Source organism: Lutjanus erythropterus, chromosome 7 (genome assembly GCF_056507025.1).
Source record: "Lutjanus erythropterus isolate fLutEry1 chromosome 7, fLutEry1.hap2, whole genome shotgun sequence".
Classification (NCBI taxonomy): domain Eukaryota; kingdom Metazoa; phylum Chordata; class Actinopteri; order Lutjaniformes; family Lutjanidae; genus Lutjanus; species Lutjanus erythropterus.
The window spans coordinates 30,597,835-30,824,119 of record NC_139323.1 but is presented as its reverse complement, the minus strand read 5'-3'; the positions used below and the strand labels follow the sequence as shown (position 1 = coordinate 30,824,119).

The window sequence follows — 226,285 nt, the reverse complement described above, 5'->3', positions numbered from 1 at the left end:
AGAAAGATGAAGGATTGTTGATTCAATTCTAAAACTTGAAGATAAGTTGTTGGTTTGCAGCCTTGCCCCTTAAGTGGAGCAAGCCTGCAAACCAACATTGAATGTCTGTGACCTTTGACCCCTCAGGCAGCACTGCATTAAAAAGCCACATCATTGTATAAAGGATACTACATGGGCTCAGGAACACTTTGGAAAACCATTGTCAGTAAACATAGATTGTTGCTCCATCTACAAATGCAAGTTAAGACTCTACCATGCAAAGAGAAAGACATATATCAACAACATCCAGAAACACTGCAGACTTCTATGGGCCCGAGCTCATCTGAGATGGACTGACGCAAATACGACAACAGAGACCCCAGACTCAGTTAGTTGTATCACAGTGGTAAACATGCTCCTGTCACAACTTTTATGAAATGTGTTACTGGCATCAAACTAAGAAAGAACAAAACAACAACAACAACAACAACAACAACAAAAAACAATGAAGTTAATCAGTTTGAACTTTAAATAACTGGACTTTGTACTGTATTCAATTGAACTGAATATATATTTTTTGGAATTGGGGTTGTAAAATGAGGTAGATTTGTGCCAACTGTTTAAAAATAAATAAATAACTTGAATGTAAAATCAAGTAAAGTATAACAATAGCTGAAAAATAGGGTGATGTTGGTCAGAAAGCTACAATCTTTGAAAACTAGGCTGATACATTAAAATGTCACAAAAAAAATCCTATTTGTCATTTCTGCCCTTGGTTTTTTTGTTTGCATTTACACACTTTTGCATGAGATGTCTGCTGAACAGATTTATTTTTCACAGCAATGCCGTTCCACAGCCAAGTTTTGTTCTTTATCAGTTTAATGGGCTATTAGCAGCAACACAACAGACGCGTCACTGCTGTAAACACCCCTTGGTGATGACGTCTCGGCCTCAACAGGAGGCTGATAGTGACACTGAGAAATCGAGCTCTGTGTCTGTATCTGCCGCCAGTCAAGATAGAGCCACAAAACATGAAGCAGAACGTTCAGCACCCTGCTGATTATTACCACTAATCATTTTTACCAAGACGCACAGGGCTGTTACTACGGCAACATGAACACATACATGAACACAAGGTGATAAAATAATAAATGATGACATTGCTACATGTCAAGATAAATCTTTTTAAGTATACACAGAGCTGGTGGTGGAAACTGGTCAGCTCCCTTTAGAAAAAGCCTGTTCAAACTTTATTAGTATTGCAGAAAATAAATTGCTTTCCAACTGAAAAACATTAAGGATGTGCTGATCTGATATTCAGTATCAGAATCAGCCCAATACTGGCCAAAATCATTGGATTGGATAGAGAACAATTAATTGGATATTATCCAAAAGCCTAAACTATCATGTAGTAGTATCATATATTATTTAAATTTCATTCATTTTAGTTTGATAATTGATTACTCAAAATCATCCAAATTCTCTGATTTCAGCTCCTCAAGTGTGAACATGTCCTGGTTTCTTTACTCTATCTTTGAGTTGTGGACAAAATAAGACATTTGAAGACGCCATCCTGGACTTTGGTATACTTTAACAAACAAAAACTGTGTTTTATTAAATAGTGCACCTCCTGCAATTTGAAAATTGACCAATTGACCATATTGTGATTTCGATAGTTTCAATTAATTGTTGAGATGATTTCTCAGATGTGACTATTTCCCAGTTTCTTTACTTTTTTTATAAACTTGACCAACATTTTTTGCCATTTTCTGACATTTTATGGACCAAAGCACTAATCAATCAGTAATCGATTAAATTGAGAAAATAATCAACAGATTAATTGATGATGAAAATAATAATTAGTTGCAGATTTAAACTGAACCTGTTCTGCTGTAAATGCCTCTCCTCTTTGTAAATATCAGTTTCTTATTTCTGGGTTATGGATTCTGGTTACTTATTAATACACACTGTTTTTTTTTTTCTTCTATTTATTTTTATGAGGTTCTATGTCAGGGAATGTTCTGGCATGTAAAAAATAAAAACTAAAACAGAGGTTAGTGTCTTAAAGCTCAAGTCTGTAAAGTATTTAAGAAGCATTTTTGTTATATTTATTGAAATTCTCTTTACATCCCGACAATAATCAATAAATCAAACGTTCTGACAATCAGTTCACTCAGCGAGAGATTAAATCACCGGTGTGGAAGCATAAATAGTTACAGCAACACAAAGCAGTGAAGAGCAGCTGATCAAATGATGAGGAAAATTTGCAATATAGATTTTTGATATTCTTCTTAAGTATATGTGAATAATGTTGTTCTGGATCAATAGGAAACAGATTTCTATTGATGAAAACCATAATGAGTTTCTCTGCTGCATCTGAACACCTGTGTGTTGTCAGGTAGCATCTTTGTTTGTGTGCTGTCAGTGTCATCCTGTCCTCTGGGTGCTCTCATTTTATTCATGTGTGGGCGTGTGTGTGTGTGTGGTGTCATGTCACAGCACATGCAGAGAACCCCCCCAACCCCACCCAATCACATTAAGTGATGTCACAGAGATGTACATGATGTCACCGACTGTCACCAGAGGTTGTTAGGCCCCCAGCACAGTCAACCACTCTTCAGGATCCTTCACACACACACACACACATATGCGCACACACACACACACACTCTCTTTCAATCATATCAATCTAATCTATGAGCATGTCATCATGTAGATTAGACAAGAGGAGTCGTTTAGACAGTATATGGACTCCTGTCAGTTCCAGTTCAACCTAATGGAGAAACGGAGGTCGTTCAGGAGAATGAATGACCTCTACGTCCCACCAGCAATGAGCTTATCCACAGCACATATACGGTATGAGGTGACAGAGTACCATCTGCCCTCTTATAATATGGAACCAAATTATTTACCATGAGTTCTGCTTCATCTCTCACTGTGTACAGTGTGATTTTCTGATACCTGTTGACTTACAGTAGATGAATGATAAAACTGAAAATTTACTGGTTCAAGGCCTCGTGCATGAATGTTTTCTTATTTTTCTCTTGTATTTGTTCTTAAACAAAGCAGTAAGAAGAAACAGTAACCATTCACTCATGCATCCGATGCATCATGCTTTAAGGTGTAAGATATAAGAAACAAATGCATCTGTTCAGATGGCCTGTATCAGTAAAAAGCTGAATGTGGATCCCAAAAAAATTGATGCAGCACTAGCTTATCGATACATCTCACTAGGACGCACACGTTTCATTTTTGGCATCGATGAACTGCCACTGTAACTTTTCTCCATCTTCTCTCTGCCCCTGCCACTGCCTGCACCGCTCTCGTTGGATGCCAGCTGCCTCACTTACAGAAAACAAGCACCCCCCCCCCTCCCTTTCCTCTCTTCTCTTCATTTCCTCAAAACAGACAGTGAAAGAACTTTTGTTGTATCACGTCGCACCACAAAACTTTCATAACACGCAATTGTGGAGCAAGTTTGAAACATGCCAGACAGCAGTGTAGAAAGCCACAAGTCTCCCGACCAACAGAAACGTCATGTCACTGGGAGAGCAGGTAACATGTAGCATCACTGTTCCTCCACACCCCACTTCCTCTACACAGTCAAATTCAATCAAAACTGAAGCACTCTTCACATGAAACAGAACAGCAGATCATCTTACTGCATTTGAAACAGTTTTAACATTTGCTCAGATTCTCATTTAGGCTACAGTATCTCATTTACACATGAAATTCCTAATAAGATGTTAACACCACCGTAATGTCTCCTTCTCTCTGTGTCTATTGTTACTGGATTTAACAACATTATCAGGGTTTCTTCTTGCAACCAATAATACCCTACAAATATAACATTAACAGAATCAAAATCTAATCTGCACATACAAGCGATTCATGCATGAGTTGCATTGATATTTGTATTTTGAGAGATGATTATCTACAGTGAAGCTGATCGCTTAGACAACCAGTTAAATGCATTTGCCTCATTTAATTTTGTTCAGGAATTTTCAAATTTATCAGGATATTGATTTTCAGGCAAATCACTGAGTGGGTGTAATGGAGGGTCATATGGATAACATCCTCATGTACCACAATGTTAATATTTATCTTGGTATAGTCAAATCTTATATTGCTGTGAGACAATATCAAATATTGCTGCATTAATTTGATTAGTGTTATAAAATGCTCTATAAGTTCTAATTTCTACTTTAAATGTTTTCAATATACTTCTCAGAGACACACTATGTTCTGGACAAGAATGCAGATCTGTCTAACTCAATACCACATTAACGCTGTGTGTGGGTTCTGCAGCTGTTCCTTGTGTGTGTGTGTCACCTAGTAAAAGCAGTGTTACTCATGGTTGGTGTGTGAAGCACACTAAGTCGCACACATTTTCTGCACACACTTACACAGATGCATGCATGGCGAGTTGTTGGCTCTTTCTCTCTCTTATGCTTGCTACACATTATGCTGACGTTGTAAATACACACACTAACATACCTCATCTTCACCGCTCATTGCCCAGTTCAACCTTCAACTTAAATCACCTAAACTCTACTGGAGGTCATTTTAATGGAGTACTACTGCAACATGCAGCAACTTAAAGTGATGATTAAGGAAACATGAAGGTTATTTGTCCTGGTCCAAATTTGTCCATGTCCCTCAAGTTGATGCACAAAACTAATCTACATTAGATACATTACAGAAATTACCTTCAGCTAGACTATATATTAATGGTGGTGGGAATAAAGTCTTTGATGCATTGCGATTCGCTCTTGAAAGATTATGCCTCGCTGTAGAAAAATCAATCAGAAATCTAAAACTCAATTCTCGATATTATGATCACCTGTAACAATTTTGTAAGACTAGGCTGTATGTTCTGTACCGCTCAACTGGACAGTGGAGCACAGGGAACATAAACAATGTGCGTCACTGGTCTGTTCACAAAAAGAAGCATCTGGGGTGTCATTTTACTCATCCATACAAAATGGACCAAATGGCGCCCAATTAAATTAGCCAGACTTATCAAAAATAAGCCAGGCTTTTCCTTAGTCCACCTTGATGCAATACCCCCATAAACCTGAACTTACTGTCAAAATTCCAGTCCTGCAGGCAGCAGCTCCAGAGCTTCACTCAAGGAAAGCGTGAATAAAACTTCACAAACTGGTAAATGTGAGTGCTCTGTGTGAAATTTACACACAATCCTAGACCTTTTTGATTATTAAATTAATCACCAACTATTTTAATAAACAATTAATTCTTTTGAGTAATTTTTTAAATACAAAATGTAAAAATTCTCTAATTTCAGCTTTTCAAATGTGGATACTTTCTGGTTTCTTTAATCCTCTCTGACACCAAATGAATATCTTAGTGTTTTGGACCAAACAAGACATTTAAAGACATCAATCTGGACTTTGGAAAACTGTCAACATTTTTCCCCATTTTTTTGACATTTTACAGACCAAACCACTAATCGATTAAAATCAATTAATCGAGAAAATAATCGACAGATTAATGGATGACGAAAATAGTTGTTAGTTGCAGCTCTACACTATTTACATTTTAGCCACCTCCAGCTGCTGTGTGGAGCCAACACCATGCCAAATTGCCTAGTTTCACTTTCACTAATTTAAAACGGATATTACAGAGGGGAAAAGGTCCAAGTAACAGTGTTCTCCATATGACAACCATAAAAAAAGTTCCATTAAGTCTTACTGTAACTCAGATTAATGGAGAAGCTTGCGCAGCAACACAATGCCAATGAAACCTGCATTGGCCACACCCTGTCTGCGTGCAGCTCAGTTTACTGTGCGAAAATATCAGGACCTTTAAAAGCATCTTTCAGCCAGATGATCCAAGTAACAACTGAGCAGCACAGACAATTGAACAGCTGTGTGGCATTTTAAAGTGTTGAGGCTTTTCCCGATACTGTGAGCGGTTTATCTTGTAAAATTTCCAAAGGACGGGTTAAAAACTCTTGAAAGATCACAGAACCGTTCCAGACAAACAAATGAACATTGGCATTTAATTTGAGGACTTGGTGGATGGAAAAGCAGTTTACGGGGGTTAGTAACTACTTGTTTGGAAAAGGGGAAACTATGTATTTGTTGGGTGTCCTTTTGGGAGATCAGATTTCATTTTCTGGATTAGAAACAAACACTGGTTGTCCTCATAAGATAATAAGGGACAACTCAGTCAGGATGCATCCAACTGGCTAAAGAGAAAGGTTTCATCCTCGTTTGTACAGTGCTGGCATTTTTTCCCTTTGTTTACGATGGGAGGGCATGCTTGTACACATTCCCAATAGTGCTGAGAGGATGAGAGAGTAAAGACAAGGTCAGCGCAGATGAGTAGAAAAGAAGTGAGCACTGAGGAAAAGTATTCCCAGTGGAACCAGCAAACAAGTTCACCATCCAGAAAGCTGAACCCGTACTCTGTCCCTGGAGGGTTCTTCTTCCTGTTCGCTCTGATTCAAGCTTCATCCCGTCTCCTCTCCCTGTTGGTTTGACCTCAGCTTTTTCCCATGACCACATTTCTCTGGAGCGCCGTCACAGTGTCCATAGAATTACAGAATTTAAATTGACCTATCCCAGCATCCCACTTACTGAATGATCCAAACCGGCTTGGCTATTTGACACACACTCGCCAAATACCAAAGCAGCAATGGCAAATATCAAACTCAAAAGTCCAGAGCAGCCCCCGCAGCATTAGAGGACAATTTTCCATTTGCTCAGTCACTGTCTAATGCTTGTATTGGCTGCCTTCTGTGGTCCAAGGGCATCCGTTTTGCCAATCACATTAGACTGACACAATCCAACCAATTGAATTAAGCTGCAAAAATAACATCAGCATCACCACCAAGCCAATTCCAACTGCTGTTCCTGAGCCAGGCTGCATGATGTTTGACTGTTTTAAATGAAGGACGCCATGCAAGGAAGATGAGTTACAACTCCGTGGTAACTGTGCTAATAATCCAAGTGGCAGTTCAGGTTTCTTCCCATTTGTCTTGTATGGACTCAGAAAGACACATTCACCTCAGTTGAAACACAAACAAAGCTCAGTTCTGTATTGTTATGGCTTTTTGGTAAGACTCAGATGAGGAGTCTTTTTTTTGCCACTGAAATCAGCAACTAGCAGATGTATTTTATTTGTTTATGTTGTTTGTTAGCTTGTTAGCTTGTAACTGGCAATGACTGACACAGCTAATGCTAACTCTTATTCTCTATACCGACAAGGTTTCAGGTTTACCAAATCTAGCTGCCTGAGGTACGTCTGAATCTCAAATTTTAGGGAAGTGTACAGACATCTCACCCTTAAGCAAGAGGAATGTGAAAACACCTCTCTAGTGACAAAATTTACACTGATACAAGTCAGTATATTCAGGGTCAGACATTTTAGAGGATACATGAGAAAAAGACATTATGAGTGCAAAAATGAAACTTGCTTTCCAGCTTTTAAGTATAAAATCACGACTTCAACATCTAACAAAACCTATTTTTATTGTTCTGTGATCAGTGAAATAAAAACATGACCTGAGGACAGAAATGAAGGCAGAAACAACTGATTACGAGCTGCTGTATGAACTCTGCTCATTACTATTTCTGATGTGTGAATATAAACATTTGACAGAGGTGGAATATCATTTTCTCCCTGTGGTAATGTGCTCACCTGGAGAACATGTCTGAAGATGTCTGAATGTTTTTACCTGTAGGTTACAGTAACTATAGAAGCAGCTGGGATTTGACAGAGGAGCATATCTCAGTGAGGATCAGGTGATACTCTGAATAACTACTGTTTCATACAACAAGGGGCCAATTATCTCAGGACTCATTTAAAACTTTCCTTTTGTCCTCTTCTTCTCGCTTCCTTTTTTTCTTGTCCCACATTTCAACAATCGTATTTTTTAATTTTATGGTTTTCAATCTTCTCCTCTCCTCATTTCACCACCTTACTATTCACTGTGCTGTCGCCTCCTCTTCTTGCCTCTTTTTTACAGCACCTCCTCCTCCTCATTTCTGCATCTTTTTTGTCTCCGTTTGTTCCAATTTCTATCTTCCCTTTTACTATGAAGACATGCTGTTGGAGCATGTGCATAATGTGTCTTGGCATTGTCTTGCTGAAATATGCAGGGACATCTTTGAAAAAGACATCATCTGGATGGCAGCATATGTCACTCCAAAACCTGTATGTACCTTTCAGCATTAATGGGGCCTTCACAGCTGTGACAGTTAACCATGATGTCATGGGTGTGAACACACTCCCATACCATCACAGCTGCTGTCTTTTGAAGTTAGCGCTGGTATCAATCTGGCTGGTACTTTTACTCTTCAGCCCGGAGGACACAACATCCATGATTTGTGAAAACAATCTGAAATGTGGACTCATCAGACCGCAGCACACTCTTCCATTTTGCGTCAGTCCATCTCAGATGAGCTCAGGCCCAGAGAAGTCTGCAGTGTTTCTGGATGTTGTTGATATATGTCTTTCTCTTTCCATGGTAGAGTCTTAACTTGGATTTGTAGATGCAGCAACAAACTGTGTTTAGTAACAACAGTCTTCCAAAGTGTTCCTGACCCATGTAGTATCCTTTATACAATGATGTGGCTTTTTAATGCAGTTTTCTAATGCAGTGCTGCCTGAGGAGTCAAAGGTCACAGACATTCAATGCTGGCTTTCAGCCTTGCCCCTTACGTGCAGAGATTTCTCTGGATTCTCCGACTCTTTTAATGATATTATGGATTGTAGATGGTGAAATCTCTAAATTCCTGCAGTTTTGTGTTGACAAACATTCTTCTTTAACTGTTGGAATATTTTCAGTTTTTCCCAAAGTGTTGAACCTCACCCCATCGATGCTTGTGAACCACTGAGCCTTTCCAGGACATCCCATTAATACCCAATCATGATATTGTCACCTGTTACCAACTCAACTGCTGATCTGTGAAATGATCTAAACAGGTGTTTTTTTTCACAACTTTCACAGTCTTTTATTGCCCTAATGCCACCTTTTGTTGCAGGCATCAAATTCAGAATGAGTGTATATTTGCAAAAAACAATTAAGTTCAGTTTGATCATTAAATATCTTGTCTTTGGACTGTATTCAATTGAAGATAGGTTATAAATGATTTGCAAATAATTGTTTTATTTACATTTTAAACAATGTTTCAACATTTTCAGAAGTGGGGTTGTATGTGGATCCGTTCGCTTTACTTTCCTCCCTTTAATAAAGAGTTAAAGTCACTTCACAGCCGTCTGTGTTTGATGCACGTGTGCATGTGTGAGCTGAGACTAAACCTCTGCCAGAGGGGTTTCTGAAATTGACAGCTTCATCAAGTTATCTCTCTTTCTGTCTCTTACACACACATACATGCAGGTGCATATCAAGCATGGCTGGGCTTGCATCGAAGTGGCCACACAGCAGCAAACATCTTATTTGTGTGTAATTCTAGATGACTTTCACTGTGTCTGCGCTGCAGGCAGAGGAGCTATTATCACACTGCACCACAATATCAGCAGTTTTCATTTAGTTTGGGTTTTTGCCTCCAGGTGCTTGCATTTCTCTCTGGTCCCAAACTGATTCCAATGTTCTTTCAGAGGCTAATTTTCTCCACTTTATTGGGTATTTAAATACAAGTGTCTGTGTTTCTTTTACAAGCGCAGCCCAAGGAAACAGGAAAATACTTTGGCAATATAATTTAACCCCATAAAATTATACATTTTCCAGTCAAAGTTCATCTCATTTTCACTTTTTCCTAGATGGAGTATACTCTCATATTACTTTTAATCCCTGACACTGACACTAATTAGTCTTTGTTTGTTTGAATCAATCTCATAAAAGATTTATTTCATCCTAAAAACTGGTTTAGTGGATTTTTATCCACATCCCTGCTTGGAATGATCTCAAAAATATTTTCAGGAGCTGTGAGCCAACTTGTTTCTGCATCACCGCTTGCTGTCTTGTAAAACATAACATGTTGGATCTGCACAGAAAAATGTGCAACTAGTCATCACCTGTGTGGAATTTTATAATTTCATTTGTCTTTAAGGTCCAGTGCGAAAGATTTACAGGGATTTATTGGCTGTGTGTAATCACCCAAAAATAAGAAATGTGTTTTTGTTCCATTAGAATGAGTTGTTTATATCTACAGAGGGCACAGGTCATCTTCTGTGGAAGCCACCATATTGCACGGCCATGTTTCTACAGTAGCCAACAGGAGGTAGAGATGCTCAATAATATCTGCACATCCATTCTTGAGAATTGAGAAAAAAATAATCTGCTTTAATTTTTTAAAAATATCTAAACTTGCTCTGTGTCAGAAAACAAACTTTTCCCAGACAAGAATTCACAACTTCAAACTATTTAAAAATGTGTTAAAAGCCTTCAAATTCAAAAACTAACAACACCTACTAATGACAGAGGTGTAAATGAGCCATTATGATTTTCATCATCAATTAATCTGTTGATTATTTTTTCCATCAATTGACTATTGACTATCAATTAGTGCTTTGGTCCTTAAAATGTCAGAAAATTGTGAAAAATTACATTAAGATGATGTCCTCAAATGTCTTGCTGTGTCCAAATCACAAAGATATCCAGGTTACTGTCACAGAGGAGTAAAGAAACAAAAAAAAAAAAAAACATTCACATTTGAGAAGCTGAAATTGAAATTAAAAAATGAATCAAAATGGATAATCGATCATCAAAATAGTTGGGGATTAATTCAATAATCAATAAACTGATTAATCATAGCAGCTCTATTATATTTATTTTCTATTAATATGTTGGCATTTTAAAGTAATGTCCTGGATATCCATCAAATCTTTACAAAAATATGATTTAATCAGGCACAAGAGGGTCCACTGTACCCTAAGGACCCCGGTTGCACGTCCTGGTTTAAAAAAAGGCAAGAACACTGCTCAAACACTGGTAAACTTTCTATTTTTAGACAAATTCATTAAATAAAATCGTTATCAGTTGTGTCTCAATCTTAATATGTCAACTCTGTAGCCCTTCTAAATCAAAAATAAATAAGAATTATGGTTTAAAAATGTGTATTTTGATTAGCATTAAGAGAAATCTGAGCAACTCTACAAAAATAAAATGGCTGCTCACTATGACTCTGCTGTGAAGTAAAAAATGTCAAAACTCCCTCAAAATATAGTTTTGTCCCAATTCTCAAGAATGGGTAAACATCATCGGCCAAAAGGAAAAATTCTGCCAATACCACAGCTCTGCGAAAAACAGTGCAGTTTCATCTTTCTTGGCAATTTATATGAATATTTTAGAAACGTTTTCTCATTTGTTTCAGGAACACTTGTGAAAATAATTTCTAATGTCACTACAGACTTAAGACAGATGTTATTAGATAAATCAGTGTTTGTAAAAAAAAATCACTCTTTCATTAAATGTAACTTGTATTTGAGGTTAAAAGATTGTGGCCTGGTGATAACAGCTCAGAGACGGGAGCTGGGGGGAAGAGATGGGAGGTATAATTTGCATGACTCAGCTCTGAGGTAAGGGCATTCCTCTGAGGAGCTGCCTGGCTCCTGTACGTACAGTGGACTACAAACAGCCTCACTGCATCTGTTTTTCTGAAGGAGCTATGGAGTACAACAGGGCAAACGGGGTCCCTAGAAGAGAAGGATGCTTCTGGTTCACTTCTTACTTATCTACAGTATATCCCTGTAGGTTATAATGTAAGAATCACCAATTGTTTTAGAGGATTCACAATGCAGTCTAATGCTGTTTAGTTCCATCACAGCTCAATTAGGCTACTGTGTTTGGATTTGGTCTAGTGCAACAATAACAAAGTAATATAATAAAGAGATGTGTCTATGCTTTGTTAAGTCAGAAAGTCTAGTCTAGTTTAGTTTGATCAACACAATCATCAAACACGATATGACACAGAAAGAAGGTTCATGAAACCTAAGGTTAAAACAAGTATGCTGCAGAAAAGCAGTCATGTGCAGAGTGTGGTCAGGTGGAATTCACTCCCACTGCCAGATGTTCAAGACAATACTAAAGACCAGTCAATGTTGCCAGATGTTAGATAATTATCATATATGTACCATAATTTTAAAGACTGCCCAATATACAATCAATAATTGCCTACACAGGACAACTAACATTAACTTCCGACCAACCACCATTAGTTATACAGACCAACTGCTAACATGAACTACACAGCTCAAGAGCTAACATGCTTCATGCTTTATTTTGATATAGCTAACTGACAGTTTGATCACTATTTTGTGATTCTGTCTGGTGTGACAATAATAAAAAATAGCAAGTAGCATTAGCTACACAGACCTACCACCAACGTTAGCTACAAAGACCAACCGCTAACATTAGCTTCACAGACCAACTGCCAACGTTAGTTACACAGACCAACTGCTAACATTAGCTTCACTGGCCAACCGCTAACATTAGCTACAAAGGCCAACCACTTAAATTAGCTACACAGACCAACTGCTAACATTAGGTACACAACTCAAAAGCTAACATTCTTTAGTTTAATATGAATATCACAGTTTGATACCTATTTTATGATTTGGTCTAGTGTGACAACAATAAAGTAAAAATTTGCAAATAGCATTAGCTACACAGACCAACTGCCAAAGTTAGCTAAACTAACCATCAACGTTAGCTACACAGCCCGACCGTCATAAGCTAACTCTACACATACCGACCGTTACCTAGTTACACAAAAATGTACATAGTCTAATTACTACTACTGTTTATCTAAACATTGTCACCATATTTGCCATTAAGGAGATCTAAACGTAACGAAAAGTAATCAGGTAACATTACTTTAATATTGTGATGTTTGTATACTGACTGCAGGTAGCTAATTAGAAACTGTAAGTAGTCTTAACCCCCCCGGACCCTTCTGGTCTAGAAGTCTATTTTTAAAGTCCTTGAAATAACAAAATACTAAGGCGTCTGTAAAAACATATTTTCAAGAAGTCGGTGCAAAACTGGTTTACTTAAGCTACATTTTCCTGTTTCCCCATGCAGCCATTTTTAAATCTTTGCTGAATTTGCATTGGGCACTAAATTATGTTGAAGTTGCAAAGTGCCTCCTGCCAGGTGAAGGCAGCGATGAATAGTGAATAAATCTTAAATATTTGACTGCACTGCTCCGTTTCTTTTCCCAAGAAATGTTCACAAATGTGACAGTCATTTAAAGATGAAATAAGTCTTACCTTGGCAGAGTTGCAAAGTGACGGAGACTCACGGCGGTGCAGCGGACAGCCGCATGCAGCCTGCACGCGCACTCACAGAGGAAATATCGCAGAGTTTATCAAGAAACGTCCCCAGTTAAACCAATGACGATAGCAGACTGGTTTGGGCTCGCTGAACTGGTTACAGCAAAGTCTCAAGCGGTGAATGACATGAATCTGAGCTGCTGTCGACACCTCTGCTGAGGTCTGCAGAGAGCCGCGACCGTGAAGTACCTGTCAGCACCGAGAAGCAGAGTGACATGGGGAGATGCTGCCTTCACGGACGGAGATAAAACTTGGACCGCATCTCATTCGAGTGCCTTTACAGAATGACAAAAATAAACGTGACATTTAAACGATTTGTTTGTTTTTATTTAACCCTGTAAAGACAGACACATCAAATAATTGCAAAAAAATACATTTTTTATTTATGAAGAAAAACAATCTATTTTTTAAGATCTATGATGTTTTGTTTGTATCATAGTTGATACACCTGACATTAATGAAAATTTGTTTAACACAGTAGTTTTTATTTTAGAAACAAAAACAGCTTTTGGAGAATTTGTCTCATTTTAATTGTATTTATTCTTTTTTTCAAACTGGAATCTTTTCATTTATTCTTGTGGTAGGAAAAATATGTATAATCAATATAATCTGAATTGGTCAATATGGCATAGCCATACCAACTATGATAGCCAAGGAACTGTTTAAGTGAAAATCAGTGAAAAAAGATAATTATCTGACAGTTATTATTTTAACTGGGTGGCCCAATTGAGACACTGACTTATTTGTTTATTTATTCATTTATTTTATTTCTTTATTTTTATTTTCAAGTACTCATTTCAAACACAAAATCTGATTATTAAAGAGAACTGAGAGTTATGTCGTCTCCGTCAGCAGAGATGTCAACTCTGTAAAATGGAATATCTAATGGAATTGACAAAATATTACAGTTTTTCCATTTCACAGAGCTAATCTTGCATGTTACTGGGCTGATCAGCCTAATCTTTTGTGAACAGTTATGACTGAATGCTGAAGGACCTCTGTGATTCAGAACACTTTAAATACTTTTTTTTTTAATTATCATGTTTTCTTGTTATCCCATTCTTGACACAAACGTTCACTTGGACTCAAAGATGAACTGATGAGACTTTAGTGATCAGGTCACAGTGACTTCATTAAACACATTTTTTGGCCATAACTCCAAAATTCATACCCTAACTATGACAAAAGTACACACAAATGTCTAATGGGAAAAAAAAAAGAATGAACTGATGACATTTTATATTCAAAAGGTCAAAGGTCAACCTCACTATGACAACATAATGTTCAGCTAAATAATTTCCACCCAAAAACCGGGATTAGTATAGTATAGCTATAGATATTAATTACCTTTCAGATTACAGTTTTTCATACCCTTCCTGCCCAATCAAAACCATGTATCTCAAAATGTTTGTACAAGCAAATTAGTTTGTGCTGAAAGAATATGACACAAACAAGAAATATTTAGTCATGTCACTTCACCTCAGCTCCTTTTTCTTTCTGTAAACTACTGCCACCAAGTGGTATTTTCTAGTAACTGCGTCAGGATGTGACTTGTGCCTGTCATTTTTAATTGTAAAACATACTTTGTCCATTATGTAATGGCTGTAATTTAAGTGCAAAATGTTAAACAGGACATGATTTATGGAAAGAGACAATGCTGTTCAGTCTTTCATATTTCGTTGTTTGTTTGTTTGTTTCGTTTTGTTTTTTGGTACTTGGAGCACAACAAGCCAAGTGTTATTTAGTTCCATTATGTTGGGGATGAGGAAGATATCTGCAGATATGTCCAAAACATCAATAGGGCTACAATTAATTACAATTAATTCTGGTTGAATAATTCACCTTACTCCTCAGTGTAATGTAATGCACTATCAAATGTTACCACAATTTAGTAATTGGGACTCCAAATTGTTGGGCTGCTTTCCTTAAGGTGAGCCTGCCTGCCTGAACCTCATGCATGGCCTCCTTCGTGGCTTCTTTGGTCCATTTACTTTTCTTGACCCTCTTCTTCAGCTGACGGATATTGGGCATCTGTATATTAGAAGAAAAATAATTAAAGTGAAAGCAGGTACAATTAATCTCTTCAAAAAGTTTTAAAAGAATGCAATGCAATGACCAATTTTTGAATTATTTTTAGTTTCTAAGACCAAAGATTCAAGAAAAGTAAACATTTTTTTTTTTAATTTGAATGAATGAATGAAATCTGCCCTCCAACCATTTTCTAATTCACAAAGTTAAAAAAAATTAAAAGTAGGCTGTTCAGAGGGGTAGGATCCGACAGTGAACTGTACAGGGGAAGACAACTATTAGCTAAAGAGGAGCACGAGTTGTGTAAAAATGAGGATAATTCTGATCACACGAACGTGTATTTGAAAGAGCTTAAATATGATATTCAATCTGTCCTCGGTTGGAGAAGTTTATGCTCATGCTTTATGTTTATGTTGTGTTCTGTTTGCTATTTGTAATTTTTTTTTTTTTAAATTTCTTTCTTTCTTTCTTTCTTTCTTTTTTTGCCTATGAGGGAATTAGGAATTAGGATAAAGATGTATGGCAGTGAACATTTTGTGTGCCTCTTTTTTCAATAGTCTCTCATCATATCCAAGAGATATGTGTTATTTATTTTTATTTTTTTATTTATTTCTTTAGTCACAAACCTTATTTTAATATTGTAAACAATACTGAGTGTCAACATAGCCACAAAATAATTGGAAAATGTAAAAAACTAAACAAATGAAAAGAAAAGAAAATTACAGTACGACTCATAGTAAACGCGGAACCACCCTTTATTTTAATGACAGCTCGATAGCCAATGAGAATGTGCAACACGATACAAGCAGGAACGCCAGCCAATGAAAATCGAGAGTGGGCGGGCGCTCTGTTGTTGTGGTTGACGGTTCACTTCCTGCTTTTACAGCGTGAAATCAATAAACTGCAGGAGGGGGACGGTCAAGAAGGAAGAGAGAAGAAACAGAGGAACTGATAGTAAAGAAGGTACTTTATAAATAATTTGTTACTAGTTTTCTGTAATGACTGAATTTACTTTAGCTTGTCTGTACCCAGAGTAAACTGAAGCAGAAATATGTTCATCAGAAGTGAGTTGGTGCTTTCTGCCGCTGCTGCTGCTGCTGCTCACAAGACTGCGGCATGTGATATCGATTAGAGAAACACTCACGGAATAACGTTAGTCCTCTTTTAGCTACTCATAGCCTGACAGACATGCAGAGAAAGCTTCAGTTTTAACTGAATATCTCCGTATTAACAATATTAAAAACTTTTAAGAAGTGACTTTGGTGCTTTCAGAAGAGATTGAGCTCTTCATAAGACAGTTTAAAGTGGGTTTTGGTTAATAATGATGGTAAACAGTGATGGAAGAAGTATTCAGATCCTTATATAACACAGACTGATACTAGACTACTCTACTATTATCACACAGTGAACATACTTTAAGTAAAGGTCCTGTGTTCATATCCTTACTCAATTTAAAGTATGTAGGTATTATCAGTTACATTCAGTACAAAAGTAAAAGTACTCATGTTGCAGTAAAATATGTGGTTTTTTTTTGTCATGATTTGAAGTGAATCCCTTATGTGTATGAAAACCATAATCCTCAAATCATGATGTGATGTCTATAAACTGTCCAGCTTTAATGAGAGACTATGAAATAACGCTTTGGCCTAAATTAAAATGCTTTTGAACATTGTTTTCTTTTTTTAAATGATGGTAGGTGTCCCGATGGATGATGCCTGCGGGAAACACAGGTAAAGCGGTGGAGTTTATAGATTTCTCAACCATCAAAAGAAGCAGCAAACAATAAGTTACATTTCCACCCTGGACTGAATCTGCTGGACCAAACATGGTGCACGTCTACAACTGCCATCCTTTCTCCTCACAGCAGATCGTACAGGTAACTGAAGCCTGATTGTTTTTTAAATTCTGCTTTTCTTGTTTCTGAATCAAGTCTAAACTAATCTACTGTCCCTCTCTGTTCATCAGGTGGAGCAGGAGCCTGGACTGGTCTGCTGTGGAGGTGGAGCGCTGTTTGTGGTGGCCACTGGAGGATGCAAGGTAACCTTAAATATACATATGTTTAAACCAAAGTTGCATGAATTTCCAATAGCTGTTCACATTTTGATGCACACAGGCTGAATTTTTGATAAATGAAAAGTTTGGCTGGATTGTTTGCGGAGGACAGTCTGAAGATACAGTATAGCGAGTTTGGTGTTAATTGAGCAAAAAACTTCATAACTCCTGCCAGCTCGAAGTATCTGAACATTTCTACTTGATTTGGGCGACATTTTGATGAAAGCTCCAAAGTGAGAGCACGTACGGTTGATTTTTTAAAATTAATTTCCTAACAATGTAAACTTTAGACAGATGTTGTAGTGCCACCATGAGGGCTATTAGCCCACAAAGCATAGTAGGGCTGCAACTAATGATTATTTTCATAGTTGTTTTCTGTGAAATGTCAGAAAATGGTGAAAAATGGTGACTGACAGAGCGGTTCTTCTGATTTATTTTCCAAAAGACATGTTGTGTGTTTAGCTTGAAGAAGAGAGAAAACAATATCTTTTTCTTGGTATCATAAGCCTTTGAATCTCAGAGATGCTGACTGAATACTGACTCTTCTGTTGTGATGTTGTTGAACTGAACCCAGGTGGAGGCCTACAGCGTGGAGCAGGAGGGCTGTCCTCTCATCTGTCGCTTCGCCACCATGGGCACCGTGAAGAGCATCCAGCACAGCAAGATCGGTAAAAACACAACATCTCTTTGCTCTGTCAGCAACAACAGCAACTACACAAGTATAAATGTTCAGCTGTAGCGTTTAATGTGTTCTTTTTGTTTTATTTGTGAGCAAGACAGCCAGCGAAGGTCGTGGTTACAGTGTAGGTTGGAGAGAGAAAGAGACAAAATTTTAACAGCCTTGATTTTCTCCTTACATCCAGGTGATTACCTGGTGACTATTGAGGAAAAGAACAACGCCACCTACCTGAGAGCCTACACCAACTGGCGCTACCAGGTACACACTGGCCCGCTAACCCTAATTCCAAAAAAAGTTTGAAACATTGTGTAAAATGTAAATAAAAGCTGAATGCAATGATTTGCACATAGTTTTTGACTTGTATTCAACTGACTACAGCACAAATACGAGATATTTAATGTTCAAACTGATGTAGTAATTTCTTGGTTTCCTACTCAGGCGGAGGAGAAGGCCCGTGTCGGGGTGCGTTTGTTGGGCCACCTGCTGCGTGGCGCGTCTGTGCGGGGCGGAGTCCAGATGGAGATCATTGAGATCCCTCTGTCGGAGCGTCCTGTTGCTGTGGCGTGTTGCTCCGTGACAGGAGACCTTCTGGTGGGCTGCGAGAACACTCTGGTTCTGTTTACTTTGAGGAAACAGAACCAGCAGAGCCTGGTAGGAATATAACTACTGATCTGGGTTTTTATGTACCGTTATATAAATGATCTTAATTCAAAGACTGACATGAAATAGACTTTTTATGCCTTTAAAGGGATAGTTCAGATTTTTTGAAGAGAGGTTGTATGAGGTATTTAAATGTAGTAATACTTGGAATATTTTCACTGCTTTACCTTGCTGGCCTTTTATTATGAGTCTTTGTCATCAGGTTTATCTCTCATTTAAAGTTTTTGTCAGTTATGAAGGAGTACTCTGAAAAACATAAGTGGATTATTATTGACAGACTAAATGTTTCTTTCTCTTGAATAAACAGCAGAGTCAGAGTCAGCAGATCATTCAGAGCACCTGGCCGAACAGTCAGCAGAGCTCCAGTCAGACTCAAGGTAACTCCAGGACAGAAACATGTGACTGTGAAAACACATTTTCAGGTAAAGACCCATTTTGGTACCGAAACTCAGAGTTCAGTTCTTACAGGTGCTGGAGGAAATCCTTGAAAACACTTGAACTTTAATGGCAGTTTTTCAAGGTTTGAAATGTGCTTCGATTCTGGATAACTGGTTTGAAACTGCTTGAAGTTATAATTACATTACATTAACAATAAATCACTCTCTGACTGAAAAATTCACCTTTTAGATAAAGAAATAAAATAAGCCAAAAAGTGAAGAGTGAAGAGTACTAACAGGAACTCATGCACAGGGTTCTTCCAAGGACTTTTTTACATACCAAGGGTTTTACCTTTTCATATTCCAAGTTTTGTTTTTATCTAGAACCCACCCAGGGAGGTCTATCAAGAACCCTTTTGTTTCATCTAGGACATACTCAGGCGCTTCCACTTGGAACCCTTGCTGAAAGATCTACCTAGAACCCAACATAAAGGGTTATACCTAGAACCATCTGTGCAAGGTTTCACCCAGAACCCCCATATGCCCATATGAGAGGTTCTTCCAAGAATGCTTCTATGGTGTAGTGGTTCCACCTAGAAAGGGTTGTCAGGGTGAAAAGGGTTCCTAATGCAAGCTTTTGTCTTACAAAGAGCCCTTGACAAATCTCAAAAAAGGATTCTTCAGAAGGACACGGTTCTGGGTAGAACGTGGAACTCTTATTTCTAGGAATGTAGTCTGCTCACAGTCTTTGTTGTTTATGTGTGTGTGTGTGTGTGTGTGTGTGTGTGTGTGTGTGTGTGTGTGTGTGTGTGTGTGTGTGTGTGTGTGTGTTTGTTTTGATTTGTCATCCTTCTGTAGAACTGTGATGAAACATTATTTTTGTCGTTTATTGCGCAGTAACATTTGATTTAATGTGATGAAGACATGAAACCACAGCTGTAAGAGGCTGGAAGAACCTGAAAATGCTCAAAAAGTGCTTGAAATCAACTTAGAAAAGGTGAAGGAGCCTGAAAATTGAGGCTGTAAATGTGTAAATTGGAGTATTACAGTTACCTCACTCAGAGGAAGTGAGTCCTCACAGAGACACAAACACTGTGAGAGTTAATCATTGAAAGTAACTGCGAGTGTCATTAAGTTCTCAGAAAGGATGATTGGTGTCTTACTGACCTTAATGGGACCATTGTACTCGTAAACGATGTATAACCAGTTGTGAAAGAGGTAAATGGCTGTAATGAAAGAAAAAAGGTTTACTCTTGTGACTCCTGTGTGATTTGACTGATCTGTTCTCTGTACTTGTTTTTAGGACAGACCTCAACTTCAAACCAGAATGTTTCCATCCTGGATTTTGAACGCTCGGTTATCCTGCATATACCAAAAATCAAGCCTAAACGGGTACCTGCAGACACTTTCTCGCTTCATTTCTTCTAAGCTCTTCATTTCTTTTTGTGGTATTTTCTTCATAGTTCAATCTGTTTACCTGCTACACAACTGTGCCAGTAAATAACAGTCATACTAACTGATACGGAGGAAAAAACGGAATAGTTCTTGATAGTTTCACAAACAAAAGGCTCACGTTTTTGTTTTTATTTTTTTGTGTCTCTAAAGTTAGAAAACAATCAAACTGATAGTCTGACGTCTCGGTGATTCTAACGCCTCCGCTGCCCCCCAGGTGGCGCTGTGTGGAGGATATGTGGCCGTGCAGGCGGAGCTGGAGGTGTTGGTGCTGAAACTGGATGCATCGTCTGAACCTACAACCCTGGAAGAATCAGCGGACCCAAATAAAGGTTGTAACAACGCAAACATCATTTCAACCAGATTGATTCTGCAGCTTTCTGAGGCTTCACTACAGCTGATGACTAGGGATTAATATAGTGGTTGTTTTTCTTTTTATTCTCTTTTTATTCAAGTAGAAAGTCAGCAGGCAAACAGAAACATACACAAAGAGGAAAATAAAAAAGAAAGAAAGAAAACTGTAGCAGAGAACTAGGGGTGTTACAACACACAATCACCAGAAGTCGGTTGATAAACTCAATCCATTTATTAGTTCATTTTATTTATTAGCTGCAGCTGTAGTGTCATCGGTGATGTGTGTGTTTGTGTATTTGTGTGTGTGCAGCAGATCATCTAGACGACCAGGCTGACTTTCTGGTCCTCCCGAGACACCAGGAGCTGCTCGGCGATCGAGCTAAAGACTGTGACATCCCCGTCAGTATTGAAAAGACCGGGCTGGAGGACAGAGGACAGTACACACTGTCATATGTCCTCTTCAGGTGTGTGCGTGTGTGTGTGTGTATGTCTGAGAAGCAGTGTGAGTGTGTTTTTTACTGTATGAGGTGTCTTGAACTGTGTCATTTCTGTCTTACAGGCGTTTTACTCCAGACTTCTTCCAGGGCTGCGCCGTGGAGGAGACTCACCTCCACTCCCTACAGTTCTACCCACTGTTCACTGGTCAGTGTGAGATATAAAAAAATATATTTGTGTGGTCATTTTTTATTTTAATGAAAGGACTATGTTGTAAGGAAAATTAAGCTGGAGAGGAGGGTAATATTTTAAAATTAAAGTCGGAAATTTCCAACACAAATAGTTGGATATTTTCCAAGTTTAAAGTGGTAAATATAGTGGAAAATGCACACAAATTCACAAGGAAAAAAGTGGATATTCTCAGAGACTAAAGTGGTAAATTTATAGAAAATACTCTCAAATATATGAAGAAAAAAATACTTCTGTCTTTGTCTCTCAGGTCAGTCAGCCTCTCTGGACGAACCAGCTTGTGTGTTCTGCTTCTTCTCTCTCCCCACCTCCGGCTACCTCTACAGTCTGAAGGGCGGCGTGGAGCTTCTCTCAGCCTATCAGTATCCAGAGAAGGTCCTGGAGGCGGTGCTAACAGACCACCTGCTACACGTCATAACCAAGTACGTTCCAATTATTTATTTGTTTTCAACATTTAACAAACACCCCCAAACAAGTAGTTAGGCAGTAAAGATAAGATAAAATGATAGCAATAATGACAAAAAAAATAACCCAAAACAAAACAAATAAGACAAAATCCAGCTTTTGATGATACCACGTCTTTGTGGTGTACTGTCAATCTGCTATCTCCCTCTAAAGACCCCTGTTCCCCCTTAAAATGACAAAAAATTATAAAACAAAACAAAAAGAATAAGATTTTGTTTGGTATTCAAGTTCAGTTTGCATCTTGGTGTTTGTGCCTTGCAGGAGTGCTTTGCAGTGTTTCACAGTGCGTTGTGCAGCTGTAGCAGCAAGGATCGAAGACCCCTACATCGACACCACCATGAAGGTATGAGCCTAAAATTAAAACCTTACTTTGTCGGCTCTTAATTAATTTAATTACTCTCCTGTGTCCAGCAGCAGTAGAAGAAGGGAGCTGTTATCGGGGTTTTGTTTTGTTTTATACATAGTTATCACATAGGTGGTGAAGGAAGTGAAAAATCTAGCAGCGAGGTAGCTAGCTTAGGAGTCAGTGGAGACGAAAACACAGCATGAATATTACAGATATTCCAAGCACTACAAATAAAATTTGGTTTGTTGGCTTACCGTTTTGAAGCCTTGAGAATTCTGGGCATCGCCATCTTGTTTTTTTGGAGACAAAAGCGACCATATTTGGGCGGAGTAGCAGGGGAGGAGTGAGGGAAGGATCTGACTGAAAACCTGAAGACGATAAGTACAGCCATCTATAGAGCATATGTGTGTGATGTCACAGGAGGCGGAGTTACTGTGTTACACCCACCGAGAGTCAAAAAGACTACAGAGTGGAAGTGCTGAACGATTTTAAAAAATATACTGAATTGCAGTTATTTTGACTGATATTTGCGATATTGGAATGATGCTCCAGGTTACAAATCATAGAGAATCTGGCAAATCTGTAACGCGTCATTGCTCCTTGATTGATCAGCAAACAAAAAGATAATTGATGGTAAAATCTGGCCGTATTTCAACATACTGAATAACACATTAGCTACCACAAGACAACAGCTAACATTAGCATTCAACCACTTCCTTGCTAACATTACTGTTTGATAGTGTTACATGAAGATGAGTAAATTAATTCTGGAATATCAACACACATCTTGGACAGTGTTCATTACATCACATAAGCATCTTGGAAGTATGATAAGGAAAAATGTAAAATCAAACTGTTATTTTGTTCTAAGCTAACATGCCGCTAACCCTATTTGGTATGTGGAGGATATATTGAAATGTTTGCTTATATTTTGAGTGCACTTTCATCATACGTCTGTCCCCCCAGGCCTGTCCACCCTGCAGCCTGGAGGTGTGTGCACTCAGGATGCAGCTGTTTATTGGTCTGCGGTCGGTGTGTGTCTACGGCCGACACGTCATCCTGCTGTCCACCGCCGACACAGAGACGCCAGAGGAGACCGAACGCTCCACACAGCGCAGAGGCCTGTAAGTCACAACACAAACATGACTGTGACAGTGTGCAGATCATACACCTTTTAGGTTCTAAAGCTTTTGTCATCAGATTCCTTCCTGCGGGTACCAGAATGCTCTGAAGAGGGATTTATGAACCTGTTTACTGTGTGTGTGTGTTGTTATTTTAGCGAGTTGAAAGAGCACACCATGCTGACTGGTATTTTCCTGGCGGTGGGAATCGATCCCGCAACCACGCCGGCTCTGGAGAGCCTTCTATCACGCCCCTTCCTGTAAGACAAACACCAACCCCCCCTCAGTGTCTGTTGTCACTTCAGGTCAAGCTGCAATGGCAGGAAACTCCTGAAACATTCACATGAACAGATGATTATTAACCAACTCTTTAGATTTGCTCTGATTTGGAAGGAAAACCTTGACGGTTCTGATTCTAGTTCATCTTTAGGCTGGGTTAAATCATGGTTTAACTTGAATTTATGTTGCATTAAACTTTTAAACTAACTTAAATTAAGAACAATTCTATTTTAGCCTTTTTTCTCTAAACAATGGCTAACAAGGCTAACCAACTTTTTAGCTAGTTAGTGAACGATGTGATGTTTTGATACCTTTTTAGCAATAGCTAACACACAGTATAATATAGTTTTTTTTCTTTTTTAGCTAGAAAACAATGTAACATTTTGTTAACTTTTGCTAAAGCTACCACGCAATATAACATTTTTTTTCTTTTTTAGCTAACTAGCAAACAGTAGAACGTTTTTTTCTGTTTATCTAGCTAACAAGCAATATAACATTTGTTCATGAATACAGAGCAGGGGGAGGTTAACGAAAAATCTAATTACGTTTGTCAGCAGCCAAATCGTTCCCTAATATTTTCTGCAAATACCGTGAGCCTTTTTTTTGGTCTTCATTGCATCAAGTTTCGGGTGTTACACTTTAATCGTAAAACAGCAGTGATTTCAGTTGCAGAATAATTATGATGATCTGAATTTCTGCATGCCTTTGCAGCTTGGTCTAAAAGTGACAACACTTCCTGTTTTAGTTCCTAAACCTGTCCAACCATAACCTGCCTAACTGCCCTCAGTGTGTGTGACGTTTTGCTCACAAACTAATTATGTTTAGACCGAAAAAGTTTCGGATTTTATTCGGCTAACTTAATAATCCAGGACAGCTTCCTGGTATCTTGTATGCATACAAGCATACCAGCACCCTCGTATTTGTTTTTATATATATTTAAATCACGTTAGGTGGACGTTTTTCTTCTTTCCTTTAATAATGACTGTTTTAAAACAGATAAAAGTATATTTTAGACATCAAATACATCAATTACTTGTGAAATAGTTTGCATGACAGGAGAGAATACTGTTGTAACTATTTTTTCTTCTGATTTTTAATTTATTTTCTGGTCCAAAAAAGCGTAATTGAGCATAAGCGACCAAAGATCATCTCTACAACGGTGCTTACACTTTTGGGTTGTAATTTTTTTAGAACCTGTTTTCTTTTCTTTTAGCTGTCATCCATGGAACGGTCCATTAGCCACACTGCCATATATAAGTCACATCTGGTGTGTGCCTGTTTGTATTAAAATCTTTGCATCACAGTGTGAGACAGAGGAGCCCCGTGTTCACTAACAGTTCACTAACTGTTTGTTTGGTCATGTATACTGTAGTAACATGTTTTAGTGTTAGACAGTTGATGTACAGCACCTGTATGTAAAAGGTTGTTCCTTACGGGGAGTTTGATGGTGATGCAGACAGGTTTACCAACACAGTATGAGGTAAGTTGTTTCTTAAACATGTACAAGGTCATGAAACGTAAGCTGGAAGCATTTCTCTTCTTGAAGTGTGTCTTCACTTTGTATATCTTCAGTGCATTGTCAGTGTCCTGTAAAGATTTGTCCACAAAGACAGATAGTTACGTCAGGGAAGAAAAACAGCAGTTTTTATTTACATTTCATGGAGTTAAATGTCAATATCATTATTACTATTGCTTTAAAGGTCCATTATGTCAAATTTACTATTATAGTAGTATAATATTCATAATTATGTTTTTATTTGCGTAAAATCATCTGAAAATGAGAATGGTTGTGTTTTTCATTACTTCAGAATGACTGTGGTTTCTCTTACATGAGAACTGGGGGAGTCATGATTCTCTAAATCCACGATACAATTTGACATCTGAACATAAGGTCACGATTAGATTTGATTTTTACATTTAAACAATCTGCCAGCTCACTGCTAGAGGCTACTAAATCCTAAACTCTGGTCCTTTAAAGCAACTTTAAATAGGAGATATTCAGCATGAATCCCAGTTTGTAGACTCCATACTGGGGCTAAATCAATGATGCACAGCACCTAACACATGTTTATATGAATCATGTGAAATTCTCTTAGACCGGTATGCAGATTTTAAGATTAGCTAAACATACATCTGCTCTGTGAGATAAGATGTTGGGATTTAGCTCGTCTGTCTGTTTATTGTTTTGTTACCTCTCTGTGTGACCTCTGACCTCAGGAGCAGGAAGTGGACGATCTCTTCTCCCAAAGAAACCAGCACGGCCGGACACGGCTGGAACATCTATGTGGTCGACACCGTCTCCCCCCTCACTCTTTACCAAGAGATGGTAACACTCACAGATATACTCAGTTTATTAAAACTGTTGTACAGAAGAAGGAACTGTTAATCTGAGCGTCAGTTTTTTGTGCACATGTGTATTTCTTACATTTATACGCACAGACTTTAATCATGATTGTAGAAGACTAAAGAAAACAAAAGGAGACTGCAGACTCCTGCACGCTTTTGTTAATGTCAAAATGTCAAAAAACAAAATCACTAAACAAACAAGAAATGCATAAACAATATGTTATAAAAAACATAATTAAAATATAATTATGTGTTTATTTTAAGAAATTGTAAGAAATTTTCCTTTTAAAAATTCTTGATAACGTACTTTTTGTCTCCCTGCATCTGCCTAAATGCACTTATTTTGTCTCATTTTTGTATTTGTTGTTGTATATTCAATGTTTCTGAGTGTGTGTACTCACCTGTGTCTGAACATGACCTCTGTGTGTGTGTGTATGTGTGTGTGTGTGTGTCAGGTTGAATACAGCCAGCGGTACGCAGAGACAAACCCGCAGGCTCAAAGCCTTCGACACCTCCTCAGTGAGGCTCACCTCCTCCTCCGCGCCTCCTTACTCCAAACATCAGAGCAGCAACAGAACGACGACGGCGAGGCAGCGGCGTCTCTGCAGACGGACGCAGAAGGACCAGCTGAGAAACAGACAGCTGTACAGACAGACAGGCAGGAACTGGAGGAGGCACTGAGGCAGAACTGTGCACAGCTGGGAGACTGTTTCAGCAGGTGACACACACACACACACACACACACACACACACACACACACACACACACACACACACACACACACACACACACACACACACATGCATTTGAACTTAAGGACAAACACTTAAACTTTACAGTTGAGGGATTTTTTTTTCACACAGTTGCAATGGATATTATGTGCTCTCTTCAGTTTTGGACCATAATTAACAATAATTTTTGTAACTGAGTAATCCGTTGATTTAGATTAATTAGGGCGGCACAATCAATGATCAATTAAAAGTTGTTTCAGTGCTAATTTGATTCTTTTCTGCTCTGTCAGGGGGAGTCAGAAGGACTGCCACCTGGCTCTGCCGTACTACAGGATGTCTGGTCTGTCAGTGACAGAAGTCATGATCAGGAACCGCCCGCATCCCAGCAGCCCTCACTCCTACGGCACCGGCTTCCTGTTCTACCTGAAGCATCACCTGTTAGAAGAAACAGAACAGACCCTCAGTCAGGTACACAAACACAAACACAAAAACAAACACAAACACAAACGTGCTGCTGCAACCTGAGATCTGTTTCTGAAAGAAGGTTCAGTGAAAACTTTGAGATGAAAGAAACTCTTGAGTTTTCTGTTACAGAAAGAGAGGAAACTTAAACTCTGCGTCAGTTACCATGGTAACTGAATCTGTGAAGCTGAAATCTATTTCATCAGGGTTCATCTCATTTCATGGTGAACGTTTACAAAACATGTGATTGAGTAGTTATTTAATAAACTGTATCATTTTTATCAGGTATTTTGTAAACACTTGTACCACCAGTTTTTCAAAATAAGCTCATTAAAACACGAGGACACTGAAAAAAATTATAAATGAAAGAATTCTCTTTCCGCAGGAAGCAGCTGATGAGGTCATAGACGTTTTCAGCCTATCAGAACCCTCGCAGCTGGTCGGCGTGTGTGCCAGCCCGTCCATGGTAAACATGAGTCCTGCCCGGACGCTGCGAATCTTGCAGCACCTGGAGGACACAGTCGGTGTGTCGGTGCCACTGACGATCACCATGGCAACCATGATGCTGCGACTGGACGACCTGCCGCAGTACACGCAGCTGATGGAGAGACACGCGGAGGTTAGAGGGGGACAGGGGGACGTGTGTGTGTGTGTGTTTTTAACCTGAAATCTGTGTTTTGTTCTTTCTTTAAAGGGAAAATTCACCACTTTTCATGTGGATGTCCAGTCAGTGTTGATGGTAAATGTAGTGAGTTACAGTAATAACTTCCTCAGTGCTGGTATATTAACTAGTTCTCTATTTCTGGTCTCTGTATCTGGGTAGCCAGATGAGTAATTTGTCGCCCTATGCCATTTTTTTATATGGCCACTAAAGGTGTCTATATCTTGTTGGGTGCAAAACTGGTTCTGGATGCAGCCTTTTTGCATTTTTTACAAATTTGGTTGTTGGTTTTCCTACACGCAGGGAAGGGGAGAGTGAGGCAAATCTCAAGCTCACCACTAGATACCACTAAATCTGATGCTGCTTTGTTTGTTAGGTCTCCTTTACAAAAATCTCTTGACTGTATGGAGTCAGTAAACACTAAAACAGGCTAAATAATTGTCAAAATTCACTGTATGTCTTCAGTATAGTTGAAGGCAAATGCATCACTAATTGAGAACATGATTTCTTGTTTGCATGTGTTCAGATGCTGCTGGTCTACGGGTTCATCGAGGAGTCCAGGCTGTTGCTTCACGGTGGAGGTGGAGGTGGACACATCCGTCCCACAGAGCTGACTCGCCAGTTGGCGAAGTCCCAGCCAGGACTGCTGGTGGCCGCCATGGTGGCTTTACATGAAAACAACAAAGTTCAGCTGGAACAGGCGGATCACATCTTCAAGGTGAGTGAGTCTGTTCAGACCTGGTGTCAACATGTGAAGGTGATCTGATCACCAAGTGGACAGCTCAGTTCACACCTGACATTACAGTGTGTCTCCAAGTGAGTCCTGAGTGACCTCTTATGGTCGGATCTCACCTCCCCACTCAAGATGCAAATAAACACTGGGACTATTTTGTCAGTTGAATGTCTGTTACTGTCTATTTGTCCAGAAGTAGAATAGAAGTATGAGAGTAGAATCATCTTACTGATTTGTCACCTTAGTTACCTTCTTTACTCTTGAAATTTAGCAGCAAAATATCAGTTTGCAGAATTTTAATGTTGTCCATTATAATCAATCCTACATAGAGGAATATCAGTAAAAGTGTGTGTGTGTGTGTGTGTGTGTGTGTGTGTGTGTGTGTGTTCATATGTGTGTGCAGGAGCTTGGCTGTGAGAACTGCTTACAGGTGGATTTCTGGGAGGCGATGCTCATGGCCTCCTCACAGGAAGCCGTCATCCAGGAACTTCTGTTCCGGCTGGCGTCCGTCTACATCGACTGGCTGACAAACACAAACTCTGATACACACCCCAACACTCCACACACACCTTCAAGACGCAGGCCGCTCAAGAGCCCTGACGATCTGGTACGGTAGCTGAAACTTTGGTAGAAATTTTATTTTTTTTTTTTTTATTTATTAACAACACACTTTTGTCCTCATTTATAAAAAATATTCAGTCATTGCATACACATTTAAAAGTGATGTGTACCATTTATTTAAGTCCACTGAAACGACGGCTTTTCAAGAAAAAAATTAATCTGTTTGCAAAACATTTTATGCATAATGCTTCATCACGTTTGTGTTTCAGATCAACTCATGTTCTCATTATGGAGCTCTGTACCCGTGGCTCAGTGTTCTCAGTCCAGCTCACACTACCAGCTCCCCACACCAGGGGGCGCTACACAAACTGCAGGTAATGTGCCCCTGAAGAAAATAAGTCTGCTTCTGTACATGGACATACACACATATATATATGTATGTATTACCTTTGGATCGAATATTAATATTGCTGCCATATTGGACCGGTCAAGACTGTGAACAAATAAACAAAAGAGTATTTTCAGTTTTTCACTTTTATACTCCAGGGTTTGTGATCTGTTTGGAGTAAGTTAAAAAAATAAATAACTTTTTGGGATTCTCAATTCATATGACCTACACTAGTAGGTTGTTACGGTGGAAACATGACCACTTTTGTCCTCGGGGGCACCAAAAAAATTGACATCCCAGCTGGAGCCCAAGTGGGCGTGACATATTCTGCAGTTTGCTGTGCATTCTGCAGCGCCCTAAACACAGGCTGGTTCACTAGAAAGCACCAAGGAACAGAACCTCTGCTTTTATAAAATAAAATAACAATAATAAATAAAATATTTAAGCCTGTAATATCAGTGTATTTTGTCACAGTTCAGTATGGTATTGAGAAATTGTTTTATTGCCATATTCGATATATTATTACATCCTTAGCCTTGAGTATGTAGAATCACTGTTTTTTTGGTCATAAACTCAATTCTCTCAATTATAAGAATTATAAAGTCCCATTGTCTCCCTGCATCTGTCTTGTTGTCCTGTGATTTTAATCTTACATCTGCCCGTGTGTCTCCAGTCTCTGCTGTGTGGTCCGTCCCTGTCCGTGGGCTCCGTCGGGCCCCTGTTGGAGAGTCTGTCGGAGGAAACCTTATGGGGCTTCAGCCTGCACCTCCTCTGTGCCACCAGGAGGGGGCAGTACGACAGAAGCATCGAAAAGCTGCTGGATCGATGTCCTCAGGCCATCATAGCCTACGCCAATCACCAGCTACAAGACAAGAATATGGTGTGTACTGAACTGTGTAGAGAGTAAATGTCTATTCTCACAGTGATTCTCAGTAGATTATATTGACCTGTCTGTCTGACTGTCTGACTGACTGACTGACTGATCTGATCTGACCTGCCTGTCTGTCTGGTCTGTGCAGGTGTTGTGGTGGCAGAAGCTGCTCCCTGAGCTCTGTAACAGGACAAGAGCCGCTGCAGACAACAGCATCTTACTGGCTGCTCTCAAAGGTAAAAGCTTTTTCCAGAAAACCATCATCATCTTTTTTTTTAATAGCTACCTTTTTTGTATCCAAATTATATGATTCAGTTACATGTAATCAATTACTCCCCCCAAAGACCCGAAGCTTCTGCATCATCTTGTTTTAGCACAACAACTTAAATTTCTCAACTTTGTGCACAAAATGTTAAAGTTAAAATTTAAACTGTATGAGCAACATATGGAAATAAAATACCTTAAGCCTTAAGGTTTAATGTGGCTGGTTTCCATGCCAACAGAGACGCTGGTTGTGGTTGCCATGGAGACGAGCCCCACAGAGTTCCTGGAGCTGATTCCTGACGATGGCACCGCCTCGTACTTCCTGCCTCACCTGTTGAACTGTAGCCAGAAACACCTGCTGGCCTGACACACACACACACACGCACACACACACACACACACGCACACGCACGTATACTTGAACAGACAAAGATAAACTCTCTCATCTCTCTGCTGTTATCAGAACTTTTTTTGCCTTGACAATCATGTCACAAGTATTTGACCATCTGTTCAGTATTAAAGCTATTAAATTGAGTATTTAATCACTCTGGTGCTGTTTCCTCTTTTTTCTTAAGCTGACAAAGTAGATATACTGTAGAAAAGACCACTACAACGTGTAGAGCAGGTCAGGCACTGCAGGTATGAGTCAAAAAATGGTCTTTGGCTCCCCCTGCAGGAAGCTATGATGATTAGTCAAATTTGTGTTGATTGGAAGATATTGTAAGGTTGTGCAGAATTCACAAGGATTATTGAATTTGTGTTAATTGTTGTGATCACAACATTGCAACTTCTTTTTGGTTTTTTTGGCTCCTAAATTCCCTCTTATTAAAAACTTAAGGAAAACACCACCCTACTAATAAAATTATAATCGTCAAAATCTTTCAGGTTATTTATTTAAATAAAATCACAATGATATACTTTTTTCATATTAAAATATAATTAAAGGGCCAGATTGAAGCCAGCTTTAGACTTTCATGTTTTACCTCCAACTTACAAAATAAATAATATATTATACCGTATTTATCTTCACAAGAAAACTCAGTCATGTCAGTCATGCCTCTGACATTTATAAAAACAAGCATTTCTGGCTGTGAATGACCAAACTTTTCTCTAAGAATCTTCAGAATATAGAAAATAATAAATTTAAGTGTAACTGAGGGGGGAATTAGATGTTCCTTACATTTTGCAAGAAATCTAAACACCTAACCTAAAATTTAGGTTTTCTGAAATGTTCTGTTTAAATAAGCAAATGAGTCATTATCTAATTAAATATGTGCTCAAGTTATGTCGTGTTTCTCTTCACAAGAAAAACCTGAAAACTGTCATTTAAGCCTTTTGAAGTTTAAAGAACAAACACGTCTTGTTTTGTTGCCTCAGTCGGCTGACATATTGATCACAGATCAGATCAGTGTAAGTTTTTGTTAAGTTGCAGCAGATAAATAAGGCATGACCTCAAACAAACACACAGTTTGACACAGAAAAAAACAGATAAGATCGTAGATCTCTATAGTGTCTATAGTCTCAAATTATTCAAAAGATCTGCGTGTCTAAATGTTAAATCAATTATTTTGTAACAGTGGGAACAAATATTAGCAAACAGTTAAGTGATCAATTAAAAGTGACTCAGTCATCAGGTCATTGATTAAAGGGGCCACAGAGGACATGCGAAGAGGAACTGATTAATGACCTCAACTCTCAGCAAACCCTTTTAAATTCATTATGTAGAAATCAGCAATTTGAAAACTCCCAACTCTGTAACTCTAAAGACACCACAGAACCAATCAGCGCTCTTTTACAAGCTTCTCAACCAGTGAGAGCGTCAGAGCAGTCCACAGACCCAATCACACCCCGAGAGCAAAACTCTGAGCCAATCAGAGCTCAGGACTCTGATAGACCTCATCTTGAGGTAATGAGAGTTCAGCTGTTCAGATGTTTGGAAGGCCACCATCAGATCAGGAGCAGCAGCAGGCTTAAAAAACACAAGAAAGGAAAAAAAAAAGGGAAAGCGCCGAGGAAAGAGGGAGTAACAAAATAGAATAAAAAGTAAGGATTAAGAGGATTATATCAGAGAGGATGAAGAGCAAGAGGAAGACGGTGCTGCTGACCATCACAGAAAACATTGAGATGGAGGTGTTCTCTTCAGAGGAGCCCTGTGTGGTGATACAAACTCTGAAGAAGGAGGAAAACTACAGCTTTAACCAGGTGAAACATGAAGAAATCAAAAAATATGGGGAAACTGTGGATCCTCAGACTGATTTTTAATGTCCTTGTGTTTAGTTACAGGCTTTCATAAGTCATAAAAAAGGTCAAATAGCAGGTAAAACCCTAAATAATAAGGCCAATAACATATCACAATGAGTTGTTTTTTTACTTTTACAATTATGTGTGTCTGTGGATGTAACGTTACAGATGAGTGAGGATGTTAGTTTATGGAAAATTAGTTGTATACAGGTGTTTTTGTATATACCTGATTTATTTGGTCATCTTGAGGTTGGAGTTAAGCATTTAAAGAGAGATGAAAGTTTTTCCTTTTACTTCAGTCTTCTTTCTGTAGTTTCTGTCACCGTTTCCTCCTCCCTCTCTTCCTACTCTTGCTTCTTGCTCCTCTTCCTTTTCCTTCTTCTTTAATTTTTCATTGTCCTTATTTTGATTTTCCTACCTTTCCTGCCATGTGTTTCTGTTAAACTTTACAAACCACTGATATGTTATTCTTTATGGCCACTGGTTACACCATGGGGTGGAGCGGCTCAGTGTAGCATGTCTGGAGGAGAGAAGAAGTCTTTTCTGTTTGTGTTTTATAGTCTGTCTGTGTGTCTGTATACTGGGTTATGTTCTGTGTGACTGATCTCTACTGGGGTTTGCCGCGACTTTGAATGTTTCCTAACAGCACATGTTGTTGGTATTAAATAAGAGTACAGAAACTTTTCTTAATAAATTAACCATTTAATAACCAGTATACCTGACTGATACAGAATTTCTTAATTATGTTAAAAAATAATATTGAGATATTTATAAGTACAAATATTGACAATACAACATCAACTGATAGACCTCCAATAGAAATTATATGGGACACATTTAAGGCATTTATAAGAGGGATAATAATATCCTTAAAAAGAAAAAAGAACTAGACCAGGAGACTGTGAGAGTAGATTAATAAATCATCTTCAAAATATTCATAAGAAAACTAATGCCAAGGATGATTTAGTGAGACTACAAAAACTAAAATTAGAACATGATAATCTTTTACTTAAAAAGAAAAAGTTCAAGATATTACGCACAATTCAATAGAATATCTTATATATCAGCAAACAAAACAGGAAAACAAATGAGCTTTCTGGTAAAAAAAAAAAAAAAAAAAAAAAAAAAAGAGTAATTAAAAGACACACTGTAGTTTAGAAGGACCAATAATGGATAATGAAATAATTAATCAAAAGTTTGCCGCATTCTATATAAATCTGATAAAATCAGGTTCTAAGTAAGTGTTTAAAGACTGTTGTGGATTCACTTGACACTTTCTAGCTTCTTTCACACAATGTGAAACATCTTCCTCTTATTTTTCTTGAACTCAGAGACACCTGGAGCATCCTCTGGTCCCTGACTGTGAGGAGGAAGAGGAGGAGGATGAGGAGGAAGGACCAGAGATGCAGGTTCAGAACCAACCCAGACAGGAGGCCAAACCCAAAACAGAGCCTTCTGCCAAGGAACAGACCAAGTCCTGCCCCCATGTCCCCAGATTCATGGAGGAAATTGACATCGAAATGGAGGTTAGTGAAAAAGGAAGGAGGTAAACTGATGGAGTTGAAATGCAAAAGAGAATCCCAACCCTTCATGTTGTAATTCTGTGGAAAAAAAGTTTATGAATGAAATAAATACTCTGTTGTGCAGCTTTGTTTGAGATAACACATTTCTAAGTGGATCATTTCTTCCCCCCCTGCAGGTGTTTCCTCCCCTTAGAGTGTCTCAGAGTGAGCCGGTGGAGGTACGTCACTGCAGGTTTCATGTTGTCATTTCCTGACCAGCAAATCAACTTTTCAGCAGGGAGACGGGAGCAAACAAGGACCCAGGAAGGGTTTTTTATCTTATGCAATAAGAATAATCAATGAATCAGCACTAATCTGTTGCCTTATCTATTGTCTGTTGTTTGTTTCAGTCTTCTCCATCAGACAGTGTGTCGTGTATTTTAGAATAACACCTTAAACCCATCAAAAAATACAGATATAGTTAAACTTAAATGACCAGTGTGTGGCATTTAGTGGCATCTAATAGTGAGATTGTTGATTGCAAACAACTGAATACAGCTTGCCCCCCCCACCCCCCTCCTGAGCACATAAGAGAAACTATATGAATCTTTTGAATCTGAATCTTTTAATGATATTATGGATTGTAGATGGTGAAATCTCTAAATTCCTACAGTTTTGTGCTGACAAACATTGCTCTTAAACTGTTGGACTGTTTGCAGTTTTTCACAAAGTAGTCAAAGTCACCTCATCCATGCCTGTGAACCACTGAGCCTTTCTAGGATGAACTTTAATACCCAGTCATGATGCTGTCATCCAGTACCAACTCACCTGTTTACCTGTGGAATCATTCACAACTTTCACAGTCTTTCATTGCTCCTCCAACTTGAAATGTGGTGAATCAAATTCGGAATGAGTCTATGCTTACAAAAAACAATCAAATGTATCCTTTTAATATAAATATCTTGTCTTTGTTCTGTTATCAATTTTTATTTGTTTTATGCAGTGTCACAACTTTTTTAGAATTGGATTTGTAAAATGAAGAAAGTATTGCACTTCTTGTTGTAGCCTAATACACTGTAAAAACAAAAAAGTTGAGAAAACTCAAATAAATAAATAAATGAATAAATAAATAAATAGAGTCCAATAGTTTTTTGAGTTTTTAAAACCCAACTCAAATTCTTGAGTTTTGACAATTTTTTTTTTTAGATAATTTCCTTTTTTTCTTTGGATAAACTTAAAGCTTTGAATTCTAGAAACTCTAAACATTGTATTAAAAAAAAAAAAAAGTAAATTCATTGAAGTGAAAGTAAATGTTAAAATGTTAATATTTTCTTCTCTTTTTTTAATTCAGGCTCTAAAAAAGGTAATTTTTGAAAAGTTTTTGTTTTAGTGTCTAAAACTCAAAGATTCAAGTTTATCTAAAGAAAAAAATTAAATTATCTCAATGAAGGATTATAGGTCAGCAAAACCTTTAAAAGTTTATTTTAAAACTCTTTAAAATACTCTTTTGCTGCAGCCATTTCCGGACAATGTTAGTTGTCTCAAATGGAAGAGACTGACTCCACAGAAGACAGGACTGGTGGTCAAAGACGTGGTCTGTCTATCCAGAGGACACTTCCAGACACAGCTGGAGAGGTGAGAGGCTTTACTGTCCATCTGACTTGGTTAAAGAGAGAAGAATAAGTTGTTGTTTTTAGAATATTTGAACTATTCATGTCTCTGTTTGATTCTTATCGTTTCCTGACCACCTTTAACCTTTTCCCCTGCAGCGTTTTTATTTTTGTTGACTGTATAAGAATGTAAGTAAATATTCCTTTCTGTTCTTCCTGACATGTCGTTCCACGAAGCAAAGAACAAGCAGCTCTAACGGCCATGGGAATGACTGCTCGCATCACCATTGACTACAGCTGGTCAGCCAATCAGATGCAGAGTCGGCTGGCGATGCTCTTCCGGGGACGGTTTGTGAAACAGGCGGGACAAAGGTTCTCCTTCACATATCTACAGGTGTGTGTCTGTCTTCTGTCTTTCTTTCGTTCTTTCGTTCTGTCTTTTTGTCTTTCTTTCATTCTTTTGTTTTTCCTTGTGTTCTTTCTTTCTTTTTCTTTCTTTCCTCTTCTTCTTTTTCTTCTTATTTCTCCCCACTAAAAGTTTTCATCTAGCAAAAACTGAAATGAAACTTCACCCAAATTAACCGGTGGGTTGTAAATCCCACCCACTACTCAGGCAACAAAAATGACACTTATCTTGAAACAGCTCGGCCTGGACTCAAAATTCTTTTGCCATTTAAATCGTTCAATTCATCCGCATCTTTTCTCAACTAGTCTTTTGCTGTAAAAATGTATGTGTGGTTTCCAGTGTGTGCAGGGCTCCAGGGTGCTGTTTGTCCCAGACCCGCCTGCAGAGGGTTGGACTGGAGAGCAGGTGATCAGGATCTCTGGACATGGTGCTTTGTACATCCTCTGCCACCAGGATTACTCGCAGGTAAACCACAGCTGCTCTCTGTTCTCTGTTCGAAGCTTGAGTTGCCGTGTTAGTGATGGAAATTTGCCTTTGCAATAAACCTTTTGGCATTTATTGATTTAATGTGGTCACTTTTATTACGCATATATATTTGTTCCTATCGAAATCTTCCCTTATAGCTTCATCACAAATTAAAGACATTATTACATTCAAAGAGTCTGATTCATAACTCCCCCAAGAATGGAACAATAATCCCAGTTGTATTTCGATTTGTAAATTCTATGATGTGAATGGATTCAGTGCAATGCATATGGCATAATAAAAATCATAGATGTGAGTTTCTGGTTTCCTTTATGTAAAGGAAAAGGGACAGTTCACCCCAAAATCTAAAATATTTCTATACAGGTTTTTCTCTCTTACCTGAATTGCTGTTCATCCATCTAGACAGTTTTGGTGTGAGTTGCAGAGTTTTGGAGATGTCAGCTGTAGAGATGTCGGCCTTCTCTCCAATATAATGGAACTTGATCACACTCGGCTTGCGGCGCTCACAGTGCCAAAATAAATAAAATTAAAATAAAGTTGAAAAGCTCAGCAGCAGTGTCTCTTTCCAGAAATCATGACCCGGCTACTCAAGATAATCCACAGACTTTGTTGTGGAACTACTTTGGCTCCACTCCAGAGTAGGTCCATCTCTGGCGCGGCACGTTAAAAGTGGTAATGGAAATGCAAATCAGCACAGCTGACTTGGCGTGGCCAAAAGCGCCAGTGGAAAAGCCCCATCAGACTGCCAGCTCTTGCTTGGCACTTTCATTGTTTGTTTTATTATCTAGTTACTGGCCCTATCCTTAAAGAGCATCTGATTTTTAACATTTTAATGTTTAATATTTACTTTTTTTTGACCCTGCGCTCAATACAAGCAGGGTGCCATCTAGTTTCATTATGGAAAAAGCAGACATCTCTGCGGCCAATATCTCCAAAACTCTGCAACTCACACCGAAACAATCTAGAAGGATACTACAGGTTGGAAAGATACTGTATGTATTTTTGATTTTGGGGTGTCTTTTCATACTCTTCTCTCAACAGGCAGAGTCTGAGAAGTCAGTGAGTGAGACACCTGAAGTGAACAGGTAAGCAAACATGAACTATTCCTGCAAAGACACATTTAAAGCTGGTAAACCAGGTACCTTATTTACTTAATTGTGTGTGTGCTGTCTCATTAAAGGAAGGACTTGTGTCTGGAGGCCAGCACAGAGAGCTGTCGGGACGAAGACAGTCAGCTGGGAAGACAGACTCAGCCGCATGTTGGCGAGACAAAACAGGAGGTGAGTTTACAACTTTTTTGACTTTTAAAAATATTTGATTGGTCCAAGAAATTCCACGATTGTTAGAGGACTCTGTGTCTCCGGTTAAGCCTGTCTCTGTGATGTGTAGTCCACACTCGACCTGGATGCCATCCTCAGGCAGTACAGACAGGAGAATGTGGACAGAGATGTAGACCACCACATTGATGTGAGCAGGAGGAGAGACGTGCTCCACAGCGCTCTGAAGGAGGTGAGGAGGCCAGGCTTCTGTTTCAGGACCACACCCATCGTCTCCTTCAGCGGGGAGGAGACAGACGGCGGCGAGGGAGCCCTCAGAGAGTTCTTCAGGTTTTCATTATTCATTATTTATCCCTAAAAGCTAACTTTACCATGAAATATAAACAGAGCTGTTGACATTCTCTGGTTTCCTTTTGGCTTTAAGAATGGTGATATTTTCACAGTAATGAATGCAAAATAATATCTGAGCTTGATATTATGCTTGTTTGAGTAGTTTCTTGTCTGATATATAATGTGAATAAATGTGTCTTTTTTTAATAATTACAATAATTTACACAAATCCCAGACAAATGATATGCGCTCTTGTGCAGATTAACTTTGCTGGAGCTGCAGGAAAGTTGTGTGTTTGCGGGTCTGCCGGGGCGTCTGTTCCTGACCTATGACGTGACAGCTCTTGAAGACAGGAAGTATTACGAAGCAGGCGTTCTGATTGGCTGGTCTCTGGCTCACGGTGGGCCTGGACCTCAGTGTCTTCACCCCGCACTCTACCAGGTTGTGTACATGTGTCTAGATACTTACTTAAAAATATCAGCTTCATGGAGATTATGTCCACGTGGTGCACAAAAAATAATTAATGCATCTTTTTTTAAAATCATGATTATAATATGATCTTAATGTGAAATGAAACCATGACTTGCTGATGCTTGTTCTGTTGTTTGTGCTACAAATCAAAAAACATCAAGTAAAACGTATCGTGTATTTTACTCAGCAGCTGAGTTGAACTGTATTTTTTTGTCCTTGTCTTTGTTTTGTATTTTATTGTCACAGTTGATGTGCGGCCAGAATCCGTCTTTGGATGACTTCAGCTGGAGAGACATTATTGACACTGAAACACAGATCCATCTACAACAGGTAACACACACACACACACACACACACACACACACACACACACACGCACACACACACAGAGAGAGAGAGAGAGAAACCTCACACAGACCTGTACTTAGAACTGGTGAAATAAAATCTATTATAGTTTGATTCACTGTGTCAGGGGTCTGCAACCTTTACAATCAAAAGAGCTGTGTTTGGCCAAAAAAAAAAAAACAGAAGGAAAATCTGTCTGGAGCCACAGCTATTACATTCTTTATTTTCCTTGAAGACTTTTATTTTTTTTTAATTTTGACATCCATAGCTAGTTTATGGAGGCTAAAGAAGACAAGTCACTGTCAAAATTTTGAGAAAAAAGACACTAAGCTACAGACGGAGACTATGACACACATTTTAGTTGACAAAATATTGGAATGTTTTATTTGTAATTTTCTATTTTATTGATTTTCCAGCAGAAAAGACAAACAATTACCAAGCAAACCAAAACTAAAAACATACAAACATGCCAAACCAGTAAAATGTACCACAAATAAAAAAAAACCCAAAACAAGACAGTACATTAGAATTTTCAAAACTTTTTTTTTTTATTTGTTGAATAGGCTATATAGTTTTACAGCTGTCAAATCTAAGAATCATTTACACTGTAAAAAACAAATAGCTGAGATGACTCAGAAAAGAAATTCTATTGCTCCATTTTCTTAATCTATCAAAATTGTTTTCTGTGTTTATGACATAAGAACAAGTGAATAAAATGTTTAACCAGGAAAATCTTTCTAAGTTTCTTATTTTTTTAATCATCTGTAAAAACTATGGAGGACCATAAATGTCAAAATCAAACAAATAAATTAATGAGTCAATAAATAAAAAAATATGGCCTTGCCAAAAGTAATGTTAGGCATTAATTACTTAACATCATGTCACACAAATTGATATTTCTAATTTACATCTGTATTGATTTTTACATTTGTATTAATTCTCTCATTTGTCTACTTTCCCATTTAATTTTCTATTTTAATGATAATATTTATATATTTTGTTGCTTTTATGTATTTATTTCTGCATTATTTCCCTATTTATTACCCCAAACTTATTTATTTATGTTCTGTTCGATTTCTTTATGCATCTCTGCTTCATTATGTGAAAACGGGAGCTCTCTTCAACCTCTTGTGGCCAAAATGAGTATTTCAACAAGTGAAGGTTCACTTTAGGACCTGAACTCTTGATACAGATAGAAAATATCAGCAGACTGTAGACAGAACCCTGTGGTACACCATTACAAATATTTAGCTAGTACTTTGAGACCAACCTGAGTCTGCAACAGAAACAAGATTTTTCTTTTCTGTGTCTGTAATTCTGTGTTTGCATCACTGTTTTCCATATTTTCTGTGCAGCAGTTACACAGATTTAATGCTCCTCTGCTCCTCTTGTAGTTGCACAGCTGCACTGATGTGAAGCTGCTGTCTCCTAGTCTGTGTGACTGGGTGTCGAGCTGTGGGATCCCTGGAATCTATTCAGCCTGTTCCGATGAAATATCAGCCATCTACGTCCGTCTGGTCAAACATTACATTTACCACAGGTACAACACTCATACACACACATGCATTCACATGTAGAAAAAGAAACGGGCTGATGTGTGTGTGCCTCCTTCAACCTGAACTATCCCTTCAGTGGTTGCTGCAAATTCAGTTGCTTTGTAACTGAAAGTAACAACCAGTGTTGCCTTATTTTCTGTTTACACACAAACACTCAGTTCACCAAATAGCCTCTAACCTAGTGAGCCAATGACCACTTCTGTCCTCCAGGGTGGCCCCTATGATCTCCCAGTTCACAGAGGGCCTGAACAGCTGCGGTGGATTGTGGGACACGGTACGGTCCCACTGGGACGTGTTTGCGCCTGTGATGACGAGCGCACATCAGCGGCAGCCTCTGACCCTGGAAGAGTTCAGACAGCTTTTCACCGTCTGCTACAGCTGTTCGAACAGCCAGCTGAGGGCAGCTGAGGAGGCAACAGCTGGACACTGGGAGACAGTCCTCACCTTGGTCAGCGGTAAGAATGGACAGACGGATGGATGGAGGATGGGAGTAAAGAAAATGAAGACTCTTATGGTTCTAGTATCAGACTCTGACAGAAGAAAAAAAGCTGACGTGACGAAGATAATTAAAGTGTTTTAGGATTTACTGAGCACATTTTAACAAAAAAATGTTCTTGTCAGATGGTCAGTTGTTGCACCAACGAAGATTAATTTAGTTTAGATTTGTTCAAATCAAGCTCAGTTTGACATGACTAAATCCAGATTTAAAATTAAGCTGAAAAAAAATCTGAAAAAATCATCATGTTGTATACTAGCTAGCTAAAAAGTTTAACTGATATTGTTTGCTAGTTATCTGTAAAAGAAAAAAAAGTTGTTATATTGTTTACCAGCTAGTTAAAAAGTTTAAAAAAAAAAATTTAATTGCTAGCTGTCAAGAAAAGAGAAAAAATATATTGTTTGCTAATTAGCTCAAAAGTTAATAAAACGCTACATTGTTTGCTAGCTATCTAAAACGTTGGTTAGCCTAATTAACCTACTCATGATAGCTCAGCAGAATATTATTTTTGCTCAATCCATCTTAAAAGGCAGTCATTTTAAAAGTTAAATCTACTCAAGTATAACTTTAAAGTATGTTAAAGTTAATACTGGATCACAGCTTAAATTGGAGTTTAAGGGTCTGGTATTAAGTATAATCTTAGTTTAGAGTAAACACTAAAGTGAGTTGTAAATTTAATCTTTTATTCATGTTAAGCTAGTTTAAAAGTTTTGATGCAACATAAATAAAAGCAGAAGAATAAAAAGGTGACGGTGACAATAAGATGATTAAAAGTGTTTCAGGATTTACTTCGGGATTATTTTAACTAAATCTTTTCCTTGTCAGATGGTCAGGCGGAGTTTTCCTTTGAAGACCTCCTCACCTTCATCACAGGAGCTGATCATCTGCCTCCTCTCGGGTTCCCCAGATTGATCTCCCTGCATTTTTACTCCCAGGTTTGTATAAATCAGTCCACGTCGAGATGATATAAAAATGTCTTAAAAACTTCATGTTACATGTTCTAGTAGTAATTTGATGGATTGTTCCCTTTTCATTTTTAATAACTAATAAAGGCCTGATTATCCAGTAGTCCAAAATAATAATAACTGTTTACAGTTTCTCCTCTTGTGATCCATCTAGGTCAGGAACATCCTGAACATTCAGGCTAACAAGGACATGCAATGGACCGGTTGCACAGCAGACGCATTTTGACATGTCACACCAGAAAACTCACAGGTGTATTAGTGACTGCTGCATTCCACTTAGGCTTCTATTGTGCATGCTGGCTCACTGTCACCATTACTAGCACACTCCAAAGGTGTTTTTCCTGCTGTGATGAGTCAAAAACACCTGCTGTGCAGCCAGTCCATTGAACATGACTGTGATCACACCTCTGTCCTATCAGGTTGCTTTGTTAGCCAAGTTTTGGGTCTAAAATTTATGAATATTTTTCAAATTGCAAAATGTGAAATTATTTCCAAGACATGAATTCAAAGGTGTTTTATATATATATATATATTGTTGTATTGTTTGCTAGCTAGTTAAAAAGTTGTGTTTGCTAGCTATCAAGAAAACAGAAAAAAAAATTGTTTGCTAGCTAACTCAAAATGTATTACAACATTACAGTACAACATTGGTAATGCTATAAATTTAATTGCTTTTAAATCTAAACATCAAATATTCTTTGATGGTTTAATATCACAATTAGGTATTCAGGTATATAAGATTAGAATTACCACTGCCTTCCTTGGGTTCCACGATTTTTTCTTTCTTCTCATCAATCTTGATGTCATGTTTCCCTGGCTTTGTATTCATTTTGCAGGATGCAGGCTTGTCAGATGTGTGTCTGCCCTACGCCTCCACCTGTGATCTGGAGCTCTTCCTGCCAAGGGGAACGGCAGCGGCTGCAGACCTGTCAATACTGTTGACCAGAGCTGTGCACAAGGCCCTGGGCTTCACATATGCATTTAAGTGAGGTCAAGTTTATGAAGAAGATGCCCTCATGAATACTTGACATCCTGGGTTGAAGCTGATTTTATGGACCTCAAAGTTTTCTGCAGGATATGAACAATGCGACTGAGAAGAAAACATCATTGTCATCATGAATAAATAATGTGATAAAGGTGCCTAATCTTGTTTGTCTTATGTCATTCATGCTGCATTTTAATCTTTGAATACTTATTACAATGTACTGTAGAAGCAGATTATGAAGTCATTCTTTTTTTAAAAATATTTTCACATAATGTTTTAAGGCAGATCTCTACATGTATGTATTGTTTTGAATAAAGTTTCTTTCTGAAGAATTTATTAAAGTCCACAAATAAGAAGACTTTACATATATGTCTCTTTCATTGTTCAAAACGGCATAACACACCATAAAATGACAAACTGCTAATCACGTAATTTAAGTCTAGCGTTAGATTGAAGCAAAACCAGAAAGTCTATAATGGTTTGACTAAGGAGTTGCAGGCATGGTGTTGGGAACCTCAGTTGTGGTGGTTGGAACATCAGGTGTGGTGGTCGTTGTGGGTATGGTCGTGGTGCTCGGAGATGTTGTAATTGAAGGTGTAGTTGTGGGTGACGTTGTTGTGGTGCTCAGAGGTGTTGTAGTTTCAGGTATGGTTGTGGTAGTCATAGGTGTTGTTGTTGTTGGGAGTGTTGTACTGATGCTCAGAAGTGTTGATGTTGTTGCAGGTATGGTTGTGGTTGTCATAGGTGTTGTGCTTGTTGGGGGTGTTGTGTTGTTGTCATTTTGTTTGTGATCAGTTCACCTTATTGGCCACAAAATGCAGAGGAAGGGTTTGGATATTAATTCTAATTGTACTCAGTACTCTATGATTTTAAAAGTAACTAAGTAGATCATACTTCTTGCCCTGCATACTTAAGTACAAGTAAAAGTACAGACTTGAAAATCTACTTGAATAAATACAAGTACCCTCCAAAAAATACTTAATTACAGCAATTTGAGTGTTTGTAATTAGTCACCTCCATCCCTGGTAAGCAGTTTCCTGTGAGAACTACTTTCTTTCTGCAGTAAAATCTACCGGAACTACTTTCTTTTCTGCTAGAAAGAAAGTAGCTCCTATACAAAACTGCTCACAATAAGGTTTGTGGATTATCTTGACTGACCGGGTCATGATTTTTGGAAAAATATCCAAATATTTAATTTTTCTAATTTTTTCTTTTGTTTCGTTGAGCACCGCAAGCCGAGTGCCATTTAGTCCCTTTATATTTGAGAGAGGGTAAAATTTGGCAACTCACAACAAAAGTATCTATATGAATAATTAGCAGCACAGGTAAGAGGGAAAATGTGCATTTTTGACTTTTGGGGTGAACTGTCCCTTTAAAGACCACCAACACCGCCTAAAACACGAGTATAAACAGAGGCTTCTTTGGGTCTGACGGCGCACAAAGCGTCTGATTCAGACGAGCTGGTCATCACTTGAACTTCATCCAGAAAAAAACAGAAACAAAAAAAAAAAACATCAGCTCCTCCATCTGTGACCAAAGGATCTTCATCCTCCTCCTCCTCCTCGCTCACCTGTACCTGTGTGTTTCTCTTCCGCCTTCCTCCTCCTCAGGCAGGGTGGAGCTGTTTCTACCTGCTGACAACACAGGAGACTGAGTGAAGAAGTCAAACATGGCGTTATAGTCGGACTCTGGAGCGCCTTCATCGACATTTATTCACAGTAAGTTCATCTTTGATGGTTAACGGTCGAATTATTTCAAACGTGTTTGAACCAGCTTACGTACGACGTCTCACGAGCGACGTTTTTGTCTTTTTTTGACCACTTTTGAAACACAAACCTGCTCCAGCTTTTCTCGACATGAAATTTAGGAAGCTTCCTTGATTAGACAGATGTCTTTCGTGTGTTTTTTCGTGATAAAATGTTGATAATATCACACGCAATTTATTCATGTAGTTAGTAAAAGAAAAGCGATCTGAACTAACGTAAGCGTACGTCAATGGTCGCTACGTAAGGCTTTAAAGTAAATTAAGTCGTCGATTATTTAGAATTCGCGTAAAAACAAGTTAATATGTGTTTGTGGTACAGTTGTAGTTTCCCGTGTAGTGTGTGTATAACAGTTTCTGTGACGTTCAAAGGTCGTTTCTGTGTCACTTTCGATCAGCAGGTAACGTTATGGGTGTGAGCCAGCAGCCGCCGCGTTCAAACCGGGGACACCGAGACAGAAACGGAGACCACCGACACCACCGAGACACACACGATGACAGGTGGGCTTCATCTTCATGAAATCCGCTGGGGTTTTGTTCATGTTCTGTTGGCAGTGCCTGAAATGTGATGTTTTACAGTGAACCATGCGTAGTGCATTCAGGTTAAGGCAGCAAAAGTAGAGGAAGAGCAACATGGATGAACAGCACTGAGTGAATAAAGTTATAGTTTAATATAAAATATACAGTTCATTATCACCAGTGAACACAGCACTGACCCCTTTCAAAGTAAGAGTCTGATAATGGTTTAATGGTAAGCAAAATGCTATTAACTGTCTTTGCTAGATTTTTAACTTTTGGTGTTTCTATGATGACCTTGCAGGCCACATGAACCCTGTCAGTGCTCTGCATCCGGCCCGTGGGCCACATTTTGCCCAAGTCTGTTCTAAATGGTTCCTATGTAATATAAAATATAGGCCTAGTCATAGAGACAGAGAAAGCGTTATTCTTACTGTTGATAATCAAAGAAAGAATTACTAGATGGGTACAATTTAAAACAACAACAAAAAACACCTCAAAGTCAAAAATACAAATCTCCCCCCGTCTTTCACTACAAAGACACGCTGTTGGAACACGTGCACAACGTGTCTTGGCATCATCTCAATGGCAGCATGTGTTGCTCGAAAACCTTCCAGCATTAATGGGGCCATCACAGATGTGACAGTTACCCATGATGCCATGGGCACTAACACACCTCCATACCATCACAGCTGCTGTCTTTTGAAGTTAGCGCTGGTAACAATCTGGATGGTCCTTTTCCTCTTTAGCCCGGAGGACACCACGTCCATGATTTGTGAAAACAATCTGAAATGTGGACTCATCAGACCGCAGCACTTTTCCACTTTGTGTCAGTCCATCTCAGTTTATGAGCTCAGGTCCAGAGGTCTGCAGGTCTGCAGTGTTTCTGGATGTTGTATGTCTTTCTCTTTGCATGGTAGAGTCTTAACTTGCATTTTTAGATGCAGCAACAAACTGTGTTTACTGACGTTTTTCCAAAGTCTTCCTGAGCCCATGTAGTATCCTTTATACGATGATGTGGCTTTTTAATGCAGTTTTTTCCCCATTGCATCTGTTTGTGTAACAAAATAACTAACTAGTGAAAAGCTTATGTCAAGTTTAAATAGATTTTTTTAAACTCTTAATTTCACCTACAGCGTTCCTATAACTACAGCTGCAACTAAAGTCAATTAATCAAATAATAGTCCACTATTAAAGTAATCACCAATGATTTTTATAATCAAATAAAAGTTTTGAGTGTATACACATATTTTTTTTATCATTATTTTTTAAGAAAAAAAATTCAGATTTTCTGACTTAAGCTTCTCATGTGAATATCATCTGTTTTATTTAGTCCTCTGTGACAGTTAAGTGAATGTGTTTGGGTTGTGGACAAAAGAAGACATCACCTCAGGAAACAATGATCAACATTTTTCACCATTTTTACGAACCAGACAACTGATGGTTAATTGTGAAAATGACTGACTGAAATAATTGTTAGTTGCAGCTCAGACTACAACATTTAAAATCACTTAATTGCCCTTGTGTCTCATTTTGTGTTAGGGATTTAATATTTCCTGGGTATATTTCCTCCTAATTTGTCTAACATTGCAGTCAAAGTAAAACAAAACATGGAGACATTCAATGCTACAACAGTACCAGGTTTCCATGTTGAAACGTTTTCTGAATCTGTTCTAAAAATGCTAGAATACAAACTGGAACAATAAGAGCTAGATAACTTCCTCTGTGTCATTATGCATGTGTTTTCCATGTTCCAGGTCTTCCTCTCGACCCCCCTACTACCCCAGAGACTCCCCTCCCTCACATGTGCGGGAAGTCCCCCGAGTGGAGCACCAGGAGTCCAAATGCACAAACATCTGCTCCAGGAGAGGTAAGACAGGACTGGAGTGGAAGTATCCAGGTCAAATCAAACGAAAGCTGCTGTGTCAGAGACACAGGCGAACTCTGGTTTCAGTCTCACCGCAGCCCAGTCCTTCCCTCTGTGAAGACTGGACAGACCGGTTCTCTGGTGTTTACAGGTCTCTGTTCTCAGAGGAACAAGGCCCTTTGATGGAGGAGAAAGCTGAACTCTAGTACATTAATCAAATGCTCCTCAGCATCGTCATGTACTGAGTAACAAAAGAGTTGATCCTCTAGGAATGTTAATAACATGACATTTGTATAGTAATCAAAGTGTTTTTCAATAGCACTTTTCTGTCCACATTTATGTGATGTTTGCGCAGAATATTTACAGAAGCAAGATGGTTGCATCTAGAGTTTAACGCTAATTTTCATTATCTATTTTTTCGACTAATCGATAAGTTGTTTATTCTATAAAATGGTGAAAAATGTTGATCAGTGTTTTGTCATCCTCAAATGTCTTGTTTTGTTCACAACCAAAGATATTCAGTTTACTATCAGAGAGGAGTAAAGAAACCCTTGGACACGTTTTAGTAAAAAAAAAAACAACAACAATTAATCGATTTATTAGCCCAATCTGTCACTTAAAAATTAGGTCCAAACACGTGGACTTGTTTGTGTGCTCCGTTTTCTTTCCCATAACGATTAGTTTCACTATCAATTCATCTGTCAGTCGTGCTTCTGCTATGCTGGTTATTCGAAATTTTGACATCAAGATTTCAGTTTTTACTGCAAATCTGTTCCAAATATTAGTTATCAGTAGTCTCACATAGCCAGACCTCTGCGCTTGAGAAAAGTCTTGTTTGCATTTTTTTAAACCAATCACAAACGTCTTGGGTGGAGCTAAGCCCAGGATGTAGTGATGGTGCTGCTGTGAAATACTGCCGAGGGGGAACTTGTTTTAGTGGAACATCTGCACGTCGGGAGGCGAGCTCTGGTATTAAAATGACCACGGTACTGGTAACAGCTGTTTATGTTCGTACCGTTGGCATCGCAGGCGCTATTTTGCGTTTTTAAGCATGTAGGTTGCAGCTCGAAGGTTTTTTGTTGTTTCCTGGGGACTTTGAAAACATAGACACAGACGCCACTATACTGCTGGGAACAAGCGACCAGTGGCAGGACTTATACCAGCAGTGTGCATCCAGTGAGTCAGATGAGGTTATCAGTCTCCTTAATTACTGATGATCGGTATCGACCTGAAAAAAAACCCAAAAAATAAAAACAAATTGGTTGATCCATAACTTGGAGACAGTGACGACAAAATGAGCCTTCGCATTGATCTGATTTGTCTCACCTGTTTTATGTGTCGGCTCCTTTCAGGCATCGTGCTAATCTGCTCTGTACTGACCAATGGCCTCGTCCTCATCTGCGTGGTCGCAGCTCAGATGGTGACGTCAGGCATGTCCTCCATGGGCGGGCTGGGCGGCTTCGACATCAACTCCAACTTTAACCTGCAGGGCACCGAGCTGCAGAAGGTACGAGAACTGGACATGCAGTACAACCAGATGAGGGCGCCGGGCATCTACGGCGGCATCGCCTTCAGCCTGACCCTCGGGGTCATGTCGCTGCTGTTTGTGGTCGCCGGGAACAAACCGCCCCACCTGATGTCCCGGAAGCTTCTGTATGGAGCGCTGGTGTTTCAGGCGGTGGGCGCAGTGGCGTATGTGGTGGCTGTGGGGCTCTACCTGCACTTCATCATTGGGGTCAACTCCACTGATGTGTGTCAGCAGCGCGAGAGGCTGTACGCGCGGAACGGCTACACCTGGATGAATTGTGACGTGAGCGGGGCCGACGCGGCCGTGGCTCTGTTCGGCCTCATCACAGCCATCCTGTACACGGCGGGCACGGTGCTCACCATCAAGACCATCCGCAGAGTGCGGTGCTACCTGCAGGAGCGAAAACGCAGAGAGGCAGAAAAACAGCAGGGCCGAGGCCGCCCACAGAGGACGCCGCTGAGGGCTGAAACCACCTCTGTTTGAGAGGACGAACATCTGGTTATCACACAGAAGATCAGGGGTCAGGGATTTCTGAGATCACTTTTAACCAGGACAGATCACCATGGAAACTTGCTGCGCAGCTCTGAGGCAGGTTATGTCCAGAGCATCAGATCCAAACTTGATCCACCTGCCCACTGACCAATCAGAACAAAAGACAAACATGGAGCCCTCAGTCCTATTGAAACCTGACGTTGATAAAAGTACTGAGTTTACAATAATGTGACAGTATAAAGAGCAATAGAGACATTTTTGTAAGTCTTGTACGTCGTACGGAGCCCCTGAAAGGTCACGTCTTTTTCTGAAGTATTTTTGTGCTCCTCCATGCTCCATGTTTTAGGGCCCTTTGACACCAACCTCATCTGATTTCATTTTCAGGTGTGAAACCTCCTCCAGACCAAATAACCAAGTCTTGGTTTGCACCAAAAGACGGGGTCCGGATTAAATTGAACCATAAATCTGTTTGTTTCTAGTGTGAAACAATTTTTGGATTACAGGAAGTTCTGGCAGATTATTGTCAGATCTTGATCTATTTTTTTTTTTTTTTTAAAAGGCAGATACCACCAAAACTCTGCAGCTCACACAAAAGGAGGAAAAGCTTTCTCTTTAAGGGTTCTGGTATTTGAGCTGCATATCTTTTTAAACCCTGTTAAAGGGTGTGGTAGCTGTGTTGCTCCGACTGCAGTGACCTGACATGTTGCTCGGCTTTGTGGTGAAGTTAATATGACTGTATGACACACACATGTCTTATCTGATAGCAGCTCAGGGTTCACAGCATGTTCTCCTGGTTTTATGATGCTTTTTCAGGAGTTGTAAAGATGTTTCTCAGTGGATCAGAGAGAACACGGCAAGTACTGTGAGGTAAAACGAAAGTAGCTCAGAGGAAAAAACAAATTCTCTCTGTGACCTTTCAGGGGCTCTGTAGTTTATCATAACCATGTCAAAGACAGAGGAAAAGTTTTTTTGCATTGCCACATGACCAGGCTGGTTTTAAACAGACTTGTAGAAAAGCTGCCTACTGTAGTTTGTTTCATCACTGACAGTGTCGATGCTTTTACGCTTTTATTCCATCACTGCAGCTCCAGATAACACACGGTGGAGTATTTAAGCTTTTTAGACTCAATGAGATGATAACTGCAAATAAAAGTATTTCCACTGTCATCTTTAAAGGGATAGTTTGGATTATTTAAAGTACTATTGTATGAAGTACGTCAATAAATCAAAGTTCTACTGACAGGGAAATATCGGATATTCTCTGAAAGCATTATGTAGTGTCTGAAACTTAAAAAGACATTTTGGTTTTCATGTTAATCATAATAATTAAATATCAGATGATGTAACTGCTATATTTCAGACCTTTATTTGATAGTGGGTCAATTAAATTCTTAACTGATTAATTGAACATCGATTAGTCATTGTCATCACAAGTGCGCACTATATTTAGAATATGTTCACTGCTTTAATTTGCTGTCAGACAGCCTTCTCTGATGGGAAACTGCTGTTATAGAAGCCAAATATTGCTCCTTCCAAACCAACCAAACTCCATAGATGAAACCAGTAATTTTACATTGCAGAATACAGAAGTTTTTGGTCTACTGATGCCTAGATTGGTTAGTTTCCTTGCATTATTGTGTCACTTTGATGAATCTGAACTATCCTTTTAAAACATCAGTCACACAATAACAAACTAACAGATCGACCAGCAGTTTCCCTCCTGTAACGGTGGTTTTATGTCAGTAATGGCTGTCTGACAGCAAGGTAAAGTGCTGAAAAAATTCTAAATATAGCGTTCACTGATACTGATATTGATTTTTTTTTTAAGGTGGCTGAGCCTGCTGCTGACTCAGTTCACAGCAGTTCATTAGCGTCTGTGCTGGTGACCTCTGCTTCCACAAACTCGGGGCCTGCTGACCGCCACTGTGTAGGTGATACACATTATTGAGAAGTGCCTTATACAACCCCACATCAAATAATCTGAATTGTCCCTTTAATCATTTACGTTCACTGTGAATTATCTCAGTAAATATATTAAAAATTCATTAAATAAATTCAACATTTTGGTACTGCTCTTCAGCAGCAATAACCGCCGCACTGTACAGTTGAGTGTTTTTTATTTTAATCACATTCTAGTTGTATTTCATTTAATTGTATATATTTTATTTGTCTAAGCATAAGCTGCTGCAGTAAAAACATTAAATACTCCACTCATGGTCCTAATGATGCCACATGTTGTTGGATGTTAATTTTCTGTGAACTGAACCAGAGCTGCAGTGTTGAGGCAGTTGATTAAGGCTGCAGCTGACGATTATTTTCACATTTGATTAATTTCTCGATTGTTGTCTTGATTAGTTGATTAATAGTTTGTTTGAAAATGTCAGAAAATGGTGAAAAGGGTCGATTAGTTTTTCCCAAACCCCAGGATGACGTCCTTAAATGTCTTGGTTTATTCAAAACCCTAAGATATTGAGTTTGCTGTCAGAGAGGAGTAAAGAAACCAAACTGATTAATCGATTGAGGTAATTGGCAGTTAGTTTAATAATTGATTTATCAGTCAGTCGATTCAAATTGTAAAAATGTCAAACATTTTCTGGTTCAAGTTTCTTAAATGTGAGTATTTGCTGCTTTTCTTGGTTATTTCTGACAGTAAATGAAGAATTTTGGGGTTTTGGTTGTGGTCTGGGTAACTGATGAGCATTTTTCATCATTTTCTTTGACATTTTATAAACTAAACAATCATGGAAATAATTGGCAAATTAAACAGCATAGAAAATAATCATTGTGCAGCCCGAAAAAACGGAACCAGTTGATAACGGCCTCTTCAGTTTTAAACACGATCACCAGTGTTTAAACTGGCCTCGTGATTCAGGTCCGATGTGGGAGGACTGGAACTATTTGGGTTAATTTTCAAGTGAACAGTTTGTATGTTGTGTTTAATGTTTTTAATGTACGTTTACTAGTTTAATTAATGGTTTTTTTTTATATTGAAGTAAAGTTTTTGATACTGAAGCTGTACAAGAATGTATCTACTGAAATTAAACCTCCTCTGATGTGATTCTATTTAAGTTTTTTTTTTTGTTTGATCAACCAAATGTTCTGTAGGGGGCACCAGACCGCTGTGTAACTGTGGTGTCCTGCTGTTGTGATGTCCCTCCGTGTCCCCTCCAGAGGCTTCCTGCCAGCCATGACATCACTGCTGTGTGTCCCCTCTCCGCTGTCACACAATGGGCCACACAAGCACAAAGGACACGGCAGTGATGTAACTGCTGGACTGTTCAGTCAAGACTTAATTCCCAACAAAAGAAATTCTCCAGAGTGAGGTAATTACCCGAGTTTTAATTTTACCATTTCAGATAACACAATGCAGCGATTGTATCCCAGCAGCACAAACAACACAACGTGACACAAGCTGAGAGATGGAAGGTTGTTTTGTTCCCTCATCTTGTGCACTTCTTATTTAGTTCTTTAAAAGTTCAATTCAATTCAGTCAATTTACAAAAGCTTTTCAGTAACAAACTACAGGGGACTTTTATTGTGAAGAATTTGTAGGAAATTAGGTGTTGATTTAGCTTTTTACAGCTAAAGCATGTCTTCAGTTAAAAACCACGCGCTAACGTTGGTGCGCTGTTGTAATGGACATGCAAATTCGGGTTGAATGATTTTGAAAAAATATCAAATTGAGATTATTTTGACTAGTATTGCAGCTGCGATATGCTGTGAATCTGATGTGTAGGACAGGACGTCTCTGCCTCACCACATTCATTAATTTAAAAAGTTTTTGACACATTTTTCCTTTAACAAATATTACACCTCCTGAAATTTGAGAATTGCAGAAAGCAATATTGTAATTCTGATAAACTGTGCATAGGGCTGTACCATCAATTGTAATAAAATCGCAGTATGGCTAAGTGCAACCTCCAAATGACAGAACCAGGTCTAACATGACCATACCATGACTATAAAGGCATTTTAGTTGTTATAAAAAAGTACCCTGAAGTTTTGTGCTTGTTGAATGAAAAATGTGCTGCCTATACAGCAAATTAAAGAAAAACTTGTTAATATTTCATCAGCTGTAATACATGTCAGCCTACATCTCTGGCTTGGTGCCTTTTCCTCTAAATTTTGCTGGTGGCTCGTTTTGAGCCTTCATAGACTTTCTATGTATGTCAACTCCCCAGAAAAGTCTCCAAGGAAAATGGCTCCTTTGAGAGTAAAACTTGCAGACACCCGGCTTCATCAAAGTGATGAACTGAAATGGTGCTGAACACAAAAAGTAGAATGGTGATGGATTGTATAACATTTGCATTATTGAGGTTTTTGTGGCCTGGTGGCTGAAATTTTGTGATGTGCTTTGTTTGCTATTTAGGAGCAGCTGAATCAGTCCTTTAGAAATGCAGTGACAAATGTATAAAATGAGATTGCGATATTTTAAGGATTGTGCAGCTCTACTTTTTGATTTTTGTTTGGACACAAGCTGGATACTGCAATCAGGCGGCCTTTTGATTTGATTCTTGAAGCTGAAAGCAGCCCCCCCAACCCCAAGAAGTCAAAGTCAACACGATGTAGTTATCTGAAAAGTTTGATTTATTATATAGCAAAAGTAGCTCTCTTGTGCGATTTGCTGTTGTCAAGAAGTCTGTAACACTGTTCTGAGAACATTCATTGAGCTGGTAACAACTGTAGGAACCCCCCCCTTCCCTCCCCCCAGTTCAGCATCTACTCACCACTGCAGCAGCACCACTCTGCACCCCCCACCCCACCCCCGAGAACACAAACCTGGAGAATCATCATCAGCCGTTTGAAATTATCATCTTTTCTCTCAGAGAATATTAGTACGCTTCACTGTGACTAGGTCACTTTAAAGTATTTAACTCCTAGGAGTTAGTTTAACAGTTTTACTAACTCCAACAACTGTAAGGCCATGAGCCGCGACAAACGGGGGAAATGTCTGCTACAACACAAAAACTGAATGGTCCTTAACCTCAAAGTACCATCGGACATAAAAGTAATCTCAAAAGTCTCATAAAAAGCATTCAAAGTGCTTCTTCAAATTAAAGATATGGTAAAAATCAATTACATGTGAAGATTTAATCAACATAAAGTGTTATAAAAATTGCATTGCATTTTGGGGGCACAGAGTTAACAGTAGAAAATAAAGTAAATAAAAGAAAAAGTCTCTGGTCCATGAGCAGGGTCAGTGGGGGCAGAAGTTAGAGGGGTGTGACGAAGTAGTCTGCAGGTTTCTGGTAGCTGTGTGTTTGCTGGCTGTGTGTTTGCATCTGCTGCTCCTGCTGCTGCTGCTGGATGATCTGCCGTACCTCCTCCTCCAGCTCTGGCGGTATGATGAGCTGGTCATCGGGGTCCGGCTGGGCGGGAGCGTTGAAGTAGCCCCCCTGTTTCCTGACGGGGGCGTCGGCCGCTTCCTCTATGAGGTCCTGGTTCCTTCCTTGGCAGGCGACGGAGCCGTTGGCTCGAGAGCGGCGGCCCAGAGTCCCTGACAGAACGTCCCTGCTGAGGCAGGGCGAGGAGGGAGGGATGGGGGAGGGAGATGGGCAGGAGAAGGGCGGCAGCTCGTGATACGAGGCGACAGCAGGGGGGGCGTTTGTGCTTGGCTGATGTGTTTGGGGTCCTGTGCATTCGTGGCGGTGCAGACAGTGGACGTCGGCCTCTACCTCTACACGGCTGCCGTTGGAGAAGACGCCGGCGATGGGTTCCTCATCCTCGCTGTCCACGCCGTTGTCAGAAAGCGCTCCGGAGAACTGTCTCTGGAAGCTCCCGCCTCCACAGGCGGGTCTCCGCATGCCAGCTCGCCCTGGCAGGTTTAGGTGAGACGTCAGGGGTTCGGTCTGAGGCGGCGGCTCCTCCGAGGACGCCGTGGATCCCACCTCGCTGCTCATTTCGGATGTGCTGAACTCGCTGCTCAGCTCGCTCACTGTTCCTGAGGAGGCTGGCGGTAGTGGTATGCCACCGTCGCCGCTTGCTGAGTAGGGGTGCGTGCTGGTGTGCGCGCCCAGGCCGGGGCTGGGGGGCGGAGGTGGCGGCTCGCAGAAGCAGCAGCAGTCCTCAGTGATGCTGAGCTGTACGATGACGGCGCTGAGGCTGTCGGAGCAGCCGTAGCTCTGAGCCAGAGTCACCAGCTTCTTAGCAGCCGCCAGAGCGTCTGGTACGTTCCGGACTGCCTCCACTGCCTCGCTGGGAGACAACAAGTCCCATAATCCCCGGCTGCCCAGGACGAAGAACTCGTCCTGAGGCGTGAGTGTCACCGTGGAGATGTGGGGTCTGGGTGTCACGGACGGACACAGGAAGGAGTAACCCATAATCCTGGTGGAGTCGGTCACACCGCTGACTTTATTATCCTGCAGAGGTGGATAAAGGGCAGTTATGTCATTTTTTGCTGTAACTGTTCATACTGTTATACTTTGGAATTCAATATTTTAAATAACATTAATATCGTAGAATTCAATACCATAAACAGAAAAATTCACATGGTTTAAAACTTCTCAGTTTTCATGCTGTAGCAAATCGCTGCTACCTGACCACTATTTTCTAACATTTAACATACTAAAAGATCACTTGATTAATCTGGAGATTATTTATATTTATTTCTATTTATTGGTTTATTATTAAGTATCAAGAAACAGTGAAAATAACTGTTAGTTGCAGTCCTAACCTTTTTATTAATCTAATCTTTTCATTTCAAATTATTTTTAAATTTAACTTACACCATTAACCTGACGCGCCAGATGTTTGGTTACACAGAACTATTCGGGCAGTTGTCCTTGGAAATTTTTTGGAAAAGCAAAGACACGTTCAAAAAAATACTTGGCTGGTGACTGGATGAACCATGAACACATTTTCCATCAAGAAAGGCCTTCAGTGCTAATCTTTAATTAGCACTGAAGGCTGAAGGAATTTATTTAGGAGCCGCCCTAGTTGTGTTTGCTGTCGTCACATCTAAATCACACCTGTAGCTGTCAGTCGTAGCTCATCATAAGACACTGATTGGTCCAAACCGCTGTAGTTTGGATAAAGGTGAGCCAAAATTTGTTATTTTGTCAAATCCAGCTGCCTAAAAAGGTAAATGTTTGTTGTTGTTTAGTCTATAAAATGTCCAAAAAAATTGCCAAAAATGTCCATCACAAATCCTCAATGACGTCTTCAAATTGATTGTTTTGTCCAGCCAACAGCTGAGTTCAGTACAATGACATAAAACAGACAAGAGTTGTCAGTTTTACTTACTTAATTACTTTATCGTCAAAATTTACTTGCAATTACATAAATACATCTATTAATCAGCTCATCATTTCAGCACCATTACCACAAATCGCCCTCAGCAACACCTGAAACATGAGTTTGTTTTTACCTCGGTGATGATGGCGTTGTGCTGCCGGACCCTCTGATACTCCGCCTCCTCTTTGACCGTGTGTGTGGTGGAGAGTTGCATAGCTTTGCCGTCACGGCAGAGAACAGCCTGGCACCTGCCAACGTTGGCGGCCTTCAGGGTGAAGCAGCCGCCATGGTCGCCAGGAGCCACCGGGTCGTGTCTGATGTGACATAAAGCCGCCGAGCCGCCCATCCTCTGGCCTGCTGTGCCCAGTTTCCTGCAAGAGAGACGTGCAAACACTTGAGTTCAGGACTGTGTGGAAGTATTCTCCTGTGATTGTTTCACTTCACTAAAGGTGTGTTTACCTTTGCATGGTGAGGAAAGTGTTAGTCATGTAATCTTCCTGCCTCTGGCCCCTGTGAAGCTCCTCTGCGAGCACGTCTCCCATGGTGCACTGCAGCAGGTAAGGCACCTCGACGTTCCGGTCTCCGTCAAAAACTCCGTACAGAGCTTCACGGATCCCACAGAAGCTGTCGAGGGCCAGAGCAGCCACACACAGCCTGAGGACGACAACAACATCAAAAGGTTAGCTTTGTAAAATTCTGCCAAGAAATAAAACCAAGCAAAACATCCCTGCCTACGTGAGTTAAAGGGATAGTTCAGAGTTTTTGAACTGTGGCTGCATGAGGTACTTATCCTGTGTTTTACTACAGTACATGGAGTACTGTGCAGGGAGCTAAGCAATGTGCTGCTGTGGACATTTAGTTATTTCAACACAGTATAAAGTCACAAGTCTTGCTGTTTAAAACAGGAATAATTAACCTCCAACTTAAAAACAGATACTTGCCGACTTATCAACACTTTGGACAGTGTATACTTAAAAAATTAAGTCACTAAGTTACAAACTTGCTCCACCTGTCCGTGCAGTCAGAGTCTGGTCAAAGCGGCTGTAATATTAAATCCCCTCAGGTGCTGTTTTCTCTGTCGGCGGCGGCGGAGGAGGAGGAAGAGGAAGAGGAGGAGGAGGAGGAGGAGGAGGAGGAGGAGGAGGCTGTATACAGTAGGACCGCTAGCTGAACTAACTTGCCAACAGCAGCTACAGTTAGGGCTGAATGATGTTGGGATTACAATTATTTTGCAATAATTTTGACTGATGTTGCAATTGTGATATGATTTTTGATATTAATGATAATGACTATTTGGGTGCAGCTGTAGTTAAATTACTGTTTTTGCCAAAAGAGTCTGATGGCAAGGTAAAGTGGTGAAAATATTCTAAATATATTGAACGCTTAAACTGTTTTTTTTTTAGGTGTCAACAGCACATTGTTTAGCTTCCTACATGCTCCTCTTGCTGCTTCTTCAAAGGAGAAGGTGTGTTGACCTCCATCTACTGTAGCTAATACATTGACAAATGATAATTACCTCATACAACCACACTTCAAAAACCCGAACTACCCCTTTAAGTCTTAATTCATGTCTGAATTGTTCTGCAAAAGATTCAGAATGCAGCGTTGAGCCTTCTGACCAACATTAGAAGGTTAAAAACACGGCTATAGGAGAGAGTTTAGATCTCATGTATTTTTAAACTCAAAATTCTACAAGAACAACTGATAAAGAAAGATCCTGCATAATGTCTGAGGATAAAAACTAAAACATTTTCAACGTTTTAGACAGACAGCTGCATCCATCAGATCTGCTGACCGAAAGCTTTTAAATCTTTGCTGTCCAAAGCTAAAAACAAAGAACAATCATACTCCTACTTTTTGGTTGCATGAGTCAGCTCAGCTGAGTCTTTACTTTTGAACAAAACAATGTTTTTTATGCTTTTATTGAACATTTTTATTTGATAGTGATGAATAATTATAGTATCATTATTGTATTCTGAAAGCATTTTGTATCCGTGGTTTGGAAAAGTGCTAGTCTTATAAACTTCAAGAGATCAGTAAAAGACATTTCTGAAGGAAGAAAGCAAGTGAGGAGATGAATAAAAACGGACAGTGGTGTGGGAGGAGGACTGACTTGTTTTTGACCCCTGAGGCCTCTGTGTAGCCGTGGCTCCAGACTGCAGGGGCCCCGTGGCTCTCGTTCACACAGGGAGCTGAAGGTGACGGATCCACCCTGAAACATCTGATATTACTGCACAGAGATGCAAGAAAAGAAGATTCAGTCAGTCAGTTTTATGAGTCAGATATGTTTTCCACAGATTGTAAGTACAGATGCTGCAGAATCCTCCAGCTTCGTACTTGAGCAGCTCCAGACTCTTGTGGTCCAGGTTGAGACGAGGGTTTCCTGTGAGGTCCAGCTCCTGAAGCTTCGGAGGAAGCGTCTCTGGCAGAGTGACCTCGGTCAGTTCATTGCAGCTCAAGTCGACACACTGAGGAAGCGACAGAGTCGGTATGTTAATGATTAATCACCCTTAAGAATTTAATTGATTAAAATGTATTCATTGATAAAGCTCACAGGTTTTCTCACAGTTCGGTCTGTCTTGTTTGTCTAGAAATGGCAGTAACTGTGATCTGTATGTCAATAAATCTTCATAAATTAACGTTTCATGTGACTAATGTGCCTCTGGAATTGTTTAACTAAAACCTACAATGAGAAAAACGTGTTTTGTTTCTGTTAATTATCAGTTAGGGAAGAGTCAGTTCACAGGAGAGAGAATCTATGAGCCCTTCGCCGATTTCAATTCATGGAGCTACAACTCCTTCACAAGACAATTCTAACTGGATCCTGCTCTCAGTTTTTTTTTCTTATTATAACTAATTACAAATATTCAAATTTCTGTAATTAAGTGGTTTACTTGGTAAGTAAGGAGTAATATTTTAGTAACGTAACAGTACTTATACTTGGGTACAGATTTTCAGTACTCTTTCCACCACTGGTTGGAGGACTGTTTACTTACTTATTACCAGCAGTTCCGTTTTCTCTCTAAACCTTGTCGTTATTGATGATATTCCTTATTAAAAAAGCTGCTGTGGATCATATACTGTGTGCTCCTTCTCAACCTCCTTAATTAATCCCTCGTCCTCCCTGTTGACTCCTTTGATGAGGGGAAACAGAAACTTCAAGGATATCAGCGGTGATTTTGACCAGATAAAATATATTAGAGGTAAAGCTAATGAAGTAGAAGCAGTGACACGTCGCTCAGCCTGTTTGGTTGAGCACGGAGCGGATGAGGACGTCCTCTTTGGGAAAAAAAAACCCTGAAGCAATGAGCTGTTTGCTCATTAGTGTCGCTTCCAGTTAGGAGGTTCTGCTATAGCGATAAAACAGTCCATTATGCATGTTCTGGGGCTGCGGTATATATGATGATTTTCATCCTGTTTGCGTTTTACGACGCAAGGCTCCAGTGCAGACACGCACACTCGCACAGCCGATGCGACATTTACTTTCCACAAATTCATTATTTAGAGTAGAAGTAATTCAGATGCAAATGCCATGAAATTTGCATCAGACTTGGTTTGTTTGTTTTACCATTTCTCAAGGGTTCAACACAGTACCAACATCAGTAAGTTGTTTGTCCTCAACTGGATAAAACTCTGATTTCATTACATGACACATACTTTGACACTTTACTGTATCTTCTCACATCAGCTCTTGCCGAGCCTGATATGCAGCTTTATTTTCACCTGTGCTGTTCAAGTCAAAATATCTGCTGTGCAAAAGGTCTAATGTGCTGCTGGCTCAGTGTTTGTTTTGTTTTTCAGACTTTTCAAAATTTCTGACTCACAGAGGTCCTTCAGCAGACAGAAATTAGGCTGATTGGTCCAGTAGTATTTGAAATTAGCTGTGGACAAACTTCAGGTCCATTGATCACTCACACATGCACGCTCAGTCTGGTTTGGTAAAAAAGTTATATTGTGATTATTTTGAAGGAAATTGTGATATGCGATATTAGTGGGAATGATCAGTTTTGCATTACATATTTCACTGGGAAAAAAGAACAAAACAAAACAAAAAATGTATATTTATTGAGGTCTAAACCAAACAAACATGTTTTCTTTCATCTGGAGAACAAGATTTTTAGTCCAAATTTCATAGATTTTTTGGTTTTGCCATTTGGATATTGCACTTGGGCATATTGCGATTTTATTGTAATTGTGATTAATTGTGCAGCCCTAACATGCGCATGCACACGCACACACACACACACACAAGCATGCAAGTGATCGCCTACGCCTGGAGTTGATAATTATTGTTCCCACTCTTATTTCACAGACTGTCATGCACAGGAGGGACAATGGAACCATCATTTGGGTTCAGACAAAGGGAGATTAGGGAGGTACAAGGAGATTATAAAGGATTTCCTGATCAGCCCTAAACCAATAAAGATGAACACAGAGACATAAAGAGAGACAGAGGGTGGACAGTTTTTGTCATCAGAGTAGAAGGACGCTGATTTTCATCCTTAATTTCCTAAATTAATTCCACAAAGCACTTGCCTCAGACAGTAGCTAACACTGAACTGCTGGACGAGAGTGTGTGGATGTGTTTACATTTCCAGGCTCTAGAGGACGTCGCAGCTAAATGAAAGGGAACGGTGCCTAAAACACCTGCGTCTACCAGACTAACCTTGATCTCAGGCAGCTGGAGAACCTCGGGGAAGGCGTTGATGCAGTTGGAGTGGGCGGAGAGCGTGTGCAGACGCTGGCAGCTGAGGATGGTGGTGGGCACAGCCCTCAGTCTGTTGCCGCTCAGGTCCAGCTCCTCCAGCTGCTCCAGTCGTGCCAGTTTACTGCAGGAGGTGGAGGTACGGTTACATCAGAGCGCTGACACAGCAAACTTTATTTTTGGGAACTGCATTCATCAAACTCATCTCTCTGGTGACCTGAACCTGATTCTGAAGCAAGGCTCTGATTTTAGGCTGGATGATAATGCACCATGTTTCTAGCATTAGGATACTTCAGAGAAACAGAAGAATGTGAGTTAATGAAAGCTTGGGTGGGACTACAAGCCTACAATTAGGTGCACAAAACTGGGTGATCTTCATCTAACAGCCACAAGAAAGCTTCAGATCTCAACATCAGTGGGTTTCAGGAAACTAAAGCTCCTCTGTGAGCATCTCTGTTTGACTTTGCTGTTTCTTTCTCCTTTAATGCAACAATTCAAGGTATTAATTTGCCACTAAATCTACTACAAAGATTTTTTAACTGGCTATGAAACAGTCTCAATTTAATACTGATGCCTCGATTTGACCCACATAAGTAAACAAGAGGAACAGCTATCTGCATTCAGTTGTTCTTAATGGCTTCCATCAGGTCGGAGTCTCACTGAAATCAGATGAGATGAGCCTGTGTTTACATTTTCTCAGGCAAAGTTACGGTGCCAGTTACCAGTTAAAAAGAGGCAGATTTTTAGATTTTTATTCAGACAATTTTACTTTTGAAACACTCCCACTTTTGTCCACACAGGCTTTCAAAATCAACAAAATATTAAAGTCCCTCATAGCAGCTTTAACACAGCAGCAAACAACTGTTTGCTTTGTAAAGATACGGTGCAGTACCAGTGTCATACTACTTTTGTATTTGTTGTAATCCAAGCTTCTCTGTTTTTTGGTTGCTGCTTCGGCTGCACATGCATGATAAAGAGACTAAAGAGAGTGATGTCCCACATGGGCTGGGAAATAAATCAATATTATGTATAGATTTTGGATACTGTTATATCACGGTTTGATTGAAGTGTTGTCTGCTCCTGCTTTTTAAGACTGCATTACAGTAAAATGTTATTTTCTGAACTTACCAGTCTGTTCTAGCTGTTCTGTTATTTGTCTTTAACCACTCAGTTATTATATCCACATTTCTGATGATTATTGATCAAACTGGGTTAGTAGTTTGTGAAAGTTTTCTCTGCAATATTGTCACAATATCAGGATATTTGGTCGAAAATATTGTGATTTTTAATGATTTTGTCACCATAGCTGCTTCCACCCCTTGGAGTGCACTAGAGCTGCAGGAACGATTAATCGATTATTGAATTAATCGCCAATTGATTAATTGGTTTTAGTCATTTTTTAAGAAAGCTAAGTCTAAATTCTCTGATTTCAGCTTCTTAAATATGAATATTTTCTGGTTTCTTTACTCCTCTCCCGACAGTAAACTGAATATATTTACGTTGTGAACAAAACAAGACATTTGAGGACATCATCTTAGACTTTGGAAACATTTTTCAACATTTTTGACATTTTATGAACCTAACAACTAACCGAGGGAAAATGATTTCCAGATTGATCACTAGTTGAAAAATAGGCTCCTGATATCAATATTGGATTCAACCCGACTCAAGAAGAAAAACAGCTCTTTACTGAGGTGACTGAGGTACTTAAGTACTGCAGGGAGAAACAATGTGTACAAGCTGAATATTTCTACATCTAACTTGATAAATTACATTTTATCAAGGTTTAGGTTTATTTCCACCAAACCAGAGCTGGTGAGTCTAAGGAGAGCGATATATTGGCTGTTTTTGGTGCCCATTTGTTTTAGAACAACATCTACTGGCAGTAAAGCTCATATATAGAACTGTTAAATACAGTTGTCGTACACTGATTTAACTCTTTTGTGTTGTAGAGTTGTACCTGGCAGTGAAGGTCTGCAGCTGGTTGTAGGCAAGGTGAAGCACCCTGAGGTGTCCGTGTCCAGACAGCAGAGGAACACACTTGTCTGTCAGGCTGTTATTGGTCACATAGAGCTCCTCCAGGCTGCTGAAGCTGTCCTCTGATAGGCTGGCTGCTGGCAGGTTCTCCAGCTTATTGGCTGACACATTTAGGTATCGCAAGCTGTGATAAAATCCCAACAGAGACGACAAACTTAGTACTTGAACAAATGACTTGATATAAAAAATAAAGGTGACAGATGGGAAGGGAAAAAAATAGAGCGATGGACTGATGGAAAGAGAGATGTGAGAAACAAAGGTGAGGGACACGAGGAAAGAAAGGAGGATGCTGTGTGATTGTAATCACCTCTGTGCTTTGATGAACAGGTTGTGTGGGAGCTCCGTCAGATGGTTGTGTTGGAGGTCCAGGACCTCCAGCTGGGATCTCTCCAGCCTCTCAGCCAGCCGACACACTCCGTTCCAGCCTGCCAGCAGTTTTCTCAGGCTCCCACTCGACATCAGCCTACAACATACAAACAACACAGCCAGTTCAATCTCTTTGTGTGTGTTTGTACTGTAAATCTGATAACTCCTGAATCAGGCCTGGCCAGAGGAAGAAATGATTGAACGCTCAACAATCGATCTTGTCGATCTTGGAGGAACAGTCGAACAGTGAATATCAAAGAACATTTTTGTCTTGTCTTCTGTGAAGGCAACAGAATATGTTTTTAATTGCTGCCACAGGCTGTAAACAGACTGAAAATAGCTCTGCATCAGTGTGGGCGTGTTGCTACAGGTACCAATGAAACCTTTTGGAACGATACATCTTTGAGTTTGAAGACTTATCAGCACTAATATTGTTCTCTCTGTCTGTATGTACTGTGTTTACAGTGTTCTGTGAACCAAAGATCTTTTACACTTGTTAACCATTATAACTTTCAGTGTTATTAATTACATGTGTCAGGAAATGTTCATGGTATCAAAGAGTATAAAGAAAAACTCTTGAGTTTGGAGTTTGACGTCCTGCTTTCAGATTTCCATGAAGGAAAATCTGTCATTTTAACAGCGTCAGTGGTGGAATTAAGAGACCTGATAAAACTAAGACACGGGACCACTGAGTGCTGTTAATGCCACGTTACCTGAGGGGTCAGACTGTCACTGGAATAAAGAGCAAAAGTTTCGATATAAAAATGACTTCAAAGAAAAAAAAGTCTCACCACAGCAAGGAGCGAAAGATGACTGCGAGGAGGAGGGGGACAAAGACAATAAAGTGAGGATGTTCCATAAACCTGCATATGCAGATATACGGCCAACGCAACTGGCAGCAGGTAATAATACATCATTAAATGAATGATGAAAGGCTTTGTAAGTAAGTTTACAATTATATTATAATTTGCAAGGTTGTCAAACAGGATAATGTTGACATGATTATGAAGAGTAATTTATTTTTCAAAATTAAAATGTCTTCAAAGTAATGAAATACACAGTCATTAGTGGAAAAACTTAGACCTGGAACTTGTAAACTGTGTTTGTATCTGAAAAAAAATTTGAAATACGAGAAAACTGGAGAATGCAACAAGTTCTCCTAAATCACTTGTAGACACCACTTAAGAACAAACCTGTTTGTACGAGTGGTTCTTCCATGAGACCCATTTTAAGTGTCCATTATTTGACTGCATTAGTTTTACTTTGCAGTAGGTCCTGGACATATATGTTGATTTATACCCTAATTAATGTGTGACTAGATTCCATGTTATGAACTGTTGACATGCCACATTGAGAGGTCACTGCCAACTCAGGCATTTCACTGCACGTTACTGAAGTTTAACATGTCTCCTGGACAGCCATGTGTTTGGCTGGAGGCGTTATGTTTTTGGGTTGTACGTAATTTTAGTTGGCTTTTTTGCCTCAGTCCTCTGTATCAGTACTCCCACTGTACCAACGCATTTATCACTTTAAAAAGAATGAGGAGGATGTGTTTTTTTGACACAATGCTAATGTCTGTCTGAAAGCAGGCAAAGACAGAACTTTCATTTCAAACAGGTATACCTCTCTGCCAACTTTGTGTTAATTATGTGCAATATTCAGCATTAAACTGCAACTAGCCACCTTTCCTTCTGCATTTTAACAACTTCTTTCTGCAAAGTTTTTTTGTGAAAAACGTGTCTATGCTGCAGGTGTTTGTCTTTGTGTGATGCTCACCGTACGGGCAGCTCTGTAACAGAATTATGGTTGATGTCCAACACCTCCAGTTTGCTGCTCTCACACACCCACTCGGGGACACATCCCAGCTTGTTCCTTTAATAAAACAAATACTGTCAGCATCCAGCTGAAAATAAGCACGCAGCCTTCTTTACCAAAACAGTAAATAGGACAGTGAAGTATTCAGAGTCTTCGTACCAGGACAAATCGAGGACAGTCAGATTCTCCGGCACCGGCTGCACCTCCAGCAGCTTCAGGTCTACAAACACAAGGTGCACAGTTCTTTTATCGTCTGAGTGTGGGTGTATGTGTCTGTTTAACGTTTATAAAACACAAAGTAAATGTAAGTACCGTTGTGTGCAGCGTGCAGGCTCTTGAGGGCGTGGCCACTGACTCTGAGGAGGGACAGAGTGTTTCTGTCACAGCGGAGGAGCTCCAGCCTACAGAGAGGCCTGACATCCAGCTCCTGTAAACCAGTGTCCCTCAGGTCCAGCTGGACGACGTGGACCAGCTGCTCTGAGTCCCCCACTGTCACCTTCTGAAGCCGGTTCAGCCTGAGAGCATGAAGATAAGGAAAGAGAGTGAAATATCTGATGACTTCTTCTCTGTCAGTTAGGGCAGTGGCCTTTAGTTAGGACAAAGCATGGATTCACCTGAAGGACAAGCTGCAGCTAACAAACCTCGCTGCCATCATCTAAAGTGTGGTGAGTATTTTAGATTTAGATCTGCAACTTTTACAATCAAAAGAGCCATCTTCCCCCAAAAAGAAAAAAAAAACTGTCTGGAGCCTTAACTTTTACTTTCAGTCTTTTCCCTGAAAACTTTTTTTCTTTAGATAAACTCGGGTTAGTAACTGCATTTGACTCCAGTGATGAAATAAATCCATGTCATGACCATTATAATTTTTAAACCAAGTACTTAAGTAAAAACACAGATTCTCCGGTTCAGGAAATGGGTTGACACAGTGATTATTTTAATATGTGTCAAAACAAACCTTTGTTCGAGGTCAAACATCTGACAAATAGAGTCTTTTAAAGAGTGTGGTACCAGTATTATCATTATTCTAATGTACTTTATATTTTTCAGGATTATGATTTAATAAATACTGAGATATTAACAAATTAAGTTTCAAGACAATTTATTTTGGGTAAACTGATTAATATATTAATCAAGTAACAAAAAAATAATGGTTAGAATAATCAATTAATTAGTTGCTAGATTACTCAATTATTACATAAATAAATAAAATCACTAGATTAATTGTTTTAAAAAAAATAACTGCTGCAGCCCAAGTGCTGATTTATTGAATTATGTTATTCTTTTCATATCAGCTCAAACCTGTTCTGTTTTGGCTGCAAAAATTAAAAAAAGAGAACACAAGAGACAGAAAAAGACAGAAAAAGAGATAACACAAAGCGATGCAGAAACACAGAGAAGATCTTTCCTGCAGCGTCTTGTGAAGTGTCGGCTTTCAGATGAGCTTTGTTCCCGTATTGTGTCTAAAAATGTCAGAGTCTGCGTGGATAAATTTACCTTAGATCTATGTGGCGAGCAGGCAGCCACTGCAGTCCAGCTATATCCAGGACAGAGAGCTGGTTCCCTGCCAGACACAGTCTCTCCATGCCTCTGAGCTTCTCCAGGACGGGGGGGACACAGCTGAAACAGTTGAAGGACAAGCCGAGGTAGGTCAGACCCTCCAGAGAGCCCAGCTCCACAGGCAGAGAGCTCAGGAAGTTACCGTCCAGGAGGAGAGTCTGCAGGCTGGACACAAAAGAAGAAGAGCAGGGATTTTTAACCTGATGTGCTGATGCACCTCAAACCTAGAAAAAAGTGCTTAACAGTAATAGTACATAGTACATATATGCTTTAAAAATATCCATGAAACTCACAATCTATGTCGTTTGTATAACCTTTTGTGTTTGATATTCTGCCGTCACAGCTCAGGCTGTCACAACCATGAAATCTTAATTGATTAATTGTCTAACAAGTAATTGAGATTAACAATTTAATGGTCTTTTAACTGAAATATACATAAAAATTACTGACAATGACAGGTACTAACAATCAAAATAAACAATGTACAATGGCCAAAACAGGCTATATCCTGTCACCCACAAATTGACAGAAAACCTGCAAGAGAAAAAGCAAACTTATGTGTTTCCATCCTTTAACATTATGTGAGTATTAGCAGTGAAGCACTATGAGATAAACAGCTGGTGGCACTAATTTTCCACAAAGGGGCCTTTAAATCATAGCAGAAGAAGGGGGCGGAACAAGATGATTACAAAAGCACCAGTCAAAGCTGTTACAGTGGAAAATGACGAGGAAATAATGATGGAAATGTGACTCTTATTTACATCCAGCAGCTTTATACAGGTGAATGGAAACTATTATGCAAAGGATTATAGTCTTACAAAAATAGCCTAAAAATCTTGTTCTTCAGATGAAGAAAACATGTTTGTTTGGTTCAGACCTCAATAAATATCACATCATAATGATTGTAATAGTTTTTTTTTCAGTGAAGAACAAAACTGATTATTTTCACTAACTGTTATGCATATTGCAATTTCAAAATAATTGCAATATGACCTTTTTACCAAATCGTGCAGCCCTCATTGATATCATCTGTCCATTTGACACATTTGGTTACATTTGTGTCACAGACAGGAACTAAGTTAAGATTCAACAATTTTATGACTGAACTGTTACAAACGTTGAGACAGGGATGCCATGGGACTTTCAAAATAAAGGCATATTTTAAAGATGACGAGATTAAACAGATTATTGAGGTCGTCTTCATGTGGGGACATTATCTATATCTATAGAAACACCTCTACCTCAACTCTCACACCACCAGTCTCAGTTTATCACTCCACCCTAAGGTTCATTGCTGGTGATAGTTACTTTACACATCACTGCATCCTGTATGAAAAGGATGGGTGTAAGTCTTTAAACATGACATTTAGTTTCTATTCATTTATAAAGCTCTGATGGAAAATTAGCATCATGTATTACTTCATTATTACACTGATTGGCTAAAATTTTTAGTTCCCCATACAAATACTAACTTTGGAAAAACTGCTTCTGGTTTTTGTGCTGCACACTCCTGAAACTTTACAATACACATTAAAACTGAATTTAAATATTTTGTTTTGTCTTCTTGTTGTGTGATTCTGTTCAAACTGTACTCTCAACATCATTGTAAATTAGAGCACTCCCTCAATGATTCCTCAAGATAAATAAAGGTTGAACAGATGAATGATATTTTCACTTTGTATCAATAATATTGGTTCACTGAAGTGATATATCAATCCAGACCAATGTATCATTACGCCCATAGTGTACTGTATGGAAGTGGACACAATAACTGAGTGCTTGACCCCAAACTCGCTGTAATGCAGAGCGAGCATGAGCATGACTCTGCACTCCGATTACCTGGACAAAATCTGCACCATCAGGACAGAAGTCTGGTGCTCAGCCAGTTGTTCACTTAATACAGAGACAGATTAATCTGCACTGATGGAACCACAATGACAACTACTCCTGTCTGACGTCTCTGTCTGCAAACTGCAGGTCACTGAGGATAAACTCTGCTCTTGGGAAAATACCTGGCACATCACCATCACTGTTAATAACTGCAGCCCACAGGTCATCACTTTCTTTCAGCCGACTTACTTGTGCATGGTTCCTACGTCTGCAGGCAGAGACGAGAGATGATTTCCAGACAAGTTCAGCTCCGTAAGTGTGGAGATGTCACACAAGGCCAGAGGAAACTCTGACAGAGTGTTATTTGACAGACTGAGGCTTCTCAGTTTACAAAACCTAGAGAGAGTTAGAGAGAGATAAAGGGGGAGACAAAAGGGCAGGCAAAGAAGGACAAAGACATTAATCTCTCAACGCTATAATCAGACTTTCCTCTGAATTGAGGCTCTAACAAAAACACTGTGTAAAACTTTTTTAGTTACATAACACCTGTCTCATAAACAAGGACAAATACAGAGGGGAGAGGAAGCCTGCAACACCAGAACACTTACAGCATACGTGCTATTTAAAGCTAAATGTTTACATGACTAAAAGTTTTCACCATAACAATGTAGCATGTGGTTAAGGTAGGAGCTTTTTTGTGTGTGTCTGTGTGTGTGTGTGTGTGTGTGTGTGTGTGTGTGTGTGTGTGTGTGTGTGTGTGTGTGTGTGCGTGTCTTCCCTGGCTTTCTTAGCCTAACCTAGTCCAGTTCACAGAGGGGTCAGGGTGAAAGGCTGAGCCGGACCCACGTCCTTCCGAGGGAAAGTCACAGGCGCAGGAAATGGGAAAAACACTTTTCCTCAAAACACCGCCTGGGAGGCGTGTGTTTATGGAGGAACAATGGCTGTGTACTTGTACAGTATACGTGTGTTCATTTCCATGGAGTAAATGTCAGGCTTCAACATATTGTTCTCTTGGCATGGAGAGGCAGCAAAGAAGCCAAAATGAAGACAAACTGCTGCATGTTAAACACTGGATCAGAACCTTCAAGCCTCTGAAAACTGGGCTTGAAATTGTAAAAGTGTTTTTGTCATCAAAGTTTAGTTTCTCATTAAGCATCCACAAAGATCTGAATGTTGAACTATTTTAAAACCTGGTTCAAAACAAATAATTTTGTGGTTTAGACCATGTTTTGAGAGTGTGTGGGCGTGTCAGCTCACGTTTGGTTGACAGCAGCCTCAGGAGTCCTAACAGGAAGCTCAGTAATGTCCTGTTGTGGACCACTGGAGACATGAGCAGCATGTAACCTATTTTAGCACCTACACAAAGGAGCCACCTAAAAAAAAATCGACATCAGTTCAAGTGTACACTATATTTAGAACATGTTTGCTGCTTTACTTTGACGTCAGGCAGCATTTTCCAGTGGAGAACTGAAGCCGCCGTCTCTGCTGTCTTTACAACCACCAGACTCCGTGGACAGTCTTTTTACCTTGCAGGACAGTGGAGCTGTAGTTGTTGTTTGTGTTATTGTTTGGCTTTGGTGTGACTTTGGGGTTTTAACACGTTTGTTCTGGTGCAATCAAGTGTTACTTCCTGCAGATCGAGGCAGCGGTCGACCAGCAGCTCCAGTGTCCTGCAAAGTTTTGTGGTCGTGAAGAGAGCACAGACAGGGGCTTCAGTTCCTGGTCAGTAAAAGCTGTCTCACAGTAAAGTAAAGCTGGGAAAATGTTCTAAATACAGTGTGCACTTTAACTGACACTGACAACAGCCAGGTTAAATCACTGTTTGTATTAAAAGAGTGATATAACCTTGTTGAGCTCAAAGAGCAGCCGCAGCAGTGGGAGAAGTTTTGTTGCATTCACATGGCAACTGAGATGCATTTTTTATGATTGGTTTGGGGGATTGATCACGTAATTTCCATAATTAAAACCTCTATCAGTCTCTGATAATTTGTTATTAGTATTATGAAGATCAGTTGAAATAATATGAAGCATGGTGTCCTGGGTGTGTTTACAAGACACATGAATTGTTGCACACAGGTGACAGGTGTGTTATCGTCATTTTAAACTTTGTCTTAGCAGCTAATATTGTCACGAAGCTGTAGGGGTGTATAAACACTTTCTTTTTTTTTTTTTTTTTAGATTTTTTTAAATCACAAATTCCTGCTTTTTTTTTTTGGTTTTATCTGGTTTAAAACAGGTCAAAATACATCAACAAACCATTATTTGATAGCCTAATTAGTGATTAGATTAGTAATAACACTCTTACATATTGTACAAAAAACCCAGGACATTTTGAATAACTAAAAGCAGCCTACTTTGAGGAGAGCAATATTCTAAATATAGCCCTTTTGCTGCTGACCATATCCACAGCAGTACATCGCCTAGCTCCCCGCACTGGTACTCCTGCTGCTTCTCCAAACTGGGGGCGTGTCGACCACCATCTACTGTCAGGTATACGCTGACTATGGAGAAGTACCTCATATAACGCCGCCTCAAAAACCCCAAACCGTCCCTTTAAACTCTTGTCCCACAGCAGATGAAAAAAGGAAATGAACGACAGCAGACGTTCTCACAGAGGACCACGACATCAGCGACCGGTTGGACAAGCTGATCCAGAGAACAAGGAGAGTCCCAGAGGTCAGGTGGCTGGATGTCAAATCTCTCATCACCAGTTCTCTCTCTTTTAATCATCCAAACCACACAGCCGCCCACACACATCATCTGTAATTTGATCTAAGCTGTGTCCTCTTCAGACCATATGGTAGCTCCCCAAGACAGTAAAAACCATGAGGGATGTTTCACATCCAAAAGAGAGAATAACAAAGAGAAAAATACTGCTTTTCATCTCTCGGCTCCTCCTGTTGCAGCTGTTGTTGTTGTTGTTGTTGTTGGTGGTAGATTCTGTCTCAGTGCAGTGAGTGCAGGAATGTTGGTGGCAGAAACTCACCTGGTGAGTGCTGGAACGCCTTTGTGCAGTGAAATGAAGTTGTTCTTTAGATTGAGGTGTGTGAGGTCGTGGCTGTAAAAGAGCTGAGCAGGCAGCTCCTCCAGGCTGCAGCACGACAGGTCAACTGAGTTCACCCTCTGGGATGCGATCTGACACAGAGGGACGATGGACAGGACGTGATGAGCAACTTGTGACAACATAATGTGGAAAATCCTGCCATCACCATCATAATGCAACAACCTTGAATACAACGAAGCAAACTGTGTTAGTGCTGGCACAAACTCAAACACTTAACGTACCTTTGAGGCCGTCCTGTGCCAGCGGAGGTGTTCTGTGTAGGAGTCATAGCTGATGTAGTAAGTCTGACTCTGAGGACCAGCTGAGCTGAAAGCCAGACAGTGGCTGTGTCTCCTCACCTCCTCCACCTGCAGCACACAACATATTTTAGTTTCTCTGAATCTTTTTATGCATCTTCTTTAAACGATCGTCTTATGCTTCGTCTACTTCACCAGTGAGGTTTCAGAAAGATGGAATCTTTTCCATCTCTTGCACACACAATTGACCCTGTGGATTTTGTCAGCTAAGATGATGACTCTAACAAGCAGATTTCATAAGTATATCTGGCTGATGTAAGCTAGTGCTAACTCCTTGAGTTGGCTGAGAAGTCTGTCTCCAGCTGACGTTTTAATGTTTCTATCTGACTCACTTTAAAACAAGATCTCTGTAAAAGTGTTTATGTAAAGTTAGCTAACAGCAGCGTACATAATATCACATTAATGCTAAAAGACTGAGGCTAAAGCTAGCTTACATCTGAGCAAACATTCGTTGGGTGGTGAAATACTGCAGGTATATCTACATGATAGATGACAAAAATACACTCATTAACTTGGGAAAAGGAAGCACAGGGACTTGATTAGTCCAGCGGACCTTGGGATGGGTCACCCAGCCAGACCAGACAGACCACAATGGCGGAAGACAGCCAGGATAAGAGCTAAGCTAACCTGGCCTAAACCTGAGACAGCGAGCCAGAGAGAAATGCATCGTCGTCAAACCACTTTGATTCTGCATCAGCCCACATCCTCCTCCTCAGAACAAATGCAGATGCAGTGGTATCTAACAAGTTTGTTGGGAGGTAAAGTTACTGCAGCCAGTAAGCTAGTCTTAGTTAGCCAGACGTGCTAACATTTGTAGATTATGTTAGAGCAGATGAAGACAGAGTTTAATCCATTCACCACGTGTTCTTGTGTTTCATGTCTTTGAGAGATGACAAAAAAAAGACGCCACTGTCCAGACTCATAAAACACTGAGTATCACTCTTCTAAGAGCCTCCTGTACACCTTCAACATGGAGAGACATGTTGACAGACAGACAGACAACCTTGACAGACCTGCAGTTACGGTTGCTAAACTATAACTGGACAGTTGCTGTTTGGAGGCAGCACTTAAGGAAGGGACAGTTGCTACATATTGCTCCTTTTAGCAACATTCAACTGAATGTAAATAGACTCACGTTAGCTAAAGTCAAGTTTTCACTGGCAGCCCCATTGCCAGATGTTGTTAGACACCCTAGAATAATAACAAAATGACGAGACATGAGAAATTCCGCGAAGTACAACTACATAATGCTGTATTTTAAGGTTGCAACTAATGATCATTTTCATTCTCAATTAATCATAGAGATCAGAAAATATTTACATTTGAGAATCTGAAATCAGAGAATTTGGACTTTTTCTAAATCAAGGAAATGACTCAAAACAATTAATCGCTCAAACCTAACCTAAATGTTGCAGCTTGACTGTTTTTTTTCTTTTTTAACATATTTTGAACATTCCTCCACAAACTATATACATCTCTTTAATTTAAATAATGGTCATATTGTAAATAAATGTTGTATTCATGCTTCTTGACATAGAGCACTTGCTTTCATCTTCATCTATATTTTTCTAGTAGTATATTAACAGTTATGCACTAATATACCAAAGAAAATTCCTTGCATATGAAAGCTTTTGTGGCAATAAACCTTGATTCTGATTTATTCTGTGTAACAGTAACACTATCATCTCTCAGCCCAAATCTCAATGAAGAGCAGTTAGCTGGGATTTGTGTGGCTGGAGGAGATGAAACATAACCTGGTGCAGGATGTGGGAGGGCAGGAGGAGCACACAGCAACAGGAGCAGTGATCAACCTCCAAGCTCCAAAACAAAAATGTTTTGTACCACTGCTCTAATCCACAGAGACGAATTCTGTCCCTTTAAGGCTGATAAACAAGTATCAAGCCAGAATACTAATCAAACAAGTTCAAGACACTAGAGCTCTTCAGAAAGTACCTTTCCTCCGATGAGAGGGAGGATGTGCATCTTGCCGGTGTGGGCGTGTTTCACAGACGAAACAATGAGGCAGGTTCCACTGAGTGTGACCTGGCGCTTCGACCAGCGGTTCACCGGCAGTGCCAGCTTTCCTTTCCGCACATTGAACACCCCTGAAAGCTGCACACGATCAGAACCGCCCACACTTCGAGGTTTACCTGGAAGGAGAGAGAGAGAGCCTTGTTACATGAGACTGAATGAATGAGATCGCTGAGTGTAGTGATTGTTACACAAACTGATTTTATTTTTCATAATGGCCACAATGGAAGGTGTTATTTTTAGCCGTCTGGGATTTTGTGAATCAAATCTCTCACAGTGGGTTTCTCTTTCAGAAAGCAAGAGCGACTAGAGAGCTGTATGGTTATGTAAGTGAATTGTAGCTAATAGCCTGTGGGCTGAGAGACTGAGCAGTCACTCAAGCGTGATTTGTTACATTAACCCCTTGCTGACACAAAAAGCAGCCACAGTTCAGTTAGAGCCACAGGGCAGCGCAGGGTATTGGCCAGAAACACCAGACATGGAGTTCCTCTACATTAACTGTGTGTTTAAACACAGTGAACCAGAATACAAACTTAGTGGTAATATATTTTCTCTTATGAAACTGAGTTTTACGGTCTGAGTGTTTTATTCTCTGCTCTAGTGATAACAGACACCAGAGAACGGGAATAGAAAGAGAGACCCGTAAAGAGTCTGAGCAACTGAGAGGCCTGAAATCAGATTAGCTTGTTATGTAATGCCTTATAACACCAGCACCTAGATCCTCACTGTTGCTTCCTCCAGTGACAAAACGTCACCCAAGTTTCAGCGGGACACACCAACTCCGGAGCAGGGCTGGGTGTCGAACCTCAATTCTTTTTCAGTATGTAATCCCTAGATTTTTTGAGACAAAGACAAGGCTGGAGAATGTGTGTGGCATGTGGCATACATTGTTTTGCATGCACCTTTTAGAGTGCCATACGCTTAAGTAAAAGAAAAAGAAAAAAGAAAAAGATTTGACAAAGGCTACACAGATCGCAGGAGGTGCAATATTTGTCAAAACATGTAGACACTGATCATCTAAGTCAATATAAATATAAAAGATGTGATGGACGTCACTGAAGGAGAACAAGTCATAACAAAGTAAGGCTGCACAATTTGGCAAAAAAGTCATATTAAGGATTATATGTGACAAAAATTATGACTGCGAGATGCAATACAATTAGTGGGAATGATCAGTTTTGCATTACAATTTTTAATGTTCACTAAAAAATATATTAAAATTGTGATGATGTGATAGAGAGCTGCAACGATTAATCAACTGACTATTTTGATAATCAATTTAAAAAAATGTCCAAATTTTCTGATTTCATCTTTTCATATGTGAATATTTTCTGGTTTATTTAATTCTCTCTGACAGTAAGCTGAATATCTTTGTGTTTTGGACAAAACACTACATTTGAGGACATCACCTTGGACTCTGGAAAACAGTGATCAACATTTTTCACCATTTTCTGACATTTTACAAACCAAACCACTAACGATTAATAATCGATTTGCTGAAAAAGTAATCGAAAGATTAACTGATGATGGAAATAATCATTGGCTGCAGCGCTAATGTGATATTTATTGAGGTCTGTACCAAACAACTATGTTTTTTGTCATTTGCAAAACATGATTTTTAGGTCATGTCATCCTCATTATAATGATCTTTTCTCACACATTTTTCCTTTTTTTTTTTTTCAAAAACTGTGATTTGGTTCTGTGATTCAGATACTGCACTTGGCCATATTGTGATTTTATTGTGATTAGGATTAATTGTGCAGCCCTGTAATAAACTTACATTAGGTGGTTATAAACACAATCAGTTGTCTCATTTAAACAATTCAGCAATCAGTGGGTGACATCATACAGAGTATTTTTACCACAAATGAATAAAGCATTTGATTAGATCAAGGTGACATAAATGTAGGATACAGCTGATGGAACAGATCAATCTGATTCTTTCAAACAGAACTCATTTTAAACTAAACAATAATGTGGAATGTGTATTGTGTGGGTCCACCCGACTCTGGGCGCTACAGGCGAGGCGTGGTGTGTTAATATATACACACATACATGCCCTTTCCTTCCGTCTATTTCTCTGGATGGGGAACATCCTGTCTCTCATCAAGCAGCCAAAAGCCATTTCCTGTTCACGCTACAACAAAACTTTTTTGGTGCAACATGTCCCTGACAGGCCTGGTGTCCTGAAGTGCACCAAGTGCCGGACCATTTCCACACATCTCTCTTATTAGCTGCAGTTACAAGACTTTGCTTGAAGCTGTATTTTGGATTTTTGTTAAATGTGAAGCAGCATCGCTGAGCTGTGCTGCACTCATGGCCACACCAGGAGGACAAAATAACACATCTGCTTTCACAGCCTGCAGGTGTTTAGTGAGTTTTGGACAGAATTATCAGACATGTTAGTTGGATGAGTCTGTGACCTTGTAAAGTGAAGCAGTGACCTCTGGGTACTGCAGTTCTGAGTCTGCTGCTGCGACTGTCTCACAGAGATCCGAAACACTGAGGAGGTGAAATCTGAGTTCCACTAAGGTCACTTTTCTCTTACTGTCAGCATACTGTGTGTGTGTGTGTGTGTGAGAGAGAGGGAGAGAGAGGGAGAGAAAGAGAATACTTGGCAATGTGCATTTTGCAGCGGGGATTATGCTGAGTCAAGCTGCTTTGGCTCGACTCTGAAAATCAACATTAACAAGCAATTCATAATGGACACGTGGGGTGGGGGGAAAAAATCGATAGTATCACAACTAGGGCTGCAACTAATGATTATTTTCATTAATGACTAATCTGTTGATCATTTTCCTGATTAAACAATTAGATGTTTGGTCCATAAAATAAAACATAATCTTTGTTTCCCAAAGTCCAAGGTGACGTGCCATAACCCAAAGATATTCAATTTACTTAAAAAGTACTCAAACAGATCTGTGAAGGACCCATTAATGCTGAAAAAGTTTTGGAGCAACATATGCTGCCATCCAGACGACATCTTTTTCAGAGACATCCCTGCTTATTTCAGCAAGACACATCCTGCATGTGTTCTAATAGCGTGGCTTCGTAGTAAAAGAGTTCAGGCATTAGACTGGTCTGCCTGCAGTCCAGACGTGCCTCCCATTGAAAATCTGTGGTGCATTATGAAGCACAAAATATGACAACAGAACTGTTGAGTACCTGAAGTCATATTTTAAGTGAGAATGATAAAGAATTTCACTTTGAAAAATTCAGCAATTAGTGTCCTCAGTTCCCACATGCTGACTGTATTGTTAAAAGAAAAGTTGATGTATCACAGTGGTAAACATGCTCCTGTTAACTATTATGGAATATGTTACAGGCATCTGATTCAGAAAGAGTGTATATTTACAAAAGACAATAAAGTTCAGTTTGAACATTACATATCTTATTTTTTTACTGCATTCAATTGAATATAGGCAAAGCAAAAGATTTGCAAATCATTGCATTCTCTTTTTATTCATGCTTTACACAGCATCCCAACTTTTGGAATTGGGGTTTGTGGTTCTTCAGGACCATAAAACTTTCTAAAAATAACAGCTGGAACCACTGATTTACAGTGGAAGACTTGTGGAAAATTGTTCAAAATTTAACTTGAAATTTCAGATTTTTGGCACCATCATGAACTTTGCAGTCACTTCATGTTATCACACCACTCCTCGTCTGTAATTGTCCCTGTCATGTCGGCAGCATTTCCACTCTCCTGTCACAGTAGCCTCTCACTGCTTGTTTCATGGCTGTGTGTTTGTCTGCAGTGGCTGGAAGGGCCCCTGCTTTCAGCGGCTCAACTCTACGTCACGCTTTGTTCCTCTGTCATGTTACTGTGTGAGCCAAGAGAAGGGGGTGTTGGGGAAGGCAGGGGAATTTGCCCAGCTCTCTGTATAACATTTTCAGGGTAAAGGAATGCATGTTTGGTACTACGTCTTGAGTATATCCCTCGGTTATTCATATGTGCAGTAACAGTATGTTTTCTTGTATAACATAAAGGAAGAAGAGAAGAACTGAGAACTGTTGTCTTTCTTGGGTGAAAAGAGGATTTGAGAGACACGCCCAAGACTTTTCAAACAGGACTGAGAATGTGAGCTATCACACCATGACTCTTTATCCCTGCTGTCTTTGCTGATGGTGTTAAAAACAAGGTCAAAAACAATATCCAGTTGTGTTAATCCCATAAGAGATCATGGCTGTTTTTCCATCCTCTTACCCTGCTTGTCAGCAAAACAGGATTTTTATCAATAACAACAACATCAACAACAGCAGAAGAAGAAGAAGAGAAACAGTGCCTGTTGGTGTGCTGAAAGAGCACACCTGTTACCTCCAGATGTGTCTCCCTACAAGCTGACACACAGAGGGGTTGGGTGGGTTTACAGGCTAAACACTGGGTATTGTCCCACCAGGACAATTGTATACACTGGTTTAACAGTCCGACTAACCAAACACAATGACAGCGCTCACGGTACACTGAGAATGGATGAACAATGAATGAGCAGTGACAAGCCGAGCACAACTAAAGTGGAATGGTGTAACTAGCGGCTTGTAGCTCTCTGACAGCTGAAGTACAATACATGTGGAAAAGAATGATAAAACTGGACTGTTATGATACCAGCATCAGAAATGCCTCAGATACAGCTAAAAATGCTGGACCCGGTTTCGGTGAGTGTGTGAGTCTATGCACCAATCTAATGAAGTGGGATTAATTTTAGTTAGCAATTGATTTAATAATCGATTATGAATCAATTATTAAATGAATTGCCAACTATTTGAGCCATTACCAAACTTAAAAATGTCATGGCTCAGTTTTAAATCTTAAAATCTTCTGTGGCCCACCCAAATCTTTAAGAGCAACTCCAACTCAACACAGGAGACTAACTAATAATTTAAGACAAAATTTAAATGTTATGACAATGGTTCATTAGTTCTGATTAATTTAAAGTTAAAGACCTTTTTTCCCCTGAACTCTCAAGGCCCACCAGCAAGTCCTGCACGTCCTAACAATGGTAATATGCAATATGATCTACTGCAATTTTCAAATTGCAGGTGGTGCAATGTTTGATACAGCCCTATTTCTGTCTGTAAAATTATTGTGATGCTGCAGGCATGTGCTGGTCTACACATCAGATTCTACAGACTTAAGAAAACATCTATGTAGGGCTGCAACTAATGATTACTTTTATTATCTGTTTGTCTCATTTTTATGAATAATCGATTAGTTGTTTGGTCCATAAAATGCCCAAGATGATGTCCTAAAATGCCTTATTCTGTCCACAACTCACCAACCACTCAACCATACTTTGGGAATCACTAGATTACTTTATTCATCATTACAGCTCTAACAAATGGTATCAGAACATCTCTGAATAAAATGTCCTGATTTTCTCACAAAAAAAATGCAGTACATGCAGGCAGATCTTTCTGTGGGAGTGATTAATCATTCACCTATTAAAAAAAAAGAAAAGTTTTAGATTTTTCAAAAACTGAGACACTCACCGAAGTAGAACCGTATCAGGCAGCCAATTTCTGGGTTCATCCCCTCGCCCTGCACCCTCCATGGGTCTTCAAACCCCAGATTAGTGAGGTATTCATTTAATATCTGCAGAGGCTTCTCATCATCTCGCAGCCGCCGCACAGCTCCACCGTGCAGCTGGATGTACAGAGCCGGGGTCGGACTAGTATTGATGGGCTCGGGCCATCCTCTGCTCCCTTCGGGGATCTCCAGGTCAGGCTGGACAGCTGCTTGGCTGGTCAGGGGCCGAGTCTGAGAGCTGCTGGGGCATTTAGAGGGAGTTTTGATTAATTTGGGGGTATCTGCACTATCACCAGCTCCAGCGTCATCTAGCGTGGCTGTCACTTGGCTGGAAGCACTGCAGGGGTCTCTGCTGGGCAGGTCCGCTTGCTGGTCTGCTGCAGAGCCGGAATGTGTTGGAGAAGAGGTGAGGTCCACTTCATCTGAGGAGCTCTCAAACGGGTCAGGTCCCTCTGTGGCACTGTCACAGTTCGGGCTCAGCACTGAGAAGTCTGTGCCCAAACCCTGGCCATCACTGAGCGAGTCCCGGAGTTCTGTGCTTCTGGGTCCACCTGGGCTGAAGTCCTCACAGGTGCTGCTCTCCATATCGGAGCCAGAGTAGACCCCATAACAGTCTGCCACACTTAGGCTCAAATCAATCCCTATGTCATTCAGACAGACCTCAGATGAAGAGTTGCTTGTTGTTTTATCATCAAACAAGCAAGAAGACAGCTTACTGTCAGGATAAAACTGTTTTGTGTGCTCATTCTCCTCTGATTTTTTGACATCCGCACTGTCACTAAGACTTTCAGTCTCATCAGTCTGTCCATTACTATCTCTACAGCTATCATTTAAATCAACTAAAGCAGTGGTTTTATAGTTAAGTCTCAACACAGCCCCAGCTTTGCTTCCCTCCAGCTTACTGGCCACCTCTTGAGCGGCGGTATCCACCGTGCACAGCACCGGCCGCGGGTAGGAGGGCGTGAGCCAGTCGTGGACGTGAATGCAGCCCCGCCGGAGGTCAGACCTCACCCATGTCTTATCCGAGGCCTGAAGCTGCTTGGACTGCTTCTGCCGGAGGAAAGTCCTCCTGTCCAGGCTGAGGGTGCTGAGAGGGGAGGCTGAGGGAGCGGGGCTGGCCACCTCCGCAGAGGACACGCCGGCAGTCGGCGGAGCTCCGAGCGACAGATTCCGCTTGTGTCTCTGCCGCCTCTTGCTCAGCAAAGAGTTGACAGAAGTGCTGCTGTTGGCCGATGTCAGGCTGTAAATGTTGGCTGTTTTCACGGCGGGAATGTTGATGTTTTTGGCCGCGGTAGCGTTGGCAACTTGGTTTTGATAGATCCCGTTCCTTATCGCAATCTGAAGAAGGGAGGTGGCTGCCAGTCCCTTCCCGAAGAGTTTCGCCTCTGCACCCCCGCCGTCATCCTCCCCGATGGAGGGTCTCTTCCCCGCGGACAGCTGGCTTAATCCACTCGGCTTCACTGAATTACTGTCACTGGCGGGATCGACTGTCCCCTGCGGTGTTGATGAAGTTGAAAGCTCGTTTTCCTTCACACTTTCCATCCTGTTAGCTAGCAACAGTCGCGTCAGTTAGTTAGCAAGTACAGCCTGCAGGTGAATGCTAGCCTGCGTTAGCTCACGGCCGTTAGCTCGCTAGTTTCTCCACGTTAGCTTAGCATGCTAAAGGTACTGCGCGGTTGGTCCAAAGAGTTACTCCGCTACATCATCCCATTTCATAACACGCCCGTTAGCTCGCTAACAGGAGCTAACCGGCTGGTCGACGCGAGAAAATGCTTTTCTAGTTGGTCGCCATGGAAGCTGACGAGAGTAGGCGCGACTGCTGCTGTACAGAGCCCGGGTACAGACAGATGAGAGTGACGGACGGTCAGCAGTACACGGTGGCCAGGGCGGGGTCTCATTGGATATGAATTATGACACATTCATGAGCTATCCGGAAGCTCGGAATTTGTTTAGGCGTGTTCACGACAGGGGATCCGACTTCTCAACGGGGTTAAAACAGCTGGGAAAATACGGTTTGGTTTAAAATACAAGAACTAAACAACAAAACATGCAACTAGAACATGTGAACTTTGACTCTGAGAAATTGTGATGGATAGTTTCGACTATTTTCTGACATTCTTTTGGAACAGTGGTTCTTAAATAGTGGTCCCGGGACCCCCAGGGGTGCGCTTCACTCTTTCAAGGGGTCTGTGAAAAGTTTTCAGGTTAATTCATTTAAACTGTAATGATAAGTACTATTTTTACTATCCAATATTTAATATCCAATATCTCACATCACAGCTATTTTGTCTACAGTATCAGTATGTTGTCCAGTGTGTGCCAATATGAAAACTTTTTAAAATGCAGATTGTTTTATTTGTGAGCTTTATATGCAGCATTTTGTCTGTCCTGGACTCTTGTATTTGTTGTTGTTATGACTTTTGTTAATTATAATTTGAATGTATACATAACCTATATGTTGCTGTATCGATGTATATTTTTTTATATCTTTACTAATAATACAGGTGATTTTTTTTTCAGTGCCCTGTTGAGCTATGAAGTACGAGCTTAACTGAGACAGTGAAGGCAACATAAACCGCAGTTGCGTTACTTTGTTATTTGGCTCAATCGGTCACATTTCAGGAGTATTCTTGTAAGGTAAGATCATGTGTGATGATTTTATAATTTTTTTATCGTCTGCATTCATAGAATTTAACGACCCCGATTATTCTGTGTTTAGTTTTTAATTTCTTGTCAATAAAGTGAACACAGAGGAGCTGAAACTCGACTTCTGGCGCCACCTAGTGGAATAAAGACCGCATCACCATAGAGACCAGCAATTCCCTGAGAGATTTTAAAATAATTCATTATTTGACTCTGTACAAAAAGCATTCAGATATCTGGCTTAGGAAAAGCAGAAAAAATGTACAAAAAATAAAATAAAATAAAATAAAATAATGATAATAATAATAATAATAATAATATACAAATATAAAAACACAAAATACAAAAAATAGTCAAATTGTGTAGAACAAAGGAGTAGGCCTGTCAAATAATTTTCTTTGTTCCAGCAGCCATCATTCACGTAAACAATGATGTTGCACAGATACAAAAGAAGCAATAATATGTGTTCATGTATATTTATTTGTTTGTTTGTTTAATCTGCATTTAATTTTCTTTTTTTTATTTTGGGGGTTATTTATTAAAGTGTTTTAAATAGTTTGTCTAAATTTTTAAGTCATTCGAGCCTCTGAACACTTTTATCATGTCTGACCATTGTGATGTCTGTAAAATGTGTGTCAAGATAGATCATAAAATGAATGAATATCTGAAAATAATGACTTAATATAAAATAATGATTTAGTATCTTAGAATTATGACATAAAATCAGAAAATAATGTTTTAGTATCTTAAAATCATGACTTAAAAAGATGAAATAATGAGTTAGTATCTTAAAATAATGAGAAACCGTTTCATTATTATTCAGTGACTCTTTTTGTCCCAGTACTTGGTGTTGCCAAATTAGGAAAACATGTAATAAAAATAAACTTATCCATAACCCTCAAGATAAATTCATTGTTATTGTATTTCTGTGGACTTAAAATCTTTGTTTTATTTAATGGCCTTGTGAGGTCAAAAAAACTGACAATACCAAAGTACAGGTGTCCTTGCTCCTAAAATGATGAAATTCCAGTTGTGGTTAGCACACTAACATAATAAATCATATGATTCAGTCTAGTTAGTCTCTCTTATCAGATGAAGGTCTGTGATCTCAAAGTCATCAACTTGTGTCCTTGACATTAAAAAAGTTTTGTAAAATCTTTGTGTTTCCCTGCAGCACAGACACAGCAGAGGTCAAACACTTTAATCAGTGTGTGTTAATGAGTGTTTTTAATAGGGCGGAGTATCACCAGTGAGTTATAACCGTCTCAGTCTTTAGTGGACTGCTGTCACTTTACAGTCCAACAGAGGGCAAAGTGCACGCTGTACTCTGACAGTACAGTTTATCATGCTCTCTCTCTCTCCTGCTCTCCTTCTCTCCCTCCCTCCCTCTGCTGAGTCTCCACCTTGTTTTCTAGCCTGGTGTCACACGCTGACTTTCACTCATCAGCCTTCAGATTGCTGTGATTTTCACTTCTTGTTTATTGCAACAGCAGCAAAGGTAAGACTCATTCCTGTTGTCTTAAATCTGTGATTTCTGTCAGAGTAAAGTTAATCTGCTCCCATGAGGCTTCAGTGTTCATTCATTGAGGACAAACTGGTCAAAATGTTCCTCTTTCCTGGAGTCGTCCAAGTTTCAGTGCAGACCACCACTTTCTGTAAACACAGGGACATGTGATGAACGGTAAATCTCAGGGGGGGATTACCAGTGAAAAGTGTCTCCCTGCAGATGCACTGAGAGGTGGGGGGAGATTAACCCACTGACACATTAAGACACTGAACCCCAGGAGACGTGTCTCCACTGGGACTCAGTCCATTTTAAGAGGTCATTTAATCTAGCATCAAGTCTTAAAAGCCTGCTTTTCTTAGGACAAGTGAGAAACCCTGCAACTTATTACCAATGCAAATGAACTTCTGCAAAAATCGCCTTAAAACAAGTGACATGGATTTGATACTAATTAGATTCAGTGCTAATTGATTGAGATATATTTGATACAAGTAGAATAAAATGAGATTAATTCCATGTATTTATGAAAAAATATCCCAATAAGGAGTCTCTGTGGGGATCAGAAGGACTAAAGGGAGATTTAAAAAAAAAAAAGAAGAGGTGAAGGAGAATAAAAAGCAATTTAAAGGCTGCACAAACACTTTCAATTTCAAACAATCTGTCAGTTGAATTACCAGCCGACTGGCTGATGGCTCTATTCCTGCTGCATCTAAGAAGGCAGAGGGATGTTTTTCACTGCCAACTTGTGTGTCGAAAGGAGAGAAAAGAAAGAAACAAAGATTGGCTAATCCATTTCAGAATGCCTTCCTTTTAAAATGTGAAATAGGGGACTATAATTAGACGTGGCCGGTTTGAGCTCAAGGACTTTTTCCTAAGCAGCTCTCCCTATAGCAGCGTGTATGCAATATGCATGTGTGTGTATGTGTGGTTGAGTCATACACTTCCGTTTGTTTTGGTTCCTCAGGCGGAGCTCTGACAAATTTAGATTGGAGCAGTCTAAAAATGTTGAAAAAACACGCCAGAAATACATAATTTGAGAGTAGTCGCTCATTAAGATCTTTCGCCCAACCCTGTCAACTGTTTCAGCGAGGAGACATCAGACACTCTTAAAAACAAGAGTGCGTGTTTTGTATTGAAAAGCACATTTTTCACATGTGTGCCAAAACAGGCACATGGTACAAATTTGTAGAAATTAAAGTGAGCAGCACATTGAAATCAAAAAATATTTCCAGGACTTTGAATGAGGACTCAAAATCACAAAAAACTCCAAGGCACTCACCTTTAAAACAATTAAAATGCCTTTACTGTAACAACCTCTGGCACGTTTCAGCGTCAAGCCTTCGTCAGGTGGTCTAACATGGCAGTAAAAGAGAGTGTCTTGGAGTTTTTTGTGATTTATGATCAGCAGCATGTTGCAACAAAGGAAGCTATGACCACTGAGATCATCTGCTTAATTTAGTTAAAATATAAAAAGAGTATGAATCAGGACACATGACACAGACTGAGACTTCATGAAAGGTCAGGATACATGATAGAGCTGAACGGGTGAATGATTTTTGTTCTCATACAAACAAAATGTCCAATGTAAATTTGTTGTCGTCACTCAGTAGACACCTGTCCGCATATCCATGTTTAACTGTAGTGTGTGTGTGTGTGTGTGTGTGATTACAAAATTACACAATTTTTCACAAATTGGATTAACGTTATAGAAAGGTTCTATCCATCATGATAAGAACAGACAGATTAAATTGCAACATTCTCATGATGTGTTCTGCACTGAAACATTGTTTAGATTATTAATTTTCATGAAGTTAATTTTAAACTAATGATCTAATTTGTGCAAGCAGCCTATATGTGATTTATACGGCAACTGTCCATTTGAAAATCATACTGTTGGCCTAATAAAGCTAAAACTGTGACAGGATGAACAGAGCACATCACTAAGGGACAGCTTACGAGCGGTTCAGATCGTCTTCTAAAGATAAACCTTTCAGGAGGTATCCCTGAGCTAAGGAGACTCTGGGAAACAGCCTGTAAGCTAAAGGGAGACCTTAAGGTGCGGCTTACGATGCACATATACACCAAAGAGATTCTGGGAAATGTGACCCTGGTCTCTGTCATGGCACCAGTGGTTTTTTTTTGATTTGTCAGTTTCACTTGCTTTTTCTCCCAAAACTGAAAGAAAAAAAAGGGGGAAATGAAAAAAGAAGCACGATTGCCTAACAAGTAACTTCAAAAGGACAATATGGGGATATAAAATACAAAAGCATACCAAAATGTAGTTTTAAAAAGGAACTGCCCTAGTGACAAGCAGTGGTTCTCAGAAATGTACAGTTCTGGGGTTCCTCTGTAGCTGATTGGTAGTTTGTGGTCCGCAAATACTGGGGCTGTCAGTCTGCCGAGGCAGGGGCAGATCTAGAAAAATATTCTTGGGCATGGAGATTTTCAGGGGTGGCAAAAACTACATATGCTGATTTCATCACAAACATATCAATATATGTTTGGAAAACCCCTCAAATGGAGGCAGTGGTTCCCAAACTGAGGGAGCAGGCTCCCCTGGGGGGGCACAGACTGTAGGGGGAAGGCAAATGGACAGGGAAGAAATAAAGAGTGAGACAGAGTTGTATGAAAATGATTTATGCGAGGGAAATATACAAACAAGAGTTTGCTGATTCCATCCTGCAAACCTTTATTTCACTAATAATCAACTTTTGATTTTCTTTTTTTTACCGGCTTTAACCCCAATTATTGCTAGTGATTGAAAGCCAATTACTTCCAACAAAAGAAAATAACCTAACCCTAACCCTAAGCCTCATTCTTTATTTTGCCCCTAAAAGAGACAAAACGTACAATCATGAATTCTTTTGGCCACAATAATCGTTCAGTGAAAATTTGATATTGTGACAGCCCTGGACAGGACAGTGTGTGTTTTTCATTCATGCTGCAGTGGTTCCCAGTAGGTTATTCTTGTATGTTGCTCTGGTGGAAATGGTTTTATCACTGTTTACTCTGCTGTGGTCACATGGTCAGGGTGAAGGCGAGGTTAACCACAGCTCCTCTGCTCCACTGTCTTGTTGGTCTGGCTCCCATAGTCATGCGCTAACATGCATGTAATTGCCCTGTTCCATATGTTAACATAGAGCCCAGATATACCACAGAACGATCTGGTCCGTGGTTCACAGAAGAACGTGGCAGGATGTCAAATTCTTTAGGTAAATATGTCATTTCAAAATCCCACCATATTTTTATAGAGGTTTTTAAGAACAGGTAGATTTCAGGTAGAACACAGTATTGTAAAAGTAGACAGTTTGATCAAGTTTGATTGAGCTGTTGAATATTGTTCTCTGGCATGATAGTCAACAGAAGCATCAACACAGGTGTCTTCACCAGTTAACTGCTCTGAGGGCAGCAGGTAGCTTACCATTAGCTAGTAGCTACAATAAAAACACAACAAAAATGCCTGAAGCTAAAGCTGAAGTGTGACTGTGTTTCACGCCAAAGGATGCGAACAAGACTCTCTAAAAACCTATTTCACCCAGATGATCTGAGCTCTGAGTGCACAGAAATCCAATGCTTAAAGTGTTTTAGCGATGTTGCTACAACATTAAACTCAAAAAGTTATGTCATAGCAATGTTGCTGTAACATTGCACATAAAGCGTTACGTTGTAGAGACGTTACTGCAACATTGAACTTAAAATGTTATGTTGCAGCGATGTTCCTGCAACATTAAACTTAAAAGGCTAAAGTGACGTCAAAACATCTCCGAAAAGTGGTGGAAACATTGGAACAACATACTGGCAATGTTGTAGTTTGAATTTAATAGAAACTAATTTAGAGAATAACATTTTTTTCTTTTTCAGATTAGAACCTTTAATACAGAACTGGTCAGACAGAACCTTGTAACTCCAGGGTCATGGTTCTCTGTCCTCGTCAGACTGGTTTTGTGCTGATGAGTAATGACTTGGTGATCTGATGTTTTTGGGCAGCATCATTCTCCTGTGACTCATCATCACCACTCCTCCAGTCACAAGCTCAGTGAGGGATTCCAGTGACTCAGCTTTGGGTTCCTTTCCTATTTTTTTTCAGCCCTGACCCCACTTTGTTTTAGCATCACATCCCGTAAAAGGATTTGAGGATTAATAAGGCTGACCGGACTTGAACTCACATATCTGTGCGGCCCAAAAAGATCTGTCTCACTCGGAGTTCCAGCTGATACGACACAAGCTCAGATAAACGCTCTGTAAACATCTGCTGACCTGCAGGGAAAATTCTCACTTCTCTAAATTTTCCATGACTTTGTGCTCTCACAGCCTGTGTTTTCACTTCCTGTAGGGACGCCCATGTGACTGAAACCAATCATGGAGGAACCGCAGAGAATCGATCTGACCTACATCACTGAACGCATCATCACCATATTCTGCCCCCCTGAATGTCCAGAGCAGATCTACCTGCAAAACCTGCAGGAGATCATTCACATGCTGCAGTCCAAGCATGGACACAACTACATGGTGAGATGATGGAGAAGAAGTATTCAGGTCTTTAGTAAAAGTAAAAATACTCAATGCATTCAGGGAAACTTGCAACACATTTAAGTTCTTAAACTTTCAATTTTAACAATATTTTAGATCAGTTTCAAATTAGATTCAGATTAGCTACATGGTCACTAAGGATTCCTGTGTTCTGTTAAGTAAAATGACTGTTTTTGTCAATGGAGTTTGGTTGGTTTGGAGAGGGCGATATTTGGCTGACAGAACAGCGGTTTCCCATCAGAAAAAGCTGTCTGATGACAAGCAAAAGTGATGAAAATATCCTAAATATACTGTATGTAACCCTTTTAAGTGGCTAAAATACATTTTGCTGCTGATCATGTCCACAAGAGTACGTTGCTTAGCTTCCATGCTGGTGCTCCTCTCAGCTTCACCAAACCAGGGGCATGTCAGCCGCCATCTGCTGTGCATAAAACAAAGATTATTGATTAGTACCTCAGGCAACCCCATTTAAAATAATCTGTACTATCCCTTTAAACATGGAAAAATGCTCTCCTTGTTTCATTCTTTCCTTCATGAAAACAATCCGTCCTTCTTTCAGCTCATCAACCTCTCACAGAAGAATGACACTCTCACTCGAATGAACCACAAGGTAATTATTAACACTTCAAAGCACCATCTGAGGTTAAGTATTGCAGTGTAATGTATGTGTGTGGTTTGTCTGTCAGGTTTTGGACACAGATTGGGTGGATCTCTTGGCTCCCAGCCTGGATCAGATTGTCAGTGTGTGCACAACGATGGAGAACTGGCTGCAAACACATCCAAAGCATGTGCTGGTGTTACACTGCAGGGTAAACATCACTGGCTTCGCTGCACACACTGACACTGATATGCTCTTTAAATACAAGCGTGTTTATCCTATCCTGATTGTGTCGTTGTTCTCCCAACAGGGAGATAAAGGCCAGCTCGGGGTTCTGGTGGCGTCTTACATCCACTTCAGTAACATGGCAGCCAGGTAACACTGACGCCATGAGACTTTGTTCAAATGCATTGGTCAAAGTATTTCTTTGAAGTGGAAAAAGATCTTGGTAGTACAATTGATGAAGAAACATGGGTTGGAGTTCTTTCCAATAACAGGGAAAACATCAGAGAAGCCAGAGGCAAATTTATGAAATAAAAACACTTCAGAGATATTATTTACACCCCAACAAGACTCAATAAAATGGGCCTAATGAATTCTCAAATTTATGGGTGACTGGTTAAAGTGTGATCCGCCTACATCGCCAAGGTTGTGTCCTTTTGGGGGACCAAACTGCGGTGTCACAGTTAAATAAACCTGCATTCAGAGTTTTAATAACTGGCTTAACACCTTGTGCTCGGATGATTCTTAGATGTTGGAAGAAGCCTCAAACTCCCACACTAAAAATGTGGCAGGAACAAATGATGGAAATAGTTGCACGTTAAAAGATTTTCAGAAGACTGAACTGCAAAAACGACACGGCAAAAAAACAATGTGATGGCTTTAGTGGATATACCATATGTGACCTGAACTTAACAAGAACCTGAAGGCTTAATGCAGTGTTATGCGATTATTTTCATGCACTAATGCCCACCAAATTATTATAATTTGAAATTCTAAAAAAAAAAAAAAGAAGCACTGGTCACACTTTATTTTACAGGACACCAATAAGATGTCACAAGCAGTATCAAATTAGACAAAAACTAGAAATAATATGTTCTTTATTAGACAGTATTAGATCATCAGATTAGACTTTATTAGTGAGAAATTACAGACATATTACAATGGAACTGTACTGTAAAGTAAAATGTCTTATCTCCCACTGTTAGACCATTATTAGACTTTCAGTACCCTACAGTTCTGTTGTAATGCGTCCCTAATTACCCTCTAATAAAGCCTAATAAAGGTCTAATTTGTCTAGTTTCATATTAAGTACGGCTTGTTACGTCTTATTAGTGTACTGTAAAATAAAGTGCGATCAAAGCTTTAACTTCAATTTAATTATCATTTGCAAACCAAAGGAAATGGTGACAATGAACAACAATCAGTCACAGAAGACAAAGAGTCCTCAGCACCGCAGCTAAAAGCTAACTAAAATTATAAAGTCTGTAAACGTATGAGTGTTGATATTTACTGGAGGTGTTTGCAAACCAAAGAGCGAAGACAGAACAATAGACAGAGCGAACAGAAGCTGATCAACTGTACGTCTCCAGCAGCCAAAGGGCAGGACGTCTCACTGAGGAGACTTTGAACTGTTCTGTTGTTTGATTTTTGGGCAGGGATCCCGTTGCTGTTGGACACCAGTGGATTTATTCACTCTTAATTTACCTAGGTGCCAGAATCTGTCCTGAAAAGACAGAAAAGAGTGCTGATTTCAGCCAAAAGGCATTATTAAAGCAACCATTGCAGTTTTTGGTTTATGTGGCTACACACTGGCCACATAGTCGAGCCATAAAAAGCACATCCTCATTTACACTCTGTCTAATAATGTACTGAAATGACACGTCAGTTTGAGGTAAATCAGTGTCCTCTGAAAGTGTAGAAAAGAGGAAGATCAGGCTGATTTCCAAACTGCTGGTGTGCATATGTGTGTGTGTGTGTGTGTGTGTGTGTGTGCTTACACAGTTCATGGCCGACTCACTGTTGAGAAATATCTGATTGTCCCTCTGAGAATTATCTCTGTGCATGTGTGAGTGAATGCAGGTACACAAAGGTTTGTGAATGAGTGTAAATCTGACATGACTGATGTTTAGGGGGTCCGTTCTCCCAAATTACAAAAGAAAACCATATTCAGTTACTTACCTCTTATCATGGGGGTAGTTGTAGTTTTATTTGTCCTGTTTTTGTTTGGAGATTCTGTATCTGAGATTTCTGCTGCCACCAAGATACAATGGAGATAAATTGACTTTTTATTAGTGGTACATTGAATAATTATGCTTAAAGGAGAAATCTGCAATATATTTACAGGATAACAGGCATCTCTTTCATTAACAGACAACTGTCATAAACAGCTGATCAATTTACAGAGACTCATCATCCCTTGTTATTGTCAATTTCTGATGCTGCACACATCCTGCACTCCTGCAGCATTCCTGCAGCCTGCAGAGCTTTTCCCAAGTCTGGGGAGGAAAGGGTGGGGGGAAATCACTTGCTTCAAATTGCATATTAACTGCACTACTTATTTTTCACATGAAATTGCTACACATTGCTCCTTTAAGTATTTCTCATCTATGTTGGCTTCAAAGCCAGCGTTCAAAGTTAATTCTTGACCTTGGAAACATCAGTTGAGGAAAAAAAATCTTACCACATGGTCTATTTAGTCACTGTTCTAGAGTATTTAGTCATATAACATGATTTTCATCCATGAATCAAAGCTCTGTGGGTTTTTACAAAGAAAACTTTTTGCTAACTGGCCAACTGTTGACAGAAATCTCAGAGATAGATATCTAAAAAAAAATCAAACTATCTGCATTGTGATATACTACTTGAGAAAATCCTGTGTTTTGTAACTGAGGTGAACTTGAGGAGTTGTGTTACATGCATCATCACCTGAATATCTGGCTCTCTCTCAGTGCAGACCTTTCTCTCGACCACTTTGCCATGAGGAGGTTCTACAACGACAAACTGTCCGCCCTGATGACCCCCTCGCAGAAACGGTGAGCACATGGTGGATCGAGCAGGATCACTGCCGGTCAAAGGTCGACTCCAGTTCAGATCACAGTCTGTGATCTTTGATGTAGACCGAAGGATCTGCTGTGACTGGTGACCTCAGACTGTGAGGTTACTAACCACCTGATTCATCATCCTGTGAAACAGTTACCATCAGGTTGTGAAACGGCCCCACAAACACAGTGTGCCACTGCAACATGTTCGTGATGGTCGGTCATGCATGATGTTGTTGCAACATTATACTTAAAATGCTATGTTACCACAATGTTACTGCAACTTAACACTTAAAATATTAGTTTCAGCACCATTACTGCAATATAGCACTTAAAACATTACATTGCAGTGACATTACTGCAACATTTTTAGCAGGGACGTTGCATGTGACATCCCAGTGATATAAAATTATATAAAGTAGTGGAAATGTGGGAACAACAGAACAGCGACAACACAGAATTCCACAGGGTAGGTTGTTACAACATTATATGTCATGTTTCAGCAACTTCACAAGTTGCAAAAGTTACATGGGAACTACATTCTGGCCACTTCTTTGTGTTAATAGAGAAGAGAAAATCACCTTTATCCAGTCAGAATGTTATTTGAGGTGCTTGTATTGTGCAAGCAGCATGAAGACATTTCTCTGTGCTCTACAGGTACGTGTGGATGCTGGGCAGCATGTTGAAGGGAGGACTGAGGATGTGTCCCTCTCCATCTTTCCTCCTCTGTGTCGTTCTTCACGGTCTTCCCGAAATAAGACCAGACGGAGGTAAGAAGCAGACGTCTGATCTGAATTAGAAGAAGTAGCGTGTTCTCACTCTAACTCTGCAAATATGGCAGCTTGGCCAGAGGCCCCACACTTCAAATTGTGACACTATATCAGATTTGCATGCACAGTCAAGTTAGCAATAATAAAAATACATCTGTTCAGACTTTCAAGATAAAAGCAAAAAAATACTTGCTTAAGTTCAGGAAAAGATCAGGGTTTGGGTTAAAATAAGTATGTTAGTTACGAAAATGTACTTACCTACATTATGTAAGGTAAAAAGAAGCTAGTAGACAGTGACTTTTGTTTTCACCTGGGACACAAACCCCAGTGCCCCAGCAATCTTGGTATCTGTAATACTAACCACACAGTCTTTGGGGAAAGTCTGACTTAAATACAAGTCCAAAGCTTTAAGTCAACACCTCTACTTCTTCTGATACAGTTATCAAACTGATTCTGTATTTTTTAACGAACCTCTTCCTCTTCCCAGGATGCTGTCTATTCCTAAGAGTCTACCAGAGTCTACAGGCTGTTTGCACATCAGCAGTCTAGTAAGAAATCACATCAGCTCACATCATAATCTCATGTTCGAGAAAAGAATCCAGCTGCTAACATGTGTTTGTATCTGTCTCAGCCATGTTAATGCAGCTCAGACGGACCGGCTGTACTTTGTGCTCCAGCCAGCTCAGCTGCTCAAGGGAGACATCATGGTGAGTGGGAACATAGCTGACATTATTATCAAATGATTTTTTTTTAAATCATAACAAAGATAATAGGATTACTACTGCAAATGGCAAAAAATTCTTTATTATAGGGACTCTGTAGGGGGAGCCAATCGTGATTAGGTATCAACTTTTTTTAAAAAAGAATATAAAAAAAGCAAGCAGCAGTGGACGGGCCCTTGCACCTGTGTGTGAGCCGGGGCATACGACAACTATGACTGAAGCGCGTGATTGGCATGTAGATATCTCTGATCAAACGTGAAATCTGGGGTAGACTGGACGATGTACACAAAAGTTTTAGCAACTTCCTGTGATGTGGCAAAAAATTGAAGTTTGACGTGGCATCAGGGTGATGGCATTTGACAAAACGTCACAATGGTCACAATTAGGGGTGGGGATCGAGACCCGGTTCTATATAGAACCGGTTCCCAATTTCTCAAAACCCGAAAATCAATAACATCTGAGCTTATCGATACTCCTATCGATTACAATGCCTGGAGAGAATTCGCCAGGCGCCAACGCTGCCAAACAATTAAATGCGCTTTCGCGTAACTCACGCACTCATTCTCAAAGCAAACATGGCAGAGCGAGTCAAACGGTCTGCTGCGTGGTTACATTTCACGAAAGTGAAAGACAAAGAACACGCAAAATGCAACATCTGCTCGAAAATCATCTTGTGCAAGGGTGGAAACACAACCTCGATGCATAAGCATCTTGTTGTTATCCACCAGTTGAAGCCCAAATGCAGCACATTTGATCGTCTTAAGACACGCTCACCTGTAACTGCAGGACCTGGCCAGTCCTCCACGCAAGGTAACTTGTCCATGCTGCCGGATGCACCCCAAACCTAGTAGCAAGTCCCGCTTGTAATAATCCAAGTGATAATCCAACAAGCACAACTAGTCCACATTATCCACCGTGTCAGCCTTCTAGCTAGAATAAGATAGTTGACTCGTTCATGGAAGTTCTCATGTTCTGTGTCATGTCCAGTGAAACATCCTCTCGTCTTAGTTGCCAGTTTAGCGATAGCTTATTTAGCTTAACCTGGCTCTATCCCGTTTTTTTAATCAATGAAGTAGTGCAAACAAACGAAAACTTTGCGGGGTAGTTTCTTTAAATTCAAAGCATTCAGCCATGCCCGTGAGTCCAAATCCGTATTCGGCTTGCGAAAAAAGTTAACATAGGAGGGCATGGACATTAACGGCACCTCTTCGTGGCTGTTTTGTGGTCATAGCACTCTCGATCTAACCATTCGTTTGGGTGCTTTCTTGAATTCCTTCCACCAATTAACGTTACAGCACAAGTAGTTCCCGAACGAAATAATAGCCTAAGTATCGATAGTGGTATCGATAAGGACCCGAATCGTTAAGCAGACTCGAAAATGGTATCGACATCAATAAAAATTAACGATCCCCATCCCTAGTCACAATACAGCATTACCAATATCTTAAGGCTTTTCTGACCACATTTGAATTTGATATGATAAATCTGTTCACGTCCAAGTCTACAACATGTCATTTCCTGCTGCCAGCAGGTAGCACTATTACTATGACTGAATATTTCATGTAGATGTGTTCATGTCGGGACTCTAATATAGAAATGGGGGCCCTAATATAGAAATCTAATTCACAACTTCAGTAGTACTCATTCATAAACCAGGAAGTGGTTATTTTACATACCACTTATTTACCTTTTATTTTTCTTTGACATTCTGATGATGATAATAATCTCAGTGAATCAGGCTGACTCTTGTTGATTAGAGCTGCACAAACTGAACGTGTCATTTTCTGTCTGATTTCAGGTGGTTTGTTACGACAAAAACAGCCAGTCAGCCAGCCGTCAAGTCGTCTTCCGTCTCCAATTTCATACGGGACTTGTACACGGACACACCCTCACTTTCCTCAAGGCGGACCTGGACTGTGCCAGTGAAGGTATTTATGACCTGCTGCCATCACTGCCAACTGTTGTTTCAGCGACTATCACGCTCTGCTCTGCTGCACCATCAATCGTACTCTATCACTGATAAATTGTCTATCTGCTCTCCGTCCTCCAATGTAAATACCACCTACCTGAACTAACCTTGGACCCTTTATCAGCTCTGCAGGTGTGAATTACACATGGAAACATGTCCACTGTGCCAAGGTAACTGTCCAGCTATCTGATTTTGTTTGTTAATATTCCAGATCCTCGGTTCCCAGAAGATGGAAAAGTGGAGCTGCTGCTTTCTGACAGCCCTGAAAAGATCAGAGGTAGACTTTCCTTTCATAGAGATGATTTTTCTTTTCTTTGATTTTAAACATAAATATCAAAGTTACATAAACACAAGGCATCACATATGGAAAGGATCCACAACATATTGGTTCAAGTTTTCATATTTATTTTACAGCACAGTGTTGTTTTGAGCTAGATGCTCATGTCTATAGACCTAGCATCTTAGTTTAGCATGTTAGCATCTTTGCCAACATTACACCAAAGGACACTGCACCAAACTTCACTGTCTCCTAGTCCACTGGAACGGCTCCCTGAGGGACCTTTAAAAGTTTTTGTTCACTGGAAAAGCACCCCGAGAGGACACTTGACCAACACTGCACCAAAGGACACTGCCTCAAAAACATTGTGTCTCCTTGTCCACTGTAAGGGCACCCTAAGGGACACTTTACCAGGATTTGTCCACTAGTAGGGTGCCATAGAGGACCCTTAGCCATGTTTTGTCCACTAGAAGGGCACCTTAGTGGACTCTTAACCATGTTTTGTCCATGGGAAGGGAACCCTACAGGACACTACCATGTTATGACCACAGGAAGGGCACCCTAAGGGTCACTTTACCATGATTTCTCCCCTGGAAGGATGCCATAGAGGATACTTAAACATGTTTTGTCCACCTGAAGAGCCTAATAGGGGACACTTTACCATGTCCAGTGAAAGGGCACCCTAAGGCAGTGTTTCCCAACCCTGGTCCTCAGGGAACACTGCCCTACGTGTTTTAGATGTTTCCCTGCTCCAACACACCTGATTCAAATGGTCAGCTCATCATCAAGCCTCTGCAGAAGCCTGATAACAACCTGATCATTTGAATCAGGTGTCGAATCAGGGAAACATCTAAACATGTTGGGCCCCATTTCCCAGAGCCTTCGTAACACTACGTGTGTTGTAAATTGTATCTTAAGGTCTCCCTTAAGCTTACAGGTTGTTTCCCAACTCTGGGAAACAGCCCGGGAGACCTTAAAATACAACTTACAATGCACGTAGCGCTATGAAGGCTCTGGGAAACGGGGCCCTGGTAATTTGAAAACACTCTTCCAGCAGAGAAAAGGTGATGCAGTGCCTCCCAGGCTGCTCTGCACTGCAGAGCGCTGGTGCCCTTTTCATTTTTGTTGCCTTTGCCGCTCAGACACCCTGATTCCACCATCGCCAACACTCACTCACACTCAGACACTTTATTTTGGCTACAAGTCCTGCAGCTAAACCAAGACTGAACTAGACTTCACTGTGTCTCCCAGTTCAAGCAGAAGAGACAGAAATGACTCAGTCTGAAGCATTACACCTACACACACACTCACTCCTCATGAATGAAAAACACACTCATCAACAGTCTGCCAGGTGGGGGCAGTGTTGGACACCAGGAGGAGGGCGTAGCGGCTCAGCTGGCCCTCAGCACGTACAATCACACTCTTCGCCTCTCAACAGGAAGTAATATGAGGGGTTATCACACACACACATCTGACAGGAATTCAGATTACAGATACTGTACACAGGGGAAAACACACAGGGGGGGAAAACCAGGACACACACACACACACATTCAAACACACAAAGACACTGACGGATGGGCAAAACCAAAATTAAATCAAATTTGAAATGAGATCTGGAATCAGCTGGGGTTATCAGTGTGTGTGTGTATGTGTGTGTGTGCGTCTTGTTGTTGTTTAACTCCTGACCGCTGCAGCCTCTTTGTCTGCTGCTCTGTTTGTTATTTCCATGTGCAGGCAGAGAGCTGTGGCACAACGGACACAGTGTGACGGTGGACTACGACACCTTGGACCCTTTGGTGAGACGAGACTCATATCAAAACACGTCCTCTCCTGAGACAGGTGAGGTACATTTCTGTTTCTAATCAGAAATACCAACCCACACCTTTTTAAAAAAAAAAAAAAAATACTGCCTTTTTTTCTTTCACTTTCCTTCACGTTCCTTTCCTGTTTCTCTGACTTAATTATTAGACAGGATTTAACAGGAAAACACGATATTTAAAGACAGCACATTAAGGGACATAAATAAACTTGTCTGTTCTGCTCTGACTGTGACCTTTAGCTGTCTGTGTGTCTGTGGCATTTTTAAGGAAAACTGTGATGCCAATATGGAGCTGCTTAGTTGTGACGTTTAAAAAACCAAACGGATGTTTTTACTTTGCCTCCTAAGCAACAAATCATGAGGCACTTGCTGCTGGCAATTCTGCAAACATCTGCAGTGTAGCTTCAGATGTTTTCATGTATTATTCCTGAGAACAATTTGCCTCCATTCTTTTTTGCACAATATGTGAACCAGCTTGCAGACTCTGACTCAAAATGAACAGAAGTTATTTTTAAGTCTGAATTGCGTGAGGTGAGATTGCAACAATAAGTTGACTAATAATCGACTAATTTGCTTTGTGTGTGATGTGCTTTACTGTTCAGATATTACTTTCATTGTCTAGTTTAAGACAGTTTGTCTCTATGTTGCTGTGCATATGCAGTTCAGTCCCTCAACCCTTCAGGGTTTTTTTAGCCAGCTGTTGAATTTTTCTGATCCCAAGTGGCCAAAAAAATCAGTTAATGTATCTCTGGCTGTTAATCAGAAGTTACATCCCTGTGTGGGCGCAGATCCAATGTCTGAGAAGCTGTGTTTGGACTCTGGCCTTGGCTGTGGTCAGTGCCGTGGGTAATTGTCTGGTCATCAGTGTGACAGCTTACAACTGTTGTGGTCACAAAGGCCTCTTTCACGTTCCTGGGAATGGGTGTGACGACAATCATTTCTAGACAGCAGCCAGACCAGACCCGTGTATTTGGAGGGCGGCTGTTTTTTACCAAAGAGTTTCCATTTAGTTAGAATAACCGTTCACACACAGAAAAACACCAACACAAAAACACACATCCAGACAACTGAAACAATCACTTAAAGCGGCGGTTGAGGTTCCAGTTCCAGCTGTTTTATGCCATTGCTAAATCTGCTCTACCAAGCCATGTAATTTAGATGGACCGATCGTTGGGGCAGAAATGCAGAAAAGTGGCATGTAAACTCACATGAATGCAAACACACATGGCCATTACGTTTAACCACCGGCACACACGCATGCACATGAGCGTAATGATGGTGCCAGCCAGTTAGCAACGCAGCCAGTCACAAGAATGTTGTTTTCAACCACAGGTGGTTCTACTTTACCCCGTCGGCCCACTCACACCGCTCCCCTCCCCTCCCGTATCGCTCCATCTCCCCATCTTCTTTTTATCTGCTCTTCTGTCTCTCTTTCTCAACCCGTGCGTGTTGCTTTCAGGTTCAAGTTGCAGGTTGCAATTTGTCCGATATGTCCCCATCCCCCTTCTGCACACAAGTCTCTCCAGAGTCCGCCCCCATGTTTACATTCCCCTCTCCATATTTGGCCAGCTCAAGGTCCTTGTGCTTTGTGTTTCTTGTCTTGAAAGTGCATTATGTGTGCTGCACAAACTCCTCCACCTGTGTGTGTGTGCTTGCAGGCAGTCTAGTGAATGATCCACCCTCAAGTTTCCTTCCACTGCTCTTCCCTCAGACATAAAAACGCATGAGCACGCGCACACACACACACACACACACACACACACACACACACACACACACACACACACACACACTCTTTCTCTCTCTCTCTCTCTCTCTACGCAGCTACCTGTGTCGGCTGGGACAGGATGCAGGGGGAGGGACGAGGCTAATTTTGATGGTGAAGGCGGGGATTCATAGTGCAGGGACAGAGCACCAGGCGAGGAAGGAGTACAGGAGTGACATGAGAGAGGGGAGAGAGAGAGTGGGAGGGGAGGGAGGGGGGGGGGCGCAGGGGGGCTGTTAGCACCTTAAGAGAAAGAATGTTCTTTGCTTGTCTTCCTGTGGCAGCCTGACAGACAGAGAGGACAACAGCAGAAGAGGGACGGGAGAGACTTTCAACTGAGCTGGTCTGAATCTTTTTAGCCTCCTCATCCTTCTCATTCTGTCCTCGTCCTCACGCCTCTCTTTCCTTTCAGCTTGTCATCTGTTTCTCTTTTCCTCTTTCTCTTAAGTCCGAAGGGAGCTGCTTCAGCGAGCGTTTCCATCCTGTTTCTAGTCTGGCAGTGGGAACAGTGAAAGTTGCCGGTGAAGTAATCCACCGCTTTTGTGCGTCTTTTTAAGTTCTGTTCATTCTGTTGTGAAAGTTATATGGCGTGTTTATCAGTGTGCGAATGTGAATGAGCAGTGCTGCCTTGTGCATCTGTGTGTGTGAGACTGTAGAGACCAGCTGTGAGGGTTTACCATGCATGTCTGGTATTTGAGTTTTATTGCCTCTCTGGACTTAAGAGGCTGTGCTCATACAGCTCTGGTATGCACCGTATGTATTGTTGCAGTCACTGTACCAAGTCTTATCTCATCAAAATGTAATTTCAGCAACATCTCTGATCGTTCGTATGCTGATGACATCCAGTTGTATTTTACAATTAAAACTGATGAGCTTTTTTCAGCACTGAATAACTGTTTAAATGTTCAGAGGAACTGGATGGCAAGTAATTTTCTGCAGTTAAATGCAGATAACGCTGAAGTTTTGCCCCTGATGACCTTAAACCAACAATCAGGCAGAACCTCAGTACCCTATCGTAATCTTGTCGCTGTAATCTGCATAATCTTGGTGCAATTTTCACCCAATCCATGAGTTTCGACACCTGCATTCGGGCACAGACTTCATAGTGCTTCTTTGATCTATGGAACACAGCCAAACTTAGGTCCGCTGTGTTGAGAAATTAAGATGATAATGCATGCATTCATTCATTTTAATCTTGTGCTTTTATCTGTGTTTGATGTGTATTTCATTTTATTTATTTGACTGTGGAGCACTTTGTGACTGTTGGCTGTCAATGGGAATATATAAATGATGATAACAACCTTTATTAGAAAAGAATTTGCTCCTTTAGTTATCAAACACTTCTGTTTTGGTGGGATGCAACTCGGGGTGTCACAATACCAGAAATTTAGAAGTTGACACTTGTGCTGTAGTACTTAAGATCATTCTTGGTCTTAAAGGGATAGTTCACCCAAAAATGAAAATGCAGTCATTATTTACTCACCCTCATGCTGACTGAAGGTCAGGTTTAGGTTTTTAGTCCACAAAACACTGCTGGAGTTTCACAGGAAAACAGCGTTGCAGAATCTCCGAAACATTAGAAATGAACTGTGACCAGTTTTCAGACATAAAAAAACAACAGAATAAAAAACATAAAATGCCTCCATTCTGCTCGTCTGGTGTGATCCAAGTCTCCTAAAGCCTCAACATGCCAAGGTGACTTGAAAAACATCATTTGCACCCTGTTTTTAGCCTGAATCTTCACTGTAGAGCTTTAGCTTTGGGCCTCGTTACGTTTGCTTGCATACTGTTTGAACTGGGTGTGTGTGTATTCAGTTTACTATCCTATATGATTAAAAAGCAGCTAATTCTCACAATTGTTAAGCTCAAAGAAGGAATGGTTTCACACTTTTGCTTGAAACAATAAATGAATTATCAAAATAACTGCTGATTAACTTTTTGCCAATCAAATTATTGGTTAATTGTTTCAGTTCTATTATTTTTCTAACTTACTGAAAGACTTAGAAATGCTGTCTCTTGTGGCTGCAGTTTAGCATGACAAAATGTGTGCGTGTTTGTGTGTGAGTGTGTAATCATCTGTGACAGACGTCCTTTGCGTGACACACGACTACACATGTATGCATCCGCCTGCCCACACAAAGAGGCTCTATGTTATCTACATGGAGTGTGTCTGGAGTGATGGCTGTGGTCCTACAGGTGGTGTGTGTGTATGTATGTGTGTGTGTCATGGTGAATCATATACAGTAGCGGTACTGCAGGTATGGAGTCAAACATTGTGTAACAAGAACATCTTCAATTCAATAGTTACTACTTCAAATTTTAGTTTGATTTTGGTTTAAACAATTAAACTGTGTCCTCAGTGCTGCTGCCATAGTCCAGATTAGAAAAAAGTTGATATTCTCCTCTACATCACCTTCACTTGGTCGCAGCAATAAGCTTTGTCATTTGTAAAACTGTTTCCCTGGGTTTTGCCTTGAAGGCTCCACACACTGCCGTAACAACACAGACTTACTGCTTACTGCGATTTTCTCCAACAACTGTTAATGTGGGGGAAACTTTGCATCTCTGCTGGTTTTATCTGGCACTTGTGGTGGCATTGCAGTAGGTGCTTCAACATCTTTTGCCAGCATTTCTGTGGATGAAGAGCCCCTGAGTTCATCATGTCCCCCTCACTTCTGACACCAAACTATTCCCTCGTGTTTCCATCTTCTGTCTAAACCTTCTATAAACTGATCACAGTGTTTTTTTGTCTTCACAGTTCCACTTCATGTCCTCGACCCTGGAAACAGCAGTTTGTACGCCAAAGTGAGGAAGAAGAGTAGCAAAGAAGGAGCTTCGTTGTCCCTGACCACCAGCAGCCTCAGCTGCAGCGACCGAACTCCATCTGCCAGCAGCGACTCCGGCCTGTCTGTCGCCTCACAGGGACAGACCAGAGCAGGATCGGGGAGAGGGGCCACAGGGGACAAGAGTACCCCAGCGAGGAAGCTGTTCACTGGGGTGGACTTTGAGATTGCTCAGCCTCTTCTGGAGGTCATGACGGAGCTTGCTGCCAGTGGAGGGGAGGGGGGGTTGACTGGAGATGAGTCTGGATTGGGGCTTACTATCAATGGAGAGGCTTCGTCCAGTGAGAGGGAGACTGATATATTAGATGATGAAGATGAAGTCGACGGTGAAGCGGCTTCGGCTTTAGACAAGCCGAGCTCGAGCAGTATCTGCTCCCTCTCCTCTGACCACCTGCCTGAGACTCACGCTGAGTACTCCACACATTCCTGGGTCCAGCAGCAGCAGAGGGTCGACGTCGTCACTAACCGTGAGGTCGATGTAGGAGGGAAGGTGAGCAGGGTGAGGAAAGAGCGGCCGCCACCTCTGTTTGCTCCTGACACGCCGACTCGAGGACTCAGCAGCAGGGAAGCGGTGCAGAGAGGGCTGGTGGACGAGGACGGCATGCACAGCATCACACAAAACACAGGCGTTACACACAACACACAGTCCGTCAATAATACACACCAAGAAGAGGATCTGGCATCTTTAACCACAGACATTGACGACTCCATAGAGCAGCTGAACCAGCTGATTTTGGATTTGGATCCCACCTTTGTTCCTGTTCCCACCCGCAGTGCCCCCCTGTCCCGCTCCACCTCTCTCCACAGCAACGGCCTCAGCCACAAGGATAATACGCACCTGACAGGTAAGACCAAACAAAATGAAATGAAAAAGGAGCATCATGGTGATTAGAAATATTAGTTTGAAGAGTTATTTCACCTAAATTACAAAAGAGACACTTTACTGTTGAGTGTTTTTAGGTTCTAGAAAAGCATGATTGGTCGGTTGATCCATAACTTTGGTCTGGACTGAAATATCCCAACAACAATTGGATGGAATGCCTTGAAACTTTCGTGATCCTCACTGGATGAAACCTACTATTTCATTAACTTTTCCTCCACCATGAGGCTGACTTTTGTGTTTTTGAAATTTCTTAACAAATATCAGTATGTGCATCTTAAAAATGGAGATCTTAGTGTTTTTTTGCGAGGCACAGCGAGTACCTCATCATGTAACTGTTGTCCTTTTTAGATTTTGGTATAAAAAATGTGTCCAGATGTGTCCAGTGATTGCCCCTGGAAGCTTTTCTTGGCTTTGCTCTGTTATCATCTCATTGTGGTCAAAAGAAAAGTGGTGCTTATTTATCCAGGCACGCAGCAACCTGTACAAGTGCTCCTCACACGTTCTCCCCTCTACACTCAGTCCCCATATTTAAAGCTGACTAGTTGCTATGAAGGTATAAACTGCAAATGTAAAAAGTAGATTACTGGCTCAAACATATAAAGAATAAGGAGTAAAATAACATTTTTAAGAGAGAAATATTAAAAGTACTTGTTTCTTTTTTACTCATGGTCATTACTTGTGATTTGTAATACCCACCCTTGTGATCCAGTACTTTGTTTATCACCAAATACCTGCAAAACTAATGTAATTCCCATCACGTTCAGCTGTACTTTGTGCTAATTAGCAAGTGTTAGCATGTTAATGTGCTAAACTGAAACAGTGAACCAGCATATTAACATATTGTGAGCATGCTAGCATGTTGACGTTAGCATTTCGCTTAAAGTCTTCCAGAGCCTATATGCTTCCTCCAGCAGCAGTATTTTCATCTGTAACTTTAAAGGGATACAGCTACCTTTTTTGAGTATCCTAATAACATATATGTAATCCTGTAATCCATTACTCCCCAAGCCTGGTCGTGACCATAAACTCACAAGTTCCATTAGAAGGCAGAAGAAGTTCAGGCTCAATGAGCAGCTAGCATGAATGTGTGCTGGCAGATTTTACAAAATCTCAGCAAAACCAGTATTTTCTGTATAACTACCTATGTGACTAAAATGTATGTATTTTGGGTAAATTGACCCTTTAGCTTGGTGTATTATAACAGAGCACAGCACCTTCACACAACACTACGTGTACAGAGACACAGAACGGTCCATTGTGAAATCACGACCAGCTCAAATGCCACAGTAAAGAAAATACACGTGTGCCAACAAGCTGGCGGGCAGATGAAGTTCGTAGGCTGGACTTAATATATTGTGGAGCTCAGCTCAGCCTGCGCATACAGAGACGCATTTATAACCCCAGACTGAAGCACTGAAGTGCTGCCTGATTGTGGAAATCTCCACCTGAGAGAGGAATACATCTGTGTTTGTTACACAAGGTGTGTTTGTAAGTATTTGTGGTGTTTGCTGAAAGGGTGGAAACATTTGGTTGAACAGGTAGTGGATAATTCCTGGGATGTAAGCAGTGTAAAATCAGGACCGCTCTGGTCTCTACACAATCATGTGTTTACACTCGATTTGTCTCAATCTGGATGGAAATATACAGAGCTGGAAGAAGAGGTTACATAAGTGTGTGTGGAGACAGAGCAATCTGACCTCTCAGCACAGTGAAACTCAGGATGAAGTAATGCCATCAAAACATAATCCACTGACATTATTACAGAACCTGAAGTTTAAGCAACTGAATTGGATTAAATGAGTTACTTCTTATTAGCAGAGACTCAATCAAGGATGTCAGACACTGAAACGATCTTAAAGGGGGATATTAGTAATAAGCTTTCTCATCAAGAGCTCAAAGATTTAGCAGATTTAGCTCTAAAATCCACCATGTAACTTCTGATTAAACAATAACAGATCAGATCCTGATGAAAAGAGGGAGGTTCTGGTATTTGGAATCTGGGTAAGATTATTATCAAGCCACAGGGCTGTTTCTAGCTTGTTTGGAGGTAAAATGTCAGTTGGAGGCCCCTATTTTGTGAAACTATGAACGGGGATTGCGCACCTCTTAAGATTGTCCAGTGGTTGAGGTTTAAATGCATTGATCTGGTGTACTTTAAGAGGATTCTTAACATCTCAAGTAGACCCCTCCGGTACCTGTCATGTAGCCTGACTTGCTGGATGAACACTACTGGTGTAAGTCTTGCTGCTGCTTGGTTGCCTACTTCAAGCAGCATCGCGGTGTTCTCTAACTACGTGTTCAATGTCCCCGTGAAATAAGAACAACCTCCTAGTTGCAACCTACACACTGAAAATGACAAATTAGCACCTGGGATGCTAATGGTACAGATATAAACAAGCTGATTTCTTCATTACACTGCTTGGGGGCCCTTGATGGCTTCAGGGGCCCTATGCAACCACACAGTTCACATATAGGAATAAACGGCCCTGTCAAACCCTTAAGAAGCCACAACTAAGCATCTGTAATGTGAACAATTTCTCCACAGGGATCAATAAAGTATTTCTGATTCTGATTTCAAGTTTATCCCAAAAATTAGCAGCAAAAAATAACATGTTTGCTCTTTCAAGCATTTCTATCAATACTGACGGCAGGACTGAGTTTCATTTAAAAAAGACAACACCAGTACCCCTAAAGTGACACCAGTATCAACAGAATAACTTTCTATTCTACTTTATTCGATTCCTGAATGGAAGCATTCCTGAAATGATCTTTCTGCATTTGATGCATTTATGGGTAACACTTTATTATTTATTATAAATTAAGGATTTCCTGTCGCCCCGTCGTGACAATAACAACAACACCTGGGACACAAAGATGCAGCATCTGGGACAATCCATGCCTGTCGCTTCGTACAATAAAATTTAAGAGCTGTGGAAAAGTAGCTGATTTAAAATAACTGAAATGAACCAAAAGCTTCACTGATGTTAAAGTTCACCTGTGATAAAGGCTGAAGACTATCAGTATTATCAGGATCAGACTAACATTGTCTGTAACACACCTGATTATGTAATTCAGACATCATGTAATTGGTTTATGACATACAGGCTACAATATAATCTGTTGTTATTCATATTAAGTTTTATCTTTTTGAATCTGTAGTGGGGCAACAAAATGGTCTGTGCCTGTTTCACTCATTCAGCTACAGTAACAACCTTTAATGCCAAAGTGTGTAAAAACGCCAAACCCAACATTATTGCCAGGATTAGACACTGAATTATATATTCTTTAACTAGATTTATGGTTGAAAATGCTGATTGTCTAAGTCTTATCACTGATTTTACAGTTATTCTGCTTGTTGCTTGTTTCAGTTTCATCTGATTAAGTTTTGAAAGCAGCTCTGTTGAAACTTGGAAATGTTTGTTGTCGTGGTGGCTTTTTATCAGTCTTCACAATGGCCACCGTATCAATGCAAATTAAGCACACATAGACTCATGCTTAACACACTATTTTCACAATAGTGTTAAATATTCAATTTCACTGTTTTTTAACCTGCTCTGCCACCTCTAACAATAAAGTTGCTAACTGTGAGGTGTGAGGTGACGTGATAACACTTGTAGTCTGGGTCAGGTTGAATTTAAACTTTGTTCTGTGTACAGTTTAAGTTGTCTGGATCTGGACTGAAATATCTAATGTGTGCTGTATGAGACTTGTGTAGTGGTGGGAAAGTAAAGGGATTTTGAGAGGGAACACTTATTTATATCTATAAGAATTGTTTTAAAGGCAGATGCATTGATGCTTCATAATCTTTTAAGTCTTACTGTGTGTCCTTTTGTTCTTTTAAAAAGCCTGTTCCTCAAGGAGCTGTGGACTGAAGTTAGACTCTAAAATCTAGAATCATGAATCTCAAGTAACAAAGTTAGAGACATAAGTGAAGGGGCTGTTAAGATGTTGCATCTAAAAAATGTGAAGTATATTGTCATAAGTGTAGTGTAGCTCCTGTAAGAAAGTGGTCAGTGCGTATGTGTGTGCGGTGTGCAAGAAGTGAGGAAAAGCGAGCACCAGGCTGAGCAGCTAGCGGAGCAGTAATACAATTACCATCACAGCCATACTGTCTGCTGTAAGTAGGCGATCTTGCTGAATGCACACTGCAACAGCATAAGTTATTACAACACAAAATATGACAACTGGTCCAAATCATAAGCTGTCTGCAGTGGCATGTTAATTTCACAGTTTCATGCAGAAATGTTGCAGTAAGTTAGCAGCCACTGACTAAACTAACTGAACTGTGAAAAAAGTCAAAACAAAGATAAATGTATTTCAGGTACCATAAATTCCTCACAGAAACTTTACTGCTTGATCTTTCTGTGGAAAACTGTGGATGTAAACACAGTGTATTATCATGCTCATCAGTTATCTCAGGTTCTGAGCAGATAAATCTCCAGGTGTTGTTCCTTCTGGAGGCATGTGTCAGTAACGTTAGCTAGGAATGGCTGCATACTAATTTCTGTGTTATAGTAGCTAATGGCTTATCAAATATGTTTGAAATATGGCCCCATTGTCCTTCGCATTTTCACCATCTATTGTCTTTTTTGTGGCTGATCAGTCAGGAGGTGATGAAATCTTAATGATTTGTGAGATTCTCTACGTTTATACAGCCTTCAACCTGGAACACAGCAGTTTGACATTTGAGCTTCCCACCCTGAGCTTGACGTTAGAGGAAAATGTCTGCCATGTGTTTATGGTGAATGGCTCCATAATACATCCATGATCGCTCCTCACGCATCACGCACCTTTTCATCTGGTTGTCTACATTGTTTTTAATCAGCCAAGGTTCCAGTGGCACTCTTTTAGTTACAACACCTTCTTCTGCAATGGTAGAATGGTTTGCTGACTGGAAAATTGGCACCACTTACTGCTTATTTTGATGAACCAACTCCTGATAAATGCAGTGGTAGAGGATGGAAGCATTCATTCATCAACGATGGGCTGAATCCATCACCAATTGCTTTTTTTGGGACGAGTTTTAAGACAATATTTGTGATTTTATTCTGTATGTAATGTAACAGTCTACAGCGTGACAGCCTCTGCTCTGCACCTCATCCAGCGGCGCAGTTCACACCCACTCAGCCAATAATGAGTGCTCTGAGCTGGTCACGAGTGAGAGGAAAACAGCCTGCAGAGACTCTTTACAATTTTTTCACACAGTGAATTAAGGATTTATTTTGACTAAACCAGAATTGGTGATTGTTGGAAGAGTGGACAGACTAATAAAGATGGTTTTGGTGAGTTTTACATGTTTTTCTGTCGAGTTTTAATCAAGTGTGTTTTTTCCGCGGAGCCAATTAAGGTTGTCTTAGTTTGGTAGAAGAGAGAAACTTGAATTCAAAAGATGTATGGTTGCATTTCTCTGTTTAAAATGGAAAATAAGTGTGAGAACATGTAATTTCTAGACACTTTGTGAGTTTATTTTGTCTGTTGGATGTAGTGAACGTACATAGTGAACTGCTGAGACTGAAGAGGACAGAGGGAGGTAGGAGGGGGGACGAAGATATTGCCAATTGCAGATGGATGGGCTGATGATGATTGTTTCGAAAATTTTAACATATCGCCCAACTCCACCGGCTGCGGCTGTGTGTGTTTGTGTTTGAGCCTCTGGCAGCACTCACCAGAGAAGCCAGTTCTTTCTGTTTTGTCCCTCCTGTCTCTCTTCTTCCCCCCGTCGTCTCCGTACGTCCTCTCCTTTGGTCAGCAGTCAACCTGGACAGACAGACTAATTAGCATACAGTAAACAGCCAAGCATGGTCGGCTTGTATTGGGTCGCTGCCGCAGACATGTTGAGAAATTAGACTGAAGATGAATCAACTTTTAATCCCAAAAGTTTAAAAACAAACTCTGAGCTCTCCTCTCGCTCGTAATCAGGTCCATGACTCCGCTGTGGGTAACTGCTGCAGGAGGAGGAGAAGCAAGAGGAGTGAAGATGTATTTGCTTTTTAAGCCCAAAAGTTTGAAACATAAACTCTGAAATCTCCTGCCAGTAAAGGAGTCTGCATCAGGTCGGTTCTCAGCTTTCTCACCAAAAACTCTCCAGCTCTCAGCAGCTGTCTGTCAGCTCTGCTCCTGTTCTCTCCACACTTGTATTTTCATAGCAATAAAATATCACTTTCCCTAATTGAGGCTACCGGTAACTTTGGGCTGCAGACACACTGGATTCTGCCATACTGCTCAGTTGTTACCGTCATTTCTTTGGCAATGCATGTTCACGAATTTGAGGGGCAGGACTTCAGGAGCACTGTCACTATCAACTGTCTTTCTCCACAATGACTCACCTCACCTTTAAAAGCTGGAATACATTTGGGTGGAAACTGGAAGCCATGGTCTGTTATGGCTTTGTCCCACCTGTGAAAACTTGAACCTGAACATGTCTCATTGATGATGTCTGTTTTCCTGACCCTTGTGTCTCAGTGTTGCCTCTTCTTCGCTGTTTCTTCTCACCCTGTCGACGCACATGACAGATTTACTCACTCTTGTATCCACTGGGATGCAGCCAGGAGGAAGAGGCGCATATCTGCCGTGACCTCCATCCCTGATTCATTTTCTGTTTGAGGACTCTGGGTCATAGGTGTATGAGTGATGTCATCACTTCCCAGCTCTTTGCATACAGAGCAGCTGCTTCATCAAAGCTAACCTCAGAGCAGCCGCTGGTTCACGTGGGAGTTCCCGGCTGAACGGCCCATGACAGCTCTTGAATCACGTCTGTCAGGGTCTCTGCAGTGGTTATTGGTGACCCGCGGCCATGTGCCACGCAGGGTTACATTACAGCTGACATCTGACCTCTGACCCTGTGTTTTTGTACACCCCGAGGTCAATGAAAGGTCTTGTGATTCCTCTTCTAATCATGGAATTTGAGCACAGGAAGTGGAGCATGCGTGTTTGTACGGATGTAGGTCAGTGAGTTTGTCAGGGGCGCTGATATTACCCAAGGGCACATTTGAAGCAGTAACACTAATATTTCACTGCTGAGTTACTGTGTGTGGAAGTGCCTGTCCGTAACGTGTGTTTTTCAAGGCAATGTTTTGAGGCAGGAATTTGTAAGCGATCAGGAATGCTTTTGAAGTCTGACACAACACTTTGCTCTCCAGTGTGTTTGCATCATGCCCTCCTTCTCCCTCTCATAATCTCAGAGTTGCAGTCTTCAAAAGAGAATAGCCCCCTTCACAAATACAGTGGGTATCAAGTGATACTCGACACTGTAAAAAACCTCTGTGGAAGCACCCTCAGCAGGCCCTCTGGTGTGGCACAGTAACTGGATTAGTTTCAGTTGGACTGGCTCGGCCTTTTATGTGCTTCTGAGATGATGGATGCCCACAGTGAAAGCTGAGCTCACTGTGTTCCACATGGCTGTTTATAGACGATATGCACAATTGAGTGTGGTCCCATATATGGTGAATCTCCTCAAACATTTTTTCATCCAGACTTGTTTAACTTTTCTTTTTGTTTTTCTCACTGCAAAGGACAGCAAGCTGTTGTGCTGCGTCAGTCTCCAGCCTGTTTACATCTGCTTAATATTATAAGGCCTTGCTGTAACCTGGAACACTTTTGGATAAAATATAAAAGCTATTTAATAATCAGTATTTTATTATGAATATCCAATTTATTTCAACCTTATTTCCATTTTCTATATCAAAAACAATGACAAACTATGCTGTTTTTTTCGAGCTGTCGCTGTCTAATTGCTGATAAAAACATCCAGGGTGGCGTGGACCATCGAGGGATAGACCCTGGGCAAGAGGGGCTGCTGTCTGATGGGGCCACAGCCCTGACTAGTTGCTGGTGGCTGCATAACACCTTTGAGGCAGCAGTTAACTGGCATTGTGCATTAATAAAATATTGATCAACAGTTTAACCAACTAGTATTTCTAGTGCCGATTAGCAAGGGTGGCGATGTTTAATTGTGTAGTCGACTAATCGCACACATCCCTAGTATGTATGTACATCCTTCATGTTGAAAGATGAGTTGACTGCCACGAAAAATATTGACAATTCATGTTCATACACCAATGTATTGATTACATTTCATGAAGATTTCATGATCTGCCCCGATACTGGTCTGCATAGATGCATACATAAGCATTAAGCTAAGCAATACTTAGTTCTTTTAAATGAACTGTGCAACTGTTAAACTAAAAACACAGTTTCTTTCTTGATCTACTCACATCTGAAAAGAAAAGAGAACAACTGATGGTTCCAGCAGATGTTTTTTCCACCATGAAGTTCCACCATCTGCTCACAGTGAAGTCTTGCTTAGTCACACAGCGTCTGCACTGATGAGAGGAGCGACACACTGCTGATAAACATGCTGATAGACGCTTTTGTCAGAGACAAACATGCCAAACATCGACTGCTCTCATCACCTTTTATTGCCAAGTTGCCATCTGGTCATAACAGAGCGTCGGTACCATTTAATGTTATGTTTGTTTTACAAGAATAGACATAACTGTTTGTGGATATTTAATTTCATAGAGGAACACGTGGCTCAGTTTGATTCTTTTGTTGATTATACTTCAGATCATAATCTGTCTGACTGTCTGGATCTCCTGTTTTTTTAACTCCTGCCCTCCTCCTCACCCCTCTTGTTATCTCTTTGCTCCCGATCAGGTTGGAGGCAGCAGAAGCAGGTCAGTGATGTGGTGGACTACGCTGGTCTCCATAGTCCAGGATGGAGAGGGGGTGGAGCTCAGAGTTTCAGAGGCTCCCCGCTCAGCAGTCCCTTCTTTTCACAGTCACAGGTAATGACACACAGTTTCCTGGTTCACCTTATCTGACTTGTTTGACCGCTGGGAGTCAAACCTCGGACATATAGGCTACAACTACAAAAAACTGTTTAATTAAACCATCTTTAATCAGTATTTTATAAGCCTGAAGTCTTCTCCTCAAACCCCCCAGCATGGCAAATCCATATTTAACCTGTGGGGGTTACTAAATTACAGCAAAGATAAAGATAGGACAGAGTTCTCAGACAGGTACAGGTACCTTTTATGAGATAGAAAATATACCAGTAACCCCTGCATGTTTGTCCCCTGGAATAATCTGACAGCCTTTTTACACTTTTACTCAGTTATGTCAAAAAAATAACACAAGAAATCCATTTGAAATACATTAGACATGCATACACACACATCAAGAAAGTGTGTTTCACTCAACTCACTACATCATGGCTGTAGTGAGTCTTTCATCTTAGCTTGTTCCCTTAATTTCTGATAACATATCATTTTTTTATGAGTTATTACAGTAAATAATATATTACAGGTGAAGGTATTAAAGGTGTAAACTTTTCATGGACCACCTGGTGGAGTGCAACGGACCCTTGGTGGTCCTCAGACCTGTATTTGAGAACCACTATTGTAGACGTTTCTTTCCTCCCTCCCTCTGCCTCGCCTTTCTTTTTTTTTTAAGGAGTTGAGGTTTCAGCTCTTGCACTCATTCTTATGGCTGGGTGGCATGAATGGCCCGACTGTTTACACCAAAACACAGGCTGTAGCCACACACAGATCACAAGACTGATGTCTGCTGGTGTGTGTGTGTGTGTGTGTGTGTGTGTGTGTGTGTGTGTGTGTGTCAGTGTGTGTGTATGTGTGTGTGTGTGTGTGTGTGTGTGTGTGTGTGTGGGCTTGTTACCCCATAAGACTTGGCCAAAAAAAATGTTATTGACTTTTCCCCTTATTTCTTTTCTCACTCATTTTATCCTGCCGCTTTTTCTTAAAAGCACGGGCATCTCTACAAAACCAACAGCTTGGACCACCGGGGACACTCAGACAGCTCAGACATTGTCCCCCCTACTCCAGCCTTCCCAGTGTCTCCTCCAACGCCATATGGTAAGTGATGATGTCAAAATGGACAAAATGTGTGTCTGTGTTTTTTTTTCCAAATCTTATCAGGGTCTTGTCTTTGTCTTCCCAGTGAAACATTTCTCAGAGTTTTCCCAGCTGAGGACGGGCAGACAGTGGGACCAGCACAGCTCGACACAAGGTACGCTGTGACCGTATACATGTACATACACTCAGGCTCCTGATTGCTGCTGGACAGGGTTGAAGAGCCGGCTGGAATGTCCTCCTGGCATAAAACACACACACATACACACACACCTGGCCTGTGCTCTGTTGCGATTGGCTGGATATGTGGGCACGGCTCTGTTTTTGGTAAGTCTCGTCTGGCTGGAAGACAGACAGATGGCTCATTTCTGGACTTTTGTGTTTGTTATTTTCAGGTTTGAGGTAAAAAGCGGTTTAGGGGGAGCTGATAAAATGGACTGGGATATCCTCTCAGCTGATACTGGCCATCCGCTAATAATAGTTGACGGTAACAGAGGAAGAGACCACTGCTGGCAGGATGTCCACTCACGTCCTGTTCTGGGAGGGGACGGGAGGAGAGGGGAGGGTCTTTTGTTGCTGGGACATCCTGCCTGAGGAGATATGTACCGCACAGCTGCAGAAGGAATTTACTGTAGTGTCAAAAAAACACGAGTGTCTTTCAACGATTGTGTCTCATATCTGATCTCAGTGGCTGTCATGTTCCTGTCGTAGTGACAAAATATTTGTACTTTTCCTCAGAGGAAACAAAAGATGACATATGATGTGACCCTGTGAATCATATTTATCATAACAATATTCCTAAAAGCTGATAGTAATAATTAGAAGGAAACGCAATTAGGTAAAACCAAAAGAAAGCAAGACTTACTGTTGCAAAACAAAGTGCACATACTAAAAAGACATCTATTGAATCTATTGTCTCTACAGATGAGCTTGTTTTTAATAAATAAATAATTTCTTCTACTGCAAATAATCAGGCAATGTTGTGACCTTGGCATGTTGTCATCCCTTTATTGTTAACAAAACCAAAGTAATATTTCTGATGGCATTTGGCTGTGTGCTGCCGACAGATCGGTTCATTCCTTTAAAGGGCAGGTCTGCCTGTTTATTGTAAACATGTTTGTCAGAGCAGAGCGGCGGCAGGATGGAGAAGGAGCTGATGAAAGAGTGATTATTACTTGTTTACAGAAAAACACCTGATTCTCTCTCTCGGCTGGATGGACAGAAGAATTAACAAAGGACACAGAATATCTGTGGCTTGCTCCCATTTTGGGGGGCAGACCAGAGTTTCCTGTTTCCCACGTTAAAAGCAGACGACAGTCTGGGAAACAATTTGCCACATCGGGACAGAGCAGTCAGATTCCCCATTTAAATTATTTTTATTTAATGTTCAGAGTCATTACTGTAATCACAATTTGACCCGAGGCTGCTGTAATGTGGGGAGTGATTACAGTGGGCGGCGGCAGGCAGCTCCAAAACAACAGCGGTGCTCTCAGTCAGCCATGTGAGCCAGAGTCCCCACTGTGTTATCACCAGTCCGATCACACTGGGAACTCTGGGATACCGGTATGTTGTGAGTGCTGGTAAAAGTAAAGTATTCAGGGTTTGATTTAATCATTTGGAGTCAAAAATGTCAAAAATTTAATGGAGTTGGCATTTTGGAAAACACACATTTTTGTTTTCTTTTGAGAGTTATATGAGAAGATTAATATGACTGCCATGTCTGTGTATGATGTGCAGAGCTATAGTCAGGAAGTAGATAGTGGTTAACATCAGCCTACCTTAGCATAAAGACTAAAAACGGGGAAACAGCTGGCCTGGTGGATTGCTAGGCTGCAACATGTTAATCAGCATGGTTTAGAAGTATTACTGGTATTTCTTTTTTTATTATTATTTGGACAAAGCTAGGGTAGCTGTGTCCTCCTGTGTGTGCAGTCTTCATGCTAAGCTAGGCTAACTACATCCTGACTCCAGCTCCATATTTAAAGCCTGCAGACGGGAGAGTGGTATCAATCTTTTAATGTCATTTTTGACAGGAAGGTGAATAGGTTTATTTTTCATAATTAGCATTAGCATTTTTGCATTTCTGGTTTCCTCCTCTCGAGATCAAGTTTTTTTGTTGTCAGTAAAAACCATGCTTGTGAATTTTTAAGCTTTTAAATTAAAAAGGCAGTTGCTAACAAGTGGGTAAATAAAACTACAGATGTTGTCATTAAATGTCATCACACCAAAAAGTAGTCACTTAGTGGTGTTGATGTAAAGTCAACTTGTAACAGAACAAAGTTTAACAGAATTGACATTTTGGAAAATACATATATTAGCTTTCTTGCCAAGAGTTATATGGGAAGGTTAATATGACTAATATGAAGTATATTTAACACAATAGAGCAATACAGGAATGAGTCCTGGAAATTAGTTAGCAGTTTTGCACTTCTGGTTTCCTCCTCTTGAAATGAGAAGAGATTTTTTACGTTTTGTTCAACAATATAAAATATGTCAGTGGCTCCCAGTGTCTTTGACAAAAATAAAAAAAAAATCACTTTTAGTGATATATTTGACCTGGACAGATGTGATGACTACAGGATGTTCCCACTGTAGTAATGTGATACATTATTAATCTGGAAATGTTGGTTGGTGCAGCTTTAATATTTTACATATAAGCATGTTTCAAAAACATTTCAAGGAACCTATATTTCAATATAAAGCATTGATTTTATCACAGTTAGACCTGCAGAACCACCCAGTCAGTGCTCACAGGGATCATTTAAATAAACACAGATATGTCACATGTAGTAAATGTTTTGGGTGACAAACTTGACATTTGAGAAACCTTCCTATTTTTAGCTTGAAGCCATTATAGTTTAAATCCTTCAACTAAAGATAGAAACACTGAAATCAACAGAATTACACAGTTAAATAAATGTAATATAATGTTATGTATGTCATATAAAGATTTCATCCTTATGTCAACAGATTGATGACATTTTTCCATATTTTAGTCTTTGCAAAGTCATGACAGTATTTTTCCAAACATTAACCCAAAGATGAACTCTGCTTCTGTCTCCGGCCTCATGCACTTTCATTTCCTTGTGACAAAAAAAGTGCAGCTCTGAAATGTTATGCAATAACATTTCCTTTGTGTACTTGTGGCCACTTCAAAATAAACAGTGATATATGCAGAAGCTCCCAGCCAGCGGAAACAGGTTTCAGCCAAAGGAATGCAGATGTTGTTATGAGCGGCTGAGGTTTTTTAGCAGAGGCAGATGGTCCGTTCAGACAAGCACTTGACTGTCTGAACCTCAGGGGTCACAGGTCAGGAGAAAGTGCGGGGGAGAGCGCTGAAAGGACAAGGGGAACCTCTCCTGCTCCTTCACATGATTGGATTTGGTGTCAAAGATGAATGAAATGATGAAGTTTCAAGTGTCGTTGTTGATTCTGAACAGGTTTTGTGCAGAGAGACGATTCATTGTCTGCGTAGCAAGGGTTGTCGTAGGGAAGTGGACTTGATAGAGTTCTTGAAGACGTTCTCGCTGAAGAAGCTTCTTGGATGAGAGGTGAAACGTCTTCAAGAACTCTATCAAGTCCAGTTGCCTATGACAACCCTTGCTATGAATACCGTGACCTGGATGACTGAGAATCCTCACAGACATGACTCATGGTCTGATTACAAACAAGTCTGCAGTCACCGTTCACTTAAATTGTTTGGAAGATTCTGCAACACTGTTTTTGTGAACTAACAAAGTAAACCTGACCCTCAATCAGCATGAGGGTGAGTACATAATGACAGAATTTTCATTTTTGGTTGAATTATCCCTTTAAAGGTATTTTCACATTAGGCACATTTGCTTCATATGTGCCTGAGTGTGATTGCTAGATTCTCATGTGATCTTGTGATCTTGTGAATCCAGCTGCTCCACAAGGTAAAGAACAGCCTGCCAATTACAAGATCCCAGTAGCCGTCCACTTCCTTAGGGTTAGTTCTGATACCTGATGGGAACTGTACTCGAGTACACATGAACCTTAATCAAGATCGTCATTTCAAGTAGACCCAAGCATAGATCAACAAAGCGTGTCTAGATAAAGTACTCAGTGTTCACACGAATCAAACTGTGAAGGTGTCAAAAATATCTTAAATCCTTTTTTAAAAAAAATATTTGGAATATCTGCGAACTATCCTGTAGTTTCATAAATGAAGACTTGGGTCTTTAAACTGATTAATGAGCAACACAGATGGACCGCGCTGATGTCCATTCCAGCTCATTTCCTGTGACACAGAGGTTAAAACAAGGCACGCAGCACATGCTTCCACTGAAACCAAAGTAAACTCAACACAATTCAATCAACAGCTTTATGGTGTAATTTATGATGTGCTAAGATTAGACACATGGCAGTGTGTGAGACTGTGTGTGTGAGACTGTGTGTGTGTGTGTGTGTGTGTCTGCATGCCTTTGTCTCTTGTGTTTGTGGCGAGCAGATGGTGGGAGTGGACACACATGCCCTGACAGAGAGGCCATAGAAACCCCCAGATCGACCCCCCCTCCCCGAACACCACCAACCACCTCCTCTCTCTGGTCCATAAAAGGCCACACATGACCTCTGACCCCACTGGAATCCCTTCTGATTGGGTGAAAGTGCTCACAGCGGCCCAGCAGGAACAATGCTTAGTGGTCAGTGAGAGGAAGAGGGGAGGGAGGGAGGGTATGTAGACATGCATGTAGGGGAGGAGGAGGAGGAGGGAGTGGGGGGGAGAAATTCTCTACCTCTTGTCCCCTCCCTCCATACAAACCCAGAAGTCGAGCGGTGTCACAACAAGCCAGGAACAAACGGGGAGCTTATTTTTCCATCTGGGGGACGAAAGGAATTGGGCATGGCGGTGAAACGATCCAGCCCCTGAAGAAGAAGAGGAAAAAAAAAAAAGCTACAGCGAGAGTCGGGCTCAGATTGCTTTTTAGCAGACTGAAGTGAAAGAGAGAGGAGCAGATTCTGGTAATAGTTTCATTCACGCTGGGAGGAGGAACATACCAGACAGAGATAGAGACACTGGAGCAGGAAGGTGAAGGAGTGATCCCAAAAGTTTGGTGTAAACAGGAAACCGGCAAATAACGGGATACTTTAGGGAGTCTCACATCATGACTGCGTCTCTCGGTACGTATGTGCATCTGTCAGAAAGCATGAGTGTGTGATTGAGTGATTTTTTTTCCACATTTTTGAGTAAATTATTTAACATTTCTATCTCCATCTTTCCAAGCATTTTATGCACATTAAAGGGACAGTTCACCCCAAAATCAAAAGTGCTATTTATACATCTAGATAGTGTTGATGTGAGAGATGTCTGCCTTCTCTCCAATATAATGGAACTGAACGGCACTTCCATCTTCCAACAGCGCAGAAGGAAGTGTGCATCTACTCATGGACGAGAGGCTCGTGCCCATGACAGCACAAGGTGTTAAAATTAAAGGCTAATTTCTGCTAAATGTTACATGCGAATACACAGTCTCATGAATGCAATCTGCATTCATTCCCATAGTATTGGAAGTGACATTCGTTGTCCATTAATTAGTGAAAAGAATTTTCTGTCCGCATGTCGCAATACCACCAGACCATCACTGTCAACAACGCTGCCTCTGCTTTTGCCTGTCTTGCCATGTTTGTGGTTGTAGGAGAGAACCCTTGATTTGCAAAAGTCTTTTATTAGGGTTGCAAATTTTGTGCATTTCCTTTAACTGATAGTTGAAAATGCTACCCACTGATAAATGAATTAATCAATAATTAAAAAAGATACAATACACAAGTTTTTCTCATTTATTCCTCATTTTCTCCGTCTCATCAGTGTCAAATGAAGAGCAATTACTGTCATTTCTAGACCATAATTATTGATCAATACATTTTTAGACGGTTACATTTTTGACGGAGATATGTTTTACAATGTGACGGTGCTGTGGTTACGTTTAGGGACAGAAAACAGTCTGTTAGTGTTAGAGAAACAGGATGGTTTGGATTAAAATGACTGTCGCAAGATCTTTTGCATGTCTGGAGAGTTCCCTTCTAGACTAGCCTCATGCTTTCAATAACGTAATGTAATGGATGCATGAAAGTAGTGACAGTTACATTGTTTGAAATGGATGTTACTATTTTCGTACTTAAAGGGGGCATGAATGAGCCTTAAAGCAAAATAGGAAGTTGGAGTGTTAATATACAATCTATGGTTGAAGCCCCTTCCTCCCTAGACTTGAAGTTCAGGCAGGTTGCCTGCAGGATACAGAGATACTGAACAGGACAAGTGCAACATAATTTTTGGACAGTAACAAGCAGCAATGAGTCCTCCACTATGAGTTGATCAGCTCTTTACAGCTGTCAGTTGTCTGTCAATGTTAAGGTCAGCCTGTTATTCTGAAAACAAAAGCCCACTGTTCTGAAAATACACACGCATGCCTCGATTTACCATTATGAACATTTATTTCTTCTAGAAGATTAATGATTTTTTACGATTCATAAACAGACACTTACTCATTTGGCAAATATTCTGCATTAATTCGAACTCTAATAACTCATTTTGTTAATTTCTGATGACATATCATGGTCATTTTTTGACTAAGTATAGTAAGTACGCTGAGCTGCAACCTCACCTCCATGAGCAGATGCACTCTTCCTTCTGTGCAAGGATGTGATTGGAGGGTGTAGTTCAATAGATTGAAAAGTGGCACCTAGTTTTATTATGTTCAAGAGAAGTCAGGCATCTCTTCGGCCGATATCTCCAAAGTTCAGCAACTCACATCAGAACATCTAGATGGATAAATAGCACTGCACGTAAGAGGAAAAATGTATTTCTGATTTTTGGGTGAACTGTCCCTTTAACACCTTTTTCTTTTCTCCTGGCATTCTTTATTGTTCCTCCTTCTCTCAGCGGGCATTTTCCTCTGTTTTCTCCTCATTCTCTCGCTTGTTTATTCTGCGTTATCTCTGCCTCCGTCCCTCCTGGGAATTTTAAGGAGGGAACACATGCACAGAAACACTTCCCTCTCTCCTCCAGGCTGCTGGTATTTGCAGACGGCTTCTGGAATCTTTCTGTCAGATGCCTTTTCCAAACACACCCCCCTCAAACCCTCATCGCTCCGTCTTTTTGTGCACGTAAAGACTTATTTTAGTTGTGCTGAGCAGCAGCATCTGCAGCCCCTCTGACATCTCACACTTGGTGGGGCGATGAGATGGTTTGTTCCACTGCCGCTGTGTTCATGATCTCATCCTGTTAAAGGCTATTTTGGCCTCCATCGTGCAGTCATGGAAGGCTGATGTATTGGTGGTTAACCGAGGGAGCCCGCTTCCCTCTTTTCTCTGCACTATTGACCCGAATTGAACCGAAAAGTCTTTGAAGATTTGGGTTTTTGTTGGGTTGCTTATTGCTCCCAGAGATGTCATACACGATACAACAACATCTTGCTGAGCCACAAGTTAAGCATTTTAAACCTCAGTAGTCTCATACAAAGAGAACTCCGGAGGTCCACAACGTTTTTTCCACATGCTAAAACTGGAATAATTAAGAATGGCACTCAGTGAAACTCTTCAGCCTTTACATGTTAAATATGTCCTACAGAGGACATGTGGTTTTGCAGAGAACAAACGCAACTAGAGTAGAAATTATCAGCTGATTAATTAGTTGATCCACAGTTGATTTTGATAATTGATTAATTATTCTTGTCACTCATCCAGTCAACAAAAAATTCAGACATTCTCTCATTCTTGCTTCTTATTTGTGAGGATATGTTGCTTTTCGTTGTCTTCTTCACACACATTGGGTAACACTTGGGTATATTTTCACAATAATCTGCACTGACTTTCCTGGAAATCATTTTGTAAATTGGAGATAATGAGAGGTAAAACAGACGCAGCGCTCAATTCATTTTCACAATTAATTCCGATAAATTGCAGCACAAACTAGAGAGTAGGGAATTGTAACTACAGTGGTCCAATAGAAAAAAATTACCACGCATAATACAGATGTCTTTTGTTTTATTTTCTCTATTCTTTCTTCTTCAGTAGAAACCATGAAAACTACAAAAAAATAAAAGATATAAAAAACAAGGTTTCAAATATAAATCTCTTAATTATTTTAAAGTCTCTCAAACAAGTGTCCAGTAATAGACAGGCCCAACAATTAAGTCTCTCACGCTAAGATGTGTTGACAGACATGTACCAACATTTTATCCCAACAGAAAATGTATTGATATGTCCGTGCAAAAGCATTTCAACAAATATTGCACACAGATAAGAAACTAATTAAAGTACAAAATAACAAATGACAGTGTGTGCCTCTTGGACTGTGCAGAATATGATTATTATGATTATATGATCACGACCGTATATTTTTCTTCTGCAGCCATGTTGCTTCTGCCCATAAAGCATCAGGTGTGTATCTGACTAAACGCTCATAAAATATGAAAACAAACATTTCAATTAACTTTCAGTGAAAATGTCTCTCAGATAGTTACAGGAATAAAGTTGCAAATAATCAGTGAAAAATGAATTCAGATTTACTTGTGTTTAAATGGCTCAGTTATTTTGTATTTCCCTATAATTACTCCCATGTAGGTCTTTTCAGCAAATATATAATTACCAGGAATTTAGTCTGAAATTATTAGGAAACTGTTTAACATTTCTATCTATTTTACACATTATTGGCATATTGTAGACCAAACTATTCGGGAGAATAACTGATGACCCAAATTCTTCAAGGCTTGGAAGATTTTACTGTTGCCATGGTAATCAACATCTGAACATCCTGATTTTTATTTCAATTAATTTGTCAACTATTTGCTCCATTAATCAATTAGTTGTCTTGACTATAAAGTATCAGAAAATGGTGAAAAATATAGAAAATTATAATATATGATATAATAATATTATATATAATAGTATATATAATGTATGTAATTGTTTTAATTGTTACTTTTTTCCTGCAAAAACTTACCCAAAACTATTTATTGATTATCAGCATAGTTGGTGTTTTGGTGATTAATTTTATAGTTGAAAACTATAATCGATTCATTGATGCATCCACACACGTTGCTTACTGTGTCTGGGAGACTGATGCTAACTTTGGTTGATGCTGGACTTTATTTACGGAGATTTATTCCAAGTGTAATGCTAGAGTAAAGCTAAATCATCACAATTTATTTTGATACTGATTATCGTTTCATCCCTAATCTGAACACAGCCTAACAACTGAGATAAGGAGCATCTTGGACCTCATCAGGAGTGAATACTGACACTCTCAGTATAGATATAAAAATATATATAAAAAAGAACAATAAATGGTTCCAGAACAAGAAAATAATGGGCAGAATAATCCTTAATGAAACACGTGCGGCCTCGGGCACAACAGGGGTTTTGGCCAGTGTTAAAAGCAAGTTAAAGATTTCAGCTGCCACATGTGAGTTTGGAGAAAATGGATATTCTCCAAGGGGATTAGTTATTGACGAGTGCTGCTCTGAGACGCTGTACAGACGTCTGTGTGTGAGAAACACTTGGCTTTCGCAGGACTGCAGGAAATTAAGGGCAAAGAGGCAGAAAACTTCAGCCACAAGGACGGAAAATGTTGACAACACAGTGGACAGAAGGCCAGTTCAGGGTGCAGAGACCAAAACGGAAAGAGGGAAACATGGCTTTTGTTCCTCAGGGCATGATTCAGTGTGAGATGTACCAGAGCATCAGTGGTCCTAAATGTGATGATGCAATGGTGTCTGGTGTATCTACAGTCCAGACACATGACAAGACACATGAAACTGCAGGAGGTATAGCCTGTATATGCAGATGATGGGACATATTATCTCTAAGAGCTGCAGAAAAGCAGAAAAATGTTGAAAAAAGAAAATAGGTATCAACTCTTCAGATCGACAATAGCACTCTGTTTGCTCCTTGAAGTTAAACTAAACACATACAAATTAAAGGGTAACTTATAGATTTTTCAACCTGGACCCTATTTTTCCATATTTCTGTCTGGGTTTTTTTCCTCACATACATATTCTGCTATAGGGGAAAAATACCCTGCCCTGTTTGCATCTCTTTAAACCAATCAGAAACGTCTTGGGCGGTGCTAAGTCCAGGATGCAGCGACAGTTCTGCTGCAAAACAGTGTCGAGGGAGGAACTTGTTTTGGTGGAACATTTGCACATCGGGAGGCTGCCGTTTTCAGCGTGTAGGTTGCAGCTCAGAGGTTGTTCTTGTTTCATGGGTACTTTGAAAATGTAGATAGCTGATGCCGTGATGCTGCTTGGAGCCTGCGACCAGTGGCAGGACTTTTACCTGCAGTTTGTATCCAGTGAGTGAGACGAGTAAGTGACAACAATTTTTGAGACTGGTCCAGTATTGAGTGAGACTGCTGCAGCCGTCAGCCGTCAATGGATGGTGTGTCTGACAACACTATGGAAATGATCCCCACAAAGACAGACTTTTTTAAACAGTAAGATCTTTTTTGTTTAACCAGAAACAGCAGATAACAGCAGATATATCGCTCTCTTCAAAGCCACCAGACTTCATTTACAGAAAACGTAATTTCATCATTATGTAACACACTTCACTCAAACTTGACAGAAACAAAATAAACCTCATCTTCTTTCATCTTTCTACAGCTCCAACATTCACCAACTCTGGTTTGGTCGAAATAAACCCATAATTCACAGAGTCAGAAGTGAAAATATTCTGGCTTCTGACTTCTTTGATGTCGACCTCCCTCTCACTCCTCTCACATCTAACGGTGAATTAAGGGTTTATTTCAACCAAACCAGAGTTTGGTGATTGTTGGAGCTGTGGAAATGTCTGTCTGTTTCCAATAATACAGTTACTGTTTCTGTAAAGGGAGTCTGTTGGCTTTGGTTACAGCATTAAAACAGCTGTTTCTGGTTTATCTCTGTAGGGATCCTTTCCATAATGTTATCAGAGCGCTCATCTAATTTTGAACCCTCTCTGAGCCTTTCACCAAAAAATAAAATAGTTCAAAACAAAAAAAGTTGGTTCCCAGCTGAATCCAACAAAAAGTTTTCACTGTCCAGAAATGGAAACCATGATGACATCACTAGATGTATCTTATTCCTCAGGTTGGTGTTCACTGTTCAATGATCTTTGGTGGAAAAACACTGCCAGGAAACACTGATTTGGTCAAGGTGTCTTGACTAAAACTGGTTTAAATTAGTTTTGAAGGGACAGTTTACCCCAAAATCAAAAATACATATTTTTCCTCTGGCCTGTAATGCTGTTTATTCATCTCAATTTTTTCGGTGTGAGTTGCATGCAGAATTTTGGAGATATAAGTCGTAAATACATCTGCCTTCTCTCTAATATAATAGAACAAGATGGCACTCAAAGCACCAAAAAATACATCTCAACAGCAATGTGTCTTTCCAGAAATAAGCTGGAGCTATTTTCACTCTACTGAACTACACCCGCCAACTGTATCCTTGCGCAGAAGTAAGTGTGCATCTACCCATGGATGAGAGGTTACAGCTCAGCCAAGGAGGACACCATCAAGGAAAAAATATGCAATATATTTATATAAAATTACCATATGTTGTTTAAAACCAGTGTCTCTTTCCAAAAATCATGACCTGGATACTCAAGATAATCCACAGATGTTGCTGTGAGCAGTTTTATGTAGGAACTACTTGAGCACCACAAGCCGAGTGCCATCTAGTCCCATTATACAGAAGAGAAGGCAGAAATCTCTACAGTTTCTATCTCTAAAACTCAGCAAATTACACCAAGAAAATCTAGATGGATAAATAGCACAACGGGCCGGGGTCCTATGTCTGACATAGTTATTGAAATGTAACCTGAATGTCCAAAAACATTTCTCCCAGAGGTGGACAGACTTCAATGATCACTCATGAGGGTCATAAACCAGTCATGAAAACAAAACTAAACTTTGTGGACAAAGATATAATATACAGAGAGAGAAGCTGAGCCTTGAGTGTAAAGTTTCTCCGCAACAAACTGCAACACTGAGTCATGTTATAACTGCCGTCATGTATGGATCCACCAGGAGAACCACTTACGGTCCCTGATCACTTCCCCAGATGGGTGAAGTCTGAGGAATTTCGCTTCAGCTTCAAAACATGATCAAATGTCTGGGTTCTTTCTGCAGTTCAGACGAACTCAATACATGAAAAACATTAATAATCATTTTGACCTCGAGGTAAATATTACCATCACGTCATCATCTGATCTGGTTTGTGTGATGAATGAAGAGAGTTAGATAAGTCAAACTGTCCTCAACTCATCATCAGAATACTTGAGACACCAATAAACACCTCCATGATGACAGTGTTCTCTCCCACAACCTTTCCTCTGAACACCGCCTCGTTTAGCGTCACCCTTTGCCTTGTTTCTCTCCCTCCACTTGTTTGTAGTGCTGTTATTCTTCACTCCCTCCTCAGCTGGCTCGTATAACTTGGCCTCTCCTCTGCCACTTCACTGACTCGATAAAGCTGTCCGTCCAAACACCCAGACACGGCAGAGGAATCTAATTTACAGACGACCGCCTACTAGTTTAAATACTCTGCTCAGACAGTCAGAGCTTCTGAATAGGAGGAGGAGGAGGGAGGACGCAGCGGGGGCCGAGGTTGATTGATTTTTACTGAAAGAGGGAGTTCTGGGATAGACGACTGATAGCATTCTGATGAAGAGTCAAGTGATACCAAGGAGAGAGCTGCGTGTGATCTGGCAGAGTCCCTAGTTGTGGTCTTACCACTATTAACTGTGTATATTTCAGTCTAAGCGCTCTCATGAAACCCACTATACACCACCTGCTCATCACCAAACAGCAGACAGACTCTGTCAGACAATATTGAAATTATATTCATCAGGTGGACAAAATGAGACAATTGACCCTTTGATAAGCCCCGCCTCCAAACAGCAACTTCACAGTCATAGTTTGGTTACCAGAACTAACCTGTCACAAGCCTGTCAAGCTTTGTATTTCTCATGTTGAAGATGTGCAGGAGGCTCTGAGAAGAGCAATACTCGGCGTTTCATGAGTCTGGATAGTGGCGTTTTTTTTTGTAGTAGTTCAATGATGTGAAACACAAGAGCACGCTTGTGGGAAATGGATTAAACTCTGTCTTCATCTGCTCTAACATAAGCTGCGAACATTAGCATGTCCAGCTGACTAACGCTAGCTTAGTACTAACTAACTTTACTTCTAGACAAACTGAATTTGTTCTATGGGGGTTTGAGGAGGAGGATGTGGGCTGATGCAGAATCAAAGTGGGTCGACGACGATGCAGCTCACTCTGGCTCACGGTCTCAGGTCTAAGACAGATTAGCTTGGCTCTTATCCCGGCTCTCTTCCTGGGGTGATGGTGGCTGGGTGACCCGTCTCAAGGTCCGCTGCACTAATCGAGTCTTTGCACTTCCTTTTCCCACGTTTATGAGTGTATTTCTGTCATCTATCATGTAGATATACCTGCTGTTTTTCACTACCTGACCAATGTTTGCTGAGATGTAAGCTAGCTTTAGCCTCAGTCTTTTAGCATTGACGCTATATCATGTATGCAGCTGTTAGCTAACTTTACATAAACACTTTCACGGGGTTCTTATTTTAAAACATGTCAGATGGAAACATAAATGTCAGCTGGAGACTTCTCTGCCGACTCAAGGAGTTAGCAGTAGCATTAGCTTACATCAGCCAGCTACACTTATGAAATCTGCTGAGTCATCATTTTAGCCAACAAACCCCACTGTCATCAGCTATAAATGAGAATCTGCTTTTGTTTACATCTCTAAGGAACTTTGCAGAACTTGTGTTTCAGCAATTGCTCCCAATCACGATGTCAAATCTGCCACCGTTATCACCATAAACTGCATAAATGCAGTGCCAGAATGGAAAACTTGGCAGCGATGCCAACAGTAACTAAGGAGGGCGGTGCTTAGCGAAAGGTCAATAACAGAGTTTGAACTAGAAAGCCTAAATAAGAACTATGTTCTACCCTGAATCGTTTTTAAAATTCTGATCATTATTGTTATTACTCAGTAATCTGGACTTTCAGTGAGCCTCAGGGTCACAGCAGCAGGTGTCTTCCTCCTCATTGTGTTGCTGCTCTTTCACTCCCGTTTCCCTTCATCCCCCCTGAGAGGCAGCAGCCTGTGATCGCTGCGAACAGCTGTAACGTGCCATAGACCTTCAGACCTGTCAGCCTGTGTGTGTGTGTGTGTGTGTGTGTGTGTGTGTGTGTGTGTGTGTGTGTGTGTGTGCATACTAAGTGCTTGCATTCACATTCCTGTGGTCTGCAGGGAGTCTGCAAGCCCACTGTTGTCCTGCATAACTCCCTGTGCATCACTGTGTTTATGCATGTGTGTGTAGGCTCTCCTTCTGTCCATGGCGACGCTGCTGCAGATTAAATGTTTGGAAGCGTGAGTGGAAGAATTAAAGAGAAATGAGGAGAAGAGTTTCATTGTTACAACTCAACACAGGAGCTCTTTAGCTGCACAGAACATGTGACAGCTGTATGTGTTTCATCCTCCTGCATTTCTTCTTCTCTGTTTTTGTCTACTCTGCCTTTCATACCATCCTGCGTCATGCAACAGTCAGCACGGTTCTGAGGTGGAGAAATATTAGTTCCAGATAACCTCACTGTGGTTTTATTGATTAATGGGATTATCTCCGTACCGAGCATGAAGGTATGCACACATCTTCATTCTAAGCCATAAAACTGTCATTCTGTGCAATCAGGAAAGTGCGTGTGTTTGTGTGTTATGTGTATTTTTCATGGAGGTTATTGGCTGGTGGAGGTTGGCAGTCGTGCCCACGTGGGCCTGTGCCATCTGGAATTGGTTTTGCATGGTTCGACCCAAACTGAAGAGGCTTTGTGCTCACTCAGAGCCGCACAAGTAAGGAGAAAACAATGGACAGAAAAACACTGTTGAAAAATCTAAAGAGGAAATAACTCAAGGAATTTTAAAAAATAAAGTTTGCCAGGTGTTTACATGTTTTTGTATGAGTCTGTTTGGATATTAGGGTGTATTTTGGTGCATCTCACACCAGCAGAAGCCTTGCAAACATAGGTGCCAAGCAATTTAGATAACAGAAGGCCTTAAGTCATTCAAAGCAAAAGTTAAAAAGCAAAGCTGTCATTTAGTGTGAGATTCCAAATGGCTTCTTTGTGAGATCATGGGTCATAATAAATTGGATACAGTGTGAATCCAGCTTTCTTGCATGCTTTGTAGTCCCTCTCAATTAATTAACACAAATTCAACTAATCCCTGTGATTTCTGCACCACCTTTTAATTTTGTCTAATCACTGCAACTTTTTCCACAAATTTGACCAAACATCGAAGCTCTCTGGGAGTTCCACCAATCATCTCAATCGTATTAATTAAGTGTTATTTATTATTTTTTGTATATTTTTTTATTTTTAATGGGAACTAAAAAGACCACACAAGATCTGCCATTGCTATTGACATTTATTGGTGTTTTGTTCACTTTTCTATTTCCTCATTTTGTGTTTGCTGTTTCGACTGGTTGGAGTTCGAGTTTCAAAAAGATTTTGCTTCCTTCTGGAATATCCCCCCAGGTGCACTTCTTCATTTGCAAATAAATATATTTTTGATATACATAGCATTTTTTATAAGTATTACTCTGGTAAGGTTACTTTGAACACTCAGAATAAAGTACAGTTTTGTTCTCCCTGAAACAGGTTGCTTTTGATATTTAATAAATTATACAAAATTCAATTTTCATTTGCTCCAGCAATTATATTTCAAAAAAGCCTAAAAACAGTGCAACATGCATCACAAGTTTTTTAGAAAAGCTGCTGTGAAATCAGGCATTTTAGACCACAAGGAAGTAAACTATACGACTAAATATTTTCTAAATTTATTCCAATAGGCCTGCGTTCCTTGTCTAAATGTGGAACCTCACATGTAACATTGTAGCAACCTACCAAGTTAATTTCCAGAGTGTCATTGCCAGCACGTTGCTGGTATGTTGTCCAATGTTTCCACCACTTTTTGGAGACATCAACCAATTTATATCAGTGGAATGTTGCATGAAACATAACGTTCTCATTGTGATGTTGCAGTATTGTCCCTGCAATGTAGCGTTTTAACTGTAATATCATGGTAACATCGCGGTGCTACATTTAAAGTGTAATGTTGTAGGAAAATTGTTGTTACATGCAACGCAGGGTGGTTGCAAGAATGTCACTGGAATGTAATGTTTTCAGTGTAGTGTTGAAGGAACATCATTGTATTGTAGTGCTTTAAGTGTAATGTTGCAGGAACGTTGCTGCAAAGTGGTGTTTTAAGTGCAATGTTGCAAGGATTAATCCCAGTGTTAATCTGTGGAACTAAACCCTTGTCTGGAATATTTTGGGGACAATTTAAGGAAAATTTCATGTTTGAAGTCTTTATATTTTGGGCATTAAGAAACAAAGCCTCTGTTGCTCCATCTATCCACACTGGACTGGACTGGACTGTCCTTTCTCTCAGTCGTCTCTTCAGGTCTCTTCATTAATACGTGTCTCTCTGACAGTGAGTAGCCATGGAGACCGTGCAGCATGGAAACGGGGGGTGAAAGGTGTGTTAGTGTGTCATAACGACCAGTGAAGCCTCACAGATCAGAGTGTGCTGTGAGGTCAGAGGTCAGAGTTGGGTCAGCTGATGTTAGTCACTGCTTGGGCTGTTCTGTAATTAACTGGATGAGCTGTGATGAGCTGCGGAGCAGCAGATGTGACAAACCACAGTGAGGAGAATCGGCCGTGGGAACAGAGGGAGACGGAGCTCTGCGCTTTCTGGGACTCATCCCGAGAGAGAGAAACTGACAGGGACTGTGGGAATGTTTGAGGAATCCGGCTGCCCTCAGTACATTCCCCTCAGCTCGTGTTTGTGTTTGTTTGCTTCAAGCAGCAACAACAACTTTAATTATAGAATATCTCCATTTTCTGAGCTGTGTGTGAGTAAGTGTGTGTGTGTCAGTGGTGAGATGTTTTGGTCGACAACATAACTTGCTCTGTGCTCTTGACCTTTGACCCCAAAGAGTTCAAGTTAAGTGTCGACCACCTGGTGTGTCAGATATCTCATGGGGGTGTCAGAAAGCACTAAACCATCTGAAAAGTGAAGTGTGTGTGAAGTGGGGATGGACAATTAATCAAATTTTTTATCAAAACCACAATATAGCTTTTCAAATCGCAGGAGATGTGATATTTATTAAAAGCAAAATGTGTCAAAAAACTTTCAAATGAATGAATATCATGAAGCTGAGATGTTCTGTCCTACACGTCAGATTCTACAGTCCTAAAAAAAGTCTTAATTTGGTACAGATTCTTGCAAAAAAATAAATTAATTAAAAAATAAAAATCACGCCATAGTCATTCCAATTGCAATTAGATGTTTTTTTCAAAATCGTTCAGCTGTAAGGTAAATTGCATTAAATAAAGTGTATATATGCTCTCTGCCTATTGAAGTATTCTTACTTCAATAGATTTTTCCCTGGAACTTTTTCTTGCTGCAATGAGAGGGACAAATTAAAAGCCTAAATTGATTGTACTGAAAATATTTGAGTTAATCAATCATTTTAATTTAACTGATAGCCTCCAATGTTAGAGTTTATCAACTCAACTGATTGATTGGTTTTAGTACTTCTAAGTTATTCAGATTTGCAGTGTGTAAGTGGAGTAAAAAGTACATAACAGTATAAACTTCCTCTAGAAAAAATGAAATAAAACAGAAATACTCATGTTAAGTACAAGTACCACCAAATCCTGGTTAAAACAAGCTATATATTGTGTACTCCTGTATAGATAAATTGATGATACAAATTTTCAGGATGTTTAATGAGACCTGCTCACAGCAGCTGCCAGTAAATTCATACTTATGGACATTTGATACAGCGTACATAATGTTGGCACTATAGAAATCTGTGTGGGAAACATTCAGCTGTGGGAAAGTCACAGTAAACCCTAAATTCTTGACTTGTGGTGGAGGAAGTATTCAGTTACCTTAAATAAATGCAGCAAGAACACAATGATCCTGTTACATTCACCAGTTTTCTGGTATTTTTCTGGTATATTGAATTTTCTCTACAAACACAGCCACCTGTGTTTCATGATTTATTTTCATTAATAAAAACTTAAAAAATAAAAGAAAAACCATCTCCTCTCAGTATGATGTCATACTGATTTTAGCATCTTCTAAAAGTCTGGTTACTTGGTTGGAGCTGCCTGTTGTATTATGTATTTTCCAACACTTCCTTTCACACATCGACAGGACATCTAACTTGCTACCACACTGTAAAATAAAAATAAAATTAAAAAAAATAAAATAGTTGAGACAACTTAAAATTTCAAGGCAGGACAGTGTGATAGATTTTTGAGTTTGGAGCCCAACTCAAATTCCTAAGTTTTAAAATAAACATTAAAAAGTTTTGCTGACCTATAATCTTAGTTTAGATCATTTGCTCTTCTTCTTTCAATAAACTTGAATCGAGCTGAGTTTGAGGTTTTTTTAAAAAAAACTAGATTAATTTTATAGTACTATTTAGTCTTGGCACCTTGAAGTGTGTCCATTGTTAGTTATATAGGGGAGGTATCTTCACAAGCCTTTGTGGCATCTTTTGTGGCATCTCTCCAGCGCACTGATTTAACTTTTTTGTCATTTGATTGTCTTTTGTGTGTATATAATGTTCAAATAACCTAAACTAAACTAAAAAAAAAAAAAGGAAAGAAATTCAAAAATTGGTCACAGTGAGCTGCAAACCCAGATTAGTCTTTTTTTAGTGCCTTCACTTAAAATATTAAAATTTTAATATTTACCCTCAACTTCAATGAATTTACTCACTATTTTTTAAAATACAACATTTTGAGTTTCTAAAATTCAAAGCTTTAAGTTTATCGAAAGAAGAAAAGTAACTCAACAAAAGATCAGTAGTTAGACTTTTTCAAAACTTAAGAATTTGAGTTGGGCTCAAAAGTCAAAAACCTATTGCACTGCATTGCCTTGAAATTGTGGGTTTCCTCAACCTTTTCATCTTTACAGTGCATTGCTTAGCAGTTACTCTTCAATTTCCACAATTTCCACTTTGTGTGTGTGTGTGTGTGTGTGTGTGTGTGTGTGTGTGTGTGTGTGTGTGTGTGTGTGTGTGTAAACATTCTTCACATTCATTAACAGGACGTGTGATTATATAATCCACTCGAGATGCTGCAGTCTTGTCCAATATGATCACCAACAAAGCTGCCAGTTGAGTTCAAATTCCTCCATCTGAGAGTGCTTGAATGAAGGGAAGGAGCGGAAGAGAGGAGGGGGGAGTTAGAGGGAGGTGTGTGCAAGGGGGTTGGGGGGGGGCAGTCGGCCCGAACAAGGAGCTCTTTATAATGATTGACTCTTTACACGGTGACTCATCGTACTTCACAGGCCTGTCTGTGGCCTGAGGAGGCCTGCCCTCGTGTTTGCTGAATGACACACTGTGTTGTCAGAATGTCAGGATGTCGTGTTGGGATGTTTGGAGTCGCCCCCCACTCCCAACGTCACACACACACACACACACACACCTCTGTTTTTCTATTGTATGCTGTCAGTCTCTGCTGATTTACATTCACATTTCCTTTGTTGGATTAGTTGTGATGATGTCAACTACTGCAGATGAAGGATGCTACAGAGGAGTATTAGGGGGAAAATGAGAAGGAGGAAGATTTGTTTTTCTTTAAATGTTGAGAATAAAGTCAAAATAGTTTATATTTCAACATTATTCTCAAAATACAAAAAAAGTCCTGTTCTGATTTATTTTTTGTTATGCCCAGTATTAACACTGAAAGTTTGACTTTATTCTTGAAATGCAAAAATTCCTAAAAAATGTTTTCCTCTTTTTTTTCCCCCTTATGCCCAAATAGACCCTTTTAGCAGCAATGTCATGATTATGTTACAGTGTCAGCTGGAGGCAAAACAAAGAAAAAATAGAGGCAAACACAGAGTTGTGGGCCATATAATCTAGCAAAAAATGCCATCTTGCTGTTCTTTGTTGAGGATAGCAATGGCATACGACGAGGCTGTGGGAAAATATGGTGTAAAGGATAAAATTAGAAATATTTTTCTATTTCTATTTCTATTTCTATTCTATCATCAAAAAACTCCACTTGCTGGATTCATGAGCTGAATAAAAGTTAAAAGAAACTGCCAAATTTCTGTCAAAAATGACAGATGAGTTTCTTTTGTGCTGGTACACGTTCACGGTTGTATAATCCAAACAAAGGTCCGAACGACAGCAAACACAAGTACCAGTTACAGTAGTCAGAGGCAGGCAGTTATTATATTTTATGGAACAATGTCACATCCTGGGAATTTTTACAGTACATCTGGTTAGTGTTTGAGAGCTCTGTAGTAAAAGAGGATTGACGTTTTTTTCTGGTCTGTTTTTTTTTCTTTGGTCAGATTCCCGAAGTTTCCTGGACAGTATGAACCATGCCGGCGGCTCCACGGAGGGAGAACTTTTCAGATCAGAAGTGTCGGTCACTCCTGCTTCCTGTCAGAGGATCTTTGGCTCCATGTGCTCGGTGTCATCAGACAGCCCCCTCCCACACACAGACAGGTAAACTACACGTTGCATTATTACGTCAATAATAAAGGCCACAATCCTGTATAAACCTCTCCTGTCACGTAGGATTTGGTCCCACAGTTCAAACTAACCTACACACACATATGACCCTACGCTGCAGCTGAAGGACAGTTGACATTTGTCAACTGCCTTTTATTTCACAAAGCTCTTGCCAGCGACTAAGAGCCAATCTGACATTTACTCTGGCAGCCTTTTGCTCTGTCACACTCTTTTGCTCTTCTTAGCTTCCTCTGCCAATGTCTTCTTCAGCCATTTATGCCCATTATGGCACCATTATGGCACCATTCCCCATCACCTCCTCCCAGCACTGTATAACTCCTGTTGTAAGGATGTAAACACCAACACCCCCCCAGCTGGACATCTAACTGAGCTAACTACCTAGGGGCAGCTACAGTTAGCAGTAGTAAGCCATTGCTTTAGCAACAAGTAAAGCTATCTATCAATCAGGAAACTGTAGATTACTGATTGTTGAGATGCTGAAAGACAGATTTTGCACCAGCCCACAAACTCTCCACATAACCAGCCCCAAAGTAACTCCTGAGAATACACCATGAGTTTGGCAAATGCAGTATTAACTAACACGTTTGCCTGGAAGTCACATTACTGCAGCTAGCATTTAGCCGGACGTGTGCAGCTTATGTTAGAGCAGGTGAAGACAAAGTTTAATTCATCCCAAACACCTTTTCTCTTGTGTTTTACCTTTTTGAAATACTAATAAAAAGAGGTCACCCTACAAAGTCATAAAACACCACAAAAGTAACACTCATCTCACAGCGCAGTTCACACCACTTCAACAAGTAGGGACACACAAAGCTTGACAGGCCTGCAGCACTCTATGAACAGTTGCTAATCTATGATAAGACAGTTATTGTTTGCAAGAGGGGCTCATTGAAGGGTCAGTTAAAGATGTGAATTGTATCAAATCATCAGAGAGACTTTAGACAGACGTAGCTGAGGAGAGGTGTTTGAAATCTATTGAACCCTCTCAGGACATGTTTTTACTTGCTGAAGTCGTGTCTTCAACAAAATACCCAAACAAACATACAGTTAATCACGTTAATCACTTACGCCTACTCCCATATAAACTGCATTCTTTTACACATATTTCTGTCCACTCAAAATGATCCAGTACAGTCAAGAGGCCTCTTGACTTTAGGGCCCTGGCACATGCCCAGTTTGCCCTTTCTGTGGGAAATCTGCTTAAATGCTGTGCAGCACAAAAGGAAGCAGCTTGATGGCACAAAACAGGAATCCTCTGGAACAGAATGCTTCTCTTTAGAGCCGTTACATCGTTCAACTACAGCAAAACACTGTCATCAAAACATCAACTTTGCACTGAATCTTCATATGTTCATTCATTTCCGGTTCTAATATTTTTTACAGTAGAGCTTTAATACTTTCATTTATCTTGTAACATTTAAATATTGACATAGTTTTTAATTATCTGACCACTTGTCTGTCTTATTGCCACCTCTAATCTTCTTGCTTTCTCTCTCTGCAGCTCCACTCCTCCTCCTGTGTGGCATGACCGGACTCCAAACTCCCAGAACTCCCCGTACCCCCCCCAGCCCTCACCTCCCCTCTCCCTCAGCACCCCCAATGCCCACAGCTCTCCCCGGGGGGCTCTCAAAGGCCTGGGTGGAGGTGGAGGTGGAGGTCTGGGGGTCCACAGGGAGACAGACAGCGCAGACTTGTCCTCGTTGTTGCTGGGGAACGGCAGCCTGGAGCACAGCCTGCTGGAGGCCGTGGAGGGCCTGGGGAGTCTGAACCTCGGGGGACATGGGGGCCTCCCTCCGCTGCTGCCTGAGAAGAGGAGAGGGGGTGAGGGAGGGGAGCTTGGCTCCCGCTCCCCCTCTCTAAGTGGGTTTTCCAGCCCTCACAGTGGCAGCAGTCTCAGCATCCCATTCTCGTCCCCCATGACCCCTGACCCGCTCAGAGGGGCCCCGTCACCCGGAGCAGGTAGACTGTCACCAATAGTTTCTGTTTGTCTGTGGCATTAATTCATTGTTTTATTCAATCTCTGTCTTATAACTGGTCAATTAATCCAAACTACAAAAAATCTCTGATTATCCGTACTAACACAATTTAGTTGAAATGCGTCCAGTCTCACCTCCAATTTAAAAACACTTTTACACCAAAATCAAATTAAACAAATAAACCAGAAAAAACAAACAGCTGCAACCCCCAAGACTGGACAATGAAGCCATGGTTTTCCTCAAGAATATTTGTAGTACTTGAGATACTTGTGACAATAACTTGCAGGTCTGTGTGTTTTGGCCTCCATACAAAAAGAATCACACATAACACTGGATTATCAAGAGTAACTGAGACATTGTTGCTGGAACTATAAATTGAGTTTTTAAACATTTTCAGTTCTGAGGACAGAAATTTAAGACAAAAGAATCTCAGCATGTAAAACTGGACGGTAAGATGTAAATATAACATTGTGTTTGTCATTTGGGTGCACTGACCCTTTAACAAAGTCTCTCTCTCTCTTTATTTTTTCTGCTGCCGTGTCATATTTGGGCCAAAGCCAGTCTGAAACCTAACGTAGAGTCTTAATCTGTGTCTCGCAGACTTTGGCAGTAAGCAAGACACTGTGAAGTTTGTTCAGGACACGTCCAAGTTCTGGTACAAGCCCGACATTTCCAGAGACCAAGGTAAATATTGGTCTTGGACAGGAGAGCCAAACGGCCACTTCCAAGCAGATAATACAGTACAACCTTGTGCAGAGGTTTGCTCCTTGTACGGTGTGAACATGGTGATTCTAACTTTAGCTTATCTGTGTTTCCTCCCTCTGCTGAATAGCCATCGCGGTGCTAAAGGACAAAGAGCCGGGCTCCTTCATTGTCAGAGACAGTCATTCATTTCGGGGGGCATATGGATTGGCCATGAAGGTGGCCACACCTCCTCCATCTGTGATACAGCAGAGTAAGAAAGGTAGGCTTTAAATCTGACAAAGTGCTCTGTTTTTCCTGCATTTAATCTCTGTTCATGCAATGCACTGTAAGCATTGCAATCATTGTACTTTCCAGAAACTTATAAAAACTTTTACAGAAGAACAGTCGTCAAGTAGAACAAAATCAAAGTTTCTCACATTTTAAAGTGGTTCATTCAGCATAGTAAGTCAGCCTAATGAGCAGTTTGCAGCCTCAAATCCATCCATCTTTTTTGAAATTTTCTGAGTTACACACTCACTATGTTCACATGCACAAAATATCAATTTTTCCATCCTACAGCTTATATCATTTTCAAAGCATACCAAAGCATATCCACCATCCAATTACAATGATGCAGAGGCACAGAAACCACACAACCAAAATCCTCAAGAGAGCTTGGAGATAATAATAAAGGTACAATACATGGCTAAAATAAGGCAAAAATTAACAATATCAATAGGTAAAAGTGCAGAAATTGGCACCAAAACAAATAAATAAGTAATAAGAGCAATAAAAAAAACTTAAAAGCAATATCAAGTACAATCAACAAAATTAGCAATTAAACCCTGGAACTATCTCAGTGGTTTTATGGGGGCATCTTAAATGTTTTTTTGAAGCAAATTCCAGATATTTAGGGCAGATTTTCCCACAGCTGTGTATGAACTTTTGGGACCTGCATTGTCTCCTGAGTATATATATATATGTCTTAGGTTTTCTGTGTGTCTCTGCAGCAGGAGACCTGTCCAATGAGCTGGTGAGACACTTCCTGATAGAGTGCACGCAGAAAGGAGTTCGTCTGAAAGGCTGCCCCAACGAGCCTTACTTTGGTGAGAAAACTGAAGCTTTACCGAACACTTGCTCCGATACAAAAATAGTTGTTGTGTTAATAGTATTTGTAAGCAGAGCACTAATGTCGAACCTGCAAAGCATTAATCTCATGTTCTATAAAAATGTTTATCTGCAAACTCAGTTGCTACTACAGCTGTCAGATAAATGGAGTCTTATTTTATGAGTCTGTAATTATCAGGAAGTAATTGACCAGTAAAATAAAATGTTACCAATAAATGTTAATGGCAGAATTTGTCCAAGCTGATCGTAAATGCACCGGAAAGATAGGTGATTGCTTATTCTCATTCCCAGAATGTCAAACACCAACATTTTGGGTTGGTAAAACAATTGTAGCACAGCAAAATAACAAGATAATAAGGAAATACAGGCAGCTGATACAGCCACCACCACACACTTCTATAGTGTATACATGTTTTTATTTTGGAAACTGTTGTAACGGTAACAGAAAAGTACTGGTTCTCTGATCTTGGTACAATACAGCACAACATGTCAGTAGTCCACCATGGTGGACCTATTAACATTACTATTGGACAGGAGCACTTGAGTTTATAATCATTTCCTCTGCCTCCCTCTACTGGTCAGTACGATGAGGTGCAGCTGACACCATCACTCTTTACATGTTCACTAATAATCAGTCTGTTAGTCAGTCTGGATCATAAACACATGCACGTTAAATGCTCCGGAAAGGTTGCAAAATGTTCATCCTAAATATGTTTTTTATTTTCCTGTCAGGAAGTCTCACAGCTCTGGTGTGTCAGCACTCCATCACCCCGCTGGCTCTGCCCTGCAAACTCATCCTGCCTGACAGAGGTAAACTCTCCTGCCTGCCATCAGGTCGGATTCTCCTTGAAATCAGATGAAATTTTCCCAGACAAAGCTACAGTACGGTAGCCAGTGTTGATGTTATATTTTGTGTGGCTCCTAATCAACACAAGTTCCTTGTAGCTTTAAAGTCTTTATGTTGAACATGTTGGTTGCCATCTTTAGTGTCATTGCCACACAGACTGAACAAGAGTGTAGATGTTTTTATTTGTCAGTTTCATACGTTCACAAGTTTCCTTGCTAATGCAAATTAAATTTTTATATGCACAAATAAAATGGCACTTTACTTAAAATTTTATAAAGACTGTTTAAAATGTTTGTTCAAAACTGCAATCAGATATTAATTTCTGCTGTTGGGTCTGATAATTTTCAGCAATTCACAGCCATACATGCAAGTGTATGTGTGCATGGTGAATGGTATAAATGTCTTGTTTAAATGCAGCTGGACACTTCATATATGCAGTTTTTTGTGCTTCTTGGTCACACAACTGTGTGTTTGTTTAGACCCAGTGGAGGAGCTGAATGACTCGTCTGCACCGACATCAACAAACTCAGCAGCTGAGCTCCTCAAACAAGGAGCAGGTATGAGACACACACCACATATGTACACAAATCTGTGTGTTTGTTCACTTTTATTTACACACACCCTCTGTTGGAACTGTGTTGGAAGTTCATGTCGGCTACAAATTACAAAAAGCTCCTTGGGTGTGTTTCAGTGAATGTCCGTGTTTGTCTTACTGTGCAGCGTGTAACGTGTGGTACCTGGGCTCTGTGGCGCTGGAGTCTCTGACGGGACATCAGGCGGTCCAGAAGGCGACCACGCTGACGCTCTCCATGGACCCCCCGCCAGCGTCCACCGTTGTCCACTTTAAAGTGTCGGCGCAGGGGATCACACTCACTGACAACCAGAGGAAGTGAGTCATCACACCACTAACACACAAACCCCAACTTCAAAATGATGTGATCTGAATGCAAGTGTTCACACAGACTGTCTGTGTTTGTCGCCGCAGGTTGTTCTTCAGGAGACATTACGCCGTCAACACCGTCATCTTCTGCTCTCTGGACCCACAGGGCAGGAAGTGAGTAACACTAGTTTTCATTATTTGTTTTAGAGTCTATTAAAGAGCGCTACAAAGAGCATGTCTCCACCTGGGCTGCATGATCCTCAGTATATCTTATTTTAACAAAAGCAGAATTGAAGATTGACACACAGAGATGGACAATTCTCTCAGTGATAGAAGCGACAAGCATTGCCCATTTTGATTTATAAGGTTTTTGTTGCAAGGCAAGTTGCGTGGAAGAGTGGAAAGTGGAAAAGAGTCATCACAACCTAACGTTTGTGAGCTTGCTAAGTCGCAGGTGGTCTGTAAAGCAAATATACATCACACTACTAGAATTCAAACCTTGTGAAACTCCTCAGATCAATACTGAGTTTGGAAAAGTAGCTTTCAGCTTTTTTGCATCTAATAAATGGAATAAATTAAAAGATGTACTGAAAGTGGACAGATACGTGTTTGTTGTTTATTGTTGTATGTTATTCTTGCCAGACATTTCATTGTAATGATTTTAAACTGGTGGCCCTCACATCAGTTCTAATGAAAACCTTTGAAAATCTTTCGAAAGTCAGACATCCTTGATCCTACTTGATCCTGTGTAGTTTTAGGAGTAAAGGATGCCACAGACACTTTATTAAACTTTTATTAGTTGATTTTTTTAAGTTTTAAACACAGTTTAACCCCATATTTTAACTATCAGGCTTTTAGAACAATTTGACAACATTGTGGGCTGGATTCTTGAACAAATACGACTTTTTGACTCTTAGAGGTCAAAAAAAGAGGATCAATGGACTGTGTGCTTCTGCCTCTATTATTTATTCTCTACATAAATTTGTGTCAGAGCAGGCGTGAAAATTAGACCATTTTTAAAGTGTACAGGTGACTCTGTTGTTGTCGCTGTGCTGAAAACCAGCTTGGCTTAAAATGATGACTCCACGTTTTTGCACAGTGGATGTCAACTTACTTCGTTGCACAGATGCAACAGAAGCAATGTTTAGTTTTTCATTTACTTGTTTCTTAATTCATTCTATCCTGCATTTTGCTCCATGTATTTATTTATATCAGTGTTTTTATTGTTATTTCTAAACTTTTTAGTCTTTGGAGCCTTTAAATCCTGATGTTTTGCCTTGTCTTCTACTGCAAAACAAATCTACAAACAGGTAGAAATAAAATAACCTGAGTTTAGCCAATAGCTGCTATTATTGTGTATTGTATATGTGAAGTGTAAATGTATGATAGCCAATAACAGTCTGTAAACTTTATTATGTCATTCTGCCCCAAACAGATGGACAAGAGACAGCGGTTCTACTGCAAAGTAAGTCCCTTTAATTTACTGCAGGTCTCATGTTTTTTCCTCTAAGCTACTCTGATGCATTGTATTAACCACAAAAAAAAAAGTTGTTTACATGAACTGCATCTTCATTCACATGTACGAAACGGATAATTTAGGAAATAACACATACAGAACAACTTAGTTTTGATTGTGGTTTCACTAAAATCAGCCAAATTAGTGACACTGTTTGATAATGTAACATACAGTTTTCTACAGGACGAATATCAGTTTATCATGGCAGGTACTCACATCACTTGAGCATCTTAATTTTCAGTGCTTGAATTTATTGTGAACACTTGGTTGTGTCCAGTTCCATCAGGATTTCTGGAAACACCTCATGTGTGCACTTGATATCCTCGAGGTACCTGCCTTGTTTAGGTGACCTTGAATTTATTCTCCATCCAAAATAAAACACTCTCCCACTGTACAGCTGAAAGGTGGCTCACAATAAACTCCTTCACTGTCGAGTTTTCAACATTCAAAGAAAAATGAATGGTTTGTCCTCCTCATAAACTCAGAATATTGGTAATAATTTTGGGAGTGTTTATTAGAGAACAGCAGAAAACAGAAATAGAAAACAAAATTCAAGTCTTTCCTGCGGTGAATATTTTCCTTATCAATTCATCTGTGAACCACTTTGTCTATTAATCAGTTAGTTGTTTGGTCCATAAAATGTCAGAAAAGGTTAAAAATGACCAATCAATGATCAATGTTTCCCAAAATCCGAGATGACATGTTCAAATGTTTTGTTTTGTTCACAACCTGAAAATATTTAGTTTTCTGTGAGAGAGGAGTAGAGAAACCAGAAAATATTCACATTTAAGAAGATGAAAAAATGAAATTATTGCCCTCCTCATAAGCTCAGAATTTATTTCAGGTTGTGTTAATAAAACATTTAGCTGTGCTTCAGTTAAAATATGTTTGCAGCAACTGTTTTCTGTCAATCAGGAAACTTCAAAACTTTCTGCAGTGACTTATTCAAGCCTACAAAGAGATTTTAGTTGTATTGTTTAATGAAAGATACTGAACTTCTACCTGCTCACTGCTGCAATTTAAAATCTGTAAAAGGTCTTGTGTAAATATTCTTGTCTGCCTGTCTCTGTCCATGTCTTGCAGGATCTTTGGATTTGTAGCCAGGAAATCCCAGAGTGAGACTGAAAATATGTGCCATCTGTTTGCTGAGCACGACCCCGAGCAGCCGGCGAGCGCCATCGTCAACTTTGTCTCAAAAGTCATGATCGGGTCACATAAGAAGTAAAGAGACTCACTGCAGAGAGAAAAACCTGGACTGGAGATCAACTTTCAACCCCAAAACCCGACTACTTTTCCTCCCAAGAGCCAAAAACTCTGATCCCACATACTCCTGAACCTGCTGGTCCATCCTGCAGAATAAACTTTGTGTATTTTGTACTGACTGCAATGCAGGATGTCGCCACCAGAGGGAGCCATGACTGTCATGTTTAAAGTTAAAACTCTGTGACTACTTTAAGATGCATCCTTTGAAATTTACAGAAAGTTTGTATGAAATCATTTTTCTCCACAGGATCAAGTAAGAAAATCAGATTTTGTCACATTTCATCTGATCTGTATCCTCAAATTTAATGTACCATATTTCACTGCCTTTTCCTGTTGTATCTGACAAACATAACACATTTACTTCTGATTAAACCTGGAGAACATCAGATAATCTGCACAAAAACACACATTTTTAGTATGGCTATAATTCGGAGAGCTTTTCTTTTAGGTAAGAATGTGTAAATCCAGTTTCAGCATCACTTTTGTGCAAACCACACATCCTGTTTCAGACGTTCAAACAAGTCTGTCACATGACAAAGCCAGTAATGTGGTCGCCTTGTACTTAAAGATGGATTTATTGTGTTGTGTTTATAGTATTTATCTCTTTTTCCTAAATATACTTGTCATATATTTTTGTATATTAACACAAACTGTACATTATGATTAAAGGCAGCGTACCTCAGAATGTATACAATTATGTTGTAGGATGAATAAGTTGTAGTATTTTACACACCAGTGACATACTACACACAGGAAGCTGCCCATGTAAACTTGTTGTATCACTAATATAGATGTCAATATGTTCCTTTTACAGTAACTCAGTAATACAGATTTATGTACAGTTATTGAAAAAGTCAGTCTTACTTCCTCTAATAAGAGATCAAATACACTCACTGTGATGAATGTCAATATTTTAGTCACCTCAGTGTTCTCTTTTTTCATTCACAGCTTCTTCAAGTCATGAGTCATTTTGTTTTGCTGATTTGTAAATGAACGTTGATCAGCTGCCAAAGCATCTCTAACCCTGACATCTTATTAAAGTTACATAAAGAAAAACACATTTTCTGACTTACTTCCAGAGATATCTAGACATGCAGACAGGCAGTTCAATAAAATGTATTTAAAAATACATATCTAATCACTTTGTACATGAGTATTTTGTAATTTGTATTTTTCCTGGGCTAAAAAATAAGATGTAATTTGTAAAAATAAATATATTAAAAGCTTGTATTTGTGTATTTAAAATACTGTATATGTTAATTTTATTCTCAAAAATGACACATTTTTATCCTCAGGTTTAAACTGTCAAAATATCACTGTAAAAGCAAAAAAGTTGAGAAACTTCAAAATTCCAAGGCAACAGACTGCAATAGATTTTTGAGTTTTGAGTTTTGAACTTAAGTTTTGAAAAAGTTTTACCAACTATTGATGTTTTGATGAGATTCTTTACTTTCCGTCTTAAGATAAACTTGAAGCTTTAAGAAATTTAGTAACTCAAAACTTTTTGTTGAAAAAAAAAAAGTTTATCTATGAAGAAAGGTAAATTGTCTCAACTAAAGATTAAAGGTCAGCAAAACTATTTAAAAGTTTATTTCAAAATGTAAGAGTTTGAGTTGGGCTCAAAACTCAAAAATCTATTCCACTGCGCTGTCTTGATATTTTAGGCTGTCAGCTCTTTTTTTTTTGTTTTTTACAGTGCGTGGTTTGAGTTTAAAATGAGGACGTCACTTATCAAATGCAACTTAAGTAAACTTTAGTGAGAAGGCTGCAGGGTGGTGTGTCTGGGATTGAGTCAGAATAAACTACAGAGTGTGTTCATGTTCATGGTGATGAAGGAACGTGTCACCCAGTGCAACAGTGTGGCTCAATGGAGGAATATTAAATGAAGAGAAAAGAGATGAGGTTGCTCCAAAATTACAGTAACATCAGAATAAACACAAGAGAATATTAAATATGAAGTGATATATAAAACATTAAGTGTATAAGGAGTAAATGCAAAAAAAAAGTGGCCAATAGAGTAACAACAGAAGTAACATAAGTTAAAAGTAATAAAAAGTAATATTGCACCTGATAATGAATGTAACACACAATATTAATGTAATATTATACATGATAATAATGAAAAGTTATACTGCACATGATATTAAATGGTCAGTAACGTAATCCATGTATCACAGTATTAAAGTAATGTAACTTGATTACTTTTGGATGGCCTCAATATAAAATATGGTGAAACTGTTTAGCCTAATGTAGTGTTTTCTGGGCTCCAACTAATGATTATTTTCATCACCCATTAATCACATGATGTCACAAAATGGTGAAAAATACTGATCGAAGCGCAAGACGACATTCTCAAATGTCTTGTCATGTCAACAATTCAAAAATATTCAGTTTTCTTTTTAACTCAAAATGAGTTACCTTTTTTGTATCCTCATCCCGTTTCATGTAATCCATTACTCCCCAAGCCTGGATCTCAGTGTCCAACGGTGTGGAGCTCTGTGGCACAGAGGGAGAAGACGGATCAGGGTTTGGATACGCTTGTATGTAGGACACGTTAAGTTTGGGTGTTTGTCTCTTTTTTTGGATTTGTTGAACCTCAGTTCATATCCATTGTGTTGGGGTGAAGATAGAAAATGTCAGAGATGTCAGAGTCTCAAAACTAAATCACACCAAAACTATCTTCATGTCCTAATAAAGTAACACTGAATGAGAGAATACATTATTTCATGATTTGGGGTGAAGTGACCCTTTAAAATCTAATGTTGTAGTTAATAGTTTTGCCAATAGATGGCAGTAATCAGCCACCATATTTCACACTGCACGCTCAATCCAAGTCTGGAGGAGTTGAGGAGTCACTACAAAGCTCAGAACTTTCTGAAGAAATTTTTACATCCAGAAGTTTCTGGATGTAAAATTAGTTAATTAATTTTCAGCTTTTCTCCTCCTTCTCACTTTTATAATCAAAACAGTTTTATACGAGTTGCAGATGGAGCTGAGCAGGTTCTCACATGCAGGGAGAACCACCCTCCTGAACAAACTTGGCGATGTCAAAGTGTGTCCAAGCTTGTGTGTGTGAGTGCATGAGAGGGTGCAGACACACACACACACACACACACACACACACACACACACACACACACACACACACAGCAGAAAAAGGTGCTTGATAGACCTCCAGGTGCCTCAGAGATCTGCTGATCTGTCTGTCTCCAGCTTCACTGAGACTTTTAGAGGCCAGATCAGCAGATACCAGCTTTGAATGAGGCTCTATTCAGGCTCCTGGTCTCTGTGGAGAGAGCCGAGGAACTGGAAGTGGGAGAGAGACGTGGGGGGACACATTGCAGTCCTCTGCAGTCCTGCCTGGCCTGGAGAAAGAGGGACAGCGTGAAGAGTGGGGGGTGTGTGGTGATGTGTGTGTCTGTGTAGGGGGTGGGGGGAGTGGGGGGGGTGGGGTTGTCGGTGGTGGATGACCTCACCATTACGGGAAACTTTCCCACAGCCTGCACACAAAGAAGGCCGTCAAAAGGTAAAAAGGATGAGAAAGAATAGAAATTTAACACAGTGTGTAAAAAAGGAGGCAGAAGAGCGGTGAGTCGATGAGAAAGAGACTCTTTCCGAGGGGGAGTCGTCTTCCCTTTTCAGTGCTTCACAGATTTTTGGGCTCGATAGAGGCTCTGAAGGCCTCCGCTCACAGTAGCAACCTCCAATTTGGCTCGTGTCCCCTCTCTGCTGAGTCACCTGCCGCCATTTTGTCCCCCAGCTGGACCTCTGCTTGCACTTCCTGCTGCACTTCCTGTCAGGCGGGCGGCCCACCGGCACCTGGTGGCCCGGTGGTTTTCACAGCTGCCGCTGCTGCTGCTGGACGACATCACATTCCTGGCATTGCTCGCTCCGAATGCTGTTTGGAAATCCAAAGGCCGGCTTCCGTTCGGGAATGCCTCCCTCACAGAGTCCCTCTCAGCCTCTGATCCCCGGCCTCCTCTCACTTTATTTGAGTTAGCTATTTAAAGCCCATGCTAAGTGCGCTGCTGCTGCTGCTCTGGCTGCACAGGGGAGCAAACACACACTCCATCTCACACACTAAAACCACACCGGCCCACAAATAATCCCTCTCCTATTTTTAATTGGGTGGGCTGAAGGGACGCAGCCTGCAGGGCTGACTGCGAGCAGCCGGACAAACTTAGTGATTTTCTTTTTTTATTTGTTCCGTGGGCTTTGTTGCTGCACCAAATATGGGTTAGCTTAGTTTAATCGACAGAGTATCAAATACAAAAAGAAATACCAGCATATATGACACTGTCAGGGAGAACACAATGAAGTCCAAGACTTATTTCCATCGTAATGTTCCATCAAACTGTCCATGGAGCCAGCCATAAAATGTCCACGACGGGAGACGTGTGAACACATAAATACACGCAAACAAGACTGCCAATAAAAGAATAATTTATGTATATATACATCATCGTGTCAACATGGTCAGTATGTAATAAGATTTTAGTGATATGTTTATCACAGGTATAACACACATTTACTCAAGTAATGTATTTAAGAAGAGGTACTTTATGTGAATATTTTCATTTTGTACTTCTTCTCCACCTCATTTCACAGATAAAATGTTTATTATACATATTTCAATTCATGTGACAGGTTTATTAAAGAAGCAATAAGCGTCCAAAAATTAGTCCTGCAGCCCAAATAGTGAGTTGGAGCGACTGATTGTATATTAAATAGATTGAATCCTTATTTAATATAAGGTTGTATAAAGTTGTTGTTTAACCATAATAAACATCTACTCCTTCTACAAGATTATTAATGAATTCTTACAACTCATAAATGTAATGTAAATACACTGTATATATAGAGAAAAACTGCACACCCAAAAGTTGTGTAAATGACATCATAACCTTGTTTCTGCAGGATGGCTCGTACAGAACTGACTAAAGGCCGTTTCACACTGTGGTACAACGCCACCTCCCGTCATTTCAATGAGGGGAAGGCAGCAGAGAAGAAGCAGTTTTGCTCATGGTGGTAGGGGTAAGAGGCAGTTGCTGCCCACGTGAACATGCACAGATTTTATAAAGTCTGGAGACGTGTCATAACTTACTTGGGACCTGATTGTTTGCAATCGAGAGCTGCAGGGCTCTGTGGTCCGGCATGGGGACAGTAGATGTATCATTTGCACTGTGTCCTGACTGTGTCTGCATATTCCTGTTTTTTTAAGCAACAAAAAATAAAGAAAGAAAATCAACACCAGTATATTTTTCCAGAAATTATGACCTTGTTAGTTAAGATGATCCACAGACCTTGTTGTGAGCACTTTCAAGTAGGAACTATTTTTTCACAGAGGAAAGTAGTTCCAGTAGATTTTACTGCAGAAAAAAACTTGCTCAAAACAAGATCTGTGGGTTATCTTGAGTAACAGGGTTATAAATTCTGAAAAGAGACATTGTCACTGAGTTTTTCAAATGTAGGTTTTGGGCACACTGTCCCTTATTTGAGAGATAAGTATCTCCAAAACTCCAAAACTCACACCAAAGATATCTAGATGGATAAATAGGTAAAATGTGTATGAATTATACACAATGCATCTAGAACATTTCATTATGTAAACAGAATAGGCCACACTGTTTATTATACTGTCACACAAAGTGATGTAAGATTATTTTTTCCAGCCTTAAAGGGATAGTTCACCCAAAGAATGAAAACTGAGTCATTATCTACTCACCCACATGCTGATTATTTTACACGAAAACAGCGTTGCAAAATCTCCCAAACAATGTAAGTGAATGGTGACCAGTTTTCAAACATAGAAAACAAACAGTGTGGTGAAATCCAACTCTCCTAAAGTCCCAACATGCCGTTCACACACCGTCACACCACACACACCCAGTTCAGATGGTGTGCAAATGAACATGGCTCCAAGCTAAGATTTATGTTCCAAAAGTTCATGTAAATGACGTCAACTTAGCACATCAGGACTTTAGCAGACTTGGATTACACCAGATGTCTCCAGATGCCTTGAAAACTGGTCACCATTCACTTACATTGTTTGGGAAATTCTGTAAAGCTGTTTTCCTGTGAAACTCCAGCAGTGTTTTGTGGACTAAAAACCTAAACTGACCTTCAAATGGTGTGTGGATGAGCAGATAATGGCTGAATCTTCAATTTATTTATTTATTCAACAGAGGTATTTATTTCTTCAGTATCTCTGGTTCTATGACTGCTTCATGGCAAAACTGGATCTATAGGACAAATCTCTCAGGTATTTAGCCAAAAAGACATTCTTTTGTGGTTTCTTAACTGACATACCACTGACCCCTATTGGTAACTAACCCCTGACCCTCCCATCGACACACAAATACACTTGTATGGGCGGGAAATCAGAGTTACTCAACATCACAGAGAAACAGCATGTGTTAGATTTGTGTAGGACACTTCAAACAACAAAGAAACATGAACACACCACACAAATATGGTCCTAATACTGAGGCATCAGAGACTCACACACTCACATAGTTTGGGAACTACACACACAATCTCTCTCATGCACACACACACACACTCACACACTCTTGCACGCCGATCAAGATTTCTGGCCTACGTGCTCTCAGGCACATGCTGAGAAAGCAGTGCCTTTATGGCCGGCCCTCTTCATTGCATTGTCTCTGGTATAACTGACTGAAACACACTGTTTCGCACACACACAGACACACACAAAAGGCCAGGGTACTTGGGTATCAGCGTCAGTCTTAATGAACCTGTCTCCAGGGGGCGGGGCCGGGGTAATGTCCCACACAAAGAGCTCCCGCTGGGCCACCGAGCCAACCAGAGGCCAACAGATTAACTTGCATTACATCAGCATCCTCACAATACACTTAATGAGGGAGGGATTATGTGTGTGTGTTGGCTCTCATGCCATTGCATCACTAATTAAATGCGATGACTCATTTTTGCTGATTCAGAGCGCGTTGGGCTGTGCAGACGCATACGTGGACAGACGTGGACAGACGTGGACAGACGCTTTTACATTCAAATCAATATTTTCAGAATGGATCAAATGATTATATGTGACGTGAAAGGTGTTGCCCCTAGTAACAAATCCACTCAAAACTGGAAGTGCACTTACAAAGACCATTAGTCCACTCTTCTATGATATGACAACAACTTCATGGCCAATATTACTTGACTGCTTAATATCACTGGTGGAGTTTATAGCAGACTGTGGATGTGCATAAGAGTATCGATGAACTACCAGAAAAATTAACAAGCCACCATTGCTGCAGTGGTTTTACCTTTATTTCATGAATATATATATGTCACATGTACTTAATCACTTAAATGTGGCACAGGAGGTCTGTTTTCCCTCTTCTTCATTATACAGGGTGTCCACAAAGTCTCTTACAATTTAAAAAAATATATTACAAAAGCAATTGATGAGATATGTTAATCTGATTTGTTCTATGTACTCAGTGGTTATCAAAGTTTTTAATCACATTGCATTTGTGTATTTCAGGTACCCTGGTGATGACATAGGTTCTGTTAAATAAACCCCTAAAAAATAGCTACTCCTCAAGAAAAGGCACAATGTGTATCGTGGTTTATTGAAACAAAATCAGATACGCAGAATCAGCGAAACTACAAGGTTAAGTATGGACAACTGTCTGGCAGCAGTACGGATGGACATTGTAGGAGAACGATCAAATGATGTTCTTGGTCGTCAACTCTGCCCTTTATCCAACACTGTTCCTGTTTCCATAAATTTCTTGTACCATGCACGATTTGACAGACGTGACGATGGATGTCTTTCATACTTAATCCTGGCTACAACCAACAACTAACTGCTATGTAAAATTTGCAGAAGGCTAATATCACCCTTCATCAGCTACTGAGAGACGCTGTTTAACAACGTCAGTCCAGTTCTCCATGCTGTCACTGTAAGCACACGTGGTTTCTGGAAGGGAATCTCAGACCTGCGACATCTCGCACAAGTGAGCATTTTAACTGAAATCATGAAAAATCTTGCGAGAGTCCGGCATATTTTGGGTTCCCCTCTTGACACAGCCAGCAGACAATGAGAGCGATGGACCCGACCTGCCACCGCAGTAACGGCAACACTGCTGGAGGTGGAACACACGAAGTGGTGACCATATTTGTCTATGATAATTTGCATGTTGTATGTATTAAAGTCCTGCTGCAGATCAGGTACCTGATGGGTAACCTGCCAAAAAATTGTGTAACGGACAAAAAAACATATTCATATAAATTCACTGGTAAGGACCTGGGTAAAAATGAACTAATTGCAGTGGGCAGCAGGTGAAACAACAATATTGTTTTACACCAAAATTAGCACTTTTTTTTTAGTTTGTTTGCTATATGTTTTTTAAAACGAGGGTAAACCAGCTAAAAGTAGTCACTTCATCATTTTCCTGTTGCCAGCAGATGAGTTTGTCTTTGTTTTTTTCTGATGTGTTGCTGGAAAGGCAAGACTGAACTCTGGTCTGTGCAGGACAGCAGAGAGAAACTTGTTGAGTATTTGAAGTTGCACAATGAACAGTGAGTAAAATAAAACTTTTCACGTGTTTTCAACAAAAATATGTGTCTCCAGTGTCTCTAAAGACCTCAAAACATGAGAAGCTCTGTTTTTCTTGCTCCCCATTTCAGAAAATGTGTTTTTCCAAAAAAGTTGTCAGATTGTCCTCCCCTTGTGATGTCACAAAGGGCTTAGCGCCACCTCTAGACAGGTGACCGTCCCGCCCACTGAATATCTAATGAATCACAGCGGGCCACAGCTGACCAATCAGCTGTATCAGACCAAGGGTGAATAAAGGAGCTACAAATATTGCCATTATAAGAAAACTAATGTGTTTTATGAACATTAAGGCCTGTAGACCCGTTCTATTAGAACCCCAAAATAAAAATATGAACCCAAAAATGAACATAATATGTCTCCTTTAAGCCTCTATGGTTAAGTCAAAGTTAAGGATTTGAGACTTGACTCAAGACTCCCCTGTCTTGATTTAGGACTTAAATAAAAAGACTTGAGACTTACTTGTGACTTGAAAATAACGACTTGTTCCCTCTGGTAAAATGTTATCATAACTGTTAAAAATGATGGACAAAACTCTGAAAATAAGACCAGAGTTGCAGATTTTCCTGTAAGATTACACAATGTACATGTTAGCGTGCTGTGTGAGTTTTGTTTAGTCAGTGGAATGGTGTTTTTGTGTGTGTCTTTGTGCTGTTTCCTGCCTCTTTCCACAGTGTTTTATTAGACTTGACGTACCTCTGGTTCACGTTTCAACTATGTTTTTTTCCATCTTCAGTTTCAGCCTCATTCTTTCTTCTTTTCTCTTTTATTTCCTGTCTTTTATTTGGCTTCTTCTGTGCACTTAAAAACTTTACAGAATGTGGGAACAAAGCAGCGAGTGGACGTGTGTCTCCTGTGGAGAGAGACACATGCTGCCCGTCCTGTTTGGCCCTCTGCATCCATCTTTCTTTTCCCTTTTTCTTCCTCTCTTTTTTTTGCCCTGTCAGTATTCTCATTCAGCATTTCTACCTCGTGAGTTTTTGGATGCCATGACCCAGATTTCTTTCTCTGCACTGTCAAGGAAAGAAAGCAGAGCCTAAAAAGGGGGCCGGGACAGAGGGAGGACTCGGAGTCGAATCAACAAATAAAATCAATGAACTCGTTAATTGAAGAAAAGGAGAGAGCAGGAAAAAACAAATAAACTCTTGGGTGGAGGGAAAGAGGGTGAAAGCAGGAGATAAAATGAGAAGGGCAGCCAGGAATAGAACGGGGTCGTTTGAGACGGCTGCACAATGGACACCAGTGTGGAGAGTCTCCAGTGTCTGCACCCGCTGCCCCACATCTCTCCTGTCACACCCCTCAGATTTAACCAGGGGTTGCCCGGAGTAACAGGACAACACAAAAGGCATCTGACTGCCCCCAGCAGCCTCCGCTGTCTGACCGTCTCCTTCTGCAATCGAGGAACATTATTACGTGAGTGGACTTCATGTTGAGGAATGACGTTCCCCCTCAGTGAGAACTGGGAATGTTCCTGCTACTAAATTCCCTAATGATGAAACATATTTTTAATTTGGGCTAGTCTACTAGTCTAACAGTAAGAAAACTGTAATAACTAAGCACAAGTTATTAATTGATTACGTTCAAAATATTGTGTGTTATAGTTCCCATGAAGCGGCTAGTGGAGTGTTAATTGTTCATGTAAACAGGCAAGTTAGGGAGTGACTCGCCTGCTAACAGATGTGAGGCATCGAGCACTTTTTCATTTTCAAAAGGGTAAAAGAAAACAAAATCCAACTCCATCCATTGCTTTTGACTACAACTGTTGTAACCATGACCACATGATCTTAGTTAAGTTTTCTTGAGAAATATTTTGTTATGTTGCACAATTTGGACTCATTCATCCGAGCATCAGCTGAGGCTGCAGGCCCGGCCACAGTCTCAGCTCATGTTCATATTCAGTAGCTTTTTCCCTGAAAGTCACAATATTGAAATTGAGAAGTTTGGACTATTTTTCACAACCTAAATTACATTTTTGTTATTACAGAAAGAATAAAGTACCAAAAAAAGGTACCATTGGGTAACAATACCGGTATCAAATATACCAAACCCTACTGAGAAGATACAACAGTTCTCTTAGAGCACGGCCATATTTCAGTGAATTACAGTTCATAGTCTTGAAAATAACTGATTTCATTTTTCAAGACAGTAAAACACAACAAAATCCAATTCCATCCATTGTTTTAAACTACAACTGGCTGTTGTAAAAACCACGACTGCATGATCTTAATTTAGTTTTCTCAAGATATAATAGTAACAACATATAATAATGCTACATTTGGAATAGATACACCTCATGCATCTTCTGATTATGTTCCCCGTCTCTCAGCTGATGCTCACAATTCTGAAACTGAGAAATTTGAACTTATTTTTTACAACAGAAACTACATTTTTGCTACTACAGAAAGAGTAAACAACCAAAAAATGGTACCGTTACTGAATTCCAGGTACTGTATCGGTTCAAATGTGAATGGCAGAGATGTAAGTAAGTAAGTCACCAAGTCTCAAGCCTCAACCTTCAAGTCTTAAACAAGTCCCAAGTTAGTTGGTGAGAAGAAAGCAAATCAAATGACCCTTCGCTAAGCTCCGCCCTTCTTAGTTACTGGTGCTGTGCCTGCCAAACTTTCCATTCTTGCACTGCATTTATGCAGTTTACGGTGATTATAGAGTCAGTTAATGCTAGAGCAGATGAAGACAGAGTTTAATCCATTCACCAGAAGTATGCTCTTGTGTTTCACGTATTTGAAAGTCAACAAAAAACGCCACCATCCAGATTCATGAAACCCCAAGCATTGCTTTTCTCAGAGCCTCCTGCACACCTTCAACATGGAGAGAAATGGAAAGTTTGACAGCCCTAGTTGTGGTAGCTAACCTATGATTGGAGGCAGGTCTTAGCAAAGGGTCAATTAAAGTCATTGCTCGCTTCAAGGAATCAAAAATCAATCACATGAAATTCTGATGATCTCCCCCACTTCCCCCTCAGATTCTACATTTGAGCGAGTTGAAAGACAGTCATGAACAGTTCTGTTTCATTGTCAACATTAATAAAAGTTGTTGCAGCCTGCTGACATCTTATTAATTTGTCATTTTTGTCAATCAGTAACAACCCTCTGAAATGAACAACGATGAAGTCACAATAAAAAAAGCTCTTCTGAACATCAGCTGAGACTGCAGGTCCTCTGACAATCTCAGCTGATGCTCATATTCATTAGGCTATCCTGATGTAACCATCAAAGAGAGCAAAATGTAATAAGAGTACAGTTAAGTACAGCAGGATCTGTTAATTCATTTAGATTCACCCAGGATGAAAGGTCACCAATATAACCCCACAAAATAATCAAGTGATTGGGTTATTTGTCAGTCCACATGACTTGGTTTGTACTGTAGAGGCAGTGTAAACTGGGGCTTATATCACAAATTTAGGATCACTAAATTTAGGATGACTGGATTTAGTTTTACTAAATTATCAGGATAATTTACGAACCCCCCTCAGATTCTAAATAAAGTCTTCTGAAGTAAAAATAGCTCCTCTGGGTTCCACTCAGTGCAGCTAACTTAATAATCCTGCCTTGTGAGATGGGCCCCAGGCATGATCCAAATCAAAGAAAACAAACTACAGGCGCGAGTGTGTCCTTACTCTGCTCTCAGCTGCTCTGGAACGCCGAGTTTGCTGAGGTTTACCATGATAATTACCAGATGTGTTCCTGAAATGGCTAATTTGCCTCACAAACTCTTATACGAGGCTTCTGGATTAGAGCTCATCTCTCTCTGACCTCGACAGAGATTCTACCTTCTGTTTTTTTCACCTGGAACAGCTAATTGTGTCAGACAGCACTGATGAAATCTCACGCTCGTCTTACTTTTCTCATTACTGAACACAGGAGAGTATTCAGGCCGATCCCAGCCAGTGTCAGCGGCTCTGTCTCCACGCTGCCGGCCCGGCCCTCCTCCTCCAGACTCCCTGACTGTGTGTGCAATGATGTCATCCTGCAGCGGGGGTGTGTTCGGGGGTGTGGTTGGGGGTGTGTTTGGGGTGTTGATGGTGGAAGGCGCAGGGGCAGGATAACAATGATGGCTGAACCCTTGACCTTTTGGTCGTGACCTTCCAGCACGGAGTCACCAGCCGGGTGAAACCTCTTTGCGGCAGCAGAGGGGGTGAGACCCCTCACGTGGCGGCTAGCCCGCTGTTAGCATTAGCATGGGCTAATGACCCAGGGTCTCGACCTTGAGGGCAGAAGGTCAGGGGAAGACCCTGAGCTGACACCTCCTTTTCTGTGTGCTCTCACACACCTGCATACAAAGCCCAATCAACTAGATTTTTTGCACAAAAAAACCTGAAGAGTAGAGCAGAAAAACACAAGAAACCTGATGCACATTCACACACTTCAGCTCATACAAGCACAAATACAGGAATGCATGCATGCACACACAATCCCATCCAGGTAGGGTTTCCGCTAACATAAACATCTACACCCAAAGAAAGCAACACGCCCTCTTGGGGACACATTCCTGTATCCTGAGCCGTGCCACTGATAAGCGTCTTGTGTGACCGGGACACATGGGCCGAGTTTGGGCTAATTCAGCACCTGGGAACCCCTCCGCTCTCGTCCTCCACCCCTGTCTAACTCCCTCTTTGGGAACAAACCCAGCCTTGTGCAACTCCCAACAATGTCAGTGACACTCTACACTGCCCCATTGCCACTAATTGTTAGCTCACAATGCTTCCTGGTATTGTGTTCAACAATGCCCACTCTGAATAGAGAGTCTAACCTACTTGTATTGTCGCTAATTGGTTTCTTGAGAGGAGTAGAAAATGGGAAGAGAAAGGGAGAGAGGAGATGTTGGTAATGGACTGCAGTTTCATTGGAGTCGCCAGTAAATAGAGTTCACAAAGGGCTTTGTGGGGTCGAGGGCCGAGGGTCGGAGGTGAAAAAGAAGAGGTGCACCTGCACTCTCCACAGGCTGACAATGAGCTTATTCAGCTGCTGCTCTGCCCGGCACAACGATGGAGGACGGAGGCAGTGGCTGTCCTCACAGCCCTGAGCAGAGACATGACCAGACACACACACGCACACACACACTCACATAGTTAAACAGTGAGAGGAAGAAATAAAAAAGAGACAGAGGGAGGGGGTGAAAAAACTGTATCTTTACATCTCAAAGAGATGTGACTATTTATGTTTTGTTCTGTGCGAAAATTGTTTAGACTCCTCTGTAAAACCAACAATCACACTACAGTCAAGATGTAAGAGAAGAGTGTAATAAATACTTAAGGAAAAAGAACAAGAAAGACAGAAGACATGATAAATGATAAAAAAGTGTGAGGGGACAAAAGCTGGAGGAAGACATGAAGAAAGGGGGTGAAATGGGCAGAAGAGAGAAAGAGATGAGAAACGAAAAAATGGTAAAGCAAAAAACAGAAAAAATGAAGAACATGCATATAAAACTGAATGAAAATGGTAAGAATAGGAGAGAAGAGACAAGTGGAAGGGAACCAAGATATGAAGAAAATGTGAAAAAATGTGAGAAAAGCAGAAGAGAATAGAAGAGAAGGGAGACAGGAAAAGAGTGGAGGACAGTTGACAATGGGGGCTGAAAAGAAACAAAGGAGAGGAAGAAAAAAAAAATGAGTGGGAGAGAAAGTCAAATAAGACTGGAAGAAATCAAAGTGTGAGTGTTTGGGATTAAATCCTGTCCACTAATGTTTATGATGAATGGGACCAAGGGAAAAGAAAAGTGGAGGAATTGAGGGAAAGAGAAAGAATGGAGATGAAAATGTGACTAAGAGGAAGAGCTGAAGTAAAGGAAGTTGTAGAGAAGACAAGAGAAGAGAAGAGTGTGAGAAATGGTAAAAAGAAAAAGAAAGAGAAAAGGAGATAGAAAATGGAAAAATGGGAGGACAAATAATAAACAAGTGGGAGGGGACAAAATGGGAAGAAGACATGGAGAAAGAGGGGTGAAATGGGAAGAAGAGATTTACAAGAGCGGAAGAAGACAGACAGAGACAAGAAAAGAAAAGGGCAAGAAAATGGTAGAGGGAAAATAGAAAAAAATAAGAAAATGTATAGGAAACTGGAAGAAAGAGGAAGAAAAGAGCGAAGAAGAGTTGAAAATGGGAGTTGAACAGAGACAAAGGAGAAGAAGGAGAGAGATGAGTGGGAGAGAAAGTCAAAGAAAACAGGAAGAAATAAAGATGACTGGATGGGATGAAATAAGTGACGATAAGGGAAGGAAAACAGAAGAACAGAAGAAAAAAGACAGGAAGAAGGGGATGAAAATGTGAAAGAGAGTGGAAGTAAAGGGAAGGAAGGAGGACAGAAGAGAAGATGAGAGAAGATAATATGAATGTAGTGGAAGGGAACAAAGACGTGAATAAAAAAAAGAGACAAAGGAGAAGAAGAGAAGGGAGATGATTGAGAGAGAAAGAAAAGGGGAAGAAATAAAGAAGTGAGTGGGATGAAAGTGTAAAGAAGGGAACAGGAAAGGAAGGAAGACGGGAAGAGAAGGAAATGGTAAAGAGGACAAGGGAAAGAAAGAGGAGACAAAAGAAAATGGAAAAAATAGGAAGAGAAAGGTATAATAAGTGTGAGGAGTAATAATGAGAAGACAATTGCTTAAAGTAAAATGAATAAAAGGGAGAAGAGAAGAGAAGAGAAGAGAAGAGAAGAGAAGAGAAGAGAAGAGAAGAGAAGAGAAGAGAAGAGAGTGACAACTGGAAAAAGATAAGACTAGAAAAATGAGAAGAAATGGGAAACAGAGAAAAGGGAAGAGAAGAGAAGTGTAGTGAAAGTGGGATGTAGATGAGAAAAGCTGAGGAATAACAGAAAGAAAGAAGAGAGGTGAGGGATGAAAATAGGAAGAAGATGCTGGAATAAAAAGGGAAGCGCGGGAGATGAAGGGAAGAAAGGAATGGGACAATTAGGAAGTGGAAAAGATAAGCTAAAGAAAAAGTGGGAAAGGACAAATGGAAGGGGGTGAAAAGGGGAAGAGCTGAAGAGAAAGAGGAGAGGGGAAAGGAAAAGAACAGAAGGGAACTGAAGACAAGTGAAGAAATCAATGAATAAAGGAGAGAAAAAGTATATAGAAAAACAGGATTCAGGCTGTCTGAATCGATGCACCCTGTCTTGCATGTTAAACTGCGATGCATCGGATGAATGAATGAATTGTTACACCTCTGGTGTGTACGCATCTCCTCAGACCACATCCGGAGGCGATCTGGGCCACATGTGATCACATCCTTTCAGCAGTGTGAGCACCATTCCCTATAGAAATGTTCTTACTGTGCACACACAATAAGTGCCCACGCAAAGTTATCAACTTGTTGATTAAAACATGTGCACAGACCAATTAAGTTCTTTTCACCACGTTAGTGAATCAGAATAATACTGACAGGCCAAGTCAAGTTCACTTTTAAAGCACATGCAAAACCAACCAAAGTTTACCAGCAGCAGAGATAACAAAATATTACCCCATGCATCAGTAAATACATAAAGGAACAAATGAAAATATAAAACAGGAGAATAAAAGTGAGCATACAGTGAGCGACCTCACAGTTTTAACTCTTTCCCTGCCATTGACAAGATATCTCGTCAATTGCTGTTTTCACTGCCAGGTGATAGGGGATGCTGTGACGGATCATCACTTAATAATTTGTCACTCTATGAAGAAGAGACCCGCTGGAATGAGCAGCAGAAGACAACAATGGTGTTATCAAGCAACCGGTGCGGCAGATCCGCGGGTCAGAGAGTGTTGCAACCTGCCCACGATGACCGGGGTCAGAGCAGGGCAACTCATACCTCCACAGCAGACAGGACACAGCGGGGCTGCTCACACCGCAGTCCTGGGGAGTCACGCCACAGCCGGGTCAGATAGCACCGCCATCTGGGCACGGAGCCGGGCTGCTCACGCTGCAGTCACCGAACCTCTACAGCAGCCAGGAAGCCAGGAAACGACAAGGCTGCTCACACCGCATCCCCTGGGACTCCCGCCGCAGCCGGGGCAGACAGCACTCAAACCCCCGGGCCTCTCTGACACTGTTTTCGGGTGGGCACACACACACACACACACACACACACACACACACACACACCTAAAGTTAGCCACACAGGTGACGGTGATGACACACACATAACATGAAGTGATAAAAACCCAAAAATGAAAATGTGAAGTCGATATTCTGCTTCAAAATCTCTCTTCCACAAAAACACAGTTTTTTCAGTTTTTTGTCTGAAAAGTGGATTTTTTCAAGTGCATATAAAAAAGGAATGAATGAATGAATGAATGAAGCTAGAACAAAACTTTTTTGCATTTGAAACTATCAGATCTGTTCCTTCTTTTGATATATTCCATGTTAACATATTTATGGGACTGAATATTCTGTGGATGTTGAAAAATAAGTTGTTTTTCTTTTTTCAAAAAATGCTGGCACTGGCTGACAACTTTTTAAAAAAAAATCGCTGGTGGGGGAAGAGTTAAGTTTTGCCTTAAAAATGTCAACAGAACTGGTGTAATGCTGTCACGCTTCTTGGCACCAGTCAATAATCTAACAGTGACATTCTGTACCAGCTGCAGGCGAGACACGGATCACTGGTTGATTCCCAAATAGAGGGAGTTGCAATAATCCAGCCAAGAGGAAATGAAGGCCTTTGTGACAATCTTGAGGTTATTGAAAGAGAGGAATGGTTTGATCTTGACGATATATCTGAGCTGGACAAAAACAATATTTCACAACAGAGTTAAAGTGTTTGTCAAATTTTAAATTTGGGTCAAAGATGACACCGTGCGGATGTAGGTTGGGTGCCGGGGCAAGAAATGAAACAGACAGTGGAACAAGTTATTTTCTTTACACCAAGTTTTGTTTAGGTTTTGTAGAGTGCAGTAGCGTGCATTGGTCAGTCAGTCAGTCTCGTTTGTTAGTGCTGGAGTTTGGTGCCCTGCTCCACTAATGCCAGTATGTACGTGTTGGGGTGTGAGCTGTACATTGTTTGGGTGCTGTACAGTTCGTCCTATTTTGTCCTTATCTTAAATTTCTCTTACTTTTGCTCTTAAGATGGGCTTGTAGAAAACACTCTTAACTTCAGATAACTGTGTAAATAATCCACCTGTGCATATTTGAGTGCACATGCATGAGACTTGTAAATTAGCACAGTTAACACCCCAAGAACACCATATAAGGCTGCGCTTCCTGCCCCAAATGTCAGGAAGTGTTCATTCATGAAAATGGCATCAAAGAGAAAAAAGACGAGTTACAAGTTTGACATCCTGCTTTCAGAGATCCATAAAGAAAAATCTGACATTTTAACAGCGTCGACATAGTTATGAAGTGTATTTGTATTTCAAACTCAAAACGTCTTCAACCTAATGAAATATAGTCATGAGTGAAAAATGTCAGTTTGGATAACAGCAGACCAGCTGCACATAAAGTGTGTTCGAATCTGATAGAAAATTCAAAATGCAAGAAAATTGGTGAATGTGACAAGTAAAGTCACTAAATCACTCCTAAACACCACTTAAGAACAAATCTGTTTGTACAAGTGGTTCTTGCATGAGGCCCAGTGTTATGAATCAAACCAGAATCATAGAAGATAAGAGTCTTGGGGAGTGTATCACATCTTTTAAGTCAAGAAACTCATGTCCAAGTTGAGTTGTGAGTCTTTTATTTTTATCCTGTCAAGTTTGCAGTCATCAAATATGTGACTTGTTTCAGATGCAGACAGTTTTTTGCCAGTAGCTAAAACACAAGCTGATAAACTTCACCACACCCCTGCACAGTTCCACACAACCCAGTCTGTACCTTATAAGGACACAGAGCTCAAAACCCTGAGATCTCAATGCATTTAAGAAGGTTCATATAATATAAAAGAAGTGAAGTATTCTCTGATAGTGAGCTTATCTGGTATTTTAAACCTGATGTTTGCAACTCAGGGGACTAATAACAGGGCAATATGTATTATGTACTCATTCCCTGCTGGTTCATGTTTCTAATCTCTACCTCTGCTACTCATTTTCTCTCTTGTTTTCTTAGTCCATTTTTGGTATCTCCTCTTATTGCCCGGCCTAGTTTTTGTACATGTCTCACCCTCAGGAATCTGCACCAACTATTAGAAATAACAGATAACTTTCCTCTTCTTTTCCTTAAATTTCACACAGACACACACACACACACCTATAAACATGTATTCAGAGAAGGCAAACACACACACACACACACACTGAGACACACTCCTGTGTTATATATCGCCATGAAGTCCCAAGGCCATGTTTTTGTTTCCGTTGTAAATGTAACAGGATAAATGCAACCGCTGCTGAGAGAGGAGTCCAGGCCCTGGAGACACTCCCAGAATGTAAAGCCTGCAGTACTGCATGGTTACACTCACTGGTTGGAAAGGGTAGCTGTGTGATATATCCATATCAGTGTGTGTGTGTCAGTTGTCAGTTTGTCTGTGTGCATGCATATATATATACATATACATATATATATATATATGCAATTACAACACATTTCCACTGGAAAAGTAACTAAGATCTCAGTAATATACCTTTGTTTAGGTATGTAGGCTACATCATCTTAAAACAGATCTATATTTCTGTGTCAGGGTGTGGTGGAGGCTACAGGAGCTGACATGCAACTCCTGAAAAATATAACTACATGTCTAGAGATGTTTAATACCATCTTTCCCCACCCGATACCAATTCCAGTGCATGAACTTTGCATATCAGCTGATACAGAGTACTGATTTCATACCAGTGCGCTGAAAGTATGTAGTGTTCAGATTTGGAATTAAAGGTATAGTTTACCCAAAAGTTATTATCTACTCATCCTCAGGCCGACTGAGGGTCAGGTTTTTTTTTTGTTTGTTTGTTTGTCTGCAGAACACAGAATCTCCCAAACAATGGAAGCGAATGGTGATCAGTTTTCAAATGGAAAAAACAAATCGAAAAAAAAAGAAAATGAAATGACGCCATACCGCTTGTTTGGTGTAATCCAACTCTCCTAAAGGCCTGACATCCCGTTTGCACACCATTAACACACAAACATAGTTCATACAGTGTGTATGTGCACGGATGTGGCTCCAAGCTAAAGATCTACAGTGAAGATTCAGGTTAAAAACATGGTGTAAATAACTTTTTTGTCAACTTGGAATTTTTTGCAACGCTGTTTTCCTGTGAAGTTCTTTTTAGAGAAGACCACTTGGCTGTAGAAAAAAAACAAATTAACTGGGGCATTGCAGCCAAAATATAAGGCACCAAAGCCAGAAACAATCGTGCAATAACAATAGGTGATAATTACATTATATGAGGCCAAAACAATAATCGTGCAATTATCTGATAAGTAACCTGATCAGTTACCGTCAGTAATCAATTCAAACACACATTATGAGACTGTAAGCCATCAATTTAAACCACAGATTTAATTCAACAGAATCTCCCTATCTCTCTTTGGGAAGATTTAAGAAATATGACTAATTATGGATGGCCTGGTGACTCAGTTGTACTGAGGCTGTGAGTCCTCTGCAGTGGTCATAGGATGGACTCCACCTACGGCCCTTTGCTGCATGTCATTCCACCACTCTCTCTCCCTCTTGCCTGTCATATGTTCAGCTATACTATAAATTAAAGGCATAAAAGCCCAGAAAAATCTTTTAAAAAGAAATATGACATATCATCAATGTTTTGTGTCCACAAAAACACATAATTCTAGAAACACAAGATAAAAGATGTCAAAATGTTGACAGACATCTTGTCAATTCAGCATCAATATAATCCACAGAGAGCGCGCCAGAAAAATACTGTCCTTCACCCATTTTTTTTTTTTTTATGTCTGTGACATATTCTACAGATATGGACATTGAAGCTGTATTGAAAGGGTTCACATTGCTGGTTTGATGTTGATATGATTCACTCTATGTTTCCTGAGAACCGTGTGTCACACAAAAGGCAAGACGCTGAACCTCTAAACGAAACGCTCACACAGGCTGTAGATCTGCTGTAACCTGTCAATATGTGCAGCGAAATAAAAAGAACGAGGCCCCACGATGCAGACACATGGCTGCGTGTCCCAGGTGCGACAGTTTTAAACTAGGACATCTGTTATTTTCTTTCAAGGGCAAGACAGCCAGTTATAAACCAAGCATGCCAAATTGGCTGTGTGGGTCAAAGGGATATTACAGCACTAGCCATGGTATAATTCCTGCCAAGAGTATTACTGTATTATTATTAACAGCTCTGTACAACTAACCCAGAAGAATGACGGCATTGGTCCTTTGTTCAAAACCTAAAACAACCTACCTATACTTAGTCCTGACAAGCAACTTCTTGTGGTCATGTGAATGATTATCCTCTTACAGTAAGAGAGGTGGAAATAATGTAATGTTTTTGTTGGATGATCACACCGAAAATAGCACTGATGTTGCATGTGTGCATGTTGCTACAAGTGCAGATAAGGAGATTACGGTAAATTCATGGCGGCTGATTCAGGATGTGATGAGGATTTGAGTCCGACGATTTATCAAGCATCAGATCACTGCACAGAGAGTTATATTACTATGAGATAAGATTCCTGGAAACTCTGGAAATAGTCATCATGATTATGTCATTATTTTGCAGGGAAACAGTAGAGATACAGTAATAATATTGATGAGTAACCTACAACCCAAATTACAAAAAGTTGTGGCAGGATTGTACCAAGTGAAATTCCAGTGTCGTCACCAGCATGTTATTTTAAACTGAGTTTTTCTTTTAAACACATTATACATGTTGGAATGGAGTTGCTGCACTTGAAAAGACTGAGAACTATGTCGTCTTGAATTGTGGAGTTGGACTGTTAAACTGTTGTTCATTATTTCTGTGTTCCGGGTATTTCGGGCAGAACTGAAACTTGGCTCATTGACTTGCAGGAGGCATCATCCCTCCAACACTATTTAAGCCCTGTGAACAGACAAAAGAATGACACCACTTCCCCCTCCCTAACACGCAGTTACAAACACACCTTCAGCCACTCTCTCAGTCTAAATCAGGCCAGCAGTTTACTTCAGCTCACTTCGATTCCAACAGCCCGACACAGAAGAAAAAAAAATACCATCCTGTCACCATCCGCTGGCTCTGGTGGCTCAAAAGTGTCTGGACCATGTCCAATAAAGCTGCTGGACAGAGCGTCCATGTTTCAGGACACTTACTTTTCCTGTTTCTTTGCTTTTTCAGTTTCTTTAATTCCTCCGCTGACACTGTTAAAATCGCAGATTTTCCTTTATGGATCTCTGAAAGCAGCATGTCAAACTCTTAACATTTGTGAAGGTCTTCTTTTTACTTTTTGATACCATTTTCATGAATGAACACTTCACATATGGGGCAGCCTTATATGGTATTACTGGGGCGCTAATTATGTTCATTCACAAGTCTCATGCATGTGTACTCAAATACGCACAGGTAGATCATTTACAGTTATCTTAAGTTATGAGTGTTTGCTGAATCTGACATGGCATGTTCATACAAGTCGCATGAATGAAAAAGAGTAAGAGAAATTTAAGAATACAAAAATGTTCTTGCATGAGGCCCAGTGTTTTTATTATTTTTTTACAATTTTATTTTTTTATTTTGTCACAAGCATTGAAAAGACCAATGTTTGGTACACTTTTTATATATATATTATATATATTATAGAATTTTGAGCTTGTTTGAGTTTTAACTCCAACAAGATTTTGCTTCTTTGTGGAATCCCTGCCAGGTGCACTTCATCATTTACAAATAAATTAGATTTTGGCAGAATTGTTTGCAATCTCAATCCTTTTAGGTAAGGTTATTCAGGACAAAATGCTGTTTTATTCTCACCCTAACAAAATTTGCGACTTTATTTTTTTTTCAATTTTCATTTGCGCCTGCATTGTCATTGCAAAAACAATGTCCAAAAAAAAAAAAAAAAACACACACACACACACACATTGCAACATGCATTGCAAGTTTTCAGAAAAACTGCTGTGAAATTAGGTATTTTAGGGCACAACCATTCCCAAAAAAGCCTGTGAAATCCTGGAGGGACTGACTGAGAAACAATCTATATTGTCCTTAGATATGAGGATGTCTTTGACAATTATTAGGCTGAATTCTAGACCAAGCATAACTCAACTTCTTTAACCTCCATACAACCGAGAAGCGTAAATCTTTCGTAAGTCTTTCAACCTGCCTCTTCAAATTATCCATAACCCCCTCCACAAGATGTTGTGAAACCGAAGTACTGGATTCACAGAGAGATACAGTAGAGGGAATACATGCAGCAATAGACATCGAGCAGGAGGGAGCAGAAAAAAAAGACAGATTGAAAAGATGGGGGATGGGGGAAGGGAGTGCAGGGAGCAATACAGGGGGAATGGGTGAGGGGTATGTTATGTGGTTGTAAGAGAGCCAGTGCACGAGATAGTGAAAAAGTGAGAGAGTGGAAAAGAGAGGGAGAGGGAGCGAGAGGTGTTGGTGCTTTTTAAATAGCCTACGTGGAACACCAAATCCCCTCAGCAGCACAAATCAGCTGACTGACTGCCACTTGCCAAGGAGTAGGTGGGGGTGGCGGGGAGAGCAGGGCTTATAACTCTCTCCACTGACACATTCGCCATGCAGAGACGAGACAGAGCTTTACCCATGTTGGCCCTGGAGAACTCTATCCTGTCTAAACATAGACCTCCTGGTGGACTCGGGGAAGACGAAGGAGATTGGCACAGGAAGAAAGAAAGACAGAAAGCAGGAATGAAAGAATGAGGAGAGATCAGCAAGCTGTCTCTTTCCCTGCCATTCTACTTGACCGCTTAATCCACTGTTGATATCATAAATTTACCTCCTACTCAGATTTATCGTAAGATCCTCCCAGAATCTCAATTATATCAAGTCATTTTCCATTTTTCCCTCTACTAGAGTCTAACATTCATTTCTAGGAATGATTTTTCATGTTCTTTAAGTATATCACCAGATGCAGACTGCAGATATAAGTCAGTTGACATCACAGTGTCCACTGTCTACATTTTCGAAGTCCCCGGGAAACAAGAACAACCTACCAGTTGCAACCTACATGCTGAAAATGGCAAATGAGCAAAAATATCTCAAATAATGTCCCACCACGTCCAAAGGCAAAGTATTTATGACTGTGCTTAAAGATTCATTCGGAGGTGGCGTGAAAAGTCTTCCATCAGAGAGGGGCATGACGCTGTAATTGTATAAATATGGGGATTACAGTAAACATTTTCATAATCTTTCATAGACAGCTCTCCTCGAAAGCATTTTGTGGTCCTCATTTGTTCACAGTGCCAGAAATAGTCATGAAAAAAGAGAACTGGAGAGAGAAGCCTGCTTTCCTCCTCAGTTCCTCACACCTGACCAATCACTGCGTCAAGAAGGCAAGACTGTCGGATTGTCAGTTTCATTAAGTTACAGAAGTTGGCAGACACAGTCTGCCTAAATCCCATGTTGGAAAGATGTAGGGGGGAGGTGGTTTCAGATGTTCTTCGACAATCCTACATGTATTTTTGTTAGAGTAAACTGATGCCTATATGTAGATAGCCAAGACATCCTTCTAAACAGCCATGTCCTCAACATCATCTAGGGGGATCCCTAAATGTTCCCAGCTCAAATGGGATATGTTACATATGCAAAGTCTCCGTATCATATGTAGCATGTGCAGCATGTTCTGGGTCTGCACTGGGATGTTCTCCCATTGGGACAGCCCAGAAAAAAAACTCTAAAGTGAACCATCCTTAAGACCAGGGTATATTTGAAAGACTAGTTTGCACAAAGTCTCGTCCAACCAAGTTACAGAAATTATTGGAAGAAGTTTCTGCAATTCCTACAGCAGCAATACTTGACGGACAGGGTTAAAGATGCTGTTCAACCATCCAACATATACATTTGTTGGAGTATACAGGTCCCCATATGTGAATAGCCGATATGTCCTTCTGACAGCCATGTCCTCGTGATCATCTTGGAGGATCCTCAGATGTTCTCATCTCATTAAATATGAATTATATTGTTTCAATGCCGTTTATCTTAAATTTCCTAAGTTTTATTGCTGACATCAAGTATTTTTTATAGCAAGAAAATTCAGTGGCCTGAATTTCTCAAAACATCCTCCATCCGTTTTCATCCATCCATCCATCCATTTTCTATCACTTATCCCAGGTCACGATGGAAGGAGGCTTCCTCCAGATGCCTGAGCTCCTAATTCTAAGTCTTATATTATAGTCCCAAACTGATGTGTACACAGACAGCTGTGGACCGTATGGACACCTATTAGTTCTGTTTATACCACTTTTTGGAGTCCGCTTGGAGGAAGCACTCCACACATGCGCAGTAGATCGTAGTCTGGAGTGACAAGAAAGGTCAGAACGAATGTCAACACTGTCACAACAAATGGGCGGTTACATAGATGTCCACAGAAAGCACATGCATAAACCCTTTAATGACACAATTTACACCATATGGACCCCATTTATGTCACATGCATGATCTAAGGCTACATCTACACTACCTCCTTTTTGTTTTAAAATGGTTATGTTTTCCTACGTTTCGACCTAGTGTCCACACTACCCCAGTGTTTTAGGACGCCTAAACTGAAGATGTTTCAGCTTTAAAACTCTGGGGTTGTATATTAGTCAGGACTGGCAGACACAAAGACCTTTGGAAACTAGACATAGGTGTCCTTCCTGATTGATTGCCTCAGTTTTATGCTCTTTTATTTAGTTTTAATGGTCTTTTAAAAGTTCATGTTTCTGGATGTCTAGTTTGTTCCTGATCTTCATCTGCCTTTTTTACTGTAAGCCAAGTCAAGAGCCACAGCAGCCAACTTCTAACATTACCGTCACTGGTGTTTTACTAAGAAAAGAGACATTCATCCATTCTGTGGTAAAGGTGAACAACTGACCAACAACCAATCTACAGTTCAGCATCACTTTTGGACACCACCACGTAGCTAATGGAGCTAACGGCTATTGACAAGGTTAGCATTCTCGTTGTATTGCCTAAATGACGAGAGAAGACCCTGTAAAACTGCTAATGCATCTGGACTGTCATAAATGCGTGCGTGTAAATAATGATTATAATATTTTGATGCACCAATGTTTGATATTTTAATATTATGTTAATAATATGGTAGCTGCTAGATTTGGTTAGCATGCTGTTGGGGTTAGTTTTCAGCCGTGTTAGTACAAATGGAGATTATTCATGAAACTGCATCAAAACACCCATCTGGACGGAGATTGATTTGGTTTTAAAACTCTGTTTTAAAACAAAACTAGTAGTATAGATGTAGCCTAGTATCAAAACATCCCATCAAGTCATTTTTGCTTATTCCATTATTAGATTTGTTTGTTTAATACCAGCAAATTACTTTGAATTACACTATATTTTTTGCAATGTATGTATTTCCTGATCATGACTGCAAGCGCAGGCTGTGGCACTCTGGTGTCATATGTGAAGGTGAAGGTTTAAAGGAGAGATGATGGTGAAATACTCTGAGAAGAAACAGAGAGAATACGGCTATTATACATATATATATACATATATATACATATATATATATATATATATATATATATATATATATATATATATATATATATATATATACATACATACTTTTTTTTTCCTCTGACTCTGTCTCGCTCTCTCCTGAAGTCCAGCCGGTTTCCTGCTTTCCCAGAATAATGCACAGTTTATGAGGCAGGCAGAGGGCCATGCTTTATAAATGGCACTGTCTAAACCCCTATGCTTGCTCTCTGTCTCCTGCTCCGTCGCCCTCCTCCACCCTCCATGTCAGTTCATGGCATTTGCGGAAGGGCATCCTATGTGCATGCCTGAAACACTCTGTCTGCAGTGGATATGCAGGAGGTTGGGGTTAGGAGGTGTTGTGTCAAAGTGGCACAGGCATTTAGTCATGGTGGACCTTTTAAATTTTTGAGCTTTTTTGGATTCCTACCATATTAGCTTCCCCCTCCCCTCATTCCTTCACTTGGTAGAGCTGTCATACTTTCCTCCGCAACCCCACCGGCTTGTCATGAAAGGTGACCAGCAAATTGTCACCCTCTACTCCTGAAATGTTCCCTTGAAACACTCCAAATACAGATTTCCGGTAGGAGACGACCCCGCCATCAGTCAGTCCCTCACCCTTTCCCTTCTTTCCTTTTTCTACACTGTTTCATCTTTGTTGTGTGACTAACATCTTGGAGTATAAGAGTGGAAAAAATGCTTAACCATCCTTAATGAATATCAGAGACGGGTGTGTCATATGTTTGTGATTCATATCCTCTGTTATCACAAAGGCTCTATTCAACATTACAGGAATCTCAAACATGATGAAGAGAAATGGAACAAGGATGGTCCAAGGGTTGGCCAGAACCTTTGCCTCCAGTTGGATGAAATGAACTAAATATGATTCAACTTGACAAAAATTGATCCCTTCTGCATGTGAGTGGGATAATTCATTTCATCTGTGCTAATCTAAAACATGTCACACTCAAATGTGCAACCTACCAGTGAGTTTAGGTGTTCTGGCTCTTCTCTGTCTCTTATCGTATCTGTCATCATGAAAGGTGTATGTAATGTAAGTACACCGTCTGTCAAAATGATGATGTGTCAGGTGTAAATATGCTTAAAATGCAGTGCTTGCTCATTGGACATAATCTAATAACCACTCCCCTCACTCCTTTCTGTCAGTAACTGGACACGTGTTGAGGAATAAAGGTAAGCAGGGTCTGAACTTCTCTCTGAAGCTGAACACAAGTACAGTACTTTGTGTTTCGATACCAGACAATCACAGATGTCGCTGCACACCGAACATCTGTAAGAACGAAAAAGTTGAGAAAACTTAAAATTTCAAGGAAACAGACTGCAATAGATTTTTGAGTTTTGAGCCCAACTACATTGTTAAATTTTGAAAAAGTTTTACCAACTACTGATCTTTTATTGAGATAATTTGCTTTTCTTCTTTTGATAAACTTAAATCTTTGAATTTTTAGCTTGTCATCTCGCAAATCCAATTGTATCATCCTCGCACTGGAACCTGACAGGAACCAGACTTTTAGTGTGAACTCACCCTTAAAGGCCACTAAAAACTTTTGGTTTCAAAAGGTTATATATTTTATTTATTTTTGTTAATTTGCATCATTATAAATGTGAATTGGGTTTTGAGGTTTACTACTTTTTTGGTACAGAACCTGGAGGTTTCACTTGAAGACTGGCTCTCTTTAGCAGTTAAAGGAGCAATATGTAGCCATAGATTGTATATTAAATAGGTTGAAATCCTATTTAATGTACGACCTATGGCTGAAGCGAACTGTAGCCCCACCACCTCCTTTTTCCTCTCCAGACTTGCGGAACGTTGGGCAGGCTGCAGGAACACTGCAGGATCAGCTGTTTATAACTCTGTCAATTGTAAAGTTCACTGACTGTCTGTCTCACTGCCTGCCAAGCTCCATTAACATATTGCTCTATTTAACTGTTTTAAACATCTACTCCTTCTACAAGTTATTAATGAGTTTTTACAACTCATAAACAGACACTTACTCATTCTGCGAACATTTGGCATTAATTTGAACTCCAATTTATGTGAAACGGACTAACAAGAACCATTGTTCCAGCCTGGAATATACCATGACTGTAGCAGAAATGCGATCATATCACATATATTACAGATTACTTTAAAGAGTTAAAACTTGACAGAGAGACACACTGGTGGCCATTCAAGTATGACAGATGCTACAAACGACAGTCCAAGCATTCTCTCACCGAAAAACTTTCAAATGCACGCAGGCACGCCTGCACACTCATGTAACGAATGAGAGGAATGCGTGCACACTCATCTGAACACACACATTCTCACACACACTCACACACTCCAAAATCAAAGCAAGCATGCATCACACATACAGTGACTGAGTGGAATGACGTGTGAGGTAAGGGCTGCAGTGTCCTGTGGCCCTGCTGCGAAACACAATAAAATGCACTTTGATTACATTCCTTTGTGACCAATCGTAAGCCCACTTTCCATTCTCCTTGCCGCCAACGAGCAATGAGTGTTTTATACAGAGCCGCTCTCTTTTCATGACGCAGGGCAGCGATCTGGAGCCGGTGGGGGTGACTCACCCATGATGCATCCTTTTGATGTCCTGAGCTTGAGACCTCCCAACATTTTATGTCCCACCTGCCACTTAGGCTAGAGGTGGTGGTGGTGGACCAGAGAGCACAGAAGGGGGAGGGTGGGGGGGTATTAAAATAAAGACATTTAAAGAACAGGGAGGGTGGAGTAAATGCATGCATGGCTAACATGTGTGTAATGATCTGTGCATTACTGCATGTATATACTCGGGGGGGATTGGGGCTTTGATGGCCACAGCTCAGGTAGGAGCTGAGCCTGATGTAAGAAGAAGGAGGAGTTGCATCATCTTATCAGAGCTGTCCTCAACTGTCCTCGCACTGGGAGAACTGGAGCCACAAACTGGGAGAGTCCTTCTTTTTGCATCTGTGCTAAGCTGGAAAAATGCAACTATGGTTTGATTTTTGTTGTCTTTTAATGTGTTTTAAATGTTTTCCCCCTCCATTTTTGTTTCTTGTGTGGTTCCTGTGTGTTTTTATGTGTAGTGGTGTTTGTTTTGGTTTGTGAAATACAGTCATGGTACCATTTTGGCCAGGATGGCAGAGATCACAAGAGACCACCCTTGTTAAATTTATGGTTACATAAATGAATTCTACTGTATTTTACAATCTTGACCTTGCAGGCCATCATTGGTTTCCATTCATTTCATTAAATTCTGTAGTGTTTTCCTGTTTTTTCTTTCTCCTTTATTTTATTTTCTTCTTTTAGTGTGTAGTTTCTGTGTTGCTTCATGCAGCATATTTTTTCTGGGCAGGATTTACCTTTAAATTTAGGGTTAAATAAATAAATACTGATGTGTTTGACAAATTCAAATGCAACTTTGCAACCATTGAAAGCAGCCATAGCTTTAGAGGTTTCTTCCTCATTTGCAGTTGCTTCTTAGACTGTACATATATTGTCAAATAAATTAAATGCCACTGGGGTTTTTTGACACTTGAATGCCCTTTTCACTTCCACTTCCATTCCACAGACATTGGTTTCCATTAATTTCTTTTCAAGATTGTCCTTTGCTTTCTCCTCTTCATTTGTGTCTCTGTATTGTTTAATGCTCTCAAAAAGGGGATTTGGATTATTCTGATGAAAATAAATACATAAATAAATGCTACATGATAAATAGAAATTAATATGTCTTTGCATGTCAAGTCTTTTTTTTAAACATTTTTCTTATTTTGTTCTTCTTCTTCATCTTTTTATAATCATGTAACATTAGTGTGGTGGGACTCTCTCAAGAAAGAGATTTAGTTGATCTCATTTGGTTGAATAAATGTCAAATGAATGAAATAAAATACAAAATAAATGCAATATCTAATATTAAACTGCATTATTTATCACCAGTCTTTAGTCCATCCTCTGTGTTGCATTTAGAGAACAGAGGAGTGCTTTCTGTTGTTTCTGATCAAGCTACCAGATGATTTGACCATAGTGAATTTCTTTTTAACCCTTTGACTGCACAGCTCAGGAGGCAGGGCTTCAGCTCAGCTGCAGGGTAAGCCATTGGTTGTGGTAAGATGATTGACAGACTGCACGGCCGAGCCATGATTGGCTGCTGAAACCTCCTGATCTGTCTCCACCAGTCCTCGCCAGTCAGGTGACTGTGACACGCTGCAAAATCAATGTTATCAATCTGTCCTGACAATCAGCAGGACCACCGCTAATGGAGAGTTGAAATTTATCAATGCAATAAATTGTTGCTCCTTCTCTCCCAGTTTCACCTCCTGTAGCTTGTTCTGTGGTTTGTTGCAGATTAGACTCATCATGAGGCAGTTTGGGGATCGAAAGGATAATGAGCAGTTATAAACTGTTTGTGTTTCCTTGGCCTCATAAACACTTAATCTTTGTGACCATTATTGGACAGATAGGATCAATACAAAGCTGTGATGAGGTACAAACTGCTGGTTTGTGACGTCTCAAGTTTAAATCTGGCTCACAAACGTCATCAGATGACGCTCTCTCTCATCTCTGTTGTGTCTTTTGTCTGCAAAATTAGGCCTAATAAAGCACAAGTGCCTCGTAAATAATGTTGTTTTGACACAAGTTGATGGGAAATGAACTCAATGACTTCTCCACCTGTTTGAGGGGGATGTGTGTGTGTATGGATTTGTGTGTCTGAGTGTGTCTGGATGATGGGAAGTGTCTTTTATCACATCATGAGTCTGCAGTATTTGTGGTTTCTTGCACAACATGACACACGATGTTTTATCACATTTAGACATCTGCGTTAGTCACATACACACACACACACACACACACACACACACACACACACACACAGCAGAAGAGACCTGTTAGCTCAGTTCTCAGTAACACCAATTCTCCAACCTGATCAACTGTAGAAAGTCTGGACTGACAAATACTAATATTTGAAGTAATGAATCAGGGTTTTTAGAAGTTTGACTCAAGCACTGTCTGTGAAATAGAGAAAATTCATTTATTTGAGACTTTACAAATGAACAAAGAAAAGCAAGGAACTACTTATTTTTGCTAGCGCTAGCGACCCACAGTTACCTATAACACCCTTCTCTGCTTTGACCCAAGTCAAGTCATGTAAGATGCTATCTACAGAATCAAATAAGGATACAAAATAAGGTTAAACCTCCCAGATCTTGTTAGAGCTTTCAAAGGGACACAACACAACTCAAAAACAAAGCACTGACCAAAGGTAGATCAACTGTCTCATGTATTCTGCTAAAAGCTGCACTTGAGGACTATCTAGATGATGATATGTCCAAAAACATTATGAAACTTCAAGGATATATTTAATAAAACTTGCAACTAACACTGGAATTTTTTTGCTTTGCTTGCTTTGTGTTGTTTTCTTTGTTTGTTTTTTGTATTTCCAGCATATATTGTCTTTTTGCTTGTAGAAAGAAATGGAAAGTCGGAGGAAAAAAATAGAAACCACCCAAAAAGAGTGAGTCAGCAAATCAGACGCCTCTGGCTCAGCAACATCATCAGCCCAACACCTGGTGGTAAGATCACAGAGTTGACGTTAACGTGATGATCAGTGGCCTCAACACAGGCTGAGCATCTGTGGCCATCATCAATCACTGCTACACATAACTGTAGACTTGAACCCTTTTTTATATTTGACTCAAAAACCTCAACTCAACATCTGGCTTTTGTCCATGTTGGAAAGGGTACATTCGGCATTACTCCTGGGTCAAATGACTGCATTAGTCGCACGTTTTTAGCATCTCCAGCTCTGATCAGCAGTGATGTAAACATGACACGTGGGTGGACATGCTAATTTTCACCCCTTTTTGGCAGAGGCAATGAAAGCTTGTTCCCACTGTCAGTAACCTCTCTTTTGCTCCATTTGACTCGGCTCATCATGGTTTTACAGTTTTTTTTTTTCTTTAATGGTAGATATAGACAGATCGATAAGATTTTATTGATATCAATGCCATTATCAGTTAGATTCTTTATCAATTCCCTTATTGATTCCTGTGGATTTTCTTTGTGGAAAAAAAGTAGGCCTATTATGATCACTATTATCATTATTATTACACGTAAGGTTACATGAGAGTGAAACTGAATTTAAGTGGTGAAAAGTTCTGCATCAGAAGACTGTCTGGGAGTTTTCACCATCTGAGAGGCTTGTTTAATGTTCATGGCTTCCTTCAACCTTTGTGGGGCACTGTAGGATTCAGACATGTGCTGCAGATACAATGCCGAGACACAGCTCTCATTTGCATATGCCCATGATGCATTGCTGAGAGTTTTATGTTCTAAAATACAAATGTCACATTTTGTTGGTGTTTTTAATGTACAGTTGTTACTTTCTGTTAGTGTTTGTGATGTGTTTCTTCAGAAAATAGTGGTTAATGTTGGTAATTGACCTTTTTGTGCTGGTTTAGAGGTCACACCATGAGTGAGGGGGTCTTGTACTTTTCACCACCCCAGCTGGATTTGCTTGGATGAGGTGGGGAGTACGTGACCAACTGCAAAGAATATACTGTAAGAAATACAGGTCATACTACAATATGCAGGAAATGTCATAAAGAGGAGAACTGCAGATGGTATTTCTGGCCCACAAACACAGATATATGCTTAAGTTTAATTAGAATTGGAATCAATAAGGAAATGGAAGCTACAGTTTCTTAATGTTGTTGTTGGAACTGCAATTTTGGAATCACTTCCAGAGTTTAACGGGGTCTTGATGTTCTTCTCTATACAGGAGTCGTGTTAAGTTACTGCTGATGAAAACCATACATTTCCTGTCATAATAAAAGCTTTTACATAATGACTTTTATTGTGAAGAATTTATAGAAAACAAAATATTACTACACCTTGACTAAAGACGTGTGTGAAAAAGGAGCAAAAGAGGCAACGAGCCTTCATCACCTCCACTGAAAAGGAGCAAAACCAACATGTCCACCCAGGTGTTAACATCGCTGCCGATCAGAGTCGGACACAATTGATACCTGTGACTGTGAGTTATTTGACCCAGGAGTAAAGGCAGATTGTACCCTTTGTCTGCTGAGGAAAAAAGCCAGATGTTAGTGGGTGTTAGTGGGTTTTTTTGTCCACTGTAAAAGGGACTTAAGTCTCTCCAGCAAGTACACCACCAAACACACTTACACAATCCCTATTTGCACGTGTGTAATGTCGCGTTACAGCTCAGCCTCACTCTTGGTGTGAACGGCCCGGCTCTGAAACACCATGTACTTTTGCGGCAGAGAGCGGCACTTTCAACTTAATGAGGCCATGTACTGCCTGATTCATTTACTCTAAAATACATGTTGTGGGGACGAGAGCAGTGTGTCATTAGAAATCACTTGACGTGGACCCAAAACAGAAACAGCTCTTGTTCTCTCTTTTTCTCATATGCACAGAGAAGGAAAGAGAGACAGACAAAGGCAAAGAGACACAGGAAGAAGGAGAGAAGACGAGGAGGAGGAGGAGTGAGAGGGGGTGAGGGGCGTCAAAAAAAGTGTGAACTCCTGCTCCTTTGTGACCTGTTAAAATCACTCGGTGAGCATTCAGGGTCAGTGAGGACGAAGGAGGGAGGGGAATCCGTTCTTTCTACGCTCGGCAGGGAACAGCTCATGCTTGACTAACTCTTCGGATCCCCACTGAGCCAATCTATATGCTCTTTCTTCTCCCCTTGTATCTGATCCTGAAAGTGTGTCAAAGCCAATCATTATGTTTGTTTCAGATATCATTGACCTCTGCACGCGTGCACGTATCCGTGCATGTGTTTGGAAGGGAAACCTCCGGGCGTTTTTCTCATGCAGCGATTGTTCAGCATCGTACCCAAACCGCACACAGCAGAGAGAGAGAGAGACTCTCTGGGAAGCATGGCGTTTTCTGTCAAATGTGTTTTGCGCTGCATGCAGCTCCAGAGGTCTAATTATGCTCAGTTTGAAAGCACAGACACCCCCATGTCAAAGACAGACTCTATAAATCACACACAGTCACTAGTGGGAAAATATGCTTTTTTTCTATTCTTTTGAGGGCTTGGCAATACAACATAAAGCCATGACAAATAAAAGCAATAAACTATTTATTGTCTCGGGGGTAGAAATGGTTACATCTCTCCACACAGACAGGAATGGCATTTACGCAAACGAATTGGCTGTAAACGCTTTTTATTTGAAACCCAGGATATAATTAGAAACTTGTGGCTTTCCAAGAAAGGATATGTGTGTGTGTGTGTGTGTGTGTGTGTGTGTGTGTGTGTGTGTGTGTGCCTTGATGAATCCATGTGCTTGCATGACAGCATGTTTTTTTTCTCTCTCTCACTCACTTTCTCTTCTACATTATGTCAAGTAGCTCCCAAATATTTTGTGTCAGAAATAAAGTTCACATGAGGAATTTCACAGGTGGTCGTGGCAAAAATACATTAGACTATATGGTCAGGAAATATGAATCTGACATGTACAAGTTGTTCAGAACAAAAAGCAGCACTCAGGTTTTCTGACTGCAAGGTAGTTGTCGCAGCGTCACCTCAGCAGTACATTTGTAACCAGGAAATTTGACGCTTTAATACAAAAGTATCACCGTTCTGATGAAAAAAACAGTTATTGTTTACCTGGATCTCACTGTCTTAGCTTTTAAAGGAGCATTATGTCACAATTGCACATGTAAAAATGAGTACAGCAGTCCAAATAATGAGTTGGAGCCACAGACTGTATAATAAAAAGGTTGAAATCCTATTTAAATATGATCTATAGTAGAAGTGAGTTGTTTCCCCCCGCCCCCTCCTCTCAAGACTCTGGGAGACCCCTGCAGGCTGCAGGAACACTGCAGGAGTGTAATACATGCACAATATCGTGAACTGACAATAAGAGAGGATGACAAGTCCTCCACCTTAAGTTCATCAGCTGTTTAGAACTGTCAGTTGTCTGTCGAGATTAAGTTAAGCCTGTTATCCTGAAAACAAAAGCCCACTGCTCTGAAAATACACACTCTGGACTGAGTTCAGTGACTGCCTGCCAGAGTCCATTAACACACTGCTCAATTTAACCGTTAGAAACATCTCCTCCTTCTACAAGATTATTAATGATTTCTTACAACTCATAAACAGACACTTATTTATTCAGTGAACATTCAGCATTAATTTGAATTCCTTCAATTCACCGCGGCTGTCAGAGACATGAGTTTTTCAACTTAACATGTTTCCTTGATCTCTGATGACATGTTGTGGTCATTTTATGATTTATTGCAGTAAATATATTACAGATTTCTTCTTTAAGATGTTCCAAGCGTAAATTTAATGCATGCTCATACTGGACAGGAAGCCTGAAGCCAGAGCAAATGCACATTTGACATAAAGTGGAAAATGACGACTGACACTGGGCATTTGACTTAAGTATTGTGCCCCTTTCATACTGAACAAAAAGCCCAGTAAAACTAAGTAACATCTAGTTTTTGTCTTCAGTGGAAAAGAGTAAAATTTGCATTCACTGTCAGGTTAAATGACTCTGCAGTGGTCAGAGGTATTTATCATCTCCAGCTCCAACTGGCAGTGATTTTTACAACATTTTTACACCAAAAGTAGCGCAAACTTTCTAAACGCGGTTATACCAGCTAGCAATTAGTAACTGACCCTTTTTCCTTTGTCAATAGATGAGTTGCTTTTCTGTCTTTTTTTTTCTGGTGTGTGCTGGAAAGCTGAGACTCAGCTCATGTCGGTGCAGGAGAGCAAAGAGAAAGAGTTTTTTTTTTCTGTTTACCTGTGAAACTCCAGCAGTGTTTTGTGGACTTAAAAATTAAAACTGACCTTCAGACAACATGAGGGTGAGCAGATAATGACTGAATTTTCATTTTTGGGTGATCTAACCCTTTAATCACATGTTATGCACCAGATACTGCCACTAGAGGGGCGGTGACTAACCATGTTGGACTGGACTACTGTTTTTGGTGAAGGTCTGTGTTCTGCTAGTTTTGACCAAAAAACGCAGAAAGAAAAGAAGTAACATGTGTTGCTGTGAAGCCCTCAGTGCTTCAAATGAAGTGTTTGCTGAACCATCTAATTGTGTGTAAAAACCTCTTTCAAAAAGGCAGTAACTGGGTGTGGGGCTGCTTTTCACAAACTTGTCCTTAGACGGTATTATTCACTCATCACAGAACTGCTCCTCTCCTTCCTTTTCTTGTCCATGAACGAGTGGAACACCATGAAGTCAGATTGACTCATAGAGTGCACCATTATCCCCAACTGTACAACATGAGTTTTCACTGTATGATTCACTTGTGTTTTGTAGCTATCACAGATGTCTTGATGTAAGTATTTAGTTTATTGGAAGCATACAGAGTCCTTGACTTTAACTTTACTTTTCAACTGAATAAAAAGATTTTCTTAGCAACAAAATGTTACTGTATATGGCATCAAATAAATCATTTTAAGTTTTTTTTAATTCATTTATTTTCGCAATGAAAATGTCATGTCTAGTGGATTGTGATGTGGAATTTTGGTACCACTGGGGATGTTAAAGGTATAATCTGCAACATTTTCATAAAGTGTCATTTATGTCATGTATATAGACTCACATGACATAATATCTTTTAATCATCACTTATAACCCACTAGAAGTGTGCGGTGGTGGCTGTATCTGCAGAAATCCTGCCTTCTGTCTGTATTTCCTTGTTTTTTCTCATTGTTTTGCTGTGCTCGGGACATTTCACCAACCCAAAACGACGTCATGATACATTTAGGAACAGCGTGGACAAATCCCACTGAGTCTATCTTTAATGTAGCGTGATCTTTGTGGAAAAACGTCAGCATGACTGGGCAGAAAATCATCCATTGTACAAGCTAATTTTTAACAGCACAAAAGGCCGACCATAAATTCAGACGCTCCATAAATGTGACATCTGATTTACTATCATTACAAATTGCTGAATAGGGAGAAAAAGACCTTCTCCTTGTTTCAATCACAAACAGGATGAGTTGGATGTTTTATGGTACCAAAAGCAGCATCTCTACCCACTTGATGATTTTAGGGTTTGCAACACAAGCACTTCAGCATTTTTGGGGGCTTTAATAGGCATTTTGACTTGGATATTAAAGGTGCGAAATACAACATGCAGCCTCATTAAATGTCAGCAACTATTTGCAAAATAAAGATATAGTGGAGTACTGCCTTCTTGAGCACAGAATGACATCACACTCTGTGTGTTTGTTGATATTCAGTCTTCTCTGTTTAGGTGGAACGGCCGCATGTGCAAGTTTGTGCACGTGAGTCCCTCTCAGTTTTTCCTATATCAGCCTGGTGAGTAACTTTAACACTTTACAAGTAAACACTTGAACAATAGAATGGGTCAACTGTCAATTACATTCAAAACAACATATTACCGGTGGATAGTGCCAGCAGCGACGGGCTTACTGGACCTTAACTACGTTAAGTCATATGACATAACTCACGTGACATGACACGTGGTGCACATACATGCATGCATATGTACTTCATGCAACCAGGCTTTGAAAACACTGGATAAAAAGTCAAATTCATATCATCATTGCAAAATTTAACCAAAATATAATTTTCTGAATTGGGAAAATATCAAATTTGCCAAATTTTTACATGTATACAAAACTCTTCATGGCCTGGCAAACCTTCCGCTCAGTAAATTTATTAAACAAATTCAAAACTCATCTACCAGATCTACCTCCAGGGTTCTACCACACAGAAAGAGTGCCTTTGGGCAGTCAGCCTTTTCCTGTCGAGCAGTACAAACCTGGAACAATGTATCCATAGAACTGAGGAGCATCACAACTCTTAACTCATTCTCCAAATCAATAAAACAGTGGTTACTGGACAATCACACATGTTATCATGATCTTAATTAGTGATTATGTCCTCCTTTTTCTTACTGTATGTTAGGGCTTATGTGCTCTTGTATAGTATGTTCTCCTTCATGTGTTTTGGTTATGTCATTGTTTTGATAATTGTGCTTGTGTGCTGTTATCTTTGCTTATGTGATTTGCTGTGTGATTTTGTGTGTTTATTTTTGACTAAGCGCTTTAGTCTGTGTTGCATTTTATGTTGCATTTTGTGTAGTACATTTTTGATGTTTTTGTTATATGGTTACAGGGTCTGACATTAACGATTGCCTGAAATGCCCAGGGCAACTAAAAATAACCAGCGGGCAAGCAAAATCTGCCCAAACATGCCCGATCAGACAAGCACCAACTCAGATCCTCATATATATATAGATATATATACATACATACATACATACATACACATATATAAATATACAGCCGCTCGGCTCAAGCCTTCTCAAGCTCTTCACTTAAAAGACACACCTTCAAGCAGGTAGTGCTGCTGTAACGTAAATGTAAACCCCTGCCGTACTGGACTGACGGGCTGAGTCAAACTGAGTGAAGCCAGGCCAGCTCTGTGTATGGAAAAGGCCCATACGCCCCACTTGGACCATCCGAATCAAAAAAGTCTGGAAATAGCCCTGTCTAGAAGGCAACCCTAGATTTGTAAAACTCTCTAGACAATTGTTTGTTTATTGCGCACACTGTACAAACTAACACATCTCAACTTTTGTAAATAAGCAAAGTGTGCATTTGTTTTGGTCTGAGATGCTGGTGCTCCACAGCGACCTCTACAGTAAATATCATACACAGCACTTTTGGACAGTTTTCTTTTTGTAATCCCTTTCATTGTCATGCTTTGTAAATTTCTCTGCTGTAACTTTGTGCTGATAGTTTTACAATGACCCATAATCTGCACAGGTTTATTCTTTTTTCAGTCTTAATTAATATGAAGCAGTTATTTTGCTCATTATCTTTCTGCATCTTATCTAGAAATCAGTTTAGTTTTATTCCAGCAGGCTTGAACACCAGCCAACAGCCTTCCTCGTCAGCAGCTCTGCAGCCTCGTAATGCAGAGCAGGTGGCATGGAAACCCGACCTATAGGAGGCAGCTCTTCAGAGAGACATTGACCCAGACGGCGATATTGCTTTCACTCCCAGCATCTTTATTATTGCCCCCACCACCACCACCACCACCACCACCCTCCCCACAAATCAGATGATATGATGCTCACAGTGAGCCCTTCTTCCCGTCTTCCCCTGTCATCCCTCTGCTGCCAGACTCCCACGCAGCCTTCCCAGCACTGCGAGAGGACCGGGATGTGACCGTGCATGAGTTACACAAGATTAATCTGCTGTTTGATGGGAAACGTGTTGTTCTCAAGGTCTTGCAGGGGAGACAAGATTTAAAAGCCGGAGTGAGATTACATTTTCATTCTTCTCTCTTTTTCCACTGCTGACAGAGGAGCACGCAGTATTTACTTTACCAACCTACTTTACTGCCACTCCCCCCACACCGCCGCCACAGCCTCAACCTTCTCTGCTAAGCGATAAGCAGGGGGAACCATTAATTTCTCCCCCCACACACCCTCACTCTCTCTCTGCACTTTAACAATCTGCAGAGCTCAACATGCCCTTTACAAAATCACTGACGCGAGGAGCACAGTTACATGTGTGTAAGTATGTAAGCGCACACACACACACACACACACACACACACACATTGGGTAATTTAAAGGAATAATGTACTTAAAACTATTTTTGAGTAAAAGTTATGATGGATTCATGAGGTGTTTTACTTTCATGGAAAAATAATGATCCACTCCTGCAGCATTATCTGCTTCTCTTTTATCCAATTTGATGTCTGTTATGTTCCAAACTGGGACTGCATCTAACGATTATTTTCATGGTCGATTAATAATGAAAAATGATTTCCAAATACTAAAGGTGACGTCCTTAAATGTCTTATTTTACTCACAACCCAAAGATATTCAGTTTATGGTCATACAAACCAAGTTAAGCCTCCGAGCTTATGTATGTATGCTAAATACGATAACAACAGCTCGGAAAAGTTCAACAGTGTTTTTTGCAACACTAGATATCAAACAAAAGCCAGAAACTATATTGTGTGTGTGTGCATCACATTCATCATTCTACAGAGTGTCAAAAGTGTTGCACTACACCCTAGGATGGACAGTGGCATTAGACTCACCTACACCCAGGAGAATCAGAGTCCTATCAGAGGACAATAAATTATCTGTCTATCTATCTATTAAGTTGCTGTAAGTTGCAAATTCACCACTTCTGAGCGGAGGACAGGGGATAACATTATCTCCTCTCTTCTTCCGGACAGCTGCCTCATTCTCAGAACTGTGCGTCTGTGGTGTCCGAATCTGTCCATGTCTGTTTGGTATAATCCAGGTTTCAGGTCCGCAGCTGCCTGTACCCGTCACCAAATAGACGGGCAGACAGTGTAAAGATTTTACCCCGGACAGCGGCGTGGAAGTGACCGTTCAACTTGAAGGATTTCATATATAGATACATGGCTAACCTCACTAGTGACAGAGCATGTTATTTTGTCATATTTTAGCTGCGTTTGGATTATACTGATCAAACTGTACAAAGACATAATGAAGAAGTGGATTGTCCTGCAGGAATGGTTTGAAACGTTTCTTTAAGCATTTTGATGTGCTTAATTTTTTTACATGACTGCATCTGAGCCTACAAATTTTTCAAAGCCAAAAGGGTTGCGTATAGACAAATCTGGCAAAGTACCGAAAGTTACTAAGCCGCCATTGCTGCAGTGACATCTCCCTACAGTATGAGAGTGAATGAATGTGAGCCGTCATAAGAAGTTTACAGTTTTCTACTTTTCCTTTCCACAACAATGACTAAGAAGTCAGAAAGGCCTTGTGCAGTTCAGCTGCTCCAACAAACAAGTCAAAGTTAAACTTTGGAAGAAAACTGAATGCAAAATATGTAAACCTTTGCTTCCTTCCTAATGAAAAATGTGAATTAATGTATATTTTTTATTTTAAATTACACAGTACTTCATAATTTAAAGGTGGCAGAGGTGGTTGTTTTTTTCTCTTCTCCATTATGCATTTCTGGCTGTTGTCACAATGAACATCTAACTACTATGGAAAATTAAAAAAACATTAATATCACCATCAAAAAGGTAACTTTATCAGTTACTGACGGCCACTGTTAAACATCGTCAATCCATTAACAATTATTTGTACTTAGTTAAAGCCACCCTCCTGACACTGAAAACTCTGACTTTAGATTCAACACACGTCTCTAACTCATTAATCTCGCTTCCTAGAATACTCCTCAGGCGATTACACATTAATGAAAACATACTTATGAATATTATGTTACATTCCTGCCATATTCTTCCAATAAATCCTCCTAAATCTTACACGCTGGATCTTTAAGAGCAGAAGCTGATGAATTGGGGGTCTGACAGTTTGCTCCGCGCACCATCTTACATGTCGAGCATTATGGCCACACCTAAATTTTCCTATACAGCCTGTCAGCCTCTCCACATGTCCGACATGGACGCCATCCATTAGGCCACAGCTAGGTGCTGCTCAGAGCAGCTGTTAGCTGCCTGAGTGCAGCAGCTAAGACGCGTCGTGGTGGAAGGGCTCCACATCGCGACCTAATCAGTCACCCGCAATCCAAACAGCACGTCAGGCGCACAGGTTTAGCAGGCGGCAGGGTTCAGCCAGAGCCACTCTGCAGCTGGTGTGCAGGACATGCTGCCTTTTAGCCCATTCTGGCACACACCTGCTCAGTGTCAGGTCAGGCTCCAACATGTGTCAAAATATACAGAGGTTACATTCATACATAATGGGCTGTACTCGGGCCTTTTTGGCAGCACTCTCTGCAGCGGTAACACCTGTCCCTTTATCAGGGAGAGAGACAGAAAGCTTGTTTTTTAGCTTTCATCGTTTGATTTCAAATCCATAAGCTCTCAACGCTTTTCATCATCTCCCTGTAATAACATTTTAAAGAGGCAGTTCACCCAAACTGAGGGTACATTTGTTGTATACATTTTTGTATGTTTGGTAACCCTCTGTACTTTACATAGACCTATTTATATGTCCGTGTATTTATTACAGATCTACGTAGAAGAAGTTTGGTGTGCAGATTTCTCTCTACTTAAATACTTTTTTATGTTTTACAGTAACTGAGATAAAGTCATTTAAGTGCACAGACATGACAATTAAACAACTGAAGATATGCAAGGCTTGGCCAGTGTTGTGTGTATTTTGTATTTTACCAGGTAAAAAACGTAATTCTCAGATTAGTCATGACTTTAGAGTAGTAAGTCTTGAGCATCTCTTACAGCAGATTTGCACTGCTGTCCCATTTCACTCCCACAAAAATACTCCTGTTTGGTCCCGTCTCAATGCCCTGACAGAGTAAAAAAAAAACATCTAAATACCGGAAGAATGGCTCCTTTTCCATCCCGTTCCCTATTTACACATCCAGCAGGCATGGATCAACAGTGTTAATTTGGCATGTTTGTGGCCACCTCATGAGTATAAATTGAATAGTCACTCTGCTTTTAGTTTAACTCACTGGTTGCACAAACTCCTAGTTGCAATCTGCATGCTGAAAACAGCAAATTAGCGCCTGGGATGCTAATGGTACAAATGTAAACAGGCTGACAGCTGCTACCTTTTCTTTTGCAGTGATGTAGTCATTTTAATGCCTGAACTTGCCTCCTGATGTGCAAATGTTCCACCAAAATCCTGGGCTTAGTGCCGCCCAAGATGGTTGTGATTGGTTTAAAGAAATCCAAACAAGGCAGGGCGTTTTATCCCCTGAGCAGAATGTTTATGCATGGACACAGACCTTTCTCCAGCACTGAGTGTTGTGGAGAGAGGCCTGGCTATGCAAGACTATTTTGTTTCTATCCCTGTTTTGGTCTCCACCAACTCCTGAGGGAAATATGCAGCTTTTTAGCTGCTAAATGCTTCACAATGTTCACTAGCTAGTTGTTATCTTTGCTGTTCCTGTTTGTTACTGAAGTGTCTTGAAATGATGCTGATGAGAGCGGTGAGAATGAACCAGTACAATAAAATTGTGGAAAGCTGTAGAACCAAAACAGAGCTGACGGTGGCTAAAACGCTCCATAGAGCTGAGCAGTAAAGCAGAGTTACAGAATAATTCTCTGTGGGTTCACCAAGAGTGACAACTTTCTACATCAATCTATATTATTATGTAACATTCAATAGAGCAGCTTTAAGTCTGACTCAAATCCAAAAATCTGTCTCTGTCTGTGCTGTTTTTTGTAATTTGGGTGAATCGCCTCTTTTGGCAAATGGCTTCATTCTTCTATTCAAGCCTCCCTCCCATGCATCCATTCTTAGATTGTTCAAAAGGATCTATTGACCTGGAACACATGCCCAGTTCTCCGGAGGTGACATCACTACATGTGACTCGGTGCAAGCCTTGCCACTCCAAGATCCAAGATTAGACACCTCTTTGTGTCTCTCTCCCCTACTGTGTCATGCTTTTCTTTTGTCTGCTCTTCTTCCTTAAGTCTTTTTGGTCTGAATCCCAGTCCATTCCCTCAAAAATCATTTCTAGACTCTATTCCAGTCTTATTGAAGTTGTATGAACTGCACTGCTGGTCCTTGCCTGCTGCCTATCTGTGGTTACTGTTAGACTTTGTGTGAGTTAGTTTAAGATCTCAATCCTCTTAGTGAGGACTTTGTCTTTGCAGTGAAACACACTGATCCCGTCCATGCTGCAGGGCCGCATGGCGTTTAGAAAGCATGGAAGAGAGTTTGAGGTGGCTGTGCCTAGTGAGCAGCAAGCCTGAGGACTTCTAAGTGGCGCTAGCTGGGTATGTGTGTCAGGACAGGAAGGGGAAACTGATCCTCTTAGCAGCCTGGAATTGGCCCACTCTCAGGAAAGTGTCACTTGAGTTGGTCAACCTGAGAGCGCCAGGCGAGATTGTCTAGCCTTGTATCTCCTTCCCACAGCAGCCTTCCTCCTCCTCCTCCTCTTCCTCCGCCCAGCCAGCGGAGGACTGCTGACCTAAAGACAGTCGAGGACTACGAACACATGACTGTGATCTTTCCTCGGTATGCTGCTAAGTATGCCGTACCTGGCCTCCAGGCATGAGTTCAATCCAAGGTGCCACACTGCCTGTTTGACCAATTAGAGTGAGCCTCTGCTGGGCAGGACTCAGACCTCCCGCTGAGAGCTGCCAGGCATATCTAACTGCAGCCCAAACAAACGGCACAGACTTCACCACAAACACATCATAACACATGCTCAAAGCCTAACCTCTTTGCTTCTCTTTGCTCCCACATGCAGCTGCCTTGATTAAAAACCTTCAGCGAGTTAACTCTTTTGGTTCCCTCTTCACCTTTTTAGCTCTGCACATTCCGCTTTTTTGTCTTCCTCTGCTTGCCTCCAGATGTTCCTCTAACTATGTCATGCAGACGGTGACAGAGAGCAGTCAGGCCGTGCTCATTCCACCAATTTATTGAAAACAGATATAACAGGAAGAGTTCATTTCTTTAGAGCAGCACCCATTACAGCAATCAATGAAGAACGTCTGGTTTTAAAACAGTGCGTGGCATTTAATAGATCTCAATAAAAGCTGCACCATTATCTCTAAGAAAAAAAAAAAAAAAAAAAAAAAAAAGAGGTGACAACTTGTGCTTTACAAGCCTCAAATGTTATAATGAGAACATTTACTCAAAAGTCAGTCTTGTGCTTTCCAAGAAGGTCACTGTAACTGCCGCTGTGGAATATGTGGAAACTTTCAGGATTATCCAAGCTGGAAAACACATAAAAACTAAACAGGACTGTATTGACACAGTTATTTACCTGCTTCCTATCCACAGAAACCCTGCAGAGAAATTCTAACTATTTCAGATAAAGTTGCAACAACAACAACTACAGACCTTGAACTTTCTGGAAAACAATTCAACTGTCAGTCCTAACCTCAAAACAGCCAAATTAATGGGGTCTGAGGATGGTGGTTAACAAAGGCAGATGTCTACCACCCAAGTTGGCATCCAACATACGGTTATATCCCATCTTCTTCGCTCTGCTGAAGTAAAACGCAGTTAAAAGCATTAGGTGGTAATGCTGGATGTCAGTTTTGATTATGTATATGACTTTCAAACATCCATCAACCAAACCTTACATTTTTCTGCTATAAGTTTACCAGATTGCTGTACAGTCTTGTCGGCCCTGATGCAATTATCAGCCTGCAGAAAATAAACCGCTGCTTCATTAGCCGATTTTCATGTTCCCTCATGACGGACGAGGCCTGTCTTCACTGTCAGCACCCCGGCTGAGTTAAGGAGTGCCAAATGATTTTCCCGCAACGCAAAGCTGGCAGTGCACATTATTTATGTTTTGTCCCTCGGAAGCTACAGTCAACATCATTCAACAAAATTGCATTTTAATCAGTCTCCTGATAGGAAAGCATCGCAACTGTGAGAGAAAAAAGAAGTTAAGATTGAAAATGGCTGTTGTGTTGGCTGAGCAGTTCAGTGAAAGCAGCGCGACACAAAGCTGATCTTCAAACATTTGGGATGTGTTATACGGATGTTTATCAACTCGAAATGGATTCAGTTGATAAAAGAGGCCTTCGTTTGGCTGCTTTAAGGAATGCTTAATTAATTTAATTTACTATGTTAGCCCCTTGGAATGTGCTGAATCATGACAAAATGTTTTTAAAAGAAAACATGTGAGGATGGAGTCAACTAATCTTAAAAACCTTGATCAAGAATGTTCTGCAAAAGGAAAAGTTTGGATATGTTTTAGTAATTTGCTCTGCTTTCCTCTGTGATTTGAGTTCCCCTGACAAAATTATACACGGCTGGATTACAATTTTGAAGTTTAGTCTTCATTATTCATCATTATCAAGTTTATTACAACTTGGATCATGTGTTAAAAGCACAGTATGTTAATTCTGCCTCCAGAATTGATGATATTGTGACATGGTGCAGGATCATGGGAGTTGTTAACTTCATTATTAAACAACCACCATATCTAATGTAAATCTAAATTATGTTCACAGATGAGGTAATATTTAAGTTTTATTCACGGTACGTTTAGTCACGTTAGCTGACTTCTTTCCTCACTTTCTGACATATCTAACAAATCCTGTGTTTTTCCAAAAGTTATAGCAACGAGCTAGCAGGAATACAGAACAATGAATGGACCCTTTTACAGCCAACACCATCAAAATGCTGCACACACACATTTCTGCAACAGAGGTATCGTCTCGCCAGGTCATCCAGATGAGTTATCAAGCTGCAAATGTTGAATTAACGTTTTAGTAGCACCAAAATCACCAAAATGCCTGGGTGTTGCGCACACGATACGTCAGAATCAATATTCTACTGGTTGACTCAAGTCATACAGAATTCTGACAGGATCATGACTGTTTTAGAGCAAACGGCGGTGTCTATGGCTGCAGGCTATTAAAAATATTGACTGGACTGAGGACACGATCAAAACTGCTCATGTTTGCAGCACCCACTGACAAACTGTTACGCACACTGCTTGCTCATTGTTTGCTAACTGTTATAGGGTCTATACATTGGATTTCTCTGCATTTGACCATAATTAGAAATGTTTGGGATGATACAAGGACACAAACCAGAAAAATAATCAGCATAGATTAGGCATTTTTACACATTTTACTAAAGAAATGTTACATTTTATAGCTTTAACAGCTTTGACCATCATCTCAGTCAGTTATAATAACAGTGCACCTACTAGATCTGTCACTGTCTCAAAAAATTAACGTATCAAAAGAATGTAACTCATTCAGTTTAATTTGAGTGCAACACATGTAGCCTGTCTTCAAACACGTATTGCTATCAGACCAGCCATCACAATCAGCCCAGCCCTGGTGCACATAGTTTTCCTGTGAGGAATTTTGACTTTTTGGGTGCATCCAAATGAAGTATTTTACAGAATCTCGATAAACTGTTGACGACTTGTCTGATCACCTGACAGCTCTTATCTCCCCATATTGCCATGCTCTGACATGTTTGCAATAATAATGTGAAAATTCATTCTTGATCTTGGAAATAGTAATTTGACAAATCTTTACTCCATGTTAGGGTTGCCAGGCCTGTGTGACAAAACAGAGCGAAACCAGCCCAATGGCCAATAAAACTGGCGCCGGCAGGCGGAGAGCATTAGGCACGTCATATTTTTGTGTGTTTATATGGGTGTGTGTGTGTGAAGTGTGCCAGGTCCGAGTGTGTATGTGCTGATCTGTAGTCAGTTTGGTAGGATTTAAGTAGAAATAAATGATTTACTTTCAAACACAGATGTGTATTTACAGAAAAGTTCATGTAAATTGCATGCAAAATAGGTCCAGCAAACCAGCGCACAAAAATTCACCCTGCGACAGCACTTCGAAATTAGCCCAATTACATGTAAAAAATACAGACCTGGCAACCCTGCTCAATGTCCACTTACTGGCTTTTTGCAGGAGCTTTCAACCCTAATGTCAGAGTGTTCATCAACTAATGCAGTTTGCTCATTTGTCTCTTAGGTCACATGATTTCAACTAAGCTATCTCCATGACAACAGAGCAAACTCTGTCCATTGATAAAGATCATTAAATGTGATTGCAAAGTCTGGAAAATGCTAGAAAATGCATAGAAATGGTGATCAAAACTAAAAAAAAAAAAGATCCAAGTTTTGATAAACTGCTATTCTTCAACTGCTTCATCTATGATGTAAGAAAAGAAAAAAAAAATACCCCAGAGCCAAACTGTTTGAAACTTAATTATTAATTAACAATCTTAAATCTGCAATATGATAATAACTGCTACTATGATGGTAAAAAAAAACCATCAAAACAACTTCCACTTTAAGTATTCTGTAAACCAAATTGTCAGCATTGTCATAAATTTGAAAGTCATCCAACTGACAGAACACGAAATAACAGTGCTGTCAACATGATCCACAGTGCGTCCCATGTAAAATGACTGTTTTCTGTATGAAGGGGTAATGTGGTCAGCGAGTCCAACGCATGCTGATGGTATAGCTCATACATGAAGACAGCACATGTTGACAGCAAGACAATTTGCTGCTCAAATCACATGTGGAGGAAGGAAACAAATAAATCTGTCCAGATCCTTTCGTTCCCACAAAACCTCAAATTATAAAGTGCATTGTGCCAGTGTTACTGAGGACCGTCATCGGCTTTGAGTTTCCAATTAATGATTTACGGCCTGAAATGTGCTGCACTGTGGGACTGTAACACAGAGGAATGTTGACTGAGACGGAGAGACACACTGTAACAAAGGAGAGATTAATAACGAGAGAATATCAGTTTCCTTGAGAGGGTGAAAGACAAAGGTACAAAGGTAAGATGAAGACAAGATCAATGACTAAGACATACAGGACCTCTTACTGCAGACTGTAGCACAGACAGGGTTTAACATATGGTTTGAGAAATGAGATATTTAGGTTTATGCCAGAAGTTGTCTGATTTATCTTTTAGTTATACACAAACTGCCCCGAGGCAAATTACAACACACCCTGGTCTAGTGATGGATGGTACTGATAACTAATTTCCCAGTCAGTTAAATGAAAATTTTAATTTAGACTTACTGACCAGTCAAAATTGAACAAAATTTATTAATTGATAATGTTAAACACTGTCCAAAAAATATTGCATGTATTAAAAACCATTTCAAAACATTAATAACATTCTTTAATAACCAATTTGTATTAGACTGTCCCTCCAGTTTTTTGTGGGCTCTTTGGGGGATTGCTGCAGCCTAAAATGCCCAGTGTTTTAAGGCATGTTTTGCAATGAAACTGCAGGAGCAAGCGATATTTACAAAAAAAGAGTTGTGATTTTTTCAGCTCAGGATCTGCTTTATTTGGAAATGAAGAAGGTCACCTGGAGGGTATTACACAAAGAAGCAAACTCTTTTTGGAGATACAGCTTAATCAAAACGTCACAGAATTACAAAATATTAAAGTGCACAGAACAGTTAGAACTCAAATGATTGGTCAAATTTGCAGAAAAGTTGCAGTGACTGTGACAATTCACAATTCAGTTGTGTAGAATTATGAATTGTGAATAGTTGTGATCGCAACGTCACAACTTCCTGGAGGGACTGATTAGAAAATTGCTGGCAAATTGTCATGGATAATTAATAACATAACAGAGATACATTCAACAAGTTACTGTCTATTGCACTGAATATCATAAATAACAGAGTGATGATGTGTCTGCAGGGGAAATTTGTGATAAATCCATTTAAAATGTGTTTGTAGCTCTTTAAAATGACAACAAACCTGACACCTGTGCATAACAGCTCACCTTGTAAACACAGTCACACGTCATTCTTAGAATCTGTAACTGATCTTCATAATATTGACAACAAATTATCAGATTTAAATCTGGATGATACTTTACATTATTACACATTACTACACATATAAATCCTTCTAACATTTAAAAAACAAGCTGCCTATTTGCATGGCCACGTGATCATACCAGCCCTGAACTCACTTGTTCTCAATTTCACTCACTCTCATCTGGTCACCTGAGGAGCTGCTCAGAATCAAACGTCACCCCAGAGAGGAAGAAAAAGAATCAAAGGTTTCTGACAACAGCAAACATAGCAAGAGAAGGGTTGTAATAATGACCTTCTTGAGAAAAAGCCAAAAGCAGAGGCAGCGGTGTAGACGGTGCTGGTCTGTGCAGCATTAAATACATCATGACATGAATGGAGAATTCTTCCCACTAATCAGCTGACACCGAACATCATTTCCAATACTTTCGGGTTTTTAAAACGTCTTCGTTGTGTCCTGTGGTTGTATCTCGCTTGAACTTTTGGCTAAAATGCGACACTGTCCCCGTACGATTACCGGAGCTCTGTTTCATGCGTATGTAAGCTTTTAGAAAACAAGCAAATAAATGTAGAGTGCAGACAGAACCTCCCTATGTGTATCTAACGTTAAGCATAAGTGAGCCTTTAGATTTGCAGTGTGCCCCAGAGGCAGCAAATACATGCCGAGTCTATTTTTGATGAATGCTGCATCAAACTAAATAGAGCAGATCAAGTGGGCAGGAAGTTAGACACAGTATCAGTACAGTATCTGGTCAGTTTTCAAAATAAAAGTCCCCATGCAGGCTTGAGATCATAAAGACAGACAAAAAAAAACCCAATTTCACAGCGTAACCCACTAATCCATGGTAGAAGCACAAAAAGCAAGGAAAGAGGACCAAATCAACAAAATCTGAGCAAGTCAAGAGCAAACGTTCCATTGCTGAAATGAGCCTGAAACCTTGCTGGTGGGACATGCAGCCATGTGGAAGACGGATCAAAACCGTGGTGCAGACATGGAATCAATGGGTTAGGAAGATGAAAATGCAAGTTACCTCAGTGCAAATTTATGTCACATAAATACTGATTGCAACACCGTTTGTTCAGGAGCTTATCAATATTCTGTTACTGAACAATAAGGAACTGTAGCCAATCCTAGCCATCCCTACCTTTACCACATCTCCACTGCCTGATATCTGATCAAGCAAAAATGTCATAAAACCTGAGAATGTCATGTTCGGCTGTTTATATATTGTCTGGAGGCTGGTTTAGCACAGCAGGATGAACCGTGCCACCTTTACAGCACGACAAAATAAACTGTATTCACACAAAGGGGGCACAGTTCCCCAAAAGTGTCTTTTTGCTGAATTAGTTTAAACGAGTAAGGGCGCTTTAGGTAAATCAGACCCTGGTCGGATGGATGGACAGACAATAAACAAGCCAAAGGTCAGAAGCTGAATATTTCAGATGTGAAAAAATGCAGAAAGAGAAAAAAAAGTCAAGTAATAAGAAAACTAATCTTAGCTGGAGACGTTTTCTTGCTATTCCGGGGGTGTTTCCTTACCCTCTGCTTGTTTTTCATAATGCAGTCTCAACACTTTTTCTGCTTCTGTGGTAGAAATCACACAATGGCCGATACTGATTGCTTTATTTTCTCAGTGTGTACCCCCCTCTCGCGTTTGTTATTGCAGAACAGGAGGATATGCCGGACAGGGGGGCGATGCTGAGCCTGCAGAATCTGAACATTTTCTTTCTAATAATTTGAAATCCTGTGGGGTCGAGAGGCATGGGGGTGGGGGAGGGGGGCATGTACAGGAGAGGAAGGTGCAGGGGGTCTGGATGCTTGCCGGTGGGACTCGTACAAACTGCCAGATCACCAGGTCTGCTCGGGGTATGTGAAAGGTGAGCATCGCTTATGGAGCTATTTGGGCACACACAGGCCTGGTATGCAGTCTGGGTGTGCACGTGCACGGTGGCTGCGGCTGGTGCTCAGACTGACATGTGCATCTGAACACTGCAGCTTCTACAACCCACAACAGTAAAGCAATACGTCTTTGGCTTCACCCACCACTGAGCATGTGGTCACACACACACACACACACACACACACACACACACACACACACACACACACAGGTTACATGCAAAGAAGTTATTGTTTTAGTGAGTTAATATGGAGGCCACCTACACACCTGCCCAGAGGAATGTTTTATCAGTACTGCATGTGGGGGGTACCACCAATGGCATTCACTCACATACCATTGATGCCAGCAGGGGATGTGGCCAGTGGTGTGGAAACCTCCAGAGGTTTGGGAACAGACAGCACAGAAGAAAGCTCCCCTGGTGCCGCGTATTTCTCTCTCTGCTGGAAATCTACTTGTGCATCTCATCTGTAACATAAGAAATATTTATACCACTGAAAGTGCAGAGAAATGTAATCCACACTTTAAAGCCACATGCCATCTGCAGCTCACTTTACTTGCCTGTCTTAAGAGGCCAAATTCTCCAGATGGAAACAAACATCTTTGCTTTTTTTTGTCAGAACAGAGAGCTGCAGATGAAGAGTACTCTGTAAATTATTATAATGGATTAAAAGAGTTAAGTGCTTGAGCAGCTTTCTCCTCAGGCTGGATGCAGCGGTCCCTCATATCGGGGCTCCGTTTACATTATTCATACAGAGGAGGGTGTGACTTGTTGGCTCTTTTTTCCGCCTGTATAAAACGAGAAGTTCGCGTAAAAGAAAATACAGATGGAGAAGGCTAGCCGGCTCGCTGTGTCACAGAGAGTCCCCTTAAGCCTACGTGACAACTCACATACTGTCCCTTTGTGACCAGCTTAATCGGCAGAATGCCCGGTCTCTGTGTGCTTTGTCTCGCCGCCGCGCTGGCTGCGTTCGCCCGCCTCGCGGGCACCGTGGGGCCGGTGGTCCGATGCGAGCCGTGCGACGCCGGGGCGCTCCTGCTGTGCAAGCCGCTACCGAAGGACTGCGCTGAGCGGGTGAGGGAGCCCGGCTGCGGCTGCTGCACGACGTGCGCCCTCGGTGAGGGACAGGCGTGTGGAGTGTACACTGCGCGCTGCGGCTCCGGCTTGACCTGCCAGCACCAGCCGGGGGAGAGCCGACCACTGCAAGCGCTGCTGGAGGGACGGGGAGTGTGCTCCAGCGCAGCGTCCAAAAAGCTCAACAGCATTCTCATACCGGCGCAAAAACAAGGTGAGAAGCTGCCTTTATTAATGCTTGTGGACACACTTGTATTTTTGTGCGTGTATGTTATTTGGCGGCTTTGACAGGCGCTCTCCCCAGGAGGTGTTCCTCTGTGCCTGGGAGTTCCCTGCTCATGGAAACAACGATTAAGTGCGCTGTATTGATAGTGGATGAGATAAAGCTGCTTAGTCTGATCTACTAAATATAAAAGGCACAAAGAAACACGCGCAAGATTTATTTTGCGGGCTGTTTTGCAGCCTGCCACAATGTAAAACACCGCTCCAAGCCGCTGGGTTTTAGAGGGGAGGCTTGACATTGCACAGTGATGTGTTCGCGTTGGTTAAACAAATCCCATAGGCTCCTGAAAGTTTGAGTGGATAACACCAGCTATGGGCTGGAGCTTTACGCAGCAATTAATCGCTGCTTTCCCACCAGGCGGCCGCTTTTTTCCATGTGCGCACAGCTCTGGATCATCATGCGTAAAATGCACAATGACATTCAAGAAATGAAAAGATCTGCAGATTGTTGATTTTTAAGAAAAGGACAACACTGCAGCTTCTCTCTCTCTCTCTCAACACACTCACCCACAAGCACACACACACACACACAGCACACACAGCCTGGCTCCCTCAAACCAATAGTTAAAGAATGCCACATACATACTGTAAGTATACAGTATTTAGCTGAGGCTGAGTGCAGACCATGTCCTTGTCTTCTGTAATGTCCTCATTTTCCTTCAAGTAAAGCTCATGGATTTTTGTACACAGCATGAAAATATGTGCTGCTGCTTTCCTGATCCAGGATGTGGGCCAAAACATCTTGGGTGTGTGGCAAAGGGGGGGATAATTTGTCAGAGTTCCCTTTAAATGCACAATATCCAACATTTTCCTTCAAAACAATAGACATATCAAAATTATTATCACATATGACCCTCTAGAAATGTGTGGTAGTTACTGTATCTGCAGAAACCCTGCCCATCTGCCTGCATTTTCTTATTTTTTTCTTATTATTTTGGCTCTGCCCAGGATGTTTTACCAACCCATATTTCTGGTGTAATTACAAACAGCTCAGACAAATCCTTCTGATTGTACCTTTAAGCAACCAACACACTCCTATAGACCCTCACAGGTCATTATTGATGATCCCAAACTGCATATTTCCTTGTATCTCTGTTCATATTGGGAGGTCTTACATGTGCAGGGTGTTTTGTGTGAATGGATGCTTGCTGTTCACACTGGTGAAAACGGCACACATGCCACCTCCATGTGAATACACACTGTTGTGTGTTTAGGCACTGCTGACGTCAGGCCTCCAGGAGCCTCTGTGTGTGTTTTCTTCTTCCTGGTTATTTGGTTTGGCCACAGTAATGTGTGGTGTGCAAGCACTCAGCAGTCACATTGTCATACAAAAACACACACACACACACACACACACACTCATAGACCATCATCAGTTTGCCCCAACCCGTTCACTCAGCCTATATTTCTCTCTATACTTCTCTTCTTCTTTTTCTGTCATTTTCTATCTGTCCATCACTATTTACAACCTCTGATTTCAGACAAATTTAACATTATTTCTCATGTTGGAGCTAAGAACTCCATCTTACAGCACTTCTCAAGCTTGTAAAGCAGAACACAATAAATAACAGCAGTGACATTGTATCAGTCTGTGCTTATTTACAGTATCTCCACTACTGGAGATGGAGAAAAAGTGGGAAATGATGCTGATCGCCCCTGTTGGTCAGAGTGTGTAAGTGCAGCCCAGTGGTTTCTACCGCCATCAGTCCCCAGCTCCAGAGCAGTCTTTCCTCCCAGACATTAACAAGCTCTCCTCACCACAGTTTGTGCTGTTTACCCCTGTGCCATTATACAAACAAATTGCGTAATGTGTTTATCTAAAACGCCCCAGACTTCCTAGAAAGGTTATATAAAAAGTTTATATTGACAATAAAAATTAATGCTTGCAGGAGTCTTAAAAAGGGTTCAATATTTTTGTCCTTGGTTATGGACATTTATGGACACTTATTTTGCAGAGTTCAAAAAATATGTGGAGGCTGTAATAGGTTAAAGTGATTGTTTGGAATATTTGAAGTGGATTTGTCTTAAGTGCTTATCCAGAGTCAATGTTTTAGCTGCAGCAGATGGAAGTCAATATGAGAGAGGAAAAAAACAGGGTTTAACGTTAATGTTAACTTTTATTTGCGCCTGTACAAATTGTTTTATTAACAGATATTAAATATTAACAACGACTAAATCTGGGGCTGCAAATGTCAGAAAGTAGTGAACAATGTCCATCCAGTTTTTCTAAGTCCAGGGTGTTGTCTGTATGACGTGTTTTATCATTCTAACACCCAAAGATATTAATTTTAATATGACAATACATGACGAAAAGCTGGAAATCTCCATATTTGAGAGGCTTAAAAACAGTATTTTCTGCTATTTTGGATTAAAAATTACTTCAATCATTAATTGATTATCAAATAATCATTAATTGATTATCAAAAATAATTTTAGGAAAGCACAGAAGCTATGCAATGTACTGCTGTGGACAGGGTCAGCAACAAAAAGTTTTTAATCCACCTAGAAAAACATCCACCTAAAAAAATCATTTTAAGTGTACTCTATATTTAGAATATTTTCAGTGTTGCTGTCATACAGCCGTTTGTGATGGGAAACTGCTGTTACAGAGGCCAAATAACACTCTCACAAAACCAACCAAACTCCGTGGATAAAATCAATAATTTTACCTTGCAGAACACTGTGATAGTGTGACTAAGTTGCTAAACTAAAGCTAACTAAAGCTGCTTTTCCACCACAGGAACTTCCCCCAGGAAAGAAAGCATACGATAGACAGACCAACAACAATGGAGTTTGGTTAGTTTAGAGCAGTGGTTCCCAAACTTCTTCTGCCACGCCTCCCTTCAGAAGCTGAAAAAAGTTCAGGCCCCCGTACCCCACACTTTCAATTGGGAAAGCAACTGATAAAAAAAGGATTCAGAAGTTGAATTTTCATAAAATTAAGGTCAGCATGACAGCATCAGCAAGCACTTGTTTATTTCCCCTACATAATTCATATTCAGTCAAGTTTGTTTGTCTCTTTATTCTCCCTTGTTCATTCGTACCCCTCCTGTGGTGGCTCTGCGGAGTATATTCTGCTTTTATCATGCCAATTTCCTTCCAGAAAAGGCTCTTTGTTTCTCCTGATTCGGGGTGCGCTGACCATCATCCTCTGTAGGTAATACACCAGCTATCGATAAATACCTCATACAGTCCCACTACGTATAATCCACTCTCTCTAAGGTGCATCTGTTGCCTTATGACTTAGTCTTGTTCCAGATGATGCTTTTGATAACATCTGTGAGCATACCATAGATGGACCAAAGATGAAGTCCAGGCCTTATTTAGCATTTATGCTCAGCCAAAATCCAGTGGGAATTGCAAATCCTTATATGCCTTCATCTTTCTTTCATTGTTGCATGCAAAAATGACACGTAAAACACTAATTTGCCTAATATTCATGGGTCTTTAGACAGCCATGGAAATGGAGACAACAATGGGCTAAGGGAACCTTTTCAGTCTGGGTACTTTTGGTGGAAACTCAGCATCTGGCAACAGATTGAGGCAGTGGTAGGTTGGCAACTTGCGTGTTCTATATGGTAAAATGACTTATTTTGCAAAAACAAACTGGGTTGCCGCTGCAGATTTTTAAAAATGGTAGCTGAAATGAAATGGTACGACTACTCGGCCAAAAACTGCAGGTTCCACCCCCCAAATTCCTCTGCTTTTGGGAAGTACTACCTCCCAAAGCAGGGACTTTTTGGGGGGTAAAATAATGTGCCCAGGATGTAATTTTCTTCAGTTCCTGGTGCCTGGAGAAAGTTACTGTGGTGGAAAAGCAACTTTAGTTTGTTTAGTTTGATTGTTATTGTGGGACTTTGGTGTTAAAAGGATAGTTAAGATTCATTTAAGTCACACAATAACTGTGTTCTCTGAGGTAAAGTGACTGATAATGCCCATGAAGTCTGATTGGTTTGGAGAATGCAATATTTGGCAACTCTTTTTTATTCATGGATCTTTTTTAAGTGGCTGAAATATGTTTTGTTGCTGACTCCGTTCCCCATAAGACCCTCCTATCCCACTTCAAATAATCCAATCTACCCCTTTCAAGTGCATCTGTCGCCTTCTGACTCAGTCTTGTCCCAGTTAATGCTGTTGTTGACATCCGTGTTGTTATTCTAAGTTCTGGAGAGCCTGGGAGACTGTGGAGCCCCACCACGTCACTAATTGATCAGGTGGTCACGGAGAAAGGGTGGGCTGCCAGCCTGCCTGCCCACATGAGCTACACCCCTACATGCCCGTCCGCCGCCCTCACCGCAGTTCTCGAACACAAAATCTGCTTTGAGTTAACGGTTTAAAACTGTGTTTGGGTGTGTGTGTGTGTGTGTGTGTGAGCTGCTGCATGTGTGTTCCCATCGTCCCTCTGCCTCTCCGCAACGTCTCCGAGCTCCCCCGGCTGCGGCCTTGCGGCAGTGTGGCTGACCGGGTGGCACATGGCGGGCAGTTTGGTCCTCTCCTATATTAGGGAGGAGTGTTTAGAGCCCCCTCCTCTCCCAGTCAGATGGTCCCCGCTCTGTCTTTAACGATTTGACAGGAATCTTTGCCAGCACCACAGGCTATTAATATATCTGCTCCCTCATCTCCCACTTTACCTCTTACTGCCCTAACCTCCTCCTCTTCTTTTAGCCCTAATCCCCTTTTCCCCACCCAACACATATAAACACATACACAACATTTTCTTCTTCACAGTGACCTTAAAAAGTCTTGTTTACACTCAGTTCCTCTCTGTGGCTCTATCTCTTGGTCTGCATGCTGTGGAAATTTGTGGATATGAAATCGTCATGTTTCTGTTTATTACTTGGCTTCATCTCTGGCTCCAAACAGCCCACAAGGCAATGAGCTAACTTTATTTTGTCCTTTTAAACAGGCCTCTCCAGACAGTCAAGAATTCTCTGCTGGATTAGGAGAAGCAGGCATTCATTATCCTGTATTACAATGTTTTATAAACTAAAACAACTCTATGATGCTGACGTTAGCTTCCGATTCTTAGCTTTGCAAGGAAAGTTTAGGGATTTAAGAGCAGATTTCACTTATCTACACCATGTAGAATAGAAAAAATAGTATAATAAAATATATTAAAAGCCTTAGTTTACCCCAAAATCAAAAATACATATTTTTCCCTGGTCTGTAGTGCCATTTACCCATTAAGATTATGGGTTTGCAACTTTTACAGTCAAAGGAGCCATTTCTGGCCGAAAAAGACAGAAGAATTGGAGCCACAATTACTTGTGTATTTTTCCCCCAAAGACTTCTTTTTATTTATTTTTCTTTTTCATAGTTGGCATCCATAGCTAGTCTACGGAGGCTCAAGACTAGCAAGACAAGACTAGCCACTGACAAAATTTAGAGGGAAAGGCACTGAACTGTAGATGTAGGCTATGATGCACATTTTAGTTGATGAAATATTATAAACCTTTTTTTTATTTGGTGAATAGTTGGGGGTAACCAAAAATTACAAACAAATCCAAGGCAATCTCTTTTAAAATAATTAAAATGCCTTTATTGTCATGGCATGCTCATGTTAGATCTTAAAGTCTTAAGTCTTGATGTGACCACACCATGACAATAAAGGCATTTTTTTGTGATTTGTGAGTGAAGGAAGGGCTCCCACGTGAACATTTTTTGATTTACACATTGTTAAAATTGAGGAATGCAAGAATGTTAAAACATAACCCTTATTTATTTCCATATAATTTTTTGACAAAGCAACAGGGAGCCACTAGAAAGCTGCAAAAGAGCCACATGTGGCTCAGGAGCCGCAGGTTTGCGTTTTGAGTTGAGTTTGGAGATATCATACATAGTACATAGTACTCAGCTTGTGGTGTTCAAAGCACCAAAATAATACATTTGAAAAAATCAAATCCGTTGTCTCTTTCCAAAAATCATGGTCCAGCTACTCAAGATAATTGATGAGGTTGGGTGACTGGAGGAATATGTCGCCTATCGGCAATGGGCTGAATCCATCGATGGTTGGTTTTGGGGGGTGATTTTTGGAGTCAGTATTTGTCATTTTATATTGCTAATGTAATGGTCTGCAGAGTGACAGGTGCTGCTCTCACCCAGCAACCCAGTACACACCCACTCAGCCAGAGCCGAGCGCTCTGAGCTGGGTGAGGAATGAGAGGAAAACAGCCTGTAGAACCAGACTATTTAAACATCTAACGTTGCCAATTAAGGATTTATTTCAACCAAACCAGAGTTGGTGAGTGTTGGGACAGTGGAAAGACTAACAAAGATGGTTTTGGTGAGTTTTACATGTTTTTCTGTTTGAAAGAAGTGTATTTTATGAGGAGCTAACAAGGCAGTTAAGCTCGTCTTAGTTTGGTAAAAGAGAGAAGCTTGAATTCAGAAGGCACACGGTTGTATGTTTCTGTTTAATAAAGAAAACAGGTGTGAGGATGTTTCATTTCAGGACACTTTTGTGAGTATTTTGTTTATTAGACGTAGTGAACGTATATATACCTATAATATATTGGCAGTTGCCCGTTGATGGGCTGACGGTTGCAGGTAGGATAATTTGACATATCACCCAACCCTAATAATTCACAGACCTTGTTGGGAGCAGTTTCTTTATGGTAGCAAGAAAAGTAATTCCGATAGATTCTACAGCAGATTCTACATGAAACTGCTCATAACAAGGTCTGTGGATTATCTTGATTATCATGATCTCAGAAAGAGCAATTGCTGCTGAGTTTTTCTTCTTTTTTTTTTTTTTTTTGTGTGTGTCTCTCTGCAGCTCACACCAAAACTATCTAGAGTGATAAACAGCACTACAGGCCAGAGGCAAAATATGTAGTCTTGAATTTGGGGTGACCTGTCCCTTTAAGGCGTTTAAAACTCATTTTAGGATTTGTGACACATTTATTCTATCTATGAAGAGTCTCAGGGACTGCAGATGGACATTAGCTAGTAGTTCAATCTGGTCCAACACTTCTCTTGTCCTCCTCAGTAGAGCCAGGTTTTGTCCAAACTTTTCTGTACCATTACTGGTACTGATAGCTTGGTTCCTTAACGATACTTATTTTGATACCAAATCCATTTTAACAAAAAGGAAAATGCATTACACATTGTACAAGTATTCATGTTAAAGGAAAATGCTTTTCAAAAACCCGTGGGTAAAAAAGTAAAATAATGTTCTCCACCTGCAGTTATAACTTAATGTTTTTACTGCAGTAAACTATGCAGTAAAATGTAACTTTCACCATCACCACCATAACTAGATCTTGGTACAACCATGCCACATGTGTATTTGCTCACTGATGTTGATGAGATGTACGTCTCCTTATTTATCAAATTATGTCATTCACTCGATAGTGCTGAAGCAATTTGTCTGGAGCCATAAAAACATTGAGGTTTGATCCCCAGCTCTACTTGTCTGTGATTAATGTTTTGTTTTGTTGTTAAAAAAAATGTAATCAACTAAAACAAAAAGAGGACATGTTTTTAATCAAAGTAAGAATAATGATGTTAAAATTACCATTAGCTCTAATATCACAAATCATATGGCAATTGCAATATCAGTCAAAATAATCACAATTATATTTTTATATTTTTTCAGCCCTAGTCTTGAATGAGCACTTGCAACATTTCTTTTAAATAGATTTAGTACTTTTGATACTACAGTTAACTGATGTTGTATCACTTTAAATGTGGTATTGAAATTTATTATTGAAACTAGTTAAATTGCCCTGTTTTTGTTTTAATAAATAAAATAAAGGTTTCAGAAGTCTATAAGTTGGTTTTAAACAGCCTTAATAAAATACATAAAACTTTTTTCACAAAATGTGATGCAAAAACAAAGAACTAGCCACCAAAATTTATTATTTATCTTTCCTGTTAACCTCTGAAGGCAGGAAGCTACAATTATGACGCCAACTTCAGTAGGGTTGCAATTTAGGATTATTTTAATAATTGATTAATCAGTTGGTTCTTTTCTTCATTAATCGATTAATTGTCTGGTCTATAAAATGTCAGAAAATAGTGAAAAATGTCGGTCACTGTTTCCACAAGTCAAAGATGACGTCCTCAGAAAATATTCACATTTAAGGAGCTGAAATCAAAGAATTTTGATTTTTTTTTTCTTAAAAAATTACTCAAACCAATTGATTCTAATTTGTTGTGGCTCTAAATGTAAGCATTACTCAATAAGAATGAAATGTTTGTTTTCTTCTGTACAGATACAAATCAGGTAGAAGAAGGCTGTGTGAACGTGACCGCGGCAACGATGACGGTGCTGCCCGGCGTGGCGACTGTGAAGGACGGGCACAGTCGTGGGTCGATGGACACGAGGCCGCCGCTGCACAACAAACTGATCCAGAAAGATCAGAACAGGAAGACTCAGAGCTACAAGGTGGAATCAGTGTCAGGAGGAGCCAATATGGACATTCACAACTTCTCCCTGGAGAACAAGAGGGAGACTGAGTATGTAAGTTACACTCTGAGGCAATGAGATTTCTGTTAAAATTGTTTTAGCATTGTTATTTGGAGGAAAAAGAGTAACTGCAGAGGTTCATAAAGACAATTGTTAAATAAATTCTTCCATGTCATAGGCAATATATATATATAAACGTTCTTTCCGTGAATTTTATTTTTGAGCATTTTAATGGTTTTTCAGATTTTGTCTCTACCTGAAAAACCATTAAAAACGGTTCCTGTACTCAGGGGAATTACTAATTTTTTCCAATGAAATGCTGTTGGAGTGAAATACTTTCACTGTATAAAAAGCACAACTTTATAACTTAATTCACTGATTTAGTTGAAAGTGGATCATATTTTATGGAGAAAGTATTTTCATGTTTTCCATCTGATTCTCTGTACACTGTATAAAAAATAGTGGAGGTGACTTAAAATTTGAGTTTTGAGCCCAGCTCAAATAGAGGAAAAGTAAACTGTCTTAACAGAAGATCAGTAGTTGGTCATTTTTTTTTCAAAACTCAAGAGTTTGAGTTGGGCTCAAAACTCAAAACTCTATTGCAGTCTACTGCCTTGAAATTTTGAGTTTTCTCAACTTTTTCATTTTTACAGTGTAGCTGCTCAACTTCAGTGTTCTGCAGTTTAATTACAGAGATCCCTCATAGACAGATATAGCTTTAGGTTTGTTGCTAAAGTAGCCAACAGTAACTCTTAGCTGCTGTTAGCAGGGAACAGAGCCCTGCTCAGAAGCCTCCCACTGAACACATCCTCCAAAACTGACAGGGGAAACAGTACTGAGGTCATTTGTGGAGTTTCCCAATAGGATGACAGCTTTACTTGTTGCTAAAGTAACTTAGTTAACCGCTAACTGCCATTAGCTTGGTTAGCTGTGGCTAACCACTAACTGCCGTTAGCTCTATCACCCATGACTCAGCCCCAGGGTGCTGGGAGCCAAACCCAGAGCCAAAATAACCTGTGGTCAAACTGGTCTCACAGCCTGTGTTGGTCCCTGTCCAGCCATGTTCACTGGGAGCGCACAAAGCTAATGGCTACTGTAATAAATGCCAATCAATGTCAGTGACAAATCCCTCCGTAGCTGCCTGTTTTACGGGAAACAAGTAACCAATAAGTGTTTCACTAGCTGTTTTACAGAATATTTACTGACAGAATGACAGTCGAACTGGTGGGACGGGGACCACAGTATGTTTATATTGTGGTGGGCTGCTACAAGTAAATGAATTAAGTCTGGGAAACAATGAGTGTTGACCTTTCAAAAATAAACATTATGAACTGACATAAACTGTGAAAAGAAGAGAGACTCACGAATGACGGAAGAGCCGGCTAGTTAGCTTGCTTGCTCAGTTGCAAGCTAGTTTGCTTGTTGGCTAACATGTATTTTGTATACAGTACAGTATTTACCTTTTGACAAGTTCTGGTTTGTTGCACAAATATTTGGCCTTTCAAAAACCCAATGCTTACTTACTCAGTGCAGCTCTGCACTATGTCACAGGACTGCTATTACAGTTTAGTATCACAATATTTAAAACATCTATTTAAAGGTACCCGGTGGTGTTTTAATTGTAAAGACACCCCCACATAAATCATATTCATTCAAGTCAGTTTCACTCCATATTTTTCCCCTGGTCATCCACTCCCCGCTCCCCAGTGGATCTTGCCCCACCGTTTGAGAACCACAGACTTAAAGGATCAATTTAAGGCTTAGAAGTTTTAAAACTATTGTCTGGTGGTCATATGAACATTGAAACAAACCTATAGGGAACACATTTGTTATGAAACATTTTCGAAGCTAACATCTGCTTGGTCAATGGGTCTCATGCATGAATTGTTCGTATGAACAGATTTGTCTTAAATTGTGTGCTTTTCATGGCATTCATCAATTCTTTCTTCTCATCTGTTCATATGTAAGAGTACCCCATTTACACAAAAGCCAACTTTTGTTTTGTGCTGTGAAACATTGATAATGATGAAAAAAAAAATTGGGTTTATGAAAATACATAAGAAAAATGTTATACAACTATGTAGTCATTTAATAATTCTAAAAGTTTACACTTCCCGGCACATGCACCAAATTTTAGATCAAACGTGATTTATCAACATATTCAGGTGGGTAAGAACAGTCTTGGCTGTTGGCGCCTGTTTCGTGAATCCCACATAAGAGTTTCTTATTTTCCTGTTACTGCTTTGTTTAAGAAAAAATATTAGAAAAATAAGAAACATTCATGCATGAGACCCAATGTTTTCATGACTATTTTCTTTATCACTGCACACTTTATTATCGCCTTTTGCTCCAATTAACACTAATGATTAGCATCTTTACCATATGTCATAAGGAGACAGCAGTCTGCAACTCTATGAAATGTTTTTTTGGTGCTCATTTTGGGTCTTTGTTGAGAGCCGATTGAAGAGAAGTGATAGGAAGTCAGATGAGAAATAGAGGGGGAACAGAGGCTGACATTTTTTCAATAATTCCATTGGACTCTGGACTGGTATGGGATGGTTGGGAAAACCTCAACAGGAGCTGGCGGGTGTGGGATTTATGATAACAATAGGTAAGTTGTATTTATTAAAATGAAAATATATGAAATTGATGTGAGCAAGATGGGACAGGAGTCATTCTTCCAGGATTGGGTCGGGACTAGGTTGAATGTTGCCACCCATCAACAAAGCCAGACAGATGAAGCGCTTTGTTTTAATAAAGAAAATGGAAATAAGGTTGACTATAGATTGTGACAGAATCAGCACTCGACTGGAGCAAAGTGTGACCACATTCAGCACAGACACAGACAGCAAACAGAGCAGGCTTCTGCTGCTAGCACTGCTAACGTTAGCCACACCATGTAGTGAGTTCCGTTTGCCCGCAGATACTGCGATCCTTTTCGGTCTGAAAAAGTGAAGCATTTAGTGACACACTGTCATGTTTTGTAGGTCAGTGCTCAGTGTTGATATTGCATGGCGCAAAGTGGCAAACATTTCACCAGCATTTCAAAACAATTTGGTGATTGTAGACTGTGATGAATGGTTTTAAATAGCTCTTAATATACACAGTATTTTTTCAGACAGTGTTTAAAATCGTCAGTTAATGAGTTGTAAGTGTTTTCTTACTGTTAGACTAGTCGACTAGTGTAAACTAAAATTTGCCTTTAATCAACAAGGAAATTAATCACCAGGAACACCCCTTGTTGGGACAGGAGTGAAAATCCACTGCTGTGTCATCCTCTAATGGGGACCAACATGCAACAAAGGTGCCTGACTTTTCATGCACCAGGGATGTTATAGTTCAGGGTTAAAGCCTTACTTTCTAGACCACCAGGGTGAATGCATCTGTGGGTTCTCTGTATGTCAACCCAAGACTCCACCCACTGATTAGCACCCATAGTGAAGAGGGACAACTCATCAGTGAAGTCACATGCTGAGCTAATTTGTTGGAATTAAAGACTACAGACTGCTGCCGCAGTTCTCTCCATGGCTCATGGATGGATGTAGAATGCATATATGTCTGTGAACCTGCGGTAGGTGGTACTGTTAGGCATGTGCAGCCTCACGCACGTGCAAGAAAAACTCAAGATACAAACAGTATGGGGAATCCCTCTTCAAAACATTGATCTACTGAGCAATTTGTGGTCAAACACTCCACGGGGTACCTTTAAGTTATCTACTGCCATTTAAACAACATAATTTTTGGTTATGTGCCATCAAACATTCTGTAAGAGAAGGTACCACTTTTTCCAGAAAGCTGACGTCTAATTTTGGACTCAGCCTCTTAAACTTGGACCAAACAGTGGGCTCATCACCGCAACTCACATGTTGGTCTTTCTTTGCAGGAAAAACATTTAGATTCTAGTCAAATCTTTCCAAAATACCAAACAGAATTTTCGGGACTTTTGCATTAACCAATTAAGATTATTTAATTTTGAAGTGATGTGTTTTTGCTGTGAAAGCGATTGCCATCTTTGGTTTTAGTATATCTCTTAAAGGGATAGTTTGGATTTTTTGAAATGGAGGTGTATGTGTATTACCTACAGTAGATGGTGCCCCAGTTTGGAGAAGCAACAGGAGTACTGGCATATGAAGCTGAAAAATGTACTGCCATGGACACGGTCAGCAGCAAAATGTATTTCAGCCACCAACAACACAATCTATCAGTTTAAGTGTGTTATATTTAGAATATTTTCACCAAACTAGGGGTCTGTCAACTGGCGCCTCCTGTAGATAATATACTGATAGACTAACAAACCCACTTCAAATAATCTGAACTGTCCCTTCAATATAGACATTGTATAGCTTAAAGGATGTGTTTGATACCATAAATATGTCATCATCCTGTGTTTAAAGTCATTTTCTAACTTAAAACCTGCCTACACTCTTAGAAATAAGGGTTCCAAAAGGGTTCTTCCTGAAGGGTTGTAGTTCTACGCAGAACCGTTTGATTCTGAAGAACTCTCATTTAAAGAAGGGGATCATCAAGAGTTCTTTGTAGGACTAGGGGTTCCAATAAGTAACCATTTTTAATAAGAAAGAGCTCTTCAAGGATTGATGAAATCAAAATATGTTTTCTCAAGTTAACGATGATTATTGTAATATTCATAATCTTAATATAAAAATATAATAATGCCTGGTTGTAACCTGGAGGACTTTGGAGAAAATATAAATAGTATTTAATGAATATTTAACAGTCAGTGTCTTATTATGAACATCCAATTTAATTTTATACAAGAAAAGTTGTAAAAATGTTTGTGAATGCTGTCAGTTACAGTTCTTAGAGTTTTATTTTATTTTTATTTTATATTTTTGGATTCCCCCTGGGTGAGTTCTATGTAAAACCCTTAGAATATAAAAGGGTTCCTGATAGAACACACTCAGCGTGTTCTTGTTAGCACCCTCAGAAGATGTAAAGTTTATGGATAGAACATTTAACAGATGGTCCTAGGTATAGCCATTGAAGCTGTGTTTCAGGGAGAACCTGACGGTGTTCCAAGTGGAAGCTTAATAAAATGTTCTACAAGGAACCAAAAAGGTTTCTCCAGTGGGGACAAGTCAAAGAACCCTCTATGATTCTAGCTGGAGCTGTTATTTCTAAGAGTGTAGGGTGAAAGTTGTAACTCACTTTTATAGACTGATGTTGACCATAAATGTGTGTAATTGCATGAACACTCCTCATGTTCTTCATGTGTGTGATTGTGTAAGGATGAGTGTGTAATATCGGTGTTGTTGGGGTGTGTTTGCCGCGTTGCTAGGGGCCGTGTCGGCGGGAGATGGAGAGCATCCTGAGCAGTCTTAAAATCAGCAACGTGCTCAACCCGAGAGGCTTCCGCATACCCAACTGTGACAGAAAGGGCTTCTACAAGAAAAAACAGGTGAATGGCTCTCCCTGCTGTTCCATCTCTTTCCCTTTTCTCTCCTCTCTCACACACACACTGTCTGTCACACACACACACACACACCTGCAAACATGCAAATAGACCCACCGCATGCCTGAACACTTCCAAAGAATCCTCACAGACTCATCCCACCCACCCACACATGCACAATCCCCCTTTTTTTGTGCAGCTCGGGTTGCCTTGACAGCCACATCAACACTATATTATCAGAATGGCTAATAACCATGTATTACCCCGGTAAATGCACTGCAGCCGTCTGACTCATGCCTCACAGGAAATGAAGTCGGTCAGGTGTGTTTGTGGGTGTGTGCGGTGTGGGAGAGTGTGGGGGGTAGGGATGTAAGAATGTGGTTGGGGAGAGTGTGTGTGGCACGGTAGATGTGGCGGCAGGGGAGTGTATGTATGGCGCTTGTTTGATGGCGGTAGTTTTGGTGAGGGTGTGTAGGTGTGGGGTGCTGTTGGTGAGGTAAAAAAAACAAACAGGCTGTCGCTGGTTTAGTTTTTCTTGTCCGTGGTGCAGGCAGACCGGGGCCACCCATGGCCTGCTCATTTGTGAGGCTGGCGGGTGACGCGCTGACCTGCAGAGAGGAGGGGTGAGGCGGGAAAGGTGGTGGGGTGGCAGTGGTGGGGCTGCTGCTGAGACATACGGCGTGTCAGATAAATACCACCGTCCAATTTCCTGAGGTTGGGTGTCTTATCGGAGGGATTCCACAGAGCTGGGAGCCCGTTCTGAGAAACGCATGAGTCACCAAAAAACCCCCCACAAGCACCGTGAGTCAGAGACCAACTCGAGCCATAACACACACACACACACACACACACACACACACACACACACACACACACACACAGAATAAAATCTCATATTCTTACCTCATTCTTTCCCCAAACTCTCCAAAGTGCGGTTTCATTGTTACTTTTATTAAAATCAGACTCTTCCTTGGTCTTTTCCTGGATTTCATCAACAAATATCTACCAGGAAAGTGTCCGCTCTGGTCTAAGTGTGTGTGTGTGTGTGTGTGTGTGTGTGTGTGTGTGTGTGTGTGTGTGTGTGTGTGTGTGCAGCAGTGTGCCAGCCCTCGTCACTCCTTTTCTCAGTGGGCCGGTGGGGTGCAGGCTGTTGTGTTAAATCCATCCGAGGGGATGTGCCTTCACGGTGTGTTGCAGAGATTTATGACCGGAAACACAGCGAAGAGGAGACCGTGTGAACCGTCTAGGGTGACAATACTGTGAAAAGAAGGGAGCCAGGGTGGGAGGAGGTGGGAGGGAGGTAAGGGGGTGGAGGGGTGAAGGACTGAGCAGAGGAGAAAGGGGCATAACCATACACATGATACACACGTTGTGTCACGACTTTAAAGTGATAAATCTTTTAATATCAGGAACTGTTGAAAGGCAGCAGTTTCATCTTTCATATGGATCTTTTCCATCAAATAGTACCAGGAAGTAACACAGCTTTTCATATGGATCCTTTCCATCAAATAGTACCAGGAAGTAACACGGCTTTTCAAACACTTAGTTCCAGGAATGACGGATCAACAGGAACTAAAATAAGAACAATATCAAAGTTCCTTTTGTGCATCCTTGTTCACATCTAAAGAACTATGGGGATTAGGCAAATTAGACTGATAATGGATCAGATAACGCTAACGATTTTCACGCACAAAGAAACAACAATACAGAGTCATTGCGTGAGACATGCGGAGGTGGAAAATTAGACTGAAAGTTCCTTTAGTATGTTCTACTTTCTGATGCAGAGCTAGCCTTAGAAATTGCAGAAAGGCAAGATACTTGTGTTACAACTTGACAAGTCAAGTCTAGGGTAGAGCTGAACAATTTTGAAGAAATATCGAATTGCAGTTACATTGACTGATATTGCAATTGCAATACGATTTGTAATATTAGAGGAAAGGATCATTTTTACATCATTATTCTCATTTCATTGAAAAACAGATCTAAATGATTATGGAGTCTTATTTTTTTCAGGGATCTGCACTAAACAAAGATGTTGTAAGTCTAGAGAATGATATGTTGATCAGGACACCTCTGCTGCACCACAATACTTAATTTAAAATGGTATTTTTTAAGGCAGTTTGCTTTGAACAAATACTGTGCATCCTGTAATATGAAAACTGCAGTAGACTATATTGCAATTTCACTAAAATTTTGATTACTTGTTAAGCCCTAGACAACAGTGAGAGTGATCTAAAAGAACAATGGCTCCTAAAGAGGTTAGGTTAGATGTTCATATAAAATATATAGTTTTATTATAGTATTCTTGAAATTTCTTGCTCTTTTCCAAAATGCTTCCAGGTATGACTAGCAGAACAGGTCAGTCAGGTTACAGCTATGTTACTGTTGTTTAAATCCCATCTTTATTCCAAAGGATGACATTAGCAACAGCCAGTTCTTGCTTTTTCCTTTGAATAAATTACAGAAGTTGAATCAGTTTTGAACCTTCTGTTTGATCAGGGAGACCAGTGCGTGATATCAAGTACTGCAAACTCTGCAACAGTTGCTGCAAGGCCACTAGAAAGTACTAACTCCATAGCAGGGACTTTTGGTGGGAAGGGAAAGCTGGAAACAGGTTCATCTGGTCAAAATGCAGAAAAAAGTCCTGAGTTCCTGGAAAGTCTAACATTCCCCACCCGCACTTATCATGGCTATTCTAGACTACGCTTGTGATTCCACCAGATGTGCAACGGCGCGTTACAGAAGCATCCCAGAAGCGTCTCTCCGCTCTGCTCCACTTCCAGTACGCATCAAGCCTATTTTTGACAGAAGATGCATCAAGCTGCACAGAGCAGATTGAGCCGGGCAGGAAGCCAGACACAGCAGCAGCATAGAGCATACAATTTTCAAAAATAAAAAACACCCTGTGCAAACTCCAGAGCTCAATAACACACATAACTATGTAGCCTACTAACCATGGTAGAAGCATCAAAGTCAAGGAAAAATTACTAAAACAACACAATCTGAGCAAGTCAACAAAATGCTCCGCTCCTGAAACGCTCCTGGTGTGGTATGAAGCGGTATGGAGGATGGAACAAAGTTGTGTTGCAGATGCAATGTCAGAGCCATGACATGGACTCGAGGGATCAAGACATGAAACAGTCCCTCCAGGATTTCAGAGGCTATTTTGGGGATTGTTGCAGCCTAAAATGCCTGATTTCCCTGCAGCTTTTCTAAAAAATTGCGATACACATTGCAGTGTTTTTTGCAATGAAGCTGCAGGAGCACATGAGATTGAGATTACAAATATTCTAACAAAATCTGCTTTACTTATGTGAAGAAGTGCATCTGGGGAGATTCCTCAAAGAAGCAAAATCTTTTTTTGGAGCTCAAACTCTAGCAAGCACAAAATTATAGAATATATAATATATATATGAGTGGACAGTACCAGTGATAACCGGCAGTGACTAAAAACAAAAACAAAAAAAGTAAAAAAAAATAAAATAAAATAAAATCATTGAGTCGGTTCATTGAAACATACATCTATGATGTTTGCATGGGGGACTGCTATGATTGGTGAAGCTGCAGGAAGCTATGATGATTGGTCAAATTTGGGGAAAAAAAAGCTGCACTGATTGGAAATTGCAATTGCAAGGTCGTACAGAATTCACGGGAATTGGTTGAATTTGCATTAACTGTTGAGATCACAACATCCAAACTTCCTGGAGAGACAGGGTAGGCTTTCCCCAGCCTAATGTGAAAAATGTGTACTTTCAGTCCATTTTCACTTTCATTAATAAAATCAAATTCAGATAGCAAAAGAATAAAATTGATGAGCCTCAATTACCCTTACAAGTTTAATGCAATACAAATCTCGAACACAAACAGAGAAAACAAGGTATATGCATGGACACATTTAGATACCAAAAAGCTCTAACAATATTGCATATCACACAGTTTATAGCTACGTGGGAGGAGGCAAACAATGTGGATAACTCTCAGGGAGTCAATGCCGTTTTTCAGTCATTATTATCAGGGGAGTCTGGGATCTGTCCAAGGTCTGTCTTATCTGTACCTCTGGACACCCTGGAGCCTCCCAACATAAAACATGCCAAGAGTGAAGGGCACTGAGGCCTCTCAGGTCAACAACATGTCAAGCACAAAATTAAACATTCTTTCATACTCATAAATTTCTACCACACAGCCAAAGAAGATGATCAAAATTACCATAGAGACTTCTAAAATCACTCCTTTACTGTCTTACTTGCTGTCCTATCCACATACTGTACTCATTGTGTTGCAAACAGTACATTTTTCTGCCATGAACCTCAGCAATTTTCAGCAATTGGGATATTATTATACATTTTATTAACTGTAAAATTATTAACATAAAAATTCTCATTTTCATTCAAAAATACATTTAAATTATTGAGCTGTGATTTTTGCCATGATCCATACCAAAAAAAGATGGAAAGTCTGGACAAGAAAGTTTAGATTAGTATTATTTTGTTTGTGATGTGTGTTTTACAGAGTTAACAAGGAAATTAAAGCTCATCTTAGTCCAGCAAAAGAGGAACACTTGAATTCAAAAGATGATCGGTTGTATTTTTCTGTTTATTAAGACAAATAGGTGCAAGAATATTTATTATCTTGACATCTTGTGAGTTTATTTTGTTAATTTCCTTTTATTTTGACTAGCAGCAGAAGCTGGTATGTGATAAAACTGAAATTTCTGGCACCAACAACACAGCAAAACATTTTCACTAGGTTATATGGTTTACTGCTCTGTGGTGATTAATGTTTCCCCCCAGTTTTTCCTCTGTTCACGATGCAATCATGACGTCAGCTATTGGAATCCTCTTAATGAATTCAACTACGGCTGCAACTAACAAGTGTTGTCATAGTCAATTAATTGTTTGATTATTTTCTAGATTCATTGATTAATAGTTGTTTATTTTAAAATGTCAGAAAATGGTGAAAAAAGAAAAATCTTAATCAGTGTTTCCCAAAATCTAAGATTACGTCCTCAAATGTCATGTTTTACTCACAGCCCAAAGATATTAAGTTTACTGTCAGAAAAAAGTAAAGAAACCAGAAAATATCCACATTTAAGAGGCTGAAATTAGAAAATTTTGACTTTTATTTTCTTTAAAAATTACTCAAACAGATTAATCAAAAATCAAAATAGTTGGCGATTAATAATTAATTATGTTTTATTAAGATTTTAGGGTCAACTATCATGAGGAAAAAGTCACCAGCATGTTCGTGTGTGGTTTTCAGTGTATATGTTGCTGGTAATATGATTTGCCTCAGCACTGTAGGAGCAGTTTGAGTTCTGTTAGCCCTACCTCGCCTACAGAGAAACCTATTTTTAGCAGCAGTTATATGAATTGGCCCAGTATCCCAGTTCAAGCCATGCATGCCCAACACTGACCCACTCATTACACACCCCTCAAAGTCTCTCTCTCTCTCACTTTTCCCCTCTCTCAGACTCCCTCTTTCTCTTTCTCTTTTATTCATCATTTCACCCACCCATCATTACCCCCATTGTGCCCTGCCTACAGTCATCCACCCGTCTTTTGTTCTGCCTGCCCGCTCCATCATTCTGTCCATCCTGCCCTTCCGCCCACCTGGCTTTTCCTTCCTTGTTTGGCCAGGAATCACCCCGCAGAGGGTTGTGAATGGGACGACAGTGTCTGCGTCTCTCTCTGTGTACTCTTTCAGAGTTTAGAGTGTGTGTGTTGAGAGGAAGAGGAGGAGGAGGAGGAGGAAGAGGCAGTGGGTTAAGGATGTGAGCCAGGTGCCTGCGTACCCTTATCCCTCCTCCCTCGCTGGGTCCTGACAGTGCCAGGGCCCATAAGGACTGACTTATTGAGCGTGACTCAGAAGGATCTGTGGAAACGTACACACCGACCACAATGGCTTTATAATAACTGGCCAACCTTCGGGGACCCAGACAGCTATTTTCACTCTGTCTCTCTCCGTCGTTCTCTTCTCTCCCTGGATTTCTAATCCACCTCGCCTTCCCTCTCGCTGGGGGATATGAAGGCATTTTTTCACTATGGCTGTTGCATAATATGGAGACCAATTTTTCATTACGAGTGCGTAAGTTTCAGTACTGATAACAAACCTGTGCAACTGTGCAAGGACTTAAAACGGTGGTAGGCAGTTTATTTTGGGTATCACTGGGCAAAAATTCCATAATAATCTCTCACCATATTGTATTTCAAGTGGTGTGACAGAAAACAAGAGTTCTGCACCTCCTCTTGGTTCTGCTTTCAGGCTTTAGAACACCTGGACCCTGACAGACTTTGGCCAGTCACAGGTCTTTTCAGAGAGTGTGTTCTTGTTGGAACAGGTTTGTGTGCATGTCCCTTCAGATCAGTGTTGGTCCATTATTTTTCATGCAGGGTCACATGAGAGATTGATTAGGATGCCGTGGGCCAGACATAAATGACATAAGGTCCTAATAATGGCCAAATCTCTAACAATAGAATGGTCAGAGGTCTTCTATATAGGGTACTTCTATTGTTGATCACCCTTTCTAAATTGCCATGTGATGAATTTTGGGCTAATATTTTGGAGGCAATGTCCAAAACTTGATGTTTTACAGTGTACCATGCATGCCGCATACAGGTTGCAATGATAGTATCAGCACAGTAGAAGAACAACGTAAACAACATGGATGTACAGCACCGAGTGAATAAAGTTAACGTTAAATACAAAAGATACAGTTTATTATCATTACCACTGAACACATTTCAAAATAAAGGTCTGATACGATTCAATGATAAGAAAGATGCTATTGACTGTCTTTGCTAGATTTTAATTTTTGGTATTTCCATGAAGGCCTTGTGGGAATATTCACATTTAAGAAGGTGAAATCAGAGAATTTTAGCGTTACAAGTCGTTTTTTTTCCTTTGGTTGACCTACAGTTGAGAAACACAAAGGCAGAAGATTTAACATTTAAAAGCTGGTAGTTTAATTTGACAAATGACGTGTTAATCATTGATAAATAGATAAGAGACTAAATATGTCCTTTTTAAAATATGTCTAGATCTGCAATGATTAATCGATTAATGTGAATATTTCCTGGTTTCTTTCCTCTTCTCTGACAGTAAACTGAGTATATTTGAGTTGTGGACAAATCAAGACACTTGAGGACGTCATCTTGAATTTGGGAAACACTGATCTATATTTTTCACCATTTTCTGACATTTTATGGGCCAAACAACAACAAATAATCAATACATTAATCAACTATGAAAATAATGATTAGTTGCAGCCCCAAATATGTTCTCTCTTCTTCTGCTGCTCTTGTCATATCATCTCTCTCTCTAAATTCACTGGGACTCTCATTAAACTATTTTTTTAGAAAAAGCAATATCCTGCAGCTATTCCCAATGCACTTGCAAACACACACACACACACACACACACACACACACACACACACACAGAGATGCACCCTCTTTTACACAAATACATATACGTGCACCCCTATACACAGACACGCGCACACACACGCACATTGCATTTTATGAGCTTGTGTTTATCCTGCGGTCAGACCAGGCTCTTTTTAATGTCCATGAAGCCCAGCGGCGCTGCTATTAGCTATAAAGACCGACATCACAAGAGCACGCATTCATACGCACAACACACACGCATACACACCCCATAAAGGTAGCATTATAAATATGCGAAGTGGATGAAATGTGCTCTTTTAGTGACAGCCATGTGGGCCATGCAGGGGCCGAGAATATGGGGCACGAGGTCTGAGCTGACCTCTGAGCTGAGGTTCAGTCCCAGTCATTTAGGGTGAGCACCTTAAAGGAATAATTCTCCAAAAATCTAACCTCGTGGAACTTTAAAGGTGAAAAGTTGTATAGCTTTCTTCTTCGTGGAGGACACAAACGATAGTCAGCCTGGATTCAGGATTCATACAACAGATTCTAAAAGCAAGCTGGTTTCATTGCACGATTCACTTCCTGTTTCACTTCCATTTGGATGTTTTTATTTGGATGTTTGGATGTTTTCTGAGGACATTTAGAAACAGTGCCGTCATTACACTCTTTGTTCACCAAAGAGAGCTGACATATTTATTCTTAGTTAAAGATCCAACTCACTACATATCTTGGGCTCGCAGCCAAAGTTAGCTACATTAGTTTATGACACAGAACAGAGGCGCAGAACATTTCTCCCTTTGTGGAAAGAAATATATCGGTGGGTGAAGTATGATGCCACAATTCTGGCTATGTACTGCACTGTCTGCAGAGAGTTCCCTGCTAAAGCCAATAAAAATGGATCATTTTTCCAGAGCAATGACAGCGTAAAACAGGTGGCTCACCTGTTCAGAGAGGGCATGGAGGGTGTAACCGGTAGAGTTGGGCAATATGTTTTTTCCTGACGATCATCATCAGCCCATCCAACAGATTGGCAATATCTTCATCCCCCTCCCACCTCCTCCCGTCCTCTCAGGTCTCAGCTGAGAGTTGTGCGCAAGTGGCGAATTCAGTATCTTATGAATCCTACATACGTTCACTACGTCCAATAGACAAAATAAACTCTCAAACTGTCTAGAAATTACATATTTTCAAACTTAGTTTCCATTTTAAATGGGAAAAAACAACTGTACACCTTCTGAATTCAAGCTTCTCTCTTTTATCCAAACTAAGACAACCTTAACTGGCTCAAAAAAACAGAAAAACATGTAAAACTCACCAAAACCGTCTTTGTTAGTCTGTCCACTCTTCCAATTATCACCAACTCTGGTTTGGTCAAAATAAATCCTTAATTCACTGCAGGAAAACAGCATAAAGAGTCTGACTCTGCAGGCTGTTTTCCTCTCACTCCTCACCCAGTTCTGATCACTCATGTTCATTAATGACAAATAATGAACATAAATAGTATTGTTCATGTTCAATACGGTTAAGAGGAAGTTTTAAAAAAAACTTTTCTGGCCCTACAACATTACTAAATTTGCATCCAATGAAACATTTTCTCATTTATGACACAGTGGAGCAGAGGAAAAATAGAGTCTAAGTTCCTCACCATCCAGTGGACCACCATGGGACCTAGCTTCAGTAATTTTTCAGTCCTCTACGAATTGTGCCCTGAATCACACATATGATGTTTGTAAATTTAAAAGATAATTTAACACATCAAGAAAGTCACAATTTATTGTAGAGTAGTGAAGATACAAGGTGAGACATGTAGTGTAGTTGAGCAGTTTCACATAAAGCCTACATTAACTACAACAAACCTACCACAAATTGTGACTTTCTTAACTTGTAAAATTACCTTTTAAATTGACTAATGTATGTGCAATTCACGGCACAATTCAAACGGGATGAGAGCCTTTTTTGATCCAACAGGTGGTTTACTTAAAAGATTAGGATTAGTATGCATTTTGAAAGGAAATCAGGAAAAAATAATTTTCTTAAAACAAAGTGTAAAACTGTAAAAAAAAAAAAAAAAAAACAATCCTTGGGGCTGTGAAGTGACATCCAGTCTCGTTGGACATTTGGCTGTCTTCTCCTACAGTGTGTGTGTGTGTGTGTGTGAGTAGATTGAAGCAGTAAAGAAAGGATTGCTTGAGATGACTGCTAATAGTTCACAGATGAAAGAGAGACTGAGCGGAAATTCAAAGGTAGCCAAGCAACAGGGGAATGCACACATGCACATTTTGCTCTTCCTCTCCCTTCCGCCTCTCCTTTGGCTTTTCAACCCTCCCATACACACACACACACACACACACACACACACACACACACACACACACACACACACACACACACACACACACACACACAGAAACACATTCACCAGGCGCATACAGGACTCCATCATCATTAACCAGAGCAGAGGAACACAATGTTAAGCTCCTCTCCGCAGTCTCGTCCACTGGGTCAGGGCTAAAATAGAAGCTGGCCACAGACTCAGACGATGAGGGGGGAATGGAGGGAGGAGAGGAGAGACAGAAAACAGAGTGAGACAGAAGAGGAGGAGGAGGAGGAAGAGAGGTAGGTAGGAAGGAGGGAGGCTGAGTTCACCAAAAAGAATCCCTCGATGATGTTAGTGTGTGAGAATGGGGCGTGTTGGGCTGCGTACTTGCCCCCAGACTGCTGCAGTAGTTGTTGGTATTTTAATGGGCCTCTGTCTCTATAAAGCTGCCTTTGATCATGCACTCAGGCTGCACGTGGATGTTGACTACACCGGAAACAGACACCTGGTCACACTCTAAAGCCTGTCTGTCTGCCTCGGTGTCTGTCTGCCTACAATGCAGGCTGTAGGTATTAGGAGAGTTTGATTTCAGCTCCACACTCTTGGGTGTTGGAATCTGATGAGCGGTATAGAAATTTTAACCACTTTATGCGAAAAATGCTACGAGTCCAACACTGTTCACTGACGTACAGAATCTCATACATGTACATTTAATAGTGTCATACATAGCATTTTGCAATATGCACTTTTATTGTTGAAGGGATATTTCAGATTATTTGAAGTGGGGTTACAGTAGATGCCAGTCAGTATGTACAGACACCACCACACCTATTACACAATGAACTACTGTGGACAGGGACAGCAACAAAAACTGAAACTCAAATATTCAATTCTGTCTAAAGAAGAAAAGTAAATTATCTCAACAAAACATTATTAGTAGGTAACTCAACTCAACTCTTTTGTCAGATTTTTCATTTTTGTTTTTAAATTGTAAAATTATTGTAAAATTACAATATTTATTTGCATATTGTCCAGCCTTACTTCAAACAGTTTAACTCATCCTCACTCTGTTGCAGTGTGGATGTTAGTGGACTGGGAGGATGATAAATTCTTAGTGGACTCACAGTTACATTTTCGACCTCTTCCTTCTGTAACCTCTGGCACAACATATATTTAAGTTATATTGCATGTCATAACTCAATCTTCTTATAAGAAAGTAGTCAAACAAAAGCAACCGATGTTGACTGTTGGGAGAAGATGTGGCACATGCAGTTTCCATCCACCCAGAGCTCCTCCTGTAAACACCAACCTCGAATCTTGTTATCAATATAAGCCAACAAACACACCAGCGGCAAGTTGACACGTGCCGGTGAACACCACTGTCCTATTTCTCAGTAACAATGTCCATCAGCTCCTCAGAAAAGCAGCACCTCTGCTCATCAGCTCAGTGTTCTGAGGGTGTTAAAAGTTTTTGCAGTTAAAATTTTGTACAAACATTGTCTTGCTTTAGAAAGTAATGTGGGCAACTCAGTTTGAGTTGAGTTTGAGTTAGATCTCAAAAGCGAGAGATAGAGAGAAATTAAGAGACTTACACCTGGATGATGTTTTAGAGCTGCCCCTGAATAACTCAAATTAGCCTTTCAGCAGAGGCGACATCCTTTTATAGCTCCCCCAGATTTTAAACTATGGTATGCTTAAAGAGTTTTAATGTTTTTTTCTGACTATTAGTTGGTTAATGAGCTCAACTCTGCAGTAGGAAGCAGCAGTACGATATGAGGTTACTGTTACAGCATTACTTCATAGTAAATCAGCTTTCATGCTCAAAGTAAGCAGTTAAACCTCTGAGCCATTGTTTCAACCTGTGTACAGAGACGATTGTATGTATACACTCATGGACTGCATATATTGTCCATACTGTACTATCCACTACTTTCTCACACCCAGTGAGACAGGCAGAGAGACAGACAGGCGTGTCTCAGCCCAGGCTGGTCACCTCGCCACTGTCACCACTCCCCCTCGGTTGGGGGAGATGATGGGAAGGAGGATTATTCTAAGCCAGCGTTTAGCCTGGCCCGACTGATTGTGTCGTTTCATGTATACCCCAAATGGAGCTCATAAAACTGCCACTCTACAAAGCACAGTCCCCTGTGGGACATCTGATAGTGTGTGTGTGAATGCATGTGTATAAGCAGGTGGGGGGTATGTATACGTACAGTACATACAACTCTTGTTTGTGTGTGCCTTCATGTTTGCTGATGTGTGTTTATGTGTGCACATGCACGTGCGCTTGTGCACGCGCAGGCCATAATCAGCTCCAGATGATTTTGAGTGTCTGCCAGCTTCCCAGAATAGCAGTGCTGGTTTCCTTGCAGCCCTCCAACTGGCCTTGGCAAATATTTTAGCAACTCCATGTTTACCTTCACACTCCTTCACTCTCACTCACTCAGTGCGTTCCTCTTTCCTGCCCCTTGCTATTGAAAACAATCCACTTTTTTACTCATTTACCCCCACTGGTCAGCAGCACATGAACCTGATAAATAAACTCACAGACTGGACAAACTCAGCAGCATGCTGGCTGCACATGGAGGCTCTCCCACTCTGATCCAGATACATTTATTATCATCTTTCATAAGGCAAGCAGCTGCATCTTCCACACTGTTTATCTCTGACAGTTTCTGCACAAAAAAACTCGGAGACAGTTCCAGACAGCAGGGCATTCCTCCCTGTGATCGATGAGATGTTTGTCTTATTAGAGTTCTGCTGAGGCATGACTTGGCCTCCTGACAAGCATCCAAAATGTGAAAGCCAACACAGAGAGAGATAGAGTCTTATTATACTACGAACATGCACGCTGAAGGTGGTGTTGATAAAGCTGTGTCAGGGTAATTCCTCACCTTGGAAACGCTAATCTGTTTTCACAACCTGTCTCAAAGTGATAAGTTTAATAACGCTGCTACCTCACAGTCTTTCCCTGATGGAAGTATGAGCTGCAGCTGGAGTTGAGTGATATTTGCTAATGTTCTGATGGTGCCACCTGTCCATCCACTCTTGCACACTCTTGAAGGCTGCACATGTTAAAGGGATAGTTCGGATTTTTGAAGGGGGTTCTATCAGTGTATTACCTACAACAGACTGTGGATGGCAGATCCCCAGTTTTGGAGAAGCTGCTAGTATGACTCACCAGATGTACTCGGTATAAGCCTGCCATTGGCCGCTTGTTTCAGGCAGTATTCGCAACCCAAAAATGCTAATTAGCACCTGGGTCGTTAACGGTATCAACATAAACAAGCTATAAGCTGTTACCTTTTCTTTTGCAGTGATTTAGCCATTTTAATGCCAGGGTTGGCCTCCTAGACGAGCAAATGTTCCACCAGAATGACATATTTACTGTTACTGTAAATGGAGTTTTACGGGCAGGGTGTAAGAGAAAAATCACCTATCTCTGGTTAAAGAAAATGAAACTTTGTCCTAACAAAAAAGGTCCATCTATTTCTAGGGCTGCAACTAATGATCATTTTCATTATTGATTAATCTGTTGATTATTTTCTTGATTCATCAATTAGTTGTTTGGTCCATAAAAAGTCAGCAAATGGTGAAAAATGTCAATCAGTGTAGTCCGAAGTCCAAGTTGACGTCCTCAAATGTCTTGTTTTGCCCACAACTCAAAAATATCCAGTTTACTGTCCTATAGTACTGTCCTAAATTTTGACTTTTTCCCTTCAAAAATTAATTAAACCGATTAATCAATTATTGAAATATTTGGCAATTATTTAGATATTCAATTAATCATCAATTAATCATTGCAACTCTGATCCTTTCCATAATGTTGTCAGACACATACCTGTTGATTCCACTGGGAACAGCACGTCTATGCCACGGTTTTGATCCGTTCTCTGCACAACAGCATGTCCCATCAGCAGCATTTCAGAAGTGTTTTGCCCATCTGATTATGTTGACTAGTTCAGATTTTGTTGATTTAGTAGCCATTCCTTGCTTTTTGTGCTTGTACCATGGATAAATAGACTAAATATTTAAATACTTTCTTTTTTGTCTGTTTTTTGATTGCAAGTCTGCATTGGGACTTTTATTTTGAAAACTGACCGTATTCTCTCTGCTTTATCTGTGTCTGACTTTCTGCCCGCTTGATCTGCTCTGTGCAACTTAACGTGGCATCCATCAAAAATAGATTTGATGCATATTTGAAGCAGAGCAGAGCAGAGATACACTCCTGTGATGCGCTGCAGCACTGCTGGTAGAATCACAAGCATTGTGTAGAGTAGCTGGGATCAGCTCCAACGGACGTGGCTTAGCTGTGCCAGGTGGAATCAAGCCTTCAGAATATTCTTTTCCCTGATGATGGCTGAAAGGTCTCACTGAATATCAAAATGTGTTGCCCCATTAGTCACTTAGACACAGAAACATGGGAAATAGGGTCCAGAATGAAAAAATGGCAGTTATCCTTTAAGCAAACACCTTTTAGTGTTATGCAGAATTGCTAACAAGCTCAAAAAGCTAGTTCGAAAAGTCATCTGACTAGGGGAGGGATTCAACTGGAAAGCGTCTCACACCCCTCTCAGACAGGCCTTTGCAACGGAAAACTGCTGTTACAGGACAATTTGCTTTCTCCAAAACAACCAGACTCCTTTGGTAAAAGCAGTAATTTTACCTCATATTACATTTGAATTCCTGGTCTACTGCTGCCTCAAATGGTTAGTTTGTTTGTGATTTGAAGGGTTAGTCTGGCTTCATGGAAGTCGCATAATAACACAATAAAATTGACCAACTATCTAACTAACTTACCTATTGTCTTACCTGCATTTTAGCAAAGGGAGTCTAGTTGCTTTAGAGATATTAGCTCATTTAACAGCAATTGCCCATCAGAAAAGGCTATCTGATGAAAAACATAAAGCAGTGGAAAAATTTCAAATATAGTGCACACTTCAAGTGATATCGATTTTACGTGGCTAAAATACACTTTACTGCTGAGCCTGTCCACAGCAGCTGTCAAACACCAGTACTCCCCACTGCTTCTCCAAACTGGGGGCAATGCACTGACTATGGTTAAGTACCTCATACAACCCCACTTCAAAAAGTTCGGAAAACAAACCCTTTAATCTTCGTACAGTGTTTAGTAAAAGCAAACAGCATACTAATTTTTTTCCCCTCTACTTTTCTTTGCAGTGCCGTCCATCTAAAGGCAGAAGGCGGGGCTACTGCTGGTGCGTGGACAAATACGGGCAGCCTCTGCCAGGCTACGACGGCAGGGAGCGGGGCGAGACGCAGTGCTACAACCTGGAGAGCAAATGAGAGGACAGGAGGGACGACGAGTGGACGGAGAGAGAGAGGAGGACAGAGAATACTGGGGAGGGGGAGAAGGGAGAAAGACAGAGAGAGAAAGAAAGAGAGCCGACTCTTGCATGTAGTTTTCTGTAAACATTTGAAGGGGCTCCGGACCTTTGATTTCGGGTCTCATTTCTGTCAGAGAGTTAGGGAGAGAACATGGGGGAGGGGATGGGGAACAGCCTTTGCGACCGGCCGAGCCTCCTGTCCATCACAGCTATCTGTCCTGTGCTTAGGGAACCTCTATCCTTTCTTAAAAAAAAAGAAAAAAAGAAAAACAATTAAGTTGAAAGCTGAGAGAGAAGGGGAAAAAAGAGAGAATCCTACCATCTGCACTATTCTTTTAGAGAGAGAGGAAGGAGGGACATTTCCACTCACTTTAAAGAGGACTTGTTTGTGACTGTGACCCGAAAAACCGCACCACCAACACCACGTTTCTGTTGTGTGTCTGTCTTTGAGTGTGTAATCTGCGAGTCTGTCTGTGTGTGTGCATGGTCATGTGTGAGCACCTGCATAACATACGTACGTGTGCACAGCTGCATGTCTGTGCACGATGGCGTGTGAGTGTGCGCTCTCCCAAACGTGTTTGTGTAAATACTGTATGTCACTAACCTCAGTTTAGAGATGTTTCAGACTGCCCATCCCCGGCCCCTGCTCCATTAAACAATGCAGAAAGAATATTTTAAAAAAACACTCTCTGGCTCAGGGTCCATTTTGAAGTGAAGGATTATGGGATAGCAGGGCTTTGATTTCTTATCCAGCGCAATGGCCACCAAGGGCCCTCCTCCCTGCCTCTGGCTCATCCCTCGTCCTGCTGTTGGGAAGCGAATGGAGGCAGTTACAGTGCCTTAAAAACAGCCCTTTCCATGCCTCCCCTCCCCTTCACCATCTGTAGTCCTCGTTTAAAGGAATACTCCACTGAAAATCTACCTTGAGTGTCAAATACTCATCTACTCAGCTCTGAAAAATTTGTTGCTAACACCTTTGTGAAGGAGGCCAACTATATAGTTCAGATTCACAACAGTTGCAATCGATCTGAAGGTCGATCCTGTAAAAACAACATAAAAACTTCCATAGAAAATATTGAAACTACTCGTATAGCATCATCCACTTGCGTAGCAATTGCTGGCAATATGCCGGGGTGCAAAACTTAACAGAGCCACCAACTCCCTTTAACCAAACAGCAGTGCACAAGCAAGACACACAATTCAGTTTTCCTGTGCAGCCTAAACCCAAGCCACTTTCTCAGTCCAATATGCACAAAGATATCTGCTCAAAACCAATCTTTCAAAAAAAGGTCAGAGTGAGACCTCTTTTGTTTAGTAACCTCTTTACAAACAGTGCTGGAAACTCTGGCATTACCTCCAGAGCTCCAGTGCAGAGGTAGCAGCAGGCGTCTGGGAATGACAGTCAGGTTGTCGCTGAATGCAGATTAAAGAAATTCAGACTGCAAGGACAGCAGACTGACAAACATTTGGATGGACTGTACCTCCTCCCTCTGTGTGTATCACTGGTGATTTTGCACCATGTTAACGGCAGCCATTCATTCAGCTAAAAATGTGTGCTCCTCATGAAGGGGAGGGGCATTCTTAAAAGCACAGGTCACCCTGACTGTTGGTCCACATCTTGGTGGCCTCACAAAACACTTCTGAAGGAACAAATCAACAGGAGAAAGTGGATTAAGCTGCAAAATGTGCTAAAGTATTACAGTTTATCACACCAGGATGGCAATGCTGACTAGATGCACCGCAGCACATTTCAGCATCGTCCCAGAAGTATCTCTACTCTGCTCTGCTTAAAAATACACACCTGGTGAATTTATGTATGATATTTTGACGAACACAGAGATCATGTGACCATATTAGTCCCCCGTTAGTGAATCAGCATCTCAGTGATTTGGGCTCGCATTCTTCTTTGCAAGGTTTTTTGTTTTTTTTGCATCTTGTTCTGCATCTTTCTCAGTCAAGAATTACAGAGGCCGCATTGACAATTATAAATAAAAGTCTTGGTAGCATTTTTGATGCAAATTCAGGAGACTCATCTCACTACAGGACTACGAAGTCCTGTGTAGACGGGCACCTGAGCAACCAAATGGTGTAGTTGTGATTAAATTGATTTTGTGGTACACCCCACACAGTAGAGTGTCTTCCTGCACAACCACTGCCTGCTTTTCTTCTTAGCAGCCATTGCTACTGTTGTTCAGAAAGCAGATGTTAAGCAGAGGCTTGACATCATTACTAAGTGGATAATGTCAGTAAATCAGGTAAAATATAGATTTCATTTATCTCGTGTGAACACGTCACACTAAACACAGATGTTAGGAAGTCATTTCTAAGTCACACAATGTCCCATGTGAACAGAGATTTAAGCCATGTTTTGGCAATGATATGAATGTATGGAAGAAGTTTCCATGGACATTTTGATATTTTTTGTGACTCTCAGTTGCCAATTATGGTGCATTTCATTTACCTTGGAAGTGTTAAGGGTTGGGAAAGACATCACAACAAGTCAGAAGAAACTTTTCTGAGCTTGATAACAGTGCATTCCCACTATTTTGCACATAAAACAGTGTAGCAATGTGTCCACAGACAGTGTAACTGTTTGCAATTGATTTCATTAGACACAAAATACTTAGCAAAA

At 40.4% G+C, this 226,285-nt stretch overlaps 6 protein-coding genes across 16 annotated transcripts; 5 read left to right on the top strand and 1 right to left on the bottom strand.

The window, feature by feature from the left end:
• Positions 1 to 16,119: 16,119 nt before the first annotated feature.
• On the top strand, positions 16,120 to 31,302 carry hps3 (HPS3 biogenesis of lysosomal organelles complex 2 subunit 1). Of its 9 annotated transcripts, none has more exons than XM_084723529.1 (25): positions 16,120 to 16,233; positions 16,967 to 17,146; positions 17,236 to 17,307; positions 17,897 to 17,990; positions 18,186 to 18,259; positions 18,440 to 18,652; positions 18,972 to 19,038; positions 20,342 to 20,430; positions 20,708 to 20,822; positions 21,155 to 21,308; positions 21,404 to 21,486; positions 21,779 to 21,950; positions 22,255 to 22,336; positions 23,306 to 23,463; positions 23,619 to 23,720; positions 25,957 to 26,065; positions 26,541 to 26,803; positions 27,108 to 27,285; positions 27,665 to 27,898; positions 28,467 to 28,658; positions 29,077 to 29,280; positions 29,504 to 29,608; positions 30,296 to 30,502; positions 30,642 to 30,729; positions 30,997 to 31,302. In XM_084723529.1, exons 2-25 carry the CDS (start codon positions 17,096 to 17,098, stop codon positions 31,122 to 31,124), a joined length of 3,234 nt encoding a protein of 1,077 aa, XP_084579655.1. In that variant the 5' UTR covers positions 16,120 to 16,233; positions 16,967 to 17,095; the 3' UTR covers positions 31,125 to 31,302. The 9 variants fall into 9 exon arrangements, with proteins under 9 accessions (XP_084579655.1, XP_084579652.1, XP_084579654.1 ...); XM_084723526.1 differs by having other exon boundaries at positions 18,972 to 19,083; XM_084723528.1 differs by having other exon boundaries at positions 18,969 to 19,038; positions 21,158 to 21,308.
• A 1,375-nt stretch (positions 31,303 to 32,677) lies between these two features.
• On the top strand, positions 32,678 to 43,586 carry LOC146324225 (uncharacterized). The gene is given in 15 exon segments (XM_084723523.1): positions 32,678 to 32,959; positions 34,330 to 34,524; positions 34,698 to 34,743; positions 35,979 to 36,135; positions 36,348 to 36,504; positions 36,856 to 36,981; positions 38,044 to 38,087; positions 38,183 to 38,282; positions 38,392 to 38,609; positions 38,870 to 39,050; positions 39,327 to 39,410; positions 40,820 to 40,965; positions 41,192 to 41,436; positions 42,303 to 42,412; positions 43,279 to 43,586. Coding segments are annotated over 15 exon segments (2,091 nt in total). The 5' UTR covers positions 32,678 to 32,830; the 3' UTR covers positions 43,432 to 43,586.
• Positions 43,587 to 45,542: 1,956 nt separating this feature from the next.
• On the top strand, positions 45,543 to 50,835 carry LOC146324224 (MARVEL domain-containing protein 3). The gene is made up of 3 exons (XM_084723522.1): positions 45,543 to 45,690; positions 47,463 to 47,575; positions 48,925 to 50,835. The coding sequence occupies exons 1-3, from the start codon at positions 45,599 to 45,601 to the stop codon at positions 49,581 to 49,583; spliced, it is 864 nt and encodes a 287-aa protein (XP_084579648.1). The 5' UTR covers positions 45,543 to 45,598; the 3' UTR covers positions 49,584 to 50,835.
• A 3,522-nt stretch (positions 50,836 to 54,357) lies between these two features.
• Positions 54,358 to 82,289, bottom strand: LOC146324223 (PH domain leucine-rich repeat protein phosphatase 1-like). Its single transcript, XM_084723521.1, has 17 exons — positions 80,017 to 82,289; positions 74,449 to 74,645; positions 72,421 to 72,546; positions 72,122 to 72,270; positions 69,385 to 69,531; positions 67,243 to 67,470; positions 66,061 to 66,263; positions 65,908 to 65,968; positions 65,710 to 65,805; positions 63,875 to 64,030; positions 63,491 to 63,691; positions 61,492 to 61,654; positions 59,163 to 59,293; positions 58,939 to 59,055; positions 57,285 to 57,479; positions 56,959 to 57,196; positions 54,358 to 55,951 (listed from the first exon to the last, which is right to left on the bottom strand). The coding sequence occupies exons 1-17, from the start codon at positions 81,593 to 81,595 to the stop codon at positions 54,806 to 54,808; spliced, it is 5,133 nt and encodes a 1,710-aa protein (XP_084579647.1). The 5' UTR covers positions 81,596 to 82,289; the 3' UTR covers positions 54,358 to 54,805.
• Positions 82,290 to 84,044: 1,755 nt separating this feature from the next.
• LOC146324222 (tensin-3-like) lies at positions 84,045 to 143,418 on the top strand. 3 transcript variants are annotated; one of them, XM_084723519.1, is made up of 27 exons: positions 84,045 to 84,194; positions 88,534 to 88,709; positions 89,290 to 89,340; positions 89,417 to 89,539; positions 89,639 to 89,703; positions 92,280 to 92,363; positions 93,027 to 93,139; positions 93,627 to 93,687; positions 93,771 to 93,846; positions 95,660 to 95,789; positions 96,042 to 96,107; positions 97,845 to 97,949; positions 102,453 to 103,382; positions 112,076 to 112,206; positions 113,184 to 113,292; positions 113,378 to 113,446; positions 133,696 to 133,852; positions 135,381 to 135,838; positions 136,456 to 136,539; positions 136,688 to 136,819; positions 137,553 to 137,645; positions 138,400 to 138,477; positions 138,994 to 139,071; positions 139,235 to 139,403; positions 139,500 to 139,568; positions 140,830 to 140,859; positions 141,994 to 143,418. In XM_084723519.1, the coding sequence occupies exons 2-27, from the start codon at positions 88,560 to 88,562 to the stop codon at positions 142,133 to 142,135; spliced, it is 3,753 nt and encodes a 1,250-aa protein (XP_084579645.1). In that variant the 5' UTR covers positions 84,045 to 84,194; positions 88,534 to 88,559; the 3' UTR covers positions 142,136 to 143,418. The 3 variants fall into 3 exon arrangements, with proteins under 3 accessions (XP_084579645.1, XP_084579644.1, XP_084579646.1); XM_084723518.1 differs by having other exon boundaries at positions 84,046 to 84,194; positions 137,550 to 137,645; XM_084723520.1 differs by lacking the exons at positions 84,045 to 84,194; positions 88,534 to 88,709 and having other exon boundaries at positions 89,315 to 89,340; positions 92,285 to 92,363; positions 137,550 to 137,645.
• Positions 143,419 to 194,051: 50,633 nt separating this feature from the next.
• igfbp3 (insulin-like growth factor binding protein 3) lies at positions 194,052 to 225,478 on the top strand. Its single transcript, XM_084723515.1, has 4 exons — positions 194,052 to 194,715; positions 203,000 to 203,247; positions 208,490 to 208,609; positions 223,487 to 225,478. The coding sequence occupies exons 1-4, from the start codon at positions 194,352 to 194,354 to the stop codon at positions 223,610 to 223,612; spliced, it is 858 nt and encodes a 285-aa protein (XP_084579641.1). The 5' UTR covers positions 194,052 to 194,351; the 3' UTR covers positions 223,613 to 225,478.
• Positions 225,479 to 226,285: the final 807 nt, after the last annotated feature.

Bases quoted from the DNA above. Each gene is read 5' to 3' on its own strand.
- hps3 (XM_084723524.1), top strand. From the start codon at position 17,096: ATGGTGCACGTCTACAACTGCCATCCTTTCTCCTCACAGCAGATCGTA. The intron at 20,823-21,154 runs GTTGTAACAACG...GTGTGTGTGCAG, and splicing joins ATCAGCGGACCCAAATAAAG to CAGATCATCTAGACGACCAG. The intron at 21,309-21,403 runs GTGTGTGCGTGT...TCTGTCTTACAG, and splicing joins CTGTCATATGTCCTCTTCAG to GCGTTTTACTCCAGACTTCT.
- LOC146324224 (XM_084723522.1), top strand. From the start codon at position 45,599: ATGGGTGTGAGCCAGCAGCCGCCGCGTTCAAACCGGGGACACCGAGAC. The intron at 45,691-47,462 runs GTGGGCTTCATC...TCCATGTTCCAG, and splicing joins CGAGACACACACGATGACAG to GTCTTCCTCTCGACCCCCCT. The intron at 47,576-48,924 runs GTAAGACAGGAC...GGCTCCTTTCAG, and splicing joins AAACATCTGCTCCAGGAGAG to GCATCGTGCTAATCTGCTCT.
- LOC146324223 (XM_084723521.1), bottom strand. From the start codon at position 81,595: ATGGAAAGTGTGAAGGAAAACGAGCTTTCAACTTCATCAACACCGCAG. The intron at 59,294-61,491 runs GTTAGTCTGGTA...TCGCTTCCTCAG, and splicing joins TCCAGCTGCCTGAGATCAAG to TGTGTCGACTTGAGCTGCAA. The intron at 59,056-59,162 runs GTACGAAGCTGG...ATCTCTGTGCAG, and splicing joins AAGAGTCTGGAGCTGCTCAA to TAATATCAGATGTTTCAGGG.
- LOC146324222 (XM_084723518.1), top strand. From the start codon at position 88,560: ATGGAGGAACCGCAGAGAATCGATCTGACCTACATCACTGAACGCATC. The intron at 97,950-102,452 runs GTGAGGTACATT...TTGTCTTCACAG, and splicing joins CACGTCCTCTCCTGAGACAG to TTCCACTTCATGTCCTCGAC. The intron at 136,540-136,687 runs GTAAATATTGGT...TCTGCTGAATAG, and splicing joins CGACATTTCCAGAGACCAAG to CCATCGCGGTGCTAAAGGAC.
- igfbp3 (XM_084723515.1), top strand. From the start codon at position 194,352: ATGCCCGGTCTCTGTGTGCTTTGTCTCGCCGCCGCGCTGGCTGCGTTC. The intron at 203,248-208,489 runs GTAAGTTACACT...CCGCGTTGCTAG, and splicing joins ACAAGAGGGAGACTGAGTAT to GGGCCGTGTCGGCGGGAGAT. The intron at 208,610-223,486 runs GTGAATGGCTCT...TTTTCTTTGCAG, and splicing joins GCTTCTACAAGAAAAAACAG to TGCCGTCCATCTAAAGGCAG.